The 269,722-nt window shown below is 46.6% G+C and overlaps 25 protein-coding genes across 30 annotated transcripts; 11 read left to right on the top strand and 14 right to left on the bottom strand.

The window, feature by feature from the left end:
- Positions 1 to 8,628: 8,628 nt before the first annotated feature.
- LOC100830305 (transcription factor CSA) lies at positions 8,629 to 11,009 on the top strand. Its single transcript, XM_014898858.2, has 3 exons — positions 8,629 to 9,412; positions 9,787 to 10,290; positions 10,467 to 11,009. The coding sequence occupies exons 1-3, from the start codon at positions 9,184 to 9,186 to the stop codon at positions 10,667 to 10,669; spliced, it is 936 nt and encodes a 311-aa protein (XP_014754344.1). The 5' UTR covers positions 8,629 to 9,183; the 3' UTR covers positions 10,670 to 11,009.
- A 70,445-nt stretch (positions 11,010 to 81,454) lies between these two features.
- Positions 81,455 to 83,185, bottom strand: LOC100832546 (uncharacterized acetyltransferase At3g50280). The gene has a single exon (XM_003566948.3). It carries the CDS (start codon positions 83,120 to 83,122, stop codon positions 81,713 to 81,715), a length of 1,410 nt encoding a protein of 469 aa, XP_003566996.2. The 5' UTR covers positions 83,123 to 83,185; the 3' UTR covers positions 81,455 to 81,712.
- Positions 83,186 to 86,697: 3,512 nt separating this feature from the next.
- LOC100830411 (expansin-A11) lies at positions 86,698 to 90,858 on the bottom strand. Of its 2 annotated transcripts, XM_003566942.4 has the most exons (5): positions 89,281 to 90,853; positions 88,117 to 88,237; positions 87,855 to 87,998; positions 87,432 to 87,741; positions 86,698 to 87,349 (listed from the first exon to the last, which is right to left on the bottom strand). In XM_003566942.4, the coding sequence occupies exons 3-5, from the start codon at positions 87,979 to 87,981 to the stop codon at positions 87,046 to 87,048; spliced, it is 741 nt and encodes a 246-aa protein (XP_003566990.1). In that variant the 5' UTR covers positions 87,982 to 87,998; positions 88,117 to 88,237; positions 89,281 to 90,853; the 3' UTR covers positions 86,698 to 87,045. The 2 variants fall into 2 exon arrangements, with proteins under 2 accessions (XP_003566990.1, XP_024315933.1); XM_024460165.1 differs by lacking the exon at positions 88,117 to 88,237 and having other exon boundaries at positions 89,281 to 90,858.
- A 411-nt stretch (positions 90,859 to 91,269) lies between these two features.
- Positions 91,270 to 96,358, bottom strand: LOC112271132 (pentatricopeptide repeat-containing protein At1g09900-like). Of its 2 annotated transcripts, XM_024460164.1 has the most exons (4): positions 94,627 to 96,358; positions 93,799 to 93,951; positions 93,453 to 93,719; positions 91,270 to 91,773 (listed from the first exon to the last, which is right to left on the bottom strand). In XM_024460164.1, the coding sequence occupies exon 1, from the start codon at positions 96,256 to 96,258 to the stop codon at positions 94,792 to 94,794; it is 1,467 nt and encodes a 488-aa protein (XP_024315932.1). In that variant the 5' UTR covers positions 96,259 to 96,358; the 3' UTR covers positions 91,270 to 91,773; positions 93,453 to 93,719; positions 93,799 to 93,951; positions 94,627 to 94,791. The 2 variants fall into 2 exon arrangements, with proteins under 2 accessions (XP_024315932.1, XP_024315931.1); XM_024460163.1 differs by lacking the exon at positions 93,453 to 93,719.
- Positions 96,359 to 97,456: 1,098 nt separating this feature from the next.
- Positions 97,457 to 102,038, bottom strand: LOC100829475 (probable indole-3-pyruvate monooxygenase YUCCA11). The gene is made up of 4 exons (XM_003565597.4): positions 101,291 to 102,038; positions 99,089 to 99,322; positions 98,674 to 98,796; positions 97,457 to 97,708 (listed from the first exon to the last, which is right to left on the bottom strand). The coding sequence occupies exons 1-4, from the start codon at positions 101,921 to 101,923 to the stop codon at positions 97,508 to 97,510; spliced, it is 1,191 nt and encodes a 396-aa protein (XP_003565645.1). The 5' UTR covers positions 101,924 to 102,038; the 3' UTR covers positions 97,457 to 97,507.
- Positions 102,039 to 107,214: 5,176 nt separating this feature from the next.
- On the bottom strand, positions 107,215 to 110,401 carry LOC100829177 (indole-2-monooxygenase). Its single transcript, XM_003565596.4, has 3 exons — positions 109,805 to 110,401; positions 108,142 to 108,567; positions 107,215 to 108,051 (listed from the first exon to the last, which is right to left on the bottom strand). Exons 1-3 carry the CDS (start codon positions 110,315 to 110,317, stop codon positions 107,431 to 107,433), a joined length of 1,560 nt encoding a protein of 519 aa, XP_003565644.1. The 5' UTR covers positions 110,318 to 110,401; the 3' UTR covers positions 107,215 to 107,430.
- Positions 110,402 to 112,151: 1,750 nt separating this feature from the next.
- LOC100828878 (probable indole-3-pyruvate monooxygenase YUCCA11) lies at positions 112,152 to 112,868 on the bottom strand. Its single transcript, XM_003565595.1, has 2 exons — positions 112,464 to 112,868; positions 112,152 to 112,349 (listed from the first exon to the last, which is right to left on the bottom strand). Exons 1-2 carry the CDS (start codon positions 112,866 to 112,868, stop codon positions 112,152 to 112,154), a joined length of 603 nt encoding a protein of 200 aa, XP_003565643.1.
- A 2,968-nt stretch (positions 112,869 to 115,836) lies between these two features.
- Positions 115,837 to 125,588, bottom strand: LOC100828580. The gene is made up of 11 exons (XM_010232466.3): positions 123,587 to 125,588; positions 122,596 to 122,826; positions 122,205 to 122,334; positions 120,670 to 120,822; positions 120,314 to 120,552; positions 120,151 to 120,220; positions 119,547 to 119,753; positions 118,384 to 118,613; positions 117,645 to 117,723; positions 117,424 to 117,561; positions 115,837 to 116,603 (listed from the first exon to the last, which is right to left on the bottom strand). The coding sequence occupies exons 1-11, from the start codon at positions 125,584 to 125,586 to the stop codon at positions 116,589 to 116,591; spliced, it is 3,492 nt and encodes a 1,163-aa protein (XP_010230768.2). The 5' UTR covers positions 125,587 to 125,588; the 3' UTR covers positions 115,837 to 116,588.
- A 1,609-nt stretch (positions 125,589 to 127,197) lies between these two features.
- LOC100842227 (ATP-dependent Clp protease proteolytic subunit-related protein 4, chloroplastic) lies at positions 127,198 to 131,896 on the bottom strand. The gene is made up of 7 exons (XM_003566902.4): positions 131,568 to 131,896; positions 131,270 to 131,473; positions 130,685 to 130,740; positions 129,331 to 129,457; positions 128,794 to 128,871; positions 127,559 to 127,672; positions 127,198 to 127,488 (listed from the first exon to the last, which is right to left on the bottom strand). Exons 1-7 carry the CDS (start codon positions 131,799 to 131,801, stop codon positions 127,420 to 127,422), a joined length of 882 nt encoding a protein of 293 aa, XP_003566950.1. The 5' UTR covers positions 131,802 to 131,896; the 3' UTR covers positions 127,198 to 127,419.
- Positions 131,897 to 137,068: 5,172 nt separating this feature from the next.
- LOC100838283 (NEDD8-activating enzyme E1 catalytic subunit) lies at positions 137,069 to 142,412 on the top strand. The gene is made up of 9 exons (XM_003566892.4): positions 137,069 to 137,260; positions 137,343 to 137,506; positions 138,456 to 138,658; positions 139,047 to 139,279; positions 139,350 to 139,412; positions 139,490 to 139,546; positions 140,231 to 140,352; positions 141,244 to 141,361; positions 141,916 to 142,412. Exons 1-9 carry the CDS (start codon positions 137,141 to 137,143, stop codon positions 142,201 to 142,203), a joined length of 1,368 nt encoding a protein of 455 aa, XP_003566940.1. The 5' UTR covers positions 137,069 to 137,140; the 3' UTR covers positions 142,204 to 142,412.
- Positions 142,413 to 143,493: 1,081 nt separating this feature from the next.
- LOC100845483 lies at positions 143,494 to 146,344 on the top strand. The gene is made up of 3 exons (XM_003566910.4): positions 143,494 to 143,740; positions 143,866 to 143,918; positions 145,914 to 146,344. Exons 1-3 carry the CDS (start codon positions 143,650 to 143,652, stop codon positions 146,031 to 146,033), a joined length of 264 nt encoding a protein of 87 aa, XP_003566958.1. The 5' UTR covers positions 143,494 to 143,649; the 3' UTR covers positions 146,034 to 146,344.
- A 627-nt stretch (positions 146,345 to 146,971) lies between these two features.
- On the top strand, positions 146,972 to 152,410 carry LOC100840719 (hydroxyproline O-arabinosyltransferase 3). Of its 2 annotated transcripts, XR_002964156.1 has the most exons (9): positions 146,972 to 147,624; positions 148,461 to 148,528; positions 148,775 to 148,976; positions 149,145 to 149,242; positions 149,330 to 149,399; positions 149,514 to 149,585; positions 149,810 to 149,923; positions 150,830 to 150,979; positions 151,867 to 152,410. XR_002964156.1 is itself a non-coding variant. In XM_003566899.4 (8 exons), exons 1-8 carry the CDS (start codon positions 147,157 to 147,159, stop codon positions 151,930 to 151,932), a joined length of 1,158 nt encoding a protein of 385 aa, XP_003566947.1. In that variant the 5' UTR covers positions 146,978 to 147,156; the 3' UTR covers positions 151,933 to 152,410. The 2 variants fall into 2 exon arrangements, 1 of the variants encoding a protein (XP_003566947.1); XM_003566899.4 differs by lacking the exon at positions 150,830 to 150,979 and having other exon boundaries at positions 146,978 to 147,624.
- Positions 152,411 to 153,339: 929 nt separating this feature from the next.
- Positions 153,340 to 154,521, top strand: LOC100828277 (early nodulin-like protein 1). Its single transcript, XM_003565593.3, has 2 exons — positions 153,340 to 153,791; positions 153,887 to 154,521. The coding sequence occupies exons 1-2, from the start codon at positions 153,596 to 153,598 to the stop codon at positions 154,285 to 154,287; spliced, it is 597 nt and encodes a 198-aa protein (XP_003565641.1). The 5' UTR covers positions 153,340 to 153,595; the 3' UTR covers positions 154,288 to 154,521.
- A 158-nt stretch (positions 154,522 to 154,679) lies between these two features.
- On the bottom strand, positions 154,680 to 159,202 carry LOC100843960. The gene is made up of 7 exons (XM_003566906.4): positions 158,515 to 159,202; positions 158,269 to 158,322; positions 157,982 to 158,191; positions 155,774 to 155,913; positions 155,602 to 155,699; positions 155,203 to 155,327; positions 154,680 to 155,122 (listed from the first exon to the last, which is right to left on the bottom strand). The coding sequence occupies exons 1-7, from the start codon at positions 159,016 to 159,018 to the stop codon at positions 154,970 to 154,972; spliced, it is 1,284 nt and encodes a 427-aa protein (XP_003566954.1). The 5' UTR covers positions 159,019 to 159,202; the 3' UTR covers positions 154,680 to 154,969.
- A 1,367-nt stretch (positions 159,203 to 160,569) lies between these two features.
- Positions 160,570 to 163,259, bottom strand: LOC100822740 (protein DELETION OF SUV3 SUPPRESSOR 1(I)). The gene is made up of 3 exons (XM_003566920.4): positions 163,097 to 163,259; positions 162,882 to 163,000; positions 160,570 to 160,988 (listed from the first exon to the last, which is right to left on the bottom strand). Exons 2-3 carry the CDS (start codon positions 162,973 to 162,975, stop codon positions 160,855 to 160,857), a joined length of 228 nt encoding a protein of 75 aa, XP_003566968.1. The 5' UTR covers positions 162,976 to 163,000; positions 163,097 to 163,259; the 3' UTR covers positions 160,570 to 160,854.
- Positions 163,260 to 165,226: 1,967 nt separating this feature from the next.
- Positions 165,227 to 166,416, top strand: LOC100835833 (ubiquitin-conjugating enzyme E2 20). The gene is made up of 3 exons (XM_003566885.4): positions 165,227 to 165,780; positions 165,895 to 165,954; positions 166,072 to 166,416. The coding sequence occupies exons 1-3, from the start codon at positions 165,336 to 165,338 to the stop codon at positions 166,110 to 166,112; spliced, it is 546 nt and encodes a 181-aa protein (XP_003566933.1). The 5' UTR covers positions 165,227 to 165,335; the 3' UTR covers positions 166,113 to 166,416.
- Positions 166,417 to 167,283: 867 nt separating this feature from the next.
- LOC100827972 lies at positions 167,284 to 170,022 on the bottom strand. Of its 2 annotated transcripts, none has more exons than XM_003565592.4 (5): positions 169,782 to 170,022; positions 169,625 to 169,669; positions 169,480 to 169,546; positions 169,276 to 169,379; positions 167,284 to 167,463 (listed from the first exon to the last, which is right to left on the bottom strand). In XM_003565592.4, exons 2-5 carry the CDS (start codon positions 169,632 to 169,634, stop codon positions 167,303 to 167,305), a joined length of 342 nt encoding a protein of 113 aa, XP_003565640.1. In that variant the 5' UTR covers positions 169,635 to 169,669; positions 169,782 to 170,022; the 3' UTR covers positions 167,284 to 167,302. The 2 variants fall into 2 exon arrangements, 1 of the variants encoding a protein (XP_003565640.1); XR_002962843.1 differs by lacking the exon at positions 167,284 to 167,463 and adding an exon at positions 167,947 to 168,237 and having other exon boundaries at positions 169,782 to 170,020.
- A 2,372-nt stretch (positions 170,023 to 172,394) lies between these two features.
- LOC100827662 (BSD domain-containing protein 1) lies at positions 172,395 to 174,441 on the top strand. Its single transcript, XM_003565591.4, has one exon. The coding sequence runs from the start codon at positions 172,548 to 172,550 to the stop codon at positions 174,150 to 174,152; it is 1,605 nt and encodes a 534-aa protein (XP_003565639.1). The 5' UTR covers positions 172,395 to 172,547; the 3' UTR covers positions 174,153 to 174,441.
- Positions 174,442 to 207,159: 32,718 nt separating this feature from the next.
- Positions 207,160 to 211,240, top strand: LOC100828787. The gene is made up of 8 exons (XM_003566867.4): positions 207,160 to 207,385; positions 207,495 to 207,555; positions 207,635 to 207,701; positions 207,802 to 207,905; positions 209,316 to 209,548; positions 209,668 to 209,701; positions 209,799 to 209,924; positions 210,673 to 211,240. Exons 1-8 carry the CDS (start codon positions 207,338 to 207,340, stop codon positions 210,858 to 210,860), a joined length of 861 nt encoding a protein of 286 aa, XP_003566915.1. The 5' UTR covers positions 207,160 to 207,337; the 3' UTR covers positions 210,861 to 211,240.
- A 7,413-nt stretch (positions 211,241 to 218,653) lies between these two features.
- LOC106866194 lies at positions 218,654 to 220,216 on the top strand. Its single transcript, XM_024458720.1, has 6 exons — positions 218,654 to 218,720; positions 219,053 to 219,176; positions 219,268 to 219,451; positions 219,519 to 219,641; positions 219,731 to 219,973; positions 220,193 to 220,216. The coding sequence occupies exons 1-6, from the start codon at positions 218,654 to 218,656 to the stop codon at positions 220,214 to 220,216; spliced, it is 765 nt and encodes a 254-aa protein (XP_024314488.1).
- Positions 220,217 to 220,735: 519 nt separating this feature from the next.
- LOC100827571 (glutamate--tRNA ligase, cytoplasmic) lies at positions 220,736 to 224,338 on the top strand. The gene is made up of 7 exons (XM_003566863.4): positions 220,736 to 220,897; positions 220,970 to 221,129; positions 221,386 to 221,482; positions 221,570 to 221,723; positions 221,820 to 222,898; positions 222,997 to 223,461; positions 223,865 to 224,338. The coding sequence occupies exons 2-7, from the start codon at positions 220,993 to 220,995 to the stop codon at positions 224,093 to 224,095; spliced, it is 2,163 nt and encodes a 720-aa protein (XP_003566911.1). The 5' UTR covers positions 220,736 to 220,897; positions 220,970 to 220,992; the 3' UTR covers positions 224,096 to 224,338.
- Positions 224,339 to 225,035: 697 nt separating this feature from the next.
- Positions 225,036 to 228,113, bottom strand: LOC100826027. The gene is made up of 5 exons (XM_003566858.4): positions 227,821 to 228,113; positions 227,597 to 227,734; positions 226,865 to 227,120; positions 226,003 to 226,080; positions 225,036 to 225,496 (listed from the first exon to the last, which is right to left on the bottom strand). Exons 1-5 carry the CDS (start codon positions 227,893 to 227,895, stop codon positions 225,360 to 225,362), a joined length of 684 nt encoding a protein of 227 aa, XP_003566906.1. The 5' UTR covers positions 227,896 to 228,113; the 3' UTR covers positions 225,036 to 225,359.
- Positions 228,114 to 229,186: 1,073 nt separating this feature from the next.
- LOC100827052 (phosphatidylinositol 4-kinase gamma 8) lies at positions 229,187 to 230,444 on the bottom strand. The gene has a single exon (XM_010234747.3). It carries the CDS (start codon positions 230,442 to 230,444, stop codon positions 229,434 to 229,436), a length of 1,011 nt encoding a protein of 336 aa, XP_010233049.3. The 3' UTR covers positions 229,187 to 229,433.
- A 17,111-nt stretch (positions 230,445 to 247,555) lies between these two features.
- LOC100822018 (peroxidase 24) lies at positions 247,556 to 249,840 on the bottom strand. 2 transcript variants are annotated; one of them, XM_003566848.4, is made up of 2 exons: positions 249,343 to 249,840; positions 247,556 to 248,523 (listed from the first exon to the last, which is right to left on the bottom strand). In XM_003566848.4, the coding sequence occupies exons 1-2, from the start codon at positions 249,610 to 249,612 to the stop codon at positions 247,756 to 247,758; spliced, it is 1,038 nt and encodes a 345-aa protein (XP_003566896.3). In that variant the 5' UTR covers positions 249,613 to 249,840; the 3' UTR covers positions 247,556 to 247,755. The 2 variants fall into 2 exon arrangements, with proteins under 2 accessions (XP_003566896.3, XP_024315901.1); XM_024460133.1 differs by lacking the exon at positions 249,343 to 249,840 and adding an exon at positions 248,674 to 249,336.
- A 4,113-nt stretch (positions 249,841 to 253,953) lies between these two features.
- On the top strand, positions 253,954 to 256,978 carry LOC100826431 (cysteine proteinase inhibitor 12). Its single transcript, XM_014899240.2, has 4 exons — positions 253,954 to 254,244; positions 254,392 to 254,611; positions 256,172 to 256,317; positions 256,545 to 256,978. Exons 1-4 carry the CDS (start codon positions 254,035 to 254,037, stop codon positions 256,695 to 256,697), a joined length of 729 nt encoding a protein of 242 aa, XP_014754726.1. The 5' UTR covers positions 253,954 to 254,034; the 3' UTR covers positions 256,698 to 256,978.
- Positions 256,979 to 269,722: the final 12,744 nt, after the last annotated feature.

Raw genomic sequence — 269,722 nt, 5'->3', positions numbered from 1 at the left:
CGAATAACTAATCACTCATTTGGACGATTGCTTTCAGCGATAGTTACACTAAAGGCAACTCCAATGTGAGACCCAAATTTGGTCCGTTTTGTGGTCTTTCAGGTCGTGGTCCGAACAGAAAAAAGGCCTCAGTCCGGCCCCCGGCCGTTTGGGTCTGCGGTGCCCCAACGAGACCACCCATTTGGTCCGTTTTATTGGTCATAGACATGCAGACCACTGGAGAAAAAATGAGCAAACGCAAGGACAAGTGCAGTGCAAAGATGATGTCCGCTGCAACCCATTTCCAACCCAAATTCGGACGCGAGCAGAAATGTGTCGCCCCATTGGGAGGTACGTTTTGTCCGTTTAACTCAGGTCTTCAGGTCTTTTTGTTACTCCAGTCTTCTGTAGTGGTTGTATGAATATGTGTCTACGACTCAACGTGTAAAAAGAAACAAGGGCCAAAGTGGGGACGGTGCAGTGGAGCATGGGCCCTGTCTAAGCAGAGACCGAATCCTGGAAGGCCGATATATATTCCCCCAACGCCAGTCCCATCCCGCCCCGCGCGCCCTCTCCATCCCCGCCGCCCGAAACCAGATCGGCGCCTGCCCACACGTGTGGCCTCGGGCCCCGGGTTCACCCCAGCGAGGCACGGAGGCAGCGAAGAAACGATGAAAAAGCCTTAACCGCCGCGCGCTACCCGACGAAACCCAATTCCCTGGACGGCGCCGTCATCCCTCGCCTCGCCGTCAAACTCGTCAGAGCCCCTGCGCTGCACCGGACTGCAGCGTAGAAGCCACGGACGGCGTTAATTTGGCACGTCGTCGTCCTAGCCCTGCTCCAACCTCGACCTGGGGAACGTGCCCGGCCGGTGGCGGGCCTGGCCGCACGTGCGTGCGTGCGTGTGCCCGGCCTTGTGTCAGTCAAGGGGCCCCTTTGTCTTGTCGTGTTCCGCGGTTGGACTTTGGGTCGTCCGGTTCGGTTGGGTCCGTCGGATGAGCCAACGGTGCGTGAGATTGGTTCTGGATGGCTTTCTTGGATGAACTCGGTGTGCATTTCTTTTTCTTCTTTCCTTTTTTTTAAAAGATTTCTTCTTTCTTTCTTCTTTCTTGTTATATCTGTACATACTGCATCTTTTTCAACGGAGAGTTATCTTTTCAAGCGCACAGTGTTGTGAATCCTAGAGACAGAGAGCGAGGGGAGGAACGGGCGGGGGAGTGGGAAGCAGAGATGGAAAGGGAAAACAGTTGAGGGGAAAGGAGGGAGCAACTTGCTTTGCTGTCTCCCTGACACCTGCAATAATAGAGAGCGAGAGAGAGACTGAGAATATGTGTGTGAGAGAGAGGAGAACAGTGCGGCAAGGCAGAGAACCCCAGCGGGCCATATGCTAGGCGCCTACGGCTGCTAGCCCTGCCAGATCTTTTAAACCAACGTACTGAATCCACGCCCCTACGGCCTACCCGCTGAAGGAATTTGCATAAACCACTCATTTCGTGAGGCTTCGCAAAACACCTATTATTCATATTTTTGTGCAAAACAACTACTATTTGTCTAATCCGTTGCACATAAGTTCTAATCCCAGTTTTAGTGCGATAAACACGTTTCTGATCGGTGGGCCCACCTGTCAATGCCAACGTGGCGTCTCGGCCTTACCAACGAGGATTGGGTCGGGCCGAAGAGGACTTCGGGGCGGCGCGGGCGCAGCACTGCGGTGCAGTTCAACGCGGGCGGACGGGCAGCGCGGTCCCGCTGGACGCTCCCGTGATGCGGACGGACGAGGTGCGTGCCTCCGCCGGCGTCCGGGACGACAGCTCCTCTTGACGGCCAGAGCTGGCGCTTGTTTCACCTCGCCGAGTACAGGGTGGCCGCCGGCACTGATGCTGCCACGCAGACAAAGGACCGCCGCCGCTGGATTCCTAAAGAGCCGCAGACGGCGATGACAAAGCTGGGCGCGAACGATGTAATCGATGACGCCGCCCATTCGCCCGCACTTGAGCCACGCCGTGCCGTGCCGCAAGCCGCCCGTCTGCCCGCGTGCCTGGGCCGCGCCCCTGAGCCGCGCCATGCGGTGCCACCCGCATGCCTGAGCCGCGCCGCCTGCGCGTCTGCGATGCCCGCGCGCCTGCGCCGCGAAGCATGCTTGCCCGCGTCGTGCCCCGCCGTCCGCCCAATGCACCTGCACCGCGCCTCACCGCCCCGAGGTACTCTTGGGCCCGACCCAATCCACGCTGGCAAGGCCGAGACGCGACGTTGGCACTGACGGGTGGCCCCACCTTTCAGAAACGTGTTTATCGCGCTGAAACTGGAATTAGGACTTATGTGCAACAGATTAGACGAATAGTAGGTGTTTTGCGAAAAAAATATGAATAGTGGGGTTTTGCGCAACAAACTTCACAATAGCGAGTGGTTTGTGCAATTTCCTTCCCCTGCTGCATCACCACCACCGGGCACCGGCTCTGTGCTGTGGCACCAGTTACCAGTACCAAGTACTGTAAAGCCAACGATCATACATACACAAACACACACATAAATTGTTCCTTGTGCTGCGTTTTTTGGCCAATCTATCTACCCCGGCTCGCTTTAAGCCCCCTTTTTTTGTTCCGTTTATCTTCTGCTTGTTCGCACGAACGAGCTTTCTTGTATGTGAACGGTGGCAGCAGCATGCATTGCATGTAGGACAGTAGGAGTAACATGTGCTGGGCTCACTTGTTCCGTGGAAGTTGCAGCTCGTTCCTACATACTGCTGCTAGTAGCAATACGTATATAAAAGCAGGGCTCCCTTTTCTCAAATGGACACACTCCGGTGACGATCTTTCTCCTTTTGTTGCTAGGATATCGCAAGTGTTAATGCTCATTTAACGGCGCCTAGTAGCTGCACAGGCCAAGGGGCGTTTCTGCCATTGTAGATGGAAGTGACAGGAGAAAATTATCAGCTGTTGCTACAGCTCTGTAGGTTTGGCAAAAGAGAGAGGCCTAGCTAGCTGCTGCGCATGATTGCCTACGCCCCGGATACACCCTTTTTATGATATCGCTGGATATGCATGGAGAACTGTTACAGTGCCTGCCAACCACGTTACCGTTACCATGCCCATTCACGGGCCTCGAGAGATCTCGAGAGAGAGAGAAAAAAAACTATTAACCACTGGAGTTGGACTGTAAATTTACCCACCACTGGCTAAGTGCCAAGTGCATGTGTTGCACTGGATCAACAAAAAAACGCAAATACATTGATCAGCTCACCATTTTCAATTTGTTTCGTGAAGAAGCATGTCAACAGCGACTTGGCAAAAAAGAAAAAGAAAAAAACAGAGACCTGTAAGTGTAGTCTCCAGCCGTGTCACGGTAAACATTTTGACATCACCATGACGTGACTATATAAAGAACCTAGGTTGAGCCGTCGAGAACCAATTCAAACAAAATGAAAAGATAGAAAAACCCGAAAGATGGTTGATTGTGAGATTTATTCTTTAGCACAAGTTTCTCGGGAGGTCAAAGGTACGTGGTTTCTTTCTGACGAAAAGGACACTGAACACACACTAAACCCAGCCAAAAAGTGTAGAAGTTATAAGAACTATAAGCAATAAAACGATTAAGCTTTCCGACTGCGCACGGAGAGTTGTTAGGGAGTAACCGATCTTGTATTTGGAAAAAAAAGGCTGAAGAACTAACCCGGTGGACCTTTGATTTTTTAGGTTGTGCTACAAGAATTACGGAGTAGCAATTAATTTCTCGAATCTTTGTCTAGATCTTATCACGATTCTTTTGTTATTAATATTTGGTTCTCTTGATATCGTGCATGCATGCTCGTTCCGTAGATAGGCTCCTATGCTTAGTTGTTGAATATAAATAGTATCATGACAACAATTAGTCTAGTCTAGAGTACGGTAATGGACGGGTTTGCACCGGATTAATTGCTAAAGGGTTGTCCACGATCAAATATTGGCGTGCATTTAGATAAAATTAAAAAAAAAAGATTGGTATGGAATCTAAGCCTTAGGGCGAGAGCAACTTTGCTGGGATTTGGAAGGAGGGGGAAGGCGAGGGAGAAGCAAGAAGAAGACAAGGTCGAAGGAAGGAACAAAGGAAAAGGGGAAGATGAGGACCATGAAGAGGGAAGGGCTAACCTCTATGCATGCGCCATCGAGACAATTGATTTGTGGCAAGGTAGATAACTACGGTAGCCAGTGCTAGATGAATATTGAACTCCTGCTAGGTTTGTATTGAAGCTTAATCGGGGCATGGATTCCCCGCCTTGGCGATAAGGGTAACGGTTGACTGGCAAATCTTGGCGCCAGACATTCGGGATAAGAAAGTGGAGTTGACGGCGTTGATGCTATGCATAAGGAGCATGTGGAAGTCGCTGGTGAGGCAGACATGGAGGAAGTGGGGAGGACTATACCTGGGCAAACTTGGGGCCGGGCTGGGTTTAGGCCGGGCTTCATAAAAGCCGACGGTCAAACCTGAAGCCCGAACCCGGCCCCGCCCGCAACACCGAAAATAGGCCATTTAAACATTAAAATAATTATTTTTCGGAAAAATAAATGATTTGTTATACCTATTTTTCCTAAAAAAATACCCGTTTTTAGTCATTTCGGGCTTTCAGGCCGGACTTGGGACTGGAAAGTGAGGCTCGAGCCCGAGCCGGGCCGGGCCACCCATGCACAGGTATAGGGAGGACGTGGTGGCCTAGGAAAAAAAAGTCGAGAGGAGATGACAAGAGAAAATCGAAAGGCGGGTTATTCATGCTAAATGGATTTAGGACGCCGGCCCAGCAGCTGTGTCCAAGTTTAAATTCTAGAATGCCATGTATATAGAAAGAATTAAATAGTGCAACCCAGAGTAGCACGTGGTATGTATACCATCGGAGTATTTCTATGCACGAATAGATACCTGATTAGTAATAATAAAACGGTGGCATAGTAAAATGTAAAATTGATCGGGGCAAAGGGGAACAACAGGCACGACGGAGGCAGACATTTTTGACCCAGAAAAGCCAAGATGCCGGAAAAGGTTATTGGGTTTTCTAATAAGTTTTACATAGAGGACAGTGGAAAATAAATTATAGCAGCATCATTGCAGCACCAGAGGATCTCCGGCCGCGTGCATGTGCGACGCCGCACATGTTCAAATCTCCGGTATTAAATTTTCAGGGAGGAAAAAAGACTGGACGCCTTTTGTATTGCTGTATAAGTGTAATGATAAAAGTAAGAATTGTAGCGTACTTGTATGAGACACGTGTACCTTCTTCCAAAAGGACGCCGCGATATTTATTTATTTTGAAATTTGTCGAGGCAGAACGCAGAGAGAGCTCTGTCTTTTTTTTCTTCTCAGAATGAGCTGTCATGCATTTCCTCTGGCCAGTAACTGAAGAAGGTAACGCCAACAGCAGCAATCACGCATGTTAATTACTCCAGCAGCAACAAATTAACACACAGCTGTTCCGCAGCCTAGAAGAAAACAGCTGGTTGTTCTCCAAAGCAGAGCAAAGCAAAACAAGAAAGATGAAGGCATCAAAACTTTTTTTGTTGTGGCCCGTTAAACAAGCTAACCGTCTGATCCCAGGCTTGAAGAATCGTGGGCACAAGCCACCTGATGTCATTAGTTGACTGTCGTTATCAACAAAACAAGAAAACGCATCTGTGCAGCAGCAGCAAGCAGGACGTTTTCGCTTTATCGCCGGAGCGCAAGGCGTGCAGAGCCGCATGCATGGGCCTGCCGGGGGGAAACAAACAAAACAAACCAACGAAGCAAGCATTGGAAGAGTTAAAGATCTCTCTGCGCTGGAACTGAGTAAGTGTGTTTGAAAGGGTAGTGTGGGGTTGTGCAGCTAGCACTAGCAAGCAGAGGTGAAGATATGCAGGGTCAGGGCCAGGGTGCAGAGGTCTTCATTTAACTTTGCCCGACTGCAAAAGAAGCTGTTATGAGGAGGGCAGAGGCATGCGAGCGAGTCGGTGGCCTGGCCTGGCTAACTTGAAATGCTTCTGTCTTTATTTTAGTTTTGGTCCTGCACATGTAGTCAAATGCTACTGGGATCGTTTCCCACCGAAAGCTCCTTTTTGTCAGTGATTAGTTGATGCATGTGCAGCTGGCAGTAGCAGTACTACTCTGTTTTATCCAAGAGGATGGATCGATGCTCTTTTCTCCTTTGAATAGGAGTATCAAAAATGGAGATAAACCAAACAACCGAAGAGTGTGCAATATTGGTTAAGCAGCAGGGAGCCATAGGCCATAGCCTGCACTGCACTCTGCACGGCTGCACGCCTATGGCGAGAGTAGCGACGAAAAGCAATGGGAACTTCAAATGATGTAGTCCAGTTGTTTCTCAACTCTCTGCTCCAGATCACCCCGCATCGCCTCGTCAGGAAGAGAGAGGTAGGCCTGTTTGTCCGGGATTATCTTTCAGTTTTTGGTTCTTCTAGCAATTTCAAAGACACTTCTCAGAAGCATTTTCGGACGTGCTTTTGGTACTTCTAGCTGAGAAGCACTTCCTCTTAGCTTTATGTGTAAACATGAGATTGCTTTTGAGATTGCTAAAAACATCAAAATCTGAAACTGAAACCTAAACAAATCGGACCGTAGGTGTGTTCTCTTTAGTGTACTCTTTTACTACGCTCTTCCACAACCAGCCATGAACCAAACTGCCTTTGTTTTTCTTCGTTGCCAAGCTTTGAAATTCGAAGAGCATCTATCTCGGCTGTATCTGAATCATTTATGCCTGCTGCCACCACGATTACGCCGAGCGGTATTCATGGTTTTGGCTGGTGAAAACTATGGAAAAATGGCCAGTAGCTAACCACCAGGAATGGCATGGACTCATAAGACAAAGTTGAGCATAAAGAGAGGCAGTTAGGGCATCTCCAGGAGGCGGCCTTGTTCGCCAAACGATCGAGCGGCCGAGCGCGCTAGCCGAGTTTGGACCAGGCGGAAGCGGATTCATAGCCGCAGCGAGACAGTGTCCGGGCGGCGAGGCGCACGGTGGAGGTAGCCAGCGAGCCGGCGGCGGGGTGTAGGAGATCGGGTCGGGAGGTCGGGGAATTTTGTGGGCTCTAACGTGTGGGGCCGTGGACAATAGGGAGTCTTTATTCTTTCCTCAAATTTGGGGAACAAATGAGGGTGTGGACATAATTTGAACAAATGAGGGTTCTCATTGGGTTATTGTTTTTTCAGTTGGACCCTCGTAGGACAAATGGAAAAGATATGGGGATTTTCCTTGGAGACGCCCTTACCGACCTTCTAAAGTAGGCGTAATTTTGACCGGATGAAAAAGGCAATGACCAAACTCCTTTTTTCAAAACAGGCTTTGCTCTTTTTTATTTCTTACCTTTCCGTTTTTGACCGTTTTGAAAAGAAAAAAAAAAGTCTGTCAAAACGGAAAACACGCACCGTCCAGCACCAACGTCCCAGCTGGCCCCGGCTCATTGATTTTTCTTCCTCTAACCGTCGTTAAGTTGCAACACACTCACAGTAAAAGGAGTAAAGAAGATGGTTTGGAGTTTGGACAGGGCCCTCCGTCACCGTGCATGCAGATTACCACTGGGGTAAAAGGGTTAAAAGTTCGCAAAAAAAAGCAAGCAAGTAGCAACCCCTTTGCCATTTCTTTGCTCCTCCAACGTCATGTCACAACAGAATATGCCTTTTCCATTTATTTATTTTTCCTTTTTCACTACGTTTAGCGTTGATACTTTTTTTTCCCATGGCCAAACGGTTTTGCAGCGCCGTGAAAAAGTGTTCTTTTAACATATGACCCGTTTCCCTTTCTTTTTTTACATTGGTTCAGTACGTCATTCGGCTCAGTTTATGTGTTTCCGTGTGAGGAAAGGCGTGAGAGACGTGAGGTAAAGGTGGTAGAAAAATTGTACTACGGAGTAGTACTATTTTGCAGAGAAGGCTAGCTTGCTATTTATTTGTTTTTTGACATAGTTAGGCGAAGGCACGTTTATAGATGGTACAATCTGCTGTTGAACATTTCATCAATAATGGATTCCCTCAATAATTAAAAAAGAATGGCCCTAACGACTGGTCAGTGTGTCCATAGGGAATTATTTGGTAATGAGATGTTGCTTGTTACTTACCGTTTCAAACATAAACTTGGTGGTATGAAGGGGAAAAATGCACTGCATGTACTCATTTTGCTACCTTCAACCTCAAATACTCTCTTTGCCCCCAGTCTAAAACAAATCCTGGCCCCACCTCTATCGGTTGTGTATCGGTTCTGATCACTGAAATCTCCTACCGCCTTTCATCACCAATTGGGCTTGTTTATGCATGGTAAGATCGTAATATGCTGCCCAGTACAGTTACTACTCAAAATTGCAATCTTCGCATGCTGCTAAAAAATAATAGCCGAGATAACAGTTGTTGCCACAGGATGTTAATGCTTGCCCCAGAATACCTCGAGTAGTAAAAACCGTAGATTTTTCATTGGAAGGATGAGGACCGGAGAGGATAATGTGGAAACGGTGGGTGCAATACTTGGGGTGCGCATGGGGGGTTTCTGGTGGGGCTGTCAAGGTGGCGAGGGACAGGGTTCTACCCCTGGTAGTGGTTGGGATTGGACTCCCCAAACCCACACGAGTGGCCTTGAAAACCCAAAAAAAGAATCATAAAACAGTCCCCTTCTCTCTCTTGCCCACAGGCCACAGAGACTGCAGGCAGGGAGAGGAGGACCCAAGAACAAGAACACCACCCCCTCCTTTTGCCATCAGTCTCAAAGTAAGGGGAGCCCCCAAACGAAACAAAACCAAGCAGTGGAGCAGTAGGAGTTATCAAAACCCCAAAGCAAGAAAACAAAAAAGCCTAGCCGAAAACAGCTCTGCAGAGAGAGAGAGAGAGAAAAAAACCAAGTGAGTGAGGAAGCAATTAATTCGTTCCTTGTTTTGTTTCTGTGGAGGGACGTTGGAGCAAGGGAGAACAAGAGGAGCGGAGGGAGGCCGGTCCTGGTGTATTAGAGAGCAGGCAGCCGCAGCAACACCAAAGAAAGACGTCCCTATCCTTCTCCTCTCTTCGTCCGTTACTACTACTAGCACTCGCCCTGACCCTGCTCCCCTCTCCTTTTTAAGGAGCCGCTCTCCTGTTCACCAGTCCTCCTCATCCCTGCCAGTCGCGTCGTGTGTCTCGTGTGTGTGTGTGTGTGTGTGTGTGTGTGTGTGTGTGTGTGTTTGGGGGCGGGGGAGAGACCGAAAACCGAGCGAGAGTTGAAAGGAAATGGCGGCTCGTGAGGCGATGAACGGCGCCCTTCCTCCGCCTCCGGCGCCGGTTCAGGAGGAAGAGGAGCAGCAGCCGCAGCAGGGGCAGGGGCAGGGGCAGGGGAGGTCGTCGGGCATCGTGAGGGGCCACTGGAGGCCCCACGAGGACGCCAAGCTGAGGGAGCTCGTCCGCGAGTTCGGCCCCCAGAACTGGAACCTCATGGCCGAACAGATCGAAAGCCGCTCAGGTATACAGGAATAACTCCTTCTCCTTGCTTGTTGCGTTGATATGTGTATGTTGTTGCTCCTGTTGGTGTTGCAATGCCGAGAAGAGTTGTTTCGTGTTTGATTCATTTTACTACTACACTAGTTTGTACATTCAATGCTTGGTCATGGTAGAAGAAATAAGATCGGAACTGGGCTCGTGTAGTTGCGTTTGCGCCCTCTTTGTTTTTACTGCATCTCTTCCGTTTAATTTTCCTGTAGATCGATTATTATTATTTTTGCTGGATCGATTTTTTTTAAAAAAAAATCTGTAGACTAAAGATATTTTCAGATCGATATTGTTTTTTGATGGACGAGTGAGTCTGATGTAATGGATCTCCGTATGTATGGGGTGCAGGGAAGAGCTGCCGTCTTCGCTGGTTCAACCAGCTGGACCCGCGGATCGAGCGTCGCGGGTTCACGGCGGAGGAGGAGGACCGGCTGATGGCGATGCACCGCGCCTGCGGCAACCGGTGGGCGTACCTGGCTCGCCACTTCCCGGGCCGCACCGACAACGCCGTCAAGAACCACTGGCACGTCCTCAACGCCCGCAGGGAGCGCCAGCAGTCCGGCAACCCCGTCCGCCGCCGCCGCAACAAGTCCTCCAGCAAGTCCTCTTCCTCCTCCAGTAGTACTTCCTCCGCCTCCTCCTCCGCCCGCCGCCACCAGCCCCCGCCGCCGCCCGTCTCGGCCGCTCCGCCGCCGCTCTACCACCCCCACCCCCACAGCTTTTCCGCCCCGCTCTACAGCGCCCATGGCGGACACCCCTTGGGCGGCGCCGCCTACAGCAGCGGCGAGTCCTCCTCCTCGGCGTCCACCTGCACCACCGACTTCACCCTCTACGGCGGCAGCCACCGCAAAGGTACTGTGCTACTATCTCTGTCCGCATACGCTGCCTGGCTGCATGTTTGGTTTGTTGGTTGGGGGCGCAAGTCCCCAAGGCTGTTAGCTGTTGTTTTGTTTCCTCGTCCGTCACATGGAGATGGGGCCGGGCCAGCCACTGACATGGACATGGTCTTTCTTCTTCTCCTTCTGCAGGCTTGGACGTCATGGCGCCTCCTCCTCCTCCGCAGCCGCAGCCGCTGCAGGCGTTCAAGCCAAGCGGGCGCTCCGCCTTCGTCGCCCCGCCGCCCAAGAAGCTGCTGCCGCGCCCGCGCGTGGATCAGGAGCCCTCCAAGCAGGAGGAGGCCAACAAGCCCAAGCTTCCCTTCTTCGACTTCCTCGGCGTCGGGGACGTCTAAGTTAGGAGAAGGCCGAGGCCGGCCAAAGATCAACTTCATCGTCCCAACCGATCCGGCCAAGGCTCTCAATCTAGTTCATATATAAATATTTAGAGTTAAGCAGCAGCAGCAGCGGCAGCGGCAGAGAGGTTAATTAGATTAATGGCGAGCGAGCGAGCGATTCGCTTAGGTTCTTTGGCTCCGGGAACTCAGTTTTGCTAGCTGCAGACTATATGCATGTCTTTCGTTCGTCCGGATGTTAATTCTGCCATGGCAACATAATCGGCTGCCTGTGTTTATTTGTTTCTTCGTTCCGTCCAGCTGGGTTAATAATTAGACAATGAACCGGTTCTTAAGTTTATTTCCTTAATTAGCCTTGGAGCAACATCATGCATATCTGTCTCAGCTTGCAATGCCGCCGCAGCCAAGGAACGTACGTACGTATGATCCGTGTGTCTCTCACCAGCTAGCAGCCTGCATATACTGTCCAGCTATTTGCTTCGCCTTTGCTTTGCGCCGCAGTGCCGTACGGGTGGGCGTGTCTCTGTCCATTGTCCGTGACGCCTCGCCCCAATATCACCCAAGAGTCCAAGAGGCAAGAGCAGCCGGCGTTCGTGGATCGAGAGAAAACAAAGACGCACAACAAAGACACACTCAGTTTACTAAGCCGGGTGCGCAAGGAACGGGCCGGCCTCAGTACCCCTCTCACCGGCCGGTGCCAAGCAAGCGTTCTCTTCTTGTTGCATTCATCAACAAGACAGGTCATTTTCCTCTCTAGCTACTACCTCTAGGCGTGGTACGTTACGTGGGCTCGGTGATTCCGTTGGACTGTTGCTGCTGCTTTCCAGCAAGCCAACGAAACTGCTGTTGCGATGCAAACAGCATATGTCACACACGTTTGCTTCTTCGCAGTTAGTTGCTCGCTTCCTGCAATTGCTGATGCTGACTTGCTGCCTGCTCCGCTCCCCTCATCAGGACCGCCACGTTCTTAACTTATAGGAGTAATTGATTTATATATGTGCAGTCATCAGTCACTGTTGTGAGCTTCTCACCGGTTCTCTGCAATCGCTATAGCTTGACTGCTGCAAGCATGGCCATTTCAAGTGACTCTGCTAGGCAGAAGAGACTGTTGCTCTGCTGAATGGATGATGGATGGGAAGTCCTAGGCCAAGAGCAATCATCATCATTGTAGTTATAGTTCTACCACTGTCCAATGGGTCAGGCTCATCAGGGTAATAGCCCAGGGTTATGTTTGAGCTGACACGTACTCTCATGTCCTGTCACGGAACATGTTTGGGTATTCTGTATCTGAACGGATATGGTACTCCACAACTAACCCGGTTTCTTTTGCATAGTTGAATTGACCGAACCGGTCGCGTTCAACAACTACGTCAAGACTAGAGACTCCGTCTTGTCTGACAACCTGCATGTGTGTACAACATCCACATCCTCGTTTCTGGTACATGTGGATTGTATCACACCTCTGTATTTGACTTTGCATCCAGTTTGCATTGCTGTGTTACCAGACATATGGTCGGTCTCCTGCTTAAGCTGTTTTCAGCAAATTTCTTTTTTTTAAAAATCAATATTGTCTAAAATTGTTCCTTTGGAATTTTGCTGACCCATTACCAATCATATCTTTGCGCGAATTTGTATCTGCCATGACGTTTTCGACCTTTGCTAACTGATCTCCCAAGAAATCATATAGCTTATGGCGATCGTACTATGCCACCGATGGAACTAGGAAACCTCATACCACCTTTTATGACCGACTCGCTTGTTTTGTCACATTATCCGAAATCCATGCATTCGGACTCCGATTAAACAAAATTTAATCGGTTTCTTTGGAAGTCTTTCGAGGAGTTATTGCCACACAATCTTATCTTTACGCACGTGTATCTATCATGATGCTTTCGGTTGCCATTACTAACCGAAATTTTGGATAATTCTGTCGCTTAATTATATGGTCATACCCCGTTGTTGCCACGATTGCGGAAACCACCTACTGTCGTTCATTACCAACTAGGCTTGTCGTCATGTGGTCCAAAATCAGTCGACCGGTCTTGACAAATTAATCTGAATAAATATTTAATATTGTCCGCGGTCTTGACAAATTAATCCGAATAAATATTTAATATTGTCTGCGTCTGCATACTGGACATGAATACTGGACCCCACATAGCATGCAGTTTATCTAAAAAGATATCGAGATATTAATGTGCCAGTACAATTATTAAGAGTAAAAAAACAATTGTTCTCACATGATTTCGATTTGTTTCCTCATGATTCTTTCTGGGCCATGATTTCTTTTTCATGGTACCTGAAAATGTATGCCCGACGCATTGCAAATTTCGCCTCAGCCTGACATGTTATTCCGAAGGAAAGCTTAAGATAGTCGTGATAATTTTGATAGCCATGGCCATAGAAATACTATCATTCAGACCCGGCTTGGAAAGTTATTTTTTTTTTATATGAAAGGGCCTTGCTTGGAGCATTGAATGTTGAACAGACTAGGCATGATTGTCAAGGTAATGGTAATGTGCATGACATAGTCTAGATACATATGCTTGAAACAGAATAAAACCCTCCAAAAAAATCGTTTGTTCTAGCGTATCCATTTTTTAATTACTCTTCGAATGAGATAAGGGTTTCTGCATTTCCAAAAAAAAAGAGTTGCCTAGTTAATTAAAAAAGAGAGGCGAAAATCAGGTATGAAGGGGCACCAAGCCCCACCGGGACGGAAACCATGCACAGACATGAGCACCACTAAACGCATCAAACCGAACATCCCCGAAAAAAACCTTCGTCATATCAAGTCTTCCTTGCCCCCTCCATCGAGCTTAAGACATGTGCACAGGTAGGGGGCAAGAAGTACACGACAAGCTCCCAAAAAGGGCATTGTAGAGGTTTTAGAAAGCACCGCACTATCTTTCGCAGGAAATGCGTCGTTGAAGGGGAGAGAAACCAAAGTCGCGATGAAGAGCTCTAGACAGTCTATTTTCAACAGCATTGACAGATTGGCACCTAGTTTCACAATAATTTATCTGCTAATCAACTCTTAGCTTCAACCATAATAATATTTATTATACTTTAGCTACAAAATACACGTGCAATTTTGCAATGGAACAAGTAGTAGTATTCTTTTTTTTGAACAAGCAGTATTCTTATATAGGTCAAAACTGTTGTCTAATTAAACGTCTGCCAGAAGCTTCAACTCTTACCAACGAAAGACATGTTTACCTGCACACAAGAGGAAAGGTAACCAAAAACAGAGATGCCCCCCACGGGTGGAATATCTCCTTTTTTTCCAGGGAAACGGCAGAACTTCTGTCTTTTTATTCAGAGAAAGAGTGAAAACATATACTGTACATAAGTCGACATATTTGTGAGATGAACACGCCTAAATCCCTAAAAAGCAAAACAAACTAGCAGTCCCAATAGTGCATGGTGGAATATGTCCTTACCTAACCGGATATTTCACCTTGTTTCTTTCTTGCTACAATGGGAAGAAAGGAACAGGTTAAGTCAGGACATCATCGTCAGGAAATTTTGGAGCAACCGCACTGTCCAATTGTCCATGCATCTTCGCGTTCACCGACCGACCGACCGACGGAATAAATAAACTAGCTAGAACTATGAATGTAGACATGGACACTGAACAAGTGGAAGTTATAGCGTCACCTCTTCTTAATTCGATCATGTGCAGATAATATATATTCCATTCAACCTGCAAACATCTCTACTCAGATCATTAACAGATAAAATTTGTAATCTGAATTTTTGAACTTCCTATGCCTATATACTCCCTTCTTCCAACAAAAAATGTCTCAACTTTTACTAAATTTGAATGCATCTATACACTAAGTCATGTCTAGATACATCCAAATTTTGACAAACTTGAGATATCTTTTGTTGGATGGAGGGAGTATATGTTTTTGCACGCTAAATAATATAAGCATTTTAATCAGTCTACGTCAGAGTAGTTGTTGGAATGGTTGAATCAATCGTGCATGTGTATATACATGGTACTCCGTACTTGTGAAGCCAACCGTCACGGAGTTGAAAACTCAGGAGGAACCGAAGCATCATTTTTGGAGTTTAGCATGGCGACATGGTCTAATCCCCACGTACGTACGCAATTAGTTCGTTAGTAGCAGTTGGTGCAAACTGACGACTCGACTCTAGTAGTCCAGGTTGAAAATATATTTATACCGAAATGACCGTGGCCAGCCACGGCACAAACACAAAATGGTCGTCACTTGCATATACTATCTAAGGATTCTAATCTTTCCGGCCTAAAGCATATAAATCTAACATACTAAAAATTTGAAGGATGTGAGTACATGTATATAAATACACAAGGTGTGGTATCATACAACAGATGCAAAAGATACTTATTGATTGAGAAATCGAATCAGGTTGGGCTACTCAGATTGGCCAAATCTCTTCTTGCTATTACTCCTCTTATGGTTTTATTATATTCTAATTGTAATCTCACTTTCCTCTTTGTCTTCCCTAACCATGAACTAATTGCAAAAACTAAATGAAGCAAGATCAGAAGCATGAAGATTTGGAAGAAAGATCTGAACCATGAACGGAAAGTAACAAGATCTGTCATAGAAAAATGCAAGAACAAATATCTGGAAAGAACAAACAACCAAAACAGAATTTCAGAAAAAAGGAAAAAAAATCTCCATCGCCCTATGTCCTAATAGAGGCTGAGTTCATTGATTTGTTGAATCAAGGAATGAATCTGAATGAGGAGCTCACGAGAGTTGAAGCACAAGGCAGTGGATCGTTCTGTCCTCACTGACCCCACATCTCCTTGTCTCTGCCTGGATCTCGCCGGACTGCGCCTCGTTAGTTGCGGTGCTTCGCCTCTAGAGACAGGGCAATTGGGGCACGCCGTGGTCGGGAAAGAGGGAATGGGGCATGGTCATGGAAGAGGGGCGACGCTCCGATTCTGCCGATCTCGCCACGGTGCACGCAGCTAATGCAAAGAAGGCCAAGGCCATGTGCGGCTGCAGCGAGCTCGCGAGGGCCGCCACCGCTTCATGCGGTGCCTCTTTTGCTGTTGTTGCCTCGGCGGCCATGGTTGACTTTCGCGTGCGTGAGCGACTTCAAAGACACGTTGCCTCGTCGCCTCTCTCTCTCATCTCCACGGCTCGTCCACCTCATATTTCCCAATGGACTGGCTCATCGACTCTCTCTCAGACCGTTTATTATCCATGGCGGCGGCGGCGGATCCAGTCTCCATGACGGCGTGCGCAGGGGAGGAGCGCGGCGGCAACGGGCCGTCCATAGATCTTTGTCGGGGGAGACGGCGCTCGCAGAGGAGGAGGGCGGCTGCGGCGTGCAGAACGAGATGCGAGGCTTGCGGCGGAGGGAGGAGAAGCAGCGGTCGGAGGAGGCGGCGTGCGCTGGTCAGGAAGACAAGAGAGAGGTTTTTTTACACGAAGGGATGGGGGTTTGCATCGGGACGTATAGGAGGGGGCGCGGTGGCATACTCATGTAAATTTAATGAAGTTGACGTACGGTGCCCGCGGCAATCACCACCAACTCCAATTTATAATATATATATATATATATATATATATATATATATATATATATTTGTGTATATATATATATTTGTATTTCCGATGATAGGCTCCAAGGAAATGTGAAATTGACGTGAGCGATTGGTTATGTGTGCACGCTGTTTGATAGTCTTAGATTACTGTTTGTAGATAGCTAGAGTTTCGAGGTTGAATAAAGTGATATTTGCCTAATTTTTAAGCAAAAGCTACTATCTAAGTTGAATAATCAGATCCGTTAGATTAAAATCCGAGAGCCATCATCGCTGTCTCCTCGCTCACATGATATCGTTAGATTAAGATCTGACGGTTGAACATGTCAACTGATCTCTAACTAAATATCAATTAACTTCTCAGTAGCAAAACCAATAGAAACAACCAGAGCAGTACTGAATTTATTTTAAGTTGACGAAGATATGTTAACAGACAGCTCGGCCGGCCGGATTTAATTTGGAGTGGACACATGTATGGGTACGTGATAGGATTATGTACGTATCCACTTCGCCCTCCCATCGATCCATCCAACTTAACTATCAATTCATCCGTTTATGGGTAGGCAACATTGAAATGAGATGGCCGGCGGGAATATGTGAGGCAAGGTATAGAGGTGTCTCTGTTCCGGCAGCAAGCACGCAAGCTGGGGTAGCTGTTTTGGATAGGGACGTGCATCGGTATCCCATGCTCCTCGATCGATGGCACGGACAATTTCCTCCTCCCGGGAAGCAGCTGAGAGATGCGTGAGCGGGGAGAAAGCAACCGATTCCCTTTTCAGATCATCAGATATATATGGGGCCCTGTCCATATATCCTCTACCTCCCGAGTGGGAGCCCAACAGAAAAGCAACACAAACGGCGAGGTGCGGAGAGATGATGCTGTGCACGCACAGGGACAGGGGGCATGCCTCTGCTGGCATCGGATTCTCTAAGCTACGATTTTCTTGTCATGGCATGCCGTAGTAGCTCGTTTTTGGAAACGCGGAAAAGGAGGAAGGAAGGGTGCGAGCTACATCGACCAGTAGACCACAGCAGCCAGTTTTGTTTTCTTTTTTTTTGGGCCACGTACAGTCCTTACAAAAGATATCCTCCGATTCTAAGTCCTTTACTCAAATTTGTCCAAATATATATGTATCTATTTTTAAAAAACGTCTAGATACATGTAATATTTCGACAACAATTTGGGATCGCGGGAGTACATTTTTTTCCAGGGACATGGGAGACAAAGTTACTAATGCATATGTTGTGATTTTTCCACAAAATAAAACTCAGCCTTCCCAGAAAGTGGTCTGGTGATCTCGCTCTGCGCCCTCTGGGGAAGATAATTAAGTTTCCAAGGAGCTAATAAAGGAGTTAAGCATCGATCCTGACGATCGATTCTCCTCCAGCAACTGCATGACAAGCCCTTAGCTACATTTGGCATATCAGAGAAAGAAAAGCGTAGACATACATGGCTAAAATGAGCCATTACATTCAGTGATGCAGTATCAGCCCCAGCTAGCTAGCTTAGCCAACAAGGCCCAACATAGCTGGCAGGTAGCTAGCTAGCACTGTTTACAGTCACTGCACTATGCTCCTGCCCTCTACTACCTAGCTAGATGGCTAGAACGCCCAGCTGCATGCCACTCATGCACGTACGTCCAAGTGTACCGCGCGGATCGAGCAGGAGCCAGGCCAGAGGAAATGCAAAGGACGATCGAGAAAGATGCATGCATGCAATGATCCACGCACGCACGCACGCTGCATTTTCACCCGCTGGTAGACTGACGACCCGGTCCCTCCAAGTCCAAACAGAAAACGGAAGTTCATCCGTAGCTGGACCCCTGTACGTACTACTCCGTAGCACTAGCATAGTCTAGCTGGTAGTACGTAGTACTTGCACTGTGCATGCATGCACACGGGCGATCGATCGATCGAGAGCGCGCCGTACGTACGTGCGTGCGCCCGAGAGTGATAAATATTTTTCCGGTCATCGGGTGGCGGTGGTTTATTGTTACTGCAATCTGCATGCATGCGTCCCGATGTGAAGCAGACTTGGTGCTCTGCATGTGTGTGTCTGTTTAGCAGGGAGATCGATGGCTCGTACGCACGGGCCGGTGCAGTAAATGTGAAAGATCATGCATGGCAGAGTGTGTGATGCATTCACGGGAACAAGTACACCAGCTGATGGTCCATCTGATCTCGTTCGTCAATGGATGGATCTCACACGCTCTCGTGCATGCATGCAGCAGCCCGCAACGGCACTTGGAGTCTTGGAGAGTATCTTCCACGATCAAAACTTTGCAGAGTACTGCAGAAATAGAGTAGTTCAGAATTTAATTGGCGAGCCAGATGTTCTCAAAAATAAAATAAAATTGGCGAGCCAGATGGATGGATCGATCGTCGTTATCCACCCTCAGCCTCAACCCATTGGCATTGGCATGCCGTTGTTGCGTGACGTACGCTAGCTGTCCCTGCAGAAGGGTCCCACCGGCTTCTCGAGATTAAACGGAAAGCCCGTTTTCATGGGGAAAATTAAGGCAGGAGGCCTTGCAGCTATAGCTACTCCAGTTAACTTGCGGAGAGTGTATGGATGCATGTAAAAGTGAAGGACCATATCAGCATATCTTTAATTTTGTTGGATAGAGAGATGATGGAGCTAGTTTTGTCCGGCGGTACGGTGTGGATGGATGGAAAGCTAACAGAAAGCGAGAGCCCTGGCGTCCTGGCCGGCAAAGGGAGAGAGAGAGAGAGTGACACAAGTGTGCCGTGTTGCTAGCTAGGTGTGTGAGTGTGTCATGTGTGTGAGGCAGGGGAGCATGCATGCAAACGAAACGGCAACTATAAAGTCGGAGTTTGCATTATTCTCGGCCGCTACGTGGCGTATATAAGGGGAAATAGTAGATCGATGGCGACTCGCGCGCTCCCTCCATGCATGACACAGCATCTCCAACCAACAGAAAGTGGTCGTCGATCGACGACGCCAGCCGGTGGACGGGAGGCATGAACATGGATATGTGTACGCAGACCAAAAGGGAAACGGCATGCAGGGCATGGATATACATTTCTCAACGGCCGGCCATACGCGTGGACACACGCAGGGTCGTTGCGTTTCACCAATTTCTCAACGGGCCGGGGTTAATTAATTGTCGGGCACGGAGACGTACGGAGAAGGGGGCCGCCGGGACACGCAGATATCATGCGTATCATTCGTGAGCTCATCCATGCGTCCAGTTCCGACGTTCCAATCCCTTGGCCTCTTGCATGCTCCCTGATTCCGGGGAGAGATCGAATCCCCGACGGCCCAGCTAGGCGGATGCACTCCTATACGAGCAGTTAGCTTCTCGCCTTTGTCGCGTCAATGCATGGCTCATTATATATGTTGCGTGCGTGAGAGAAGAACGCAAAAGGTGAGTAGGATGCACTCCTATAGTACGATCGATCGATGTACGTACAGTTGGAGAAAGACGCCTGTACGTACGTACGTTGTTGGACATGCATGTGCAATGCATGCGTGGCAGGTTGCTTTTGCTTCTTCATTGGAAAAGCATGGGCAGCCTTTGGTTTGTTATAGCTAGGCAGGAGCTCGCGAGCAGCTAGCACTGCATGCAGGAGTACGTGTACGTACTACGTACGTCACCTGTACATACATACATTTGTACATACATGCGAGTAAATTAGTTAGCTGCTTCCGTCGGGGAGGCGTGAGACCGTTCGTTCGGTCCGTTGCTCCACGCCGTCCTCGCCGCCGCGGCGTATGCGTCCTGCGTTCTTGCACCTGATATCAAGCCTGGGAAGGAAGGGTGCATGCCCATTCCAACGGTTTGGTTTCAGGGAGAGACGGCAGCTAGTCCAGCTACCTAGCCGGTCATAAATGGCTTTAATTAATTATTCTCGCGAAGGAAAGGCAACTGTTTATTCTAGTCAATTTTGCAACATTTTTTGTTTTGTAAAAATCAGGTTATTTATTATCACATAAATAGTTAGAAAAATCCAACGGCGGAAGTAATCAGTTTTGTAAACCTCTTCAGCCACTCACTAGTGCAGAAGGGTTTGTCACTGTTATTTCTTAAACCCTCGACGGCTTGGTGACCCGTCAGTAACCAAGTGTCACTAGTCATATTTTCACCACTGACGGATCCCGGACCCGATAGAGGAGATGACATGCCTCTGACAGCTTGTTTGGTCGACCCGTCAGTGGATCGATTGTTTCTAGGCTGGCCAGAGGTGTGTGTTGTAGGTTAATTGCGCCGCTGACACTTCTTTGCTAAAGAAAGGCGTGTCACCGCTGATGTTTGAATTGTTCCAATAATGTCAGTGGTGACAAATGTAAACACTGCAATTCAATATGATATTAAATTTCATTGCGCTGCACTGCAATTCGATTGGATCTTGGCAACAACGTAAAGCACGCACCACGTTGGTTAGCAACATGTAGCACGTACCACGTTTTTTTTTCGAAAAGGGGGAAAGATCCCCGGCCCGCATCAATCGATCCACATAACAATTTTCTTGCGAAGTTCACCATGTTGACAGCAAGCACCATGTCGGCACCAATGTCGATTGAGCACCATGCATGCCGGCCTTCTTTAGAGGCCGTATGGAGCGTTGTTGCTGCTTGCGAATGCCTCATGCCACCGCTGCTAAATTTCAAGGTATGACGCCCTTGTCGGCACCTATGGTGTTGGCATTGGTGTAGAGGAGGCCATGCATAAGCAATAATGTTAGGGTTAAGGAGGATTATAAGAGAGAGCGGTGAAATATGGACAGCTGAATTCTACCCGCAGGCACAAAAAAGTGATTGAAGAACAGCTTGTCAACATAGACGGTCCTTTGTTTTTGCCTTAGGACATGCACCGCACTTTTTTGAGTTAAGGATTAGTTAAGAGTAGTTAATATAGACAATGATACCAGTTCTGAATAGGAGCCTCCACTATTACAAAACGGTCTATATGAAATGGCACATCAGTAACGGGTCCGGCGCGACCGTTACTGATGAACAGAGCGGGGTCTGCACGACCGCCACTGATGACCCATCTTACCTCGTGAGATACATCAGTGGCGGTCGGTTAAGAGGCGACCGCCACTGATGAAGTAACGGTCGCCCTAACGCGACCGTTACTGATGTACCCACTATTATCAGTAACGGTCGCCCAATTCCCGACCGCCACTGATGAGCGTCGCGGTTTAAATACGCTGGGCAGAGCCGTAGCTGGTCGCGCTGCGCGTCGTAACAGACCAGTTGCGGCCCATCTTCCCCGACGACGGCGAAGCCATGCCGATTTCGCCCGCCGGCGAGCCCCCCAGGCAGCGCTCCTCCCTCTCCCCCCGCGCCGGCAGCCGCCGTCTCCATGGCCGGCCGGCCATGGCCGGCGAGCTCCGATCTTCGAGGCCGAAGCTTCCCTCTCCCTTGCGAGCTCTCTCTCCCTCCCGATCTGCCTCGCCGGCCTCCAATTTCTCTCCGAAGTTCTCCAATCCTCCTGAGTTAAGACCAAAGTCTCGTCCAGTTACTCGTGATAGATCTTTCTTCGCAGAGGCGATGTTCAGGCCTTCACAGATTGTTTGAGGCAAATCACATTTTGATTGCTCTTCAACGACGCCTAGCCGTCTAGGTGCTGCCAAACACCAAGAGTAACAAGTTCTTCAACGTTTGGCTAGGAGAGAGAAATCATTTTCTTCAGCTCAGCTTGGCTCTAAGATTTTTCTTCACAAAATCGTTTTCGAGATCTCCACCGAATGGTAGAGGGGGTCGGCCGCATATATAGCCGGGCCGGAAAAACTAGCCGTTACCGACCGTTGGACCCCACTGAAGAATTGAGACACCACCGGTCTCGAGACAACTACGGTCTCCGTCTTCCACCGAATACATTTTTCTTCAAGTGCCAACGGTCATCGTAACAAATAGTTTGACTGGTTAGACCAAAAAGCAACACTGCATTTTTGAAACATTTTTGAATTCAAACTCCTTTTGAAAACCAAGCAAGTCTTCAGTATGAAGAAGCTGATCCAGGAACATTCGAGCTCTTCTTCATACATGAAGACGGCGAATCTCGAAGCATCCTAGACTTAACTTTCTTCAGAACGAAGACACACCTTTTTTTATCCTAAGTTGAGCATGAGGAAAATGAATTCTTCACAACCAGCTTACCGCTTGGAACCCCTCTTAATAGTACGGCTTGTCCTATACTCAAAGTGAAGACAATTCTTCACAGAAATTCTAGGAAACATTCTTAGCCTACCCGTAAGCCTTGATGCTTCAAGCCTTCTTCTTATCTTCAATTTTGAGGGATCACCAACGTCGGTTGGAACTCTTCGTCCATGGGACTAAGCATCTGAAACACTCAATTTGCACATTAGTCCCTTAACCAATTTGTCATGAATCATCAAAACCCATATGGGGGCACATGATTCGCTTTCCGTAGCGCTTCTGACCTGCGTGCATGACTACCCCGCGAATGGAAATACTTCATGCCAGGTGACACATGGCTACAAGGCCTGTACAAAGTGCGGGGAAAACACGACATCGGAGAAGTTGCCCGCTTCATCCAAAATTGTTTACATGGGCCACCGAAAGTCGTTGGATGCTAAAGACCCTTGGAGGGATGACAAGGAAAGGTTCAATGGGAAGAGGGAGCATGGACTGCGCCGAAGGAGAAGTCTGGTATGCAAATCCTCGAAATTGTGAACGGTCTTGAGGTTGTTCTCGGAAAGATTGCTGCAAAGAAATATAAGGAACCTGAAGGCGTCGTGTGGAAAAGGAGGTCCGTATTCTGGGACCTGGAGTACTGGGCACATTTAGAATGCCGCCATAGCATAGATGTCATGCACGTGGAGAAAAATGGATGCGACAGCGTGCTGGGGTTGCTGATGAACATTCCAGAGAAGACGAAAGATGGACCCAATGCACGGAAGGACCTGGAACTCATGTCTATCAGAAAGAGTTGTGGGGAAAAGATCAAGTGTCGGCAGCCGACAAGAAGGGTTTTGTGACGGTGACCACGCGGTGTCGTCTTGCATGTTACAACCTGTACAAAGACGAGTTGCATAGGATGTGCCAGTGCCTACAGGGCATTAAAGTCCCATCGAACTACTCGTCGAGCATCAAGCATCTAGTTGACATGAAGAGTCACAAGCTATCTGGCATGAAGTCTCATGACAACCATGTCATACTCACTCAGTTACTTCCAGTCGCAATCAGAGGTATCATGGAGCCGCACGTAAGGGAGACAATCATGAAGCTTTCTGACTTCTTTGACAGCATCTCGCAGAAGTCAATCACCGTTACACGATGCCAGATACTGAAGGATAGTATGATACAGATTCTGTGTGAGCGCGAGATGTTCTTTCCTCCATCATTCTTCGATATCATGGTCCATCTAATGATCCACATATGCGATGAGATCTTGTCCCTAGGGCCCTCGTTCCTACATAACATGTATGGCCCTGAACGATACAACGGGGTTCTAAAGCGACGTTTGTAACAGATCGCGTCCGAAAGGTAGCATCGTGGAAGACTTTAGGGCAGAAGAGTGCATCGAGTTCTGCACGGATTGGTTGGCCGAACAGAAATCAATAGGTGTTCCCGAATCACGGCACAAGGGCAAGCTCGATGGCGAAGGTGGCCTTGGACATACATACCTTAATGTCTATGGAAGAGGAAGGAAAGCTGAATTTGAAAGAGCACATTTGGTTGTGTTGCAAACTGTCGATTGCGGCCGGCGTTATCAGGAAATGCACGGCGAAGTCTGGATCCACTGGGACCACAATAAAACATTCGCAGCGTGGCTGAAGAATTATTAGTACGGCAGGGAGACGACCAATGTATCAGAAGAGACGGTTGCATGTTTGTCACGGGAACCTGCTTACCACGTCTCTACTTGGCAATCATATGCGATCAACGGCTACAACTTCTATTGCGTCTCATGACCGTAAAAGCACGTATCAAAATAGTGTAGTAGTCATGAATTATGAGACCGCGATCGACGACAACAGCAAAACCAAAGCGTTCTTCAACGTTATCGAGGAGATCTGGGAATTGGAGTACTCGATCACAAAGATCCCAATGTTCCGTGTAAGATGGACCAAAGGTGACAAAGAAGAAAGTCACAGGTTCACGACGATGGTGCTACCTCCTGAGATCCCTCGTGAACAAGTTGACGTGGGAAAAATCCCGGCAAGAGAGGAACCATGGGTCTTTGCTAAACAATGCAAGCAGGTATTCTACATAGACGACCCGGAAAATAAAGGCCGCGTCGTAGTAAGAAGAGGGAAAAAAGCATTGTTGGAGTGGACGGAGTTACTTCACAAGAAGACTACGAAGGTTTCCATGATCCGACGACCGCCGCAGATGACGAAGAAGCGGAACACACGATATTAACGAGGAAAAGGAAAGGGAAAAGAAGAAGTGATGGGAGCGAGAGCGAAAAAATTCCACAAAAACCCTACCTCAGAAGAAGTTCTGTGAGGAGTCAAGTTATGACTTACCGAAGGAAGGAGAAGCACTAGTAGTCATATTGTAAAAATGTACTCGTACTGAATCTTAATGCAAACTTTGTACTAAGTGAAATTATGTGTGAAATTTGTATGCATGTGATGAATATTTTGAATTTAATGTAGCACAAATACTAGAGAAATGCATGAATTGATTCCTCCAACATAATTTCGAAGGGACAGGTTTTCTAAATTTAAATTGGTACAGCTGCCCCAACAAGCATAGTAGCACATCAGTAACGGTCAACTACTGTGTGACCGTTACTGATGTATAGGAGCACATCAGTAACGGTCGGTCGCTCTGCGGCCCGTTACTGATGTAAGCACATCAGTAACGTGCTGAGCCTCCCGCCTGTTACTGATGTGTGGGTGATCATCAGTAACGGTCGCGCGGTTACGCGACCGCCACTGATGTGCTTCGGCATATAAAAGGAGCAGCCGAAACCCTAGCCCGTCACTTTCCTCGCCTGCGCGTCGCTTTCCTAGCAGACCAGCAGTGGGTGCTCCTCCTCCCCCGGGCGAAGCCCTGCCGGATTTCCGTGCCACCGCCGCCGCCGTCCTTCTCCTCCGTACCGTCGACCTCCTCCTTCTCCTCTGCGCCATCGACCTCCTCTGCTGCCCCGAGCCTGACACCGCCGAGCCCGACGCCCCCGACACGACGCCCTCCGGCCGCCGCCGCCACCAAGCCCGACGCCCCCGCGTCGTCTTCCTCCTCTGCCCCGAGCCCGCGCCTCGTCGTCCTCGCCCCGAGCGCCGCCACCGCGCCCGGAGCCTGCCGCCGCCGAGCCCGACGCCCCCGCCTTGACCACGCGCCGCCTTCCTCCTTCGCCGTCGAACCCTAGGTTTGCATCTCTCTCTCTCTCTCTCTCGCTGTCTCTGTGTCTCTCTAGCCCGCCGCCGACGAACTCTTGATTTCCCCATCAAATTAGCTTGCTATGTACAGAATTAGCTTGCTGATTTCCCCATCTCTAGTTGCTTGCTGTGACTATTTTCTGCAAGAGATTATAAAATAAAATAACAACTATATGATTTGTAGCAGCAATAAGTAGTAGACAACTATATGATTTGTAGCACAATAAGATGTAGCAGCAACACATTGTTATTTGGTTGCTTATCTTCCATCTATATGGCCCTTCACACTAATTTGTAGCAGCAATAAGATGTCACCTTAACATGCTGTTTACTTATGATTTTAGAGTAATTTAGGATTTATATACATGCCGTTTACTTATGATTAATAATTCATTTCTAGACCCTTGAACAGTGAAATTTAGGATTTATATACATGCTGGGATACACCAAGTATATGATTTTAGCTATATACATGCTGTTTACTTATGATTTTAGCTATATACATGCTGGGATACACCAAGTATATGATTTTAGTTATATACATGTTGTTTACTTATGATTTTAGCTATATACATGCTGGGATACACCAAGTATATGATTTTAGTTATATACATGTTGTTTACTTATGATTTTAGCTATATACATGCTATTTTGGAGAATTGAGTAATGAATTGTGGGCCCGACCATCGTGTCGGGTCATTGGAGAAGGGTCCGGCCATCGTGCCGAGGGGTTACATATGCGGGTAGGTTTTTTATGCAGGTTACGAGCTCCTAGTAGACAAAAATTACTAGTTTTTTTAGCATAGGTCATGCCAAAATTTTCGGCCGATATATATTTGATGGTTTTGATGGCATAGGTACGAAATGGGCAAGAGTAGCCAGAAACCAGTTTTTGATCGGAAGGAGGTAGATCGTGTCGATGAAGAGTCTTCATCGGGAGAGCAAATTGCTAGCTCTGGCTCAGGTAGCTCTCGTTCAGAAGAGCGCGACAACGAGCGACGAGTGGAAGAGAGTAACCCACAGCCAACTGAAAGTCCCGCTACGAATCCAATGAAGAAGACGCCGAGGGGGAGCCACAACTTGAAGGAGTTCTGTTACGTGGTCACCCGGCACTCTGAGAGAGGCCGCCCGGAGTTGCCTGAGAGGGCACAGAAGGCCTTCGTAACGACCTGTGGAGCCGTTGCACGTAAATATTGCAAGATCACCGACGAGTGGAGTGACACCTCCGAAGTCGTTAGAAACATGTGCATCGCAGACGTTGCAAGGAGGTTCCAAGTCACTGACGAGTGGCGCGAGCGATTCCTGGCGGCCGTCAACATAGCAGTGCGCAATGGACTTGCTAATTGGAAAACCACCGCTAGAAAGTGGATGGACAAACCGTACGAGATCATCAAGAAGAAATGGCTGTTGATAACTGATGAGGCCGAATGTGACAAATTCAAGAAGGAATCGTCTGACCCTGCCTTCATTGCGAAGAATGAACGTATGAGGGCGTTGCGCGCGAGGAAGCCCTTGAACCACAGGGTAGGGAGTGCAGGGAAAGAGGGGAAGAAGAAGGTCTGGCGCAAGAAGGACCGAATTCTCGAGGCGGCAGGCAGGGTGCCTCTAGTGCATGACATGCTGGAGGACCAACGTGCTAAAGAATATGCACGTCAGCACATGACACCAGAGGAGTGCGCGGGCATTGAGCCAATGCAGCCGCCTGTTAAAATTTTTAAGGTAATGGTTCACGTGCATTTATTTGTTTTCGGCGTTAATTATGACACTCCTGATCCATATAGACTCACTTCCTGTCTTATATGATAACAGGAAAATGCCCACGAATGGGAGGAGAGCAAGAGGTCAGAAACATCCGACAACTCCGTGCAGAGCAAGAGGTGGGAGTCGGCTGTGACTGCCGGCTTGCAAAAGGCGGAGCACACGGGCCATGTTCTAGGGGAAGGCGAAGGGGCCTGCTGGGATGATTATTTCCCGCCTGCTCTGAAGCAAAGCAGGGTCCAGAAAAAGCTCCCCGCTTCTGCTGAAATAATAGAACAAGCTAAGGCGGAGGCGCGAGAGCAGGCATCTATCGTGTCTCAAGAGGTTTCGCGAGAATATGCAGTGCAAGCGTTCCATCATTTGGTGTCGGTATTGGCCAAAGACCACCCCGCCCTTGACGCCATACTCGAGGGAGGAGTGGAAGGTTTGAGTAACCTCCTTCCTCCTGTTCCTCCTCTTCCCCCGCGAAAAAGCACCCCGCTGAAGAGCAGCGCCGCCTCCGACACACGTATGGACGACGAAGACACCTACACCCCAGGTTACAGCCTGGCTCCTAGCATGGACAACCCCCCCGCTAGCCAACCGGATGCAAGCGAGGGCATCCGGGATAACGATCCGGGTCCGAGCGACAACATCCTTGTAAGCATACTTTTCAAACTCTTTTTCACTCCTTACCTTCATGAATAAAGATCTTACACACATATATGCCTTCTTCTTGTTACGCACAAGCACCGGTGAAGTGTCGTATCCGCGTAGACAAGCCTGGTGCACGGCATTCTTATGAACGACGCACAAATGAGTGTGATGGTGGACTCCGTCGTCGACGACCATCGTGATTATGTTATCCCGCTACCTCCGGAGGAAGGTGTGGATATCCTAGGCGGTTGTCCAAACTACCACAGTATGTGGCCTAATAGCTTGGTATCTCTCTACAACCAGCGCCGGCCCTCTATGACTCCATCTCCCTCCGCCCACAAAGGTACTTCTCAATCGATGCTCGGCCTTTCCCCTAGGATACTTCCTCCTGTCGATGCCGGTGGAGATGAAAAGCGGGCAATGTCGATGCCTCCATAGCTCAAAGATAGCCAGACCACAGGGTCGGCATAGGCTAGAAGCGTCCCTCCTACCTTCTCTCTCTTGGGTGCCGCTGAGTCCATGGGTGGCCGCAAGATCGATGACAAGTACAAGGCAGAGGAGCAGAAGGCATGGGACAATAAGAGGAGGCATAAAAAGAGGGGTGCGGCATCAAGACCATCAAGGAGTCCTCCAATGTCAATCAAGATGAGATGCACTGTGCCTGACATAACTGGAGTCTGAGAGGACAATAGGCCTGACATTCTCATAAAGAATCCCCGTCAAGGCTAGAGATTCGAAGACGGATCCTATTTCATGGCTAGGGAGTTTGACCGGGTGCTTCTTTACTATCCTGGAAGACAGATGGTCACCGAAGATTCCCTGCGTGCCGTGTCTAGAGAGATGCAAGAACTTCATCAGTTCTACATGCAAGCATCAGCTGGTTCTCAACAGCATGCCCAATAGATCAATGTTCGAATCCCAAAAGACTATGGCTTCTTTGACCAAGAAATCGGGAAGGAACGTCCTATCACCTTTGGTGTGGAGTTCAACAAACTGTTCCACCTCTTCAACCGCCAAAAGCTTGAATCAACCTCTTAAGGCTGTGGTCTGCCTACCAAATAAGAGAACTGCGGCGAATGGAGGTAAAAAAAGTAGCCATTCTAGACCCCGCGATGTTCAACTACTGTGACATCGGTCTTGTGCCAGAAAAGGATCTCTCAAAAAACCTGGCATCTAAATACTTGGTGGCATGTCTCGAGAAATAGGCGGACCACGACTTTATCCTCTTCTTCCTTAATTTGGAGTAAGTTCAATTTTATATATGGAACCGTTTGTTTTTTCTAATTCAGTCTTTCTTAAACACCCTTAGATACTAAAGTTTGTTCCTTTTGAAAATAGAGACCATTGGGTGACACTACTCATTTGTTTGCCTTGGTCCGTGGTGTACTACTTCGATTCACTACTTCCGAAGAAGGGTGTTCAAGGTCGGTTCTGGAAACCCATCAAATCACTCATTAACATTGCCTAGAAAGTGGCGCCAAGGGAAAACTAGCTGGTAAAGGCTATAAAGACGAGCCTCACCACAACCACAGGTTCCCTTGTCAGCAACAGCCGCCCGGCAGTGTGTTCTGTGGCTACTACTGCTGTCACATCCTTATGGAGAATGCCAGCATGTTCAAGCCTGAGTGGAAGGGGTCAGTCGCGGCGATGGAAGAGTACTGGCGGCCCCGAATGATAATGGGACACCGACCTAAATGGATCGTGTATAACATTCAAAGTGAGTTCGCCCATCTCATCAACAATGAGGTCATCAAGTCTAGTGGAGACTTCTACGAACGTGTGGAACAAGTGGTGGCTAGGGTTCTCCCACAAAAATAGATTCAAACTTGAAATGAGATACATTTGTATTTTTTATATGCTTTTATGAAATTTTGACACTTTTTAATCAATGTCGTGAAGTGAGATACTTTTGTATTCTTTATATGCTTTAAATAATGCGGCTTTATATACATTTGTATGCTTTAAATGATGTGATGTGGCTTTATATGTATTTTTATGTGCTGTGCTGTGCTGTATATACATTCTGTGCTGTGCTGTGCTGTGCTGTGCTGTATATACATTCTGTGCTATGCTGTATATACATTCTGTGTATTTTCTGTGTTTTTAATTATTTTTTAAAATACCGAAAATGTCGGTCACTCGACCGACACTGATGTGGCAACGCGACCGTTACTGATGATATATACATCAGTAACGGTTCGGGTCGGCCCGCCTGCCACTGATATATACATCACTAACGGTCGCAGTGATCGTTACTGATGATGGTACAAGAGTAGCGGTCGGAGCGACCGTTACTGATGATACCCATCATCAGTAACATGAAGTTAGTAACGGCGGCCCCAATCGTTACTGATGTTGTTTTTCGACCGTTACTGATAATCCTTTCTGTACTAGTGCTCTCAGGACCATGCATGCATGACAATTAAGTACAACCATCAGTGGAGTTAGCTAGCTAATTAAGCTTGACATAACATATATATCACGCATGTACCTAACTAGACCAGACTCTTACATATATTATATGCAGGTCACAAGCGAATAATAGTATCTTAAGCGCCAACATGCATCCGCTAATCCACTTTCTTTAATCAACGCATTATCTAGCTTTTTTAATTTATACACTGTCTGGGAGAAAAAGGCACATGCATGTACTGATCGATCGAGGCCGGCCATATATTGGTGCTGAATCGATCAGCGAGTAACATAATCCTCGGCAGCAATTGTTGACCTTAGAAAGGTTCCGCCATTATAAAATACCTGCAAAACACACAAGGATACGTAAACAAAGAACAACTATAAGAGAATCTGATCTCTCTTAGAAAAAAGGTCATATCCATGAGTGCGACGGGCACCAGATGTCAAGGGAAAGTTTGGCAGAACCCTACTTTTTTATTATGGTTAACCGGTGTACTCTCTTCTTTATCAGTCATGACTTAGGGGTGATAGCTAGTATGTCGCCTTTTGCATTTTTGTCCAGTTATGCTACAAACTGAACAGGCTGATTAGCTAGTTAACGGCAAAAAGGAACTCTAGCTAGCTAATTTGTTTTTTAAGTGCATAGTATATAAATCATGATTTGGTGTTCCATGCATCATCACAAATATAATAGGCAGACATGGAGGTATGGTTGTTAACTAAGGTGGGCCCAGTGATGTGTAAAGCTAAGCAAGCTATAGCTATGCATCGAATAATGTTTTTTAAGGGCTAGTTATAGCCTTTGTTTCAATCGGGTTGATCGTGCGGTCATATATTCCACAGTTCCTCTTTGTGGGTTTGTTATGGAGGATTGGATATTAACAGATCGGTAATTTTACAGGGCAAAGCCAAAATGCATGCTCTTAAAAGTTCAACTCCGTATTCTCTCGTATACTCCCTCTGTCCCTAATTAATTAGCGCCGGCCTTTTTACAAAGAAATCCCTGTAAATTTCTGAAATGAACCTGCAGCCCACATCTTCAATTAAACGTGGACTGCGCGTTAATTTTGAAATTTTACAGACGGTTTTTCGCAAAAGTTCCAATAGAACGTGGACTGCAGGTTTATTTTGGTAATTTACAGGAGTTTATTTGAAAAAAGCTTGCACCAATTAATTAGGAACGGAGGGAGTATCTGTTTTGAATGAGCAAATTTGCGTAGCAACAGTACAATTATGCATGCATATACATAGAGAGGCACCCGGTTATATGCGTTAACTCTTAATTAATGGAGTCTTTGATTTGCAGGATTAATTTCAGAAAACACAGGAAAAGGGAGAGATATAGAAATGGAATGGCATGCCATATTTAACCCTACAAGAATTCAAAACCCAAATTCCTATGATTTCAAATCCCATAAATCAAAGAGTATAGTATAGAAAAAATAATCTTAATTAGGATTAAAATCCTCCAGAATTTCCACGAAATTCCTTTAAATCAAAGAGGCCTTTGTGTTAGCTTCATAGCACCTTAATTATTTTGGGAGAGAGGAACCGCTGATTATGTATATGTTTGTACCTTTCAGTCCTACGTACTAGGCCAGCACAAAAGTTAGCGGAAATTAAGCCCCTCTATATCTACATTATTTAGGTGACTGATGTGTACGTGAATGATTGAATGACATGCTAACAAACAAGCATCATATATTTGCAAACTAGGGTATGATTTTAGTTTCCATCACATGTTTCATTTCAATTGATGCTTCGTTTTGTAAATTAGTGTCTTGTCTCGGTTCAAGAAGCTAGTGCAGATACGGTATACCTAGAGACTAGCTAGATAGAGTACATCAAGTCAAGGGATATCCGGATATTAGTACTAAATTCTTATTGAAATTAGAACCCCCAATTCTTTAAGGTCTATATCGATCGACCCAGTCTCTGACGTTTTCTTGTCTCTTTTCTTAATCCATGCGGTCTAATTTCCTTCTCAATGCATTTTTATTTTAAACTTAATTAGGAACAAGACGAACACAACTTGCCATTCACCATGATCGATGGGAAATAAACTTGAACAAACATTGATGATTTGGAATTCTAGAGTACAAATTATCGAATGCGTGCATGCATGTGCTCGCACAACTGCTAACCACTACTAATCATTTAACCTAGTTAAGCAAGTTATAACCAAGAACAAAGTTTACTTGTTATAATGTACGTTCTTGTACGGTTCATGATGTTTTAGTTAATTTCTAGCTTGTGTCATATTACTCTCCTAGGTAGCTGCAAGAAAAGGTTGGGCCTTTCCGACAATTTGGTTAACGATGGAGTAGTATCCTCTCGAATCTCAAAATATGTGCAGTAATGGATGCTAGCTAATCACATCTCTAGTACGTGACAGCGTGCATTTCCTAGCTTGCATATGATCACCATAACTAGCTAGGATATTATTACATTGATCACATCTAGCATGCCCAGGTCCATTTATTTATATGCTTTCATGAGCTTTTAGTTCTAGGCACTTTCAAAGACAAAAGGAACACAGTACTTAAATATGAAGCTGATATATATGTTGATCAAAGCATAAGCTACCTAACGGCATGCAGTACACAATTAGTAACAAACTCAAAGGACGGTCAAAAAGATGCAATAATGCAATCAGATGCCACTGGCCTCCAAGCTACTACTCCTAGCTACACTGTTAAAAAATGCTGGCATCCATTGTACTGATGTCTGATGAGGGCCGGGTCCGGAGTCCCACCGCACACCGAGCCTTTAATTAGTTTTCTCTCAAAGATCATATATGAAGAAACATCAGATCATTACTTACAGGGCAAAACTAGCAATCATTAGACTACAAAAGCGAAGATGTTTGATTCATTCCATAATGACCGCATTGGTATATAGTATATCTATAGCCAACCTTTTGCAACTTTCTTCAGTAATTTATGTTTTTTTATTGGAAAGCTCTGGCCTCTTCGATCAGTAATTTGTGTAGAAGTATAACTTATGTACATGAAAATAACCATTCGTTAGAGTAGCTGCGTTCCGTAATAGTTTTCTGATATATGCATAGCATTTTTTTAGATTAAGAGGGAAATGTTTGTATTGGTGAAACTGTGAAAATTAAAGATTGAGCTCATATATAATCGTGGATGGAGATAGTAATAGACACCATATTACAAGAACCAAACATACTCCCTCCGTCCCAAAATAAGTGACTATAAATTCACATCACTTATTTCGGAACGGAACGAGTAGTTTGGATGATCAGTAGGGTGGTACAGCACCCAACAATATAAGGGATCAAAATCCAAGTTTGAAGATTGTGTGTCGCATTAAGGTAGATTATCCTTTGAGCGGGAGGCGGTGTGCCCATTAATACCGAGGCGCATTGAGGACTTGGTCAATCTGGATGCTCTGCGACTTCAATCTTCAGCAGACTGATATGTATGAGTATGTGCATGTGGTCATTTGTACTGTCTATGTTTGTACATGGTGTTTCCGAAGAAAAAAAACAGATCTCTGATAGTCTGGTACATAGATAGTATCCTCCACTCATATATATTTTTTCGATACACAATCAGTTGCACCAGCTACTCGAGAAGAGCAATTAATTAAGCTAAACGCAGCAATTCTTGACCCCAAAAGAGGCTACACTAGCGCTTAACTATTCGTAACTATAATGTGACGTACGTACTTTATAGATAAACTAATGGTTGGAACTCTGGCCACCCATGTGTCAACACAAAGTTTGGCATGTCTCACACTGAAATGTCTGCCTACGTGTATACATGTCACCTTTTATTCCGTTATGACCCGTGACAATCGAACTGCTGCATGCAAGCTCACTAATTAATCTACATGCATATTTAATTAGCATGTAAGGGAATATGTTCATAGGATAATCGGAGCTTCAATTCCAATCTATCCATTTGGCCGGATTGATAATATAATATTTGCCGGGAGCCTAATTTTCTCTATCAGAATTAACGTTGGCGCTTCTGTTATTGAAGGTAATGTGCTCCTATTTACAGACGTTATACTCATTATATTACTATTAATTAATGTATGTGCAAAGTAGGTGTTGATTAGATTCTAACTGCGCAAATAAGCGAGTCTTCTCGGGCCAACTTTTCCCTGGCCAGTACGTGGTAGTTGCACCCAGAAAAGAGACGCGCGTGTGAGGCTCTGCATGCAATTGCCGAACTTTGTTTCATTGAACTGTAGTTACCAGTGGCGGAGCTAGGATTTTTGCTCAGGGTGGGGCAACTAAACATAATTTTTTTTTACCAATTCATCAATTCTCTTGCTTCTATCCGGCGCGTATATTTGATAACAGATTAGTAAACGCCATAATTTTTTTTTAAAAACTACTCACTCCGTTCCATAATTCTTGTCTCAAATTTGAGAGAATTCCATATTTGCCACTCAAATTTTACCCATATGTCCAAATGTCGCTCAGAATTTTCTTGTTCCAAATTTGCCACTCAAATTTTGCATAGGGTACAAATATGCCATTACCGTTAGTTGACCGCTAGTTGACCATTAAGTAAGAGATGAACAATTATCAATTTTTTCATATTGACCAAAATACCCTTGGGTCCACATTTGCAATGGGGTCATGATTGATGAATCACTGGAAAAACCAATCTGCAGTAATTAGGCAGCCATATGGTCTAAATCTAAACGAGCCTTTAATTAGTTTTCTCTCAAAGATACCCTTGGGTCCACATTTTCTCTAAACGAGCCTTTAATTAGGCATCCATTAAGTAAGAGATGAACAATTATCAATTTTTTCATATTGACCAAAATACCCTTGGGTCCACATTTGCAGCGGGGTCATGATTGATGAATCACTGGAAAAACCAATATGCAGTAATTAGGCAGCCATATGGGCAATCATGTGCCAATAGTGGAGCTGCTGAGGGCCCACAACCTAAACGAAGTGTTGAATGGCCCATATTGCAGTTGAACAGCCCATGGCACAGGAGAGCGGACACAGGACGTGCGTGCAACTGTAGCAGAAGTTCTAAAAAAAATTGTATCAGGAAGAGAAGATGACGTGGCACCATGAGGAGCCAATAATCATTATCACTCATTTCAACTTTTTATGCCAAAATCACTACTATTCATTTCAAATTTTTGCTGATATTTACTCCGATGTAGTGTGTTACTGACTTCTTAAAAATCTGAAATTATATGTTCTCTGAAATAATTATTTTGTTGTAAAGGAAATCAACATATTACCTAAGGGAAAAATTGTCCTTTTATCTCTTACTTAACGGTCAACTAGCGGTCAACTAACGGTAGTGGCATATTTTTAACCTGTACAAAATTTGAGTGGCAAATTTGGAACAAGAAAATTCTGAGTGGCATTTGAGCATATGGCTAAAATTTGAGTAGCAAGTATGGAATTCTCTCCTCAAATTTTCCCAAAAATGGATGTATCTATTCCTAAAAAGTGTCTATATACACGTAATATTTCGACAGGAATTATGAAACAGATTGAGTACTCTACAAAATCAAGCAAACAATCTCAACATTATGAATGTAAAGCAACAGCTAATTATGAGATCTCACCTTCCTTCGGGCTCATCGAGCTTTAAAGTTAGGCTTGAAAGATTCAAAAGGAGAAGATTGGAATCCTGGGACTCTAATCATGCCCTGCTCCGTCCAATACCGCGCTACAGCAAGGCACTAGCGGCTGCTGCTCCTGGCCCATGAGCCGCCTATAGGTTTGGCCAGATTGGGGAGATTTGGAGTCGACGTCGGGATTCAGGAAGACGCATAACAAGTCGAGGTGTTGTCCTATCGCTAGGGAAAACAAGGAAGGCGTGCCGTGCGCTGCGCCCATTTGGTTGGAGATTGAGTAGAATACGATGCCTAGCACATCCTAACAGAAGAGATAAGCGATGTTGGCTTTCTTATTTTCTATATTTACAATAATACGTATACATGCACCGATTCTTAGGGTGGGGCGTGCCCCACCGTGCCACCCTGCTGGCTCCGCCACTGGTAGTTACAAGACTTAATTTTACTACTAGCTAGCACATTTGAATTGTTGTTACATCTAAATAAAAATAGTCTTTCAACTAACTAGAGAATCCAAAGAGAAATAAATCAAATGACATTGTAAAGCCATCGCAATTGCAAACACATGAGCCTTAATTGAGCTTAGCACGAAACGAACGAACATAATGTAGATCAATGTAAATTGAACCATGCGTGGATAAATATGTGATGGGCTGGAAAATTACATGAAAAATGTACCACATCAAGTGGTGATAAGCAAGTACATCAGTTTGGCATGTTTTCGTGGTGGTTTCCCTGCTTTTGGTTCACACAAAGCTGGAAATGTGGCATACGCGCGTTCACGGGATGTTCCTTCGCATGTTTATGCGGCCTAGTTTTTTTATGAGAGGAGTTTAAGCGGCCTAGTTTTTTCCTCCTTGGTTCGGCCCATTATGTGAAATATGCGAGCTAATAGCCTAGGCCACAAAACCTATTCCATCTTCTATTGTGGCCCATCAGTGTTTCTATGGTCGATAGGCCACAATTTAGACTTGCCATTGTATTTTTTGCGGGCCCTACAAAGTTATTCTTCTAGTTTTCCCACTTGTCTATTAACCTCTCTCTGTCCCTCCGGGTTGCTCTCCTATTCTATTTTTCTTTTCAATAAAACCAGAATACCAGATACTCCTACTTGTCACTATCAGCTGTCATATAAAGAAAACTGGAAAGACAGAGGCTACAATTTGAAGACACGGCTAACACTTATAACATGCAAGAGGAACACGTTTATTGGGACCAAGCCACAAGCGTACCAAAGTTTCAAAGTTAGACCCCAGAAAAACGAAGGATATCTGAAATAAGCAATCATACAATCAAAGAACAAGTGGCGCATACTGTTTCTAATTAATCGCAAAACAAGCATGCCTGATCATCAACATATCTTCTTTTTGCTAAGTTGTCTCGAGTCAACAACTTGTTATTAGCTAGGAGCAAAAAAAAAAAGAATTCAGTTGACATGATCCTTTCCACGGACCACAATTTTGCTAAGACAACAAATCTAAAGCTCATTGACAATTATAAACTCTATCACAACCAACTGTCACTGATTTTTTGCCTCTGGTGGATAGAATTGAAAGAAGAATGTCCAGTACTACAACTCTGCTCTCTTATGGTGGCAAATTGACAATTATAAACTCTGTTTTGTCCTCTCGTGCTACCTACACTATGTGTTCTCTGCAATTATCTGTCAAAATTGTGGATCAAATTGACAAGATTAGAAGAAGATGTTTATGGAGTAAGAAAACAGCTAATGGGGATTCAAATAATGTTTTGGTTGCTTGGGATAAGGTGTGTTGACCTAAGAAACATGGAGGACTGGGAGTCCTTAACCTTAGAGTGCAGAATCAGGGTTTATTGTTCAAACATCTTTTTAAATTCTTTAACAAAGAAGATATCCACTGGGTTAATTTATTATGGGAGACATGTTATCAACAGGGTGTCCCTCAGGCCATGAATCCAGTGGGTTCATTTTGGTGGAAGGCTATTCTAAAATTAATCCCTCTTTTTAGGGGCATTTCATCTTGTAAACCAGGAAATGGTGACACAGTACTATTATGGAAAGATTCTTGGTACAAAGAGGAAATAATCTCCACAAAATTGGCCTTCCTTTTTTCCTATGCCAGAGATGAAGATATGTCTATTGAGAAATATTGCAACCTTGGCTCAGTTGCTGCTGGTTTTTTAACTCCAATTTCTCGAGAAGCTCTTGAGCAAATGCATGCCCTGGATGAATTAATAACTGATGCTAATATTTCAATTCACAGAAATGATCTTTGGCTCCTAACTTGGGGTACTGCCTTTTCATCAAGCAAATTCTATAATCTTTGCTACTCCAGAATCATCACACCTGCCCCTTTTAAGTGGATTTGGAAATCTAAAAATACTCTGAAGGTGAAGGTTTTTGCCTGGCTTCTTCTTAGTGAGAGATTGAATTCCAGAAATATGCTCTCTAGGGGAAACTATAATATTGACTCAAGTTTGAATTGTGTGCTCTGCAACACTGGAAGTGAAGAAACCTTAAATCACCTCTTCTTGGAGTGTCCATTCAGTCAACGGTGTTGGAGGCACATTAATATAACCTGGCCAAGAAATTCAACCTGCATTGAAGCACTTCCTGAGGTCAAAACAAGATTCAACAACCGTCTCTTTCTTTGAGGTGTTCTCTCTAGCTGCTTGGAATATCTGGAAGATCAGAAATAAATTCATTTTTGAGGGGGAGAGAGCCAATTTTCAGGGTTGGTTAGCAAAGTTCAAATCAGATTTATCTTTACTAGGCTGTAGGGTGCCTCAATCCCTTTCCCTCATTCTTACTAGTTTGATAGACCTTTTCTAATTAACAGGGGAATGCCCTTGTTTGTACATTTGTAAATATGTAAATATTCTCTATATTTAATATATACAGCAGTAGGAGCCTCTCCTACTGTTTTTGGTCAAAAAAAAAAATCTAAAGCTCATTCTTTATGTTTTCGAACAACTCTCGATGTTCAGGATTAATTTTCGTAAAATGAGATCTACTGTTTCGGCCAAGCAAAGGATTTCGAAGGGGAATACACTAAACTATTTGGCTATTTCCCTTCACTACGCAAAAGATTTGAATAATATTGAGGTTCATTTTGAAAAGCAGTCAAGTAGCTGGAGATTTAAAATTAAATCTTTCTTACGGAAGTCGTTTAGTAGTGATTAATTCAGTATTGAGTAGCCTTCCAATCTTTATGATGTCCTTTTTAGAGATTATGAGGGCGGTCAATAAAGCGTTTGGATTCCTATCGGTCGCACTTCTTTTGGCAATCTGACCAACAAAAGAAGAAATATCCGTTGACTAAGTGGGTTGGGTATATCTGACCCCAGGTTAAAAATAAATGTCTCCTAAGTAAATGGTTTCATGACCTTTTGACAGAGGATGGTGTCTAGCAATCACCTTTGCAACCTCCGTTAGAAGCCATTATCACCCGTTAAAAGTCGACCTATGGATTCTCATTTTTTTAAGGGTTAATTGGATCTATGCCACCCTCTATTTCACCGGTTGGAGATATGTCATTACAAAAACTTGACTTGGAGAAATGCCATTCTAACTTTCTTATACCTGTATCAATGTCATTCTGTCCACTTAAGACCAATAAGTATTCATAAAATACATGTATTTCAGCATGTACAACAGTATTTACCATAATACCTCTATTTACAACGTTCGAGTCTTCTAGGCGCCATAAAGGTTAAAAAAAATTCAAATTTGGCCCAAAATTCAATCTTGGAAAAATCTTTAAAAATTACAGAAAATTAAAAACAGTAATATGAGTCCACCGTTGGGGATGGGATATGAGGAACGCGTGAGGAATAAGAGAAATAAAACTGTTTGACTTGGGATGGGAAAAAATTGTTCGTATAGAGCTATGTCTATACGTATTTAGACAGTATACGTGCTGGTATTAGACAAAATGGTATGAATATAGGTATAAAAAAGTTAGAGTGGCATTTCTCCAAGTCAAGTTTTTGTAATTGCATATCTCTAACCGGCGGAACAGAGACTGGCATAGATCTAATTAACCCTTTTTTTAAAGGTGTTATGCAGGTCAAGGAAACTTTTCTCCAAATTTTAAAATTTCAAATTGGTAACGATGGAACAATTCACTTTTGCGAGGACAAGTGGTGTGAGGACATGGCGTTACGTGATAAATTCCCACAAATATTTGGTCTTAACCTAGTTTTCCTTCTCAAGTTTTTTTTTGACAGCTTTTACTTATCAAGTGGCATGGCGGGTATAGGGTCTTTGGTTATGTTCAGTCATGTACCTTGAATCAGATCGGATGGCTCAGGTTGCTCTGGAGTCTTCTACATCACCCAATGGCCTTGTATCTCAGAGTGTGCGTTCGATTTTCTGTTCGGTTTTCGGTTAATACGGCTTGTATACTTCGGTTTATGCGGTTTTGTATAAAATTCGGTTTAGTTTCGGTTATAACCGTTTAATTTCGGTTTTGTTTCTGTTATAACCACTAATCAAAGTTGATGCAAATTTTTAAACAACTGGCCGGCTACAACAATCTTGACAACTGAGCGGACGGAGGATCCTTCGGTTATATTCTTTGGGCCGGGGCCCACCTGCGGACGAGAGACATCTCATGGCGCAGATTAGTAAAGTTCTGGGGCAAGAGGAGACTTGGATTCGACAACGTTCTAGAGTCCAGTGGCTTAAGGCGGGAGATAGAAACTCTTCTTTCTTCCATGCCCATGCTTCCCAAAGGAAATGAATTAACAGAATTACCACGTTACAAAGGGAAGATGGGTCTCTGTGTGAAGATACAGGTGCGGTTCATTCGGAGATTCAGCATTTTTTTCAAGACCTCTATACCTCGCAGGGAGCTCCCAACATGGATGGCCTGTTACACTTGGTTCAGGAGAAGGTGACTGAGGACATGCGACAGGCTATGGACAAGCCCTTCACTGCAGTGGAGGTTAAGCACGCGCTATTCCAGATGGCGCTGTCCAAGGCACCGGGAGTGGATGGTTTTAACCCAGGCTTTTTTCAGAGACATTGGGATCTTGTGGAACCAGTGCTGGTGCCTGCTGTGTTAGAGTTTCTGAATGGAGGAGTGTTGCCGGAGGAGATTAATGACACGGTTATTGTTCTAATTCCCAAGGTGCGGAATCCGCAACATATTAAACAATATCGGCCTATCTCTCTGTGCACTGTTATCTACAGAATATGTACTAAGGCAGCAACTATTCGAGTAAGACCAATTCTGGAGGACTGTATTAGTCAGGAGCAAAGTGCGTTTGTTCCTGGACGGCTGATTACCGACAATGCCCTCGTCGCCTTTGAGTGTATTCATAATATGAAACGAAGGAAGAAATCAAAGAAGGGCACGTCTGCGGTGAAATTGGATATAATGAAGGCGTATGATCGCGTTGAATGGCCGTTAATTTATTGAGGCTATCATGCTCAAGTTAGGCTTTTCAGAAAGAATGGTAAATCTGGTTATGAAGTGTATTTCTTCGGTGCGCTTCTCAATTAAAGTCAATGGAGAGCTGCTACCACATTTCTTCCCTTCCAGAGGCATCCGACAAGGAGACCCCATATCTCCTTATTTGTTTCTTATGTGTGCGGAAGGGCTGACTGCTTTGTTGAATAATTACACAGGTGGTTTTGTTGATCGTGGGATACGTGTGTGTAATAGAACACCATGGATTTCTCACTTGCTATTTGCTGATGATAGTTTGATTTTCATCAATGCATCTACGGAAGGAGCTAGGCGCCTGAATGAAATCCTGCAAATATATAACGAAGCTTCGGGGCAGCTTGTGAATAGGGATAAGAGCAGTGTGTTCTTTTCCCAGGTATACCGGCTTCCACTAGGGATTTGGTCAAATGTGAGCTAAATATTCAAGTTGAGGCATTCAACGAGAAATACCTTGGTCTCCCCACGGCAGTCGGCAAGCTGAATAGTGGTTCTTTTGACTGCATTGCTGACTGTGTGCGTGCAAAGGTCAATCGATGGGCAGAGAAGAAGCTCTCTTATGCAGGGAAGGAAGTCCTAATTAAAGCTGTTATCCAGGCTATGCCGACCTATGGCATAAGCCGCTTCTTATTGTCGAAAGGAACATGTAAAAAGTTAACACCTATTGCGTCCAATTTCTGGTGGAATGGATCTCTGGATAGGAGATCAATGCATTTCTGGTGGAATGGATCTCTGGATAGGAGATCAATGCACTGGCTTGCGTGGAATAAACTCGCGAAGCCGAAAAGTGGTGGAGGAATGGGGTTTCGAGACTTGCAGTTGTTTAACCTAGCATTACTTGGAAAACAAGGATGGAGACTCATTTCTGCACCGAATTCGTTATGTGCACAGGTTTTGAGAGGCAGGTATTATCATAATACTGACTTCATGAGCGCAGTGGCTCCTCATACTGCCTCCAAGAGATGGCATGCTATTTTGGAAGGCTGTAGGGCCCTTGAAACTGGATTGATCAAGAGGATTGGTGATGGCACCTCAGTGTCGGTCTGGAATGATAGATGGATTCCAGGGTTGATATCCATGAAACCGATGGGAAGCTTACAAGCAAATGATATTGAGCTCGTAAGAGAATTGATAGATCAGGGGTCGTGTTCATGGGATATTCTGATGGTCAGAAACACTTTCCTGGCACCTGACGCAGACCTAATTTTGCAAATTCCCTTGCGCTTGTCCGCGGGGGAAGATTGGCTTGCGTGGCAAGGAGAGAAGGCCGGGATTTACTCTGTTCGGTCTGCCTACAGGAATCTGGTGGCAGATCAGGATAGGCAGGAAGATGCACAGATCCCGCCTTCGCGTGTGCAGTCTGCTCGCTACGAGGTGTTTCCCGGAGTGGTGGCGGACTTCTCCGATTGGGCTGTTACTCCTCTCGCGCCCTGGCCTCGGTTCGCTGCTATATCGAGTCCTTCGGGCTCTGATGTGGTGGCTGATGTTGCGGTGGTGGCTGAGATGGCTGCTGCGCCGATCGGTGTCATGTCGTCTGACAAAGATGTAACTTCGACAATGTCCATATTGATGGACTTGTATGAAGGAAAGATTCGAGTGTGTGTTGGCGAACTCGTCGGCTAACAAGGACACAGGGGACACGATTTACCCAGGTTCAGGGCCCTCGATGAGGTAATACCCCTACGTCCTGCTTGTCGAATCTATATTGATGAGTCGATTACAATGGGGTGCCACAGAGTCTAGATGCACCTCGTCGTCGAGTGCGTCTAGGAGACTTGTATCTAAGTTGGAGGTGTCCTCTTAGCTCCCCCTCCTGGTCCTTTATACATATGCAGGAACTCAGGTCTCAGGTAGAGTCCAAGTCGGTTACAATGAGGAGATATACTCTAATCAACCTTCCTTGTCTTGAGTCATAAGATTTGGCATGTAGACTCCTGGAGTCGAAGTAAGCTTCCTTGTGGGCCCCTAGCTGGGCTGTACATGATGTATTCGAGTCGAGTACGTGGTTAGTCATAACCACGTCAGTAGCCCCCAAGTGCTTGGTTGAGTTGAAGACTCGACTAGGGACTTTTCCCGTAAAGAATGAGCTTATTGCTGTTGAGTCAGTTGCATAGTGCTGTAGACTTTGGCATTTTACCGACTCGTACTTTGAATGAGAAGTATTTTGACTCAGGGAATGTCTGAGCCGATGCTTTAGTGTTTAACTGTTAAATAACAGTTTCATAATATGATTTGATAGTGGATCAATGCGGTGAGTAGGAGTCAGAGGGATATATGCTTAATGCGCCCAGATACTCGAGAAGTCAAGTCTAGTTAATCGCTCTAGAGCGAATACAACACTAGTTTTCATCAGCATTCGAGTCCCCGGGCTCAAACCTGGCGACTGGCGAATTTTGACTTAGCCTGCTGGGGTCTTATAGAGTCAAATTCCAGTTTTTAAGTACTCAACTCGTTCGTCAAGATTGCTTGAACTGGAAATATGGAGTTGGTACGTTTTCAGGCCCTATAGGAAGCCTACGGGTCTTATCTTCATGTAATGAACATGGTTGCAGCTGGGAGCGACCCTTAAGTGAGAGCTGTTACTGGAGGGATGCAGCCGATGCATATCCAGGCCTAATTTTTAGGACTTACCTTCATACAATGAGTATGAATTTGACTGGAAATAACGTAACTGGTACGATTCCAGGCCCATAAGAGAACTTTCGGGTCTTATCTTCATGCAATGAGCATGGATTTACTGAAATACACAGCTGGTATGATTTCAGGCTCGATGGAATGACCCATGAGGCTTATCTTCATGCCATGAGCATGGGATTTACTAGAGCAGCGCAGCTGGTGCGGCTCTAGGCTCTTTGGACGAAATCCAAGAGGCTTACTGTTATGCGAATGAGCATAGACAACAACTGAGGTGTCGTAGCTGGTGCGACTCACTCGAGTCGACTATATGAAATCGACTTTCTTGTGTCACGGTCATTACCCTGTTTTTACTGTTGTTGTCGGAGCACGGTCTCCAGCACCGGGGATGCCGAGCACCCACTTTTTGGTTCGGTGGAGGGCGAGGTGATCGCTTCGGCGATCGCCGGCGTGGTGATAGACACGAAGTGTAGACACAAGAGTTTTTACCCAGGTTCAGGCCACCCAGAGGTGTTATACCCTACGTCCTGCTTTGAGTTGTATTTCTTAGTATGGTTGTTACAGGTTGCCGGGGAGTTCCCGGGCTTTGCTACTTGTCCCTCTAAGGGCTTGGCTACTTGGGTGAATGCTGAACTGAATAGAACCGAATCCTACTGAGGTCCAACCCTTTGACCGGTGGCGTCGGTCCTCATTTTATAGACAAGGGGATACCACAGGTGCAAATGCATGCAGCGTGACACGTTGCTTCGACGTGTGTCACAGCTACACGGAATACAGTTTTGTTCATCCACGCTGGACGCCATGCAGCGCCCGGTCCACTATACACGGTAGAAAACATAGTTCGTAGGGTAGTCGCCCTAGCCTTGCTAAGCCAGGCCTGGGGTTCCCGGGAGCATCTTGTACTCGGCCCTTAACTTTAGCTTCACTAGGGGTCGTCTCCTTGAGGCAGTCTTCCCAGGCTCGTCGCTTCCCGGGAGTCCTTCTTGATGGGGCTCCGTCACTGGCGACCCACGCGTCCCGTATCAGTGGGACCCCGTGGGCCACTAGTACGACAGTAGCCCCCGGACGTGGGCCGGCAGCCTTGAAGATTCCAGCGAGTGCTATCCTCGGTTGGTTGCCGGGCTACGCGCTACCCGACGCGTGGGTCCCAAGGGGGAAACCCCCTGGCACCCGGTCTCGTGGGCCGCATTTATAGTTCCACTTCTTCGAGCGAAACAGTCGGGCGCAAGATTTCGTACCTTATCTCCTTTAATCACGAGAGAGTTAAGGCCACGTTGTGCACCCCCCTCTTAATCTCTGATTCTTTAGGGCTCTTTATTACCGATCGTGGCGGTGCCAGTTGCAGTCCGCCAGCCCCGATAAATACCCAAGGCCGGTGGCGGGGCAATCCCCATTGTCTCTCGCTCTTGCCATCACCTCCTCCCAAGCTCCCCGCTCCCCAACTCCAACCGAACCACCTCTCCACCTCTGCCGATGTCTTCCAAGGCCCAGAACCGTCCCAAGGGGAGCACCAGCAAAAGGGATAAGGCCGGCAAGAAGGAACTGTCGGAAAGGGCCCGGAAGGAGGAGGAAATGCGGGCTAAATTCGCCTTCTCCCCCCTGGGTACAACGGCGAGGGGGTCGACAAGCTGGACTTGGCGCTGGCCACCAAGCACAATGAGCACGGGCCGACGCGGTCCTCCCCGTCGGAGCGGAGTGCGACGGGCACTACTTCTGGATCTTCGGGAGGTTCATCCTTGCCGGGTTCGTGCCGCCGCACTCCTACTTCCTCTCAGCCATCATGGAGTCCTATGGGCTCCTCATGGCGCAGCTTCACCCCACGTCGTTCTTCACATTGGCCATTTTCCAACTCCTCTGTGAAGCGTTCGTGGGGGTGATGCCGTCGGTGGCGCTATTCCGCCACTACTACTACCCGAGGGTGGAGAAGAAGGCCCCCCTGTCCTCGGGGGTAGTGTTCCGATTCCGCGACAGGATCAAATCGGAATTCATCGAGCTAGGGAAGAAGAAGATCGAGCATGAATGGCGCCGCGACTGGTGCTGGGTGCGCACCGACGAGCTCCAGGAGTTCCACAAGGAGCCCCTCGGGCCTCCGAAGGGCTCTGACGACTGGACGCTCCGCGACCTGAAGGACGAGGAGCTGGCCCCGATCTGTGTGAAGATCAAGGCGCTCCGCAAGGCCGGGCTCACGGACATGGATGTGGCGCGCCACTTCATCGGGAGGCGCGTGGACCCCCTGCAGCGGCGCTCGCATCCGGTGTGGATGTACACCGGGGCCGGCGACCGGACCCGGCTGTAGCGCCCGGACCTCCTCCCGGAGGAAGTGCAGTTTTGGGTGAAGGGTATCACCGGCGAGGACGAACCCTACCGGCTGCTCCTGCCTAGAGCGCACTCACTCCATGCCGGGATCCCAAACCCGGGTGCCCAGGATCTCCCACTCTGCGACGAGTGGGGGATCGTGGAGGACCCCTTGGCGCAACCCTCACCCCCGCAGCCCCGGTCCCAGAAGGGCAAGGGGCCAGCTGCCGACTCGGGGAAAGGGGGCCAAAGCCAGGCCTCCGCCATGATAGAGGGCTCGGACTCCGACGACTCCACGTTGGGCGTCGGAGGAGACCTCAACGACGACGACAGCGACGACGACGTTCCCCCGGCAGCAGGCGAAGTCGTGTCAGAGGAGGACGATGAGCAAGATGACGTTCCCTTGGTGAGGCGGTCCGCGGCGGAGCGGGCGGGCAGGCGGGAGGCCAGCCCGCAGCTCCAGGAGCCTCACGGCGACGCGGGGGTTGGGGCCTCCAGCGGCAGTGGCGAGGCTGCAGCAGCTGCCTCGACCACCCCGGCAACTCCGACAGCTCCCCCCGTGCAAAGCGGCCCTCCGGCGAGGAGCATCCTGGCAGACAGGGTGCTCAAGCTCAAGACGGCGGGGTAAATCCAATGTCGTTCAGAACAGCTTCGATTTCGCGAAATTATTTTGTGCCTGACTAATCCATTTTCGCGTTTTCTAGTTCGTCGAGGAAGAAGGGGCAGACCAGCGTGTTGCCGGCAGCCCCATCCAAGAAGCCTCGCCCGACATCGGGTGGCGGCGACCAAGACGCTGCTGGCGCAGCGGTTGCGACGGCGGCAACGACCACGGGGGACCCAAGGAGACTAACAAATTTTAACTTTTATTTTTCTTGAAAGATACAAACACTTAATCTTAGGGCTTTCTAGATTCTCTAAAGTGAATGCAACCCTAGTATGAGGTGCAATAGTCAAAGCACTAGCCGAAGCAAAGTATAGGCAATGAAGTAAAGCAAGTAAGTAAAGAGGCAAGTATGATACCACACGGGAAGACGAAGATTTCACCGGAGTTCCACCTATTGGGATCGGTATACGTCTCCGTTTGGAGGAGAGCTCTACCACAATGGGAGAGACGTCATGAAGGCTCACTCTATTCTCCAACTCACCACACCACAACGGTGGGATGAGCTCTCACAACACCACAAAGGCGAAGTGAGTTCCACTAATTGCTTCCTTGAAGGCGAATGCCGAACCTTTACAAACAAGGAGAAGGGCACGAATTCACAACTAAATTGGAGGCTCCTTCCCAAATCCACAAGATTGGAGTGCTTGAAGAAACACCTTCCGGCTAGGGATCCCAAAATCCCAAGAGTAACAAAATCCACCGAGGAAAACGAAGAATCAACTTTTGATTTGGTGAAACCCTAAATCGAGCTCTTCTCAACCTTTCCTCAAAGTATTAGCTAGGGGAAGCACTAGGGAGAGAGATCTCGAGATTTGAAGCTTTGGAGGTGAAGAACGCTTGCAGGAATGGAGTAACGAACCGTTGGGGACGAAGACCCTCTTTTATAGGATCCCCGATTTCTGCCCGTTATGTGCACTTTCTGCACAGGGCGGAACTACCGCTAGCTCAAGCGGTACTACCGCGAGCGGTAGTGTAGCACCGGTACCGTGCCAGTGCCGCTATATGTTAGTAGCGTTTTGCTACGTCATAGCACTGGTGCGGTACCGGGGCGATACTACCGCGACCGGTACTACCGGCCTAGGATGACCAGTACTGCCGCCCTAGATAGGAAAAACAGGCCGAACCTTTTGGTTTAAAAATAGGTTTTAGCTAATCTTCACCGGTGGGATTGAGGCTATCTGGTGGGTGCAATTTGGTGGTTGTGTGTACGTGAAATTGATTCACTCAAGCCTTCCCAGATGGACTCCCTCTTTATAGTACGGATTTTCCTACGACTCAATATAAATAAAAAGCCATAAATCCTTCTACGCTTCTTTCCTTTGAGGGCAACGAACCGCTTTGCTTGATTCTATATAATTTCTAAAAACAGTTAGCATATGGTTAGTCCACATATTAAGTTGTCATTAACACCAAAACTCATTAGGGATCGAAATGCCCTTTCAATCTCCCCCTTTTTGGTGCTCGATGACAACACAAAGATTTGCAAATAAAGGTATAACAATAGGGTTTAGTAAAGATATACAATTGGCTCAACACTTAGCAAATAAAATATAGGCGGGCTCCCCCTAGCTCTATGCACTATTTAGATTTTGCTTTTGGAATGCAAAGTGCATATAAGTTAGGATCAACACTCTCCCTAGATTTTATAAGCTAAAACTCAATTGCAAAGGATTAAAGATATTTCAATGAGAGCTTTACAAAGATACGTAAGGGATCATTCATACAAGATATAGAGCATACCTTCAAGAGGCATAACAAAAGTGAATGAATCCTACATGGACTTATCCAACAATATATAGAACAACGCTTCCATGAAGCATACCGGGTTAGATATATCCAACAATTGAAATCATACCTTTTGCAATAAGACCTTGTGATGGAGCACATCTATAAGGGCTCAAATAAACAACATCTCCACACAAGATTAGTAAGACATGATTTAGTCAATTAGTCACATGCATAGTAAACTCATATAGAATAAAGCAAGCCACAAATATAGCACCACACAACACAAACTAGTGACTAGCAAATACCAACCATGCATAAAGGTTTACCATGTCTCACACAAATACCACGAGGGGTATTTAACACACACATTAAGTCTCTTATAAACTCACAAGTAGTTCAAATACGAGCAATAAAACGATGCAAATCCCCGCACTACTCTAACTCTTATAACTACTCTCCCCCTTTGGCATCAAAGACACCAAAAAGGAAAGAACGTCCCAAGGAGCACACAAAGCATGGAGCCAGGAGATCACTCGTCGGTACCGCCCTCTTCATCTTCATCTTCATCTTCACTGGATGCTGAAGGGGTGGTCGCAAAGGTCAAGCACTCTTCCCACTTTGTAGTGCTCTCGGACCGCCATTCATCCTCTGGAATAGTCACAGCCTCACGCCCCGAGCTCGTGAAGGGAATGTCCAATTTCCCACAAATGACCTTCTGGGTGCGGCGAATCTCCTTGCTAGTAGAGTGGAGCTCATACAACATGTGCTCATGGTCTTTATGGATGCAAAGTAGCTGACCAAGCTTGCGATGAAGTGCAGCCATCCAACTCTCTTTCTTGCTCTTCTTTTTCTTCTTCTTCTCGGCCATCTTGCCTTTGCCTTTGGCTTTACTACGGGTCTGGACCACATAGTCCTCATCCTCGGTCTCATCATCAGCAGGCTCCTCTTCAACAATCTCATCATCATCTCCATACCGTGACTTGGCATGTTCCTTGACCAATAGCTTCCTAGCAGTATGAATGGTAAGTCTGAAAGTAGGTGGCAAGACAATCTTGGAGAGGATCAAAGCCATCACATAGGGAGCAAAGGTAGGAGTCCTTCTCTGAATAGTCACAGCAAACATCTCATGCCAAAAGAAATTCATTACGTTCAGCTTCTCATTGGAATCCTTCTTCTGATGTGTCATGATGAGCAAATCAACCATGTAGCCATGAATTTGATCCAAGTTGCCACTACGGCAAGCAATGGTGTTCCGATACACCCGGTGCATGATATCATAAGTGGGCAAGAGAGCTTTGGACTTGCCAGCCTCAGCTCTTCGCGGAATGTATAGGTGGGCCATGTCATCCTTGGTCACTCTAGTGCCAGTGTGAGAGACAATCCAACCACGGTTACGGTAACCTAGAACGGCACCAAACTCATCCCAAGAGCAGCTGTAGATGCAATCATTTGACATCCAAGTGATGGTCCAATCTTCATCCTCATGAAAGTGCACGGTGGCAAAGAACTGAGCAACAAGGTATGGATCAAAGTCTTGCTTGAGTTGCATGATAGGGAGCAAGCCAAGGTTCTCACAAATCTGATAAGCCTCATCAAAGTATCGCTTATCTCTCATATGATCCACATCAATGTGATGTTGCACCACAAGGTTGATCTCTCCACCTTTCCTATACTTGTCATTGAAGATCTGTTCTTGAAAGTCCGTATAAAAGTTCCTTCCAATCCCGATACCGGTGTTGACTTCCACATCCTCAGGATAAGTGTTCTTGTTTCTTTCCACCACAAAATCTTGTGAGTGCCATTTATCAATCCTCTTAGGGGCAGGTGGTGGTGGAGGGGTTGGATCTCTGCGAGTGCGAGGATCCTTGCGAATACGCTCATACTCTTCATTGATAATCTGCCGCCTTTGAGCCTTGGTAAGCCCCCTACTGGAGACTTTCTTGGTTCCTTTCCTCCCTCCGCGACTAGAACTAGCACCTGTGACAGAAATAGGGTACGAGGGAACAGATAAGCATACACAAGTTCATGAAAAACAGGAATTAGATATGTGGTGGAAGAAATATTGAAGCGAGATTCAGTCCAGGCTGGTAGTGCCGTGTGACACAGGGCGGTAGTACCGCCAGCGGCAGTGCAGCTGCGGTACCGCCTCGTGCCCGAAGGCGCGAAACTGCCTAGGGTTAGGGACTCAATACACCGATCGGGGCAAATCTCACCACAATAGTACATCAACGACACATCTAAAGCACAAACCCTACTCCAAAACTAGGATTCATCCACTTGACAAGATACATTCTCAACCCAACACCTAGGGATTAAAAAATTGATCCCTAAACGTGAGGAAACAAGAAAAGTACCGGTCATCTTGGATGAGAGGACAAAGGAGAACGAATTCCTTGAAGCAGATCTGAGGACTGGTACTACCGGTAGATCCAAGCTTGAGCTTGGGGAGGCCTCCAATGGGGAACACCAGGAAGTTAGGGTTTAGGGCCGGGCAGAGTGGGGAAGAAAACTCCTCACTCGGCCGGCCCCACCCTTTTTAAGTGGCTGTGTCGGGCGGTACTGACCTGGTACCGGACCGGTAGTACTGCCGCCGGTACTACCGCTCTGAGAAGTGCAGCAGTGTTGTCCTGGAACTGCAGGCACTCCTAGATATGAAAGGATAGTTGTGTATGGAGTAGAATAGAATGGTTCCTTAGATAAGAGATAGGCTTTAGGTTGGAGCACACACAAAGGGTGATACATTTGGATGTATATATGCACTTACTCTTGCAAGATCCAAAACTAAATGACAAGAGTTGAGTGCTCTCCAAAATAAACATATATAGAGTCATAACTAATGACTTATAAGATTTGCAATGAATTGAAAAGAACTAATTGAAAATAATCAACCTCACAGAAGAATTTTGTGAGGGCGGTGGCTAAGGCCACCATATTTGAGTATATATGAGCTTAACACCGCGAATATAGATTCTTGGGCTCAAAACTCAAAACTCACATTGAATCTCAATGTATGAAATTAATGTTAGCATAATAAGGGTAGCATTTGCCCATGAATTGAGCAATGCTCCCCCTACATCCATGCGCATATCCAAACTAGACAAATGTTAACCGTGGGTACGGGTGCAAGTTCATCAAACCACAACACTAGAATCTAGGATATTTAGCTCATGCCATAACTTCCGAAATCTTGCTTCATCAAGTGGCTTCGTGAAAATATCCCCTAGTTGCATACCGGTGGAAACATAAGAGAGATCAATATCACCACGGGCCACGTGCTCTCGAATGAAATGATGACGAATCTCAATATGCTTCGTCTTGCTATGTTGCACGGGGTTGTGGGCTATCTTAATTGCACTCTCGTTGTCACATAAAAGAGGCACACTTTCACAAGTGATTCCATAGTCCAAAAATGTTTGCCTTTGTGCACAACAACTTGCGGCGCCAATATACTCGGCTTCCGTCGTGGAGAGAGACACACAATTTTGCTTCTTAGAAGACCAACTCACCAAGGACCTACTAAGAAATTGGCATGTCTCGAAAGTTGACTTCCTATCCTCTTTGTCTCCCGCCCAATCCGAGTCCGAATATCCCATGAGCTTGAAACTTGATCCTTTAGGATACCATAAACCAAAGTTTGGGGCATGAACCAAATATCTAAAGATTCTTTTGACCGCCACTAAGTGGTTTTCTTTTGGTGCGGATTGATATCTTGCACAAATACCCACACTTAAAATAATATCCGGTCTAGATGCACAAAGGTAAAGCAAGAAACCAATCATAGAACGATATACTTGTTGATCCACATCTTTACCATTGGGATCTAGATCAAGAGAGCTTGATGTAGGCATTGGGGTCTTGGCACTGTTGGCATCATGCATCTTGAATCTCTTTAGCATGTCTTGGGTGTCTTTGGCTTGATTAATAAAGATTCCTCCTCTCAATTGCTTGATTTCAAATCCAAAGAAAAACCCTAATTTATCCATCATAGACATCTCAAACTTTTCGGTCATTAGCTTAGCAAATTGATCATTGAACACACCATTAGTAGAACCAAATATGATGTCATCAACATATAGTTGGCATATAAACAAATCACCACAACCATCTTAGTAAAAAGAGTGGGGTCAATAACCCCAATTTAAAAGCCACGATCTACTAGTAGCTACTTTAGGTGCTCATACCAAGCTCGAGGTGCTTGTTTGAGGCCATAAAGGGCTTTATCAAGTTTGTACACGTGGTTAGGAAATTGAGGGTACTCAAACCCCGGTGGTTGTTTGACATATACCAACTCATTTAGTGGACCATTTAAAAATGCACTTTTCACGTCCATTTGTTGTAAAGTAATGTTATGATGCGATGCATATGAAAGTAAGATACAAATAGATTCAAGGCGAGCAACGGGACCGAAAGTTTCACCGTAGTCAATACACTCGACTTGGGAGAAACCTTGAGCCACCAATCTTGACTTGGGAGAAACCTTGAGCCACCAATCTTGCCTCGTTCCTTGTCACTTGTCCAAGTGCATCTTGCTTGTTCTTGAATATCCATTTAGTGCCAATGACATTCTTGCAATCTTTTGGTCTTTCTACCAATGACCATACTCTATTGCGCTCGAAGTTATTCAACTCTTCATGCATGGCATTAATCCAATCCAGATCCTCGAGTGTTTCTTCTACCTTTTGGGGCTCAACACAAGAGACAAAAGCATGATGTTCACAAAAGTTAGCTAATTGTCTACGAGTAATTACCCCTTTTCTCACACTTCCTAGGACATTGTCCAAGGTATGTTCTTGACGTTGAAGACGTGAGGCAATCTTCATGACTTGACGTTCCATAGCTTCTTGAGATAGATCTTGAGGCTCAATGGAAGCTTGAACATCTTGAAGATCTTGATCTTGAACATCATTTGGTGAAGAATCACCAACATCAACATTAGCTTGATCTTGTTCTTGATCAACTTGTTCATCAACATGAGGGACTTGTTTTTGTTCTTGGCTAGCTTGTGGATCTTGTGGAGATGAGGGCTCCACTTGAGTAGAGCATTGTCCTTCTCCTTCTTTCATACGGAGATCCTCTGTCGCACCAGTGGCACCCGGGGTACCACCGCTGCGTGACGCGTGGCCCCCTCCCACGGGTTCCCGGGAAGGTCTCATCCCGGGGAGCGCCAACGAGCTTCCCGGCAAGCTACCAGCCCGAAATGGGCTAGCGGGGCTTTCAGGAATATTCCCGATTAGGCACCTCCCGGGAAGCTGCTTCCCGGGAGGAGGTTCCCGGGCGCGATGGGCCCAGGTGCTTCCCGGACCGACTTGCGGGGACTGGAGGCTCCCGGACGCGTGCCCCCGCCTCGGGTCGTGGGGCCCACTAGACAGCGCCACACGGGCGCGTGGCGGGCGCGGAACGCGCGGTCCCACCAAGGCAAGGAATAAGGTGCGCGGCTCAGTAAACGAGCCGACCGACGGGTAGTTACCCGTCGGGTCGAAGGAACAGTGGTTGTCCAATCCTACCCTAGGGTCTTAGGCCCCTAGCAGCGGAGGTGGCACCCATGCATGCCACCAACTCACCACGGAGAGTCGCATGCCTCCCCGTTGGACACTTGTAGCCCATGCACCGTGGCACATGTGGCATCCCCTTGTGTATAAAAGGAGGACCCATGCCAACGGTCTAGGGGAGAAGAGGGGTTTTGACAGGAAGAGGGGTTTTGACAGGGAGAGGGTGGACGGGTTAGTCGGTTGGTCAGTTAGTTGGTTCGGACGAAGCTCGCTCGATAGATGCTTAGTAGCTCCAGTAGGCAGCCGGCAGAGAGTGGTGAGGAGTGCCTAGCCACTGAGAAAAAGCCCGGGAGCTTGCCTGGCAACCTGTAAACATTTGATCCGTAATCAATATCAGCTCAGACAGGCAGGACGTAGGGTTTTACACCTCCGGGTGGCCCGAACCTGGATAAAAATCGTGCGTACGTCTGTTCTTGGACTAGCGCGTACCCCTAGCACTTTGCCTCGCCGGCCCAGTAGGGCCTCGTCGGCCGTGCCGGCGATCATCTGGTCTCCACCCCAGACGCCCCTACCGAACCTGAAAGGGGGACGTGGCTGCATGCCCCCGGTGTCGGAGCACCGAGCGACGACATCCTCAACGGGCATAATTTGACCTATGCCCATTCTTCATATGGCTTGGGGAGGAATTTCATCATCTACATCCACAACATCAACTTGCCCCACATGGGAGCCATTATTCTCATCAAACTCCACATTACAAGATTCTTCAACACATTTGGTGGATTTGTTGTAGACTCTATAAGTGTGAGAGTTTGATGCATAGCCAACAAATCTTGCGGAGATAGAGGCGATTAGTAGCATGGCATGCGGTGTTGATTGCTTCGGCCCAAAAGTTGTATGGAGACTTGAACTCCGCCAACATTGTCATTGCCGCATCCATGAGAGTTCTATTATTCCTCTCCGCTACACCATTTTGTTGAGGGGTATACGCAGCGGAATATTGTCTTTTGATACCCTCATCACTCAAAAACTCAATCAAGGTGTAATTCTTGAACTCGAAGCCATTGTCACTCCTAATAGCCATAATCTTTGCATTGTATTGACGTTGGGCTTCATTGGCAAAGTCGATGACGGTTTGTTGGGTCTCACTCTTGTGTTTGAAGAAATATACCCAAGTGTACCTAAAATAGTCATCAACAATAACCAAACAATAGTCATCAAGACTATCATATGTGGGAGGACCGAAGAGATCCATATGAAGGAGCTCTAAAGGCCTCGTTGAAGTGATAATTGTCTTGTGGTGATGTGCCTTCTCATGTAACTTCCCTTCAGAACAAGCAATACACACACGGTCTTTATTAAATGAAACATTGGTTAGTCCTAGCACATGCTCACCTTTGAGGAGGCTTTGCAAAGATCTCATATTGACATGGGCTAGACGGCGATGCCATAGCCAACCCACATAAACTTTAGCCATTGGACATGTTTCTTCTCTAGTGGGTTTCTTACCGAAATGTACCACATAGAGACCATTTTCCACATATCCAACAAATGCTACTTTAAGAGTCTTGCTCCACAAAAGGGTCACACTAGTTGTGCCGAAGAAGTAATAAAACCCATAGGTGCAAGTTGAAGTACCGAAAGTAAATTTATGAAAGGGACTCAACAAGCATAACATTCTCAATAGATGTATCCGGAGAGATGACAACCTTGCCTAGTCCCAATACTGTTGATTCTGAAGAATTTCCAAATGTAACTTGCTTGGACCTTGATGTACTCATTTTGGCGTCCATAAGCAATTCTTTGCTCCCGGTCATATGATTAGTGCATCCACTATCCACTATCCATGAAGATCCACCGGAAGCAACCTTCTAAAAGTTTAAGTTTTGGTTTTAGGTACCCATATTTGAATGGGTCCTTTAGCGTTAGCAACAAGGGTCTTAGGAACCCAAATAGACCAATGAACATATTCATAAGGAGAACCAACAAATTTGGCATAAACATGCCCATCATTAGTACGACAAAGAACATATGAGGGATTGAAATCTCCGGCACTATTATCATAGGTGGCTTTGCCACCTTTCTTGTTGTTTGGCTTCTCCTTGGCCGCCTCCCCTTCCTTCACAAAATAAGCATTAGTGTGGAGAGGTTTCTTGGCCTTCTTTTTGTTGTTTCTCTTCTCATTGGGGTCGTACCCAATTCCCTCCAATCCAAAAGCCTTTCTATGATCATTCAAAAGATCATGGAGGTTCTTCTCGCCTTGAAAGCAAGTGGCTAGGCCCTTCTCGAGTTGAGCCTTCAACCTAGCATTCTCCTCAATCATAGATGTATGTTTACAACAATGTTTAGTTGAAGCATCTTTATCATTAGAAATTAATTCCTTAACAAGAGAATATAGAAGGTGATCACAAGATTCTTTGAGAAACTTGTACTCACTTATCAAGGACTTGTGATCCTTTCCAAGTTTGTCAAAGTCCTGAAGGTGGTTCCTATGACCATTCTTAACTTCACATATCCTACCCAAGTACTCATTAGCAAGGGAAATAACATTATCATAGGAATCTTTATCTTTGGTAAGTTCTTTAGTAAGTGACTCCTCAATTGCTTCACTATTTGCTTGTTTTTCCTCAAGAGCTTCATTAAGCTCCGCAATCTCATGAGCGGCAATGCACTCAAGTCTTACATTTTCATCCATGAGCTCATCATGTTCTTCAATACTAGTTTGAGCTTCACCTAGTTTTTCTAAGAGGTCCTCAAACCTCTTTTTGGTCTCACCTTCCAAGCTTGCCATGAAGATCTCGAACTCATTCATGCTATGCTTAACAACTGTACTCTCCTCCACACAAACAAATAGAGATAAACTCTTAGGAATGTCATGTTTGGTTGGAGGAGGGATTACCGAAGAAGTCTTGTCCATAAGGCACTTGGGTGAGCGGTTCTTGTTCTCATTGGGAGAGTCGAAGAGAGATGGAAGTGAAGGAGCAATGGAAATGTTCGCCCTCTCCGTGGACTCTTCATCATCATCATCTTCGTCACCCGAAGTATATACTTCTTGAACAAGAAGCATTCTTGGTTGCCTCTTCTTCGTTGGCTTCTTGTTGAAGGAGGGCTTGGTCTTCCCTTTAAGGATGAGACAACCACGATTCTCCTCCCTCCTCTCATAGATACAATCTTCAACGAAATGGTCATTATTACCACAATTATAACATTTACGAGATTTTTGACCTTTGGGCTTGGAGCTTGAAGCTGCCTTGTTGTAGTAGTTGTCAGGGTTGAAGGAGTTAGCAATGGCAATGTACGCTCCCCCGTGGATGCAGGTGACGTCGCGAGGCTCCTGGAAGCCGGGCTCGTCGGCGTCGGCGTCATTGTAGACATCCCCGTGCTACTCAGTGCGAGGCTTGTCGCGTCCCCGGGGAGGCCGGTACTTGCCGCCACGGGCTGCGCCCCGGCCTCCTCCGCCGCGGGGGTTGTTCGGGAAGTCCCGGGAGAGGTGCCCGATGTCCCCGCAATTGAAGCAAGCCCTGGCAACGCGGCGCTCCTCATGGCGCTGCTCGCACTTCTCCTTGATGGTCTGGAGAGTGCGGCAGTCCTGCGCATCGTGGGTGGCGTTGGTGTGGATGGGGCAGTGCGCGGCCGCTGCCAGCTTGCTGCCCGATGCTCCTGCCGCCGCCGCCTTCTTGGCGGGCCTATGGGGAGCCCCCGGCTCCGCGGCAAGCACTTGCTTCCCGCCGCGTTTCCGGGAGCTCTTCTTCACGGAGCCCTCCTGTGGGTTCGCTGCTGCTTTGGCGGCAAGCTCGGGCGCCAAGCGTCCTTCCTCGGCCATCGCGCACTTGTGCACGAGAGCGTAGAGATCCCTTGTGGTCCGGATCCGGTGCGTGTTGAGCTTCTAACGCATCTTCGGGTCGCGGACGTTGATGGCGTACGTGTTGATGATGGCGGCCGCTTCCGCCTCAAGGATGGAGTAGGAGAGGTTGGAGAGCCTGTTGCTGCAGTCCCGCAATGTCTCCCTCAGTTTCTGCACGACCGTGTGCAGCTCCGCCATGGTTTCCCGGACGCTTGTAGCCGCCATCATCAACATGTACTGCTCGCGCAGGTCAGCCCACGAGGCTATGGACCCGGCAGGCAGGTTGAGCAACCAAGTCCTCGCTGATCCTTTGAGGACCATCGGGAACCAGTTGGCCCTGACCTTGTCGTCGGCGCCAATGGCGTGCATGCCCAACGTGTAGCTCAGGAGAAAATCCTTGGGATTCACGGTCCGGTTGTACTTCCCGAGCGTCAGCGCTCGGAACTTACGGGGCCACGTCACCCGACGCAGCTCGCGAGTAAAGGCGGCGCAGCCGTCCACGGGGCCCATGGGAGCATCCTCCTGCTCCTCTAGGTGCCGGCGTTTTGTCTTACGCTGACGCCGGTGCTCCAAGTGCGGGTGGAGGTCTTCCTGCTGGCGGGCGTTCAGGACGCCTTGCGCGACACCCCGTGTAACGGTCGGTAACAAATCCGAGGACCCCATGGGATCCATGCCTCCTTGCACTCCCAGCGGGGGAGGGTGTTCTCCGTGCCCCGAGACGCGGGGCGCGTCTCCGTGTCCCGGGTTCTGCCCCCGGCCTAAACCAGCCGGGGCGCCCTCGCCTTGCGGCTGCTTGGCGACGAGTGCAAGGAGCGCATCTAGCTCCGCACTCCATGCTTCGTGCGCCGGCGTGCCTTGCGGTGGTTCGTAGTGCACCATGACACGCGCGGCTATAATGGCTTCCGCCGGGGTCTGGGCGGGAGGCTACCGATTCTCCGACCGGCTGCTCTCCTTCCTGTCACCCGGTGCCCTCGGGTGAGTGGGGCGAGACTCCATCGGTGTCGCAAGCGACTCGCTGTGCTCATGACGCAGCTGCCACTGCGCGTCTTCGGCACGCGAGTGGACGACATGGCGAGCTATTCGTTGAAGATGTCGTAGGCGAAAAAGCCGGTGTTGACGACAAGGATGCCGGCGGTCACCCGAAGCTCTTTGCACACCCCCCTACCTGGCGTGCCAGATGTCGGAGCACGGTCTCCGGCACCGGGGATGCCGAACACCCCGTTTTTGGTTCGGTGGAGGGCGAGGGGATCGCTCTGGCGATCGCCGGCGTGGCGATAGACATGAAGTGTAGACACAAGAGTTTTTACCCAGGTTCGGGCCACCCGGAGGTGTAATATCGTACGTCCTGCTTTGAGTTGTATTTCTTAGTATGGTTGCTACAGGTTGCCGGGGAGTTACCGGGCTTTGCTACTTGTCCCTCTAAGGGCTAGGCTACTTGGGTGAATGCTGAACTGAATAGAACCGAATCCTACTAAGGTCCAACCCTTTGACCGGTGGCGTCGGTCCTCTTTTTATAGACAAGGGGTTACCACAGAGGCCAATGCATGCAGCGTGACACGTTACCTAGACGCGTGTCACAGCTACATGGAATACAGTTTTGTTCATCCACGCTGGACGCCATGCAGCGCCCGGTCCACTATACACGGTAGAAAAAATAGTTCGTAGGGTAGTCGCCCTAGCCTTGCTAAGCAAGACTAGTCCTGCTGATAAGACTCCTGTCGGTGCATTAAATGCACTGCGCCCGCCGTCTTGTCCTATCTTCACTGTTCAGCGGGTCCTGTCTGCATGCCCGAGCGCGGGCTGCTGAGGTGCACCTTCCCGGCTGTAACATCCCAAACTTTCAAACTTTTACATGTGCATTGCATCCATAAGCATCATGCCACAATTGCATATTTGAATTCAAATTTGAATCTCAAAAGGCTTTGGAAAGATTTTACTTCAATTTAAACCCTAGGGTTTACACCCATTTGAGCATGGGATCTTCAAACCAATAAGGTTTGTTTATACAAGGGTGTATTGCATAAATAAGCTATCTCATAATTTTTGGATAATTATTTGGAGTTCAAAAACTATTTTATTTAAATAGTTATATAACCCTAAAGGCATTTATAGGGCAAATGTATTTTTAGATATTTTATTTTAGGGGACATTACTCCCAAAAGTTGAATCATGATAAATCATGATTTTACAAATTTTCTGGAATTTATTTGGACCAAATTAGAGTTCAAAATCAAAAGTTATCAAAGAATTGAGAAAAGGAGAAAAAGAAAAGGCTAAAAGAAAAAAAAGGGAGAAAACCGGACCGGCCCGGCCAAATGGGCCGAACCGACCCAGTTCCGCACGCCCGGACCGGAACAAGCCGGCCCAGCGCCACGCGCGCCTGCGCCGAGCCGCTGACGCATGGGGCCCATGCGTCAGGGTCGTCTTCCTCGTAAGGAAAGCGGCCGCGCGCGCCTGCCGTTTTCGCTGCCCAGCGCCGTCTCCGCCGCAATCTCCTCTTCCGTCCTTCTTTCGGAGCCCCAAGCGCGTCCTTTTAAAGCTCTTGCCCTCCTCTCTTCTTTCCCCTTGGTTCCCCTCTCTCTTGCGCGCCCACGCCGAAGAAATTTCTCGCCGTCGCCCGCCGCCGTCTCGAGCTCACCGCCGAACACCTGGTACGCCATGAACGACGGGACCACGCCTACCTCTTCTCTCTCCTCCTCGCCGTTCTTTTGACGCGAACCGTTAGTCTTTTGGTGCACTGTAGAAGTCGGAAGCCGCCCGCCGCCCGTCGCCGAAGTTCCGCCTGCGCCGCCGCACTCGTCTCCGTCCTAGGCGAGGCGTCCGCCATCCCCGAGCGCCGCCGACCGCGTCCCCGACCCTGCCTCAACGCGCCGCTCCGTCCCCGCGCATCCCCGCGCTGCCAGCCTCACCGGAGACGCCGCCCGGCGCCCGCCCACACCGCGCCGCTGCCGGAGCTCCCTCGCCGGAACCCTAGGTGAGCCCGACCCCCTCGTGGCCGTTGGATCTCGGCCAACGGCCGAGATTAGATCCCCGTTTTTATTTTTAATCGAACCGGTACCGATGAATGAGAACGTGACACGTGGCATGGTAAAATAAAAATGAAAATCTAATTTTAATCCCCCGGAATAATTAAATGGCACTTTTGCAGAAAAGCCCCTGTAACTTCAAATGATCATATCTTTTAATCTGTTTGGCCAAATTTGATGATCCACACCTTTCTGGAATCCTTAGGAAATCTAGAATATTTTGGCACTGTCCAATTTCAAATTTGAATTTTTAATCACATTCAAATTACAGAATAGGGTTTAATACCATTCAAATCATAACTAATACCAAAAATTTGTTTTATTATCCTCTGTCCATTGGGACAGAGAAATAAATATTTTTAATTAATTTGTTTGGCTGATGCCAATAAAACCTCATTTTAGGATTTAGACCCCAACCTTTGCTAATTGTTTAAAACCCTAAATTACATGTGCTTAATTATCAATGCTTTGGACCAGTAGATCACCCGAATAAAATAAAACCAATCATGTCACATGTTTGCATCGCATCATAGCATACATTCTTTTGTCATGTTTGAATTGTGTGTTTATGTGTGTGTATATTGTTTGTATTTGAATAGTTTTCTCGGAGAGCGAACCTTGTGATTGTGACGAGTGTTTGAACTCCAACTGCTACCAAGGCAAGTTCACTTTGATCATATCCTATTACTGTCTGTTTTTAAAATACTTATGCATTAGAGTTGTTTCTAGAAATGCATTGATAGGACTATTACTCGTACTTTTCTAGCTATGATTACCTAGTAGCTATAGGGTTACCTTTGCCATGAATCCTCCACCAATAGCCATCGTGATTAGTATTGCTTAGCCATGCTATGTTAGTAAACGTGGGAGGGAATCTCAGTCACGGTGAAATGATGATGTGGAGTGATTTTGGAAACTTGGCAAAACAACCCTAATGAAACATCCTGGGTGGACTGCTTTGAGTATTCGAGATGTTATGCGACGTCAGGTCCATTTCTATGGGTCCCTCTGAGTCGAGGCTCCGTGGATTCGGAGACGGATCGTCCATGGACGTCTCTTCCGTGGATTTGGGGAGTGCTTGCGTCACAAATGTGGAATGCCACCTGGGGTATCAGAGACTGGACTAGTTTCCTGTTTAGTAGCTTCCAGTACAACCACAAGCTAAATGGGCTCTGGCTGGATGGAGTAAGAAATGTGAACCCAGATCCGAGGGATTGTATTGAGGTAGTTGTGTAGGTGGGAGCGCGGGTCCCTCAGGTGGTCTGGGCAAACATGTTCTGAAAATTCTTGAAGTCGATGCCATTGCTACTCCCCCGGGAGGACAGCAAGGGATTAACACGTCGATTTCTTGTGGGAAATGTGTACAACCTCTCGAAAGTGTCAAACTAAGTACTTAGCCGTGTCCCCGGTCACGGACAATTATGAGCAACTAAATATTAGGGCTGTAAGGAAAGTCTCACTCATTCCAACTTCTTAAATAAAATGAATGGTTTGAACAGGGTAGGGGCACTTGATGTTTCTACTCAATGTGCTCTAGGTTAATAGGAGCATGGGTGTTTCTACCCCGTGTCCATTAGTTAACAATATTGTAACATTCAATTGTAGTAAGATAAATTATATTTTGCTACCACGCCATAAAGCCTGAACCCCACTATACCTCAATTGCATATACTTGGTAGGATCTGTTATAACTTCCAGGTGAGCTTGCCAATACATTCAATGTATTGACCACGTAGTGGCTGCAATTAATAATGCAGGTGAATTTGACGAAGAGTGAGGTTCGTCGATGTTCTTTGGGTCATGTGCTTACATTCCAACGTGCTCTCTCCTCTGGGAGTAGATGATGCCCATTTGCTCTACCTTTCCGCTGCAGTTTTATGACACAATGTTATCATGGTTTTGAAACAATATTTGTTTATGCCGGCCTAGGAGGTCATGCAAGTTTGTAAGTACAATTAAGTTCTGGATGATACGATGTAATAAAGTAGTTTTGACCTTTGTATCTTGGTATTACATCTTGAATTGTGTGTGCTAGTGAGTCGATCCAGGTACTAGCACAAATAAGCACAGAGATTGAACCCTAGTAAGGGGGCGGTCGCTTCACCGGCTAGCGCACAGGCTAGTTGCCGCGAGGCGTTCCTTCGGCTTCTCAGGAGCATCTTGTACTTGGCCCTTAGCTTTAGCTTCACTAGGGGTTGTCTCCACAAGGCAGGCTTCCCGGGCTCGTCACTTCCCAGGAGTCCTTCCTGATGGGGCTCTGTCACTGGCGACCCACGCGTCCCGTATCAGTGGGACCCCATGGGCCACTGGTACGACAGTTGTGAGTAAAGAATAAACAATAGATGACTGTATGAAGTCTTTAACAAGTATAAACCAACAGTCGGTCAGTTAGCGATCCGAATGAGAGTCATAGTACTCATAATCGAGACTCGAGATGAGTCTCAACCTTTGAGATAAACTCCGTCATCCTGTATGAAAGATAATATCGAGTCATGATATTCGAGTCAGACTTCGTCATTGATGACGTACCTGATGGAGGTGAAGAGCCGTTTTGGTCAGCCGATGTGACTGGATGTACAGCCTAGCCTGACATCTAGGCACACTGTAGACGTGCGTCAGTGGAGAAACGATCACACTTCATGTAGTAAACAAGACGCAATGATGATCTCATTGGTTATTGCGCCCACGAAGTAAGCAGTTATTTTCATCCTTGCCGTTTTGTATTCCGGTTGATGCGGAACACGTGGCCACGGCCAAGATCGTGTGTCACGGATTTTTTGCCAAGGTAAGAATAAAAATGGAGGCGGGGTAAAGTAGTTTTAACCCTTCTTCTTCCTCGCACCCAGAGCTTAGGCGCCTAAAACTTTAGCTTCCGTAGCCAAAAACCCTTCGTGTTCCTTGTTAATCACGTCTTTCGACCCAACGAGATGGGGAAGAGAAAGAAAAGCGCGGAACCTTGGCCGTTGTCCTCCGTGGATCACGAGAGGGTGGCCGGCATGCAAGAGGAAGGGTTGCTGTCCCTGCGACCGGGGCATGTGCGTTTTCCCAGCGAGGAGGTAACCGCTCGCCCCATGCACAGAGAGCGGGTGGTGCATTACTATTTCATCACTCGTGGTTTAGCATTCCCAGTCCATCATTTCCTTTGTAGCTTGCTTTTGGCCTACGGGCTCCAACTTCATAATCTTTCTCCAAACTACTACCTCCACATCGCGTGCTTTGTGATGCTATGTGAATGCTTTCTTGGAATAAATCCCCACGTGGGTCTCTGGAAGAGAATGTTCACAATCCAGCACCAGGGCAAGGACGCGATTGGATGTGTGGATTTTCAAACTCAGGCGGATGCCAAATTCTTCAACCTCCGTGAGAGGGAATCATCATCTCGATGGAAATCAAGATGGTTTTATGTCATGGATGTGCCGTCTGGAGGGCGCGGCTTCAGTCTTCCTGAATTCTCCGCGACAGCTTCGGTGAAGAAGACGACGGCCTGGAGTCACAAGTTGGGAGGAACAGAGGGCGAAGAGGCCGAGACTCTGCTGGCCCAAGTCTTGTCTCTCATGGAGACTCCTCAGCTGAAGGTGACTGGAATTCACCTCATCGCTGCTTTTATCCGGAGAAGAATTCAACCACTGCAGGCTCGTGCTCATCCCATGTGGGCATATCAGGGGGTTCGTCACCCGACCCGGATTAGTACCGTGGAATTTCGTTCGATTGAAGTGTGTCAACGAGTTCGGCGGCTTACTGACTTGGGTGAGTCGGAGCCATGCGAGATTGACCCTCCAGTGGCTCCCTATGGACCTGACATGCCCCGGGAAAAGGTGATCATCGAAGCATCCGACAAACCCTGCCGTCTTTGACATGAATTATTTCTGATTGTAGCTTTGATTTCAGGAAACCGACAATGAGCCGAGCAGCGTTCTCCATCGGCAAAGAAGCGCGGCAGAGAGGATGAATGACCCGCCGGTACAAACCCGACCAATAGGCTCGAGGGACCCGAATGTCGAGCCGTCGGTGTCTGTACCCGTGTTCAAGAGGACTAAGTCTGACGGGCCAGTCGCGGCTCGTCGCTTTGGCCTTCTTGCTCGATACGACCGTGCCAGGTGAATATTTTGGCAATCTTATTTTAGCATTCTAGAGATTTTATTAATCCTCTAAAAATTTGTTGCTTAGCCATGCAGGTGGCTCAGTCGAGGGCAAAAAGGCTCCCGAGACTCAAACGACTAGTCAGGACTCGAAAGGGTCAGACCAACTGACTAAGGAAAAGGCAGCTCACACCGAAGGAGCCTCAGCGGCCAATCCTTCTAAGGCGAGCAGAAGGAGTCGACCAGATGAGTCGAGCATTCCTCAGGCGACGACTCCTGCATCGAGTCAGCACGTGAGCAAATTTGTCTTTTGCTATTATTTTGCCTCTCGGTGGGAGTGATGCTCAAGAAATAACTTGAGATTGCTATTTTTTTTTAGCCGATCATCTGCTCCATGACCACTCTTATTGAAGAGTTTGAGGAGACGAAGGCAGAGCGGGAGCGACTTTGAGCAGAGCTGGATCAATGTCGGCAAGAGCTACAGGAAGCAGCCGTCGAAAAGAGTCGTCTCCAGCAACGTATAGACTCCCGTACTTCCACGGAGAAGGAGCAGGAAAAGATTTGGATCGAGCGACTCGAAAGTGCTACTCGCTCTGTTGCTGGTGAGCGTTTAAATCTGTCACCCGAGTGGCTTTACTTTCTCGTGTAAAATTTGACCGTTGCTTTGTCCTTTTGCAGGAGTCCTTGATGCCTCTGCTGAGGTTCAATTCAATGAGAGAAGCCGGAGCTTCAATGAGGCTCTAGAAAACGTCGAAGTCATCAACACTGAAGCCAAGGGCAAGCTCCGGCAAGTGACGAAGATTCTGACCACCGTAATCAGGAGGATGTCTCCTGATGGGTTAGTGCCGGAGTCGCTGAATGGTCTCATTAACTTCATTTCCGCAAGTCAAGACTTGGTAGAGGAGTACTGCAAGCATCGGTCGATGACCGACGCCAAATTATTCTTCACGCTTGCTCTTGCACATGGCGTTGAGAAAGACACTCTCCATCGAGTAGCCTCTCGATCGACTCGATCGAGAGCAGGCGACACGGTCAGCCTAGGGTCCCTTATGGGAAAGGGCAAAGAGCTGGCTGAGATCTTGTTGCGGCAACCTCGTAGATCAATCGAGGAGATGAACCTAGCTTCATCCGGCGGCCTAGAGGTGGGCGATCTTTCACTAGATATATTTGATTCTCTTTCTCCTTTGTAAGTCTTCTTCTTCTGTTCTTTTAGCTTTGTAAAGAACTGCTTTAGCTGAGCCTTTTTTGGAAAGAAATCCAAGATCTTTATTTCCACCCCTGAAGGGGTTCTTTAGGATAAATGCTGAGGTAACTTGAGTCTTTTTCGCGAAGAGGGAAAAAGGACAGTCAAGTCACTCGGTTCCAGCTGCAGAGGCAGCCTCTCGGAACGATGCTCCAGCCAATCCTAGTGGAAAGGGTCAGGCTGGGACCACTCTGTTCCCAGAGCAGTTACGAGAAGTTGAGGCTCGGCTCGCTAAGCTGAAACCTGACACGCTGGGTGACGCTCAAAGTAGCAAGTCTAGCTAGCCTGAAAGCTGCAACTAACCAGGAAGAGTTTGTCTTTGGAGAGCTTAGTAACCTGAGCGGTCAAATCCAAGGTAAGGATCGCAAGACTTTGCCTTTCGTGTCGGTCTGCAAAGTAATCTTGTCGTCTTCTGTGCAGCTATTCGCTTTGACCCTGATGATGAAAAGGCTAGAGTGAACGCTGCCATTCAAGCTCGCCGAGTGCATGAGCCATCACCCTTTTGGCTGGATCAGTCGAGGAGCTACGACTTGATGCTGTTGATCGAGCGGATCACGCAGGTCAAAAGGTACTTCACTTCTTGCCGTGACATGCTAGCTTCGACTCATCGGGCCTTATGGCCACGGGAGAAGGTGTCTCGTAAACTGGGCAGCTTGATGGTGAAGTTTCACGGTGAGGAGAAGATGAAGGAATTGGTTCGACTCCAGCTAGTGAAGGGTGCCCAGATTGCCCTCGCATTTGTGCGAGTCAACTGCCCAGAGTTGGATTTCTGGCGAGTTGCTACACTGCCAGCTACTCTCACCCGGGGTATAAAGTCATTCCTGGAGGCTGGGCAGGCAGCGGCGCTGCAGATGATCCGGCAATGGGAAGCAGCCGAGGAAGAGACCATATCTCGTAGTAGATAGTCGTGTAGTTCTTTTTTATATATAAAGAATATTCTACAGGGTGCACGCTCAGCGCTCCCGGTGGGAGTAGCCCCCGAGTTCGGTTGCGACTGTGTGTAGTGGCGACCGGACTCAAGGTTGTAATTTGATATCCTTGAATTTCTTCGAGAAGTTGCTCCCCTTCTTTTTTGGAAATGGAACACTATGACTTGCCAATCAGCACCGAGTCAAATTCCGACTTGTGGAAGTCGAATTTAAGTCGGATTTCAAGTACTCCCGGTGGGAGTGCCTTGCAGTCGAATATAAATAACCGAGTGCGGACTCGAACGTACTAACGAGCGCAAGGGATTTGTCCCGCTTAATAGCACTTGGGTCTCGCGAGAAGAGATGGATTCCTCCGACGCACTCGAGGTTTTGCATATCCGTTTGGGACATGTTGAATACCAACTTGCGCAAGCGCGGGAGGAGATCTCCTGGCTTAAGTTGGAGAATCGAGCTGCGTCGAGCCATATTTTGCAGATATGATGCCAGAACTATACGTTGAAGCTGAACGCGTAAAAAGTCGTCTTGATGCTTTTGCACGATCTGGTTCAGAGACCCCATCCTTCTGGTTGAACCGCGACCAGGGTTATGCTCTTGCACTGCTGCAGGATCGAGTTACAAGAGCAGTGGTCTGCCTGAAGTCCTGCAGTCAGTGTTTGACCGAGGTGCACCATAACTTGTTTCCGGAGCTTCCTGGTCCTATTGACCTGAAGGGATTGATCGAGAGATTTTGTGAAGGAGCAGTGGTGAGGGGGCCTACTCATGAACAATTGGTGGAGGGGGCTGTTCTAGCCCTCTCGTTTGTTCGTCTTCGCTACCCCTCATTGAATCTGGACTCCCTGCATTTGACTCCCTCCTATGTTCCAGACGATGCTCAGCTTGGACCGGTTTACGACATGATGGGGAACACGGCACGTCAGCTGGTGACTCTTATGGCATTGGAGTAGCGTAGACTTTGATATTCGTTAAGATTGTAGGCGTAGTTGCCTGAGTAGTATTTTTACCGGGTGCGCGACCAGCGCTCCCGATGGGAGTAGCCACCGGGTCAGTGCATGACTGGTTTGTAGTCATGTGGAGACCCAAATACTTTGAAATCTTTTGTAACTAAAAGGTGTTAGCATCTTTGAAGAGGTAGTACCTTCTTTTTCTGTAATTTCTTTGATCTTGTATGAGAAAACATCGTGATCCCAATCTTGCGTGCTTGGAAACTGCCGACCGTTGAATGATTTTGCCAATACTTGTTACGCGATAACCCGTGAATGTCGGGGGCGTACAACAAGAGGTTTTAGTGTCAGGTGCGTCCAATAACAGGTTTTGGGTCGATTGGACGCAGCCTCCGAGTGTCGGGTGTGTCCAATGACAAGTTTTGGGTCGATTGGACGCAGCGCCAACAGACAGTTCGACAACTAACAGTTGGACAGTTCGACAAGTTTTGGGTCGATTGGATGCAGTCCCCGAGTGTCAGGTGCGTGCAATGACAAGTTTTGGGTCGATTGGACGCAGTCCTCGAGTGTCAGGTGCGTCCAATGACAAGTTTTGGGTCGATTGGACGCAGTTTCCGAGTGTCGGGTGTGTCCAATGACAAGTTTGCGGTCGATTGAACGCAGCCCCCGAGTGTCGAGTGCGTCCAATGACAAGTTTTGGGTCGATTGGACGAAGCCCCCAAGTGTCGGGTGCGTCCAGTGACAAGTTTTGCGGTCGATTGGACGCAGCCCTCGAGTGTCGAGTGCGTCCAATGACAAGTTTTGGGATCGATCTCTCAGTTCTGAGTGTGATGCGATCGCAACAAGATAAGTAAAAGGAAAAGGACTCTTAGTATAGGAGCATAAATATTTTTATTACGTACCGATGGTACGAGAAGGTACTTAAAAATGCAGAGAAAAGAGGAAAAATAGATGAGAAACTAAAAAAAATCAAGTAAAAAAGCCTGGCGCGTTGGCGGCGCAGTTGCGTGGCGTTCCGCGCCTTGCTTCTTAAGTCCCCTGCTCTAGATTGGACTCTGAGGGGGAGGTTTTTGATTCTCATATCCCGCAATCGAGTTGGCTAAACAGTCATGTCGAGACATGGATGAGCTCGCAGGTATGTGTTTGAACTGACTCACTCATCGGCAGGCGTCTTCTGAGCTACACTGCATGGGCTGCGAAGCCGGCTTGGTGTGCTCGTTGTTTTAGTGCGCCTGCTAGAGGCGGCTCCCGTTGTTGCGATTGGGGGAGCCCAGCGAGCCAGTACCCCTTAGTTGATAGGGCTGCTGGCTGAGCTAGCCTTGGCCCCCTTTGGTGAAGAGGCTTGTGCTTCCTCTGTCTTCAAGTCTACACCGCCTGTGTCCTCAATGGCTCTACACCGCCTGTGTCGTCTGTTAAGAAGTAGGCCTGGCCAGCCTGGTCCTACGCGGCAAGTGACTCGGAAATTTTATGGAATTCACGGTCGCGGTGATCGGACCGTAGGAAGCTTCCAGAGATAGTTATCATGCCGTTGGGTCCAGGCATTTTGAGCTTAAGGTAAGCGTAATGCGGGACTGCCATAAAGCGTGCTAGCGCGACGCGACTCAAGACCACGTGGTTCTAGGATGGCTAGTCGAGTCTTTCGCGTCTGAAGTTGTCGGGTGTGCCGAACACCACGTCAAGGCTAACTTTGCCCAGTGGAGTGGCTCCTTTTCCTGGGATGATCCCATGGAAGGTTGTCTTTGTGGGAGCCAGCTTTGTTGTTGAGCGGTTCACCTTTCGTAGGGTGGCGACGTAGATGATGTTTAGCCCACTTACGTCGTCGATGAACACTTTGTTTACCATGTAACCCCCAATCTGTGCGTCGAGCACCAGTGCGACGTTTCCCGGTTGCGGGATGCAAGGTGGGCGATCTTCTCTGGAGAACGTGACCTCCACTTCAGACTAGTCGAGGTACTCCGTTGAAGAGGGAGGTGACCTTACGGCCATATGGACCTGCCGAGTTATGGACTTTTGGACCCGATTTGTGGGTTTCCCTTTTTGAATCATGCCGATGTGACCGACCGGAGTCGGATATGAACTAGCGACCGTTGTCGGCGCTTCTGGCGGCGGTGCAAGTGTTACTGGGTGCACTGCACCGGCGAAACTGGCTGGGCGCGGAGGAGGAGCACCGATGGCTAGAGCTCCTGGTATGGGAGGCGGCAAGGGTGCATTCATGACCCAATTCTTCTTTGAGTTCGACTCGTCGGAGTCCTCGTTTGAAGGCATCGATGGCGTTTTCATCCGAGACTTCCTCAGAAGCGTGTTTGGTGTTGGTCCAGCGCTGGATGTACGAACGGAAGGATTCTCCCTTTTTTTGAATGCAAGCTCGGAGTTGCTCGAGGGAGACGGGTCGTTTGTACGTGGACCTAAACTTGCGGGTGAAAGCTTGGACGAGCTCCTCCCACGAGTCAATGTCGTCTCGTGGTAAGCCAATTAGCCATGTGCGTGCATGGCCTTTGAGTTGCAGCTGCAGGCACTGCATGGCGGTAGTACGAGAACCGCCTTGGCAGCAAATCCCGGTGAGGTAGTCTTCCAGCCAGGTCTTGGGCTCTTGAGTGCCGTCATACTTAGCTAGATCGGTTGGGGGTTTGAAATTTCTGGGCATCCTGGCTTGGCGGATGCGACGGCTGAAGCATGGCGCTCCGCATGTCTCGGCCTCGTGATCGGAGTCCAGCGAGCGGTCGCGATACCTGTCTCACCGATCGTGGTTTGCGACCCGAGGAGACCCCGGTGTTTCCCTCGGGTGCGATTCGCGCTCCCTGCGGCCTTGTGGAGGCGGGTTGAGGACGTGCTGGATTTCTCCTTCACGGCGGGATGGAGTCCTGTCCCGCGACGGCCTTCGGTTGTTGAAATCTTGGCTGATACAAGAAGCTCCTGCCCTATTCAACCCTTCCAGAATCTGTTTGTGAAGCCGCGAGCACGGGTCACTGTCGGGTAGCTGGATTGTTTGTAGGTAGGTATTGGCTGCAAGCAAGACAGCCTCCAGGGTTTCTTATCGCTGTGGTCGTCAACCGACATGAAGCTTGGAGCTAGGTTTCGGGTCGTGTGATTACGACACGAGATGTTTCGTCCGGCGAGATCTCAGGGAGGTGTGGCTCCATCAGAGTCGCTGAGGGAACCCGGGCGAGTTCTTTTGTGCGCCTAGATATCTTCATCCAGTTTCTTTAGCCTCTCCGCTTCAAGCTTTTGCTTCTTGACAAAATCCTCCTTCTCTTTGTTCAGGTCACGTTGGGCCCTGGCAAGTGAGTTGGCATCTAATTGCAACTCAGCGGTGGTGGGATCCTTCATGAGGACTTCCGACTTTAGAGCTGTCTGGACTCGAGCTTTCTCTGCTGCAGAATACCTAGCCGGTACACTTGCGGATGCACTCGCGGCCGGAGGAGTCTGCTTTGGGGCGACGGGATTCGTCATGAAGACTTGAGCAATGGCGCACTCGGGCGCAAGATCGCTGCTGCTATGGCAGCCCTCCTGCTCTGAGTAGTTGCCGGCGTCGCCTGGGACGGGGATTTCTGCAGACTGGGGTGGATTTCTCTCAGAATCGGAGTAGGTTCCTAGGGAAACCTACTCTGTTTCGTCGGGTGAACCCGGCGAGGTGAGGTTGTCATGGCAACTACCTTGTTCTGAGCGGTCGCCAGTGTCGCTAGGGACGGGGCTGTCCGCACGTGAGGATGGGTCGTCTTTAAAATCAGAGCAGGTCCATGAGGGGACTTGCTCTGCCTTCTTGAGTAGCTCTGAAGTGACCGCCCCCGTACAGGGTTTGATCTCTGTGCTTACTGTGCTAGTCCCTGGATCGACTCACTAGCACACACAGTTTCATGATGAAATATCAAGATACAAAGGTCAAAGTACTTTATTACATCGCATCATTCAGAATTTAATAGTGCTTACAACCTTGCATGACCCCTTGGGTCAGCATAACAAATAGGGTTTCAAAACGATAAAACATTGTTTCATAAACGGCAGCGGAAAAGAGCTAGAACATAAGGGCCCCACTACTCCAAGGTAAGAGCATGTTGGAATGTAAGCACATGACCCACAAGACAACGACGAACCTCACTCATCGTCGAATTCACCTGCATTGTTAATTGCAGCCACTACGTGGTCAATACATTGAATGTATTGGCAAGTTCACCAGAGTTATAAAAGGACCTACCAAGTACATGCATAATTTGGGTAGGTGGGGTTTGGCTATTTGCATAAAAGCATCATTGTTTCATCCTATCATTTTTGACCAAATAGTTTTATTTCTATTGGACACGGGATAGAAACATCCATGTTCCTATTAACCTAGGCACATTGAGCAGACACATCAATGCTCCTACCTAGTTCAAACCATTTATTTTATTAGAAAATTGGAATGAGTGAGACATTCCTTACAGCCCCCAAATCTAGTTGCTCATAATTGTCCGTAACCGGGGACACGGCTAAGTACTTAGTTTAACACTCTCGAGAGGTTGTACACATTCCCCACAAGAAATCGACGTGTTAATCCCTTGCTGTCCTCAGGGTAGAGTAGCAACGGCATCGACTACAGGAATTTTCAGAACATAATCCCCAAGACCACCTGAGGGACGCGCCCCCACCTACACTGCTAATACCGATGTCACCTCGGATCCAGGTTTATATTTCTTACATCCATCCTGTCAGAGCCCATAATACCATGTGGTTGTACTGGAAGCTACTAAACAGGAAACTAGTCCAGTCTCTGGTTACCCCGGGTGGCATCCCACATTTGCGACGCAGGCGCTCCCATAGAAACGGCGAGACGACTCATAGAAATGGACCCATAGAAATGGACCTGACGTCGCATACATCTCAAATACTCAAAGCAGCCCACCCAGGACGGTTCATTGAATTACTTGTTTTGCCATACACTAGGAAAACCATACTTTAATTCAATAATATCACATTGTAATAATACCACCCACGTATACTATCATAGCATAGCATTTACTACTACGATGGCAATAGGTGGTGAGGACATGACAAGGGTATCCTATACTACTAGGAGAAATCATAGCTAACACAGATACAATAATAATCCTAAAAATGCAACTAATAAAACCTAGTGCATAATAAAATAATAGGATGATGGTCAAAGTGAACTTGCCTTGATAGCAGTTGGAATTCAGGCACTCTTCGCAATCACACAGTTCGTTCTCCGAGAAAACTAAACGAAGCAACCAATGCATACATAAACATACAATACAGTCAAATAGAAATATATGCCATGATGCAAAGCAAAACATGTGATATGATTGGGTTGATTTTATTTGAAATAAAACCTGATTTTTTTTTGTCCAAAGCATTTGCCATTAATATTTTGTATGCTAGGTTAATTGCAATAAACAAAACAAGGGATTAAAAACCCTAAAACAAGGTTTTATTGGCATCAGCCAATTAATTTGATTCAAAAAATTTATTTCTTTGTCGTAATGGACAGAGGACAATAAAACAAATTTTTGGGCACTGGTTTTGATTTAAAATGATTTTTAAATCATTAGTTATGAATTAAATGGCATTAAACACTATTCTATAAATTGACTGTGGTTAAGTTATTCAAATTTAAATTCAAACTATAGGTCAAGAGCTTTAAAGAAAGGTAAAATTTGTCAAATTTGGCCCAGTGGTTTAAAAGTTATAAGCATTTGAAGTTCTAGGGGTTTTTTCTGCAAAACTGCCATTTAATTAAACCGGGGATTAAGTTTTAATTTAAAAATAGGACACGTGGCGCTCTCCTATTCGTCGGTACCGGTTCGGGACGGAATATAACGCGGACCGTTAGATCTAACTCAAAAGGATCGGACGGCTGAGATCTAACCGTACCCCTTCGAATAAGTGATCCAATCTCTACCGTACAAAACAGATTGGACGGACGAGGGAGTGCTCAGGTTTACCGGCGGCGGCGGCGTTTGCCGGAGTTGGAGGCGACGGTGTCGCGGGCACGAGAGCGGCGGCGCAAGGTGATTCCGGCGACGGCTGGACTCGGGGAAGCTCGGGGAAGACGCGACGCGACGAGGGGATCCTCCTGGTGCTAGAGTTTGGGCTCGGGGGTGACGGAGGGCTTGCCTAGGACGACGAAGAGGTGGCTGCCGGCGGCGGAGCTTCGGGCGGCGTCGGGTGACGGGCTGTGGGGCACCAAACGCGAAAAGAACCGCGTCTTGAGATGTGCGAGAACGAGGGGAGAAAGAAAAGTAGAAGATGGCGGAGCTTGACCTCACCGTTGCCGGCGGTGACCAATAAACGCGGCGGCGTCCGATTTACTCCGGCGAGGAATTGGGCAGCCTGGCGGCGAAAATCGGGAGGGGAAAGGAGCGGGGTGTTCGGGCTTTATACTCACGCGGGCGGCAAGGCGCGGGAGGCACGGGACGAGGAGATCACGGCGGGGATGGTGCGGCGGCGCGTTTGGAAGGCGCGGGCGTCGCGGCGGCGTCTCGGCGGAGACGAAGCTGACAGGTGGGGCCCACCTGTCAGCGGCTGCGGCTCGCGCGCGCGGCGCTGGGCCGGCTCGGTCCGGTTCGGGCGCGAGGTGAGTTGGGCCGGTTCGGTCCAAAACGGCCGGCCGGTCCGGTTTACTCTTTTTTTTCCTTTTTCCTTTTTCCTTTTCTCCTTTTCTTTTTCTGATTTTTTTGATATCTTTTGATTTTGAACTCCAAATTGATCCAAATAAATTCCAGAAAATTTGTAAAATCATATTATAACATGATTCAAATTTTGGGACTAATTTCCCTTCCAAATAAATATATAAAAATACCGTTGCCCTATAAATGCCTTTAGGGCTTTATAACTATTTAAAAAAATAGTTTTTCAACTCCAAATAAATATCTAAAAATTATGGGATAGCTTATTTATACAATAAACCCTAATGGTTTAAAGATCCAAAGCTCAAATGGTGAAAAACTCTAAGGCTTAAAAAGAAATAAAACCTTTTTAGAATTCAAAGTTTGATTCAAATGTGCAATAGTGGCATGATGCTAATGAATGCAATGCATATGGAAAAGTTTGAAATTTTTGGGATGTTACAAGCTCCGACGAGCCTGTCGGCGGGTCTTTCTCTGAAGGAGAAAGGAGAAGCAATTCCTCCGGAGTCGAAGGAGTCGGACACGGTAATGGAAGGATACCGGATCGGACGTGGAACTCACCGAATATGAGGTCCAGGCGGGCATCAAGCTTGTCCAAGACTGTAGGGTTGGACTGGAGGTGAGCGGCAGAAGAATCGAGGATCGTCGACTCCGCCTGAGTCGATGATGGTTCTGCTGGATCTGGAACCGCCAAGGTTGTGTTTCCAACACACGTCTTTCCCACAGACGACGCCAATGATGAAGATGTAACTTTGACATGTCCATATTGATGGACTTGTATCAAGGAAAGATTTTGAGTGTGTGTTGGTGAACTCGTCGGCTAACAAGGACACAAGGGACACGATTTATCCAGGTTCAGGGCCCTCGATGAGGTAATATTTCTACGTCCTGCTTGTCGAATCTGTATTGATGAGTCGATTACAATGGGGTGCCGCAGAGTCTAGATGCACTGAGTCGTCGAGTGCGTCTAGGCGACTTGTATCTACGTTGGAGGTGTCCTCTTGGCTCCCCCTCCTGGTCCTTTATATATGCAGGAACTCAGGTCTCAGGTAGAGTCCAAGTCGGTTACAATGAGGAGATATACTCTAACTAACCTTCCTTGTCTTGAGTCACAAGATTTGGCATGTAGATTTCTGGAGTCGAAGTAGGCTTCCTTGTGGGCCCCCAGCTGGGCTGTACCGGGTATACTCGAGTCGAGTACGTGGTTAGTCATAACCACGTCATCGTCCCCTATTGCTGCGGGAGCTGCAAATGCAGTGCATGTTGATTTTGCTGGTGGTGCAAATTTGCAGGCTGCACATTCGGTTGTTGCTTGTTAGGAATTAATCTTGTCTAGTCTGAATAGTATTAGGTTTGGGTTTTGGCAAGTGTTCCCGTGTGTGAGTTCAGGTAGGATTAGGTTTATGGATTACTAATCCTTGTAGGTCTAGTCCTAGCTAGTTGGACGTGTATATATACACATCCAATGGTACAAGGTTGTAACGTGAAGTTGTAAGCCGTGAGTTTCAGAAATAAAGAAAAGCAAGGCACGACAAGTGCCTTTGGCCAAATAATCCGGTGATCGTCATGTACGGGTGCATCTTCATGTGATTGATCTTTGGGCAAACTCAACATTTGGTATCAGAGCGAGGTCAAAGATTTGAAGACGAGCTTGCCCCGGGGAGGCGATGTGCTAGCACCTCGGGGGCGGGCAACGGAGGCGGAGCGACGTCCGCGGATAAAAGCGGGCAATCAGCGGCGGAGCAGTGTCCGCAGATCAGATTGGGTAATCGGTGGCTGTGCGTGGAGGAGCGTTCAACGGATTGGATCAAGGTGATCGTCGTCACGGTGGGCCGATCTCGTAGTAATGGGAGATCATAATACTGATCGTCGGAAAGTACTCGGCATCAGGGCAAACTGTCGTCGGCAAGGTCGTTGACTATCGTTGATGGGAGATTGTGGTGCGAGGTGCTGTACCGGAGAATCTTGTCAAGATCGTCTTTCGAGGAGTTATGTGTGTCCAAGTGCTCGTCGGTGTGAGACTATGTTGCAGTGGAAGTACGTCACGGTCGAAGAGCTGTCCGGTGAGGTGTATCACTGAGGGCGAAGACGTGCGTGCAGACAAGGTGGCGGGTAGTCATCTGTGTGTCTCGGCAAGAAGATGGAAGCTCAAGAGTATTGTGAGGCGGTAACGAGTGAAGGTGAGTCTCTTCAATGAGGCCATGTCTCTACGTGGAGCTATGGGTTTAGCTAGCACGTATTGCGCTAGGGTGTGGGTGGTGTAGTCCATGCGGGAGCTAGCGTGACTGGCAGTCTGGATCATATGTTGAGTATAGTCGACGAGTCGTGAAGCTGCGGAGAGTCAAGATCCGGGGGAGCACAAGGAGACGGCAAGTCAAGATTAGGGAGAGATTGTTAGGAATTAATCTTGTCTAGTCTGAATAGTATTAGGTTTGGGTTTTGGCAAGTGTTGCAGTGCGTGAGTTCAGGTAGGATTAGGTTTATGGATTACTAATCCTTGTAGGTCTAGTCCTAAGTAGTTGGACGTGTATATATACACATCCAATGACACAAGATTATAACGTGAAGTTGTAAGCCGTGACTTTCAGAAATAAAAAAAAGCAAGGCACCACAAGTGCCTTTGGCCAAATAATCCGGTGATCCTCGTGTGCGAGTGATCTTCGTGTGATTGATTTTTAGGCAAACTCAACATTGCTGGCCTGGGAAACGTGCAAGCCATGCATGCGGCTGCTAGTGCTGGAGTCGGCCAAGCAAAGCATGCAGCTAATTGTGCTAACGAGGTAGCCATGCATGCAGCTAATTGTGCTGGAGCTGCTTGTGCTGGAGGAGATTTCCATGGATGTGCAAGTGTTGTGGGTGGTTCTGCTGGTGGTCTCGTGCAGGCTGCCTCGGCGGTCAGGGCTGCGCTTGTTGCTGCTTCTGGTAGGCGTGCTGATGCCTCTCCACAGGCTGTTGCTGCTGCTGCTACTCCTCCATCGGGTGCTTCTATGGCTGCAGGCGTGGCGAGGGCCCCTGCGGCTACGCTCCCCCCGCTTGCGGCAGCGGCAGTGGCCGCGGGTTCCGCCGCCCGGATTCCGACATTCGTCGCGTGATCGCCAGGTGGTTTGATCCCTTCGCAAGAGACCAATTTTTGCATCCATTGAAACAATTATGCTCTGTTCGGTTTGCCTCGTAAGGGGGAGCAACATATAGAGAGAGATGGTGCTGCGACGGGCGGCAGTGGAGTCACCGAAGAAGGTGGCGGCTCTGGTGGACCTGGTGAACCTGCCGACGGCGCTGCGGGAGTTCGCGGGCGGCCGGTCCCAGATGTCCCACCTCTCCTTCTTCCTCGGCGTCTGGTCACACATCAAGAATAACAACCTCCAGGTACATATGCATACATACGAGACAACTCCACCTGTTTGTTTCGCCGCCTGAGAAATTAATCACATTAGGTTTCGTATTCAGAATTAGTTGAGCGTCCTAGTACCATGGCAGGTGGTACCCGTTCTTCGAATTCATTTCTTATTTTAATCACCAAGCTAGAGGTTATCCTCTTGTTCTGTTGTCGTGTCTGCTACTCCTGTATTATCTGTTGAGATGATGTGCATTCTGTCTGTAAAACAACAATACTTCTGTCAGGATTTCTAAGGCCTTTAAGTAGCAAAAAAAAATCTGCCAACTTGAAAGGCTTACCTGGACAGTTTTCGGAATATTTGACTATTAAAGTAAAGCGTTCTTTGGCGAACTTCACGAATTTGCTCTAGGATAGAAAAGAAAGATTGTAATTTAAGAGTTCAGCTTTTTCTTAGTTGTAGTCAGATCACGAGAACTTGTAATTGAGAAAACAAGACATTCATATGACCCACTCGAGTTTTTGTGGGTTAGGACGATGCAAATTTGGGATATAGCTCACTGTCTGAGAATTTGTTGTTTCTTTGAGGTTTGAGCAGACACTTCTGTTCTGTTAACTTAGGGATGGGAATCTCAAGTGCAAGGTGTCTACGACATACTCTGTTTAGTAACAACAAGAACTAACTAGGATGTGCATATAACATTATCTGATTTTTAGAAAGCTCAATGTCTGACGACATAGTCAATTCGTGATTTGCTCGTACACGATCACCCTTGGCAACTCTGAATTTCCCACATACCGCTTGTAGCTGGATTGAGTTGGTTTATGATTTCTTATACAACCAGTGGAAAACTATCTCTCAATAAGATGTTGCTTTTCTATATATGCATTTAGAAATAGATGGACAGAAGCACTGGAAGCCTTTTTCCTGAATCTTGCTACGGTTTTTTTTCCTTTTTCTTTTGGCATTTGTTTCTTGCGAAGGGATCAAAGCATCATTTATTGCCTTCTCAGCTTTTACTCACTGTTGGTTCTTTGTTTCTTCTCTTATGTTAGTTTTTTTTTGAGAGGGTCTCTTATGTTAGTGTGCATAATTGTTTCAATGGATGCCAAAATTGGTCCGGCCCGTGAGACCCAATGGGCCAGGAGAGCCACATAAGCTATTGTAAATGGGTCGGTCTTGGCCTTTAGAAATAGCTCTGTGGGTCACAGTGGACTAACCCAATCAAATGAGATCCGGCCGGACTATTTCCCATCCCTATGTTAACTGGATATCTAATACGGAGTATAAAGCACAAAGCATCATGTCTGTTTCCAGATAGCCAGACCATGTGGTGATGTAATTGGGTGGCACCATTATTGTCATCACTTGGATTTGAATTTTAGTTGCTGACTTGTTGGTCCGTCTTCCATTCAGATTCCTGTTTAGAACTGTTTACAAAGAAATTTGTGGATGAAATGATCTTGAGTAGAGCTCTTGGCATTTTATTTGTATTTCGAAATGCGCCGAAGCTGAGCATTCTTGGAGGACATCTTCTGTCATCCTGTAATATGTATTAAATTACATGGATCTTTCACATGTGTATGAGTGTATCTAATGAAAATGACACGCACTTAGGTGTGGGTTCGAGAAAAAAAAGCTATGTGCCTGGGTTACTTTTCGGTTAATGACAGACATTTCATTTTAAGGTTGTTCGCTTTTTCTTACAGTTCTTGTGGTTAAGAAGCAAAAGAGAACTTGTTTAAGAAATACTGTTTGCCAGTTACTTTCCATTCATATGTATAATGGTATTGATAAATATCCATACATATGGTTGCTACAAGCTGTCACATGAAATTAGCCTGATTTGCAGGACCCTACAAATAGGAGCATTGTAAACTGTGATGAGAAGCTCAAAACTGTATTGTCGGGCAGGTCAAAAGTGGAGCTCTCTGAACTCCCAATGCTTGTCAAGCTGCATTTTCCAAAAGCTTTCAAATGAATACCAAGTTACAGGTTCTGTTTAATCAAATTTTGTGGAAGAAAATGGTTTGGTTTATGTTCTTTCACCAAATGTTTCATGTATTTTCAATGTGTATACAGTGTATGAGTTCTAATCCCATCTCTATATGTCCGTCTTCAACTTTTAGTAGCTATGGCTTGGTTACAAGTGAGGAAAATAGATGTACTGGCAAAGTCACTCTGTCTTTCCCTTGGATTGAATTCGGGATGGCGGCTCTTGAATGCATGCCTGAGATTGTTCGCTAATCTTCCTTGCTACCAGAAGAGCTTTCGGAAGACATTATACATTGATATTTCATAATGGTCTCTTTCTTTTGCTTTGTATTTTAACAGTGGAGCTGGTATGTAACATTTGTTGCCATCTCCGTGCATCGCAGTACTTTGTTACCTTTAATTATAAGATAACCGGCCGGGACCTATGCGACATATATATCAGGTGAAAATTGCTATTCAGTGAAAATTTGTATTGTCTAGCATCAGATCAACAGACAAGGGCCAAGATTAATTGAAGCCCGCGTCGCAAGTTTTGGAGGCGGGACGGGTGATTACAGGTCTAGGGTGTTTTTCATAAAATACAAGTGATTAGAGAAATAATCTCACCTTCCTTTGGAGCAGGGTCGGCAACAAGGACTTCCACCGGCCGTGCAACCTTAGAGGGTTTGTCGACCTTGCGCTGGGCTTGCATTCGTGCCTGGCATTTTTAAGTTGTGATGAGAGTATTGCACTCTTCAGCAGTGTTAGTGTGGCTCATAGAGTTATGGATGAACATTTCTCGGCTCCTTGCTCATTTTGGCAAAGTCTTCTTTTTGGGCTGCAAGGTCTTTGTGGCTGATTGTCTCTCTACGGCGAAGATCTTGCTGTCTCGATTGAACGATTCCTTTTCCACTTCTTTTTGGAAGAAGGTTTGGTCTTCTCATCAATGGGGGTGCTCTAAGGAGTTACTTGAGGTACACTTTTCTTGTATTCTTACAAGACTTGATATAGTTCTTCAGTACTCTCGGAAGGGTTGCGACTGAGAGCTCGATTAACTTCTTCCGGAGGCCTTCGAAGGAAACAGAAGCTTCCACGGTCCCTCAAAAATGTGCCTATAAACAAATCACTTACTAATACCATACGGTATCGAGGTAGCAATATTTCATCCCTCAACAATACTATCCTCAACAGAAAATATAAATATTTATGGCTAGATATATTTTTACTTCGAAACAGTTCCAACACATTGGAGCCCCCATGCTAGCTAGCTAAATAAAGGGTTCGGCTACGGCGGAGTCGATTGAGAAATAGCAGTTTCTCGGTCCATGAATCTAACCGTCCATCTTCTATATTAAAAACACATGAACAAAAACACAAAGGCAGCTGCATGAATCTGAAAGTCGATCGGACGGATCACGTCGTCGACTCCGAAATTCTTATTTCCCATACGGCCATACCATCATTGAACCCTAGCAAAAGCGGTTAATAAAAGGCTTAGAAAATCCAACACCCTAGCTAGCTAGTTTCCGATCGATCTCATCATCTAGGTTGGCACGCTGACAGCATCCATGAACTCGAGGTCGTTGACAAGCCTGTCCAGCACGTCCGGCGCGACGCAGACCTCGAGCGACATGCTCCCTTCTCCCTGCTCCTCGGGGCCCTGGAACACCGTGGCCTTCCCGTCGATCTTATTCCCTGAGCCGCTCCTCACGGCGACCGGCTTCCCCCACCCAAAGTCGTTCCCGAACACGTCGAACCTCGGCGAGCTCCCCGTCGCCAGCGCCGTACCTCCGGACGACACCTCCCCGTTGTACACGAACCGGGGATCCGCGGCCCAGCGGCCCAGCCACTCCCGCACGGACGCCTCGTCGAAGGACGCCACGACGCGGTTCAGCTGCAGCGCCGCCCAGCCCAGCCCGTTGCCCATGATCTCGCCGGCCGTCGATCTCGCCTTGCCGAACGTCACGGCGTTGCCCATATAGTCCTCCGGTATGCCGGTCACGCGGCCCCGGCATCCCACGAGCATGGAGTAGCTCGTCTCCTGCTCCGGCCGGGCAAGCCGGGCTCGGCACACCGCACGCCAGAGGTGCGCGAGAAGCGCCTGGAGCGAGGAGATTATTATGGCACCTGCGCCGCCGGCCATTTCGATTTCGTCGTTAGCCCTCGCCTTGAGCTTCTTGATGCTCGCGCCGGAGAAGGTGAAGAAGCATTCCGCGACCGCCGCCGGGCGCTGGAACCGCTGGACGACGTGCTGCAGCTTGCTGAACGGCATGGCGATCGGCACGGGGCTGGTGCCGGTGAACCACCTTTGTTGCTGCACCGGCCTCCGGCTCGACATCTCGTTGCCACGTCGATTGATCTCCGACCAGGCGTTGAAGAACTCCCAGAAGGCGGTGCCGTCGCCGGCGGAGTGGTTCATCGAGACGCCGACGAAGACGCCGTCGGCTAGCTCGGTGACCTGCGCCGACAGCAGGGGCAGCGACTCCACGGCGGCGTCGGCGCCGACCACCTGGTTTAGCGGGAACAGCGCCCACACGAGCGACGACGGGGTGTGCACCGAGCCCACGATGTCCATTGCGGCGGCGCCGGGAGCCGTGGCGTGGACGAGCTCGGCGCCTTGCCCGGCGCAGCGCAGGAGGACGGTGATGCTCATCTTCCCGTCGTCGTCGGGCACCTGGTGGTGGTGGTCCACGACGAGACGGCCGGCCAACGGGTAGAACCGGTCCAGGGCGAGCGCCAAGGACGAGGCGAGAGCGTCCACGAGGTCGTCGACGGGATCTGCAGGCTTGGGCAGCAGTAGGCCCTTCTGGATGTAGTCTATGGTGAGGAGGCAGAGGTCCCATGGCGTGAGGTGGATATCCTCCGGCGCCCGCGGCGACCGCGGCTGGATCGTGCGCCGGGATACTATCCGGACGGGGTCAGCCGCTTCTTCCATGTGCTTGTTCATGCCCATGATCTCTTTCTGCTTTACACTAGTTTCCTTGTTTGGGGCTAGCTGCTTGCTTAGTTGCTTATGTGATCGCCACACTTTCATTGACAACAAAAGATGCGGCGTGGCCTTCAGTAAAAGAAAAGAGAGAGGAACGGGGTGGCCGACTGGCCGGGTGTGAAGATTCTCACAACCGACACGATATTCGTACCCTTGAACTGCTATTTTACTTATCGAAACAAGTTCCCATCTTGCTCTCTTCTCTTTGAAATCGTATATATCAGTGCCCTTACCAATGCAAAAATAATGCGGTGATAATAAACTGTATAATGAGCAGAGCTGCTTGCACTGCAGTACGGTTAATGTTCGATCGATGCAGCCATCCTGCTGTTTTCAGCATTGGCCTGTGGGCGCCGCCGTCCACGCACGTGGACGTGCGTGTGGCCCAACATTTTCTAACAAAAACATGTACAGAGTAACCTTCGATACCGTACCATTTATCTTCTGTCATAACTCATGACTAAATGGACGACCTTGAGGTCAAACCGGATCAAATTTGGTCGAATAGTACTCGTATCCTAATCCGCATTTTTTTATCTGATTTGAAAACGATGCGGATGCGGGTTCGGATAAGAAAACAAACATGGGTGTACGAGAATTTACCCTAAACGAGATACGGAGCGGTACTGGAGACAGATAGTGATGAAGATGGGGCAGAAAAATAATTATTAATAAAGTCAAGTTATTATGTAACCCTGAACCGGTCCATAGAGCATGATTACGACCGATTTGGGATTTATTCTTAAACAAAAACTAATCGGCACTTGACTTTTTTTGGCATTAATTAGAGGAAAATCAAACTAATATCATGACCAATGGACCGTTGCAGGCTCACTGGCTAGCAAACAAGCTCTAAAACACCGCCAAACCGGCAACAAACTAATTAAGGAGATTAGTCTACAACTACTTAACCTCTTCCAGATTAGCGGAGAGTAAAATAGGGCATCGATTACATTTCTTTATCAGTGGATGAGTATTTCATGTATTTAATTACTATTTGTAGTTGAACACACATTTTTTAAAAATTAACTGAAGATCATTGGCTTAAAAAGGAAAATTCCTCGGTGATCGAAATAGATGCTCCCGTTTTTAAAACGGTACTTGTGAGGTGCGGGGTTTGTTGGGGAAATAAAATGAAAACTGAACTGCTCTGTGGCCATAAAATGGGTTGTGCGAAGGATCACTCGGTCAGAAGCAATGGATAAGTAAACGCACGCTTTTAGATCACGTCCTAGCCTTTTCATCTCCAGCCTCATGATCCACCCATACACATCGGCACCGCAGTCCACGTGAGATCTAAGCCGACCTTAGACCTGTGCTTTGGCGTGGGATGGATGACGGGATAGCCAAATAGCTTAGTGTATTCCCTACTAAGCGACCTCCGTATGATAGATTTAATTTTGGATCTCTAGCTACTCAATCCCTTTTCAAAACAATCCTCAATACTATTCAAATCTCAGATTGCAAAGTCTACTGCGGTTGTGAATGGGAATAGCCAAATAGCTTAGTGTATTCCCCTTCGAAATCTATCGCTTGGCCGCAATAGAGCTCTTTTTTATGAAAATTAATCTTGAACCTTGAGAGTTGTTTGAAAACACAAAGAACGAGCTTTAGATTCGTTGTCTTCGCAAAATTGTGGTCCATAAAAAGGGTGGTGTCAACTGAATTCATATGTATTTTTATTTGGCTCAAGTTTTGACTTGAGACAACTTAGCGAAAAGAGGATCCGTTAAGGGGAAATTGGCCAGAGGACAACGTTATTTTGTGAACTTTATCCAAACACACCGTCCGATTGTGAATCTGCCCAGTTCCATTACATTTCTTGGGCCATTTGCTGAAATGGCGTTTGGGCAAAGGCCACAAAATAATGATCGTTTTGTGATTAATTAGAAACAGTTCACCACTTGTACTTTATTGTACGGTTACCCGACACATCTGATTGCTCATTTCAGCTGTAATTAATCTAGTAGGTGTTTTTTTTTTCTCTTGCTTGTTGGGCTGAAGTGAAACCAAAAGTTTTAGCATAAGGACAAAAAGATATAAGAAGAGAAGTGGATGAAGAAAAGAATATGCCATGTCTGCCCAAACTGAAAAGTTAAATGGAAAGAAGATATCACACGATCATTGAGGAGAGAAAATAATCAGTAGGAGAGAGGGAAGATCGAGCCAAGTTGTTGTTGGGAAGATAATAGAATCAGTAAATCAGGTCTCATCTCATGCACCTCCTGATCAGCATACCTCCTTGCTTTACTATTTTCCGGTATTTGAAAGCCCCGATTGTCGGATACTTGGATGTTATCCCGTCCACCCTTTTTTGTGTGTCGATCAAGATCGACTTTCTTCAAAAATGAAGAGAACTCCATCAGAAAAGAGCTACTACTTGGCGCGACTTGGGCCTTTGAGCCTTAGCACAGCCCATTTTATGGCCCATCAGTATCTATTTCGATCCCTGAGGAGTTCTCATTTCCGAGCCAAATGATCTTGTTAATTTAAAAAAATATGTAGACAGCCTAAAAATAGGAAATTCATGAAAATTGATGCAATATTTTACCTCATTTCTAGAAGGGATCATGGGGGTTAAGTAGTTATCCTGAGCTTGTTGCCGCAGATGGGTCGTTTGGCGGTGTTCTAGACCTTTTTTTGACAACAATGTTCAGTGAGCCTGCAAGGGTTCATTGGTCATGATGTTTGATTTTCCTCTAATTAACCGTGTGCGTCGTAATTTTTGGCCTTTTTTAGTTTGGTGTCTCTTTTTTTGTCGCTTTTGGCAAAAACAAATGTGAGTATATACGAGTATTAAATTTACTAAAGAAAAAGATAAATATTAGTCTTCGCAAAAAAAAAGATAAATATTAGGGCATACGAGAGAAAAAAAATCACTGAATCCGTATGCCTGGTAATAAATATAGTTCTGAACGGAAGCATCGACGATATACCCTCGAGAGATTCAGTGAGCAGTGCGATGCAATTCAATAACCCGTTCATACAATCTTCGGATTCGCTGCTGCAGAGATTTCGCACGGGTGCCTGTAGAATAATTGAATAAACTACTACTAGTACTTGAGATCTGGCAGCAAACACCGAGGAATGCGATTTTGCCTGCACATGAACGCGGCATTGGCCCACTGGGCGATCACCTTGAAGATACGATCCCAGGAACCTTACCTGGACGCTTGCAACACACTTGCGTCTTGCGGTTCTTTTTCTTTTTTGCAACACTTGCCCATCTGGTCATCCAAGAATCTTTCAGCTAGGGCTGTTTTTAGCTTCCGTGTCTATTTCACATGTAATGTAATATGTACTCTTGTTTTACCTCCTTAATGAAACGGGTACATATATTGTCCTGCCTTCCACACCAGAGAAAAAGTACCATTTTGCATTTCATCCAGCATCTAAACAAAATCAAATCAAATGTCTACCTTCTTATCCCAAAAGAAAAAATCAAATCAAATAGGGAGCTTGCATCACTTCCTCGTTGCAAGGAGGTTGAATGATGCTCGCATTTCAAACACTAAACCAGAATTAAGCAGGCATGACAGTTCTTTCAAACTCCCAACACATTCCATTAATTTTAGAATGCAAAGATACATAGCCATCGGTTTGATCCCATGGGCGGGTGACCAGTCATTGTGCTCGTCTCCACTGCCAGCCATTACTTAATTTCCCGAGTACAAACCTAAAGAACATACCTGCATAATGCGCCTACTTAGGGTAAAAACGCCTGACCGGCGATTGTGAACATCAGAACATGCCTCGCGGGGAGCAAAAATGGTAGCCAGCGAAACAGGTCCTGCCACTCAGAGGACGGCCACTTCAAAACAGAGCCATCCTCCGGCGACAGACAAACTGAGAAACTAAAAAAGGAATCTGCACGGCTGGCCGACCGGCTAGAACTGGCCACCGGAGTAGGTCTGGCCGAAGCTCCAGCCGGCAGGCGCCACATTGGTCGAGGTGATGGTCCGGTCGTCGCTCGTGGTGACCCGGAACGACAGTGGCTGGCCGTCGAGCATAGCACCGTTCTGCCAGTTGGCACCCCAGTTGTGGCTCATGGGCAGCCACCCTGTCTTGGGAGACTTCACCCACACTGCCTTCAGGTCACCGGCACCGGCAACATTGGCTATGAGCACCAGGTTGAAGTAGGAGTGGCCGGTGACGGTGAACCGGATGCCACCCTGCTTGACACACGCCACTCTACACAGTAAAGCAAACATGCATTAGCTTGATCTGCGACAGAGAGACAGGCAGGTGAGTGAGGGTTGGTCACCGTTGTTACCTTCTGTACTGGACGGGCACGACGCCGGCACGGAACTGGGCGATCTGTGTGAACACGGGCTGGGCCATGTCGAAGTGCGACTGCGGTGGGTTGCACCACCCGCCGTCATTGTTGGGGAGCCCGTAGTTGGGCGGGCAGAGGTTGGTGGCCGTTACGACCACGGAGCCCGATAGGCAGCTGCCCCCACCGGCACAGCGGATCTCGAAGCATGCACCGCAGCTTTGCCCGTTGTTGAACAACGCTGTGCTCAGTGCTGCCGTGTTCGTCCCGTACCCTGCGCTGAACATGTTGCCGTACCCACACGCTCCTCCTGCACACAAACCACATCGATCACAAGGATTAGCTAACATGTTTGCATGTGCTAGCACTCAACAGTTGAAGTAAAGAGTTGCCTAATAAGACCTCCTTTCCATATGCACTTACCCATTGTCCCAGAGGCGTCGGTGCCGCCATAGAACGTGGCGCGGCCACTGCTCCAGGTTGAGTCGTTGCCGGCGACAACTCCAAGCATGGCGGCAACAGAAAGAGCTAGCAAGCCTAGAAACTCCATGTATGTATGGAATCCTTCTGTAAATCAGCAACCAGTGGTTTAATTAGTGCATACAGACAAATACTACAGGAGAAATCAAGTGCAAGGTTATATATAGATCAAGCTAGGGATTAATCATTTCATCCATGTACTTACAGTGCTAAGCAACTAGGCTTTGCTACCTCAACGCCTGGATTTGCAAGTACAGAGATGCTGGGAGGGGTGGAGGATCCTAACAGGAAGCTGCTACGTATATATAGGCGTACGTCGGGATGCTCTGTATATGAAAGCGTGAGAAGTAAAGTGTTGTACGAATCAATCTTACTTCTGTTAAGAAACCTTTAACTAGGGATGCGCATGATAATAATAGTATATTACTACATGTTCAGTGCTGTAAATTCGAATGGTCAGGCCCACCTGTTGGCGATACAATGGAGCATTTCTGAAAAGATATGTTTGTATATATGGTCAGAAAATGATTATTTTGGCGGGGGCTTTATCTATAAAGCCGGGCCGTAATGCCTTTCCGTCTAACAAAACTGGTATTTTGGCAGGGAATAGTTGACAGTAATTAAGTTATCTGGAAACATGGGCAAATGGGCACCTGTACTATCATCTCTAATAACAAACTGTGACAAGACCTTGACTTCTCATCTATCAAGGAGAGGTGATATTGTGACAGATATGTTAATAGTCAATCCACTGCAGAGATTAAAAGATTGGATACGTTTTACTTTTGGCCACTGGCGCCAATACCAAGTTCATTTTGACTTCTAACTCCCTTCAAATTGAAGCTAGTGTCTCATGTGGTAGTTTTGCTTTCCACGAGGCCATTAGCCATTTTAATTGGGGTTAGTTATGTCGGCTGCTGTTAAATGGCATGTCTACAAGGTACACAAATGGTAGCTTCACTCTGAAGGCTGGAAATTTGGTGAGTGTATGTAAGACCTATATATGTATAATGTTTTACATTGTACTATTTGGACTGCATGCAACTATGACAAAGAGGACCATACTATCCAACGAGAAAAAGGGGTCAAAACAGAAATAGTCCTAATTAGCTCAAAGATGCTGGGGTTTGAAAGGTTTGAGTAGTTATGGTACAACCATGCTCAAAGATGCTAAACATAAGAACTAGAAGAAAAGGATCGAGCAGACACTACCTGATAGAGTAAATGAGCTAAGAATTAATATACTTATGACTATAAGTAAAGAACAGGAAGCACCTGTTTAATCTATTCTTTTGCTACAAACGAAAGCTGATTTCTTGCAGTAGAAAAATTAATAGGTGAAACTGTGAAAGCAGTCCGGCAGTAGTACCTTCATGATAGTTGCCATTTTTCTGCATCAGGCACATGGTTTTCGCCCCAGCAGTTATTTCTTCCCCATCTTCAGAAGTACATGGAATTTATGCAAGAATTGTTATTCTAAGGCACCAAATCAGTGCTCAAGAATCAAGAACGCACTTCTTTTGTGGTTTCAAAAAAGAGCGCTTGTTTAATCCTACAGCACGGCCAGCGAGATGCAGATCAGATGCTCAGGCACATGGCCATAGGCTCCTCCGCCTTTGACTCTACATAGGTTTAACTAAGCCCTCGATTTAGAAAAAAAAATGGTGTCCGTAAACATAAATGTCAAGTAAACTGTCAACAGTGGATCACATGTGGATCGATTTGCAGACTTCTAGAACCACAAGGGGCGTGTACATTAAAAAGGGTTATTTTTTGCCACTGTCTCTTAGTACTGTATGTGCAAAGGCTTTTTTCTGGGAGAGAAAGAAGGCACCATATTGAACCACTCCCTCGTTTTTAAATAGTACTAGATCACGACGACACGAGGTGCCGCGCCCATCAATTTCGACGACAGAATGATAGTAATGATGCAAATATATGGAGTATATGAAATGAAGTAAAAGTTTGTCAGCAAATGTAAGAGATGAATATCAGTTCATAGTGGAAAATGTGAGTTCTAATTATTTTGAAGATATTGGGGATGCCGCGTTCCTGATAAATTCGTCGAATCTGTTGCATTGGGTTGGTTGTCTGATTTTTTTCATGGTCAGTCTAGAAGTGGAAATAGGCTATGTTAAGGCAACACTAATTGGGTTTCAGGATTTCTGAGGGAGAAAAGCCCAGCCAACATGGCCACATATTTTTCTACAGGAATAGCAGTCATTTAGCACATACGGCCCAATTAGCGGGAACTAAGGAGAGATCCGATGGGTAGGGATTGATCCAAACACGATCGGGCGGCTCAGGAGAGTGGATGCATGAGAGATCTCCTAGACTGCTCAGTTTTAATGTCCTAAATTTAGGTTTGTCCTAAGTCAAAATTCTCTAAGTCTGACCATTTTTGTAGAAAACATACCAAGATTTACAACACCAAATTGGCTCCACTGTATCCATCATGAAATATGTGTTCATATTTTATTTATTTGGTATCATAGATGTTGATATATTTTTATATAAACCTAGAGGGAAAACCTAAATGTACAACTATTTAGAAATGGATGGAGTAGGTACTTGGCTTGCAAAACAAATAAATCCAAATCTGTACATGAACCGAGATTTGACAACAAACACCAATGATGTACTTATGTGGCTGATATTTTAACTGGAAATATAAATCGATCAATCATCTTAAAATAGCACAGGTAGTTGTTTAAATTTACCAAATAACCAGTAAGAGAAAACAATGGTTTAGACTTGACAAACTGTTTAGCTAAACTATTAAACTCTTTCAGATTTGGCTCTTCTCCTGATACAATGGTCGCCATGCGGAGAGATCACATGGCCAGCAAGCCATGCCCCCACCTGGTTAGCTAAATGTCTAGCTTTAAAAAAAAAGATTTGACAAAATCATCTGAAGGTGCAGGACATGCAAATGCAGATGGAAGTTCAAAAATAATAGTATGTATTTATCACCTGTTTAATTATTCAGGAATATGGACCATCAATTTCAGCAAGGTGCTGGCCAAATATATGGGGTTCAGAAGCTACCCAAGATCGCCTGAATGTATTCATTTCTAATGTGTAAAGGACAGTAAACATTCAAGCAGGAATCTACGATGAACTTTATTCTGAAAATCAGGCTTGCTCACATTTATATCAACTGAAACAGATGACTCATATATCACGTTGCACAACTTACCCAAACTGTTGAGTCAACAGGTGATGAGAAATTCAGGAATAGCATCCAACCTTGGTCGCCTCTGACTGGAAGCTGGAATTTGGAAGCACTAGCTTGACCAAGTTAGCATGTACAATTTCAAAACAATGAGAAATATACCCGCTCTGCTCACAAGCCCCAGAACAAAAATGCAGGATATATAACAGATTGATTCACATCCTGCTGCCTCAAAAGTTGCACCAACTTCAAGCAGTCTACCTCCAAGATAGCATGCTTCGACTTCAGTTCCAACAATCTTGCTAGTTGAAGGTCATTGTAAACCCTCCCTTTTGATTGTAATTTCAGTGTATGTTCAAAACACGTTTTTGGCCTTTTGCTGCTCCTCATCAATGATGCCCCTTGAAAGTTGAACCTCTACTCTCTACTGCTAATAAAGCCCCAGAGTTTTGATTGCGTACCAACGTTTAGGATAGTAGCACTAACAATTGTTTTGGGCCTGAATAATTTACTGAGAGTCTAACATCTTCCAGTCATATAGGCCACTCCTTACTTTTCTCCACACAGTGTCAAGTGGTCAAATATCCCGTTTCATATATGACGCATGTTCTGGAACAACTTGGCAGACGTGAAGTCCTTCAGGGCATAAACAGTCACAGGCTTCAGGCAGAATTTTGTCACCCAGGCCTGGAAAATATAAATAGAACACAATCATATGGCAAGCACATGTTTATTACCAATATACCATAAGCATCATCTTATTATGATGCATTTGCATTCATCTTATTATGGCAGAGAACAGAAAACAGAGTGCCACATTCGTAAGTAGCCAATGTGGTCAAAAGAGTATGCAATATTATTATATTTCATTAAGTTTACTCAGCGAACTAAATGTATGCAGATAGCGAAGGAGTTCTTTGTAAAATTTAAAAACCATGTACTCCATCCGTCCCATATTAAGTGACTCAATTTTGTCTAAATATGGACGTATCTATATACTAAAATACGTCTAGATAGCTGTAATAGAAAGTCACTTAATATGGGACAGAGGGAGTAGTCACTATTATCATGAAGTTTTCGTTTAAAAACCTTTTGAAATCAACTTCAGAGATGCTTTCTTTCCATATACATGATAGAAACTTGGATAAAGTATCAGAATACATAAACAAAACTAACAATGATTAAGTGAACACATGAATTAGTCCACAAAGATCTGTAAACATTCCGGTGATTTGCCTCTACTGAACATAAAATATTAAAGAGTGGGAAGTTGTTAAAAAAGGAAAGCTACTTTGCTGCTGGCCCGCTGCACCTTCTCTCCTGCACCAATGGTTGCTGCTTCTGCACCTTCTCTCCTGCACCAATGGTTGCTGCTTCTGCATCTCATTGTCATAGCTAATAGCTTCCACCTCCAGTCTTGTCAATTGTAACAGCTTTGCAGGAGAGTAACGTAGGCTAGCATTCTAGTACAGTAGTACCTACTATTGTTATAGTCTAGTTACTAGAACGATGGTTGCTCATCATCTATAAGCTTTATTTTAGTCATGTGATACAGTGATAGCTTTTGGTTTCATTGCAAATCTGCCATATACAGGTAAGATAATAATCTGCTACATTCATAACAAAAATAGGATGAGTATGTACTCCCACTCAATCATTTATTAGACTACTTAATGACCTTGTTATATACTCCATTATCAATTTGGATATACTCCATTTATTATTTATATAATATACTCTAAAGTGAATTGCACTAAAAAAGATCACTGTAATCTATTCTTTTTATTATATGGTATACACTTCCGTATATGAGTATTTATGAACAGTAGAGTATATTTAAAGTGATAAAGAAGTATAACCCATAGATACAAGATTTATATAAGGTGTTGCAGTATATACTCCCACGAGTACACAACCATTTTCCTTCGAGTATATATGGATATACATATGTAGATCCGTTATTATTTAAACAAGAAACCTGTTACATGACTGTTACCATATAATCACTACAACACATGGTGACCGAGTGATTACCGAGTTTTAGAATCTTTCTCCCTTTTTCACAATTTCCAGAATGATCTTAGTTTTTCTTGAGAAAAGATAATGTATGATTCAAAATTAAGCATGAAACCACAATACAGTAGCCTCACAGTTTGAAGAGTTCATAAGTCTTAAGCTTAACATCCACAAGAATATCTTAAATTACGATGAATGGAGGCTGGAGCCATTGGATGTAAACACTAAAAAAATGAGTTTCCAAATAATTTACATTTCGAAGAACAGAATTTATACTTTTAGCCCCTGAAGAATCAATTTCAGAGCATGCATTGTAAGGAACAATGTACAGATGCAAACAAAAAACCCACCTGATTCAATTTAGATTCTGAAGATAACTAAAACTGCTCTCTTTTGGAACATTTAAACAACATTTTGGCTAAAATATTCTTGTACTTTCATTGAATGAAGCTCTAAGTCCTGCCTTTGCAGGTCTGTTTCCATACATAATCTCCCATGTTCATGGAAGGTTGATGATAAATGAAATCACAGTGACCAAATAGATATTTTAGTTCACTTGCAGCCACGGTGTGAAGTGGCTTGAAATAATCAGTTCATCATAGAGGTTCTAACATCAACTGTCAAAATAGTGCTGTATTAGAAAAGGATAGATTGGATTTTGTCCAAATGATGATATCTAGAAAAGAAGTTGCTCACCAGAGGGATATTGTAGAACAATGTAGACATTCTTGGGTTCACTTCCAAAAGATTATGCAGGTCATCGCAGACTTCGGTATCCTAGATAATTTTCATAAACAGATTTCACAATCTTTACCATGAATGGAATGCTTCCTCCAAAATCATGATGTCCTACAGTAAACAAGAAACCAAAATAGAGCACTTATAGTTAGAGGGCCACATAAGGAACAATGTATAGTTTGTCTAAGTACGGACATGACCCATAGTTGTCCATCACACTGTATGTCTGGATAAAAATAATGACTAGCTGGCCACAACTTTTTCGTGTTACTTTGCTCAATATTTCACTGCATATACAATACTAGCATCACCTACTCTCAACTCAAGTGCAGGATCTTCTTTAGTTTAGGTGATGGGTTCAGGGTTCGGACCATAGCTAGAAAAGATAGCTGAGTTTTCACAGCAATCTTCAAACCACGTTTCCAAAAAGCGTGCCGACATATATAATTCTTAAATCATTCGTAACAAAACTATATGTGATGACTTCCAATATATAAACAAAATCTCTGCTTATGATGCTCTAATAAGCGGGTGTAAAGTATGACTGTGTGCAAACTCTCAAGTACTTCTATGTTATGGGAGAAAAGTACTCTATGAGATATAGCACACTGATGAATGGTTAATAATAATTGGTTATTATTAGCTATATCAGAATGAATCATGGAGAAGGACGGCCTAGAACCAAACTTGTTTGGTCATTTACCTGCCATACTTTCTCACGGTTTCATTATCTTATGGAAGAAAACATCAAATTTGAAAATGAAAAGGAAGGAAAGACAAACAAACCTCAGGTTAATCAGCAAGTTTGCAGAAGACAAATCTCCAACTGATTACACATAAAGACTCATTGCCTCTCCCTATCCATCTGCACCACGACCATCCTTAAGAATCAAATATTTAATTGCAGGTCCATTTGCAGCTCCAGAGAAGAACCTGAGCACTGCTAAAAATTTAAACTTTTCTTCGCATTCCTTGTGAAAGTATACAGTGGCCAATGTGGTCAAGCTCAATTCCTTTCTTAGACATCTCCTGTGCTAAAATGGCTGCCTGTTCAGCATCTCCTAATCTAGCTAAACAAGAAATTAATATGTTGTAACTAACTATGTTTGGTTGTAATCCTTGTTTTTCCATGTCAGCCAGCAAGCCCTTTGCAGTTTCAATCTGATCTAACTTACAGTAACCATCCATTAAAGTGTTGTATGTAACTATATCAGGTAAGAAGCCCTTGTGTCCCATGTCATAGAAGTACTTAAGGGCTTGCCGCAAGTTCCCCATTTTGCAGAACCCACTTATTAGAACATTATAGGCAAACATTCTGTTAGCACAATTTTCCTTCTCCATTTGGCCAAAAAGATTGACTGCGTCATCAAGCCTTCCTTCTTTACACAATCCATTCAACAATGTGCTATATGTAAATTCATTAGGTTTAACTCCCTGCTGTTGCATCTCACCTAGGAGACCTACAGCTTCCCCCATTCTCCCTTCCTTACAGAGACCAGACATCAATGTGGTGTATGTGACAACATTGGGAACAATTCCAAGATTGACCATGTGCTTTATCACGATCCTTGCATGATGAACTCGTCCGATTGTACATAATCCTTTCACCAAAGCAGTACATGTCACGACATTCGGCGGGCAACCAGCAACTAGCATGTCGCCTAGGAGAACCTCTGCTTGTGTGACCATCTCCGTACGGCACAGAGCATTCAAGAAGCCCGAGTATGACACAATGTTCCCTCTGACTCCCATCTTCACCATCCTCCCATAGAGCACCAGCGCCTGCTTCAAATTGCCACCCCGAGTGCACAGCCCAGCGAGCAGGCAGCTGTATGTCGGAACGCTCGGGAACAGCCCACCACGAAGCATACTGACCAGGAATCCAAAGCCGAGCTCCGGGTAGCCCATGCCGCAGGCCCCATCAATGATGATTGAGTAGGTCCGCTTGTTAGGTTGCAATGCAGCGCCCAGCATCCAGCTCAGCAAGTCGAGCACGTCGGTGAGGCGTCCGCCGAGGCAGTACCCCTTGGCGAGGGTGTTGCAGGAGACTACGCTGGGGAGCCCGGGCGCCAGGCCGCGCATTGCGTCAAACAGCCTGCGGGCGGCAGCGAGGCGGCCAAGCAGGCATAGGCATTGCAGGAGGACATTGAATGTGGCTGCGTCGGGCGGCGGGGAACCCGCGCGGAGCACGCGGGAGAAGCGGGCGAGGGCGGAGACGGGGCAGGACCGGGCGCACCTGGCGAGTTCGCGATTGAGGCGCACGGTGGGCAGGAAGGCGGCGCCTCCGGCCGACGCTGCATAGGAGGGAGATGCGGTCGATAGCACGGCGATTCGGTGACAGGAGGCGGCGGCGGCGGCGGTAGCGGGGAGGGGGGAGGAAGAGGGGCGGCTATGTGGACGGCGCAATGAGAAGCGCATCGGGATGGCACCGAGGTGGTCGGCAGCCGAAGGTACGCCGGCCGTTAAACCCCCTCCACTTTATTTTGGAGAGGATTAAACCCCCTTCACCTTTAAACGGGACATTACGAATTGGGCCGTGTAGTATTGATAAATTTGGCCCTCTACTTTGAAGGACGGAGATTCATCCGTATTTGGGGGCCCGCCAAAACAGCGGCGATTTGTGTTGGGAAATGTGTTCTCTAAAAACCAGTAAAAACAAGCGAACTGTGATTGATTGATTTGGTTGATTTCCATATGTAGAAGGCCATAGTAATGAATATTCGACATCAGCTAGTGTTATCCTATCGACGACAACGTAACGTACTAGACACAAGGAATGCATGATCTGAAGTTTAATCCCTCTTAAGGTTGAAGAGTGGTACAACCACTCTATCATCCAACTAATTGTTGGTGTTCAGTGACAGCTAAAAATCGGACTACCACTGATCCCTAGCATCCCATCCATAATAGTAGCTTGTCTCCGTTGGATTAGGTCGAGCAAAATCGTGTGGATGAAGTAAAACGTGCAGCCGACTCTTTGGAGAGATCTCAAAGCGATCAGGCTCCGGTGGCCTATCCACTAAACGTTTTACGTATATAGACGTTTTTTAGACATTGATACATTCATATTTAGACAAATTTGAGTCATTTAATGTGGGACGGAGGAATTACTATGTTTTCAATTAACTGCTCGGTGACCACTCCAAATGTTGACCGGCCCGTTCGCTCTTGATTTACTAAAATATTTCTGAAATGGAAGAGGCTAGTTAAATGAGTTTCCACGTCATTCAAAGAGTACGCGCTTCGTTATGAAGCAAAGTTTCCTTCCAAAGTCAATCAAATTTGCTTCCGGCTCAAATGAATTTTCCTTTCAATCGGAAAGAATTTACCGTGAAATTATGCTTCAACCCACCGGAGAATTTGCTTCCATGACGAGCCTCGACCTGGACGGAAGAATTAATACTGGGTAATAGCAATCGGTAACCTGGGCCGATTCCAGACTGCGCACTGTGCACATACAAGGCACGGAACAAGCAGAAAATGGACAGAATCATTTGATGTTATTAAACTTGACCCATTCATATCATAGACACAAGCAAGGTAAGGCTAGTTTTCCGGCCAAATCGCCCCCCCCCCCCCCCCCGCCCCCTCGAAATAGATAATCACAGTACAGCCATTCATTGTCAACTCATTGCATCGATCAATCTGCAGCCATAAAAGCCACTAATTAATTGCTCTTCTCATGATCATCAGGCTTGCTCTGGCGCTTCTTGTTGTTGCTGATGTCCTCGGCGATGAGCTCCGCGTCCTCGTAGCTCCCGTAGATGCCTCTCCTCACCATCCCGGCGCAGTAGAGCCCATTCTCCCCCTTCCAGTGCCCTGGGTAGCTGCGCTTCGCCATCCCGTCCTCGCCGATCAGCCCGTCGTCCTGAAAAATGAACAAAGAAGAGATCAAGATCACGTTCCGAATCCCCCAAAATTGCTTACTCGGAATGATATGGTGTTTAACAAAAAAATCTGCAAATCTCCTGTGCAGGTGGTTCATCATTTGCGGATGTCACTTATACGCTGGAGAGTTCTTCTTCCTGAAGAAGTCCACAATGGATGCAGTTTTGAAAAGGATCAGCACCGTTCTTGCTTCGCATCACGATCAGCAGGGAGAGGCTCACGTAGGGTGGGCTAGTTTCTCTTTGGGTAGCAGTGCTGGTTATCAGGTTGTTTGGGTGGTGTCCTCCTTGAGACTTTTTATTGCTGTTGTGGAACTGCATGGTGGTTGGATTCTCATCGTTGTCGCTAATATCCCCAGCAAACCTCTGGACTTTTTAGATAAAGTCGGACTGAAAAAACCTTTTCTCTAAAAAAAATCACCCAAAATTGTGCAGAGATCGACCAGCCGACTGATCGACCGAGATGTCTATCACTCTATCCAGGGCAGGAAAATACGGCCGTATGCCTGTATGGATGTCATGTGTATGCACGCGTGCATGTCCCTGAAAGATGAGACCACAGGAATAATATTGTTTTGCTTCTTGACAAAGCCTCTGTACTCTCGCCTTGTATCTCTCCAAAGGGACACACACACATACATATCGCGTTTCTTGTAAGGAAGATTGGGGCGTATATATATGCAGTGCACGCTTGTGTCTGCGTAAATTATGAACCATGATGTAGACGATCGATCGATAGGGGGAGTATTATACAGTACTCCGTACTCTGCAGTAGTGTGCCCACGGCCACATTATCTAGTCTGCTGTGGAATACTTTCTCCGTCCCATATTAAATGATTTTTTATTATCTGTATCTAAATTTTTTTTGGCATAGATACATCCATATTTGAATAAATTTGAGTCACTTAATATGAGACGGAGTGAGTATACATTAGTGCGTACGTACCTTGAGCCACTGCTTGGTTGTGCTCCGGTAGCCGGTGGCGAATACGATGGCGTCGAACGGGTGCCTCTTGCCATCGGCGAACTCCACCACGTCCCTGTCCACGCTCTTCATCGCCGGCAGGACCTGCACATATATATGGGCCATTTTGAATTAAGCTAAAGATCGGTATACTGTTACGGTTTTGTTATAGAGAAGTGGACCGATTTTTACTTAGAGATAAATCGACGTGCTGACCGTCGGATGTTAATCTAACGGCAACGCGTGGGAGATGGGAAAGTGAGGATAACCTAAGTGCGTCAACTGAGATATAAGTTTTTTTCTTAAAAATCAATCGACCGAGAAATAGTCACAACCATGGCATTAATCATACGCTATCATTGATTGATATGATCGATTCAGATAAAAGGAAAGGTACCTGGATCTCGCCCGTCTTGATCTTGGCGTAGGTGCCGACGTCGACGACGGGGTAGGCGGGGGTTTGGAGCTTCATGGAGAAGGGCCCAATGGCGGGCCTGCGGAGGCCGTAGCGGGAGGTGTCCCCGAGCACGACGGCACACAAGAGCAGCACGATCCGGTCGATCAGCCACACCGGCAGGTACCTGTACAGCGTCATCGCCACGTTCCAGATCTCCTTGGTCACCAGGTGAAGCTGCACGTACACCACACACCGTACACCGTACCCACAACAACAAATGATTAATTGACACGCGTTATAAATATTACAGTCCCCACACTGCAAATAATCCAAACAGGCTACTGTAGTGATTGTTGTTAGTTAGCCGGCCGGCTATTTGGTGAAACGATGGTGGTCCTAAATGGTTGTACTAGTACGAATCATCATTTAGCCGCCGTGATATGATCTTGCTGGCCCGCACAGCTGACGGCCGATCTATCTTTCAGCCCATCAACCTGAACTCGTCAAATTTACGCGGCGTGCGACGAAGCTGCTAAGATATGTTGCCACCCCTCGATCTCGTTGTTTAACTTCCAAATCGCAGTTGCTGCAGAGTAACTATATACTAGCATTTGTATATGTCCCCTGGTACCTCTACCTTCCTCCCTGCCTAAGATGCGTGTCATTCTCTGCTCCAATTCCAACTTCCAAGCCAGGAGCCAAGGGATTCCTGACAAAAACAGAGACCCCAAGATGGGAATAAAGAAACGTGCTGTGCTGCCGCCTGCAATGCTGCAGCAATCTTGTCATCGACCCGGTCAGGCTGTGTCAGGGGAACAAAGCAAGATCAAGCTAGCTGCGTATTTGTTGGCTAGCTACGTGTCCTATATACGCCGTGATTGTCCGTGTAGTGTGGAATGGGACAGTGCTACTGCCTAGCTTGTTCTTTCTTTATCATCATTCCACGACTAATTAACCAAAGTTAAGCTGTTGTATGAGATACTTCAAAGGAGCAGCAAAATTATGCTAAGAAAAGGAAAGATTATAAAAAAAGGGAAAATGTATGATATGTCGTGAATAGCTCCGTGGAATAAAATAGAATTTCCTTATGCATAGAACTTTTTTACCCATCGGTCATTTCTAGTAGAAATTATGAATTGCTGTAATGGATCTTTCTATTTTCTATTTTTCTATATAGTAGAATATAATGGCTCTTTCTTACAATACAAGAGTTTCTTACAGTCAAACAAAACCAAGGAAAAAGAAAAAAAAATAACGTTTGACAAAATGATCAATGCTGTCTCAGTGATCGATCGTTGACCCGATCACGGATCCATACATACACGTGGATTACTCGCCGGTCGTCCGATGCGTCGGGCCGGTCTGGTCCTAGTTAGTAGTTTATTTTTTCTTTTTTCTAAATACTTGTCATGGTTTGAATGTAAATTTGTACTAAAACCTTAAATACTTATCATGATTTTAATGCAAATTTGTAATAAAACCACGACAGGTATTAATTATGAAACTCATGGAGTACATTGTTAAACTAGTCATTCGGCTAGCTACGCCTACACGGATTAACTATCCGATGATGTTGAAAAGAAATACCAAATAATATGCGTCGCGGAGTGAGTATAACAATCTGATGTATCATTTTTTGCTGGCATGTGCTGGCAGGCGACATTGCCGCGTGCGATCTGCATGAATCAATGCATGCACAATGCATAGCACAGGCCCAGAGCAGCCAGAGCATACCTCTCTGCCTAGCTAGCTAGCTAGATCTGCCCCCGGCAGTGTGGGGATCGATAGAAAATGTAGCTAGCTAAACCGTGGCTACGTACAGTACAAGTGACGTCTCTTACGTTAGCAGTCCAAGACACGTCTCTACATCATCTCGAAGATGCACGAACGGTTCAGATGAAGCGTAATACTGATTGTACGCACACGCATGCAGCCATGCAGGCACGCCGGGCGCGCTGCCCTCGCCGGGGACAGCATATATCTCCCAATGACGCGTGGGCCCGTCCGGCAATACGCGCAATTATTATTAATCAAAAGAAAAAATGAAATAATTTCCTCAAAGAAAAACAAAACTAATCGATACACGCAAGAAATCAAAAGAAAAATGAAATAATTTCCTCAAAGAAAAAACAAAACTAATCAATACACGCAATTATTATTAATCAAAAGAAATCAAAAGAGAGCAGCTGGCGACTGACTGACCTCGCTGCGGACGACGACGGAGGCAGCGGCGCCGGCGACGGCGAGGTCGTAGGCGATCTCCATGCCAGAGTTCCCAGACCCAACAACAAGCACCCTCTTCCCCTCAAACCCCTTCCCGTTCCTATACTCCCCGGCGTGCATCACCGTGCCAGGGAACGTCTCCATCCCGGGCAGGCCCTCGGGGAGCACCATCCGGTCGTTCTCCCCGGCGGCGGCCACCAGGCGCCTGGCGACGTACCGCTCGCTCTTCCCGGTGGCGGCGTCGACGGCGTCGACGGCCCAGAGCCCGCGGGCCGCGTCGAAGCGGGCGGCCCGGACCTCGCGGCCCAGCGCGGCCCGCACGCCGAAGCGGGCCGCGTAGCCGTCGAGGTAGCGGATGAAATCGGCCCGCGGGAGGTACGTCGGGGCGGAAGGCGGGTGAGGGAAGTGCGGGAGCGCGCAGTAGTGCTTGGCCAGGTGCAGCTGGACGCGGTCGTAGGTCCGGTTCCGCCAGAGCGACGCCACGCAGTTGTCCCGCTCCAGGATCAGGCTCGGGACACCGCGCACCGACAGGCTCGCCGCCGCGGCAAGGCCCGATGGCCCCGCCCCCACGATGATCACCTCCTCTGAGTACTCCTGCTGCTCCTCCGCCATTTGCACGAGAGATCGAGCTAGCTGAGTTAAGCCGAGGCAGAGAACTTGGAAGCTGAAGAGGGGCTAGAGGAGCGACGAGGGGCGAGGATTAGAAGCAAAGCGATGGGCTTTTTCGAGGGGGGTTTATATAAGCGCGCAGGTTTTGTTTTGGGTGAGTACTCGGTGCTCTACTGAGCGCGTGGAGTGGCGTGGAAGGGTCCTGATCTCCTCGCGGCGGTGCTTTGCTTTGGCCTGGAGGGTGGAGCCCAGCGGGGAAGCGCATCCGAGAATGCGTACGGTTGGAATTTTGCGGGAAAGAATTTTGGGGTACACGCGAGCTTTGTCATGCCAGCCGGGCTGTGCCTGTGCTGTGCGCGTCCATGTATGTACGCTGCCTGCAGTGCACGTGAGCTGGGTGGATGAGCAGCGCCAAACGAGTTAAATGTACTGCTTTGATGAAGCGTTGCTGGTTAGTAGGTACTACTGCGCGCGTCAGCGGGCCATTTCTTCTTCCGTGCCTTTGTGCCGCAAAAGTATCAATTCGTAGATTTGTTAGTGTACCGGTGGTGATTGAGTCCGGCCCTGAAATAAAAATAGTACTATTGGTTTGGCTTTTGGAACCGGCGCATTCAACTTTTAGATTTGACACCAGTGCTCACGTTTATTTGAATTATTTTCAAGTTTTGACCTGCGTCCTGGGGAAGAGTGTTTGTTCATAAGAGTGTATTTCTCCTCAAATACTATATACGATGATTTCGATACAATTGGTCTGGTCTGATAATGTTGCCATATATGCCACTCTATGTGGTATTTCGGCAACACACCAGTACCATTTGACCATAAATTAGGGCACTGTTTGGTTGGGCTTGAAATGTGGCTTTTGCTTTCTGTTCATAACCTACAAAAGCACATATTTAGAAAATAAGTGGTTTTGGCTTTTAACTTGATATTATTGGATGATGATATAAGAAGCCAAAAGCACGTAAATAGGTGATTTTGTGGATTATAAGCCACAAGTCACGTTTAAACCTAATCAAACAAGGCCTAGGAACCAAACCAATGAATCATGATTACATTCGTAACGAGGAAAAGGAGTTCTTAGTGCAAATACATATATAGGTCAATCGGTGCAATGGGTAGCACCCGGGCCCGCCCAAAGGAGTAGTGGCTCCATATGGCTCGGACCCAAAAATCTTTTCGTTCGTTTCGGCCTTTTCACCATAGGTTTGGTGCGGTAGTCTAGTGGAGTTACTATCACGAGACATATGGTCTCATTTCTTCATCTTCTTTTTTGGTTGGGGTTTTCTAGAATCTTAATAATGGAACACATGTTTGTGTGCATTAATCGATGCAGATGTCAGGGGTTATCCTCTTTTTTTCTAAAACATGACAAATAACTCTAGTATCATATATAGTTTGCATGCATCGAACCAATTGAACAAGAGAAAACAACCGAAACTTAAGTTCACTTTATACTTTAATGATAACCTTGGTCAACCATATGATGGAGCCAATTCTGAACCCAAATAACGAAGCAACGTCGATTCCAAGATTTAATTAATTCCACGACAAAAAAATATGGACAATATTGGATATAATTTTTTGGACGCACATTTTTTCCTTTCGGCGATGTACGTAGTTCACTGCCAATTGAACAAGAGAAAACAACCAAACACTATATGATTCCCCAAAAGAGTGGGTTTCTCAATTAGGCCAAGTAAACAGGTTTTAGCTGCTAGCTATGCACGTTTCTGCACGTGCATGCCATCTACGTCGTGCGAGATGCAACTAAAAGCTTACGGATGCTTAAAAACAACGTTTTCTGAATAAATAAGCAAATAAAAGCAGCTTGTCCATGATTCTTTCCATGCATGACAGCAATCATGGAACTGAAATTTAAAGCGTTAATTTTGCCTTCCGCCGAGCCGAACATGCATGAAGGTTCATGAGTAGGCCTAAAGTTAGCTTCGCTTTCGTTTCAGCTAGTACAGACAAATTAACTGTAGCGTTCGATCGATCAACCTTCGTTGATCGAGACGTACCCTCCGGCTAAAGACGACAGATTCATCAATCTTGCTAATTAAATTTGTGCTTGACGATTCGAATAGTGGTACCAAAACTTAAACACCACCTGTCAATGGGTGGGGGTGGTTCATATGTTTTGCTACCATATATGGACTACCAGCTTTTCCCTTTTTTGGACGAAAAAGAGGGCATACTTGTATGTGGGGACAAATTGTGTTAGAAACGATGATGGAACACGAAGTGACAGACGTCCGACAAATGCGTGCAGCGTCTCTTGAGACGAATATGTTTCATTTTCCGACGGATGGATCAGTCATTGAAAACATCATTTCACCAAAGCAAAAGCATTAACTATTCCTCTAGCGCTACGTACCAAAGGGTATGCTGAGCAGGATATATGTACGCGTATGTAGATCGATGCATTCCCTCAAGCGTGTCAGATTGTCGGTATGTATGCAGAATGCTGAATGCCGCAAGCACTTGACTAGTCTTGGTATAGGAGTGCGTAATCGATCGACGTTCGGTAGTAGTAGTGAAAGACAAAGGAATCTTGTAGACCTGCAGCTAGCGACAGCGCTATCTCAGCTCTGACGTGAGCACGGGGAGCCGGCGTCTACCGCCGCCGTGACGTGCCCCGGTGACCCCTATCACTCGCCTGGCCAGTGCTCCAAGAGAAGGTGAGGCAGATTGTTCTGCAGTACTCTGCTGGGGGCGTGGGCAGAGAGTTTCTGCATGCTGAGATTTGACGTTCCAGTTTGAGCCGAAGACAGTTATGTTCATGTCAAAGGCTGAAACTCAGTAGCCGCTTCGTTTACTTGCATTCAATTCGGTTCTGTAATCTTTTACCTGGGACTCTGTTTAGATCCGACTATGTACGCTTTGCAACTGCCTGGTTTCATTCATATATGGAACAGGGGGTTACCCCCGTTGATCTAAAAAGCCTACTCTTGACTGGAAGCGGCTTCTGGTGTTTGGCTCCACATGTACGTCAGCGAAGTATTCGTCCTTTTGACATTCAAACCTTTGTCACGACTATTTATGATTAATGTTTTTATTGCTTTAATCTTCTTCTTTCATGTTGCTAGCACCATCGTAACCTTGATCGACCACGGATTTAAGACATAGTCAAATGGTGATTGATGCACAGGTAAATCTTCAGTTGCCTTTTTAAGTGACCATGAAGTAGTATCACTTACATGAACAACTTCAACGAAGTGCTCACATGGCTTCCTAGTTTATCAACAAAACGCAAGGATAATGCCGATTGTTCTTTGTATGCTACATCACTAGACTCATCCGTTAGAATAGTATAGTGATCATCACCAAGTTCATCAAGAATTTGCTTTCTAGTTTCTAGTGCACAACACCGAATAATTACCTGATGTTGTATATCAAGGGAAGTCAATGTGCAATTACCTGGGGCATTCTTCAAAACATACTTACGCACATGTTCATTATTTTCTGCAAGCCATTTCAAAAGCTCAATGAAAATCTCCTCTGTTTGCTAAACTCTTCGTTTTCTCCGTGTCTACGGAATGCAATCCTTGATGCAAAAGAAACTTCAAACATCTGAGCCAATAAGTTAACCTGATCTTGTAAAGACAAGACGTAGATCCTCATTATTCACCTTCACCATAATATTATCAATTTGAGAAGCACAGGGACTCTCAAACAAATTAAATCTCTCTTGAGCGCCTGTCGCACGCTTGCTACACCACCTTCATGCATGCTTATCAAGTGTGCCATTTTTATTCCAAGTTGACCAACCACCTTAAGTGAATACTCACTCCGTTTCATAATTCTTGTCGGAATATTACATGTATCTAGACACTTTTTAGGAATAGATACATTCATTTTTGGACAAATTTGAGACAAGAATTATGGGACGGAGGGAGTATATTAGTTTTGTTGCCACTAGTTTTTTTAATCTTTGAACAAGTAGCATACAAAGCAAAATGTAGATTTCTTGCTGATACTATATTCAACCCAATGGTGTTTATGAAACCAAAACACATTGAAGTACCAATCTGTGCCTCCAAATTTTTAGTTTTCAAACTTGTGTGCACAAGGTTGGAATGGACCTTCAAGAGAGTATATGCTCTTCAGACTGCGCCGTGATCATTGACAGGATAAGATGCAACGGGCAGTCTATCCCGCTAGCGACAATCACGCCGCAGCGTTGGCAGAGCGTGAGATTTTAGGAAAACAGGGACCTACTTCCCAACTCTATTTCATTTTATTTTTGCGGGTGAACTCTATTTCATTGAAAAGAAGCCAACACACTCCATTGTGGAGCCAGGTGGGATGTCCCTTCTTTTTCTAGAAAATTGCATAGGCCCGTCGATGTAGTGTTCTTGCCTCTTATACAGTAGCGGAACTACGTGGGGACCAAAGTGGGCCACAACCCCCCTTCCAAAGATGCAAAGCATAGTTAAATAGGCATCTTTAGGCCCAACCCACCAACAAGGTAGCTAGGTAAGCCCAACGATTCGCTCAAAAAAAAAAGGTAAGCCCAACGAAGTGAACATCCAGCACCACGTCCGCACGACGTTTCTCCACACACGCACTGACGCACACACACTCCTCGAGTCCTTTTCGTCTTTCCCAATTCCCTAATCCATAACGGCGTTCTTTTTCTGCCGACTTAATCGTCCTTCTCTTTCTGAGTTTCTCTCCTCAATTTCTTGTTCGTCTATTCAGTGTGTGCGGTTATTCCCATTCTCAGCTTCTCACGGTCTCACCTTCCTCCGCTCTGCCACTGCTGCATGCCGGCATTGCAGAACGCACACGGCTCACCACCCAGCAAGGCAGCAACCAACACTCGAGCACGACTGCAGACCACGAGAGTGTGCTTCTAGCGCTACCTGCTGATAGCCTGGTACAGTATGTCCTATGCCTCGAGTCTTTCTTTGTGATTTCTGAACATTTGATATGTTCTCAATAGGTGTGGTATTTTCTTTGTGGACCATCAAACATTACTTATCCACAATAACTAGGTATATACGCACTATGTATTTGTGTGAACACGATAAATATGTCATCATGGCATTGTCCTCTAATTATCTCTTATATATGTTCGATCACTCACCGTAATTTTTCATGCATATGTTATACTTTGATATGAAGTCGCCCCCTCTTTTTTTCTCAGGCTCCGCCAGCTCTTGTACAATTGCATATGGACATAATGCATGTATATGGGCTAGCCAGCAGCGTTTTCCCCCTTCTATAAACAGTTAAGTTTTGGTAACAAACGAAGTGTGTGTGTGTGTTTTGCTGAAAGAAAACTGTACGGAGAACTTTGACATTGTAAACAGAAATCTAGATTTACACCTGAAATGATTTAAACCCAATAGTGGGATTATACATGAACTAAACTCAATTTTGGTACCTAAATACTTTTAGAACTGAAATACAACCTTTAAAAGACGGCAACGGTTTATTGGCAATTATATATCAAAAGCACCAAACATATCAGTAGCAACGCATGCATCCTAAGATGTGTCTTAGGGATATACACATAATTTGGGAGTTAAGAGCAGTTTCTCCTTGCGGCGTACCGTGAGCCCAAATATCTCTGTCATATCAATATCCTTTCTCTCAATCCCTGACGGCAGCTCCCAATCAAAATGGTACATAAGGTTCGCCACCATGAGCTCCATATTGGCAACCGCGAGGTTTATCCCAGGACAGATCCTTCGTCCTGCCCCAAATGGCAAGAACTGAAAATCATTCCCCTTGAAGTTGACATGTACACCATCTATAAACCTTTCTGGTACGTACTCTTTCGGATCCTTCCAGAATTTAGAGTCCCTACCGACGGTCCATGTATTAACAACAACACGCGTCCCAGCAGAGACCATATATCCGTCGATGTTGCAGTCATGCATGGCGATGTGTGGAGCAAGAAGAGGAGCTACAGGATGCAACCGAAGTGTCTCTTTTATGACTGCCTTGAGGTATGTCATGTTACTAAGGTCGGTCTCGTTGATAATTTCTCGTCCTCGGGGTACGATACTTCTCACCTCAGCTTGCAGCTTTCTCAATAGCTGTGGCCTCCTTATGAGCTCAACCATGGTACAATCAAGGGTATGCGCCGATGTGTCTGTTGCCGCGAAAAACACATCCTGTTGAATCAATTAATTAGGAGGATGCGCATAAGATGTCAGCAAATATAAATATATTTGTTTGTGAGGATATTAATTGTTAATTCTTACGGTCAGGAGAGCTTTCATGCGTTCCCTTGTGAGATCATACTCTTGTTGAACGGACAATAAAATGTCCACGAAATCTCCATCCTTCTGATCAAAAGTTGACTTGTCCTCGCTCATATGGTCATCTATCACCTTGTCTAGCAGATCAGCCCATCGATTCCTCACTCTCTCTGCTTTGGCAACTGCACTTCTAAGTAGGCCTGCCCTTGCGAATGCTGGGAAGTATTCCTCCACGTTGAACCCCCCTAGCAGCCGTGAGCTATCATTGATGAGGTCCCGGAGTAACTTGCTCCGTCCTTCTTTCTGGAAGAACTTACGTGAGGCAATACGACATGTCATGTCGTTTACGAACGTGTAGAGCAGCTCGCTCATGTCCACCGTATGGCCTGTGGTAGTTGCCTCAATGATCTTGGACATAACCATCCTCACCTAACACATGCATGCATGTTGAAGTATCAGGTAGCTAACATTTCGACAACTACGTTAATCTAACATATAAAGGTGACCAAAACCTGAATAAAATTTTGATTGTGTTTAGGAACGGAGATAATACGGAGTAGTAGCAACTAGGGATGGAGCGCTGCTTTATAGGTACTGGTGCACTTGATACCAGTGAAATTTGGTAAACCTTCATTAGATCAGAAGCTAGAGAAGTGACCCCATAGCCAAGAGCTCTTCTATGATATTCCGGATTTAATACGGACCATTTATTTGTCTCGATCTAGTGGCTAGTACTATCTGGTACTCCCTTCTTAGTCTCACGGAGTACCGAGTCAAAAACAACCGAAGTACCTCGAGTTGAGAGCAAAATTGTAATTATGGAAGATAGTTTAGTCTTTTCCGTGCTCAATCAGAATTTGGTTTGCAATTAAAAAAAACTTTGTGGGACCTAACCCAGCCGCCGGTCTGAAAAGACGAAAAGCCACGGCCTAGCGGCCATGCCGGCGGAGGGACGAGGCCACCGCGCCGATCAATTGGGCAGCCGGAAGAGGCACACAGCGCACGGCAGAGCAGGCACGCAAACGGTGGCTGATGAGAACCCAAACCGCGACAGATCCAATCAAAATAAGCCAGACGAGCTAAACAGCGGATAAACCGAGGACACGCCAAACGCCATGCCCTCCGTCCTTGCCTACTGCTGCTGCCACCGGCAGGCCCACACGCCGCAGCAGGGCGTCCGCAAGTCTAGGCACGACCGGCAGACGCACAACAATTTGAAAGCAAAAGCTAGCAACTAGCATGGAGAAGGTGGAGTGCAGGGGGTCCTCCACGTCCAGCAACGAGCTGGACGTCGGGCTGGGGCAGCGCTTCTGCTCGATAAAGATCCGGCTGGCGGCGCGAACGGATCAAGACGATAGGAGAACATGAGAAGAAAAAGATCAAATTACTTTTCACAAAATGACTAAGTTACCCTTTTGCTACCAACGGTTGATTTACGTTTGGTACTCCGAGGTAGGGCACCGGGTACCGTAAAAATTCTCTATCTACCCCGGCACTCCAGAGCTATATTCTTCCGGTTGTCACTGTAGGCAACTCCATGTTCTCCTTCCCAAGTTCTTCTTAATTAGCCATTCAATTAAGGTACTTAGATCTCTTATTAAACGCTATACATCATGGTACGGTCTCCCTTTGGATTGAATGCATGCATGTCTGACTTAAAACATACCTGGTCAGCGGCAGCACCGCGGGAAGACTGCACCTTTTTGGCACTCAACAGGTGGGCGGCGAAGAGTTTCCTCCCCTGCCGCCATTGCTCGCCGTACGGCGCAAAGGCGATATCGCAGGAGCCATACATGAGGGTGTCGGCGACCACGGAGCGCGGCCGCGACGCGAAGACATGGTCGTGCGTTCGCAGCACCGCCTCGGCTGCCCGCGGCGACGACACTACGAGCGTCTTCACGGCGCCGAGGCGGAGCAGCATCATGTCCGGGCCGTATTTCCCGGCCAGGCTGCCGAGGGAGACGTGCGGGAGCGGTCCCATCAGGTGCAGGTGGCCGATGATGGGCAGCGCTGGCGGCGAACCCGGGACGCTGTTGCTGTTCTTGTTCCTTCTAATTCCTGTCTTTGCGGTTGTTAACATGTAGTGCAAAACGAAGAGGGAGAGGGGGAAGAGGAGCATCAGAAACCATGCTCGAGGGGCCATCTCTTGCAAGAGTTTGTAGTGCACGAGATCTGCCATGTTAATTACTAGCTTGGGCAGCAGCTCTGCTCAGCTGGAGAAGTCTTGTGAAGCCTACTGCTTTTCTATTCACAAACTTCATCTGTTGCCGGCCTGTTGGTATATATAAACTGGAGTAGCAAGGGGTAGTGGAAGAGAATGAAAAGGACAGAAGCAGACGCAGCAGTACGTACTACTTCAGTAATGCATTGAACTTGGAACAATTCGGGACTGATATCGTTTGTCCAGATTCAGAACCTTCAAGATGAGCACGTTTTAATCGATCAGTGCACGTTAAAACGTTGTCCATTCGAGTCCTTATCAGCAAAGACAGTAGTACTAGGCGGGCTGCGTCCTAGGCGACTACGAAGCTTTCGTCTCCAACAAAATAGACAAGACTGTCTTCCTCGGATTCCTTTTTTCATGCTCTTCCTCGAATTCTAGTTGCGTAAACCATTTATCGTTCGTCGTTCAAATAAATGTGACGATACTACCATATGACATAAACATTATCACTATTAATTGCCTCATTTGTCCAGTTTTATATACAGCTCTATTGAAGATAAACCGGTGGGAAAATAATCCCGCCCTCTTTCTCTCACAAATCATGCTTAATTCTGCCACGCTGGTCTAAACGACAGTATACATGTATTTACAGTGTTCATCTGCTGCTGGTTGCATTACCAACTGCTTCGATCGAGAAACTATGCAGAACATTAGATCTATAGACATCTCCAAATTAAGGTCGATCACATTTTTGCAGGGGTAAGTGGTACCCCAGTAGTATGCAGTCTGTACACAAAACTGTAAACTAGGCAGACCACAAAACTCTGACATCAGTGATTAGGCATGAAGACCCATATCCACATCTCCTGGGTTGATGGTATTCGGCATGAACAATGTGACCAGCCTCCTGTGTTAGAGCATCCATGATATCATGACCTCGCTTCTTACTAGAACACTTGATGATTATCACAAAATTTTATCGTCACATTTTTTTCTACAGCACAACAAATCCTACCGCCACTATGATTGTTCTGGGAGTCTGGGTGCCACTTTGATTTTGTCATCAATGGCGAGAGCAGGCGCGTGTAAGCTCGAGTTGCAGCGGGGTCAAATCAAATCGAGATCTGCCGCAGCCATGACGGCAGAGTTGTTGGTGCGCATAGGGACTCTTGTCTGTCATCTCGAGAGCACGCACGAGCCGACGACAGAGCAGGTGTGTGTCGGGAGCTCGAGCGGCAGATCGAAGATCCATCGCAGGCGTCGACGGAGTAAGCTGGGGCATTTCGGAAGCTTGGGCAACGTCTCGAGCAGCTGAGGCGCACCGCACTGGGACATCGGTGGGCGCCGGCGGCGAGTTGGATCCGCCGGGGGAATAGTGCACATGGGCCGTCGTCCACGGGCTTGGCCCATTCGAGACCACTAGAAGGGGACACTACAAACACTAAAAGAAAGAGTGTCCAGACGGTGCGAACGTCGTTTCGACTTGCCACTGGGCATCGACTTCAACCGTTCAACCTCGCAACTCCAGGGAGAGGAAGCGGCGGAGGCAGTACCAGGGCATACCCCCTGATTTGTATTCCTACTTAATTCCTTCTATAATCTTTGCAATTTTATCATTTGAGCTTCATATTTTTATGTTTTGACCGTCACTAACAAATCATCCTTCTATTTTGGTCATTCCTATATTATTTTCCTGCCTCTGTCCTGAGAGGTACGTAGAGCGGCCGTTGAAGTCCCCATCGACATGCTTCTCGGTTCTATTAGCTAGGAAAAACAGAGAAGTATATATACATTTATGTCAAATAATTCAGATAAAACATGAGGTATTTGTTTGGAAACACTGCACGTTCTAAATCCCAGCCCCGGACAGGCTTCGGCGGTGGTACAACATGTTGGCGATGTCTTCGGCGATGAGCTCCGCTTCCACGCAGCTCCCGAGGATCCCTCTCTTCGCCAAACCCGCGCAGTAGAGCCCCTTCTCCCCCTTCCAGTGATCTGGGTACCTCCGCGCTGCCAACCCGTCACCACCGATCAGCCCGCCATCGCTCTTCGTTCGTCAGAACATCCAAGAGACAGACGACGTACAGGAACGAAGAAAAATGTGATCAGGGCCCTGAATTCGAAATAACGAGACTGCTGAGTGCCATTGATGAATTGTTACCTCGAGCCATTGCTTGGTTGTGCTCCGGTAGCCGGTGGCGAAGACGATGGCGTCGAACGGGTGCCTCTTGCCGTCGGCGAACTCCACCACGTCCCCGTGCACGCTCTTCATCGCCGGCAGGACCTGGATCTCGCCGTGCTTGATCTTGCCGTAGGCGCCGACGTCCATGACGGGGTTGGCGCCGGTCTGCAGCTTCATGGACAAGGGCCCCATGGCCGGCCGCCTGAAGCCATGCTCAGAGGTGTCGCCATGCTCAGAGGTGAAGCCATGCTCAGAGGTGTCGCCGCCGAACACGAGGCTGCACATGATGAGCACCAGCTTGTCGATCACCCACACAGGGAGGTACTTGGCCAGTGCCAAAACTACCGACCATATCTGTCTCGTAACAAGGTGGATCTGCGACATGAATTTGATCATTTTCATAAGATTTTTCCCGTGCCACCGTATTGAAATCAGCAACGAACTACTCCCTCTCCGATCCATAATAAGTGTCACTGATTTAGTACGAAGTTGTACTAAATGAGTGACACTTAGTACTAAATAAGCAACACTTATTATGGTCAGAGAAAATATTATTTTTTGAAACCGAAATCCATAACATTGAGAGAGAGAGAGAGGGGTTAATAGGTGGATTCCTAAGATGTGGAGAAATTGACTCTTGTTAATAGACACTCCCGTCAAAGAATATTAATTGCATAAGTTAGAGGCAAATGGTTATATCAGAATATATAAAAAGACTAAAAGAGAGTAAAATACATCCGTATACGTAGTCACTGTGAAAATCGAGACTTACGGTCATTCAATTTATTATGAAAATCGAGACTTACAGTCATTCAATTTGACGAAATGTCCCATGTACAGTCACCAGTATCATATTTGTACCGCATTTTGTGCAGTCCAGTTGCCACCTCACCGTCACGTTTTGCGATTTAGTCCTCATGGATTTCTATGGTATGGGGATTTCGTGGGGCCAATGTGCCCAGGTCCCCATGGTATTTTTTTTCTACGGGCCAAAATGAAAAACATGACGTTGAGTTGTCAAGCACGAGGTACAAATATGGTACTGGTGGCCGTAAGTGAGACATTTCGTCAAATTCAAGGATCGTGAGTCGTGATTTTCATAATACAGTGACTAAACTAAGTTTTCAATCCAAATTCAGTGACTGTGAGTGTATTTTACCATTTTTGCGAAAAGAGAGATTTCATTGCTCACAAAATTGTTACATCAAGATCATCCACAAGAAAATTACTCCATAACCAACACGCCATCCGTTGGCTCGACCGAGCATAGTTTGCTAGGTCATGACTAACAACATGCGTGCGGTAGCAGAAGGTGGAACACATGACTTGGAGACACCCAGAGTTTTAAAAATTTATAGAAGTGGTAGTGGGTATAGTACTAAGGAGTATTATATGCGAACCCCTAAAACTATTTAAAATATGACCAGATCGAGTAGCCAAAAAAATAATTAAGTAAATAATAATACAACTTAAAGTAGTGTTATTGAGGTTCGCATTTTAGCGCGGCCCAAAGTGATGTTTTTCCCCTTCCTAAAGCAAAGATTGTCATATTACTGGTTGACATTTTAGCTTAGCTTACGTAGGTCTGTACGTATTTACCTGTACGTGCGCTCTTTACCATATGCCCCCTCGATCTCAGCCTCTTTCTGTTCGTAAACAGACGAGGTTCTAGACATCGACACTTATGTCCGGATGCACTTATGCAATACATTAATTTTTTGGTCATTACTTTTCTATGTGTATGTTTCTGGACTGTGCATCTTAGGTTTAAAACCGTACAAATCCGGAGAAGGAGCAAAAGTAAAATATCCGGTTTTATCAATTGAACGAACAAATGTAAGCGATTTTGAGTTTATGAACCATTTTTCGAGTTAGTTGCAAGGCATCCGGTGAAAACCCTCGTTCGATGCAAACCGTACAAACTCCATAAAAATCACGTTTAAAAGTTTTAAAAAAATTCTAAAAAAATACCATGTGCTGGGATCGTGAGACTAAAAATATTTTTTTCTTATAGATAATTAATATGAGTGCGGCTATTTCTCATTCATTTGAGCAAATGACTTTAAATCTTAAATTTTAGTTGACATATCATAACCGTCCCAATAACAAAAATCAAAGGTCCTTAATAGCAAAACCGAATTAACATAATCCTTTCTAACAGAAACAAGGAGCATCTTGCGTCTTGTTCAAACTTCAAAAGAAGGCATAGCTGATTTTTGAGATGGAGTTTAGAATATGCATGCTTAATTTGTGCAGTTTGCACACGATAACACGCAAAAGAAAGAAGGAACGCGCAACCCGTACGTGCGTCAGAGGTGGAGTTTAAAAAGTTTAAGACAAACGGAGACTAGAGCTGCAAGATTGTGACCCTCAGGATACCCTGTGACCCTCGTTAGTTCAAACAAATGAACTATTTTTAAAAAAGTTATGTCATTTTAAAATTTTAATTCATTTGGTTGAACTTAGAAGGGTCAAAGGGTACCCTGAAGGTCACAATTTTGCAGCTCTACGTGCAAGTTAGTAGCCTCCGGCACTACCGAACAAAGATTTCCGCTGAGACCTTGTGTTCGAAAAATAACACTCACCCACGGCAACACACTCGGTAAAACATGGGCCAAGCCCACGGCAAACAAAAACACCTCAGCAAATCAATATCTGTTATTAGAAGAAATCGGCCATACAGGTCTGAGCTTTTGGTCAAATTATCCATATACTTCGGTGATGCGTGACTGGGGTAGGGGCCACACATGTCAAATGGTTTGAAGTTTAGACACCAGACCTACATTCGGTCGAGGTGGCGGATATTTTTTCCGTTCCCTGAAACATGTCCAGGCTCTGGTTGTAACTTTTAATCTACTCCGTCCATCTATACAGTTATGTATTTAAATTCATACTCCCGTATTATGTTAGGAGTAATAACAATGAGAGGAAAAACCAGTCGATTGTTGCAGGAAACAAGCTGTGTCTTATAACTTACTAGCAAAAAGCCCCGTGCGTTGTTACGGAAGAACAAATGTGACGTACCACGCCCACCCCCTGACAGTGGTGGCATATTCGTAATTTTGGCAAAGTGACGTACCGCAGCGACGTCCGTACCATCACCACCGTTTCGAATTTAATATAATGGTATAGATAAGTTGAGATAGTGGACCAAATTTTGGTCCCCAAGCTCCATGAAGTTCTTTATTCTAAAAAATAAATTACAAGTGTTATTCTTATTCTCATTCAGCAAACTAGACTGTTTTATTCACATTTTTATGCTTCTACCCTTTTTTCCAAATCAAACTACATTTGTTAACAAAAGGAATACTATCTTGTACATTTCTTTCATTCTTTGCTTACAATAAGTCAATAACAAAGTACAAGTTGGAACTTTCGAAGACAACGGCACAACATGCCAACCACCACAAATCACAGTTCATGCAAGCCAACTTATTTGTTTGATACAACAAAAGAATCACTCATTTGTCCAGTTTTATATACAGCTTTACTGAAGACAAACCATGTAAAAAAATTCCATCCTCTCTCTCTCTCTTGCAAAACCATAATATACAAACAAAATCAACAAATCAAACAAATCATGCTGCTGCCATACCCATGTAAACGACGGTATAGAAAAGTATACCTGTATTTTTACAGTGCTCCTCTGTTGGTGGTTCTAGTCTCAACTGCTTCGAGAAACAATGCGGAACATTAGATATATGCACATCTCCTTTCCAGAAAGAAAAAAGGTCACATTTTGCAGGGGTAAGTGGTACCCCAGTAATGTATAGTATGCACTCTGTACACAGAACTGGAAACTTGGCACACCATAAAACTTTGACATCAGTGATTAGGCATGAAGAAGTTCCTGGGTTGATGGTACTCATGCAGCCTAAAACCCACGATGGGAGCACAGCTTGTGATACGGCATGAACAATATCACCAGCCTCCTGTATTAGAGCATCCAGGATTTCATGACCTCATTATGCTTCTTCACTAGATCACTTCATGATTATCACAAAATTATATTATCACATTTTTTACAAAAAAATCCTATCGCCACTTTGATTGATCTGGGTGCTGCTGTAGGATAGCTTGTACTATTGATCCACATGTCAGGTTCTATTGTTTGCTTTTCTGTATCATATAGCAGGCACAAACGTTACCAAACAGAAGGTAGCATTGTTGTTGAAATGAAACTAACAAAAACAAGCCTTGATGAATAAATAATAAAACAATAAATTAATACTAAAGCAATACAAAAACTCTTGCCAAACCATCATACATGGAGATGATATAGAACCAAAAGTTGATTTTTCTTATGTAAATGCTAATGAAAACACACAGTTCCCATTAAAAACCATTCTAACACGCAGGAAAATGTATAGAAGAAAGCATCAGAACGGTTCAACTTAGTGTCATCTTTAACTCTACTTTTCCTCTTCTCTACACAAACATTAGCCCACAAAATTGTCTTAAGTTCGCATTGTCTTTTTAAGCTAATGTAAGCAGATGATAACCAACTCTTTTGAGTCCAGAAAGAACTTAAAACTAAATGTAAAAGTGAGCAGTTAACGAGGGTCTATTTTCGTAATCTTACTGTTACTGCTTGATGTGCGATGCCAGATGATACTAACTAACGTTATCGACTTATCGTATAGCATATCAAACACCAACGTTATGCACCATAGTCTATATTGAGATCACACGATATTATCATGATGTTCAATTAGCAATTCAGTTCAAATTATTTCTTCTCAGATTAAGCCTGTGGCTGCTCATTAACACTTTGTTAAAAAAATGTAAGACTTTATCACAAGAAACAGAACGTTATTTTTTATACAAAAGCAGATCTCCCAGAATATGACAGAAGAATCTGCTAAGAAACTGAGAAACAGCAACAAAAACAAAATCATCCAGAATATGACAGAAAAATCTGTAATGCACTAAAGCTTACCATTGTAGGGTCTGAAAGTATAGCATATGCTTTCCCAATTATTTTGAATAAATAATCAGCATCTCTGCGGATAACATTAGCGATTTCTCTCCATAATGTATCATCAATATTTTCACTTGTCACGAGAAAATTACCCGCCTGTGCCATAACTAATGTTAGCAAACAGCTGAACTCAAGAAAGATGTCATACTAGATGCCTAGATGGAAATTGAATATAGTACTTTGTCGGGATGATGCCTCAGTGCTGCTTTCCGATATGCCTTTTTTATATCCTTAACAGAGCAAGATGGCTCAATTCCGCTGCATGCAAAAGCAGATCTCTCAATCAGACACTCCACGTATGTTTCTAGGACAAGAGACATCAAGTAATCCTAAATCCTTCCCAGATGTTTTTTTTACGGAACTCCTTTGTTACAAATGAACTCTATCAACAATACTCCCCAAAGGAATATTAGGCATCCAAATTTATTTCCATTCCATAGGGAGCAAATGAGTGTAATTTTAATAAACCAACTTACTAATTTTTTAGCGATAATACAGAAATTGAACTGTGACTACTTACCACTATGAAACATGATATGCACAAATGAAGGGAAGACCCATTCACTGTACAAGCTAATATCATAAATGACATTCCAACAGTCTAGCAGTTTCATCTAACTCCAGCAAAGATTCAAAAACTGCAGAGTTTACAGGTAAAACGACAATTTCACTGTAGGAGTACGTTGTAAGTCAGAGTGTCCTTTAATCAAATTAACTAATATTTACAGCAATAATTAATGGACTGCTTTTATTTTGATTGCACGAAGATCAAATTGCGTTGCAGGATGCAGCAGAGATGAAAATGGACAAAAGGTGCATGGATAGATAAATATCATAGAAGTAAAGGTCATTGTAGAGCACATGATTCTGTATGTTCTAGTTCAACCAAAATTAAAATAACAAAGATCAGAGACTTACAGTATCAAATACATATTTAATGAGGTCCTTTTTCTCGCATCGCGCTCCAACACAGAAAGCCTAAGATTGGCTCGGTGCAGATTGTGACGAATATTGTCTGATTTTTCAGACGGCATGGACATATTGTCTTGTAGTTGTTTCTCAAGAAGAGATATTAGCCTACGGAGATCATTTTCAGCCTGACCGTAGTCCCTTATAAGTTCATACAAACTAGCCCTTCTAGAAATAACCTACAAAAATAGCAAGCGCAATATGTTAGTATAAATGTTTTTCTTAGTTCCTTTTTGTTTTCATACGATTTTCCTGGTTTTGTATTAAAAAAAGGGTTATGCGTAACATTTTCTCAGATGTATCCAACGTATGTTAAGTTAGTCGCCAAACAGCTCTATTCAAGCCTTATCCATTCAAACTTTCAACATCATAAAAAACAGAAAACAATGTATCCCGTGCATATAGAAATAGAAAATATAACTCAGTGATACAGCTGCAGTCAAAACAATCCAGTAATAACTTCAGGAACAATATTGAATTTTAGCTTAGTCGCTCTGTGCTCACAAAATTTATATGAAGAAACTTTCTCCAAAGTGGTGATATGACTTGTGAAGTTAATCTGACTGAAATAACGTGTTTCTTAGCACACATTAAAATATTAAGGATGGCGAAAGCAGTAACTTTGCACAATGACAAGGTTATTACTGGTAAATGGTTATTCAGACATATCTCCAAGCTTTGGTTTTCTTTTGGATGCAATCCAATAATTAATAATCTTGTCTTATGTTCTGCATAGGAAAATGAAGAGCAGAACAACATGTAAAACTATGCCGTGAAAACAAATATTTCACTACACATTGGACTATGGCTATGCATATGTGGCAATAGCTCACGACTACCAAATCAAAATCAAAATATCATTATCCAACTAGAAAAAGCAATCCAAAAAATTTAGAGGACAACAATTTCTCACACATCAGAACATGTGACGTGGTGGGAAATTTTCACCAGATGGGTTAACAAGAAGAAATGCATGTCCTGACAAAATATAGGCTGACATAAAGGACATCATAGGACCATATCATACAGATACTTTTGGCTAGTATCTAAAACAAAATAGAGAACACGGTTAAAGTTTAATTGGACAGAAGAGGGGGATTTGTTTCACCAACCTTACAATAACTGGTGTCAAGGGCTATAGCTAGTGAACAATCTGCTATGGCATCTAAAATTTGTCCCATTGCTTGGTATGCAGCCGCACGGTTACCAAAGCAGATTGCTGAAAAATGAAGTGACTCGGTATTGCTTAACAAAGCAGCAGTATAATGTTCCACGGCCTCAGAATATTTACCAGCTTGAAAAGCTTCATTCCCAGCAGCCTGAAATGAAGCAAAGTAGCAAACAAGAATTTCATGCCTCTAGTGTAAAATCCTTGCAAATTTTCTTGAATACCAGGGACATTCTGTATGCAGATGACCAGTAAGGGCAACAAATTGTAGACAGAGGGAGTATATGATTAGAGCAACACAGCATAGACAACTCATAGACAAAATGCTACATATAATTGGACATATGGTTGGAGCAGAAAGAGAGTAGACAAAATGGTGGACGTAGTCTGAAGTTATATCGTAAGAGCAACCAATGCTTGATATAGTTGGAGTATTGGACATAATATCTTTAGATTAGTTGGTCTGCTATGATGCAGTTAATGAGCCTGTGTCATGTCATCATCTAAATCATCCATGGAAGTGGAATATAGGGCCAGAATGGACGTACTTTAAGACGCAGTAATTCAGAGATTGTCCTGGAGAGGGACAAAACTGATTGCTGAGATTTCTTCGCGCACCTAGTAAACATTTTAAAAAAGATAGAAAGCCATATAAGAATGATGCATGGATTATAAAACCGTACTACACTAAAATATCACACAAAATATTACCTGCATTCCACAAGTGTTGCTTGCTCATGCTTTTTTAAGAATTGTTGAGCCTCTTCAAGCTTTCCTATGAAGAAATATGACTCGGCGATAAGATAATAGCGCCACAATTTCACAGAGCAACTGTAGCTATCCGCGTTTATCTTTTCTGAATGCTCATCAGGACACACAGACACGCTATTTTTTTCTGCCAGATGCAGAGTTTCTTCACAAAATCGAATTACTTCTTCATATCGCCGCAACTGTTAAGTCCCATGAAACTAACAGTTAATCAATAAACTTAGTAGTGATAATAACAGCGGAAAGTTAGCAATATGGCATATACAAGTAAAAAAAACAAGTTTACCGTAAATACAGACCAGTAACAGGGCTTCTGCTTTCATTTTCATCAAGTTATCTGAATGAGTGCTTATGGATAAAGCATCTGTAATCATTTGTAAGGTGCTGGGTATCTTGTCAAATGCCTTTTCAACAAGATATTCCTTGGATTGAAGCATAAAACTAGATACTTTCTGTTAGCAAAAGACAACAACATACTGATTAGATAATCAAGTTCCGCTCTTTAATTATATAGTTTCAGGTTGGATTTTGGCCCATCATAGTTCGGGTCAACAACCAAGCTCTATCAAACAAGACATCTTGATCAAATGTTCCTTGGGAAAATGTTATATGGGTTCATATTAACTCTTTTATCTGAAATTTTGAATGATATAAGGCATTCAACTATGAAAAGGACAATTAAAATGTAGCAGAAATGCTTAACTGCTTACTAAAAGGAACTAAGGAAACAAATAATCAGCCGTCATACAAAAAATAAATTCAATGGCAAGAAGACTGGTTTGGCAAGAAATCAGGTTGGCGATGTATTAGAAATGGCGAGTTATAAACAAAGGGAGGTGTGTTTAAAAAGTATTTTCTGCTGCCAACCTGTGTTGAAACATCATTGGACTAGGAACAGAAGGCGGGTAAAAACACACAAGGTATCTTATTCATATTTATCATGTACCTAATAGGTTAAATAGAAATGACTTGAGAAATTATCAGAAACTACTGGCGAATACATTTGTTTACAACTGGATCTTCCAAATAGATACCATGCAAACAGCTTAGGGGTATTGAATGAAAAGTGGCAGTGGTTGATCAAATGGAGGAAGATTGTTAACGTCACACAGAATAAGAAGAGATGATAGTTTTCACTGATATCTCTACAAAAATAAACAGCTCCTCAGAGCTCGGACTCTCAGAGACCTCCATGCAAACAAGAAATTTCTAAGGAAATCCACCTATGTTTCTGCAAAATTGTTACGACTAAGGTTTCATCAAAAATCCAAAACCCATAGTTTTAACTTTTGAGTATTTTCCTGTCTAGCCTCTAATCAAACAAACTAATATAATCAACAATTTGACTTAACTTTCTCCAAAAACAATTTGACTTAACATAAGCATGACAGAAGTAGTTTTTGAAATAGGGTTTTCTAAATAGCTTGCAAGATCATATATGCTTCCGGTTTCTCAGTTCTCTACTCAAAAGCCAAAACTCAATCAAACTAGCATACAGGTGCTATCATTTAGTATTGGCATGAAAATTTCCAAACTATTTGCTTTGCGGTTTCAGAACTACTCCCTCCTTTTCAGTTTATAAGGCATGCAAGCATACCTACGTCATCGATTTGACCAACAAAACATGAGTTGTAAAGTTTTTTCTTTCTCAAATCAATGACCTAGGTATGCATGTGTGCCTTATAAACCGAGAAGAAGGGAGTACTATTAATTAATTAAAAGAATGTAATTGGTAGAAAATAATTAATTTCACAGATTCCACACCAGATAATTTCAAGATATGATAACATGAGACAATGACGGCATAACACCAGACAATTACTTGGTGTGCTACCTGAGCTTTTTGTAGACCATCAGAAGCCTCTTCTATGATTTTATACTGCAAGCTTGTCGTGTGATTAGACTTCAAACAAATTTCAAAATCCTTTTGTGCTTCTTCGACGTCCCCCAGAGCAAGTAGGCAGCTATCCAAATTTAGCCGAGTATATGGATTAGTTCATATATTTTAACTATTATATATGCTGTATGACAAGGTGAGACACTTCTTTGGCTCAAAGGATTATATGAGTTATGACCCACTGCATGCACTACTATCCAGAAATACACCTCATTAAGTTTTATGTATTATGATGCAAATTCCAATGGTTTCCAAAAGAAAGACTGTAAAGTGTGAAAGTTAGCAAATTCGTGATTTGTCAAAAGCACATCCCTGGCTTTGATCTTACTTGGCAGCTCTGACTCGTGCCTTGAGAAAGCTGGAATCGATATCAGTAGCTCTCCTACAATCAGAGAGCGCATCTCTCATCCTACCGAGAGATATCCGGGTAGCTGCACGATTGCTGTAGCACAGCATTAATGCTTTCTGAGAAGCTTCATTTGGAGAAAAAGAATTTATTCCATGGGTATAGCATTCCTCCGCCTTAGCTAACTGCCTTGCAGCATATGCTTGGTTTCCCCTAGTGCACATTAAACAGTTTAGCTTAAAAGGCACCAAATATCACCCAGCAAAATGTACAGTTAAAGCAATAAAAGGGAAACTCATATAATCTCCCAAGTCAATTCAAACTTAAGCTGAACATATTTCAGTTTTGAATTTTATTTATTCATGAACTAACACTTGCGGAAAATACATTCTTGGCCAGCAAATTCATGATTTCTTAAATACAGCACACGATCTGTATCTTTGGACCATAATAAAACTAAATACCATGAGGAATGGGTATGCAAAAAAGGCAAGAAGCTGCAACTGAGGAACAGATATCTATATTTTGGTTGGATGAAATACACCGTGTTGGTTGGACATAATTTCTTCTTTATAGAAATTCAAGCAAAGTTGCAATCATTTCTAAGTTGGGTTCAGCTTAATCTGAGACTGGCTTGTTCTCAGTAACTGACTGGACCCAAATATATTACCATAATAACTTGAGCAACATAACCAAAACAAATACCATTGCAAAGAGAATATAAAAAAAAAACTGTTTACAGCAGTGCAGACATTAAACCAGCATGCACACATAAGTAGTCATATTTATTGCGTTCTGCTAGCACCGAACAAGAGAAATACTTGTATAGACGTGATATTTGCAGCAGTACAGACACAAGTTATTAAAACAAAGGAGTTAAGTGTACAAGTTTTTTTGACCGAAGTTAAGTGTACAAGTTACCATCTGTATGATAAATAAGCCTGTAACAAAAGAACAAAGGTTGTGTGAGCACCTTATACGCCATGTTTCACAATCTTCCTGATATCCAAAGTTTTCTTCTTTTGAACATTCCTGATATCCTGTTTTAGATTCTGATTTGCTGCATTCAGTCCATTGAGCCGCTAAAACTGTGTTCCGCTGGCTTTCTGAAACTTCTGAGTGTGCAAGATCAATGGCAGATGTAGGAACGCTTTGAACAGAGTTAGAGTGGGTAGCTATTCCTGCACAACTTTCCTTGTTGTGTCGTCTTTGTGAGTGCAACTTACTTTGATTTAAAGTAGATGAGGCAAATGTTAAGACCGATTGACCAGAATTTTCCAAGTTTGCCGTAAAAGCGAGTCTTGTTCCATCATGGTTACTTTCTGTTGTTCGTGTAGAAACAGCTTCCTCTGGGCCACTTCCACCTATGCAGATACTGGGGTCCTCTAACCTGAGGCCAGATGTTTCTTTCAAATTCAAATTTGTTTCTGGAGTCACTTTTCCAGAAAAACCGTCGGCTGCAAAGGCTGTTTGCAAGGAAGAAACCTGGCGGGGTGAGGAGAACTTCCTTGGTTTAACTGCCCTTCTATTACTCTTAACCCCTCCCTTGTCCCTAGATACTGCATTGTGGTCGTGTAGAGTAAATGATTTCTTATCAAAAGATCTGCATTCTCCAAATCCAGACACTGGTACTACGGTGCTTTGTGTTTGCATACCATCAGGCAACGCTGTGAAAGAAACATTGCCAATGTCACCTTGAGATCCAAAGTTAAAGGGTGCAGTATTTGAGCCTTTTTCTGTTTCTGGAACTTCATGAGGTCCCAAATGTAGAGGATTCCTATTACGTGAACCACGTGCAGGCTCCAACTTGATGCATCCGCAATCTTCAGAAGTTGAAAGATCAAGTTGTTCAGAACTGCTCGTTACATCCTCGATATCCGATGAATCTAACTTCTTGATATCACTTTGTGCTGTATTTGCAACGAAGCCCCTATAACGAGCGCTAGCATGGTCACCAAAAACAAACAAATTATGATCGACATTACCACCACTTGCAGAAAGTTTACTTCCATCCTTTGTGACGTAAACTTCATCCCGAGAATCACCAACGGTTGAGCTGTCATGATCCTTGGGGGATTCCATGGAAACATTCTTGTCGGTACATATTACTGAATTGGTCAGATGGCCAGCTAATGATGAGCTTGTCTCCGTCCTCACGCATCCTACTGTCTGAGACAGCATGCCAGTGCCACACCCTTCTTCACGCTGCTTGGCTTCACCATGAAAAATGCTCAGAGAAACAACCTCATGCAACTTTAAACTGCTTTCGCAGGCACCAAAACTATCGCCAGCGTTCATCTCGAGAGCCGGATCGGTGCCTCCGGAAACACCGGCATCGGCAGCCCTTTGCTTGCCATAAGAATCATCTAGGGTGAGTTCCTCAACTGCGGCAGCGTGCCTGCACAATGAGGAAGCGTCACTGGATCCAAACGAGGAGCTCTTCTTCATCTCCGATGCCCCCGCCAAGCCACTCCCGAAAACAAAATTAGCGCGGCGAGGAGAACTCCACGGGCCCATCGACGCCGGATTCTCCTCTACGGTGCCGTCAGACGGCGCGTCCCCGCCGAAGACGAAAGCCGCGGGGCGCGATCCGCCGGCGGTGCTCGGCCGCGTGGCAGGGCCGGGATCGCCGCCAAGGCGGCGACCAGAGGAGCAGGAGGCCAAGGGGTGGTCCGATCGGAAGGGGCCGCCAGCCTGGCGCCGCGTCCTAGCGCCGCGCGGCCTGTGGGTCGCGGCGGGGATGGTGGGGAATGGGGCGGAGGCAGCGAGCGAATCAGGCGCGGGATCCATCGGGGCTCGTCGGGTCGGCGGCGCTGGAGAGGAGAGCGCGGCGCGGGGGAGGGCGGCTTTGCTACGTCGGCGGCCGCGCGCGGGGGACGTGGATTTCGTTTTCCGGCGGGGCAGGAGGGTGGGCCATAGGCAGAGTGGGAGAGACGGGAAATGGATTGGATTGAATTGAACTGGTCTGTACATATACGTACGTACGCAGCTGCTGTATTAAAAGCTTGGAACTGGGAAAATACAAGAAAAATGATGAACGTGCTTACACGTGGTCTATTTATATGGTCACCGGCTCGCCATCCACGACTGTATCATTGTCATGCCATGGGATGGGATCCCACTCCCGTCAGGATCTCCAATCAACGCGATCCGTCGAATGAATTTCACATGCTTACAAAAAATAGCTCTGACACCTATCATTTGGATATATAATTCTGAAATTCTTTTCTAATTTCAGAAACGTTAACTTTGGTTGGCATGTAATTGATACAGGAATACAATCTAAAATTTCATGGAACTGTACTAACACTAGCATTAATTCTTCTCCAAAAGCCATCATTTATCTGGAATTGTTTCCCACTTCACAAATACATGTAGTAGTAAAACATGATGGTTGCTAAATGGGTTGTAACGTATTTCACAGATTTTGGAAGGGGAAAAAAATGGTTTCCAGTTCTTTACATTGTCATTTTTCAACACTTGTTTGATTCTATTCTATTTTGTAAGTTGCCTTGTAAACAGTGGTCGAGTCAAGATTCTTTATTAGTTATTCACAAAAAAAAATCTTTATTAATTGACTAAAAAAGAACATGACATCGAAGGATAACCTGTCATATTGAAGACGGATCACAATGTTGTTTTGTATCACAACTGACACAACAACATAAAAACACAATACAACCCTAACACAAACTTTGCTAAGCCAAGCAATGACACCCCTTCCGAACTTTGAAATGCCAAAGAGGACATCAGAAGTAACGGGCGTAACCAGGATGAAATCTGGATGGTGAGAAAGAAACGGTTAGGGTTGGCTCTCTCTTCACCAAAAAAGAGTGATGACCACTGCCTCTCTCTGCTCTTGTGTCATCATAAGGAAGGGGAGGATAATGAAGGGGGCCAAATGGAGATGCTGCTTTGATAATTATTCTACATTTAGATTCGACAAAAAAAGTAATCTAATATAATGTTGCATAAAAAAAGTTGTGCTTCCACACAATAGTGCAATGGTTGCATGGCACATTGAAGAGGTTGTGCTTCCACGTTGCACACCACGGTGCAATTTGCACATGTGCATCTTACGAGCACTTCTCGAGCCTTGTTTGTTGTTGCTAAACTGTGCCGAGTCGAACTTGTTTTCTAATTTTATGTGAAAAGGCAAACGGGAGGAGACTTACAAGATTGCAAAAATCCAACGTAATACTGCACGTAACCTTTAAGACATCCATAATGGTAGAAACATTATTGATTCTCCGTGGCACCTAAAGTCAACGGTACAATAACACATCCAATAGGTCATGTCTTTCAAATGATGGCACAACATAAGATTGTGTACAGTGGTAAAAAAATCGTCTGTTAACTGATTTTTAGTCAACTTTTGACTAACAGTGTGCTCTTCTATCTTCAAGAGTCAGCACGCTTCTCTCCCCTATTTCACTTTCCTCCATATCAACAAATTTTAAATAAAAGTCAATTAAGAGTCAGACCTTTGCAGATGCGCTTAGTTCCATTAGTTTGTTTGGGCTTCAGCGTTTTAAAGGGTTAAAATATGAAAAATGCAAATTTCTGCATGAATTGTGACTTTCCTTTTCATGAAAAAGAACTTTTTTTAACCCTATGAAAAATACACATCTCGGGGAGAAAAACAAGAGCTCAAGGAACCAGATCGAGCTACACCAACCCAGCCATAGAAACAAAGCATTATTCGGCCACCAAATCCAAACGGCAATCCCAACCTAACATCTTCTGCACTGCATTTGCCTATCCAGAATCTTACAAAAATGTGCCTAGTTATATCGCATCCTGATGTCAAATTAATTCTTTTTTTACTTCCGATACAACGCCGGCGTCTGTTTGACTTTTCACATTTTGCAGCACCTGTAGAGTTACAATGAGTTGCTGTCAAATTTGGTTCGTTTTGCTCACTCTGGAATTCTGGAGAGCATACCTTGTCAATGATGCCGTAATCCACCGCTTCACTAGGACTGAAGTATTTAGGCCGTCTGATGTCCCGAGCAATCTCGTCCATTGGTTTACCGATGTGCCTCGACAGTAGCTTAACCTGAATGGCGCGAAGAAGACAGATGGTTCATTATACCAATGGCCTAGAATAAGTGCCTGTTCTCAGGACAAAGGGAAGTAGGGAAAATATGACATGAACTATGCTACTTCTAAATCCATGTTATGCAAACAGCGATTCTCTATGGCTGTTGTCTTCTAACCATAGCTAGTAGATCTATATTACCATAGCACGTGGCTACCGCCAAGAATTTTTGAAGATGTGCAAGTAGTATTGCTAATAATTGATTATCAGTATTTACTTTTGTTTTTCCTATAAGTCATTTAGCCAAGAGCAATCAACTAAACTGATATATAATATGAAAGCTAAAAAGGGAACTACTACGAATTTTTTAAGATGTGCAAGTAGTGCTAACGATTGATTATCAATACTCCCTCCGTCCAACAAAAGATGTCTCAAGTTTGTCAAAATTTGGATGTATCTAGACATGACTTATTGTATAGATGCATTCAAATTTACTCAAAGTTGAGACATCCTTTGTTGAATGGAGGGAGTATTTAATTTTGTTTTCGCTATAAGTCATTTAGCCAAGAGCTATGAACTAAATTGATATAAGAAAGCTACAAAAGGGAACTCGTATGAATTCTTTTGAAGATGTGCAAGTAGTATTGCTAATGATTGATTATCAATATTTAATTTTGTTTTCCCTATAAGTCATTTAGCCAAGAGCTATGATTTAATTGATATAAGGAAATCTACAAAGAGAACTAGTACTTCCTCCGTCCAACAAAGGATGTCTCAACTTTGACTAAATTTGAATGCATCTATACACTAAGTTATGTCTAGATACATCCAAATTTTGACAAACTTGAGACATCTTTTGTTGGACGGAGGGAATATATTCTTCATGTGCTGTGACCGTCTGGCAGCATTGGAATTTTGAATGAAATGGCTTCAAGCCATGAAAACGTGAAGTACTATATAGGTAGTGCAAATGCAATTTTGCTTCCCGCCGCTGTTCTTGATTAACACGTACCAGTGAGAAAATAGGAGTCTAGAATTGAACAAGTTGGTAAGACAAGGACGTGTTAAATAATGCTGAATTAGTTTGAATTCATGTTGAGGTTGTCAGCTCTTTCTTCCTGCAAGGTACGAGAAAGTACCATTTCTATCTTCACATTTCGTATTTCCTTTCTTGCTATGTCAACATCTGTCGCCTGACCTTGAAATCGACCAATTGGCTGCACATTACAGGTCAGAAGAGTAAGACAAACGAGCCTCATATTTATAAAGTATAAACAAGTCTAACAAGAAAACATTGTACAGTGTGCACAGCTGAGTGTGTCCACAACAGAAGTATCAAGTGCTTGATAGTGTGCCCATAATTTTTTTAGCTGACCCAGGTTTTGGTTTCCCATGCTTTGGCCAATATTTGAAAAAAAAACATTGGAATTGGATGAAAAGGCATGTGCATGCCAAAAAATGGCAACTATCCTAACAAAGGCCAAACTTGGGCATGGCCAAATAATTGGTAGGGATGATGGGTAGACCCACAAACCAAACACCTTATTTGCATGAATACACCAAGATTAAAAGAGGAAGAATATAATATGGTATTCTGCCATCATCATCCAGCTAGAAACGTGCATCGAGAGAGAAATTAAACTGCTATCTCTATAAACAAAAAGAACAGAAATAACCTGCTTCATCATTATCGTCGATGATGGAAGTGCAGCACGGTTACCTTTAGCACCAGCAGCCAAGAGTAAAGCAGCTTCTCCCCATGCATTGCCAATGCACAGTGTAAAAATTGGGATTTTCACATACCTGCATTGGGTGAAGATTTAAGACAGCATTCCAGAAGTACTGCTGGAATTGCTAGGCCACATGCATATCTTTAGACAGCTTGTTAGATAATATTTTTCCTATGTTGGTTTGTTTGGTACTCCCTCCGTTCATAAATATAAGATGTTCTAGCTTTGTCCTAAGTCGAACTTCTTAAAGTTTGACCAGGCTTGTAGAAAAACCAACCAACATCTAGAACTCAAAATTAGTTTTATTAACTCTGTCATGATATATATTTTCATAGTTTACTTATTTGATATTGTAGATGCTAATGTATTTTTCTATAAACTTGGTCAAACTTTAAGCTTAGGACAAAGCTAGAACATCTTATATTTAGGAATGAAGGTAGTATGCAGCATTGTAAGCCAGTTGATTTATTCATATGGCTTCTTTCTGCTCTGTTTCATAGGAAAATTTCCATGGCTCATGCATCTCAGGCCTCCTATATAGTACAGCCCTATGGGCAAGATGGTATGGCATTCCAATCCCATATTTTCCCATTCCTGCATTCGTTTACTATTCTATTATGTGACTTCAGAGAACATGCAGCCAAACTTTTCTAACTTCGACTAACAATATATTTAGACCTGGGGTTGCTCAACTATGCTTTGAGCTCAACCCGTCAAAACCGGTTGTTCATTTTCTCTACACTAGGTCCATCGGTCAGGTTGTAATTAGGCAGATGAACTAGTTGCTTGATCGCTGGTTTTCATGGGTTGGACTCAACCCGATTTGAACAACCCTATGTAGATCAACGTGCCTCTTCAGTCTTCACATCTTATACCATTTCAGTCATGACATAGTAAAGAATTAGTCGAGCAGAGTGCTCTAGACTTCCTATACAGCAACAATAAAGTAATATTTTTGCGCAAAAAAATACAATAAAGTAATATTATGCCGAACTTCTCTGCAGTGGACTCTGATAATTGTGGTTATCTATATGTAACCTAACGAGCGATGATTTCAACCTACAAGATGCAAATGGACGAGGTTTGAGCTTTACAGGCCTGAAGCTTGTCAGCAACAAAATATGCACATTTCATACAAAAAAAACTAGCAATTAGTGTAAAAGTTGTCATTGGTAAAAAAAAGTGCAAAGCAACAACAGAGGAAAGTAATTTATAGGATTTATGAAAATTATGAACAGCAAAGAGTTCATGGGGGGGGGGGGGGGGGGGGAGCGGGACAAGTAGATAGCTAGGAATTGACCTCATGGCATCATAAACAGCAAAAGCTTCCGTCTCATAACCCAATTTCTCGCCATTCTAAGGAAGGAGATAACTATATCAGAACAGTCTAAAGATTGAAAATAGAACAGAGAATTCTGATGAACATCGGAGATCATAATTGTAAGAAATGATGTGCTATAAGAAAAAGGAAGGAGAACTTGGTAAATGAGAGTAAAAAGAGCAAGCAAAGTTTTATTTTCCAGCCCTTTAAAACTTTGGATCCGGCGTCTCTATCTAGTGGTAGTTTTCAACAAAATATCAATAACTGCATACTATCTAAATCAGTCAGTATCTAGTAAAAGAGGTTCAAAATGTTATATATTGCTAATTGGGGATTAAAAAGAGGTTGAACAGGTTAATATTATGCTAACTGAGGATTAAAAACCCTACATATATAGCCTACAAGCTACTCTAAATTGAGGTGCATTTCTTACCCAGAGATTAATTAATCAAGTCAACAAATTTTCTCCGCCTATAAAGGCACGTGTATATCAGCACAGCGTAGGCGGAGACACGCTCACGCATACATACTCTTCCTGCAACTAGGTGGAGCAGAAGCACCAACCTTGGTCGTGCCGGTGGAGTTGATGTACATGTAGATGGGCTTCTCGGCGTCCTCGTACTGGAGGTAGAGAAACTCGGCGAGCATGAGCTCCGTCACCGACGGCACGAGGCACATCCCCAGGTACACGATCCTGTTCTTGTACAGGAACGAGGCCAGGTCCGGCGGCGGCTGCTCAAATGCGTGTCCCCTCAGGAACGGGATGACCTGCCAAGCAAGAAGACGAACGCCAATCAATTTACCCAGCTGAATGAGCCATGGCGCAGATTGGGTCAGCGATCCAAAGTGCAGCTCCTCGTACCATCGCGACGACGTCCCTGGCGCCGCGGCCGGCGGCGGGGTCCGGGTGCGGGGTCAGGAACCGCTGCCTGGGGGTGGCCACGACGGAGGAGGGGGAGGCGGCGAGCGCGCGCGGGCGGGCCGCGAGGCGGAGGCGGGAGGAGGGAGAGGAGGGGAGGGCGGTGGGAGGGGAAAAGAGGGCGCGGGCGTCGAGGGCGGCGACGCGGGGAGGGGAGAGGGCGGCGGCCGCCTCCATGGCGTGGCAGCTGTGGGGAGCGAGCTGAGCTGAGCTGAGGAGCGGAGCAGGCGAGGTCCGAAGAGCGGATAAGCCCCGGCGGTCGAGGGGTTTGGTCTGGGTCGGGGTTCGACGACCACGCTGAGCCGTCCGGTAACACTCAACGGTCAGGACTGTGCTAACCGAGCTAATCAATGTTCAGAGAAGTCAATCAAGTTCAGTCTTAAGAACGGCCTTCTTCGACTTCAGAGTTTCCTGCGTTGGGTTTTCACAGTGATCAAGCCCAACATTTGCTCTGGCTCGAAAACTTTTCATTTGATGTAAGTCGTATGGTGGATGGCGATCTTGTTGGATTTGCTCGTTGGGTTTGCTAGTTAATGGAATGTACGCGTTTCTTTTTAAAAAAACCGAATGGGTAGAACGTGCAACTGCATTTTTTTTCCCGTCCGAGCGCATGCACGCGCGCATCGTTCGATCGAGCCGGCGCGATCGAACCGCCAGGTCATGCCCCGACCAGGTGGGTTTCTACTTTCTGGCAGTTTCTGCACGCAACGAGCGCACGCGCACGCGATCCGTTCTGAGTTCTGACCATCCCTTGACCCTTCCCCGTCCTCCAGTCTCCCTCATGCCTCCCGAGTGCCGACACCCCCGTCTCCCTCTACTACTCTTCCTCCCGGCCCCCCTGTTGCCCCCACCTCCCGCCTGGTCCCCCCCCCCCCTTCTCCCCCTCCTCCCTACATCCCGCGCGGCAGGGACAGGGCTGGCCATGCGGTGCCGCCACAGCACAGTGATGGATTCCGGCAGGGCGGGAAGGGGCTGGCATGTGTTTCGCGCTGACCGGATGTGATTCGCCTGTTAGGTTAGTGATTTGGTGTTGCTGGTGCCTATGACTGCTCAATAGCAACAGAAAAACAATCTTCAAATTGGAGAAGATAAAGGAGATGAAACAGGGAGCTAAAGGGCATAATGGATTCGTTTGGTGAAGGCAAATAAGTCCCATGTATCAATTTGAGGAGAAATCGTTAGGGGGAGAGAGAATTGAAGGACCAATGCAAGAGCATCCACTGGAATTGCTTCTGGAGGTTGAACCACAAGACGAAGACGACTCCCTAGATCAAATGGGCCAGTAGATGCGGTCGGCCACAACATGGGCCAAGAAGAAGAGTAGGTGCGGCCCAAGAAGGAAAATGAAGAAGGAAGAGAAAGGTGGGCTGTGGCCCATGGAAAAAAGTGACAGCAGGATGACACGAGCTGATTTTTGAATGTAAAGTTGCCGAAGACATGTAATTAGTTGCTAAATCCGCATAATTAGTTGCTAAAATTTGCTCAAAAATTACTTGCTAAAATACCCAAAATAGTTGCTTTTTAGCCATAATTTTTGCCCAATTTTTGTACCCATCGAAGATTGCAAGAACAAAAGACAAAGTTGACCGTTTTATTAGGAAAGTTGCGAGCATAAAAGACAAAATTGTCACACATTACTAAGTACGAGATTCAAAGTTGTCAGTATACGAGTCAAAGTTGCTGACATGAGGACTAAAGTTGCCAGTATAAGAGTTAGCATTTTCTAGTATGTGAACAAAAGTTGCTAGCATAGAGGTTAAAGTTGTCAATATGCGCGCGAAAATGCCAGCACACAAGCCAAAGTTGCCAACACATTAGTGAAAGTTGCTATCGCACACACACAAAAATTGTTAGTGTAGGAGCCAATGTTTAAGAATGAAACAAAAAATACCACCGGTATATCAGCAAAATATGCTAGTATGAGAGCTAAGTTGCCAGTATGAGATCGTTTCTAACATCTAAAGCGACACAAATATCATGGAAAAACAAGGTAATAAACATCAAAGTTCATGCATCAGTCGCTCTCCCCATGGGCCTGTTGGCATTGTCCTATGATCCGATGTTGAGAAATCAACCATATAGTGTGCTATGCCCTATGATACACTTTTGGCACTAGGTTTGCCTGTTTTAGATGCTAAACAGTTGAGAAATAGTTTCTTAGAAGAATCATAGAGTTGCTACATGCAACAACAGAGTTGCTAGTATGTGAATGAAAATTATCGTTGTAGCAGCCAAAATTGCTAGTATGTGAGTCAAAATTGTTAGTATAGAAAACAAAGTTGCTAGTATGATTGTCAAAGTTGTCGATATAGAAGACGAAGATGTTAGTGTGTGAGTCAAAGTTGCCAGTATGTGAATTAAAGTTGCCATTATAGCAGCCAAAGTTGCTAGGTGAGTCAAAATTGCCGCTATAAAAGCCAGTTGCTAGTATGTGAGTCAAAGTTGCCGATATAGAAGCCAAAGTTGCTAGTATGTGAATCAAATTTGCCGAATATAGAAATCAAAATTGCTAATATTTGAGTTAAAATTTCCGGTATAGTAGCCAACATTGCTAGTACGTGAAAAGTTGCGGATATAGAAGACAGAATTGCTAGTATGTGAAAAATTGCTGGTATAGCAGCCAAATTTCATAGTATGATAATCCACCATAGTTGTTAGTATGTGAATTAAACTTGTCAATATAGAAACCAAATTTGATAACCTGATAGTCAAAGTTGTTGATATAGAGACCAAAGTTGCTAATATCTAAGTCAAAGTGGCTAATATGTAAGTCAAAATTGCTCATATGTGAGTCAAAATAGTCAAAGTTGATAGTCTGGTAGTCAAAATTGTCGGTATAGCAGACAAAGATGCTAATATGATAGTCAACCAAAATTGCTAGTATGTGAGTAAAACTTATCAGTATAGTAGCCAAAGTTGATAAATTGTAGTGAACCAAGGTTGCTAATATGTGTGTGAAAGTTGCCGGTATAGCAGTCAAAGTTGATATTTTGATAGTGAACCAAAGTTGCTAACATGTGTGTGGAAGTTGCTGGTAAAGGACCCAAAGTTGCTAGTGTGTGAATCAAAGTTGTCACTGTTAACCAAAGTTGGTACAATGTGAGTCAAAGTTGCCGGTATAGTAGCCAAATTTGTCAGTATAAAAGACAGTTGCTGGTATAGTCAAAATTGTAACTGGTAACCAAAATTCCTACTATCTGAATGAAAGTTGTTGATATAGCGGCCAAAGTTACTAGTATGCGAGTCAAAGTTGTCAGTACAAAATGAAAAGTTGCTAGTTTGTTAGTGAAAATTGCAGATATAACAGACAAAATTGCTAGTATGATCGTCAGAGTTGTCGATATACAAACCAAAATCAGAATTATGTGATCAAAGTTGATAGTATAGACCCAAAGTTGCTAATATGTGAAAAGTTGTCGACACAAAAGACAAACTGCTAGCGCAAATGATAAAGTTGGCGACGGATTAATAGAAGTTGCTACTATGAAAGCGCAACAACTTTGGATCCTCTACAAAGGACTTTGCCATGGTGTTGACAATGTTAACTCCTTAACAAGTAACTATCATTCCAATGTTGATTTTTGTTGTCAGTTTTTTAGTGTATTGCAAGCAACTTTGACTCATTTTGTTTGCAATATTGTGTTCGTTATATCAACTTTTGCTTCAATGTGGCACTGCAGATAAATTTGCAAAACAAGGATGAAAAGTTGCATAGTTTAACACAACAGTACCTTTTCAAAAATATTTGTCAAAATATACCAAAATGACAACGGTGGGGTCGTGCAGGGGTCACGGGGTTTTTAGCGCACACGACGCATGATGGTTTGGTGAGTGCGTGATTCAGGTCAGGATTTCCTAATTAGGATTGACTAGATTAAAGAAACGGTAAGTTTCTATATTAGGGCCGTTGGCTGGTTGGGATTAACCAGCCAACGGCCGCCCACTAGTCCTGTCCTAAAAAAAATACTCCTCCAACCCATATTACTAAATCCACGGCACATAATATGATTGACTGGAGTTTTGAATTTGAGCGTAAATCGGGTTATACTAGTTAAAACTTGCAGGACAATTGTGTTGTAAACCATAGATGGCGGCGGCGCGAAAGATGGACTTGTAAGTTACAGGTTCATATGTTGGACGTGCAATGACGCAACCGAATTCTCGTAACCCAAAGAGTGTTGTCAGGCAATGAAATAGGTTTGAGAGAGAAGGCCACGCTCCATAGAGACATGCACTTTCATAACAAGCATATTTATGGACCTACCAGTCGAGCTAATTCATGACCCCGTTTTTTGGTGATGTTGGAAGTGGTGGTATGATGGGCTGGCCTTGTGGTGGTCTAGTAACGATGGTGGAAGCGCTCCAAACAACAGTCTTTTGCCCAACTTTGACGATGATGCTCTTGGATGTTGTTATCATTTTGGTTGAGTCGGTGTGGGTCCCCACTCTCCCCAACCATTGGTGTCTCGTCCTCTTGTGGGACATCTTTTTTGTTGGATATGATGATGTACGTTTTTTGTTTCGATGTGCTATTTGGGACGTGCATATGGAGGAGTCCTCTTTTCAGGTTTTGATTTCTCTCTCTAGAATCGAGGACTGGTGGTTATAGAACCCCTTGATGAATGTTCTTTCATTTGTCAGCATCTTTGTTAGCTAGGTAGTGTGACCAAGAGCGGTGGTTTCCGTGTTCCTCGTAGACTGAGTCTTTTCTTTGCTTAATTAATAATCAAAGCTCATGTGGTCGCCAAACCCATAAGAAAATTTTGCGATATGGACTCATATACTCCATCTGCCCACGAGTAAGTGTATTTCTATGTTTTGTGCTAAGTCAAACATTTTTTAGATTTACCAATTTTGTTGAAAAGAGTAACAACACATAACATCAAATCGTTATATTATGAAACTAAATTTTAAAACGGATCCAATGGTGGTCTATTTAGTGTCACGAATGATGCTACATTTTCCAATAAAATTAGTCAAAATTTAATATTTTTGACTTAGGACAAAATCTGAAGTAATCTTATGCCGGTAAGGCCCTTCCTAAATTGCCAAAAGTTAGTGAATTCGAAATAATTTTTAGTGAAACTAGAATTAAATATCATTAAGTTAAAAAAAACTCATTAATGTCTATATTGTGGTTTCGCTCCGATTTCACTTTGTTCCGCTCATGTTTCACAACCAGAATGAAATGATATAATTTAAATTTCTTATGAATCCGTAATAAGACATAAAATTCACTAAAAATTCACTTTGATTTACTAAATTTGAGCAACATGGGTCGGGACACCGGGTCAAAAAAAACAAGGTCGGGCACTCGGGCCAAGCAAGAGAACCCGGTTCGCCAACATCATCCATCGGATGCTGTCCGATCGGGCGACGAATCACGCATCCTGACCGTCCACGCCAAGGTCCTGGGTTTTCCTCTCTACTAGTCCCCTTTCCCGGAGAACCCAACTCTGACCCCTTTGGCTCATACAGATTCCTCCCCAGTCCAAAGGCAAATTTCGCAGGCGGAGATGGCTTCCCCCGACGCAGAGGCGCCGCCGCCGACGGAGCCCGAGAGGTGGAGGGACCTGGACATCCTACTCTCCCGTCCCGGCAACCTCGTCCACGCCACCTTCCAGCCCAGCCCCGGGGTTAGCCACCGGCGCTCCTTCTCCTTGCGATTCCTCGCGCTTCCCACTTAGATTAGATGGCTTGTTGTCCCCGTGCGTGCAGCTGCGAGACGACATCGGGAGCTTCGTTGAGGTGCTGGTGGTGGGGGCGGGCGGGCTGGGGTGCGAGCTCCTCAAGGACCTCGCCCTCTCCGGGTTCAAGAACCTGCACGTCATCGACATGGACACCATCGACGTCTCCAACCTCAACCGGCAGTTCCTCTTCAGGTCCTTCTCCACACCCAGTATTATTATATCCCCGTGTGATTAGACGGATTACCTTCTTATGAGTCGCGGGAGGAAAAGAAAATAGGGTTTATGCATTGTAGTGGAGTCTATTCACATGCAAAACGCTAGGCTTGTGCTTGTTCAGTGTGTGGTAACATATTTCTCGCTTGCACGGAGAGTGCATAATGTATGCGTTGAAGAGATGATATAATAGAAGAACGACATCAGACTGCTTAGTCCTTTAAAATGCAATGGGGCTGGTTAGACTTGCAAAGTTTATAAACGTTTCCAAGTTTTGGGTTACCAAAAGTAGGAGCAACATAGAGGGGTTTTAGCTCAACAATTACCTTTTTCCTATGTGATGGCAACAATACATATGTATTCCCCTCAGGAAAATACTGTATAGGCACGGGATATTAGATAACTACAAGAAGGCTAATCCAAGTTTTCCGAACAATATGAATCAATTGGCAAAAAAAGGAAGTGATCATCATCTCCACTTCAAATTCTAAGCGAGGATAAATTTGGCCTAGTTATGCTCCATATGGCATTGCGGTGGACTATGAGAACCTTGTTTGGTCGAACCCCTTTTAGATATGTTGTGTTTGGTTGGCTACTCTTTTCTTATTCAAGTTGGAAACAAATATATTACACACAACCATGAACATGTAAGAATAAACATTGGAGGGCAATCATCGGATAGTACGATCTGTTTAACTTCAGTTTGATTACCAAAATCAGTAATAGGTTTTCGCAATTTCGTTTTGACAGTAGCTTTCGACATATAAGCACAGGACAAAACAACAACAGCATACCAAGCCGTACTCTTTGAGTATGGCCTAAGCCTCACTTTTTTACGGCAGCAACCATTTATCTGTTTAGATTTTGCATGTTTGTTTTTATGTTTTTCTATAACTTATCACCTCAATGAGCATTTCTTCTATTACAGGGTTCAAGATGTTGGGAAGCCCAAGGCTGAAGTAGCTGCAAAGAGGGTTATGGAGCGAGTTAGCGGAGTGAACATTGTGCCCCATTTTTGTAGGATTGAAGATAAAGAGCTAGAGTTCTATAATCAGTTTCAAATAATTGTCCTCGGTCTGGATTCAATTGAAGCTCGGAGCTATATCAATTCTGTGGCTTGTGGTTTCTTAGGTATATATTTCCATACAATTTTTATGTAGCTCTATTCAGTTACTTGGAATGAACACTGTACACTGTACACCGTCTTCATCTGTCTTCTTCTAGTACAATAATTTCAACTGCAAATTTGCAAGTGAACTGTTTGCCTGCACATTCATTGCAACATGGGAATCAAGAAAGTTTGACAAACATATGTGCTTAAAATGATATGATGTGATGTACATAAAATCAAGGCTATGTAATTCAATGCAGATAGTAATTACCCTTTTGTTTACCGTAATGCAGTTTGATTATTGTCTCCGCTTCTCAAAAGCAGAGGTTACGGCATTTTTTGTTACACATTCAAACTCACAATGTTCTTCAGTAGTTTGCTGATGCCAATATATCATTGGAATTGCAGAGTATGACTCAGATGACAAACCAATCCCAAAAACGGCTAAACCTATGGTAGATGGTGGGACGGAAGGTTTCAAAGGTCACGCTAGAGTCATTATGCCAGGGACAACACCTTGCTTTGAATGCAACATATGGCTTTTTCCTCCCCAGGTCAAGTTTCCCTTGTGTACCCTCGCCGAGACTCCGAGAACTGCAGCTCATTGCATTGAGTATGCTCATTTGATCAAATGGGATGAGGTATAATTCTTGTATCTGCAATTTGCTCTTTAATTTATTTATTTTCTAACAATTAAATTCACTCTTGCAGGTTCACACTGGAAAACCTTTTGATGCTGATAATGCTGAACATATGCAATGGATTTATTCAGAGGTTTGCTCTACTATATTGACATGTAGTTTATCTTAGCACCATCTTTTTCTGTGTCTAATCTCTGTCTACTAATACAGGCTTTACAAAGAGCAGAACTTTTTGGTATTTCCGGAGTTACGTATTCTTTGACTCAGGTCTGTTCTCATCTTTGTTTATTCTCCAGGCCTAGGATGTGACTTTAATCCTACCTTATGTATATTAGAGTTCTGTACTTTCCCTCCTTTGTGAAATGTGCTTATTTTTGCACCCATTAACAATGCATTCTATCTTCATACAAAATCTAACATTCTTGCCAGAATCATAATATTTCTTTATCTATTTGTTTTATTCTCTTTATTTAATATGTATTGGCATTTAATATATGAAACAAATCCAATGTTATTATGATTCATGCTCAAAGGGGGCAGCAATATGTTGTTAGGCAGGTGAAAGTCGGTGCTTTGGCCTTATTGTATCCACTTGCTAATAGGAATGGCAAATTAAAAACTATCACTGCTTAATGTGAATTACACAACTTAGGAAGTACTAACTTTTACGTCCTTCGGATATGAGGCATTTGAGAGCATTTCAGAATGAACCTTTTCAATATTTAGCAATCTATGGGGTCATCATAATATTGTTGCGCCAGTGATATAATCTGCCAGTTTTCTTATAGTTCTGTATTTGTTTAGGCCAACTAATTTGTCTTCTTGATTATTTGGATGAGTAAGTATGTTTTATTATTTCTTCTGTACTTCTGTTGTATAAATTGGAATCTGGACTTGTTAATTTAAGAGGATAGTGACACATATTCCTGCCCATGTTTGTATGAATTACAGGGTGTTGTTAAGAATATCATCCCAGCCATTGCTTCAACAAATGCAATTATTTCTGCCGCTTGTGCATTGGAAGCTTTGAAGCTTGTCTCTGGCTGCAGCAAAAGTGTGTTAAACTATCTCACGTGAGTTCCGTTGCTTCATGTCTTGTTTTTATTGAAATACTTGGTTTCCACAAAGAGTGAGAATGAAGGAGATATTCAAGGAATCATTTAGCAATGTTTATATTCTTACCTTTTAACCAAATCTGTTGCAATCTGAATGCGAAATGTATATATTGCTGTTGATTCACATGTATTAGTGGTAGTGGTTCACTTCACTCTACTGAGTGTATCCCTGTGTATGAACTGGCTAAAACCACCATATATAACTCAAAGGTGCCCAACAATCGACAAGAAATGTATAATCTTCTAAATTATTCATATCCACTCACAGTGGACAATAATCTGCATGCTAAGTTGCTGAGTACTTGAGAGAAAATCAAACTTGTTGAGAGAAGTTTCTAGAAAGGCAAAAAAACTTAACTCAAAATGATGTGCCATCTGATAGTCATTACTCTTAATGATTTGATTCTACATATGCTTAGCAGTAAGGTTATTTGGCACTACGGTGAATTATTGATCTCTTTTGCTAAATGCTACCACTCCCTCTGGAATTACTTGTCGAAATATTACATGTATCTAGACGCTTTTTACACATAGATACATCCGTATTTGGACAAATTTGAGACAAGTAATACCGATCGGAGGGAATAATATAAATTGGGTGATTGAAATGATGTGCCAGTGTGTCACCATAGTTGATTGAAATGATTTGGTAAAAATTGGTTGTTGTCATGATGTGCCAGTGTGTCACCATATTCTCTCGAAATATTTTCATTATTGCCCACGGGGTGCTACATGCCTACATCTGTTAACTTTTTCAACAGTCATATCTGAAGCAAATGCATTACTTGACCAGTCACAACTCACAAAAACATATGAAGAGTCTTAATGATTATTTTTGTCATCATGCAGGTACAATGGTCTTGTAGGAACTCATATTAAAGTAACGGAGTTTGTTAGAGACACGGACTGCCTTGTATGTGGACCTGGTACCCTCATTGAGCTGGACACATCATCTACTCTGTCAGAGGTCAGTAACACACTCAAAACTTAAAAAGTTGCATGCCCATGTCAAGGGAGATATGATTGGATGAACAAAGTTTCTGTCATACTCACCTAGTTACCTTACTCACACTCGTTCATATATTAGAGGTAGATGGACTTCTAAATATGTATCAACGAACTACAGATGTGCTCAAATTATGAAATGGGTTAAGATGCTAGCTGTTTTAATTCAAGCATGTGTGAAGAAAAGTTCTACTATCTCACATGTAGCAGATGAATACAATCATCATGTAAAAATCACATAATTGGGTCTTCAAAGGAAAAACTTCTGCTAGGCTTGCAAAGTTTGAAACCTGTACCATGTTTTTCAGCAAAATGACTTTTCTAAGTAGCAGATTATTCTCTTTCTGAAGGAACAGATAGCTGAAAAGAAACACACTTTCTTATACTGACACAAAGATTAAAGGCAGATTAGTACCTAGATTTATGTCAACTGATTAGTGGATGTACTATTTGTTGTGCATACATACATACCTGCCTGCCTGCAGATTTCTGAATCTATTTTCCACTCATGGACAGTTCATCAAGATGCTTGAGAAACACCCCAAACTGCTGATGTCAAAAGCTAGTGTGACGCACGAAGGCAACAACCTGTACATGCAGTCGCCGGAAGTGCTCGAGCAGATGACGCGGCAAAACCTGAGCATCCCCATGTTTGAGCTCCTTAAAGGAGCCTCGTTTGTAACCGTTCATGTTTCAGGTATGGCGGAGAGCAATGGGAATAAAGTGTCATCTCTGAGGAAGCTGCGCGTCCTTTTCAAAGGCGTCGAGGAAGCTTCGAAAATGGATACAACTGAGAGCTCGTGATATCATCGTTGCTGCTGCCTATGCCTTCCTAGAAAGATAATATTAACCTTCCATGTTCTTGATTAGTGTATTTTGAAGCAAGATGTAACCGGGGGAGCTCAAATTTACACTTGTACACAATCTTTTCGGGAATTTATTTGGCAAAACTGAGTCATCTGTAGTTTAATGGCTTGTATCTCCTGGCCGGCTAAGTCATGCTTATTGTTTTTTGTTTTTTTGGCGAAGAGGATACAAGCTTGTGGTTTAATGACGGTCCGATGAGCTCAGCGAGCATCAGTTTGACGCAGGACGGAGCCACTAGCTTACGTACAAATGTGTCCAAATGCATTGCTCCAAGACGAACAGCCAAGTTTAAAAAACAACGGATTTCTTTACGTATTGACATGATTTTTTTCTGCGCGTATAAATGTTTGTGAAAAAGAACATATTGGGTTGGACACTGCCCACAAAGGCCACCCAAGCCTTACGAAGAAGATAACATAATACTAACTCATTCCATATAAAATAAGACGTGCATGTATTTCGCGGTCGAACTTTGACCAACGATTAAGACTAATAATATGTAAATTATGTGTTATAAATTTTATATATTGGAAACTTTTTTGAAACAAATCCAAATCATTAGTTTAATTATCGATCAATGTAATTTGAAATGAGTGCGTGTTATTTTTTTTGAAAAAGAGGAATACTTCTCAGAACTAAACTGTAGGCTAGATTTTATGATTTCCACTAGACCACCGCCTCTCATAACTGAGGACCTGTTTGTTTGGACTTCTGCTTCAGCTTTCGGTGCTTCTAGCAATCTCAAAAGCACTTCTTCCGTTTACACATGAAGTCGAGAAGCACCTTCGGATGTGTTTTTGGTGCTTCTAACTTCTCCGTTTCATGTGTAAACAGGAGAAGTGCTTTTGAGATTGTTAAAAGCACTAAAAGCTGAAGCAAAAGCCCAAACAAACAGGCCTCAATTGACTGGACGGCTCCGAGAGAATCGGCGGAGATTGGGAACGTGGTTTTCTCATGCTGCTAGAGATTTTTTTTAGAAAAAACTTCAGGCAGCTAGAGTTTTAAAAAAACTTCCGTACTTCTCGTAAGTTCCTGTTTTTCCTTTGAATACACAGACCACTTTTTTTTAGCACATGGGAATACCTTTTTTTTTAGCGAAGTATGCTATGCTCAGTGGGGACTGGGCCTATGGAGCCCGTGCTCCGAATCAAACTTTGAATTACGCAAAAGAAAAGGCCTTTGGAACAAAACAAAATTTGGGCCTTTAAGGCTTTAGCTACTGGGCTTCTTTTCTTCCCCAACCAATGCAAAACCCTAGGAAGGCAGCCGCCGCGTATCCCCGACCGCCATAGCTGAAGCTCCGTGTTTGAGCCAAAAATCCGGAAATCCTCGTAGCACCACAACCCACGGGGCGGCGGCTGCTCGATCCTAGAGGGCGAGAAGATGACGCAGAAGCAGACCATGTTCAAGGGGCAGACCAAGAAGAAGTCCATCCCTCCCAGCCGCCACGGCAAGGCGCCCCACATCCGCAAAGGTCCGTGCACCCTACAAGGCCGACCAGTTGGTCGATCCACGCATCCTAGCTTGTTGTTCTTCCGTGATGCTATCTTATGGTTGGTTGCTTGTTTGTTTGATTGGTTGGTTGGCGGATTCTTGTAGGGAAGAGGGCCGTGAAGCCGACCAAGTGCACCAAGGACATGGACGCCGACAAGGTATGAGTGTGGCCAGTAAATCTGTTCCCTGTCAATGAGGATTCACATCATGCATCTTCTTCCATTAAAGAAACAATATTGGATTATTGGTTGTGTTGCCTGTTGTAGGTTTGGGTTTTTCAAGTGTAATTGGGTGCTGAGGCAGGGATATAATCGGTTGCTAAGGGTTGGTAGTGCTAATTGGTACCATCGATGTAAAACACGCTGGTTCCTGTTTAGGGCCTCCCGATACATATAGGGTCCTCTGGGGCAAAACAATCTTGGGGTCCCCACCAAAACCCAAAATACTCATACGGAGTATTACTTTGTTGGCATTGCAATAGCAAAATAATCATTCAGTCCAAACTCCAAAGAAACAACACTCCTGCCAATGATCTCTTAGCTTAAAAAAGGACATCTACGGAAAGTACTTATTTCTAACACAACACTTGCTCCAGTAGCAGATCACTTCAAGGGAAAACATTTACCTTTGTCCTGCATGGACTCATGGCAAATAAGCTTATCATAACTGCTTTTCTCTTGAGGAAGCAGTAGTTCTAAAAAGTGTGTCAATTACTTCATTTTTTGGTTTCTACTAGCACATCTGTCCTTTTCTCTTTCACTTATCAGTCATCACTACTGAATAATAATACTCCCGCCGTCCCATATTAACTTATTAAGTGACTCAAATTTACCCAAATATGAATGTATCTCTGCCTAAAAAACGTCTAGATACATGTAATAGAAAGTCACTTAATATGGGACGGAGGGAGTAATACATAAGACATCTCACACCAAAATTGCAGAACTGTACTTATATGGTAAGGCAAGGAACGAAAGCACCTGGACATGATGAATTGGAATGTCAATAGTTTGATCAGAAGCAACAACAGGAAGAATCCATGAAATTTTCAGCCAAATAATCTGTGAATCAATAATATTCTTGAAATATAGAAGACACATAACCTTGAAAAGTTTAGTGCTGATCTTAAAGCCTAAAACATAGAAAATGAAGGCGGCAAAAAGAATTTCTAATTGCTATCTCACCATAGATTGACTGAACTCCCCCCGTTATCTTGAGTCTTCAGACATTCTATATGATCTAATGAATAATTGAATACCTCTAGAACCACACAAAACAAAAAGTCAAGAAGTTGTTGCACCTAGTGTGGAATCCGAGAACTCGGTCTAGTTGCATTATCGATATTTCTTCTGATCTACCTAGTTCTGATTTAATCCAGGATTTTGTACCACATGACATCATAGCTACAATGATTACAATAGTATTCTGGCTTGGTAACAATGTTCAGTAAAGTGGCATCTTTGTAGCTGAAATTGTATGGCTATCAGTGAAGTATGTCATGAGATATGTTTTGCTGTGTCCTATAGCCTACTTTTTGCAATTGTACTTGTACTTGCAGTTAAAATATATACCTATACTTGGCATGATTATGTATACATTTATTTGGTATTCTAAGCCCATGTAGATCATTGTAATACTGGTAGCAAGTTCCACGTCATGATGTCAATTTAACAGATTAGATGTGCAAAGTCCTCATCATTGTTGCTGTGTCTATTATTCTCCCTCCGTCTCATATTAAATGACCCAAATTTGTCTAAATATGGACGTATCTATATACTAAAATATGTCTAGATACATGTAATATTGTGGCACTTAATATGGGACTGAGGGAGTATATTAATCATATTTAGAACATGGCTTAGGTCTTGCTGTTGTTTTGTACATTTAGGAATTAGGCAATTAGGATACAGTTGGTTCTGTCTATTGTTTTTTCTTGTAGTTTTTTTCCCAGCATTTTCCCTTCTTGTTTTTTAGCATTTGTTGTAGTTCATGTATCATTTTCCCTTGTAGTTTTTGTAGAATTATCATTGTAGTCAAATGGACCAATACTGTGACCCAGTAGCTTCCTGACTTGTCTAGTCTGCTGATAATTTTGTAATTGGTTTGTCCATATTTTCTTTTTACTAACAGCAAGGCGCTTTCCATATTTCCAGGAACTCACAAAGTTCATCAACCACGCCAATGAAATAAAAGCTGCAAATATTGCTAGCAAACAAGGCGGTGACCTCAGCATAGTGAAGCAGGACGCCGATACTTCCAATTCAAAGCAGTAGGCTGGAAGCACTTGCGTGTGCGAGACAAGACAAGTGTGTGAAACGATCCATACATGATATGTTGTGCTGCCGAAATTAGATCCAAATTGATGGGTAGAAGAGTATGCTTATAGCTAAATCATGGTGTAATCTGTAGCCAGTTTTGTGGGTGTGGAATCCAAGTTTTGTCCTGTGAATCTCTTTTCTGGTAATCTCTTTTCTGGTATGCGGAAGTTTTTGTGGCTATTGAACGATCCACTTGTAATATATCGTTATCTTAACAAAGTTCTTTCAGACGATTAACAAGATTGCCGTGGCCGCGTAAACCTGAATATTGGAAAAGTAATGTTTTGACTTTTGAGCTCTGGAGGCACATAAAATGCGTCCTGCTGTCACTGCGTAACAACATCCAAGGTGCACCTTTGAATTGAGTTAGCCCACAATTACCTTGATCGGTGGTCCAAGTATGTTCTGGTTGGAGTATGATTTTATACTTCGAACCAAAACTGGAAAAATATAAATGATGAAAAATACGTGATCAAATCTTCTGTTTTCAACAAGACCAGTGATCAAATCTTAACAGTCGTATATGGAAGAAAACTCACTAATATTTCTAAACGTCTTCCCAATCTTCTGATTAACGACACAAACAGCGGGCCCAAGTCGAGCCGCATTCCTTTGGCTGCGGAACTATCGAAGGTACGACTGGGCCCCAACTCCAGCTCGGGTCAACCACGCACACAGCTGACAAAGTGCCTTAAAATGACGTATACCTCACGGCCCCTGTCCTCACCCACACACCCTTCCCCCACTCTCGCCGACCTCCGGGCCCCGCAGGATTTACTGTAGCCGCCTTGGGCGCCCACACCAAGTACACCCGCCTCTCACTCTCTTTGTTTGCAAGCGCCGAAATGCGTATCCAGGGCATTAACAACCTGTTATTTTACCTTAATGCCATTTGCTCTTTCTTTCTACTACTAATTGGTTATTCCAACGATGGCTACCTCGCTTCCCTCCGAAGTCCCGAGCACTCCCTTTTTCCCATTCTACCTCTTTCTCGGTTTCTCCTCGATCCCAAAACCCCCCCGGGCCGGATTCCAAACCCGTCGAGGAGGGGGAAGGAAGGAGGGAATTCTAGAGCGGGATGAACGCGGCGGCGAGGAAGGCCGCGGGCGGAGGGGCCCGCGGGAGCGCGGCGGCGGCGCTTTTGCTGGTGGCGGCGGGGGTGGTCGCGTTCCTGATCTCGTACGGCTTCCTCGCCATGGTGCTCCGCGGCGGAGTCGGCGGCGGTGGTGGAGGAGGAGGAGGAGGAGGAGTCGCGGGGGTTGCGGCGGGGAGGGACCCGGTGGTGCCGATGCCGGAGTGGATGAGGGTCGCGGGCAGCGCGAGGGGAAGGAGGCGGCCGTTCCACGTCGCGCTCACGGCCACGGACGCCGCGTACAGCAGGTGGCAGTGCCGGGTCATGTACTACTGGTACAAGCGGATGCAGGCGCGGCCGGAGGGCGCCGACATGGGCGGCTTCACCCGCGTGCTGCACTCGGGGAAGCCCGACGGACTCATGGACGAGATCCCCACCTTCGTCGTCGACCCGCTCCCCGCCGGCAAGGACCACGTACGTACGCCACGAGAAACACAATTTTTGTCTGCCTCTCGTTTCGGTTTGTTTGTTAGTTAGTATGTTTGTTTTGGGACGTGGGGCACCGTGGGGCTACGCGTGCAGAAGAACTGTGCGTTCGGGAATTTAAGACGAGAAAAAAAAAACTTGGTGCTTCGGTTCGGTTCCAACTTACAGTGTCAGAATCAAATGGATATTTCTTTATTTTTGTTTCCGGCAGGTCGATGGCCTCTTTGATTCTCACGATTTTCAAAACACAAAACTAGTAAAAATGCAGTATCAAAGTGTCAAGCCATCTTGAATAGTATAGGAGTCAAATGATGTTTGACCGTGCACTGTAAAAACGTAGAATTCTTTTCAAGAGTTTGGAGTGGATGAAATTTTCGTATGAAATCTAGTGCAAATGAATTGCAAGAAAAAGTTCTATGGTTTGCAATCCTATGAATCAGATGCAAGTAGGAAAATTTTCAAAAATTAAAATCCTCCAAAAATCCTTTGGATATCTTTTGAAACAAAGAGTCCCTGACATAGGGGAATTGCTCCTGCTCATGATTCTTTGTCTGGGAAAAAACCCAACTAATTTTGAGAAGAAACTTGCATGTGGGGTAAAGAATCATGGCTAATTTACAGTACCAGTAAGGCAGCATGCACTCAACACCTTGTGCTGTAACAACACACTAGTGTGATCTTTTCAAGTCTTGCTTTCTTGCCTTCTCATGAAGGGCAGGCTATTTGTACAGTCACTTTGAACTCCATTCTGTTAATGTTAGCCCGATTACTGCGGAAAACACCATCAGTTTCGCTCCTTAGGTTTGATTCTTATCTACCTGCAGGGCTATGTCGTCCTAAACAGGCCATGGGCATTTGTACAATGGCTGCAGAAAGCAAAGATTGAAGAAGAGTGAGTTCAGATTGGTGTGCCTTTTCGGTTTTTGTTACTTTCTGTATGGTTTAAGTTCTAATCTGCTGAACCGGACTGCATGCTTTGGCATCCAGACATCCATGATGCAATAATAACTGAATTTTTGTATGTTTGTGTTATTGTTTAAATTTAAGATGGGAAAATAATAGTTTGCACATTCAGGCTTAAATAGCAGAGGTTCTTTTCTCTGTGTCTATAACTGTTCTGTTCTGCTTAATGTCACAGGTACATACTGATGGCAGAACCAGATCATATATTTGTGAAACCTTTACAAAATTTGGCTTTTGACAATGATCCAGCAGCATTCCCATTCTTTTATATTACACCATCGGAGCATGAAAAAATTATCAGGAAATACTATCCTGAAGAAAGAGGTCCTGTCACTAACGTTGACCCTATTGGAAATTCTCCTGTAATCATTAAGAAGGTAATTCCTTGTTGCTGATTTAACATTCTTTAGCTGGAGGTGTCATGGATGAGGTGAACTTCCATTCTATGAGTTCAATGTCACATGACCTGCGTTGCAGTTACTGTTTACTCTTTTGGATAAGTTATTCTATCAGATCTAACTCATTCTCTCGTGCGGAAACTTTAGACGCTGCTTGACAAGATTGCTCCCACATGGATGAATGTATCAATACAAATGAAAGAGGATCAGGAGACCGATAAAGCTTTTGGATGGGTTTTGGAAATGTGAGAGTTATAATTTCTCGTATGTAATTTTGATGAATGCATTTGCTCACCATTCCAGCATTTTTGTTGCTTTTCTTTGGCTTCTAGGTATGCATATGCTGTTGCCAGTGCATTGCATGGGGTTCAACATATCCTTCGTAAAGATTTCATGATCCAGGTGCTCACCTTGTTCTGTTCTCTTGCCGGCTATTTGCTTGCGCACTAAAAACTATATGTTTGAGTGACATGATTAGAGTTATTATTGATGACCTCCCCTCTCCCCAAAATGCAGCCACCATTTGATACGAAGCTCAGCAATACATTTATTATCCACTTCACCTATGGATGTGACTACACACTCAAGGTATCCATATCCCAAATTTGTGATTTTATTTTTGTAGATCTCGTATACATATGAAATGGATATGTTCGACGGTAGAAAAATTAAGGCCCCACTATTTTTCTTCTTTTGTTTTGAGGAATCATTTTTCTTTATTATGATACTAACAGAAGGCTATTCCTTCAAACTTCCAGTCATACCACACTACCACTTAATGTATTTGACAATATCCTGGCAAATAATTTCAGGGTGTACTGACCTATGGAAAAATTGGTGAGTGGAGATTTGACAAACGAACATACCAAGATAGGCCACCACCAAGAAATCTTACATTGCCTCCTCCGGGAGTGCCAGAAAGTGTGGTACGTTTCTAGCAAATAATTTTGAAAAGCACACAGCAAGTTTATTATGACACCTCTAATTTTATGATATTTAACATATGAGGTGCTGTTCAGTTCTTCAACATTTGCAAAATATGTTTTCAGTGCAGTTTCATATTATTGCATTCATCTTTTGTTTAATTTGAAATAATTCAGATAACAGTTTAACTCAGCGAACAAGTTATTTGTTGGTACTGTTTTATCTTTTATGATATGATGATCAGCCTTTTATAAGTTCACAATGGTGTCAGAGCTGTATAAGATTGGAATTTGGAACTTTTAAAGTGAGCATTGAAGCTGGTACAATTTTATTGATTGGCACGAATATGATCTAGCCATGCATCAGCTGTGCTTGGACTCAGAAATTGGAATGCATTGTCCTATTTTCTATTTAAGTGCCTCTTTAAACAACAGCAATCCATATTACTCCGTATTAGGTTGTGTCAATGTTGCTATCATGGTGATCTAGCCATACATCAGTTGTGCTTGGGCACATAAAGTGGAATGTGTTGTTCTATTTTCTATTTAAGTGCATCTTTAAACAACAGCCGTCCATATTATAGGTTCTAACACTTTGAATGAAATTTCACAACATCACTGTTATCTTGCGGACTAACAAGACGTTTGGTCGTTGCATCAAAGCGTCCCAGTGCTTCCCTTCATTCCCAACATTATCATGCTCTAATCATTATCAGCTTTTGTTGAGGAAACTCTAACATATTACATGGGAATGCACGCCAAGCATGCTTTACTGTTGGGGCCTTCCCAACAGTTTCCAGTTAAATAAAAAGAGTAAATATCAGAAAAAATGGGTTTAAGTTTCAGAAAGCCACAACCTTGGGATTTTGTTTTCCATTTAGCCACAATTATTAGGTTTATTACTTGCAGGGAACCCAAATCGTGGGAGGGGCTTTTGACAAGAAAATTTGACTAGTGGAGCCAATTTTCTGATGCTGCATGGCACGAAGACTGGAGACGTTGTCCGCCCACCCAAACCGCCCATTAGAGTCAAAGTTCAATGAAATTATAGCAATTTCGGTGGGTAGCGATATGTTTTTTATCTCGAAATAGCAACTGTGTCATTGCAAACCCTTGGTTACACTTACCTGAATAATGAGATAAGCATCTAATGTTAAATTGTCAAGAGACTGGTCATGCCAGAAGAATATTATAAATATCCTTGCTGTAGAAAAAAAAAGCGGGAAAGTATTTGCACCTACTAGAGTAAACTAAGTTCAAGGCTTGCACATGTTAATTTGGACAAGCAAAAGCAGAAATGGCAAACTTGGTATCCAATAAAAGAGAACTTGAAAGTAGCTCCTCCAAATCTTGGTTTGGCCCATTCATACTGAATTTTGTTTCTCAATGAAAATTTAATACAAGCATATCATAAACTTGTATTTATTCAATAGATTTATCTCTGCCTACAAAAATAATGCTGCCGCAGCAGCTTCGATTTTTAAAACCACTTTTTTCCAAATTGGATGAATAAATGGGGGTGTTAAGGGAGGGTGCAGTAGTATTACTAGACCAAAGCTATCAAGCATCATCGTTTTCAAAGAGGCTTATGGAATATAGATTTCTATTTTTTCTTACAGAAATAGGCTTTCTTAGAAAACTAGACCTCCAGAAAGAGAGAGAACCATCCATTGCATGCAGTCTTTGTTCGTTATTTTATAAATTGTAGAGAGGCACGGGTCTTCATTCCCATCCAGTAGTCAATAAGGGATCTTCAAATCAGATTTGAGTCAGCATTGTTGGATTTAGAAATGCTGATTCCTAATAACCATCAGCTATGTTGAATTAATAGGGATTGCTATTTTGGTAACCAGTTTGACAATTATCCTTTTATGTATAAAGGCTGCATATCCTTCGAATGACTTCATGGTTTGAACTTTTCATTGCCTAACCTATTCTTAATGCAGGTCACACTGGTGAAAATGGTAAATGAAGCTAGCGCGAACCTTCCTAGGTGGGACGAGGGATTATAAGCTTTGGCGATATCAAACACCGACGAGGTCTGTTCTCATAGGCTGCCCTTATTGGGTTATACATTACACACAAATGACAGAAGTAGACAGTTTATTCTTCCTTCTTAGGCCGCTAGGAAAAACAGAAGTTCCCCAATTCCTATAGGAGTAACTGCTTCCAGTGAAATTTTTAAGATTCAAACAGAGCCTTACAGAAAGATAGAAGATAGCAGCCCAAAATTCCCCACTGAAAGTTTTCTTGTAATTTTCCCTGACTGCTGATACTGAAATGTAGTTTTATGCAAGTGCAATTGTGCTTGCACCTCTTTGGCAATTCTAAGTACTTCCTCAGTCCGGGATTAAGCGTCACAACTTTGTGTATCTAGACGCGTTTTAGTGTAGAGATACATGTATATCTAGACAAAGTTGTGACACTTAATAACAGAAGGAGGAAATATATAATTTCTCCATTTTTTAAAGTAAATTATTTATTCGACTATTCTTGTCGTGTACTCCCATTTCACTGATATAAACAGTTCCATCTAGGAACAGAATATTCCTTCAGATCAACAAAATCAGATTGTGTTGTACGTAAAGATGCACATGGTTGTCTGCCCCGACATAATACCTTTTCGGTCGATGAGCATCTTCATACGAATTGAGGGTTATATGTCCCTGCGTAGCATGGGCTATGTTGCGTGGATGACTATCGCATGAGTTTCGTATCATACTCCCTGGGTTATCCACGTCACTTACGTTCTTGTGATTTTGGCTCTTCTCATAATTCAAAAGACAGAACGTGATTCTTTTAACATTATATTTTCGGACAAAATCATTTAATACTTGTCTGTACGTATTAAAAGGCATTCCTGCAGGACGGTCCGACATGCATGCTAGCACTCATCATCATAAACTCCGCTCCGGGCCAAATAGTTGATTTAATAGAATTATTTTTGAGGTGTATATGTTGATAAAAAATTCTATAAACTTGATTAAACTTTTTTAAAAAGGAAGCTAGAACATCTTATGGAGTAGTTAAAAACAGAGAGCTTTTGTACTCTTAAAAGCATCTGCAATGGTTATTGAGACTCTCCGCGTCGCCGGTGGCCATTGCTTTTGCTTTCCATGTGATTTCAGTAGCCACTGTTATGGAATGAAGCATGATCTTGGTTCTACTGTATGTTTCACGTACCCAACTGTGTGGCACAAAAGACACCAGCAACAACCACCGAAAACTCACAAGAGAAAAGCAGCGACCGGTCGTGTTCCGTTCTCTCTTCTCCGTGCGGTTAAAGCCCATTAACAAGGACACGATTCGTGCCCCCGCCTTCAAATTAAAGAGCGCGCGCGGCAAACCGCCTCCCACGTCCCACCTCCTTACCTTCATCACGCACGGCCGCCCACCTCCCCACGAACCAGCGGAATTCAAAGCGTGGTCAACACGCGCGCCCCCGATCAGGGCAAATGGGGGAAGTTAAAACGGGCACGTACGATACTCGAGCCCACCCCTTCCTTCCCCTATAAAACCACACCCCTGGGTCAATTGCCTGCGGTTCTACGATCTACACGAACACACACGCCATTGCAGGCCGGAGCAAGCAATTCAAGAAGGTCTCTTGCTGCTCACCATTTCGGCTTCCTCCCTCGATCTCCTGCCGCCGACCGATTCCGAGCTCATCCAGCCATGGCGGCGCCGCTCGGCTCCTCCTCCAAGCCTTTTGCGCTCTTCGCGTTCGTCCTCGCCTTCGCCATCGCGGCGGTGCCGGCTCAGGGGCTGGTGTTCCGCGTGGGCGGGCCGCGCGGGTGGCGCGTCCCGGACGGCAACACCAGCTACGGCTGGTGGGCCATGAACAACCGCTTCCACGTCGGCGACGCGCTCTGTGAGTCCTCACTCCTCAGCCGACCGATCCTCCCCCGTTAATATCTTGCATTTCGTTGTCGGGTCCGAGTGATTTCTGTGAATTCCTGCGTGCAGACTTCAGGTACGACAAGGACTCGGTGCTGCTGGTGGACCGGGAGGACTTCGACGCCTGCAACGCCACGGAGCCCCTGGCAAAGTTCGCCGACGGCGCCACCACGGTGCCGCTCCACAGGCCGGGCTTCTTCTGCTTCATCAGCGGCGAGCCGGGACACTGCGAGGAGGGCCAGAAGCTCATCGTGCGCGTCATGGTGCACCCGCCAGCGGACCCCGCGCTCGCGCCTGGGCCTGACGCCGCGTACGCGCCCGCGCAGCCGGGCCGTGGAGACAGGCCTGGCGGCGGCCACCATGGGTCGTCACCTGGCACGTCTTCTGCCCCGGCCACGGCGGTTGCTGCCTGTGCCGGCGTCGCTCTCGCCGCGGCGGTGGCTGTTGGTCTCGCCTTGCTGCTTCAGTGATCACGCGCTTCGTCTGGTTAATAAGTCAGGTCTTGTTATTTACGTTTGATTTTCTCTGCTACCAGAGTCATGCAGCACTAATTTTTTTCTTCTTCTTCGAGGAATGTTATGCAGTAGTAGTTTATTATCATTTGATTGTGTCAGACATTAGTACTGTTATAGGATAATTCGATTCGTATTCTTATGTAATGTCGACTATTGTGTTGTGCTATTGATGCCTATGATTGTGTGTCATTCTGTCCATCAGTAGTTCGCACTACCTTCTTTTTCTGGTTTGTGGAATCCATCCGAACTCGTCCTTGTCCACAAGTGTGTAGTGTAGTACGGAGTACTCAACAGCACAACTTTAAGACTTTTACGATGGAACAGATAGAGTGAAAAAAGTTTGCTAATGGTAGAAACTGTTCTAGCCTTTGTTGAAAGGCTGTCCTGTTTACATTTGTCGTAGCTGTACGGTTTGTAGTTCTGTACTGTGGCTAGTATGTACTATCACATAAAATCCCTGCAGCAACAGATTGCGATCCGCAATCTCAACCATGTGGGGGCGCCAGGGATTCAGTTCCATATCATACTGACTGGAAAATGGCCTAGGGGCAATCAGTATGTACAAGTTCTGAAATATATACACTGCCATTTGCTTCATGCACAAAGGCAAGCAAGAATTGAGTATCTGATCTATCATCTACCACGGCTCCGAGTTTTTGGTCCAGTAGCTCGCTGTAGGTTTATGTTGGTTCCAACCATCCTCTGCTAAAATTAGACTTACTCGTGCCCTCAGATTGTTCACCGCGTCGTCCTCCAAGACCTCCAGTGGATTGCTCCTAGGTTGACCAACCTGGAAGGAAATGACGCAGGTATATGTTTAGGGATATTGCAGTTTGTAACGGTTGAGCTGCACATTCGAAAATGAATTACCGTGGAAGTTTGGTACGATGCTAAGTACTGCAGGCAATCTTCGTAGTAGCCACAGTGGTACAGAAGAGCAGCATAGTCCCTAAGCTCACAGGGATCGTGATTCAGTAGGATGAGTCTCTCGCAAGCTGCCATGATGATGTACAACATGAATGAACCTGGTTAGTGTAAAGTGAAAAAGGAAGGCAAGGATCTGTTGCTAACCTTTTATTTTTGCCAGGAAAAAGTCATGTATAAACGTTGTCAGATAAACAGACCAATATGTTTCATTAGTGTGAATTATGAATGAGGTGACTTGGAATAATCATTTAATGGAAGAGTCGAAGAATTTCAATTTCACCAGGTTTTCCTTCTATACATCTCTAAATTAGTAACAGTTAAGACGGAACAAATATGTGGTACCTGCTAAAGCACGCCTCATATCACCAAAGCGCACAGTAGTCCATACTCCACGCATCAACCTATTTTGAGCAGCTTTAGCAGCAGCCATCTCTATGGCACTGTAAACAAGTTCCATGTCACTAATCACAAGAGCAACCCTATGCTGGCCAGGTTATATATAAATAGAACAAACCTTATATTTCCATGTGACCTTGCTTGACTGTCACCTACATTACCAGGGCCATGGTGGTTTGCAGCAACAGCATTCAAAAATAAGCTACTTGACTGGTTGGACTGGAACGGCCAAAACATACCCTTCAGAGTTTGTAAAATCTGAAAAATAGATTAATCGAAGTAAGCACAAAGGTTGTTGCACTGGACGATGATCAACTGTTTTGGCCTTGCAATACCACATTTCTTTACTCTTGTGAAGATTCGAGTTCGTCGCAGTCTGTTCACCCTCACCAAGATTACCTCTTAAGTTGCTAGGAAATTACCACAATTTTCATCCATTCGATTTAGTAGAAATATGTATCACAACCTTTCAGTTAGTTGATTCGATTGACGTATGTTTGGGATAATCTTTTATTTTGCACGTTAGGACTATATGGCACAAACATTTAAACAACCGGTGCAATGCAAAAGAAACACTTCCATAGCAATACGGAAGCATTTATTTAGTAACAGGGGAAAACCCTAGCGTGATAACTGATAACTAAGATCAAGAGAAGCAGCAAACTATCTTGAGAGATAAGGAACCTTAATTATTCAATGCTCCATATCAGAGTACACAAGGCTCGACAGTACACTGACAAATGGAGTTCAAAACCCAAGCTATGGGATACAGGTCCAGATCAAAATCAATTAAGAGTTGATCATTTCGAAACATGTAAGTCTGGTCTATTACCCCAGAATCATCATTTCAAAACCATGCAAGTCACCTGTATATTGGGATACCTCATTACTCTCCAAATGTAAACTGAACTCTAGAATCATCCTTCCAAAAAACATGAGCGGTGGAATGAAAGACCCTAATTACAATAAACTATTGGCAGATGTACTGTATAATGCGTACGAAGCTGTAGGGCTGGGCTGCAAATGGGTCGCCATTAGGGTACCCTCCAACACTCTTTAGTTCTTCAAACAAATGAACTAGTTTTCCAAAAAGTGATGTGACTTTGGAATTTTAGTTCGTTTGATTGAACTAAGTAGGGTCAGAGTGTACACTAATGGTGACCATTTGCATCTCTAGCTGCGCATATGGTTACCGGTCCAGAACAGATGGTTTTTCTGGTTAACGGTTATCGGTACGGCAAGAAAATAGAAACCAAATCAGCGTTATGTTTATTCTGTAAAAACCAAGTTACCAGATGGTCAACTGAACTAACCGGGGAGCAATTGCCAGAGACGAGCCTAGCACAGATCGCTGTCCAAGTCATGCTTTTATAGAGAAAACCAGTGCTCCAACTTTCTTTAGTAGCTGACTTGGCACTACAATAACTGCTCCAATGCTGCTTCCTGCAAGCTGCGGGCTCCGAGCAGAGCAAAACACCGTATTGGGCCGACTTTTTAATAGCATGCATTCTTTCTGGCCCAATGGAAGAACCTGTTTAGGATTATTTGGTTTTTGTGAAAATAATAAGCTATCACATGTTTGATTATTTGCATCATTCCTGTGTACTGTTTTTCTTTTTATTTTATATTTTTGCGGGGATATGCACTCACTCACTCACTGAGTTGTCCCATGCCTAGATGATTAGTACTGCACCACTCAATAAGTATGTGAGTGACACTAGACGCTGGTTGTTCACTGTTGACTTGTTCAGCACAAAAGTGAGAGATGCAAAAGTAACAGGCCAACATGCAGTTGTAGAATTCGTGTCAACTTTGGTTAATATGATATTTTACAGAACCGTACCTACTTTGGTCTTTGCCGAAACCGAACCATACTGTGACCACATTTACTTAACAGTATTTACCGAATTAGATGAACATATACCGCTGTGAAGCTGAGCAAGTAGTCAACAGTGAAAGGGCCTACTGTAAAAAAATCTCTTGTTTATTTTCTTAACAAAAGACTTGACAAACAAGCAAGAACCAACAAATTTATATTATTTGCATATATAATGCCAAGAAGGAACTCAACTTAAAGCCTCATTCGGGAACCTGAAACTTATATGCTAGCAATTTAGTTGCTGAAGTCCAATGAAAAGATTTCACTTCAGTAAAGAGCAAGCTAGAAATTCTCTATTCTACGATATTTTCCCCTAAACCAATTAGAGACTATTTATCTAATGTTCAAAACTATTATGCCTGACACTTCCAAAGCTATTTGGCGGGAATAAACACATAAGGATGTTTGATAAATGAAAGATTTGGACTGAAATGGAAATAAGCTCACCTCAACCAAAAGTGACTTTGATGTCATAATAGTTGGTTCATCACACAACTTGCTTTTGTGTTTGTCATAGCCCCTGGGGAGGGTATTGACATCATGCGGAAAGGAGATCTCTACATCAAAATCTAGTAAGCCATATAACCGTAGCGTTTTCAGCATCTCTGAATATATCAATGAAAGCATTAGAGCTGATCCTGATCGGCATGTCAAAACCTGATAATTGTAGACAATAGCATTATAATGGATGAACCGAGCGTATATACAAAGCAGAGAAGTAGAGTCAATCATACCGAGTGAAGATATAGAGCCCGCGCATCGGACACTCCATTTGTTCTTCGAAACCCCTGAACAGATAATTGTAACACAGTAGCACATCAATTGACCATACATACGATTTTCCATAATTTAATCAAGAACTTGAAATTACATATACATAGACTCAGATCAAACGATACCAAAAAAAAATTCTCCAAGGCATTCATTTGGATTTATTCCAAAATGTAACACGATCATCTCAAATTGACTGTTAAAATTACCTTGTGGACGTACAGGTAGCGGTCGATGTGGTCGAAGAAGACCTCGGGAGGGGCACCAGAAGGCGGGAGGAACCCCGCGGCGAGGAATCCGGTGGAGAGGTCGTCAAGGCGCGCGATGAAGGCGTCGACGGGGAGCGGCACGGAGGAGTGGGAGACCAGCGAGTCGTCCTCAGCCGCGACGCAGAGAGCAGCCCGCGCAAGGTCGGGGCCTCGGCTGATGGCGATGCTGCACTCCGCGTTGAGCCTCGTGAGCTTCCCGACCTGCCTCGCGAACCCCTCCCTCGCCGCCCTGGCGTGCTCTGTGGCGACCCCCGCGGCGTCGAGGGAATCGTGCAGCACCATCCGCGGCAGGAGCCCTCCACGGCCGTCATCCGCGACGCCGGCGCTGGCAGAGGCCCGGAAGGCGTAGGAAGCTCTCGCCCGTCGCCTGCCTACGGGCGTGGGGGAGGAACCGGTGTGGCTGCCGAGACCGGAGGGGGAAACCCACGCCGCCGCGCAGCTCATGGCGCCCGCTGCGGCGAATGGATTTCCTCGATAACGGGAGGTAGCCTCGCGCCGTCGCGCGTTGGGAGACGGGCGTTTCCGGCGGCGAACTATGCCGTCGCAGGCGCAGCGTGCGGCGAGGAGTGTATGGTACGGCAAACAAATATCTCGGTATTTCCTTGGGGAAACCCGGGAGTCACCAACTCAACGGCCTCCGGCCTACCTCTGTCAGGCCCCTGTTAAAATTTTATCGAGATCTCAATTTTATCGGATGTCCCGGAAGGGACCGCTGGGCTTAAATTTCAAGGTAAAGAAGGTTGAATTTATGGAAACGAAATTTGAACTAGGATTATCTTTTTTTGATAAATCCAATGGCCGGACAGAGAGGGAATGCTCACCTGTTTATTATTTTGTACAGCAATTCTCACATATTGTTAATTTCGGAGGAAAGAGGAAATGTGCAATGGAAGGGAGGCTGACCTGAGGACAACTAGTGACAGCGACACCCATTGGGACTCACTTGAGAGCAGGTAATACCGTCGCCCCTTGAGTTTAGAAAGATATAACTTGATAATTGCACGAATAATCGATTGCACAGCATAGTGAATGCTCGCCCAATATCAATTTGGAAGGAGGAGAGATCAAAGATGTAAGGAAAGAATGTTTATTGGATAACAATCGGTACCGGTAACGATGATCTTTGATTATGCACAGCCACACCCGAGGTAGAGACGGCCTTTGGTGGCTTCATGATGTTTGGCAGCTAAATAAGAGCAAGGGGGGAATAGGCTTCGAAGAGGATAGAGAAGGAGAGATCTGTGAGTAAACATAGAAATTGGTGACGCGGCGGGAGGAAGAGGGAGCCGAATTACGTTATTTGCCTTTGACAAATGACAACATAACTTACCCTTCGTATCTCCATCTATTCTAGGTCTGACGGTTTCCAACAAAAGTAATTTGCTATACATTTTATAAAAAATCTGAAAAGAATGCAGAAAATAATAAATATCTAATTATGTGACTTCTGAAAGTTTTAGCTCGTTTGGGTCAACATTTCAAAAACTACGAGCTTCTAAAGTTTCAACCTAAATTTGACCAAATTTCAAAAGATTTTTCAAACTTTACAGCAAATTCTAAAATGTACTACTCCCTCCGACCCATATTAATTATCGAAATATTACGAATATTACGTGTATCTAGATGCTTTTAAACATATATACACCCGAATTTGGGCAAATTTGAGACAACTAATATGGGTCCGAGGGAGTAAATTAATCTCACTTAGATGAATATTTTGAAAACTATTTTCCCCAAAAAATAGTTTACAAAATATTTGAAAACTATGAGCTTGAGTAAGTTACATTGGGATTTGTCTGGCTTCAGAAAGATGTGATGACAGGCAACAAAGAGCTTAGGGGTGTAAGGCTAGCGGGGGGAGTATTTATTTGTACACCAGATCATACAAAGATGGCGTTTTATGCAAGATCATTTCTAATTCTAACTGCACAATTTAGTGAGCTTGTTTGGGACAAGTTGTGTTTTGAAACTGGGGTAAATTTCAGCTTGTGAATATCATCCAATTGGACCAATTCTCGTTGTCATATCACAAGGCACAGCCGATAAAGAGAATTCTACCAGCGTCACCAAATGTTCCACATTGGATTGAAAGGAGCATATCCAAGTTCAATAGCTGGCCGATCTTACGGGTACGCCATACACAAACTGTATATCCATGCAAACTTCCGAATAGTACTACGCCATGCACAAACTGCCACTGTTCCACAAATTAGACTGCTTGCAGACGCACACAGTGCCTAAACGAAGATAGCAACAGTTTGGCATTGCTAGGGAAGTAGTTCAGCTCTTCTGAGCACTGCCTTCCTCCAGCTCTTTCCTCAGCTGCAGCGAGAAATCATCGTTCACATCGTCATCGTCCCAATCGTCCTCCCATTGCTGGACCACTTCATTGCCGTCTTCTTTGTCATCCCATTCTGTGAATCACAAGAAAGACGAAGCTAGGTGTGAGTGCAAGCTTTCATATGTATAACAGCAAATTTGGTTCAGCAGATACACAGTTTCACCTCTAGGAATACAAGATTCAACACACATAAATAGACTTTACTAAATTACTTCAGAACAGTATGAAAAAGAAGTCAACATACTCTTCTGCAGCAGAGGTAAAAAGGATTCCTATGCAACGAAGCATGTGCAACAACAAAGCAGCACACACTCACAGCAGTCCATATATCACAAACCAAAAAGATATACAATAGATAACAAATTGAACAAAAAGGTACATCTCCCTGAAAAGTAGCAACCAGCTTCTAATACTCCCTCCGATCCATATTAATTGTCTCAAATTTGACCAAATATGGATGTATCTATGCCTAAAAAACGTCTAGATACATGTAATTTTGACAATTAATATGGATCGGAGGGAGTAAAATGGTTTGGGCTATTAAGTTGTCATCTCAATAAGCTATGCAAACAATCAAATTAGGGTTCTAGCAACATTCAGAAGTTTATCATATCCTGTGTATTTAGCAGTGATGGAACATGAAGTGTATAACCAAAATCATATATGTCATGATGGTTACACACTTACACTATGATATTTTTTAGTTCTTTTCTGTCAGACAAGTGTACTATATATAGCAGCATAATCACAAAGTCGACAAGTCACCACTGGATCACCACTGGATATTTCACCTCCAGACAAAGGATCAATGCAATTTTTCCAAGTCAACAAGTCGCCATCGGAATGGCTAGGTGACTAGTCTAACCAGTCAGGGGAAGGCAGGCATAGATGAGATTTTGAAGTTATAGATGGTGCATGTTTACGGGTGTTCGTAGTGGGCATAACACATGTAAGAATACTTTAAGTGGCAAAAATATTCATAGCTAACATAAATCTCCTGGGCTAAGGTTTTCTGCTTCTGACACACTCTTCTATCCTTGACTTGATGCGGTGCTCTGCTTTTGGAATTCACCTCCTCTAGACTGGAAGAGAGTAACTTGTCGATGTCCTGACAGTGGGCCATAGCACACCAAGTCAGGCAACTTTAAGATCCTAGCCAACTACTAGTCAGAGCAAGCCAGCAGCTATAGCAACTCACTCGATTTGCTCTGCTGCTAGGTGTGTGGCTGCACCATGATGGCTAATCATGAGTTTATTTTCCAATATATGTTCAAGCTTCAGGGTTTGTGTCATTCTAATGGTGCAGTTCTCTTCATGTTAACAGTGAAGAAACAGGAAGTGAAGATTGTTATTCCCAATGGAGAAAATTAGTTCCAACATGCAATTTCAAGGAGATATATTTTGTGTTTTCCTTAAGCTACATCCCAACACTTGGGGTCTCATTGTCTCAAACAACTACAAGCCCAACTGCAGATAAACATAGTTTCATGTGCCTAATATTTTTCCCTAAAAGAAGCAATCATGCCAAGAAGTGGACGCTCATAAATACACACCACTATTAAAGCACCGGTTTCATGCTAAACTAAACGGGACATATACATGTATCTATCAAAACCAGCTAGCTATTTACATATTACAACAAGCGCGAGGGGAGTTACCCAGGAACAGCAGTGGAGACCATAACTAAGTCAGGTCACTGAGAGCACTACCTGACGTCACGACCTACCTAATGCCCTGTAAAATCGATACCAGTGTCTGTACTTTGCCTTAATTTCACGCAAATCTCTTCCATAACGAATCTCAAAGGAAGTGTGACATGGTACAGGTTCCGAATCAACCCAAACCTAGTCGCCCAAATCGGCCTCCCGGCGCAAACAAGCTACGGCGAATCGATCTCGTTAGCCTAGCCTAAATATAGCAACATGGTAGTAACGAGAGGGGGGCAGCGGAGAGCGCGTGGACATACCTTGGTCGATCTCGAACTCCTCGAACTCGTCGTCGTCCTCGAGGAGGTCCATCTTGGCCGCCTCAGCTTTCGCGTCCGCCGGGGCCGCCGCCATCAGCGCTGGTGCTGGTGTCTAGTACCTGCGACGCGGCCGAGCAGATCAGAGGGTGAGTACAGAGATCCGGATTGGAGATTTTGGGGTGGAAAGGAGGGAGAAGGATCTGGACGCCACCGACCTGATTCGCGTCGCGTACTCGCGTGTGGTTGGAGAAACCCTAGGGGCGATTGCTCGTTCGGGACAGAGACGATGGTTCGTGGCAGACCAATGGGGTCGTAGACTCGGGGTTAGTAAAGCGGTGCCGTCGATTCGGGGCAGTTCGAGCCGTGTTTGTTTCTTTTCAGTACGGAACGGGGTCACCCACCAACACATTTTTTGGCCATCTGATTTTCCAAAATATCTGAAAGTCGTGGAAAAGAGGACTGCTATACCTGCGAACATTTACATATCCCTCCAATCACTAACAAGCGTCTTGAATTTTAATGCATCGATGGGAGTACGATTTTGTTACGACAAAGAATGTAGCATTTAGTGGACAGCATAAGTTGGCTGGGTTTTTATCAACAATTACAGTAAGAAAAAACTAATCGTAATTTGTCGTAACAAACCGATCGTATGCAAAAGGACGTGTTTCACTCTATAACAGGTGATTTCCTAAAATTTAAGGGACAAAATGTGACTATACCTGACAAGAGTTTGTAAAAGGAAATATTTATGTGTTTGTCTTAAGATTGGACAATTTCTCATTTTTCCATGATGCAATATAGCGGTATCCTGACAATAAATTTAAATATCACAATAGTTTTGTAGCAAAAGGAAAACACCGATGGTGTAGCATGATTTTTATTCATATAACAACTTAAAGAACTACAGTTTTTTTGTAAAAATAAATTATAAATATGCAATTTAGACCGAGATAAAGTACATTGTTGAGTCATTGATAAGACTTTGCCGTTGACTTTATGGAATGCCAAATCTATACCATGAAAATAGATTGTTATGGTTTGAGTTTGGACCCACGGCCTTCATGGTGTTCGGTTTCCTACGGGGAAGCCAAACCGATAGCTTTGATGGTTCACCTCCAGTTATATTTTGTGAGTGATTCATCGTTCGTCCCTTTATCTCCACCGGTGAATAGTGTATGATCTGCGTTGTGTCTAACTCTGTTCGTTGCTTCTTTTGGCTAATAAAACATATGACTAAACATTAAACAATAATATCTAACCTTTTGTCATCCATCTTTATTGACAAGTTATTTATATGACTACCATTGCTAGCTTGTTTCCAATAGAAGTTTCAGCTCTCTTATTCTCGATCAAAGTGCCACATCTTGACCTTCGACAGGCAAGAACTCACTATCTCCTTATATTTGTCTCCCCTATAATCTCCTTTGCTATGCACACTATTTTGTGAGGTTAATTATTTTTTCTCGAAATGATTTGCAATTGGTATGGGAACTTCATAAAATTTATATATTACTAAGAACATCCTCAACACCATAGAGAAAGACGAATCGTGATGGCAAAGTCGTCATTCTTGTGGTTGATGGAGGCTTTGCATCAAGGAGAAAATGAGCAATTGATTGATCCAAAGCCGAAGCATGTTCTTACAGACCATGATTAATAGAATATGACGAAGAGGAATGGAGGTCACTTGTCAACTAATCACCTAGAGCCATCTCCTGGGATGCTTGAGAGTGGAGCTGAAAGCCCAGCCTTTTAGTTTGTTCAGGATCTATTCCAAACAAGTTAGCATCGACGTTTAACTTGGAGCATAGGTGAATCACGGGTGCGTTTTTAGTTGTGTTCTGCATTGGTGTACAGTGTACTGTGATGGAGTATTGAAGTGGGCGACGCTTATATGTGCATTTGTGTTTTTCTCTTTTAAACGTCCACATAGGCGATGTTGCATCGGATATTGGCGACAAACCTCGCTTACTGTAATGCCCCACAACGACTGAAGATAAACATCATGGTACACCGTCCTAGCTATGATGTTTACTCAAGAGGTCAAATCTGCACCAATTTTCAGTATGATTGCTGGCACCGCATGTTCCGAGACGCACGTACGGCGTAGCAGTACTACGTGACGTGACCAACTGCAGAGCAGACAGGGCAGTCAGTCAAGTCTGCGTGTGACACCGGCACCGCCGGCCCAAACTAGCCGTTGGAGCCAGCCTCACCGGAAAGCTGTCGCGAGTAATTGCTGCACGCAACGGGCATCAGAAACAGCTAGCGCCGCCCCCAACGGTCACTAGACGCGAATCCCACCAATCCCCATCCCCCCTTTATATCATCTCCCCCCCGCATCTCTCCCAATTCCCCAATTCTCCAAACCCTCTCTCCCTCTCCATCCTCCGGCGGGCGGCGGCTCTCCTCCTCGATCCATCCATCCATCCATCAATCGGGCACGAAGCGATGGCGAGGGGCGAGAACAGCGAGTCGCACGGCAGCGGCAACGTCCCGGCGGCGGCGCCCGCGGCGGTCGGGAAGCAGGCCCCGGCGGCGGCGCGGGGCGCGGACGGGCAGTCGGTGGTGCGGCGGCTGCAGTCGGAGCTGATGGCGCTGATGATGGGCGGGGACCCCGGGGTGTCGGCGTTCCCGGAAGGGGACAACATCTTCCAGTGGGTCGGCACCATCGACGGCTCCGCCGCCACCGCCTACGAGGGCACCTCCTACCGCCTCGCGCTCTCCTTCCCCAGCGACTACCCTTACAAGCCGCCCAAGGTCAAGTTCGAAACGCCTTGCTTCCACCCCAACGTCGACACCCACGGCAACATCTGCCTCGACATCCTCCAGGACAAATGGTCCTCCGCCTACGACGTCCGCACCATCCTCCTCTCCATCCAGAGCCTGCTCGGAGGTACTGCTTCCTCTTCCCTCTCTCTTGTGCCATCAGATCTGCTTGCACTTCTTCTCTTCTTTTTATGTGCGTGGTTGATCTGATACGTGATTCTGATTCATTCTTGGAACGCAGAGCCGAACAACGACTCGCCGCTCAACACGCAGGCGGCCGCGCTTTGGGCCAACCAAGAAGGTAAAACACGCTGCTCTCCTCTCTGCCAACAACGGCACCCCTGGGCCTTCCCGATTAACCAACCGATCATTCGTGGTTCTGAATTTGCTTGCTCCGTCCTCGTTTTTGTGTGTGCAGAATTTAGGAAGATGGTGGAGAAGCTCTACAAGCCAGCGTAGAGGAAGTGGGGAAGGCGGCGGGGTAACGGATCCGCGAAGGGTTTGGCTTGAATCGGTTCCTTCGATCTGCTCCCCGATCTGGTGTTCGATATTGTCAACTGTTAGATACTTGGCCTGTACTTGCTTCGAGTTTTGTTTGCCCGACTGTTTCGCTTTCGCGTGCTGTTATCCCGATGTAACTTATGGTGTCTGCTGCCATCGCTGAGATGGGCATACTTTACTCAATTCAAGTTCTGGAACGAGGTGTTCGATTAAGATATGATTCAAAAGAATATACTGTAGGCAATATCAAAAAGTTACAGCACCCATTTTCTGTCTGAACCGGCTTTTGTTTGAACGAGAAGCCTCTAGAAAAACGTGGCTAAAAATTATTTCAATCTAATCGTGGCTAAAAATGATTTTCACAATTTCAGTAAAAAGCGTGGCTAAAACCGTGAAGGCTTTTTCAAATTGAGAACAACAAGCAAAGGGAGCTAACATGAACAACAAGCCCTCTTGTGTGTAGGAACGAACAATGCCGGCAGTCGAGGGAGGGATTGGGAGGAGACAGGAGATGACACACGAGAGGCGAATAGAGTATTGTTTGAGAGAGGCGGCACTAAAACCTTGTATGTAGGAACGAACACCACGGAGAAAATCAAAACAAAGAGAAATGCAAGTGAATGCTGATTGCCTCAGGGTGTCTCCTGCTCGGCGTCGAGTATGGTTGGGTTGCTGGTTCGCGATCCATCGAAGCCTGCATTTCTCCAGCTAGCTGATTCAGCCGTGGTGGCAGAGGTGTAAACTGTTGGTTCATATTGGACGTGGACTTCACGCCATCTATTTCCCGCTTAATTTCTTATGCTTCGATGTAAACAGGTTTCATATTTTAAATTCAAAACTAGCCACCCGCGAGCAGGACATGTTTCAGATTTTAATGTGTTAATGTTCTTGAATGAAAAAAGAGCAGGTCTAGATGCACGGATTAAACCTTAAGAAAATAACATATGTCTACATCAAAATCTCAAAGACATATATTACATGAAAACTCTGCGGTGCAACTCAAGTACTAGTACCGGTCTGTAGACATATTTAGAACATGATCAAAGAATTGGATAGGCCTCTTGAACATCAATACAAGCTTTAATTTGGACTGATTGCACACAATAAGGATTGGCCTGATCGGCTCCCGCGTGGCCATTTTCTTTACACTACTTTACATGAGAAATCATGGATGTTCTCAAAAACAAAACATGGATCGATTCAAGCAGGTTAAGGCCATGACACGTGAACAATACTAATCTAAAAACATGTTTCGAATTATCAAAGGCTGGCCTATGAATGAGAATGACAGTACGTGACGTCTCCTTTTCTGCATGAAATAAAAACGTAAATAAACTGCATGCAAACAGAACAAACGTAAATAAACTGCAGCTAAATCAACTGGGTCAACGCCAAAAGATAAGGAAGATAGAAATAGATATGTCGGCAATCTACAAAGTATATGTACTTTTACAAGGACTGATGTGCCTCGTAAGTTGGGTGTTATTACTACACTTTGCCATACCTTTAAGTTTAACGAGGTCTAAAATAACCGTGAATTACATTACCTCGTTAAGGCTTAGGCAGTTGTATGTTTGCAGGATAATAATAAAGCACTGGAAAACATACCGTAGCTCAGTAAGCACTTAATGATCATTAGAACTAAAGACAACGTGAAGCATATTTTGGAACACAGTAGAGAGTCATACAGATATGAGATCAGTACGAGCAGAGGTACTATTTTGACACCATCAGCCCTCCGAGCACCACATGAAGGAACTAGAAACATAACTGCTGGTAGTTCGTTGTCAGATTTTTACTTGCACATAACCATTTTATTATAATCCTACATTTTCAGAGATATAATCACAGAATTAAGTAACTGATTCAAGGTTGCCATACAAGAAGTAACATAACCAGTACTTGTGCTTAGAGTAACTCCAACAAGGCCCTCATCCCACCCATCATAGTCAAATATGAGGAGAAACTCTCAAAAAACATCTCCAACAAGCTCCTCATCTCACCCTTCAATCCTCATTTCTGTCCACCCCTCATATCAACCACTTCACCTGTCATGGGCGTACATCCCTATAGGGGCACAGCCCTAGGTATCCAAATAAGGGACAATATCCCATTAGCGTCTCCTAAATTAGTTAGGCACGAGATAAGATAGGAATATTGAGATATGATTTGTTAGGAAAGTAGAGGTATGGTTTGTTAGGAAAATAGAGATTAGTTTCTTGGATGTCAAGTCGAGTCTTCCCTATATAAAGGGCCCCCTGTAATCGTTATGAGGCAAGCAAGAATAAATCAATCTAGTTATACCTCCTCCCTGCCCTTGAGGTGCGGCTGCCTTTAATGGCGCCGTCGCGCCTCTTGGGTCCAGGGTCACCTCGTACAGGCCCTAAAGCCATTATCCCCCATGTCGTGAACCTAGTTCATGACATCACCCCTCGTATCTAGGGGCAAGCTGAGGGTTCCCCATCCTTGACACTGGCCATGATTAAGCACTCATCCATTAAATTTGGTGCTAATCCATGAAAGGGATTTGGGGTGTTTTAATGTTATAATTGTTTTTTAATCAACAATAATTACTGCTAATCATAGGTGTGTGCTAATCCATGCTAATTTAGTGCTGATTGTTTTGTATAATTAGGTTTTATTTTACTTGTAGTTACTAACTGTGATGTTGGTTGGTGTTTTGGAGGTGGGTCAGTATCATTAGCATGCTTAACTGTATTACAAATATGTTGTTAATTACTATATATTACTAAAAGTGAAGAAAAAAAAAGTTGTAGGGGAGGGATGAGATATGAAGAGTTCTCATTTTTAGGGAGACCCCTCATGAGGATATCTTTTTGGTGAAATATGAGGGCTTTGGTGGAGATGCTCTTAGACCATTCAAATACTTGGGTATTTGAGTTGCCTCTAATTCTGATACAAAATAAGATAAATGTTGATCTAACAGGATGTTAGTTACTACATAGCCATGGCCAGTCACGAGTACCACTCTCACCTGTACCAGTCTCACAAATGCGTGATTTACGCAGGCACAACATCGATGTCTATTTTCTAAAATTCAAGCATTAACATGACCAAATGATAAAGGGAGGAGGACTGGAAATTACACAAGGAAGCTTACCCTTCCTAGTCTCATCGACTAAAAGTGTTTGGGTCTCTGCAAGCTGCTGCTCCCTATCCACTAAAAGTATCCGCGTCTCCGCGAGCTGCTTCTCTTTGTTGATCCTGGCATCGACAAATCAACAAGCAACGTCGCAGGCGCCATTCCCCCAAAAATAACATGGAAACCCAAATCAGCATGCACGACACAAGCATACGATCTTACAGCTCGTCACGGAGGCGGTCGTTCTCGTCCCGGAGGTTCTGGACCTCGCCTGCCATCTTCTTCAGCTCTGCATCAGGCAAATCGCAAAATCTAAATAAATAAAAAACATCTCCAGCCGAAAAAGATGGAATCCCCTTTGTTTTACCTTCCAACATCTCGAGATCCAATCGTCGTCGAGCAGCTTCCGCTTCTGAACGCAACGAACCGGCGGCGCAAAAGAAGAAGAAATTTGATAAGGAAGCGATGGATAGATCCAGAACCACGACTAGGGTAGAGAAGACGGAGGGGTTAGGGGGCGGTACCTTGAGGCCGGTGTACTTTTTGTGGAGCTTGACGTTGAGGTTCTCCATCCGCGCGTGAGAGGATTCCTGAAGCTTCCGGAGGCAGGAGAAGAGGGGGCGGCGAGATGCGGAGGAGAGGAGGCGGAGGTTGCGGGGGAGAGAATTTTTGGGGAAATTTTGAAACCCGCGGGCTCTTGTGGTTTCTTCCGGTCGAAGTGTTTTACTCCCGTATTCAGGAAATCATGAATTGCACGTTGGTTTTCCCTGCATTATGCTGCCACAGTGCCACTGATCTCTGGATTCGTCCAATTCCGACAACATCTATAAATGGGTGCGAGCCCGTTTGTATATCAGTCTAGACCTGAGCAGGTTGATCGAAGAGCAACTCTGCAGTTACGGAACCCGAGCGATTCAAACTCGCTTTTCGGTTTTTGGCCGAAAAATAAGCCAGACTAACAGTGGAAAACGGCCTAAGAACCGAAAACCTAATTCGGGTCACCGAATCCCTTCGTTTCTGCGCACTATATGTAGCGTTCCGAGAGGGCTTTTCGGATCCAACTCCGAACTCCTCTCTGTCGCAATCCAGCCGCCTCCGCCGCCACCGCCACCCACTCCATTTCCGGCTAGCCTCCCTTCAAAATGCGCCCCCCAATCTCCTCCACCGCTCACTGAGCACGTTTGTCCATCCCTTCTTGCGGCCACGAAAACCTTAGCGGAGGCTGGCTCACCGTTGCCGAGGAAAAAGCCCGGCGCCGCCAGTCAGAGGGTGCCCGCAAGCAGGGAGCCCACAAGTGGGGGAAGTGGGCCTTCTCGCGGCCGAGCTCCACCGCCGCTACAACGCCATCAGGGAGGGGAGCTCGAGCGGTGTCCACCCCACGCCGGCGAGGGAGTGGCTCGCCACGGAGGAGAGGATGCTGGCGGCGGCCTACACGCCTTCGGTGAGGGCAGCTCCCCGGTCATCATCCTCTCGGATAATGAGGAGTAAGCATTCCGGCGAGGGAACCGAAAGCCAGCGGGGCCAGCAAGGAGATTTTGTTTTTGGGTGCTTGCTCCTCAATTTAGCTAACTTTTGGTAAATGCGAACTAGTAGATGTAGTGGAACTACGTATGTGGACGAATGATGAACTGCCATGATCTGCGATGATGGAATGCGAAGAACCAACCCCCTATTTATATGAATTTTGCGCGAATTTTCGAATTTGTCTTTTGTTCAGCTTTGGTTCTCAATATCTGTTCTGCCAGAAGACAACCGGTACCAAATTCTAGAATTCAGTTGATCCGAACTCGGTTAGTTCGGATCGCTCGAGTTCGGTAACTTCTAGGGTTGTTCTAGACCCCTCACTCTCTACTCGGACATAGCCATTTGCTAACATCGCCAAACATCGGTCTTGTTATGAAACATGTATTAGAAATACATGTGTCCTAGAGCAATGATTCAAACCGCAACAAATTCCCCATGATTGGTCGTGAGTTCCAGGGTATTAGGGGTTAGATAACAGAATTGGGGGAAATGTCTGGTTCGATTTCTTTGGGGATTCTCGTCGAACATTGTTTGGATTGGATGTATGACTCGGATTATTGTGTTGATCACGAGGAGCAGAAAGATGTCCACTGCCGCCATAGGACGTCTGTCCATCGACACGTGGCATCCACCAACGAAGACACGATAATAGGTACTAGGGTTCTCATACCCAGTGAGTACGTTGTTATACTTTACTAGCAGCAGCAGTAGTGTTTGTTTGATTTATGAAAGATATATGCAGAACACTGAAAGGACATTAAAGAAAATTTAGAAATAGTACATCAAAAGGACGAAGCACAAAACGCACCGAAGTAGCCGGGAATAAAAAAGTAGTTGGAGAACACTAAGATGCATCTTGATCTTCATTGACACTACAACGAAGCAAAATTGAAGACAGATAAAGCCATCGGCGATGTCCAACCGCCGCCGTCGATGACGACCTGAGTCGCCATCCGTTTGAGAGTGCGGGGCTGAGGGGGTTGGACCAACCTAATCAGATCTAGATCACACCGGTTCTCCACGTCGGATCTCTCGGGTGGGACCCCATGTCAGATTTGCTGCCAAAACGTGGTGAATCGATGATCAGTCGTTGGTATCCATAGAAACAGTGGTTATGAAACATGTATTAGAAAATTAGCTTATTTGGTGGTTTTGAATAATTTACTCTATCTTTTATTTTATTTTTGAAGTCATTTGAATTCATACGTTTTCAGAAAAAATAATCTAACTTGGTATGCAGTTTTTTTAAGAAATGCAGCAGCTTCTTATGCATATTACTTAGTATGTTACAAGTTCAATAAAACTGGACAATAACATATTCAGCGTACGTCTATTTTACGTTTGAACCGTAACGATTTGGTAATCTCATTGTTTTTTCTTGAATTATAGACTGCTGCATGACATGCTTATTGCACTTGTTCCGGACTCTAGTGGATCCAGACCCTGCAGGTAGGCACAGCTCCACAAAGAAAAACCCCAATGTGGCAAATGGAGTCCACCTGGCCCTGAATCGCAGCCCACCGAACAGTCTGCTAATGATCAGTTACGTTAGCTACAAGTCACTGAGGATGGGCTCCACAGTACATGGACCCAGTGCTCATAGTAAGAGCGAAGAGTTCTGGTTAAATCACATCACAAGGGGAGAAAACAACGAACGGTCGCCGACGGCAAGGCCTCCAAATCTATCTCCCGACGCCACCGCCTCCAAATCCAGCCTCGAGAGTCCAGATCCAAATCCAAACCCTAGTCTGCAGGCACGGGCACCCATGGATAATTTCTTCAACTCCGTGTTCGCTGCCGCCGCCGCCGGCGAGGAAGAGGAAGAGGAGCGTGAGGGCGAGGAAGAACAGGCGGCGTCGGCGGCAGAGAGGGACGGAGGAGGCGATTTCGGTGGCGGGTGGAGCTTCGGTGGTCTGATCAAGACGTTCGCCGACGAGATGGAGGCGCAGAGGGGAGATCACGAAGAGGGCGAGCAAGAAGCGGCAGCGGCGGCGGTGGAGGCGGAGGAGGAGGGCGGCGGCTCCGGCGGCGGGTGGAGTTTCGGTGGGCTGATCAAGACACTCGCGGAGGAGTTGCCTCAGCGGGAAGAGGAGGAGGCCGTGGAGGAGGAGGAGGAGGAGGAGCGTGAGCAAGAAACCGAGGCGGCGGCGGCGGAGGAGGATTTGGGGGAGGGGGATTTTTCCGGCGGCGGGTGGAGCTTCGGGGGATTGATGAAGACGTTCGCGTCTCGGTCGGAGTCGGTGCTCGAGGGCTACCGCCGCGACCTCCAGGACCTCGGCACCGGCCTCCGGCTCGAGACCACGGTCCTTCGCCAGGCCGCTGTGCGGGCCGCCGCGGCGCTCCCCGGCGCGCTCGAGGCCGGTGCTTCCGTCGCTTCCGACAGACTTGAGTCCGTCGGCCAGGCTGTTGATGACCTTGGGGCCGCCGCTGCCGGCCTCCTCTCCCACGCCAACGAGGCGCTCCGATCCGTTGATGCCGAGGGTGAAGAAGGGGATGGGGACCGCTCTTCCCAACCCTCTGACTCTGCCTCCGGTGCCTCTTGGCGTTCGTCCCTTCCGTCGAAGAAGTACACCCGTTTTGAGGCGCAGGTTCTGGCGCTCCGTGCCGACCCTACCACATTCACCGAGGAGCCTGAGGATGCCGAAGGATTCACCAGGTGGCAAGAGGCATTCAACCTGGATGAGAGAAAAGAGGAGATCGATGGGGTGCTCAGGGAGAGCCCTGGGCTGGAGAGCTTCGTGGAAAGGCTTGTGCCCTCAGTGGTAGCCTATGATACCTTCTGGTGCAGGTATTTCTTTGCCGTTGACAAGCTCAGGCAGGCAGAGGATGTTCGTACAAAACTGGTTAGCAGGGCCATGTCGAAGGAGGATGAGGAAGAGCTTAGCTGGGAGGTTGATGATGAGGAGGAGGATAGTAATGGTGATCGCAAAGAAGACGCGGACACCACAGTAGATAAGAAAGAGGAGCAAATTGATCAGCCTGTTAGCCATGAAGCAAAAGGTCATGGAAAACAAACAGCAGTGGATGGAGAAATTGTGGTTGAAGATAAGGAGACACCTTTGGCAGCTAGAAATGATGATAGTGGTGAACACAATGGTGAGGCATTGATACCAACGCCAAGCAGTGTCACAGGTCGGGAAGAGAAGACTGAACCCAGTGACTCATCTAAGGAGAGTGATCTTTCAGTGGTGTCTCAGCCATCAATGCTGGAGGAAGATATCAGCTGGGAGGAGATTGAGGATGTAGGCGATCAAGATGAGAAGAAAGGGGCGAGCCCACGGTCAAGCTCTACTAGCAAGGCGGAAGATATCCGAAAACGGCTGAATTCTGTTGAAGATGATGAGGAGCTGAGTTGGGATGTCGATGAGTAAGAAGAATACTGGGACATCCGCCAATTGAGTGATCTGAAAGCATTGACTAAAAGTTGGTTAGCACTTACCAGTTACCACCATTTTCGCATCCTTGGTCTCAAATGGATTTTTATGGATATATTGAATACTATCTCTTTGGATTTTGTTGACATACAATGTGAATATTGTGTTGGTGCGCTGGCAATTCAATTTCTACGGGGCTGTATTTTGATCACTCTCACTGTATGATTCTTGATAGAATGGTAGTTTTCTTCTGCTAATGATTGGTAAATTGTTTGCAGTTAGTGTTCATATTTATTTCTAATTCAGTTTGTACTATATTTTGATTTGAATATGATGAAGTTGCATCTAAATCATGAAGCCACTGATCCATTTCCTGCGACCACAGTTCACCAAGCATGCGATTGTTAAAGGTTGTTACTATATTCAGGTACTGTTTACTGAAGGTAACTAACTGGAGTTCATAGTTTGTCCTCCAGGGCCTGTCTCAACTTTTCCAGAGCTTGATGGCCTTTACGAATATGGTTCGTAAAAGCGACATTTTCACTGAAAGTTATCATAGTATCTCGTTTGTGCAGCAGGAGCTGTTTTCATCTCTGCACTTTGTCTTTGTGATAGCTGTTACTAGTTGATGGCTTGTGGAAAAAGGTGACCGAGGAAGAGTTGCTCTCTATGAAGTCAAACATGACAATTTTGTTGTACTATTGGCTAGTTTAATTCTCCCCTCGGCTGCACACCCATTTTCATCTGCAGACGAGCAAATTATAGCATTTTGCTGGGGTTGGGTTGAAAACCCTGCTTTCTCAATTCAGTACTTCAGTGTTTGTGAAGATTTTTGTTGCTGTCACTAACTCCTCTTTTGCGCCATGTATGTGCAGCACATGGCCTAGCACGGCCTAGCACTTTTAAAACAATAATATCAAATATTATTACAAATGAAAATATGTTTTCAGTGTATTGGTTTAGCACAGTACTCCATACATTGTGAAATGGAGTGGGTACTTCAAAGAGATCAGGACAGAAGATATGAGAAAGAACGAACAAACAAGTTTGCCACCCACACTAGCAGAACTTGCCGCAAAGCCAATCACACTAGGAGAACGGAGCTGAGAGTACGTCCTTGATCGTGCTTTCTGGTACACAGATGCCTGACGTATCCAATTCCCATCTACATCTAAGCTATCGAACCACTACATACACCCATCCGTTTCCAACATTACGATCCTCGATTCAATTGAAGGTTGTGCCATACGATGCGAGAAGCCGAGAACAAGCCACTTTATATCCACGGGCCAGGTCCTGCCATACAATGTGAGGACAAGCCAGTTTATATATCCACCACGGGCCAGGTTTGATGCCGTTTCGGAACTAAAGGATTGAATTTGTTTGCTGTTGGGAGCATCTAAGGCTGGAAATCTTGGCCGAGACTGCACGTGCTAGGACATCGATCGAGTGCAACTGGTTGGCACGTTCTACAGCCTAAAATTGCACAGTACAGCTTCAGTTCTGGAAATGTCCAATTGGCAAGATTGAAGGGATTCTAGCTGGGTTTCCAGTACTGCTGGCTGGTTGGATTGATTAATGGCATGCCCTTCTTTCATGTTTCTTCGCCTACTTCGTAACTTTCACCTACATGATCGATCCACTGTGATCCGCTGATTAGAAGAGATAGTTCTATCCACTGCACTATATATGTTTGTACTTGCGAAATCAGGTAGGTTTAACACATAATTATCTTTAGAGGCCTAATTCAATACAACCCTCTCCCAAACTCAGAAGGATAGAATGGTCTTTTCACGTTTTTTTTCTTCTATTTCTTTTTCTGTCCTTTTGACTAATCTTTTTCTTTCTCCCGCCTCCTTTCTCTCTTGCAAAGTATCTGCAGTCTAAAGTATTATTTCGACAATCCCATCGGTGAGATTGTGGGAAATTGTGTCTACTATCACGGTGTGAAATTTCATTTCGATTCGACGGTGAAATCTCCGGTCAACTCCAAAACACCAAGTGTTGTTCGGATTCCTCGCGGCCGTGCGTCACAGCACGAATGTCTGATTTGTTCGCATGTTTCCTGTTGATCCAATCATTATTTCAACGATCCCTTTGGAGCGATTGTGCGGAATTTTGTCTACTACCACAGTGTAAATTTCGTCGCGATCCAACGGTGGAATCTCCAGAAAACTTGAAAACACCGAGTGTTGTTTGAATTTCTCGCAACCCTGCGAGACAGCACAAACGTCCAAATTGTTCACATGTTCCCCGCTGCCTTAAGACAGATTTCGCCGATCCCTTCGGTGAGGATGTGCGGAATTTTGTGTACCACTACAATGTGAAATTTCGTCGCGATCCAATGGTGGAATCTCTGAAAAATTGCAAAACACCGAGCGCTATTTGGATTTCTCACAGCCGTGCGGGACAGTACAAACGTCCTACTTGTTCGCATGTTTCCCGCTGGCTCAAGAAGTATTTTGCTGATCCCTTCGGTGGGATTGTGCGGAATTGTGTATATTAGAAGCTCGTGAAATTTCGTCGCGATCCAACGGTGAAATCTCCGGCAAAATAAAAACATCTAATGTTGTTCGGAGTCAGGTGGAAAAAAGAGAAGAAAATATTAATTAATGTCCATCATGCTCTTTTTTATGAAGGGGTACGGATTGATCTGTACCGTCCTTGTGTTTTTGTTGGAGGAGAGGGGGTGTATTGAATCAGAAGTCTTATCTTTAAAAAAAATGCTCCCTCCGACTCATATTAGGTGTCGCAAATTTGTTTAGATACACATATGTACCTACACACTAAAGCACGGTCTAAATACACACATATTTATATAGAGTTGCGATGCTTAGATGAGACGGAAAAAATATATATTTAATAAAAAATCTCATCCAATAAATGTCCTGAATTTCATGTTCCTCCTCGAGGAATAAAGATTCGGTACACAGAACGTCGCATTCTTGATGGGAGTATACTAGCGCACCGTGTCCTGTGCATGTCGTTGTTGAAAGCCTGAACATCACATGTCTAGCTTAATTTCCATGTTCTGATCAGACTTGTCCTAGCTAGCTAGTTACGTGCTTCCGCGTAAGATAGCAGGTAATTTAACTTCATGGAATGGTGGAAGCTGCGCATAATAGTTCAGAACCTAGAAACTGTTGTAGGAGCCAAAAGGAACTAGAACCACAGGACTATATGGTAACATGGGTGATCAACCGTGCTGTTCCTGCTTGCTCACGCGGCCATTGCCGTGTCTTCGTGCAATCACCACAAAAGTGCGTACAGACTTGGCGCGCTTGGCGGTCGTTTCCACCATTCTGCTGAGAGTCCTGATGTATCCAATTCCCATCTACATCTAAGCTATGATTCCTTGATTCACTTGGAGGTCCTGCCATACAATGTGAGGACAAGCCAGTTTATATATCCACCACGGGCCAGGTTTGATGCCGTTTCGGAACTAAAGGATTGAATTTGTTTGTTGTTGGGAGCGTCTAAAGGCTGGAAATCTTGGCCCGGACTGCACGTGCTAGGACATCGATCGAATGGTAACTGTGCAGCTGCACTTAGGAGTAATAATGAGTGGTGACAAATTTAGGTTTCAAATGCGCAATTAGATAGTTGCACATTAATTCTGAAGTCCAAAATTGCGCAATACAACTTTAGTTTCGAAGGGCCTTAGCTGGCCGGGTTTCCAGTGCTGGGCTGGTTGGATTGATTAATGGATGTCCTTCTTTCTTTTCTTGGCTAGCTACTCCGTAGTACGGAGTACTTCATAATTTTGGTCACATCGATCATTGAATCATCGTGACCCACTGATCACAAGAGAGCCCCATTCACCAAGACACCAATAAATTTGGTAGGTTGAATACATTATGATCTTTAAAAACATATAAATTGATTTCACGGTTGTCATGGTTACTGAAAATCATCAGCCCTCTTCGAGAGAAAAAAGACTTGCTACACAGAACGTACCTTCTTGATTGGGGTGCAGTACTGGTGACTAGTGCACATTGTCCTTTGCATGTTGAAAAACAGCACATGTCTCAACTTTGTCAAAATTTAAATGTATCTAGAATGACTTAATGTATAGATGCATTTAAATTTAGTCAAAGTTAAGACATCTTTTGTTAGACGGAGGAAGTAGTTAATTTGCTTCCGCGTCAGATAGCAGCTAATTAACTCATGGAATGATGTATACGGTCCAGTACTTCATTTTTATACTCTCCCCGTCACATATTAAGTGTTGAAATATTAGATGTATCTAGACGCTTTTTAGGTATAAATACATCAATATTTGGAAAAATTTGAGACACTTAATATGGGACGGAGGAAGCATATAAGATGTTCTAATTTGTTTTAAGTTAACCATGTTAATAGAAAATGAACTATTAACATATATAACTCTAAGTTAGTCATAATATACTTATTTGATATTATGGATATTAACATATTTTTCGATAAACATGATTAAACTTTAAAAAAGTTTGATTGAGGACAAAGTTACAACATCTTGTATTTAAGAACAGAGGCAAGAGGTAGTAGTTTAGAATAATCACATGATTTTATAGCGGTAAATTATACTCGCCATCGAGAAATTTGTTGCTGTCACTTGATCGTGTTTTATCAAGTCATGTCATCTCTGAAATTTTCAGGTGCATGCTCTCAATGAGTAAGTGTCCTTAATCAATTTGGGTGTATGGAATGTGAGAATGAGGGTGACTCAGGCTTCCGTGTTTCCGGCCAAACGAACCAATCTCGACGACAATACGTGTACACAGAGAACTACTCCCTCCGTATCTACTACTTCCTTCATATCTAGACGTTTTTGAGGCATAAATACATTCATATTTAGTCAAATTTGAGTCGCTTAATATGTGATGGAGGGAGTAGATTATATTGGCTTAACTACCTATCTAGCTCGGTGAACTCGACGCATCTGGTCTGGTCTTGTTCTGTTCTTTGGTGTTTGATGCTCTGTACGTAGCCACGCCAAAGTCCGAACCTAAGCCAGCGACCACGCATGCTCCAAACTTATGCAAGTCCTCGCCGACTTACATGCATCAGGCTAACATAACAGCAAACAGAGTGCAAACATGCTAGATGTGAAGTATGGTAAATAATGTGCTGCCCAGATTCTCCCGCTGCATCCTATTCATATAGCAATAAATCTTGCAAGTTGCAGCCGAATCACCGGGAGTGTGATTCGACAGCCACTCATTCTTTCTTCATACATGCATCTAACATTTCTTCGGAAAGAACACCAAGTATTTTTTGTTTGGTCTAGCTGGTTTTGATGATTCTGTCATATGGAGTGGCCAATGTATATGGGGATATATATGGAGCGTGGAGTACTGACTCAGTTTTCAATGCTCACCAACAAGCCTATTGATGACCGTATGTTTCGTTGTTTTAAAAGTACACCATGTAAAAGTGTTATAGCCATATAGGACTGTAGACAAGAGATTGCAGATATCTAGCTTGTACTGCGCCATTGCTTAAATTAATACCTAGAGGACTGGTTTTATTTGCATTCTGTTTTATCTGATTAGTGTTTTGCTGCAGAAGTCCTAAGCAAAATTGTAAATGTGTTTTTTTCCTCCTCTCCCAATTAGGCTTCACTGTTTTTCACTTTGGTCTTCAAATTCAAATACATGACGTTTTGGTCAAACTATTAAAAGCCCGACCACCAATATATTAAAAAAATACTATTCGCTCCAATCCATATTACTTATTGCAATATAGGAGAGAATATTATATGTTAAGATAATATATATAGTTATATTGTAGTAGAAATTGGTATTAGAGTTATGTTTTCCAGACCATGACATGATTACAGTGTGCAAAATTTCTTTTTGCTTTGTTTCAAAGGTTGGAGGGAGTAGCTGATTTGGCGATGATTGGTTGTGTTCAAAAAAATTGAAACTATTATGGTGATGATACGTTCTATGGTGATGATACGCCCTCTCCACACATTTTAGGATCCCTTTAATCTAATTTGTTCCAAAAGTTAGCACCCCTGTCGCCCAAATCCAATACAATACAATTAGTACATTCCTTACATAATATATGTACAATTAACACCAGATTTCTAAAAGTAGAGTCTAATATTTGTTAGGTTAAAATTAAATAATGATAGCAATTGTTTTTTATTGTTTACTTCAAGATCCATGAGAATATTACCCTTCAACCCTAAATTCTTGTCGTTGTTTTCGTTCAAATAAGATTACTAGTTACTTCATCCGATCCTAAATTTTTGTCGTTGTTTTAGTTCAGTCTCATTTATGTATATCCATATTTCCCAAGAATAAGTTTTGAACGAGTATTTGAAGAAATTATAACTCTACATATCAACATGTGGCCCTAGATTTTAACACTGCCTACTAATTAGCATCGCGTACGAGCGACAGTCACTAGAGAACCAACATGTATCAGCTATTACAAACGGTCAACCGCATGACCAGAGTTTAAATTTTTCACACTGATCTAATATCACATACAATTGGCACGTACTGTATCGTTGATGTCTTATTCTACAAAATAATACAGCAATACATACATATATATGTGTGTGTGTGGAAAAAAAGAGAAAATACTTAAAAAAATCCATGCTAGTGGAGACAAAAGAATATCGAAAGGCAAGCAAAGAAGACGAGAACGTTGCATGAGGCTGGAAGCCTGGAATGGCGAACTGAGCTGGCCGGAAACAAAAACAGAACAAAGAAGGAGTCAGTATAAAGGGACACGGTCAACCACGAATCAGCCTACGCGATCACAACGTGACCAATACTCTGTCTCGCACGCGCGCTCTGGCAGTGCCTTTGCCTCTCGAATTCCCGATGCATCTTATTCCCGTACACATGTGAACTACCATATGTGCATACTACCCCCATCCAGTTCCAAGTTCGAACACCACGCCCCTCGGTTAATTTGCAATTCTTCCGATACAAAGAGAGTTGTGTTCGGTCGGTTGTGTTTTTCTTACTATTTCATTGGAATGTGTTGTGGTATGGAAGAAGCCAGTTTATTTATATCTACAGGGTTCGGATGCGGCGACTACTCAGCCTTCATGGACTCACTCACTGACCATCTACACACTGCCGCAGGACATTACTACACTTTATGGAACACATCATTGTTGAAACTGAAGACCTGTATGCATGATGTGGCTTGCCAAAACATGCGCAGCTAGCTTATATATGCTCTGCTCTTCAGAGTTAAGACTTTGTCCACGAGTTCGTCAGATAGCGGTTTAGTGTGCATGCCATGGAAATGGGCTCGCGCGGCCAATAGCTTTGCACAATCAAATGATTTACTATATAGAGAAATCGGTTATTAGTCATAGGTTGCTGTGTTCGGGTGCATGTATATACTCAATTAATTTGGACATTTGGTATTTTGGTGTGTGTCTCATTCGAATAATACTGTATCCATTACCCAGGTGAACATGCAAGATAGAATCCTGCAAAAAAAGAAAAATGAAAAAGAAAGAAAATGCAAGATAGAAGATGGACAACAGCTAGCTGAAAGGACATCTTCTCGAACAAGTTGTGCTCCATGCATACTAGCTTCAACCAGAATTTCATCCCGTTTACCCTCTGTCCAGCAAGAAATTCTCTTTCAACCTGAATTTCATCCCGTTTACCCTCTGCCCAGCAAGATATTCTCTTTCAACCCGAATTTCATCCCGTTTACCCTCTGTCCAGCGAGAAATTCTCCACGTACGGCTCCCAACAACCGTCGAGTAACCAAGGCCAGATCGAGGAAGTCCCCACCACATAGCTAGGAAAAAGCTTGGCAGCAGCAGGAAGAGCGTGCACAATGCCTAAACTGCACCATCATGCTCTCCTCAAGTTCCAGATGCATCCTGTTCCTATAATCCTTCCTATCTACATCTAGCTCGCAATCGTATCGCCATGACTCCTCTAGATCAATCCTCCCCCCTACGATTCTTTCAAAACAAGCCGAGATTATTCTCTTCTGTTTCCCTCACAAGGTTCTGCCATATATATAAACAAGATTTTGATCGGTACAGTAGGAGAAGTTTTCGAGTACTTTAAACGCTTCCTCTGTAGTTCCTTTTTATTTTTCCTGATGAACCCACTAGCCAGCTAGCTATATCGTGACACTTATTTGGGGTACACTGTACAGCATACCATTCCGAGCCATCAAAGCATGAAGCACATGCCTAGCTTCAAATGTTCTGCTATCTTTTTCAGACTTGTCCTAGTCATTCAGAAGAGTTCCTTCAGATAGCAGCTGCTGCGATACATGGCATGGAGTATTAGCCTAGTAGGTTACTCTTTCAGTTCCTAAATACTTGTCGTGATTTTAGTACAAATTTGCACTAAAACCACGACTGTATTTATGAACAGAGGGAGTAGCTTGGAGTACCTTGGACAACAATATGAGGTCATAGCAGTGAATTGCTGATATCTGTCTCATCTCGATCAAGCTAGTCTGAGAAATCAATGCTACTCCATTCTCTTGTACATGTACTATTAATTTTCATGGATGAACGAACTGAATTAGCAAAAATCACAGTTAAAGATATCACAACTTTTTGACGAAATGGCTTGTTGGGCGATCTACTCTCATCGGTCGCTGGAAACAGCATGTTCCCGTGGTCCAAACGCAAATTCATTTCACAGCAACTGAATACTAATATGCTGCAATTCGGTATCCCTGCATTTTTTTAAGATCCAGCGATTGATGGCTTAGTGGCTTTTCATTATATTAGCGGGGGGATTTGTACATAAAAAAATGGTGTTAGGATAAAAAAAAGGGAAAAACCAGAAAAAAGGAAAACAGAGACACAAAAAGATCTCTCTCAAGGCGGGTCTCAGCTAAGGGTCTTCAGGTGGGCTTTCGTTCATCATCTGCAGGACAGAACTGCTGTGATTCCTGAAAGTTCTCATGTCCCTTTCAAGTCAAATTTGCCGCGATCCCCCTCACATCATTCCGCACTCGTCGACAAGAACCGGCAAACAGCTTCCATGGGTTTCTCAACTTTTGTTTCAGCAAATTCTGCACGCCGATGTACATGCGGCAGCCTCATGCGCCAACTACGCCAGTGCAAAAAGGCTAGATGAGCAAGGTGGTGTCGGGTGTGCTGCCCAAATCCTCCCGATGCATCCTATTCAAAGTAATTCATCATTCATCAACTGATATCACCGAGTGTGATTTCAGACATGTTAATTCTCCATTCTTTCTTCATATAGCTTGCTACTATTTGTTCGAAGCCGGAAAAACCACTAGCTTGCTATTTATCAATTGCCGGGTTGAGGCACAGGGCACTACCGCACGTCCCGTGCTTGTCTGGCTTCAATGATTTACCTACCAACGACTCGTGGCTGTCTCGAGACGTGAAAGTACCCTGTAGCTGATACAGTTTGCTATCTGAATTTTGAACACCAGGTGATCAGGATGTTGCAGCTTCACATATGGCATGCGTTTCCCTAGCTACTGGTGTAACATCCGAGCTTAATTAACTCTATTAGCTAGTAATCTTCATGAAACCTTGCGTACTGGCAAGCAACTCAGACTTGCGAGACAATTCTGGTGAACAAGACTGAAGCCTTGCTGCCTTGGTACAGCTTAATTAATCAACAATGATATAGTAATCTCTCCCTCAAAAGAAGAAGATAATGGTAGCAATCTCCATGCACTTCTTATACCCTCGACGAACAGGTGAGAAACCTATTGGCTTGTGATCCAAATCCCAGTGGCCAGAAGTTCCGACCCATCTTCCGGCCATTCCAGGTGCCGGAACTTCCGGCCCAACTTCCGGCCGAACCTTCGGTTGCTCTCTGTTACTTTTCGGAAAATTGCGGAACTTGCTGCGAAACTGCCAGATATTCAAGAATAAGCGGAACTTCCGGCCTCCAACCGGAACTTCCGTTGTGCCCGTTACGGATCTGAGTTGCCCTAATGCTCCTGCTATATATACCACTTGTAAGCCGCCGTTTTGGGCCAAATTCGCACGAGTTGAGTTCGTGAAATCTCTCAGGCGTTGTAAACACTCCCATATAGTGAAGTTTCGCTGGCTGGCACCCGTGGTTTTTCCCTCTCGTTGTTTGAGAGGGTTTTTCACGTTAAATCAATGTGTCCTTGTGCTATGATTTCTTCTTCGTTCTTCGTTCTTACTTGTCGCATTCATAACAAGTGGTATCAGAGCCCCAAAGCCCCAGGTTCCGCCTAGGGTTTGCGACATGTCTACCTTGAAGTTCGATCTGCCGCAGCTGGACTACACCACACGATTCTCGTTGTGGCAAGTGAAAATGCGGACGATTCTCGTCCAAACTTCAGATCTGGATGAAGCGCTTGATTCCTTCGGCAAGAAGGATGAAAAGGAGTGGACTGTCGAAGAGAAAAGCAAAAATCCTAAGGCTTTGTCATTGATTCAACTTCATCTATCCAATAATATTTTGCAGGAAGTGTTGAAAGAGAAATCCGCAGCAGCCCTGTGGCTGAAACTGGAATCGGTCTGCATGTCTAAAGATCTAACCAGTAAGATACATGTAAAGATGAAATTATTTACCCATAAGCTGCAAGAAGGTGGATCGGTAATATCTCATATAACTGTTTTTCGAGAGATAGTTTCTGACTTGCAAGCTTTGGAGGTTAAGTATGATGATGAGGATTTAGCCATCTTACTCTTATGCTCGTTGCCTAGTTCCTATACAAATTTTCGCGATTCAATTCTTTATAGCCATGACTCTCTAACCCTTAATGAGGTTTTAGAAGCACTTAGACGGAAAGAAAAGATGAAGTCTATGGTGCAGACCGATGGGTCGTCGTCAAAGGCAGAAGCTCTGCAGGTTCGTGGCAAGACCGAGCAAAGGAATAACAACTACGGCAACCGAGATAAAAGCCGGGACGGAAAAGCTCGTTTAAAGTCCCGAGGAAAAGATAAGTTCTGCAGGTATTTTAAGAAAAATAATCATGTTATTGAGGATTGTTATAAACTGCAGAACAAGGAGAAAATGAACGGTACTTACAAACCGAAAGACAAGTCCGATGGTAAGCCCGGCAAGATACCAGCCCGGAAGGGCTAGCAGAGCTTCGGGGAATATTCTCGCCTGGGCACCACCTGGCAAGTCGCTTGTCGGGAAGAGGGGTTCCCGGGCACCAGTTCCCGCCTGGGCACCTCCTGGGAAGCCCCTTGCCGGGAAGGGGGGGTTCCCGGGCACCGGTTCCCGCCATAAGGGCGGGGCCAAGCGAGCAGAGCAGTGGCGCCACGTGGGCGCGCGCTGGGCGCCCAGTGTGCAGTCTCGCCATGGGCGAGGAGTGAGCCGCACGGCGCATTTAATGAGCCGACAGGAGGGGCGTTATCCATCTTGTCGGGCGAACAGTGGTTGTCCAGTCCTATTTCTTACACCCTATACCCCTAGCAGCGGGGTTGGCGGTCATGCATGCATGCCAGCGCACCGAGGAGGAGTTGCCCAAGCTCCTTGCTCGCCACTTGTAATACATGCATCATGGCGCCTGTGGTATCCCCTTGGCTATAAAAAGAGGACCCCCGCCAACGGTCAAAGGGTTGGATCAGCTCACAGTTAGCCTCTAGCATTAGCAGAGAATAGTAAGGAAAACTTAGCCAAAAGGAGAGAGTACCCGGGAACTCACCCGGCAACCTGTAAACACTTGGTTCTGTGATAATACGAGTTCAGACAAGCAGGACGTAGGGTTTTACACCTCCGGGTGGCCCGAACCTGGGTAAAACGTGCGTGCATATGTTCCTAGCTTGCATGCATCCTGGGTGTACCTCTTTGCAGGTTACGTACGCCATCGCACATGCCGGCGATCGCCGGAGCGATCCCCGATGCCCCCGCCGAACCTAAAAGGGGGTGTGCCAGCACGCCCCCGGTGTCGGAGCCCCGTGCGACGACATCTGGCGCGCCAGGTAGGGGGCGCGAGAGGAGAGCTCGCCGATGACCGCCGGCGGCAGTGCCTGCATCGACGTCGGCCTCGTCTTATCCGCTGATAGAGCTGGCCACCATGCCCCCCAAGCGGGCTGGTGACCCTCGGATCGACCCGCGTGAGGCCCCAGCGGCGCACATGCGGTCGCACGATGCGCGACCCGTGTCGGGGGCTCAGGAGACCTCGCGAGCGCAGCAATCACAGCTGCCTCCCCCGCCTCCTCGGCCGTCAGCCAACAACCGGCTGAGGGGGCCGGTGGCCCCCAACGCTGGGGCCAGCCGCGCGAGCGGGCATGGTGCTGCCCGCACCGGCCAGCGAGTCGAGTCGCGGGCCGAGGACATACAGTGTCAGCTGCGCCATGAGCATACCGTGTCGCGAGCAACGCCCGGGGGATCGCACCCCGCATGCCCGGATGCGTCCGGGGGAAGAGCGGATAGCAGCCGCTCGGGAAACCGGCGGCCTCCCGCGCGAACCCTGGCGGAAGCCATCATCGTCGCACGGGTCATGGTGCGGTACGAACCGCAACAGGGCACGCCGGCGCACGAGACGTGGGGCGAAGAGTTGGATGCGCTCCTCGCGCTCGCTGCCCAACAGCCGCAAGGTGAGGGCGTCTCGTCAGGCTCTGGCCGCGGGCAGAACCCGGAGCGCGAAGGCGCTCCCCGCGCCTCATGTCAAGGGGAGAACCCTCCCCCGCAGGGAGGCCAGGGAGACAGGGACCCAGAGGGGTCCTCGGACTCGTCACCCACGGTCACACGGGGTGACGCGTGCGGCATCTTGAATGCCCGCCAGCAAAAAGATCTACGCTAGCGCTTAGAGCGCTGGCGTCGGCGCGAGGTAGAGCGCCAGCGCCCACAGGAGCAGGAAGATGCTCCCATGGGCCTCAAGGACGACTGCACCGCGTTCACGCGCGAGCTGCGCCGGGTGACATGGCCCCGCAAGTTCCGAGCGCCAGCGCTCGGCACGTACGACGGGACCGTGAATCCCAAGGATTTCCTCCTGACCTACACGTTGGGGAAGCATGCCATCAGCGCTGACGACAAGGTCAGAGCCAACTGGTTCCTGATGGTCCTGAAAGGATCAGCGAGAACTTGACTGCTCAACCTGCTCGCCGGGTCCATCGCCACGTGGGCGGATCTGCGCGAGCAGTTTGTGAGCGCGTTCCAGGGCAGCTACAAGCGCCCGGGAACCATGGCGGAACTGCACACCATCATGCGGATGCCGGGAGAGACATTGCGGAGCGTCGTCAACCGCTTCTCCAACCTCTACTACTCTATCCCGGAGGCGGAGGCAGCTGCCATCGTCAACACCTTTGCCATCAACGTTCGCGACCCCAAGATGCGCGAGAAGCTAAGCACGCATCGGATCTGGACGACACAGGATCTGTACGCCCTGGCGCACAAATGTGCCATGGCCGAGGAAGGGCACCTAGCGCTCGAACTAGCAGCCATGGCTACCGCGAGCCCTGAGGAGGGTTCGCAGAAGAAGGGTTCCCGCAAGCGCAGCGGGAAGCAGGTTCTCTGCTGAGTCGGGGCTGTTGTCGCGAGGCCTGCAAAGAAGGCCTCCCCCGGTGGCGGGTCTGGCGGCAAGCAGGGCGACGCGCCCCGCTGCCCCATCCACGCCAACTCCACTGACGACGCGCAGGACTGCCGCATCCTGCAGGGGATCGAGCAGCGCCATGAGGAGCGCCGCGCTGGTGGCGCCTGGTTCAACTGCGGCGACATCGGGCATCTCTCCCGAGATTGTCCGAATGACCCCAGAGCGGGGCTGAGGCCTGCCGATGACAGCGCCGGCAAGGACGAACCCCAGGGGGGACGCGGTCAGGCCCGTGCGGGCAGGGAGCGCCCTCCCCGGGGACGGGACAGGGCTCGTGCTGAGGAGCAGCGCGAGTCCGACTGCACTGGCAGCGACGAGCCGGGATTCCAGGAGCCTCGCGGTGTGGCCTGCATCCATGGGAGAGCCTATGCTCTCCCATCCCATGCCGCGGTAAAGCACCTCACCCGCGACGGGTGCGCGCTGTTGCCGAACGCGGAGCCGCAGCAGCCGCTGAGGTGGTCGCACGTGCCGAGCACCTTTAGCGCTGACGATCACCCAGCGCGGTAGCTGGGTTCAGGGGTAATATCTTTTGTCGTCTCACCGATCATCAGCAACATGACGGTGACCAAGGTTCTGGTGGACAACGGAGCGGGGCTGAACCTCCTGTCCGCCAGGTTGGTGGAGAAACTCCAGCTGCCGGTGGAACAGCTGAAGCCCACCGAGCCGTTCCAGAGAGTAAACCCCGAGATCGTGCGCCCCCTGGGGCGCATCACGCTGCCGGTGACCTTCGGGTCCCGGGAAGCGTTTCAGACCGAGCACATAGTGTTCGATGTGGCGCACACCCCGTTGCCCTACAACGGGATCCTTGGTTGGCCTGCGCTGATCAAGTTCATGGCGGCTACGCATGGCGCCTACGGCATGATGAAGATGCCGTCCGTGTACGGAGTTCTCTCTATCAGGTGCGATCTGAAGGACGCGGCCTGGTGCGTTGGTGAGGTCATCAGGGCCGCCGCCGCAGCCGACACCGGTGACGAAGACGTCGCCGTGGACGAAGGCTCGCCGGGCGATGGCCCGGCAACGAAGAAGGCTCGCGCTGCCCCGCAAGAGCTTGCCGGGGGAAGTGCAGGCTCGAGCTCGTGCCTCGGCAAGGGCCAGAAGCTCTGGGAGGAGGCCACCAAGGTGAAGAAGCTGCCCCTCCAAGCCGGCAACAAGGAACGCACCGTCACTGTCGGTGCGAATCTTACTGTCGAATAGGAAAGCGCCCTCATCACTTTCCTCCGGGAGAATGTCGACGTGTTCGCTTGGGAGCCGTCGGATCTTCCCGGAGTCCCCAGGGAGGTGATTGAGCATCGACTCGTAGTGCGCCCAGACGCTTGCCCCGTCAAGCAGAAGATCCGCCGGCAGGCGCAGGAGCGGAAGGATTTCATCAAGCAAGAAGTGGACAAGCTCAAGGCTACCGAGGCTATCAGGAAAGTTCTGTACCCCACTTGGTTAGTTAATCCTGTAGTAGTACCCAAGGCGGGGAATAAGCTTCGCATGTGTGCAGATTTTACTGATCTAAATCGTGCGTGTCCCAAGGATCCATTCCCTATACCCCGCATTGATCAAATAGTCGATTCCACTGCTGGTTGCGATCTGCTGAGCTTTTTGGATGCTTTTTCCGGCAACCATCAAATCAAGATGGCAGTCGAAGACGAGGAGAAAACAACGTTCATCACCCTGGTTGGCTGCTACTGTTACACATGCATGCCTTTCGGGTTGAAGAACGCGGGCTCAACATTCCAACGCGCGCTGCGCGAGTGTTTGGGACCCCAGCTAGGCCAAAACGTGGAGGCTTACATGGACGACATCGTCATCAAGTCGAAACGTGGGGACTTGCTGATTGATGACCTGCGGGAGACATTTGACAACCTCCGCAGGATCAAACTCAAGCTGAACCCTGAGAAGTGCACCTTTGGTGTGGACTCGGGCCAGCTTCTGGGTTTCTTGGTTTCTCACAGGGGGATACAAGACAACCCGTAGAAGATAGAGGCTATCGAGAAGATGGAGGCTCCCCGCAAGGCTCCGGTTGCGTCGCCGCATTGGGCCGCTTCATCTCAAGGCTGGGCGAACGCGCCCTGCCTTTCTTCAAGGTAATGAAGAAGAAGGGTCCGGTTGACTGGACCCCCGAGGCCGAAGCGGCGTTCCGGGAACTTAAGCAGTACCTGAGGTCGCCGCCCGTCCTCGTTGCCCCCAAGCCGTGCGAGCCGCTGCTACTCTACCTAGCAGCGACTGACCAGGTGGTCAGCTCGGTGCTGGTTGCCGAGAGGGAGGCAGACGTTCCTGGGACTGAGGCTGCAGGGCAGGGGGATGAACGGCCCCCAGCAACCGCCTCGGACCAGGGGATCACCCCCGAGCCGGCAACTCCAGCACCGCGCATGCGGCTAGTGCAGCACCCGGTATACTTCGTCAGTACGGTGTTGCGCGACGCCCGAACGAGGTACCCGCAAGTGCGGAAGCTCCTTCTGGGGGTTCTGCTCGCGTCCCGCAAGCTGCGCCACTACTTCCAGGCACACCGCGTCACGGTGGTGTCGATGTTCTGCCTGGAGCGAGCCCTCACCAACCGTGAAGCTACCAGAAGGGTGGCCGAATGGAGTATGGAGCTGTCAGAGTTTGACTTACAATTCGCCAACTCCAAGAGCATCAAGAGTGTGGCCCTGGCGGACTTCGTTGCGGAATGGACGTCGACAAGCGTGGAAGAGGATGAGCCGGAGACCAGCCTGCCCGGCAAGCTGGACGAAGGCCACTGGGTCCTCTACTTCGACGGTGCGTTCAGTCTCCAAGGAGCTGGCGCCGGGATCGTCATCGACTTACCAACAGGGGACCAGCTGAAGTTCGTTGTCCAACTCGATTTCCCGAACTCCACCAACAACACGGCGGAGTACGAGGGTTTGCTCGCCGGGTTACGGGCAGCGATCGCCCTCGACATCAAGCGCTTGATTGTTCGCGGGGACTTCCATCTCGTGATCAACCAGGTGAACAAGGACTACGACTGCCCGCAGATGGCACCGTACGTGAAGGAAGTCCGCAAGCTAGAATGTAAGTTCAAGGCTTTGCAGTTCGAGCACGTCAAGCGGAAGGACAACTTCGCGGCTGACGAGCTGTCCAAGATGGCAGCAGAGCGCCGGAAGCCCCAAGCGGCGGTGTTCTGCCAGAAGGAAGTGGCTCCTTCAGTCGCCCCCAAGCCGGTTGCCGGGGACGCCCCTCCGGCAACCGAAGGAAACCCCGCGACAGCGGGGGTCCATGCCGCTGACATAGCAGCGTGCGTTGGCAGGGAGACCCCTCCCTGGGCGGTGGAAATCGCCTGCTACTTGAAGGGGGAGGCCCTCCCGAAAGATGACGTTGCCGTAGATCGAGTGGCGCGACAAGCCAAAATGTACACTGTGGTGGATGGAAACCTCTACCGCAGGCGTGCGAATGGGGTCAAGCTGATCTGCGTGCCGCAAGACGAAGGGCGCGCGCTGTTGGAGGAGATACATCGAGGCACATGCTCCCACCATGTGGCCTCCCAGGCTCTAGCCGGCAAGGCGTTTCGGCACGGTTTTTACTGGCCCATGGCCCTGGCCGACGCGGAGCAGCTGGTGAAGACGTGCGAAGCGTGCCAGTTCCACTCGAAGAAATGCAACCAGCCGGCGCAGGCCTTGCATGTCATCCCTTCCTCGTGGCCGTTCGCGGTCTGGGGGCTAGACATCGTCGGCAAATTGCCGAGGGCGGTCGGCGGCTACGAGTATTTGTTCTTGGCCATTTACAAGTTCTCCAAGTGGGTCGAACTGGAACCGGTGCGGAAGGTGACCGTCCAGGCGGCCATCAAGTTTTTCAAAAACATTGTGTGCCGGGTTGGTGTGCATAACGGCATCATCACCGACAATGGCACGCAATTCACGAGCACGGTGTTCCAAGCCTACTGCGAGGACATGGGCACCAAGTTGCACTTCGCGTCCGTTGCTCACCCGAGGAGTAACGGGCAGGCGAAGCGAGCTAACGCAGAAGTGCTGCGGGGGCTCAAGACGAGAACTTTTGACAAGCTCAAAGGCCACGGGAAACACTGGGTTGACTCCGAAATGGGAGGGCCCCTTCTGGGTAGTGCAGATGACCAGACCGGGGGCTGTCCGGCTGGAAACCGAAGATTGTTTGCCGGTGCAAAATAGTTGAAATATTGAGCACCTGCGCAGGTTCTACCCGTGAACTGGCGGAGCCCGACCCTCAGGTGATGCCGCCGATGCATACCTCTCGAACTAGTGTAGCCGGGCAGCCCCCGTATGTAAACCACTAGTTATTGTGAATAAAGATAAGTGCTTTTCCCTGAATTTTAAGGTTACCTTGTTTATTTGCATGATCCTCCTTCTTCTGCCTCCTGCTTTGGGTGCACAGAAGTGTCTTACCATACTTGGTTGTGAGCAGGGGGCTGCTGGAGCCTCGAAAACGTAAACCTGTTGCCGGATCTCTCTGGCACAGGACATGCAGTTGCCGAGTTCCCCGCAACGTGCATCACGGGACATGCAATTGCCGGGCTTCCTGCAACGTGCACCACGCAACCGCTGCGTCTGGAAAATGAATTGCTCACCTCCAAGTTTGGCATCGACCCTTCCGTGCCCGGGGGCTAGGAGGCAGGAGATTGTCGTTATCCATACTGCTCTGTATTTTCGTGAATTTCAAAAAAAAATTTGCAGCACCTCGGGTTTGGTAAGAATCTAACGTGCAGAGCAAAGCTGGAATCTCGCGCACTGTAATGCTCGTGGGCCGTCCACGGGCCGTGGCGCGTAGCGGTGTCTCGTGGTGCGGAGTGACCGCGCCACGAGGAACTCACCACACTCTGAGGCCCTTGACTCAGGAGGAGGCCGCCACGTGTGCCACACCAACTTGGCATGCGGGGTGGCGAAGACTGTACCGCGTTTCAAGGGGTGGGGCGCCACGGGTGCTGCGCTGATCCATCACGCGCGGTGGCAAAGCCCTCCCCCCACGCCTATAAAAAGGGCGCCTCGGCCTTGGAACGGCTCAGAGCGCAACCGGGAAAAGGAAGGGAGTGGAGCCGCAGAGGCGCGATGGTGGTGCATCCCATCAGCGCTCGGTGTCGATGGGTGCACTGCCGTCGCGCCCGTGCGGCCTCACTCCACCGAGTCCACTCCGAGGGGCGTCGCAGAGACACGGTGGGAGTGCATGCCATCGGCGTTCAGCGCCGACGGGTGCAGTGCCACCGTGTCCTTGCCGCGCCTCCTATGGTGAGCGACTCCGGGGCAAGGGCTGCCGCAGAAACACTGTGGTGGTGCATTCCATCAGCGCTCGGTGCTGACGGGTGCACTGTCACAGTGCTCCTGACGCATCCCTTCAAAGGGTATCTCCGCAAGGAGCAGAGGTTGTTGCGGAGACACTATGGTGGTGCATGCCATCGGCGCTCAGCGCCGACGGGTGCACTACCATAGTGTCCCTGCTGCATCCCTCCAGAGGCGGGGGTTGTAGAGAGGACGCTGTGATGGCGCCGGTGCCGGTGTTTGCCGTTCGCTCCGGCCCACCGCAGCGTCCCTGCTGCGTCCCTCAGACAGTTTTTCCCAAGCAGCGAGGGCTGCCGCGGAAACATCGTGACGTCCTCGCCGCCCCCGCTCGTGGGTGGCGGCGAGGAAGCCACGACGTCCCCGCCGCACCCCTCCGGACAGGTTCCCTCGAAAGCAAAGGGCTTTTCCAAAAGCGAGGGTTGTTGTGGAGGCGTGGTGGGAGCATCGTCATCGGCGCTTGTCGCGGGCGGCGATCCTGCCACGGCGTCTCCACTGCATTCCTCCGGCAGGCTCTCTCAAGGGAGACATGCCAGGCACGCATCACCGGCAAGCGTGCCGAGCACACGACTAAACGAAAAGCTAAGTGTTGGCACCTAAATGAAAAATCTTCCAAGAACTGAACGTAATTGAACGTTGCTTCGCCCAGTGTGGCCCCAGAACCTGCGCGTGGCCGGAGTGTTAGGAGGACGCTTGCGGGGGCAGTGCGCTCCCCGTGTGGCTCCCGGGTCCGTCCCGGGAGGGCATGGCTTGGAGTAGTTACCCCGTAAGTGGAGTGGCTCGCCGCTACCGCTTGACCCCAGGTCGGCACTGCGGGTCCGTCCCGGGTCCCTGGTCCGGTCAAGGGTGAGGGGTGCGAGTCCCCGGCAACACAAGGCACAACATGCAAAGGCTAAGGGAGCCTCCCCGCGAGGTAGCTCCGGGAACAAGAAACAAGAATTAAGCAAATTAAAGAGCTTGATTAACTAAGTACTGAATGATTACATGAAGTAATCAAAATGTAATTGTTCAAACAGCGCAATGCACTACACTCGCAGGACAAGAACAAAAGAAGATAAATAGGAAAGCAGCAAGGATCGGTAGGAGGCTGCGGCAACTAGTTGTCGGCATCTTCCGCCGGGGGCTCCGGGGATGGCTCGGGGTCCGGCTTCTGCTGCATCCGCTCGACCACCTCGTCAACGAACTCGTGCACCGCTTGGGTGTGGGTGGGCTTGTCCTCGCGGTCCGACCAGGCGTCCAGCAGGGACTCGAAGGGGAACTCCGGGTCCCGGAGGTGTATCCTCGGAAGGATCGTCCCGGCAACCTTCCGGGCGCAGTTGGCAACCTCGTTGGCACCATACTGGGCGATCCAGACGTCGAGCGCCCCAAGCTTCCCCACCAGGTCGAAGAAGAAGGGGATCAGCGTTGAGACGTCTGTGCCGTCCACCGTCGCGGCCTGCAACTCGAACCGGGGCAGCAAGTCGCACAGCGCCTGGGCGATCTTGAGCAGCTTCTAGGTCTCTATCTGCCGCTGCCCGATCAGCGTGCCATGGAGGAGCCGGGCATCATGCGCGGCCTTTTTGGCCTTGCGGAGGTTGCTCTCCAGCGCTGCAAGCTCCGCGGTCTTGACCGCGATGTCGTTGCCGGCCTTGACAAGCTCCTCCTGGGCGGTGGCCAGCTCGGTCTCAAGCCTGGCCACTCTGTCCTTGGCAGAGCCGAGCTGGATCTCATGCCGGGCCGCCGCTCCCACCGCGCTCTCGGTGGCCTTGACCTGCACCTCCAGCTTGACCCGCAGGCCCTGGATCTCGCCGCGGTAGTTGGCGATCAGGTCGCTCTTCTCGTCCAGCCGAGCCTGGGCTGCCGCAAGCACCCCGGCGTGCTCCTTCTTGGTTTCCTCGAGGGTCGCCGCCGGCGAGTCCAACGCCCCATGAAGCTCGATGCGCTGAGCCTCCAGTCGCCGGTAGAGCTCAGCCTCCGGGATGACCGGTTCCTTGGCGTCCTCCTGGGCTTCGCGGGCAAGGCGTGCCTCCTCTCTGGTGAGGCGCGTCTCCTCGCGTAGCCAGGAGAGCTCTTGCCGCTCCTTCTCCACGGCTTCCCGCACCTCGCCAAGTTGGCTCTTGGCGATGGCGTGGTGCTCCGTCACCTCGTTGAAAGAGGAGACGAAGGCCAGCTGTTGGTCCTTGACGGCGTCCAGGAACCGGTGTCCTCGCTCGAAGACGCTCGGATCCTAGATGATGGGATTCCAAGCCACCCCGGCAAGGGTGCCGAGGTAGGTGTTGGGGGAGGCGGCCGATGACGACGAAGCCCCCGCCGCCATCGTAGAGCCGTGCAGGGGGTTGTCTGCTTGTTCCAGGGTGTCCTGTCGCCCTTCCCCGGCAACCTCCCCTTCACCCGCGCCCGGGGATTCTGGGGCTGGAGAAGCCACCGTGCCCCCGGCAGGAGCCGTCCCCTGCTGGGTGGCAGGAGAATCCACGCCAGCTGCATTCGCGGCTGCCGGCACGTCGCCAGGCGCCGTCCCGGCGGGGGTGGTGGTCACCGCGGCCGCCGTGGCCGGCGCAGTAGGGCTTGGTACGGGAGCCGATGCCGGCTCCTCCACCGCCCCCGTGATCTCAACATCGGAGTCGAGATCAACCACGGTAGCGCCCGCTCCCGGTGCTGGCGCGCTTGGGCGTGCAGCAACAAGAAGTGTGAGAATCGACGAGCGAAAGAGTAGTCGGAAGCGGGCGGAAGGAGATCAGGGTGGTTACCTTGCAAGGTCGTTGGACTTGCGGCGGAGCTTCCCTCACCTCATCCGTCCCGGCGGGAGCTTCCGAGAGGCTTGCCGCGGGCGAAGTGCCGCCTGCTGAAAGAGAAGGTATGGTAGTGTGATTAACTGATAATCAAAAGTGCAGTGAAAGAGGAAGGAAAGAGCCGTCTGTCACCGGCGCCACCTCCGTTGGGGCTGGGTCGTTGGCAGGTGCAATGGCGGCGCCGCTAGCCCCTGTGCCGGTCGGGTTGGCGGCGCCGCCGGTGTCCGCGCGCGCCCTCTTACTTGGCCTGTTGGGCGGAGAGTCGCTCCTCCCCCTCTTGATGGCGCTCGCCGGTGAATCGGTCCGCGGGGGGTTGCACCGGAGCGCGAAGCCCCGGAAGACCCCTCGAGTGGGCGGCGCTGTGGGCGCCTGTGGGGTTGCCGCAGCACGGGGCGTCACGGGAACCGACGACGAGACTGCCGCAGCGTCGTAGGCTGCCCCCGGAGCAGATGCTGCCGCGCCCCCGGCAGCTGCTGTTGAGGTAGCCGCCGGCCGTTCGCGGGCGGTTGCCGCCGGCGTGGTCGCCGCAGTGGCTCCGGCAACCCCCACGGATGTGGTCACCGCCGAGGTACCGGCGGACGCCCCTAAGGCGGGTGTCGCCGCCGAGCTGGTAGCCGCTGCAGGGGCGGAGGCCGCCGCTAGGGCGGGTGCCGCCGCTGCCGCCGTGGAGGTAGCCGCGGCCGCTGCGTACGCCCTTGATCTCCGCACGATCAGGGGCGCGTCATCACTGTCCTCATCGTCGTCGTCCACAGGGACGACTTCCTGGGACGCCGCAGGCTGGCCCGCCTCGTTGCCCAGAGACTGGAGGGAGGGCCAGCTGATCTCCGACTCACCCCCGCTCTCCTCAAGCACCTGCTTCCCGCGAGGTGCCGGCGGGGGAGCGTGAGGGGTCCGAGTGGAGGTGTCATCCATCAATCCCCACTCGTTGCAGGGCGGGAAGGCGGCGACGATGTCGTTGAGCCCCGCAACACCGGCGTGGAGGGAGGTGACCCCCGGCGGGAACCCCATTGCGGGGAGGTTTTCGCCGGAGATCCCCCTCACCCACACCTAGAGGGATTCCAAGTCCACGCCTTCGCGACGGAGGTGTGTCCTGTTCTCGGCACCCGTGTACATCTACGCTGGCCGGGAGCGCAGTTAAAGCGGCGCGATGCGCCGGGTGATGAAGGTACGTGCCACGTCCACGTCGGAGAGCCCCGCCAGACGCAGTGCCTTGATCTTCTCCACGATGGGGAGGAGATCGGCATCGCGGTGGTACCTGTCCTGCCAGCCGCTGTGGGGTTGTGGCAGCTCCGTGGGCGAGAGGATGAACTCCTGGGGGTCTTCTACTCGAACCCAGCACCAGTCTCCCCGCCACTCCTTCTCGATCTTCTTCCCCGACCGAACGATGAACTCGGACTTCATCTGGTCGCGGGCACGGAACACCACCCACGACGACATCGCTTTCGCGTTGTCGATCCGGGGGTAGAAGTAATGGCGGAAGAGCGTCACCGACGGCATCACCCTACGACTGCTTCGCAGAGGAATTAGAAGGTGGAGAGGAGGAAGAGCGACGTGGGGTGAAGCTGCGCCACCCGCAGCTGGTACGACTCCATCAGCGCGTGGAGAAACAGCGAGAACGGCGGCACCAGCCCGGTGAGGAGGAAGCGCCCGAACACCCGGAAGTTGTTTTCCTGGTGGTCGGCGCCCGCGGCGAAGATCAGGGTCTCCCCGTGTTCGTTGAACCCGGAGGCGACGGCATGTCGGATCTTGTCCAGCGCCTCGCCGTTGTAGCCGGGCCGGTAGAAGGCGAGCGTGGCCCTCATCGCCCGTTTCTTCTGATCCTTATCGGCGGCGGCTTTGGCGGCCGCCTCGCTTTTGCTGGCCCCCGCTTTCTTCGTGACCTGCACCTCTTTTCCCTTCCTGGTGGTGGGGGGCGCCATGGGGATCGGGGGCGGAAGCTAGCAGGAACTCTTGGGCGCAAGCTGCGAAGGAGTTGGAAGACGAAGGCTGGGGAGCAAAGTGACTTCCCTCGGTACGGCAGTAAAAACTTTATAGCACCCGGCCGTTTGGTAACGGCCGGTTCCGCACCCTACGGGTGCGCGGGGATAAGTCCTAATCAAAAGGAGTAATGCGGAGAGTGGCCTTAACTTCCCTGTATAAGGGGGAGGTTATGGTGGAAATCATGCGCCCACTACTCCGTCCGTAACGGCGGGGGACGTGAGGCAGTGAAGAGACGCGGGCCTGAGGCGAGTCGGGACCCACGCGTCGGTTGGGGCGTAGCCCGGCAACCGACCCGGGAAGAGCTTGCCCGGGAACCGGTGTTGCCGGCCCACGCCCGGGGGCTACTGTCGCACCAGTGGCACCTGGGGTACCACCGTTGCGCGACGCGTGGGTCGCGTTGCCGAGTTCCCGGAAGGATCTCGCCTCGAGCGGCCACTGCAGGCTGCCTGGCAAGCTACCAGCCCGTAAGGGCTATGGGGCTTCGGAGAATATTCCCGCCTGGGCTCCACCCAGGAAGTCGCTTTCTGGGAAGAGGGGTTCCCGGGCGCCAGTTCCCGCCGTAAGGGCGGGGCCAAGCGAGCAGAGTAGCGGCGCCACGTGGGCGCGCGCTGGGCGCCCAGTGTGCAGTCTCGCCATGGGCGAGGAGTGAGCCGCACGGCGCATTTAATACAGGAGGGGCGTTATCCATCTTGTCGGGGGAACAGTGGCTGTCCAGTCCTATTTCTTAGGCCCTATACCCCTAGCAGCGGGGTTGGCGTTCATGCATGCATGCCAGCGCACCGAGGAGGAGTTGCCCAAGCTCCTTGCTCACCACTTGTAATGCATGCACCGTGGCGCCTGTGGTATCTCGTTGGCTATAAAAGGAGGACCCCCGCCAACGGTCAAAGGGTTGGATCAGTTCACAGTTAGCCTCTAGCATTAGCAGAGAATAGTAAGGAACACTTAGCCAAAGGGAGAGAGTACCCAGGAACTCACGCGGCAACCTGTAAACACTTGGTTCTGTGATAATAGGAGTTCAGACAAGCAGGACGTAGGGTTTTACACCTCCGGGTGGCCCGAACCTGGGTAAAACGTGCGTGCATATGTTCCTAGCTTGCATGCATCCTGGGTGCACCTCTCTGCAGGTTACATACGCCATCGATCACGCCGGCGATCGCCGGAGCGATCCCCGACGCCCCCGCCGAACCAGCAAGCCCCCGGTGTCGGAGCCCCGTGCGGCGACATAAGGCCACTATCGTTTCTACCGACAGCTCTGAGGGTGATTGCTTCGCTGTTCTTGCTGCTTGTGCTTCCCGTGATGATGAATGGATTCTTGATACGGCATGTTCTTTTCATATTTGTTGTAACAAGGTTTGTTTTAGTTCTTATGAGTCTGTGCAGACTGGAGATTTTGTGCGTGTGGGCAATGACAATCCTTGTCATATTGTTGGCGTCGGGTCCGTTCAGATCAAGACCCATGATGGCATGACACGCATGTTGAAAGAGGTGAAGCACATACCAAGCATGACCAGAAATTTGATCTCGCTTAGTACCATGGATGGTGAAGGTTACATGTAAGCCGGAGGGCGTAGACTTTTGAAGGTATCTAGAGGTTGTCTCATTCACATGATAGGTGATATGAATTCTGCCAAATTATACGTTCTTAGAGGTAGCACTTTGCCTGGTTTTGCTGCTACCGTTACACCTAATGATTCTGATGATTTTGCAAAACCGAATCTGTGGCATATGCGTCTTGGGCATATGAGTGAGCATGGGATGACAGAGTTGATCAAGAGAGAGCTGATCGATGGCTGCAACTTGAGTAAACTTGAGTTTTGTGAGCACTGCGTTTATGGTAAGCACAAAAGGGTTAAGTTCATTTCTTCCGTTCATACCACCAAAGGCATATTAGATTATGTGCATGCTGATGTTTGGGGACCCTCCCGTAAAACTTCTATTGGTGGTGCTAATTACATGCTTACTATTATTGATGATTACTCAAGAAAAGTTTGGCCTTATTTTCTGAAACACAAATCTGATGTTTTTGGTGCGTTCAAGAAGTGGAAAGCTATGGTAGAAAAGCAAACTGAAAGAAAGGTAAAAATTTTGCGTACTGATAATGGTGGTGAATTTGTTTCTGATGAGTTTGAGGAGTTTTGCAGCAATGATGGTGTTGTTAGGCACTACACGGTTGCCCGTACTCTACAACAAAATGGCGTGGCTGAGCGCATGAACAGAACCATCATATCGAGGGCCCGTTGCATGATGTCCAATGCAGGTTTGGGCAGACGTTTTTGGACTGAGGCAGCTTCCACCGCATGCTACCTCATAAACAGGTCACCTTCTATTCCACTTGACCAGAAAACTCCCATTGAGATACGGTCTGGTAAACCTGCTGATTATCCACAGTTGAGAGTTTTTGGTTGCACCGCTTATGCTCACGTTGATAATGGAAAGCTAGATTCTAGAGCTGTTAAGTGCATTTTTCTTGGCTATGGTTCTGGAGTTAAAGCTTTCAGGTTGTGTAATCCTGAAACTAAAAAGATTTAACTGAGCAGGAATGTTGTCTTTAATGAAAAAGTTATGTATCATGATACTTTATCCACTGATGCCTCTCGCATTGAAGAGGAGAGACTTAAAGTGCAGGTGGAGCATGTTGATGAAATTGTTTACAACGATGATGCTCAGGTTGATAATGGTAATGATGATGGGAACAATGATGACAATAATGATGATATTGTTCCACCCTCACCACCTATTTTGCAGCAACCCACACGGTCTATTGCAGCTGACCGCCCAAAAAGGAATAAAGGTTCACGCCCACGTTTAATTGAATAGTGTGATCTTGTTTATTATGCTTTGAGCTGTGCAGAACAGGTGGAGTTTGATAGTGAACCGGCCACATATAATGAAGATGTTTTTTCATGCGACCGTGTGAAGTGGTTGTCTGTTATGCAAGAGGAGATGCAATCTCTTGAGAAGAATGGCGGGATGTTGTGCCCTTGCCTAAACAAAAGAAGACCGTTCGCTGCAAGTGGATTTTAAAAAAAAATGAGAGTTTGTCTCCTAATGAGCCTATGAGGTTTAAGGCAAGGTTAGTGGCAAAAGGTTTCAGTCAAATATCAGGTATTGATTATAATGATGTGTTCTCTCCGGTGATAAAGCATAGTTCCATCCGTACTTTCTTTGGTATTGTTGCTATGCATGATCTTGAGCTTGAGCAGTAGATGTGAAGACTGCTTTTTTGCATGAAGAGCTTGAGGAGGAAATATACATGGACCAACCTGAAGGGTTCATAGTTCCTGGTAAAGAGGAGTTTGTGTGTAAGTTGAAGAAGTCCCTTTATGGTTTGAAGCAATCTCCTAGACGGCGATATAAAAGGTTTGATTCATTTATGATCTCACGTGGCTTAGTAGATCTCAGTATGACAGTTGTGTCTACATTAAATTTGTTGATGGATCACCTATATACTTGCTGTTATATTTTGATGATATGTTAATTACTGCCAAGTGCATGAAAGTAATCACTACTTTGAAGGCACAACTAAGTAGTGAATTTGAGATGAAGGATCTTGGGGCTGCTAAGAAAATCCTAGGTATGGAAACTAAAAGGGACAGAAAATATAGGTTGCTATTTCTTAGTCAACAAAGTTACATTGAGAAAGTACTTCACCGTTTTAATATGCATGATGCAAAGTGTGTTAGTACTCCTATTGCTTCTCATTTCAAGTTGTCAGCGTTGCAATGTCCTACTTCTGATGAAGATATTGAGTATATGTCACGAGTTCCCTATTCTAGTGCTGTTGGTTCCTTGATGTATGCCATGGTTTGTTCATGTCCTGATTTATCATATGATATGAGTTTGGTCAGTTGTTACATGGCTAATCCCGGTAAAGAACATTGGAAAGTTATTCAGTGGATTTTCAGGTATCTTCATAGCACAGCCAATGCTTGCTTGAAGTTTGGCAAGACTGATGAGGGACTCGCTGGCTTTGTGGATTTCGATTTTGCTGCCGACTTGGATAAGAGGAGATCCCTCACAGGTTATGTGTTCACGGTAGAATGTGCTGTGAGTTGGAAGGCAACGCTGCAACCAGTTGTTGCTCAATCTACAACCGAAGCAGAATATATGGCCATTGCTGAAGCTTGCAAAGGATCTGTTTGGTTGAAGGGTTTATATGTTGAGTTTTGTCAAGATATTTCTTGCATTAACCTGTTTTGTGACAGTCAAAGTGCTATTTACCTTACTAAGGATCAGATGCTCCATGAGAGAACCAAGCATAGTGATGTCAAGTACCATTTTGTTCGCGACATTGTTGCAGAAGATAAATTGAAGGTATGCAAGATCAGCACTCATGATAATCCTGCTGATATGATGACAAAGTCTGTTCCTATTACTAAGTTTGAGTTATGCTCAAACTTAATTGGTATAACTGTTTAGCCCCTAGTGGCTGTTGGCGTCGAAAGTGTTTTCTTTGTTTCAGGAGTTGTTGCTGTTAATGCTACAAGGAGGAATTTACTATAAGAAGGAATTTGTCTTAAGGTGGAGTTTGTTGGCTTCTGATCCAAATCTTAGTGGCCAGAAGTTCCGGCCCAACTTCCGGCCATTCCAGGCGCTGGAACTCTTGCTTGTCACGTAAACAAGATTCATTGCTGCAGGTTAACTCTTTAGGCCCTGTTCGTTTCGAGCGATCCCAGCAGGGATTGAGGGGGATTCTGGGAGAACTGAACTAAATTTCCATGTTTCACTATCAATACCCACCGGGAAGGGTGAAACCGATATGTCCCTTATATGTCGCCCCTTGTCGCACCTGTGGCACCCGGGGTACCACTGCTGCACAACGTGTGGGTCGCCTCGCCTGCTCCCCGGGAGGATCACACCTCGGGCGGCAGTGTACAAGCTGCCCGGCAAGCTACCAGCCCGGCAGGGCTAGCGGGGCTTCGGGGGAAAATTCCCGCTTGGGCGCCTCCCGGGAAGCTACTCGCCGGGAGGGGCGTTCCCGGACGTAGGTTTCTGTTACGAGAGCGGGACCGAGCAAGCAGAACAGCGACGCCACGTGGGCGCGCGGCAGGCAACCTGTGCGCAGGATTCGTGAGGACAAGGAGTGAGGCGCACGGCGCATTTAATGAATCGACAGAAAGGGGATTTCCCGTCAAGTCAAGCAAACAGTGACTGCTCAAGAGTAGTTTTTAGACCTTTAGACCCCTAGTGACAGGGCTAGTATTCTTGCATGTATGCCAGCGCACCGAGGAGGAGCTGCCCAAACTCCCTGCTCGCCACTTGTAAACCATGCACCGTGGCACCTGTGGTATCCCCTTGGCTATAAAAGGAGGACCCCCGCCAACGGTCAAAGGGTTCGCTGGACCAACTGGTAGTACCACGCTAGCAGTAGCCCAAAGCAGCAAAAGACACTTAGCCAAAAAGAGAGCACCCGGGGGCTCCCCCCGGCGACCTGTAAGCACTTGTTCTCCTGTCAATACAAGCTCAGACAAGCAGAATGTAGAGTTTTACACCTCCGGGTGGCCCGAACCTGGGTAAAAACGCACGCTCGTGTTCATTTTGTGTTGGCGCGCTTCACATTGGCCCCGCCGGCGATCGCCGGAGCGATCCCGTCGCCCACTGCCGAACCAAAAAGGGGGTGCCCGCACATCCCGGTGTCAAAGTCCCGTGCTACGACACCCCTATTCTTTCAGAGACATCATTTTGGTTTTCAGCCAATGAAACTGACATGTCCCTGATGTGCTGATACATGTGTACGTGTAACACCGAGTTCCTCGTTTAGTTTGAGACCTACATTGAGCCGCGAGGGAAATCTCCAACTCCAACTCTCAATGGACACCATCGTCCCTTTGGAATGTTTTTTTTTCTTTGCAAATCTGAAACGTGTTATGCTCTGTGGGCGGATAATTTGGTGACAATGTGCTGCCCGCACAAAAACAATTACGAGTAACGCCATAGACCGGTGGTGTGAAGGCCGTCAACAGATCACGATCTGAGCAGGGGTATAGCCAGGATAAATAATCAATTGTGGAATATATTCCAGTTGGAATCTCAATTGTGGCTTGCTCAAAAGAGAAATTTGGTGCTCGAGTTTTCTTAAGAATAAACATATGTATTTTTTTTTTGCCAAAACAACAACAACAAAGACCCCCCATGCAATGGTCTAAAAGCCGGTTTCTTTCTCTTGATCTGACAATGATGGTGGTGGGCGTAAAAATTGTTTGTCGGATGACTTGTGGATTCCTCTCATTACTAATTTCCCAAGAAACAAGCATCATCAAGTTAAGAGGGCTTTCTCCACTTTCCTCTAACATGGATCGTGGAGGATCATCACTCTCTTACTATGTGCAATCTAGTCCAAAGCTTGTATTCGTGTTCGAGAGCACTAGCCAATCTCTTATCTTGTTCTAAATACGTTCAGAGAATCAGTACTTGAAGAGGAGATGTGCCTTAGAGTTTTCATCCAATAGATGTGCTTGAGATTTTAATGTATATACAAATTATATTACTTTATTAAGGTATAATCCCTAAAAAATTGAGGATATGCACAAGCAATTCTCCATGCGAGTAGACTTGCTTTCTTTTTGTCTTCAAGAAAAATAAAACGTTAAAATCTGAAACATGTCCTGCTCGTGGTAGTCTAGTTTTGGTGGCATCCTGTGCTCCCATCCCTTTTTGTTTTTCTCCGTGTACAATGAATTTGGAATGAAAATTTTATGGCAACATAGACACATATTTCATGAATTCACTAATTTATTTCAAAAAAATTGAAACTGTTTAGAGGTGCTACCTTAAGCTGGTACCACGATAGCACTTAAGAGGTGAGAGCACTGAATATCCGACCATCGTCGCTACACCTGACTACGTAGAAGCGCTTTGGCGCACCTAGCTAAGTGCAATGTTCTCGTCGTCGAGTTGTGCCAAACATCGTTGTGCATCAGCATCGGCGATGGACATGACGGATTATAGCAGAGGACGGTACGCGCATGCTGAATAGCTAGCTCGTAACTTCGCTCTGAACCTCCAACTCCCAGTGCATCTCATCCCCACGGCCACCGGACCCAACCAGCCCCCATGGAATCTTTTGTTACATGTAGGATTGCAGGTGACACACAGGCACATACGCCCCTTTCGCTTGACTCACTAAGTACGAATTTTATGTCGAAAAGAAGGATATCTTTGGTACGAATTTGCTTGTGCCTTGCTCTGACATACAGAAGAGGCTCACTGAGGCTCACTGGGTAGCCCCTTTTTATAACCAAGCACTACCACAAACTGATATAACCAAGCAACCTATATTCCTGTCGGCCGACATGAATATAAGTCCTCTCCGTGAGGAATTGCACGGCACACAGGAAAACACAAGATATTCATATTAGTGACTCAATAACCATCTGGCGGTGCATTGTAAAGAGCACCCCCTTTAATTATATGCCGGTATTGACACGAAAAATTCAGGACCGGCGTATATATCTTGCAAGTCAGTGGAATGCACATAGATGTGCTTATATTTGATCTAAGCTAGCAAGCACATGGAATCTGTCCGGTATATCACGGATGTGGAAAACATTGTGTGGACACATTAGTATATGAACTGCTATTAGCGCTATACATGTAACTGCATGCTATATAAAATAGAATTAGAGTCTTTACTAAACAGATTCAATACATGCTAAGAACATGAAGAGATAAATTTTACTCCACCCCTTTTTACTTTTAAAAAGACTAACCAGTCGAAAGAAAAACAAAAAAGGAATCCTATTTAATTAATTGTATTTTTATTGATCCCTCGGAACAATTATTATATATTTCCCGGTCAAAAAAATTATTATATATTTCAAGTTATTTCAGATCTTTCTTAATCTTCAAAAAGAGATTTCATAATGGAATGGTACGATAAAAAAGTTAAGAATAAAGTGTGGAATAGTGCGGATTTCGCAACTGCATCAAGGAATAATTAAAAAGCACATAAAGTAGTAAGTAAAGAGGTCGTCCCATTATTAGGATTCCATTTATTATAGCTATTTTTTCCGAGGAACATAATACAAACACAGACGCTCACAACACGTACGTACACTCACCCCTATGAACGCACACACGCACACTCTACCCCTGTGAGCACCTTCAAAAGACTGAACCGGCAGATCTTGAGAGACTGACGAAGTCACCGCTAACGCCTCGCTTCACCTACCACTGAAAGAATAGCGCCGGTTAAATCATGAAATATCCAGGAAACCGTGACACCCATACGTCAAGTTTAGAACTTGAACTTGCGTGGGCTGATTCTACCACGAGAAACCAAGCCACCAAAAGAGTTGCATTATCTCTTGTTTAGTGTGTTGTCTTATCACACACGCGTGGATCGACTAGCAAAGTCTGCAAATGTGAGGTAATGCATCCCACGTTGCTGGAACCAAGCAACGATGCGCAGGCTAGCTAGCGACTCCGGACGGTTCCAGAAGGAAGCCAAGCCCCGTTGCTTCGTTTAAGAAGTTATGGACTAAATCGGTCTACGTCGATGCTCACAGACACTAGCGGTGATGTGTCTTCATGTCGACGGAAGCAATGCTTTGGCTGTGGGGATAAGCCTCTCTCTCCGACTAAAATTCCCGGTGCATCTCATTTCCATGTGATCCCCAGACGGCCGTCGATAACACTCACCATCACCTTTCTCCTTCCTCCCTTGGTTCCTCCTTTACAATGATAGGAGCATATGCAAGACAAGAAGCAAGCTGTGGGCTAGTCCAACAATTCCCCTCGTCATTTACATGACGTGTTGTGGGAAACAAATGATACATAGATGCGCGTACATGACTGCTACAACTTGAACTTTACCAACCAACCTGTTTGAGAATTATGTCATCACAGAAATCTACCGCAACATAAATGTGTGTGTATATAAAAATATAAAAGGGACACGATATGTTTCCACATAGTTCACCGCTACATTCTCGATGCTCCGAACGCGCCCCGTCGCGGCTGCGGACGGGGTGGGGCAGAGGATGGGGCCGGGTACGAGGAGGAGAGAGGCCGGCGTGGTACCAGATCGATGCGAGGATGGGGCGGGGCATGAGGAGGAGAAGAAACCGACGGGGGAGAAGAGTTCATGGCTGTCTATGCCTGCGCGTGGAGAAAGGATCTAGGAGCATAGGCAGCTGGGAGAGAGAAAAGAAAGGAGGCGGAGGAGAGAGAGGAAGGAAAAGTAAAGAGGAGAGAGAGAGCTAATCACGTTGCATTGCAAAGAGGGATTAAGAAAAGTAGGAGCACGTGTGTGGTTCACATCGTGGGTACAGATGCCACCACGGTCACCGGGAGGTTTGGCCGAGTTTAGACCAACCTGGTCAGGTCTACACTGATATACAAATGGGCTCGCACCCATTTACCTCGCTAGCGACATGCTGGATCTGAGGAATGATACACCAATACATTATGAAAAGTTTGTTCCGAGAGACTCGGAGTCCCGAGATCAGTGATACTATCACTGTGGCAGCGTATCACTGTGGCAGCGTATGGCTGGGAAAACCAACATGCAATTCCTGATTTCCTGAATACTGGAGTAAAACACTTCGACCGAAAAAAACCACAAGAGGAGCCCGCGGGTTTCAAAATTTCCCCAAAAATTCTCTCCCCCCGCAACCTCCGCCTCCTCTCCTCTGCATCTCGCCGCCCCCTCTTCTCCTGCTTCCAGAAGCTTCTGGAATCCTCTCCCGCGCGGATGGAGAACCTCAACGTCAAGCTCCACAAAAAGTACACCGGCCTCAAGGTACCGCCCCCTAACCCCTCCTCCTTCTCTACCCTAGCCGTGGTAATGGATCTATCCATCGCTTCCTTATCAAATTTCTTCTTTTGCGCCGCCGGTTCGTTGCGTGCAGAAGCGGAAGCTGCTCGACGACGATGGGACGGAGCGGAAGCGGGAGCCCGAGATGTTGGAAGGTAAAACAAAGGGGATTCCATGTTTTCCGGCTGGAGATGTTTATTTATTTATTTTGATTTTGCGATTTGCCTGATGCAGAGCTGAAGAAGATGGCAGGCGAGGTCCAGAACCTCCGGGACGAGAACGACCGCCTCCGTGACGAGCTGTAAGATCGTATGCTTGTGTCGTGCATGCTGATTTGGGTTTCCATATTATTTTTGGGGGAATGACGCCTGCGACGTTGCTTGTTGATTTGTCGATGCCAGGATCAACAAAGAGAAGCAGCTCGCGGAGACGCGGATACTTTTAGTGGATAGGGAGCAGCAGCTTGCAGAGACCCAAACACTTTTAGTCGATGAGACTAGGAAGGGTAAGCTTCCTTGTGTAATTTCCAGTCCTCCTCCCTTTATCATTTGGTCATGTTAATGCTTGAATTTTAGAAAATAGACATCGATGTTGTGCCGGCGTAAATCACGCATTTGTGAGACTGGTACAGGTGAGAGTGGTACTCATGACTGGCCATGGGTATGTAGTAATTAACATCCTGTTAGATCAACATTTATCTTATTTTGTATCAGAATTAGAGGCAACTCAAGTATCCAAGTATTTGAATGGTCTAAGAGCATCTCCACCAAAGCCCTCATATTTCACCAAAAAGGTATCCTCATGAGGGGTCTCCCTAAAAATGAGAACTCTTCATATCTCATCCCTCTCCTACAACTTTTTTTTTCTTCACTTTTAATAATATATTGTAATTAACAACATATTTGTAATACAGTTAAGCATGCTAATGATACTGACCCACCTCCAAAACACCAACCAACATCACAGTTAGTAACTACAAGTAAAATAAAACCTAATTATACAAAACAATCAGCACTAAATTAGCATGGATTAACACACACCTATGATTAGCAGTAATTATTGTAGATTAAAAAACAATTATAGCATTAAAACACCCCAAATCCTTTTCATGGATTAGCACCAAATTGCATGGATGAGTGCTTAATCATGGCCAGTGTCAAGGATGGGGAACCCTCAGCTTGCCCCTAGATACGAGGGGTGAAGTGGTTGATATGAGGGGTGGACAGAAATGAGGATTGAGGGGTGAGATGAGGAGTTTGTTGGAGATGTGTTTTCAGAGTTTCTCCTCATATTTGACTATGATGGGTGGGATGAGGGCCTTGTTGGAGTTACTCTAAGCACAAGTACTGGTTATGTTACTTCTTGTATGGCAACCTTGAATCAGTTACTTAATTCTGCGATTATATCTCTGAAAATGTAGGATTATAATAAATGGTTATGTGCAAGTAAAAGTCTGACAACGAACTACCAGCAGTTATGTTTCTAGTTCCTTCATGTGGTGCTCGGAGGGCTGATGGTGTCAAAATAGTACCTCTGCTCGTACTGATCTCATATCTCCATGACTCTCTACTGTGTTCCAAAATATGCTTCACGTTATCTTTAGTTCTAATGATCATTAAGTGCTTACTGAGCTACGGTACGTTTTCCAGTGCTTTATTATTATCCTGCAAACATACAACTGCCTAAGCCTTAACGAGGTAATGTAATTCACGGTTATTTTAGACCTCGATAAACTTAAAGGTATGGCAAAGTGTAGTAATAACACCGAACTTACGAGGCACATCAGTCCTCGTAAAAGTACATATACTTTGTAGATTGCCGACATATCTATTTCTATCTTCCTTATCTTTTGGCGTTAACCCAGTTGATTTAGCTGCAGTTTATTTACGTTTGTTCTGTTTTTTATTTCATGCAGAAAAGGAGTTTGAAACTGAGATTTTGAGGCTTAAGAGTCTGTTTGCTGAGAAGAATGATACAGATAATTATACAACTCCGGTGTCTCCTGCGACAATACCAGGAGTGGTCATACAGAATCAAACTCCAGTTTCGCCTGCAAAAAGGACACCAAAGTCGAACAGAGCGAACAAAGTACCGTCCAGTGCAAATGCCATTGTCCATCATGGTAACTTTCACAATGAAGCTAGGGAGGTAAGTTTTTTGTAATAGTCCAAATACTTGCTGGTAATATCGAAGTATGGAAGTGAAATTGATTACATTGAGCTCATTTGTTTAAACCTTTCTCTTTATGGTTTTCATTCATCTTGTAGCTGGACTGCTGTAGAAGAGATATGCACAGCTCAGGTTAGTGATACAAGTGTCTCAGATTCTATAGATGGATGGCAGTTTGTACTTGTTCATGCCTATAAATCAGTTTAACTTATAAGCCTGTTGCTTTCAGGGAATGGGAACGAGGAAAGTTCTAGTTGTGTGTATCATATGCTGGCTGAATCTTTAGTTGGCATGAAATTATCATTGAAGAATGAAATGGAAGGATTTTCACTTTTATTTTACCATGAATCTAGCGGTACATGCAAACACCAATTCTCGTGTTATTTTGGTACAACACAGTACTAGAATACGATGCTATAGTTATTATATTTACATATTTACAATTTGTTCTTGATATTTTACATTTGTGTATGTGATTCTTTATGTTATCATATTGCATGCTTCCAAGCTGGATATCTGGAGAATAGCTATGTTTAGAAGTGGTACTGCATCTTAACCTGAAAATGGTTCTTTAAACGACAAAATGTGGTACCTAAATACACCTTCATTGTCAGCTTGTCTTCTAGCAAGAATATTGCACATTTCCTTAAAGTTCAGCCATCGTTTGACCTAGCCGTGCATATTAGACAGTTTCATCCTTGAGTGAAGTAGTGAACTATATTGAATGTAGGACCATGCACAACATTGTCATGGCGACAGCAATGACTGTCCTAAAGGAGCATGGAATTATCAGAATACATTTCCTGCCTTTAGTGATCATCATCACGTTTTATACTTTAGCTGTTAAGATCTGAAACAGTGGAACTTCCTGAATCTTGGTAAAGTGAACTGATATATCTTCTTATTTTTAGTACTCCCTTTGTCCAACAAAAGATGTCTCAAGCTTGTCAAAATTTGGATGTATCTAGACATGACTTAGTGTATAGATGCATTCAAATTTAGTCAAAGTTGAGACATCCTTTGTTGGACGGAGGGAGTACTTAGGATGAAATTTATACACTAAAAATATGATGATTATAACTGAGGTCTTTAAATTATTGTAGGTTATAATTTCACTCTTACATGGTTAGAGCAACCTCATGGTGGTGAATGGGTCTACAGTTACTCTTCACTGGGCACGTTGGAGAGGGTCGCTTTGAAGTGGCTGAAAGTACAGAACATAAGGTTCGGCATGACCATGTGCCCTGTGTTCTTTCAGCAGATATTGCGACTCCTTGGACAAGTCTACTAAACTGTAAAGTAGTGTAAAGAAAATGGCTTCTAATAGCGGGGTGGCCAATGGACGTCACGTACTGTCATTCTCAGTCATAGGCCAGCCTATGATAATTCGAAACATGTTTTTAGTTTAGTATTTTTCACGTGTCATGGCCTTAACCTGCTTGAATCGATCCATGTTTTGTTTTTGAGAACATCCATGATTTCTCATATAAAGTAGTGTAAAGAAAATGGCCACGCGGGAGCCGGTCAGGCCAATCCTTATTGGGTGCAATCAGTCCAAATTAAAGCTTATATTGATGTTCAAGAGGCCTATCCAATTCTTCGATCATGTTCTAGTACTTGAGGTGCACCGCAGAGTTTTCATGTAATATATGCCTTTGAGATTTTGATGTAGACATATGTTATTTTCTTAAGGTTTAATCCGTGCATCTAGACCTGCTCTTTTTTCATTCAAGAACATTAACACATTAAAATCTGAAACATGTCCCGCTCGTGGGTGGCTAGTTTTGAATTTAAAATATGAAACCTGTTTACATCGAAGCATCAGAAATTAAGCGGGAAATAGATGGTGTGAAGTCCACGTCCAATATGAACCAACAGTTTACACCTCTGCCACCACGGCTGAATCAGCTAGCTGGAGAAATGCAGGCTTTGATGGAAACGATCTTTGGCAAACCATCAACGCCTAGCTGGAGACACCTCGAGGCAATCAGCATTCACTTGCATTTCTCTCTGTTTTGATTTTTTTTAATAGTTTGGTTTTCTTCTAGCCCTACCTCCATGGTGTTCGTTCCTACCGTCCAAGGTTTTAGTGCCGCCTCTCTCAAACAATACTCTATTCGCCTCTCGTGTGTCATCTCCTGTCTCCTCCCAATCCCTCCCTTGACTGCCGGCATTGCCTCACGATCTCCTCTCTCTTCTACGCATGTCGCAAGTCCCCTTTATTCTCAGCCTTCTGCTTGGCCGGAGTACGGTGAGACACTAGTGATGCCCCCTTGTGTTGTCATCTTGACGACACAACTCGTCGTTCATGTTGGCTCCCTTTGTTTGTTGTTCTCAATTTGAAAAAGGCTTCACGGTTTTAGACACGTTTTTTACTGAAATTGTGGAAATCATTTTTAGCCACGATTGGATTGAAATAATTTTTAGCCACGTTTTTCTAGAGGCTTCTCATTCGGTAAATTAGTCCTTGTTCCACAATGTCGGACAGAAAATGAGTGCTGTAACTTTTTGATATTGCCCACAATATATTCTTTTGAATCATATCTTAATCGAACACCTCGTACCAGAATTCGAATTGAGTAAAGTATGTCCATCTCAGCGATGGCAGCACAAATCCTCAGACCCCAACTCTGCCGGCGCCCCTTTGCACCACCTCCGCCCCTCCTGCGCATGCCCCGCACTGCCTCCGCCAGTGCCCCTCAGCTGCGCTCGCCCAAAAGCGCCTCCACCCCTCACGCAGTGGCGGATCGAGAGCGAGAGATATGTGGATGCAGCCCATTATAAACTCTGATCAAATATTCCACATTCTTTCTCACAAATACTACTGTATTTCAATGTATTTCCATAATTTATGTGGGTTCATCTGAACCTAACCAACATGGATCCGCCACTGGATATACCTACCGTGAATTCAGATGACGTGGATCAGTGTGAAGCCTCCCCACTGGTACCCCTTGTATTGTTTCCGGCCGCCCGACGCGATGGAGTCCAAATTAAAGCTTATATTGATGTTCAAGAGGCCTAGCCAATTCTTGATCATCTTCTAAATATGTCTACAGAACTGGTACTAGTACTTGAGGTGCACCGCTGAGTTTTCATGTAATATATATGTGTTTGAGATTTTGATGTAGACATATGTTATTTTCTTAAGGTTTAATCCGTGCATCTAGAACTGCTCTTTTCATTCAAGAACATTAACACATTAAAATCTGAAACATTTCCCGCTCGTGGGTGGCTAGTTTTGAATTTAAACTAAAACCTGTTTACATCGAAGCATCAGAAATTAAGCGGGAAATAGATGGCGTGAAGCCCACGTCCAATATGAACCAACAATTTCCACCTCTGCCACCACGGCTGAATCAGCTAGCTGGAGAAATGCAGGCTTCGATTGAAACGATCTTTGGTGAACCAGCAAACCAACCAGACTCAACGCCGAGCTGGAGACACCCCGAGGCAATCAGCATTCACTTGCATTTCTCTCTGTTTTGGTTTTTTTTAATAGTTTGGTTTTCTTCTAGCCCTACCTCCATGGTGGTCGTTCCTGCTCCATCCGTTTCATGATTCTTGTCTCATATTTGCTAAAAAGTAGATGTATCTATTACTAAATAGTGTCTAGATACATGTAATATTTCGACAAGAATTATGGAACGGAGGAAGTACCATACAAGGTTTTAGTGCCGCCTCTCTCAAACAATACTCTATTCGCCTCTCGTGTGTCATCTCCTGTCTCCTCCCAATCCCTCCCTCGACTGCCGGCATTGCCTCACTATCTCCTCTCTCTTCTATGCATGTCGCAAGTCCCCTTTATTCTCAGCCTTCCACTTGGCCGGAGTACGGCGAGACACTAGTGATGCCCCCTTGTGCTGCCACCTTGACGACACAACTCCTCGTTCATGTTAGCTCCCTCTGCTTGGACTATGATGGAGTCAAACCAAGTGAAGCGTGGAAGACGTCATGTTGGGTATGAGTATTTTGTCGGTTGCAATATACTCCCTCCGTCCCATATTAAGTGACTCAAATTTGCTCAAATATGGATGTATTTATACCCAAAAGCCGTCTAGATACATGTAATATTTCATCACTTAATATGAGACGTAGGGAGTATTTCTTTTGATATTGTTGCAATGAGTTTTTAGATTCTTGCATTGTTGCCAAACAAACAAATGTCATCCGATGCTTTTATTTCAATACTATATCATTGATATTGTTGTGATCTGATGAAGCATTTGCATAATTTTGTGTTTTGCAGTTGCACAAAAAGAAGTTGGAATTGTGGAGTAATTTTGGCTAAATGCTTCCTCGTGCTGTTGCATATAATCTATAGAATCTATAAAGTTGATCCCACTAAAATGCATTTAATGTTTGGAAGCTCAACATGCAAGGTGTCAACATCATCATTCACCTCACCATCCTCATCCTTAGTAAGGTGCATTTAATGTTTGTAAACTACAGATGCAAAGTGTTCACATTATCATCCACCTCACCATCCACAGCATGAACTTCACGAGCAACCCATTTTGGTGGCATCTTCTAGGTTCAACCTTTTAGTACCTAAAACTTTTCACCAAATTTTTTCACTAAATACCCATATTTTTCTATATAATTTATAAATTCGTTGGTTTCTATAATATTCATATTTCTTTTGCATTTGATCATTTTATTATTACGTGTTCGTAACATTAAATGCAAACATGCAAATAGGATTTTAGCGGCAAAGTGCGGGGAATCACCTAGTTCCTTTTACTTTTGGTGCCATGCCACATACTATATGTTCCTATTACAAACCTTATTGCAATTTTGTTGTCGTGTTATTACAAAATATATTGCTGCAATCGGACCAGACTTCTCTTGAATTTTTTAGTGCGACCGCCGTGGCTGTGTGGCTGCGCACCAGCGGTTTTTTTAGGGGAACGTTTTTTAGGGGACTTTTTTATTCTTTTTTTAGCGATACGTTTTCTTCCTTCTAAGGCTCAGTTTGGCATTGCTGAACTGTGCTGTACTGAAATTATTTTATAACTAGGTGATTCCCTGGGCGTTGTCGCGAAAAATTCTATTTGCGTATTTGTAGAATTGATGTTGAATGATGTGCATATTTGTAGCCAAAATTGATGTTACGAACACATAATAATAAAATGATCAAATTCAAAAAAAATATGATGATAATAAAATGATCAAATGCAAAAGAAATATGAATATTGTACAACCATAGTACTTGTGAAATTTTTAGGTGAAAAATATTAGGCGATAAAAAATTGAATTGTATAAGATGCCACCAGAATGAATTAATTGTCGGGTTGCATGGCGTGCATGATGTGGATGAAAAGTCTTATAGGTGATAAAAAATTGAATTGTATAAGGTGCCACCAAATGAATTGATTATCGGATTGCATGTTGTGTATGGTGATGTAGATACCTTGCATGTGTAGTTTGCAAACACTAAATGCACTTTAGTGGAGATGTGGATGCAGTGAGGTGGATGATGATGTGGACACCTTGCATGTCAAGCTTGCAAACATTTAATAAAAATAATGTGTATGAACTTTATAGATTATATAGATCTGTTGTAAGAAAATACACACAAAAGCATGCAAAAGTTGGTTAGTCAAACACAAAAATCTCTACTACTTATAAAAGCACCAACATATTCATTCCAACGTCCACCCCACTAAACGTACACGGACTACCAATAACCCCACAATCAGACTCACTAAACATGGATTATTTCTTTCCTGGGTGCGTTTAGCGAATAATTAACGTCCGATCCATCTCTGCGTCCGAACTCCCGATCGGCCGATCCCCATGTACCTCTTCGTCAATCGATCTATTCCTTTTTCCTCCTGGTGTTTCCTTTTTCCCCGCCTCCGCAGACCGATCGCCGCCCGCATGCCCTGACGTCGCCCGTCTGCCTGCCGCCTCGCCGCCCACGTCTCCTCCCGCCCCGTGCCGCCGCCCGCCCCGATGTCTCCTCCCGCCCCGCGCCTCGAGGTCTGCTGCCGCCGCCCTCACTCCGCCTAGCTGCCTCGCGCCGCCGCCGACGTCTCGTCCCGCACCGCCGCTCCTCAAGGGCTGCCGCCGCCGCCCTCATGCCGCCTCGCCGCCTCGCGCCGCCGCCGACGTCTCCTCCCGCACTGCGCCTCGCGGGCTGCTACCGCCGCCCAGTCCTACTTTCATCGGCCGGCCGAATTTTTGCAGGGAATCAGGTGATTGACATGGCAACTACTCTTTCTCTGTTTTTGCCCTTTTCGCAAATTCTGGTTCAGATTCAATAGCTGAGTTTCAGACGTTGAAAAGTTAGCACATCGTGTGGATAATTAGATTTCTGAACCATGTGTATAGCATGTTTTGCGTTCTTGAGTCGAGACATGTTGGATGCCTATAACTAATCTTTTTCTGAATGAGACCATGCGTATTAATGTTAACAGTAAAGTTTCCATGTGCCTGTGACATGACAGAGACCAATTAACATGTCATCTCGCAAACGCATTGGGCCTCCCTCCCCATTCCAAGATATAAGCAACGGCCGAGACTTGGGTAAGTAACGGCCACTGGCACCTACTAAATGCCTCATATTATTTTAGTCGGTATTGTTTCTGACCTGCAATATTGGTGCATGTGACTAAGACCAAGCTAAGGAATTAAAGAATCAAAGGAACAGAGAATATTATGCACGTAATAGAGATCATATTCTGGCTAGACGGCGTGAAGCCAACGAAAATAAACAAGCTTCAGCTGTAGTTACCAATGGCACAGACACTGTGCCACATACACCCCTATCCATTACACAAGGTAGTGTTCATAACTGCATTCTTTTATATTTTAAGCTTAACATATGAGGTACATATTCCATTTTTCTTCTGCATCTTGAAGAGATACTTTGCATTTGTGGATCGATTTTATTTTCATCATATTCTGGATCGATTTTATTATGCACATTTGACTTGGGCAAGTAAACAGCCACCGGCGAGTACTAAATGCCTCATGTTATTTACCGTAATGAACGCTATTGTTTCTGACCTACACTATTGGTGCATGCGAGTAAGAACGAGCTAAGGAATTAGAGAATCTGAGGAATAGAGAATATTATGCACGTAATAGAGATAATATTCTGGCTAGACGGCGTGAAGCCAATGAAAATAAACAACCTTCAGCTGAAGCTACCAATGGCGCAAACACCGTGCCACATACACCTCTATCCATTTCACAAGGTACTGTTCATATTTGCATTCTTATATTTATTTCGTATATGATATAATCTGTCCAACGATTCAATCTGATAATCATTCATACCATTCAAGCTCATCATGTCGTGTCGGCGGCCACTACCGATGGAGAACGTACCCCATTTCAGGACATCACCAACTCCCAAGGCTCAGGTAAATGTGGGCAGCAACCGCCGATTTGACTACGGATTTGCTCATATGCTAAACAATTATGTAGGTCTGAATGACATAAAGAGGCAAAGGGAACAAAATTCACTAAATATGAGTGGTATAGTAAAGAGACTGCGTCAATCGTACGGTGAGACAAATAATACTGCGGACGATATGAATGGACAAATAAATGAAGCACATACACCGCTTGGCATGTCCCATGGTAATGATTATCAACTACTCCATTTAAAATATTGTGCGTACTAATGAGCCGTATCATCTATGCAGACCCAAAAGAGAATACAAATCAGAGGGAAAGGGAGCGACATGCACGAAATAGAGAAGAGATATTAAAGCGACAACGCCACTCACGCGAGCAAAGTAACAAAAAGGAGGCCCTCCTCGAGGGCAATACCAATAGGACTACTACACAACCAACTGGACGATCAGCTCTCACCCAACAACTATAACAAATAGGATGTGCAGGTCCTGTACTCCCATAAATTTGAAATTGCATATTCTGAGCTTGCAGATTGTTCAATTACTGACTGATGTGATTTTTGCTATTTCCCTGCAGGCTTATCAAGCAAGGACAATGTAAACTACGACGATGAGTCTGATTGGTCACGCAGGAATGACGCATACCAGATGCAAGAAATTTCTGGGCGAAGGAGGGCTGTTCTTATGCCTTCTGGACAGAACCAGCAAAACAAAAACAAGTCCACCGTAATACGAGATAGTACACAAGGTAATACCTTAACGCCTTGGTACGAGGTCAATAACAACAACACTATAATAATATTCTTGTGATTTCAACACTTTGCAGGGCTTTTAACACAATTGATAGAGGTTCAAACACCTCAGCTGAACCAAGAAAGCGACAAGAGGCGAGGAATGGAAGAGTCCCCAGATGCGGGGCAACCAGACAATTATGAAAGAAATGATGAAACAGACGACGTATATGGAATATTTGAGCCTGTTGAACACCCATCAGACTCGGAAGGTACATAAGCTCGTATTAATATAGTTTGAATATCATTTGAGCCTGCTGAACAACCATCAGACTCAGAACGTACATAAGCTCGTATTAATATAGTTTGAATATCATTTGGGAATGCTGACACAGAACCTAATGAGGGCAATGAGGCAGACGATAATGACATTTAGGAGGAAGAAACATTATTCAGGGAACGTATGTACATTAACATCTCAGTTTTTTATTACAGCACTATCATATACAGCTAGGATAATACTCCTTAATTGTCCATTTTACTTACACTTGTAGATGTTGAGTATGAATCGGTCTGAGACGAACGTCAGGTTGCTGGTGGAATACCGAAGCATGATAATTTTGATAGTGTCTACCGAGATCTATCCAGAGAACACCATGTCCTCAGAAAAGTCAGAGACTGCGGCCATTGTGAAGCAACAAGATTTCAGTACAAGGGGCCTGCATTTTGTTGTAGAAAAGGAAAAATCCGTGTATTCATTCCAGATGTCCCTGAAGAGTTGAAGCGGTTATGGACCAGTCAGGACGACGACGATGCTAAGTATTTCCGAGAGAATATCCGGTATTTTGACTCTCAATTCTCATTCACAAGTCTTGGAGTTACACTTGACCGCCGAGTCAGCACTGCGGCAAGGACCGGCATATTTACATTCCGTGCACATGGCATGCTGTACCACAAAGTGGATGATTTGGTGCCTAGCGGAAATGGACCACGGCATTTGCAGCTTTACATTTATGATGGTGATCAAACGTTGTCTCACAGGATCTAGAGGTCACCTGATCTTAATGTAGACCTCATTCGGAAAATTCTGAGTATACTTGAGCACAACCCTTATGTGCAGACTTTCAAGACCGTCGGGTCGTTCTCAAATCTAGATGTACAAGATTGAGCTGAACACAAATATAACCTTGGATCAACGTCGGTACAATGCACCCACGACTTCTGAAGTGGCTGCGATTTGGGTTGAAGGGAACGACCCGACGAAAGTCTTTGATAGGAGTATTGTCGTGCATGCAAAAGGAGGAGGACGTCCTCTATATATTAGAGCATACTATGGGTGCTATGATCCCTTGGCATACCCATTGTTTTTCCCGGGTGGGGAGACCGGCCACAATTTGACCTCCTATCGGACTTATTCCCTGAATCAACTATTATCAATCCAACAAACGACGACCTCATAGAATTACTTTGCTTGCAACTGGAGATAATTGATCCCCGTTTATTCGAGTAAGCCACCTTTTCTAGCAAGTTCATTTTTTTGTGTTCAAATAAACTATTATTTGTTCCATCGTGCTTGACAAAATTTGCTCTTCCACAGGATCGAATGGGTCAGGATCTCTAAGCCTTATCCAATTAGTTTAACTCTAAGACAAATAAGGAACATATTGTTCATAGATTATGTGGACCCAGATTGCTTCAATGTGGCTGTGCGTGTACTAGCGAGCCACCCATCAAACTTATGTAGAGATCAACTGGTTCACTTAATGGATCTGAAGTTTTGCGTAAGTTACTTTAATCAAATAATCACATTTTCCATCATATTGCTAAGACTTTTTTTTATCATTTTAGACGATGTCCAAATTTGCACGAGACGCGGGTTGTCGTGAAATGTTAGACGTTGAACAGCTGGCACAATTGTTTCGTAGCTGGCCTGGCTGCATCGACGAGTACCATATCTCAGATTGTGACACGGTAATACTTCATTCCTTCTTTCTTATATAAGTTGGGGTTATTTTTTTTGTCATAATGCGACTAATGTATTCGTAAACTTATTGTTACAGATTTATTTGCCTTATGAAATTTATGGGCTATATATGTTGTTCGTCTTCAACCTTCAAAAAAAAATTGTCTATATTTTGAATCCGCTTCCAATACAATCTTGGGGAGAGCATTTATTTAAAACTATGGAAATAGGTAAAAACAACCTTGCCGTCGAAGTTGCAAACCCTGGATGGAACGATGATATATGTAAATGGGAATGCAAAGTTTCTGATGTTATTCCAAGGAACTATCACGGGTACGAAGTTTCTCACTCCCACACAATCTTATCTCATTTGTTTCAACGCACAATGTAACGTTACATATGTTTGCAGTGGTCTGTCTGGATATTTGGTTTTCAATTTCATGCACTCATATCACAATGAAAGGCTACATTATTCAATACCGAGTGTTTTTAACATGCTCATTTGTACCAGATTATCACATGAATTTTTTTATGACCATGTTTTATGACCCATGTGTAGGACGACTTCTTGCTCAAACAATGATCTTTGGCACATATTTTAAAGCATGAACTCAATGAAGTTGTAGACAATATCTCTCCCGAAGAACGAGACGTTCTTGACCGCATAGAAAAATGGACATTCACCGATTTAATAGAATAGTGGATAATATTGTGGAATACTTGTATTTTAATTATTGCTTCCAATTTCTGTCGAGTTGTAATATTTTGGTACCTAAATGTAATATATTTATGCGCTCGTGGATTTTATAGTTACATTGCTACGTAATCACAACTATTATAATAATGGTTCAGTGAGAAAAACAGTAATAATAAATAACTTATACAGTAGAAAAATTAAATTTAAAAAACACGTGTTGTAAAGACGTGCGTCGCACGTGCAAACTGACTAGTAAGGAAAAGCTGTGATTATCATGATCCAAACTCACCCTAGATCGATCAACCCCACAGACTGGTAAAAAAAAAATCCATCAACCTCACACGGGCCGGCGCCGCGGCAGCCTCGTGCTTTGATCGCAAGTTCCAGCCTGACCCAACGCGGCCCAAGAGCCTGTGCCCTAGAGCCTAGAGGCTAGAGCTGCCACCCCTCCAAGAACCACCCGCCTCTCACGCGCGTCGCCGCCATCGCTGCACCCGTTCTACCTCATCGCCACTCCGCGCATCCCTGCTGTCTTCACTCCGTCCGCTCTGGGAATCCGTTTCCGAGGTACGAGCTTCAGGTCATCCAGATCCGCCCCTCCTGCTTGTGCCGCTCACAACGTTTTTCTGCAATTCGCAGATTCCTGCTCTGCGAGGGTCTTGATGGAGGCGAAACTAGCGTTCCCCCAGGACAGCCCGCCACTTTCCATCCTCTCTGCTGCTAAGATTGCCGGTGTTCCCCTAACGATTGATCCGACCCTCGCCTCAGGCTCAGTGCCCACACTGCATCTCAGTTCTGGGTAAGCCCTTCTAGGCTTTTAGCTTCCCTCCCTCTGATGAACTGCTTAACTGTTGACCCTGTTGACTCTGAGCATCACCTTCCAGTATTCATGGTTCTAAGAAGTTATGTTCGTGAAAATAATGACTCTTAGAACATGTGTGTCGACCAAAGCAGTTTTGTTGGTGAAACGTGCTATAAAACTAGTACTTGTCCTTGGCAGTTTTTATGTATGGGAGTTTATGGCGTCTCAATGAATCTACTATGATTATGTACAGGGACTTTATACATGGCGTGAACACAATTCTTCGTTACATTGCCCGTGCTGCATCTGTTTCCAGCTTCTATGGCCAGGACGCTATTCAGGCGGCACATGTATGTTTTGGTCATCAGGTGGTGTTTGCCAATGATATTCAAGATCATCTCAGTATGTTCTGAGTTGCTATTGTTACGCATCTGTAGGTTGACCAATGGCTAGAGTACGCGCCGCTCATACTTTCGGGCTCTGAATTTGAAGCTGCATGCTCATTTATAGATGGATACCTGGCATCTCGAACCTTTTTGGTTGGTTATGGTCTGTCTATTGCTGACATTGTAGTGTGGTCAAATCTCACAGGTAATTTCTTGGCTTCTTTCATCAAGCTGTAACTTATTGCTCGCTCTCTATATGTGTCTTACCTTGGAGGTTACAACTTACAACTCTGTTCTTCAGGTACTGGTCAACGATGGGAAAGTCTAAGGAAATCAAAGAAGTATCAAAACCTTGTCCGTTGGTTCAACAGCATAGCTGTAGACTATTCAGACGCACTGGATGAAGTTACAACTGCTTATGTTGGAAAGCGTGGAATTGGCAAATCTCCTGCGCCAAGCTTGAAAGAAAAGGTGCCTGGTTTGAAGGAGAACATCTCAGGTCATGAAATAGATCTCCCAGGTGCCAAAGTCGGTGAGGTTTGTGTTCGTTTTGCACCAGAGCCTAGTGGGTATCTCCACATCGGTCATGCTAAGGCTGCACTATTGAACAAGTACTTTGCAGAGAGATATAAAGGGCGTCTAATAGTTCGATTTGATGACACAAATCCTTCAAAAGAGAGCAATGAATTTGTTGAGAACGTCCTGAAAGATATTGAGACACTTGGGGTTAAATATGATGTAGTTACATACACATCGGATTATTTTCCAAAGCTAATGGAAATGGCTGAAAGTTTGATTAAGCAGGGAAAGGCCTATGTTGATGATACGCCTAAGGAGCAAATGAGGAGTGAAAGGATGGATGGTGTGGAATCTAAATGTAGAAACAGTACTGTTCAGGAGAACTTGTTGTTGTGGAGTGAGATGGTTAAGGGTACCCAAAGAGGTACACAGTGCTGTGTACGGGGTAAACTTGACATGCAAGACCCTAACAAATCACTTCGAGATCCTGTTTACTACCGTTGCAACCCTGATCCCCATCACCGTGTAGGCTCAAAATACAAGGTCTACCCAACATACGACTTTGCTTGCCCATTTGTTGATGCATTGGAAGGAGTGACTCATGCTCTTCGTTCAAGTGAATACCATGATCGAAACGCACAGTACTATCGTGTCCTTCAAGACATGGGGCTGCAGAGGGTAGAAATCTATGAGTTCAGCAGGCTGAATATGGTTTATACTGTTCTTAGCAAGCGCAAGCTTCTCTGGTTCGTACAAAACAAGAAGGTGGAGGATTGGACTGATGCACGCTTTCCCACTGTACAAGGCATAGTACGTCGTGGCTTGAAGATTGAAGCATTGATACAATTTATACTTGAGCAGGTAATCTTGTAACGAGTTACTCTTTCTGTTTTTATAACTATATCTATATGTACGCTTGAGTTATTAACTCTCTTTTTTCACCTTAACTATTTGTGAAGGGCGCTTCAAAAAATCTGAATCTTATGGAGTGGGATAAACTCTGGACGATCAACAAGAAGATAGTTGATCCAGTGTGTGGAAGGCATACTGCTGTGCTTAAAGATCAATGTGTGCTTTTGACACTTACTAATGGTCCAGAGGAACCATTCGTTCGTATCTTGCCAAGGCACAAGAAATATGAGGGTGCTGGAAAGAAGGCTACAACATTCACAAACAGAATTTGGCTAGAGTATGCTGATGCATCAGTCATTAGCGTGGGTGAGGAAGTCACTTTGATGGACTGGGGAAATGCTATCATTAAAGAGGTCAAGACAGATAATGGAGCAATTACTCAACTAGTTGGTGAGCTTCATCTTGACGGATCAGTGAAGATGACAAAGTTGAAGCTAACATGGCTAGCTGATATTGAAGACCTTGTGTCTCTGTCTTTGGTAGATTTTGACTACCTAATTAATAAGAAAAAGGTAAGACACTAAATCTATGTTTATTGGTAGGCATGCATTCCAGAACTGTATTCTTATTGTACCTATTTGGTGCATTAGTTATTATGGTGCTATGAATGCCTTTTCACTTAAATTAGTTAGATACATCTGTTGCGTAGTTACAGAATCCGTTGAAGTATGTGTGGTTTGGTCAGCTTGTCTCAACAGCTTGAGGATTTTATGAACTGGTTGGTTCTTGAAAGTTGAAATTCAACATGGCAATCTACCAATACTTCACTCTTACCATTGCTAGAGCTGTTGATGCGGATATTTAGTTTGCATGTGCTGTTTTGGATGAGTTTATCTCTTCCTTCAATGTGCAAGTCCATGATAAAGTGATCTCCACATGTATTTCAAAGCCTAATAATATCTGACGCTTTTGCAGCTGGAAGAAGACGACAACTTCCTTGACAATCTTAACCCTTGCACTAGACGAGAAGCTTTAGCTCTTGGAGACCCGAACATGCGGAATATCAAGCAAGGAGAAGTTATACAGCTCGAAAGGAAAGGGTATTACAGATGTGATGTTCCATTTGTCCGGTCGTCCAAACCAGTTGTGCTTTTTGCCATTCCAGATGGTAGACAGAAGTCCACATCAATTGTTTCTGGAGCCTAACTTCTAATACTGACGTTGGCTAAATTATGTTACTTTTTTGGGCATTTATATTGCAACCATATTGCTATCAAACTGTTGATGTAATGGCTAAAACTTAGAACTTCAGATTCTGGTTCTTCGGTATTGATTATGTAGTTCCGTTTGCATGTCTGAGTTTCTGCCGACTGTTGTCAGGATCTGTGGATTGTGGAACAAATGTTAAGCTGAGAATTGGCTAATGATATCCATTTCTGTGGTAGATGACTTGTCTAAAGTGTTTCAAGTTGAAACATTGCCCATGTTTCAAACTTCAGGCCCTTTTTTGTATTCGCATTTCCAGTCCTGTTCTTGAACCTACTGTCTATATGTATGAAACATCTTGCAGCCTAACGGTGTGTTGTGTAAATGCACTGAAGTTTTATTGTAGGTTTTGCTCTATTGATGTTCTATATACTGACAAAACAGAAGCTCACAGATTTTAATACAGTATCATATTGTGCAGTTTGTACATCAGCAAAAGAAAATCATAGTTTTTAGAATGGGTTGCACCAGCAAGTAGTTGCAGATTTTTTCTCTCACATGTAGAAGAACTCCCGAGGGCAGCTTCTTAAGCTAAATAAATCACAGCTCTCACCTGTCGATCCTCCCAGAACTGAAGTGATCATTATCTGCTTCTATGCACTGCAGAGTCCCATGATAAGTATAGAGACAAGGCGTATGGCTGTGCCCTATGCCCTATCTGGAGTGTGGACATATGAAATGTTTGGATCCGTCTTTGCTCGTTTTCTTGCCCAATTCATTGGGAAGAAAGCTGGTTTCGGCATCAACCGATACAGAGTCGAGCGGATTCCAAGGAACTACTCCACTTCATGGCTGCCGCATCCTTCCAACGGATTACACAATTGGCGAGATATCATGAAGAGAATTATGCATGCTGCGAAATATAAACGTAAATCCATAGTGACACAAACAAACATCCAAATCAGTACGAAAAACTGATCAGAAATGTCCGGTTCCAGCAAGTCAGATTCTGTATCACAATTTATCTTCAAAAAACAGACATGGTTGCCCTAGCTGCTATTGTTTTCAAAGGGCCAGAGGCGTTGCCCTAGCTGCTATAGCTATTACCAGTTTTACCACTTCAAAATTCACAACATTAGTATGACAAACACAGGAAAGAACAAGAGTAACAGCCGTGCGTGTTAACAAAATATAGCCAGCTTGCAGCTACACTTCCAGGAACCAACACAAGGTATGAGAAAAGGTTCTTGCAGGGTACATAATGCTACTTCCTCAGGCTGCCCTCAAGTCGGTCTATAGCTGCACCCACGCGGCTTTGATTTCCATGCTCTTTTGCAAAATCTGACTGTGATTTTGAAATCTCAAGATTGGCCCTTTCAGCCAGCTTCAACTGTACCCAACCTGTGGAAGAATTCCCGAGGTCAGTTTCTTGAGCAAATAACCACAAGTTCACAGCAGACTTGAGTAAGTTGACACGATGTATAGCCATTGTTTAAGAAGTGACATTTTCGCAACTGGTGGCACATTGTGTTAAAAATGCACATGCTTATGGCAAGATAGCTTTGTTTTACTCAAGTGCACGCTCTAGAACTAGACATCCTCCCACATGAACAAGGGCACTATGGGATGAGCAAAAAGGAGTACATTGATGATAAGGTACATAGAATGATAGGCTAAGACATGAAATACAGAAATTAAAGGCTACCCATCATGTGGCAAGCTTCAAACATTCATATCAAAACGCAGTTAAGTTTAAGAGGCCTACAACTAAGAATCGGAGGAAGCAGTTGTTAAAGATGGTAATAATTCATATACTTTGCAGGATGTCCAACATCCTGTACTATCATAGGCGATACCATAAATCTATTTATATTGCATTATCAAACCCATAATTAAGGTAACAGTACCAAGGGGAAAGCAGATTCCGGCACCAAGAACAGATCCGACTAATACATTCCTTGCACGCCACATTGGTGGACCTGGCACTGAAGATAGACATTAGTTGAGATGAACCCAGTATAATGAGCAGTATCAGAATTAAATTACAAAAAGTAATACTCCCGCCGTCCAATATTAGTTGTCTCAAATTTGTCCAAATATGGATGTATCTATGACTAAAAAGCCTCTAGATACATGTAATATTTCAACAATTAATATGGGACAGAGGGAGTATAAAAAACGATTTATCCCATGATGATAACCGGCAAGAAGAAACTGGAACAAACCACAAGAGGTATTTACAGTCACCAAGATACATGCCAATAAATAAATAAAGGAAAAACGTAATGTAAGATATCAATAATCATCAAGATATTCAGACAAACATTCTTTTACGAACTTCCCATACAAAGTCCAATCTTCAAGATAACACAAAAAGTCAAGTGTCCTGATTGATGCAAAATATCCAAGTAAAAGTTCCTGGCAGGTCAATTCCATTGTTCCATATATCAGATATTCAAACCATCATATGGTTAAGGGCTACATAGCCAAAGGCTAAAGGCAGACGACCTTACATGCGAAGACAAATAAATATATAGCCTGCAATAATTTGACCAAACGCCTATAACAGAAATCTTTAACAACAGTTACAAGGCGGAATTAGTAATAGCAACACACTGGGATATATCAGTTTTGTTTTACCTAGAACACATTTCATAAGCTTTTCCAAGTTATACAATATGATAATATAGCAAAATAATAGTTTAGTGACTTTCTGTGACCAAATGTGATTAAAATCTAATACGAGTATTTAATATGTGAGATACATACATATAAGTCCAAAAGCAGCCGCCGTAGCCGAGCCAGCTCCAGCAATATTGAACACATCATGCACTCCGCGGTTCTCAATAAGAAGGTTCTGTATGCCAAAGAAAGTTGCAGTGAACATCCCAAGGCGAGCACCACCAACTAGTGAGCCTTTGGCAACCCGGATGAATCTCTTCTCCATTGCGTCTCTCATCAGCCTATACTGTTCACGCTTGTCTGTGGTGCTTCCCATCTTCAACATCACTTCTGCATCCTTACTCTGTAAACATGAAGCAAGCAGAGTTTCAAAAAATTCATCCTCATTCTCCTTGAATATACATTAAGATAGTAAGTATCTACTCCAAATTCTGGAATACAACAGCCGAAGTTGGAGACAAGTAATTTCCATTTGATCCTATATTCGTAGTTTGATTCTATATTGTTACACAAGCGAGTCTGCATACTGTAATTTCACATAATTCTGCAACAAAACTCAGCTCCTTGATTGCAGGTCGAATTAAATTGTGGCAATGAAACATAAGATTACATGCCCTAGCCTGAGATGCAAAGTGGACATCAAATAACAGCAAAGAAGTATCTCCATTTAAATTTAACCAGTTGAAAGAGTGCCTATGGATTGCAAAGTATCTCTATCTAGTATTACAAGTTATAGATGAACCAATAGCGGAAAGGAGGATGCCACAATGGAGTAGGGCGGAAAGGAGGATGCCACAATGGAGCAGGGTGGCAACTTACAACATTCGCGTTGGCCTCCTTGCTCCCGCCGTAGAGGAGCCCAGTGAATACGCCGACGAGGGTGCCAGTTCCCCAATTCACCGTCCCCACCCGATCAGCCCTCCGTGGGGTGCCTCCCGCATCCGCCTCATCCTCTTCCTGGGTATCGCCACCCGAAACACGTCAGAAGAAAACAACAAAATTAAAGGTTCGGAATCACGAGCACCAAGGTACAGGTCGCGAACCGCGGGGGGGATAGAATCCGGTGGCTTCGGCGACGGCTCAGCGGGGGGAGGCGCCGGGGCGGCGGCGGCGGCCATGGGGCTATGCCGCAAGGCAGCGGTCGCTGTGGACGGAGGTAGCGATGTAAAATGGAGTAATAAGAGGAGAACCTTCGGGCGCGCGAGTGTTGGCTGTCAGGTGGCGGCGGGGCGGCGGCGGTCGTGCTTCGCGGCGGCGAGATCACACGGTGGAGTGGCAGCGACCTTTTTTTCAGGGATGGAGAATGGAAGCGACTGGTGCTAGGGGAATGGTCCTCCGTACTGTTGTTTATGGGCTTTGGAGCCCAACATGTATATATGTTTTTTTTTCCAGCAACATGCAGATACTCTTTCCATTTCTTTTCTCTTCGTTCCGTAATTCTTGTCTCAAATTTGTCCCAAAATAGATATATCTATTCTTAAAAGTGTCTAGATACATGTAATATTTCGACAAGAATTATGAAACAGAGGGAGTACGTTTATATAGTTTCTCTGGTGCGAAGACAATTTTTGTTTTCAGTGACTTGTTGTTCATATGTTTAGCAATAAATGGATGTGACCAGTTGTTGATCAGGTGCAAGACCCAAGACGCGAATGAGTTATATAAAAGAATAAGTAGAAAAAAAAATCTACTCCCTCCGCCCCATATTAAGTGACTTAAATTTGTCAAAATATGAATGTATCTATGCCTAAAAAGCGTCTAGATACATATAATAAAAAATCATTTAATATGGGATGAAGGGGTTATATGAGTTGTACTCGCTCCGTCCAGAAATAACTTATTTGGATTTGTATAATAATCTATATGAAATACACAAAGGGAGTATATTTTTTCTACAATCTTATCACTTTTGGCCTACTCCCTATTTTTCTCAAAATAAGAATCCACAACCTATTAGAAATGTCCTTAGTATGTGCAGCTCTTTCTCTCTTTTTTCCCCTCTCGGCAATGGTCGCCTCTTCTTCAGTTCTTCCCCTCTTCCTTGACACAGCCTATTACTCCATACAGGAAGAACTGAAGAAGCCCCTTTTCAGATTATACGGCCTATTACCTAATTGGCGCTAACCAAGTGGTTAACCAAATAAAAGGAAATCGAAGGGAATAGAGCCATGGAGGAATGCAGGAAGAAATATCCTTCCATACAGGAGAATCAAAGAAGCGAGCGTCTCCTTTTTCATGATCAGAATTCCAGCCATAAGAAAAGGTGAAACGATTCTACCAAGAAGATGAGCTCGGATTATGAATCTTTGACAAGTGGTTAAGCAAAAGGTAGGGAATGAATGGTACGTGGCAACGCGCGCTGAAATGTAAAACGCCCGGTAGTATGTGTCAGCGGGGACGGCCCATGCGTTGCGATCAATGTTGAGTTGTCCAATGCATTGGATCGGATTGGCATTGCTACAACTTGGTGTCAGCTTCTTCTTTCGGAAGACGGTTTCCAGAGCTGCGTTGTGCTCTCTACAAGCATGTCACGGCACAAGCTCAAGCACGTACACGCGCGTGCATCGTAAAGCCCTCGACCTACGTACGGACGGACGTGTACACAGATCCCACAACGCAGAGCAGCCAGTGCTGTCCTCTGTCCGCTCGATCGGGTTCAGAGCTTCTTCATCTTGGCCTCGAACGCCGGCGGCAGCAGCCGCTCGAACTTCTCCAGGAACGCCGCCCACTCCTCGGCGCTCAGCTCCCCGAACGACACGTGCCTCGGCGACGACTCCTCGGTCCTCCGGTCACCGTCGTCCACGGCCTTGTTGCAGAGCGCCTCGAGCTCGCTCACGCTCACGCCTTCCTCCGCGGACGAGAACTCGCGGGTCATCATGTCGCCGATGTCGGCGAGGCAGAGCCCGGCCGCGGCCGCGCGCTGCAGGAAGACGGTGCACAGCGTGAGGATCCGGATGGCCGGCTCCGTGATCGCCGGCAGCTCCTCGCGGAGCAACTCGGCGTCGCGGGGCGCGTCCAGGGACGCGATGTAGCGGAGCTCCTCGGCGGAGAAGGGCATCGACGCCTGCGGCCAGTGCAGCCACTCGAAGTACGGGTCCTCCAGCCGCTCCGGGAGGCACAGCCCGTGGTCGATCGGCACCAGCTCCAGCGGCGCCGCCCAGTCCGTGCCCGTGGTGTCGTTCTTGACGAGGATGTTGCCGGCGTGGCGGTCGATGTTGAGGAGGCGGACGTCGAGGATGCCGACGCGGTGCACGGACGTAGCCGAGAACCGCGACGGGCCCAGCTCGCCCGCGTCGTGGCTGTGCGCCACGAACCGCTGGATGGACGCCATGGTTGTCGTGTCCATGTCGGGGCGGGAGATCCTGATCAGCGCCGTGGGGGACACGCTGGCGAAGCCGCCGTGGTCCAGGAGGAACGCGGCCACCTCCCGCAGCACGGCCTCGCTCTCGTACCCCCCGCCGTCACCATTGGAAGCGTCGTCCTCGAGAGGCTTGATCACCGCCACGTGCTCGCCCGAGCGCCCGTCGTTGAGCAGCAGCGCGCCGCCGAGGCCGCCCTGCGCCGGCACCAGCCGCGTCCCGGACGCCATGGCGCCCGCGGCCTCCGCGATGAGCTCGTGCACGCCCGGGGCGTGGCGGCCAGCCACGATCTCCACGCGCGGCAGCATGTTTGCCTTGTCGTCGTTGTTCGCGGCGTGGTCGTCGTTGTCAGCGCCGGCGGGCGCGACGGCGGCGGTGGTGAAGCACGGCGAGGAGAGACTCCGGCGCTGCGGTGAGAGGCTGCCGCCGGCGGCGGCGTTGGGATTCGTTTCCTGGTGGTCGAGCTGGGCGAGGGAGTGAGGGCGGTAATGCCGGCCGCGGGCGGCGGGCGGCGGCTTCAGGTCGTGGCAGTGGCCGACCGCAATCGCCATTATCCGGTGGCAACGGCCGGCTAATCACAAAATTCCGTGATTAACTTTCTCAAGTCACGTCGGGAGAAAAAAAGAAAGATAGCAGCAGCAAAGGCGACCGGAGACGCATACCTTGGTTTGTGTTTCTGGCTTGTCACATCAACATGTCAATCGAGAGCTAGGAAGCTAGCCACTACATCCAGAGAGTCAGTCAGCAGCAGACGCCGCAGCCGGGAAGGACCAGCGACGACGAAGACTCGGCGGCGAGGAGGGCAGGGGCAGGCGAAGGCATTGCAGGATTTGCAGTGCGAAATGTACTCTTTTCCTCAGGCCGGACGGGTAAACGGTAGAATGATGAACGGATTCGATCAAGGCAGCATGCAGGGAGAAGGAGCTTCCCCTGCCGGCCGGCACCACCACCCACACCGTCGCTCGCCGCCGCCGCCCTCTCCCCTGACCTTTGGTGTCTACTCAAATTCGGGTGTTAAAATTATTCCTTGCAAGAATCTAGGCTCTTTATAATTATTTCTTCTTCCTCCCCTTCCTTCTAATCTTCCCCCTCCCCTCCGCTGCGGCTGGGAAAGGAAAGGAGAAAGGAAAGAGAAGGAGTACTCTATTTTTGCAACGCCCGGGGGGGCAGCCATGGCGATGTATATAGATAGGTCGATCGTGGGCTGTTGGTTTTTCTGTTTCGGCCATGGCTAATTTTGGCGAATAGCTTGCTCGCTACGTCCGTACGAGCAACCCCCAAAAGCACACGGACGCGGCGGCGCCATGCACGACCGTTGGGTACGCTTCGTCGTCGTGGGAAACGACCCGAGTTGAGCGGCGGCGGGGAGCTCGTGGCAGGCCGGGTCTTGTGGGAATCCAGCACTCCTTGCAACTAAATCATGAAAACAGTATAGGAAAAAAAGAAAGGACTGGCAAGAGGGGCAATATTTTTCGCAGGCGCTTCCCTTCGGTTGGAGCTCGGATCTTTCAACTCGGGGCGCTGGCCGGGTCGGGCCCTGCCAAGTGTGCCCTCTTGAAGGCCACCGGCACAATGGGCCGTGTGGCCCACAAGTATGTAAGTTCGCATAATCTGGGCCCAAAGTGCTCTCAACCTCGTCTGCGGAAATTACCCAACTCGATTGCCAACCTGCCCCTCGAAGCATGAGGCAACAGATCCACGCCACCGGACCCGGCGATGATAGGTGCAGGCACGTCCTCTTTTATGCGTGTATTCAACGACCAAAATTCCCGATGTGGGACTAAAAAATTTGCATGCCAATAGAGCCAAACGGATTGACCGAGAAAAGATCAACCAAAGTATCCAAACCCAACACAGCAACGCGCGCACCTGCCATGCAATGCACGTCGGCCTCCAACGGCAACAGGTCCCTCGCGCATAGGCATCCATCGAACCGCCGACGCGCCGGCGACGAAGAGCTTAGCCGTACGTGAATTGATCTTGCCATTGCACGATCCTGGTCGGAACCGCGGCCCGGCGCCGCAAACTGGAAACGGCTCCTGAGTCCCGACGGCAAGTTCGGGCCATGGCTGGCGATTTCAGCTGGCTCTGTCTGTGTCTCCGCAAGCCAGGTACGGAGGTCTCTCCATGACTCCATCCTTCTCTCTGACACCATGCCGTTGTCGAACATGCGTTTTGTCACGCGCCTTCGCCCAGGCTGAGAAGCCGCGAGATCGATCGCTGCTTCCACTCGGCCGTCTTTTTCTTTTGTCTGAAGCTTCCAGCCGTCTTTCTTCCAGTGGTTGATCTGGGTAGATCGTCGCTCATGTAGTTCATTATGTTAATCACTATTGTATATGTTATTATGAAGAAAAAAAAACTTGTGGTGGGATAAAAAAAGAACTTTGACCAAATTAAAGCAGAGTACTCCGGCGAGCATGCATACGTGTGGTACAATGAGGGCGGGGGCCATTTGTTTGTGAAGGGCAAAGAGGTCAAGGAAGCATGACCAACTCTGAAACTCGGATCATATTCAGGAATCAGTAGCACTTCGCTGCATGCACCAGCGTGGAAGTTGTGACGGATGGGATTTGGAAGCTCGCGGAACAACTTGTGATGGCAGTGGTGGAATCACATGAACAATGTAAGAGCTCGTTTGGCTCCCATCTGAGGCTAAAACTCTATCAACTTGTTTGACTGGCCCAGAATTGGGTACAGAAACTCAATTTGAACTTTTAGGGAAGAGCTGACAGCCTGAAAATAGGGGCTCTGCTTAATGCTTTGCACGGGCTTGGGATGCAGGCCGGGCCAACATTGCACCCCGGCCTTATTTATTCAAGGGCACGGGTCACCTTATTTATTCAACTACCGGCAATAGAGCCTTGTAGATTTTTTTCTTAATAAGGAATACTAGAGCCCTTGTAGTTGTACCCACGGCCCACCGGCAGGAGGACTAGGCTGCGTGCGGCGTAAAATAACCAGTTCCGTGACTAGGCTGCGTGCGGCGTGCGTGCTTCAGTTTGCCATTTCTTGTCGACGGACACGGACCCCGGCCAGGTAAGAACATCCCGTTCTTTTTTGGGAGCGACTAAATCTCAGTTGCCTGAGAAATAAGTTTTTCCCAGTCGATCTGTTTATTAAGTCGCACGTGCGTTTCGATCCCTTTGTGCTATCGCATCGTATAAAGGAAAACGAAGGTTTCCACATGGGCTGGACGTTGGGCTCATTGGTCGAAGTGGGCCTGGACTTTCTGGTCGTCCGTTGTCTCGTGTGTTTAGAGTCTTGTGTTTCTGTTAATTGTATACCATTCGCTAAAAAAAATGTTGATTGTATATCAAAATTTGAAAAGTCGATTACAAAATGGAATATTGGTTGTTATTTCGTACTCCCTCCGTCCAACAAACGATGTCTCAATTTTGACAAAATTGGAATGCATCTATACACTAAGTCATGTCTAGATACATCCAAAATTTAACAAACTTGAGACATCTTTTTTTGGACGGAGGGAGTATAAAAAATGTTATCACATCTCGGACGGTCTAGTATGAAGTTGTTTTTCTCGAAAGATGTTACCGCTCCCGTGAGCGATGATCCGGATATGCAGTTGCATCACTTCACATTGGCTCCACCGTGTTTACCCTAACCACCGCTGCTACGGAATATGACATATACTCTATGGCAAGATAGTCTTGGAATGATGTGCATGTGCCGAAATAATTACCAGCATCAAAATATAAGGATTTTAGTTTTTACAAAAAAAATAAGAACAAGGAGCGAATATATATACATAAGTAGTTAAGAAGAAAAATTATTTTGGCAAGTTGTACATTGGCTATGGTGGAGTTGTCCATGGGCATAATGTGCAACGAGGACTTAAATTACATAGCTGCTCGAAGGGAAAATGTCGTACCAGCGGCCCATGGGGTCCCACTGATACGGGACGCGTGGGTCGCTAGTGACGAAGCCCCATCAGGAAGGACTCCCGGGAAGCGACGAGCCCGAGAAGCCTGCCTCGAGGAGACAACCACTAGTGAAGCTAAAGCTAAGGGCCGAGTACAAGATGCTTCCGGTAACCCCGGTCCCGGGAAGCCGAAGGAACGCCTCCCGGCAACTAGCCAGTGCGCTAGCCGGGAAGGTGCACCCCCGCAACCTGCGCTCGGGCATGCAGGCGGGACCCACAGAACAGGACAAGACGGCAGGCGCAGGCATTTAATGCACCGACAGGAGTCTTATCAGCAGGCCTAGTCTTGTTTAGTAAGGCTAGAGCGGCTACCCTGAGAACCATTTTTTTGTACCGTGTATAGTGGACCGGGCGCTGCATGGCGTCCAGCGTGGATGAGAAGAAAATGTATCTCGTGTGGCCGTGACACGCGTCTAGGAAACGTGTCACGCTGCATGCATAGGCACCTGTGTTATCCCCTTGTGTATAAAAGAAGTACCGATGCGACCGGTCAAAGGGTGCCAAGCCCTTAGAGGGACAAGTAGCAAAGCCCGGGAACTCCCCGGCAACCTGTAACACTCATACTAAGAAATACAACTCCAAAGCAGGACGTAGGGTACTACACCTCCGGGTGGCCCGAACCTGGGTAAATTCTAGTGTCTACACTTCGTGTCTATCGCCACGCCGGCGATCGCCGGAGCGATCACCTCGCCCTCCACCGAACCAAAAAGGGGGTGCTCGGCATACCCGGAGTCGGAGACTCGTGCTCCGACATCTGGCGCACCAGGTGCAGAAATCTTCGGTTGACCGCCGGCGTCATCGTCGTCAACACCAGCTTCTTGGTCCGCGACATCTTCAACGACTAGCTCGCCATGCCGCACAAGAAGGCAGACGAGCCCCGGGTCGACTTGCACGACACTCTCGCCATGCGCACTCGGTCCCATGACGCTGCGCGCGCGTCACAAGCACAAGGGGATCAGGGGTCCTCTCCGCGGCAGCGGCAACAGTCGCAGCTGCCTCCTCCACCTCCTCGGCCGTCGGTAGACAACTGGCCGAGGGGGCCTGCGGCTCCCAGCGCCAGGAGACAGCCGTGCGAGCGGCCACAATGCCGCACACGTCGGCCCGTGAGTCCACTCGCGGGCCGAAGACGCGCAGCAGCAGCGCCATGACCACAGCGCGTCGCGTGCGACGCCGACGGAGTCTCGCCCCACTCACCCGAGGGCACCGGGTGACAGGGCGGAGGGCAGCCGGTCGGAGAATCGGCAGCCTCCCGCCCAGACCCCGGCGGGAGTCACCATAGCCGCGGGTGTCATGGTGCGCTATGAGCCACCGCAAGGCACGCCGGCGCACGAAGCATGGAGTGCGGAGCTCGATGCGCTACTTGCACTTGCCGCCCAGCAGCCGCAAGGCAAGGGCGCCCCGGCTGGTTCAGACCGGGGGCAGAACCCGGGACGCGGAGACGCGCCCCGCGTCTCGGGGCAGGGCACGGAGAACACCCTCCCCCACTGGGAGGGCAGGAGGCGAGGATCCCGTGGGATCCTCGGATTCGTCACCGACCATTACACGGGTGACGCGCGAGGCGTCTTGAACGCTCGCTAGCAGGAAGACCTACGCCAACGCTTGGAGCGTCGGCGCCGGCGTGAGGCAGAACGCCAGCGCCCAGAGGAGCAGGAGGATGCTCCCATGGGCGCCGAGGACGGCTGCGCCGCGTTTACTCGCGAGCTGCGCCGGGTGACGTGGCCCCGCAAGTTCCGAGCGCCGACGCTCGGGACATACGACGGGACCGTGAACCCCAAGGATTTTCTCCTGACCTACACGTTGGGCATGAACGCCATTGGCGCCGACGACAAGGTCAGGGCCAACTGGTTCCCGATGGTCCTCAAAGGATCAGCGAGGACTTGGTTGCTCAATCTGCCCGCCGGGTCCATAGCCTCCTGGGCTGACCTACGCGAGCAGTTCGTGAACGCGTTCCAGGGCGGCTACAAGCGCCCGGGAACCATGGCGGAACTGCACACGGTCGTGCAGAAACCGGGGGAGACGTTGTGGGACTTCGCCAACAGGTTCTCCAACCTCTCCTACTCCATCCCTAAGACGGAAGCGGCCGCCATCATTAACACGTACGCCATCAAAGTCCGTGATCCGAAGATGCGTGAGAAGCTCAACACGTACCGGATCCGGACCAGAAGAGATCTCTACGCTCTCACGCACAAGTGCGCGATGGCTGAGGAAGGGCGCTTGCCGCCAAAGTAGCGGCAAACCCACCAGAGGGCTCCGGGAAGAAGAGCTCCCGGAAACGCGGCAGGAAGCAAGTGCTTGCCGCGGAACCGGGGGCTCCCCAGAGGCCCGCCAAGAAGGCAGCGTCGGCAGGAGCATCGGGCAGCAAGCCGACAGCGGCCGCGCGCTGCCCCGTCCACACCAACGCCACCCACGATGCACAAGACTGCCGCACTCTTCAGACCATCAAGGAGAAGCGCGAGCAGCGCCACGAGGAGCGCCGCGGCTGCCGGGGCGTGCTTCAACTGCGGGGACATCGGGCACCTCTCCCGGGACTGCCCGAACAACCCCCGCGGCGGAGCAAGCCGGGGCGCAGCCGGCGGCGACAAAGGAGAACCCGCGGGGGGTCGCGGTTAGGCCCGCAGCAGCAAGGACCGGCCTTCCCGGCGACGCGACAAGCCTCGCGCTGAGCAGCATGGGGGTGTCTACAACGACGACAACACCGACAAGCCCGGCTTCCAGGAGCCTCGCGACGTCGCCTGCATCCACTCGGGAGCGTATGCTCTCACGTCTCACGCCGCCGTGAAGTGGCTCACGCGTGAGGTCTGCGCCTCCTCCCCAGCGTGGAGGCGCAGCAGCCGTTGAGCGTATGCAACTTATACTTCGAAAATCCGGAAAAGCAAACATAGAAAAGTAGCCCACAAGGAAAAGTATTATATCAAGTTGCATGTTAGTGATGATCAAGTTATACACGGGTGTAAAGTGCAACTATGTCTGGAATTTTTGCAACCGTCTAAGACAAAAATGATAACAACATAAACATACATATGATTGAGTTTGAAGAAAGAAAAAGAGATGATAGATAAGAAAAACAACGAGAATAGACATATCACTGATTGAGTTTCTAAAGAAAAAAAAACAAGAAACAACCCAACGAGAAGATCCACAATCGACAAATACATTATCCTCACAAGTTGCAAATTGGTGATGGTTGAATTGCACAAAGATATAAAGTTCAAACATTTATTAGATGACATAAGAAAAATAGAAAAAACACACCTTATAAATCTTTACTATTTCTTTAATTTGCAGTTGCATCCGTGGTACGCTTGCAGGGTAAGTTCGCCCGCCCTCCTCTTCCGACGTCGGAGTCCGGCAAACACCCGACCCGCTGCACCTCTCCTACTCTCGCAGAAACGCAAAGGAAAAGAAATCTCCCCGCTTCCCTCGCCGCAGCCTGCTCGCCCGCTCCATCTGCCCACATAGAGCCGCCGTCCACCGCGCCGACGCCGCCCTCCTACCCCACAGGCCGCGGACGATGATGCCGCGCTCCACCGCGGACGCCGCCGCCATCGCCCTCCACCACGGATGCCGCGGGATAAGGAGATGGTGGCGGCATCGAGATCCAGGCGGCCGGCACGTGCGTCCTGCCGCCGCTACGTCCGACGGCGCCGCCATAATTCGCACATCAGCCGCCACCGCGCAGCCGCGGTCCGCGCACCTCAGCCGCTGTCAGACCGCCGCCGCGCGTCCTCTCGCTGGTCTCAAACCCTAAACCCATCTTCTTCTCCTTCTTTTTCTCGTTTCTCCCTCAAATCCATGGGATTCGCCGCTTCGCGTATTACTTGTTTCCTACTGATTCGTCTCGTGGTCCTCGTGTCGCCGGTGCTGGAATCCTCCTGCCCCGTCGCCTCGCAGGCCGCTGGCCTCGCGCGCCGCCGCAGCCCTGTGGCTGTCCCTCCCACACCACCGCCGCAGCCCCGCCATCCGCAGGTGGCCGCGCCGCCACGACCACCGAATCCTACTGGTCGCTCCGATGCTGCCTCATGGGAGCACGAGGAGGCTGAGGGGCCGTGCCTCCCCAGCTGCCCCGTGTGTATGAATCACGTAAGCTGAGGGGGAAATTGGGCATCTAGTCGATTTGCTAGGTAGGTGTGCTTCTGAGTTTCTTGTGTGTCAATTCTAACTAGCTCTTGCTTCAGGCAGGTCATATTATGGTCTCAGCAGCAAAGATACAATCTGAGGTGCTGGTATATCTCTGTACAAGGCCCTACAAAAACTGCCCCTTGTAATGAAACAAGGGGTATCGGCAAACTGCTGTGGATGAGAAGTACATTATATAAGACGTCATTGGTGAGTTTCCTTATTAATTAATTAGTGAAACTTACAAACTGTTGTGGATGAGAAGTACATTATATAAGACATCAGAAAAAAAAGAGTAGAGAACGGCCTTATTTTTGCTTGTAGTATACGATTTACCCTCTCAATTTCTTGATCACACATTATACTTACACTATGTTGTTAATGCATATTTTAATTTCACCGATGTCGAGGTCTTACATATTCTTTAGTTTAGTGTGTGACAGTTGCATCATGATTTCATCTAATGCGTTCTTGCATTGAGGTATTCTCACCTCAAAATTGAGTTATAGGTCTACATGAATTACAGTATTCCTGATTATTATTTTTTACCGCACAGTTCTTATAGTTATGGTATTCGTACTATGTAATATATAAGTGCACTTGAAGAAAAAATGAATGACGTAGAAATCTGATTTAGGATTCAGGGATAAGCCCCTTTCTTTCAGGCAGGTTTGAAAAATATCGTATGGACCTACAAGCTTTATGAAAAAATGTTCTTTTTCATGACATGTGGTTCAGTGAATTGGTCATAGCCAGTCTAAAAGAGGGTTACATTTCTGGTTTGCTTGTAGGGAAATCCAGAGTGCAGTCACATTGAGCTTGCCCAAGAAGGCCACTGCCCACCATGCGAGGTATTGTACTGTCTATGCACGGGAAGAAGCTTGCAGTTTTATTGTGCAGGATTAGCTACCTCCAGTTGTTTTATAGATTCTCCTTGGCACTGATTATCACACGTGCAATGCTGGATCAATCAGTCAATTTGCAAGTGCTCCACATTTCATTGTATACGGGTATTTGTATCACACATGCATCATTCACATTTTTTGTTTGACAAGCGCTCCAAGATTTTCAAAGGGGGTGTTTCGAGCGCCAATTCGCCTCCGCGGGTAAGCCTGACGACCACTGTCGCCGTTCCTCTCCTCCGCCACCGTCGCGCAATATGATTCCTTAATCCACTTTATACTGATCATGCCTTCTCATTACTACCCTCTGTTGAGATGATCTACCCAACTGTAGACAATTTTAGAACAATTTTGAACTGAGGAATTTGGATTGTGCCAGAGTTTGGGGTGAATTAGGTGTAACAACATCTAGCAAGCATTGATATCTTAATTTCTTTAAGCTTGTTCTACTTTGTGATTAGCATATCCTAGATAGAAAAAGAGCGATTCACAATGCAGGGGACGGGTGCTATTGTGTCTCAGTAAGTAATCACTTCAATGTTACGTATCATGTATGAAGGTACAACTTCTGACCTGTAAACTCTGTTGTTGTGAAGGTTAGTACCTTATTCAATTATGATCATGACAAGAAAGAACATTTGTCCTATCTGCGTCCAGGAAAGATGGGCTTCCAAATTAAGGTAAGCTAATTTAATTTGTAGAACTGATATGGGTTATGGATTATCATACCTATCTGATTTTTCATTTCCCATGGTGGAATTGGAAGGGCTAATTTCAGTTGCAAGGTAAGAACATTTTTCATTGTACAAACTTGCCGTAGCTAATTTCAGTTACATGGGAATCGGAAGAGCTAAAAGAAGGGTAGAAACTGAGAACCTTGCATCTACATATTGTACTCTTACCCTGGTTCCAATATATAATAGCAGTAAAAAAAAACTGTTGGTCAACAAGGTAAATAAGCGTTTTCTTTTCCTTCTGCTTTACTGCCTTTTGCAGATGCACATGAATCCTGGTAGGCGATTTGTCTCTCTTTACTGCTCTGCACTGTTATTTTTTTCCTTATCTAACACTGATGTCTAAAACTGATATGGGTTTCTCCTATAGAGCTAGAACAAAGTTCTAATCTTGTAGATCTCAAACAAATCGATAATTTTCTGTAGGCGCAGCTACTGATGCAGCCGGTACCTGCGTATTTGATGACATCACGTATACTGCTAGCAAACCACTATTTAGAGAATAAGGTGTTTCATGGGGCCATTGTTGTAAGGTATCGTCAGCCAGTTCACATACTTGATTGCAATTTCATGTGTTCTCTTCTTACTCTTGTGCACTACGCCTGCGCTGCCAGTTACTTCCTTTCGTATGGCATATTTCTATTCACCTTCGTTTTTTGGTACTCCCAGTTTCTAATACAAAGGGACAATGTATCTCTGGTTAGTGTTGTAGTGTGTAAGATGACTCGACAAAGTATATGAGCATCGGGCTGTCCTTATCTATGATTTAGCTGACATGGATGTTTCTACATTTTTAAATGCCTGACCCAGTGACCCTTCTGATTAGATTTAATCAAGCAATAATGCTACAATATGAATTGTGAACAGTTTGGTCAGGCTATGGAATTCTTTTAATGCTTCATTTTTTTCAATTCTATGTACTGTTGGTCCAAACTGAAAGATCGAAGTCTGAACTTCTGCTTGGCATCTTAAGTTCTTAGCCTGAGATGTAAATTTTTACAACTCTTGCCTTTTTTCAGGTTGCTAAACCGGATGCATGGAAGGAGAGGCTAGCTTCAAACACATTTGATCGAAATGTATAAATGTTTGTGTATCGCTATAGTTACCTGGAGGCAGAATATACATAGCAAAATATACATTCCTGCTGATTCAGTTTATTGAACTCGAGAAGGTTCTTAGACTTAGAAGGTTACTGATCCTATGGCCGAAGCCTCAAAGGTGTCTCCCAGCGTATGACAAATGCCTTTTTAATAAGAGTTCATAAAGTTCCTGTGGTGAAGCAACATTTTCAATCTTGATGTAGACATACATCCTCTGCATATAGTTTCTCTTATTTTGTTTACAAGATATTGAATGAGCTTGTTGAATACTATCTTCGTTTCTAAATGTAAGAAGTTCTAACTTTGTGTTAAATCAAACTTCTTAAAGTTTAGCCGAGAAAGAAGAAAAAAACTAGGGATTTCATGCGATGTGGTAATGTGTTTTGCTTGGCACGCATTTGCAAGAAAAAAAACCTTTAATTGATGACCTTATAATTTTCTCTGTTAGTCCGTAGCAACGCACAGGCACTTAACAACTAGTACTTCTTATCACTCGGTTCATCTCTTCTCTTGTTGAGACAACGCAAAAGCTAAAAACAAGTCAAACGGAAAAAAAAATCGCACGTCCAAAAACAGAAAAGCCTAAAAATGGGCCAAGCAAGACAAGCCCGATATTCGAAAGCAAAGGCCATCCAGGAACACAAGCCCACAGCATATAACATCTACCAGAAAAATCGCTGGAATATGCCAGCCTTTCTCTCGTTAATTAGATCAAACAGCTCATGACACAAACAAGATATTGGAAAAAAGCTGCCCAGCCCACCATCAACACCACGACCGACTACAACCAGCCCAGCTTTCACGCCAAAACGGATCGGAACGATTCCCTCAAACAAATAAAACGGGCCAGAATTATTCGCTCGAACAAAAAACCGATCAGATCGATGGCTAATGTGACGACGAGATCTAGCAAAACCGTTCTTTTTTACGTTGGTTCCTATCCAGGTAAATTCGCCGTATACGTATGGGAGCATACAGATCTAGCAACATGCTGAGACCGATGCTACCCTAATTTCCATACCAGTATCACTCGTCCTGTTCGCCGGCACACCATCGTCCAAACGTCTCGTAGCGCCCATTACCGGTACCCATCACCATCCGCCCACCCAGCCGCGACAAAAAACCGGCTCCGAGCCCGACTGATTGAAGCTTCCCAGTTTATTATTATCGCAAACAGCGACGAGCACGCAGTCGCAGCTAGGCTAAACTCCTGCCCCCGTCGATCGCCAGCCAGCGTGCATAAACGCACCCATGTACCTTCATGTTTCCGCCGAGTGCGACCGGTGCGCGACCTCGAAGCAAGCACACACAGTCCAAGTCGCGGATATACACAAGAATGGCTTCCAACCTGGCGAAAGGGACTCCCCGTGCATGCTTGCAACTTTGCTTGTGGCCGGGTTCACTTCCATCAATGGCCAAACTTAAGTGCCCGATGGGGACGACACGAAAACTTAAGTGGCCACCCAGATCAACCAGATCTCATCATTTTTTATATGCATAGCCTAATCGAAACAACGGCCAGGACAAGGTCGCTGTTGTCTCATCTCAAGGCCGGTGGATTCAGGCAGGAAATCCAGCTACGGGAACATGGGATGCACGCGCACATTGGTCATGTTCTCGATCGAGTCACGGGCCGTATATCATTGCCCGTCTTCAGCAAACAACATGCATGCACGTTACCGGTCGATCGTTTCATGGGGCCGGTATATCATGGTACACAGGCACTCCAGCTATTCGGCCAGCCAACACAGCTAATGAGGCTTTGGTTGATTGGACGCGGAGAACGGGCCATACCTTGGCGTACACAAAAACTGAAAAAAGGGGCTTGTCGTGCAGAGCGAACCGGGTCCGGATCAAGCTGCGGAACCCATTTCGAGCTGTCGGCCAACGATCGGTCAGTAATCACTCGTGGCCCGAGAAAATGGAGTGCAGGCTGCAGAGGGGAAGACCGGAAGAGGAGGGGGAATCTGCCCTGCGTTGCATATGCATCTTCCTGCAAGAGACAGGGAAAGCGGAAGCCTGAGGGTGACCAGGACAGGATACAGACTGTTACGTATAGCAGCAGCTACTATTTCAAAATTTTCGATCGCTTGTGATTGTGAATCATCATCAATCCCCTGCTGCGCCTCAAAGACCTTTATCTTGCTCCACCTTTTTTTTTTTACCTTTCTTTGTTTTCTTCGAAACATTCCTCCTCGGACTCCGCTCCTTCCGTGGAGCTTAAAAATTCAAACGGGGAGTATAGATTTGTCTTGCAGCTTTATCAAAAAAAGATTTGTCGTGCAGAAAGAATGTGACAGTGCATTGCCAACTCCCTTTCAGTTTGAGCTGGTTGTGTGATTGAGCGCTGATTGGCGACGAGCCGACGAGTGCCTGCTCATCGAACCTGCCAAAAACAGTTTGGCTTGTGAACGCAGCATTGCTGACATTGGAAGCACGCTGGAACTCTTGGGCTCCGAAGCCAATACTCGATAGCTACTTGTACTCATCCCCGAGTCTGGATATATAATGGTCGGGTAAGGTGACGACTCATACCATCATAGGATTGGCAGATGGCTAAAAAATGGCCATGGATTGCAATTTTGGATATACTGGCTAAATAACCATGCGTCGTTACGGATACAACAAATTAGATTACTCACTAAGTTAAACTAAAATCATTACATATTAGTGCCATTGTATATCTTATTCCAATTATGATGACAAACATTACCCACATGTCAAGGTTTAGTTTTCTTTTTCTCTATTCGAACAAAATATGTCCGGGTTCCGCTATCAAATGATAACGGAACAAATAATTTAATTATTTGCATTAGAAAGAGAGGGAGAGTTTTTTTTTGTGATAACAGAAAGATGTAAAGATTTTTCTTTACAACAAAAAGAGTTGACGGATCGCCGCCACCGATTGGTTTCTTTTATAAGAGTAAATTTCTACTGGATGGCTTCAAATATGGTATTCTTGTTTGCTGTCCTCAAAATCGCATTCAAATTAAACGTAACTGCATCACAAGAGAATGACGAGCATCGATTACGCACAGACAACAACGACATCCTCTGCCTGGTCGTTCGTCCTGCCAACAAAGTGGATTCAGAGGCAGCCCATGGTGATGGGACCGTGGTGAGATTAATGGTGCACCCGGCATGCATACATAATTGGAGAGTCTATAAAAATTGGTGACAAAAGGAGATGACCGGAAAAGCAAAGTAGTCGTAACAAGATTTTTTGTTCTGTGGAAGTTCTTCTTCAAAAAAGAATAGGAAAAAAATCTAGAAAAAATATTCTTATTTTTTGATGATTAGGAACTAACTATTTTTAAGTTGATGTAAAAACCATTTAATCTAATAATTGAGATTCATTTTGGTACAAAGAGAATAAAAATCACCATATTATACTAATTCGACCGATAAACAACCACTCAAAAAGAGAAATGTACCGTGCACGATATAATTCTTATGATGAATTATAACTATTTTTTATTTATATTGTTATTGTTCTCGACAACAATTAGAGTAAAGAGTGCCAAAGCTCGGTGGCACAAGTATGAGTATAAAAGTAGGGCGTGTACGCCGGCCTTATAGCGAAGGTCGCCGTATACTTGGACAAGTTGACACATCGATATTTTTTAAATAGGTTCGGTCGACCCTGCGGGTGCGACTTAGTCTTATGTTATGAGAAGTTTCAAGGGGGTCGTTAGCCAAAGCATTCGGGTCGATCGAGACTCCCCGAATCACTTAGCGAGAGGTCGAAAGGGGCCGCCTCGTACTTGGGCCGAACGAGGCTTCCCAAATAGCGAGGTCGAGATATCCTTAAGACTCTAATCCGATTTCCTCTCCTTCGGGCTCGGACCGAACGAGGGTTTCCGAGATCCCGAAACTAGAGCCCTCTCCCCTTGAGTTTATTCAAGCGAGAGTGAATGGCACATTTTCCCATGGGAGGTATTTATATCTTAGGGGTCCATGACAAAACACCATGACTACCCTTGGGGGAGAGAAAAACGGGGGCAAAATATTAAAAGTAGCTTTTTGGTCCATACCTTTTGTGTGCACCATGTGAAAAAAGTGGAGCTTGGTCCATGGTCCATCATGGACTAAGGGCCCATTCCTCACACTTTTCTTGTCCCCTGCTCTATCTCATTTGATCCTTTGATCAAGGCATGAGAGGCTTGATTTGTTGACTTGTCTTCTTTTGCCACGTAGGATTGACCGTGCCACGTGGGCGTCTTGACTCGTGTTTGGGAAATGTTGACCCAATCGTCGCCACGTAAGATTTACGGTCCGATCCAGATAGAGATTTATTTTACTACAACATATATATTTGTGGATAAAACACCCAACCCAAGTTAACTGTGCCACGAAATCTTGTGTATCGTAAAAAAAAACAATAGAAAGTCCTCCTGAATAGAACGTGCTTACTATACCAGTGCTCGTTCAAATTAAGCGCGGCCGGGGAAAGAGGCGCTTACTAAAGGCAACAGCGACATCCTCTGCTTACTCGTTAATCGTGCCAAAGTGGGGTTCAGAGGTAGCCCATCGTGGGATCAGATTGGACGATTAGTGGTGGGATTAGTGCTAGTGGTGCACCGCATGCCATCTCGAAGATCGCAAATAGATCACATTGGAAGTACTTGTCATGTTCGTGCTCACTCACTAGCTGTTGGTTTCCCTGAATCGAAGAGACATCAGGGCGAGCAGAAAAATTGACAAAACCATTTGCTTTCTTTTTAGACGTGATTGCACAGGGGGAACATATCTAGTTAAGTTATGTTTAGTTTTCGGCTTGTGTTGCTGTATTATTTGAAAAACATCAAATTAGTGATATAGCTGTGTCATTTGTGCACATGATACTCACTCCGTTCCGGTATAAGGCCCCTACCGCATCTTTAGGTTGAAAATATAACTAATGTAACATAATTATTATATCACAAAATTACAAAATTAGAAAATAAAACATCTGAAGTTTCTAACCGTATAATTTTTGTGATATAAAACTCATGTTACATTGGTTAGATCTTCAACTTAGGGATGCGTGAAGGGTCCATATACCGGAACGTAGGGAGTATTAGATTAGTACTACAAAAAATTAGAACTTGAGTCATGGTTGGCAGTTTTGCTGTTTGTAAGAGCTGACATATTGTATTTGTAAGTGATGTTAGAGCAATATATTCATATAAAATTTTAATCCATCCGATCTATAATAAGTGTCTTTGATTTAGTATAATTTTGTACTAAGTCAGTACAAAATCTAAAACACTTATTATGTATCGAAGGAAGTAGATCGTAGGGATTACAAATCTTATTCTTGTAGAAAACAACATCACTACGACATATCTAAATGGACAAACAGAAAGCACCAGCACCAACCAAAATGTGATCTTAAGTGCATGGGGGCACTCGCAAGCGAATCAAAAACATGGAGTATGTGATATTGAATTCATAAGGATAGAGCCATGTAGACCGCAAACCAGGAGATGCGTGCAAAATGACACGGAATAAAGACTTGTTGAATAGTCACTTGTTACTAAAGTGTACAAAGTTTACTAACATTCCAGTTGCATTAACAAAAATATTTTTAGCATGAAAAGACAACTAAAAAGAGATAATAATTTCCAAACACATCCAGAGATAAAGAATATGACGAATATGTACGTGGAAGTTTACTGTAACGAGAGGCTTGCATATGGAACAAACCGGAGAAAGTCTTTGACAAATGAATATCACGTCAGAAGTTATCTCGGGTAGAAGTTATGTCTTTCAACACCAGGCTGGACCATGACCGTCAGCGCAGTCAACCAACTAAGTAGTAGTATTACCTCTGTTTTTAAACACAATACGTTTTGGTGGATGTAATGAGGGCATTTTGATAGACCAATGTATCGAAACACCTTATATTTGAGATAGAGATAATATTGTATCCCCGGAGGCCCTGTTCGTTCCGAGCGATCCTTGCAGGGATTGAGAGCATGGGCGGAGCTAGCGCCTGGCCAGCCCAGGCAATTGCCCAGACTCCTCTAATTGAACCTTACTTAGCTAAAGGAAGCAACCTGATTATATTAGTAGCAAATTATATGGGCAAACTTCAGTTTAGAAAGATATCTTGCCCAGGCTCCAATGATCGGCTAGCTCCGCCACTGGTTGAGAGGGATTCTGTTGAAACTGAACTAAATTTCCATGTTTTTCTGTCAATCCCGACCGGAAAGTGTGGAACCGAACTGGCCATGAAGGGGATGTTTAGTTGTCGTTCTACTGATGATAGCTTGCGCATACAAATTCAGTGTTTTCATTGCAAAATCATTGGGGTTTTTTATTGCAGAGATAATATATCTCCTGAAAGTAGAGATGCAAATGGTTAACCATCTATGGAATTTTAGTTCATTCGATCGAAACTACCAAATGAGAAAATGTCTCCTGAAAGTAGAGAACCAAATGGTACCTTCCAACTCTTTCTATATCAGACAAACTAGTTTTCAAAAAATAACGTGACTTTATAATTTTAGTTCATCCGATCGAACTAAGTAGATTCGTGAGGTAGCATAATGATGATCCATTTCCCTCTCTGCCTGAAATAGACGTCCTTTTGACCAAAACCAATTATATCATGCTGGTCTTGGCCAGCCGTAGTCCCCTTCAAAAACAAAAGAAGGATATCTGCAAGAGGTATGCAACGGAAGCCATCGGTGGACAGTATTACAGCTCGGACTCAACAAAACCAATATAAGATATATTGGGAACTTAATCACGGCGCACAATATATTTGATCCGCGCCCGGAACAAGAAGAGAGAGAAGGAAAAAAAAACGAGCGCCAAGAAAAAAAAAGAATCTGTGACTATCACGGCACACGGCACTGCGTCCTGATCTTCCCCTGTCCGTTCTTGAGGGTGAGCACGTCGACGCGGCCCATCTTCTTCATGGACATGGCGAAGGCGGCGTAGAAATTGATGGAGTTGGTGAGGTTGGCGACCATGGCGGCCGCGGCGGCGTTCTGCGTGAGCGCGGCGTCAGAGGCGAGCACCCCCTGCTTGTTCAGCAGGTTGCTGTAGTACGTGCCGTCGAACTTGAACGGCGTGGCGGCGTCCAAATCCACCGTGGACGCCGGCGGCGGCGAGGCCGGCGTCAGGTTCGGGTTCGGGCACGAGGTGATGAGCCTCTTGGCGTAGGCGGAATCCAGCAGCGGGTCGACGGTGGTGGCGTTGCCGTTGTACAGCCGGGGCGTGACGCTGGAGCAGCTGGCCTTGCCGATGGTGTGCGCGCCCGAGAGCGCCACGAGGTCGCCCACGTCGAGCCCCTTGGCGGCGAAGCTCTGCACGAGGCCCCCGAAGCCCGCGGACGGGGAAGGGAGGGAGCCCGTGTTGCCCGCGGAAGAGACGGGCCCGTCTCTCCGGCCGGTTTCCACCTGCCAGAGAGACGCCTTGAACTGGTACGAGACGGCGTCGCGGGCCGCGAGCGCGACCACGTCGGCGCAGGAGACGACGCCCGGGCAGGCTTGCTCGAGCTGCGCCTTCACGGCGTCGATCACCTCGTAGCCGCCCACGGAGAGGTTCGGCCCCGCCGTCTTCTCGCTCCCCGCCGTGTCCAGCAGGATCGACGCGTCACACCCCTGCAGCACGGGAACACAATCAGCTGTCAGCCACCAACCACCGCAAGCAGATTTTTCGGGGTTTGAAATTTCAAATTTCGGCGCAATCGCCGCCCGCGCAAGAGGCCAAATTAATAAAGCTGCTGCTGCTGTGGGCTGTGGCCGCCGTACCGTACCGGCGCGGCAGAGCAGCCATCCATCAGCTGGGTGTGCGAGTGCTCGCTCGGCTCGGCGCGCATGTGAGCGGCGAAGCATTGGCCGCACCGCGCACGGAAAATATGCCAAGATTCGCTTTGCTCCCCTTTGTACTGCTCTAGCTTTACTTTTTTTCAGTTTTGTTTGCTTGCTTGCTTGGGTGTGTCGCTACCGCGTACAGCTTGCGCGATACGGGCGGAAAGGTGCCGTAATGCTTACGTACGCATAAAGGGACTCTCAATTCAGTGAACGGATGACCGAGTGAGTGAGTGACAGATATGTTATCCGTTTCTGCTTGAGCACCGATAAAAACTAGCCTCCCCCAAGCGGTAAAAATCTGCTCCAGTTCACTTCACCGGAAGCAGAAAGGCGACCCCCGTATGCCGTGCAAGTTTAATTAGACCGGCGAGGAGGCAGGCTATCAAGATTCGAGCATCAATGTAGCTAGCTAGAAATGGAACCCGTAGTTAATTCCTTGCCGGGAGAAGAAAGACATCCCCGTCGGCCGGCTGGAACACCGTTGCCGACGGAAAGGGGAAAGGTTCGTTCAATCAACGCAAGAGCTGGAGCAGAGCCCACCACCCAGACACTACCCGTAATAGCAAGAAAAAGACAGAAACTGAAAGGCGAGCTTAACGGACAGACCTTGACGAAGCAGTCGTGGAAGTGGAGGCGGAGGAGCCTGCCGGGGAGGGCTTGGTTGGCGGCGACCTGCGCCCAGGTGACTCTCTGGACGATGGACTCGGCGTTGGGGCACGACGTCCGGTAGAAGTTATAGGCCAGGCCCGGGTTGGTGTCCAGGAGCCCGGCCCTGCCATGGCTCACTAAATGGCCGAGGACCACGGCCCCCCACCACGCCACTGCTCGCCACCACCACCCTGCTCCTCCGCACACTGATTGCTGCTGCCTCCCCATCTCTCTCTCTCTTCTTAACTCTCCAGTTTCAGAGCAGCACCGGTCTTCAGAGAAGCCGGGATGGGGAACCGAGGGAGTGAGTGAGAGAGAAGGAGCCAAGGAGGATGCTCTGTGTTTGTGTTTTGTGATGACAGTACCATTTAAGGGTGGTGGCTGGGCGCTGCGTTTTATAGGCTCGGCGACCGAGCGCGTGTGTCCCGTGCTTCCAGCGGGTTGGAGAAAGCAACCAAGGAGGGAGGAGGCCGTCATGTCGTCGGATGTCAGTTTGCCACGGCGGGCACCAGCTTGCGCGCTAGCTGTGTGATACTACAAGTTGCGCGGCGCGGTTTGTTTTTACGATTTTTCGGGTTTTGGAAGCTATCGACCGCGGCATCGTGATCCGTCGTCCCTATCGGGGGGCCATCCCCACACGCCACGATTCTGAACAGTAACGGGCCCGATATGGGTTCTGTTCCATTCCGCTCCGCTCATGCGTGCCGCTGTTCTGGAATCATTTTGGTCACCACTTCTCACACTTCTCAGGACTCCCACACATCCCGAAGCTTGCAAGAACGAAAATTCTACTCCACCGTATATGATCGATTTAACGTGGTGATAACGAACATGGCTAATGGCCGCAGCGGACCCTGTAGACCAGTCGGCAAGTCACATGAATACACGGGCTGTTGCTCACGATCTCATTTCAAGCGAGACCGACGCCCACGGGACGCCGGAGAGGAACAGGAGCCGGGGATGCATGGTATGGGAGCACGCACAGGCAAAGCAGCGGAGAAGTACACACAAACACATGGATGCCGTGCCGCATGTGGGGCAAAGGGCGCATGTGCCCAAAGGCGCGCGCGAGTTAGGTGGTCTTTTCCATGTTCAGCGCTGCGAATGCAGTCCTTTTCCCTCCCAAATACGCTTACATGATCACATCTAGTTTAATACGGAGATTCAGCAGCTAGCGGTGCTTTCTTGTACAGTAGTACTCTTTTTCTTTTCGAAACGTATGTATTTTTTGTACTTTGTACACAACCCTGCTAGCTGCAGGCGACCACGAGCAGGACGGGACGGGGCGGGCGTCCGTTTTGACCCCTGTCTGGTCTGGACCGATCTGGTCGGCTCACCGTGCACGGTGGAGACCGAGGCAATCCTTTCCCGAGCGGGACGGGTGGGCGGCGGCAAAATGCCCCCGAGATGCAGTTTGTTTACCATTTCGCCCGACCGACATGCTCACCCACGGACGCCGCGTGGGTTTCGAGCTCGGGCGAAGTTGTTCGATCTCCCGGCGGGATTCGCCCGAATCTGCTCTGCCCTTTTCGCAGCGGCGCCCTCCCCTAAAACCGGCTGAAAGAAACCACAGTCCACGGGAGTCGTGGCCTCGTGGGAGTGGACCGCCGTCGTCGCGTGTTCAGCTCGTTTCCGGTGGGATCCAGTCCAGGGGCATGCGCGTCTCCGGCGTTTGTGTTCCGAATGGACTCGTGGCCTGTTTTTATTTCCTCTGTTCCGTAATAAACATCTGTTTGCTTAATGATGGACGGCCGGGGGTCCGGGTGCCCGTTTTTAAGCAAGCACGGAGGAAAGCGAGGATAATAAAGCTGTGCTGTGCCGGGCTTTCCGTTTGACGTGTGGGGACAGAGGGTACGATGATTGCGGATGAATTCCATGGCGAAAGGCCAAAGCCGAGCAGGAATGGCGCGTATGGGATCTAGAGCGACCAGGAGAGAGAGGTGTGTCCTTCTCTGAGGATTCACCGCTTCTCAAGTAGATGTATGCACGGTGATGGTGCTTCGTTTGGAATAAATTCATTGCATTCGTGCACCGCGGCTTGTTCAAGTTCGTAGCTTATCTAGGCGTTCGATCGGGGGTCAAGGAGTGGCTAGCTCAATCTAGCTGGCATGTTTGACTAATGGGCCTGTCATCCAAACCATATCCTAACTCTGCATAATGGACCAGACAGCACTTCTCGTCACTACTTAACCAACTTGCATTAGTTGCATTAGTTAGCTGTACCCTGATAAAGTTGATGTGAGATTGCGTGGCTTGAACACACGCAAGTTGGTTTGGACCCTTAGGTGCGGCGTGCATCGGTGCATGCATGTGTTCGACCACCTGTAGACTTGTAGTTAAGGCCGCGATCTATCGATCGAGCTGTAACTGTCATGCCGTGGCCGTCGTGCTAAATGTACGGGTCGACACTAGTCCAGGATTATAATTCCACTGATTAGTCAGGACTTGCAATTATTTTAAGCTCGGATTAGGTAGTATAACTCCAGGTCGCCATAGGACTAGACATTAGTTCCTGAACTGCTGTCCTTTCCATGATTAAGTATACTGACTGTTACTGCGTGATTTCTCGTTACACACTTTAGAGTTCAGACTGTGTATGCATGGTTAGTGGTTTGATTGAAGAGGGTTATATATCAGTGAGGGATCATGCATGTGGCGGAGAAACATGTGCAGGGGGACATACGTGCTGTCGAGACAGAGAGAGATTCTACTGTACGTGATATCATGGATCGAACAGGAAATACCAAACACTATATAACACGGTCGAGCTCTATATATAGACTTTGCATTATCTGGCCGGATCAAGGAATCCGAGGAAGATAAAACAGAGTTCGTCGCGTAGGATTGGTGAGTAAATAAAACAAAAAAGAGAACAATTGAACGTGGCTGAGATCGATTGGGGCACAAGCTGGTTAGCGAGAATAACAAACGACAGGCCTCGTTTATTGCAAACGGGGCCTGAGATTCGACCTGGTGGAGCAACAGATCACTTGGAAATTCCTGTACGTACTATTTCCGTGTTAATACTGAGACTTCCTGTAAGACTGGTCGAAACGTTAATTGCAAACGGGGCCTGAGATTTCTCGGTAGAGTTCAGTCAGTTGTCAGGCAGTGCGTCAGCTAGGTACCCACAGGTATAGATGACACAGCATTGACCTTTCGTTAATTGTCCCCAGCTTAATCGCACCCGATCGATCCAGCTTGTCGTACGTGCTGACAAGACGGCTGGCATGCAAACCTAAACATCTTGGAATTAGCACGGCGCTCTTTGCAGCTCGAAATTTATGCTCGCGAAGGCGTTTTGGTCTTTTGGATCGATTTCGCAGAGGTCCGTCTGGGTCTGGGGTTCAGTACGCACTACTCCGTACTTCAATTCCCGTGTGTTGTCGTCAGTGCTTGTCGGGGTAGGTAATTATCGTTTCTGCAGCACGTGAACGTCTGGACGTACATGGAGGCGGCAGATGATGGCTGACGTGAGGACTGGATCTCGACAACATAAATTCTCCGGATCATGATCAGGTGATTAACCCACATGAGCTTTTTTCTCGAAAAAAAAACCACATGAGTTTTTCTCTCTCTTTTCCTTTCTTTAGAAACCCAAATTGTTTTGAGCGAAACTTTATTGATTCATAAAACAAAGTACTCGAAGTAAATTTCTTTTGATCCAGCCTTCGCATCTTAATAGAATACCATGCTTGCACAAGTTAAACTAACCTCATAGGTTTTGAAAAGCCGCATGAGTCGCCCACCTCAAACGGTAAAAATCTAAAATCATTGAACGCATCGTGCCCGGGGTCATAACCCTTGCAAGACAAGTCGTAGAATTGTTTCTCCATCGACGAATAAATAAGAAAAAAGACCAAAAACACGAAAAGACATGTCGTGAGAATCACCGACTCTATGACATAAGGTGCAACACCTACATCCGGAAGAGGAAAGAGTCAAGACAGCAATCTTCTAAACAACGGCGTCTCCATCACCAAGACGCCACCGAAAAGAACACACAAACCTAACAAAAGAAGGTACCAAATTAGATAACAGGTGTTGATCCATTGTTCTTCTCGTCTCTCAATGACAGATCGGCCGTGAGAGACGAGAGGAACTGCTGGAGATTGCAGCTTTCTCGAAGACGGTGGTGAGTGTTTCCTCTTTAGAAACCCAAATGATTTCCTCTGACGCAGGCCCTACCGGCCCAGCCCAGCCCATAAAATTTCTCAGGCCGTCTGAGTTCTCGATCTTCTGTCCAATCCACACTTTTCTATTTTGAGGGAAGTCCAATCCACAACTAAGTACTCTTATCAGGAGAATTAGGCCCAACAGGAAATTAGGCCTGGTAACCCCGCCCATCAGGGGAAGCCCCTCGCTTACATCCTAAGCAACGCCCTCCCAAAAAAAATAAAATCCTAAGCAACGCACACCAACCGTCCATCCGTGGATCGCGCGTCTACCTCCAGTCCTCCACGCGTCCCGTCGGTCCCGACACGTCTCGCAAGCGCTCTCTGAGACGCTTGACTTCCGAAACGGCGAGACCCCGGCCTGACTCCACGTCTCCTTCGTTGCTTGCTTCCGTTCCTTGCCGTAGAATCTAAAAACCCCACCCACACGCACAGGTTCGAAGCGAAAGCAAAACCGCAAAGAAACCAGTAGAGCATGCGCGTTGCCGCGACTCGACCCTTCTTCCCCGCTCCCGGTGCCCTCTTCGCCGCCCTAGCCCTCGTCCTCGTCGGCTCCGCCTCTCTCGCGATCGGAGCCATGGCCAGCCACGTCCTCGGCGGCAAGCGCGAGAGCCCCGCCGCCGCCAACAGCTTGGAGACCGACGGCCTCGCCCGATTCGCCGTCGACGAGCACAACAAGCGCGAGGTGACCCCCCCCCCCCCCCCCCCACCACCACTCGGGTGGTCTGCCTTCTCTCTGCTACTGTGATGAACTGTCGCGATCGATTGGGGTTCTGATTTGTGAGGTTTTGCGCGTGCGTACTCCCCGCACGGTGTGACGCTCCTGCTGCAGAACGCGCTGCTGGAGTTCGTGCGGGTTGTGGAGGCCAAGGAGCAAACGGTGGCCGGCACGCTGCACCACCTCACGCTCGAGGCCATCGAAGCCGGGCGGAAGAAGGTGTATGAGGCCAAGGTCTGGGTCAAGCCGTGGCTCGACTTCAAGGAGCTGCAGGAGTTCCGCCACACCGGGGACGCCACCTCCTTCACCACCTCCGATCTCGGCGCCAAGAAAGGTATGCTTCGGTTGATTTGATCTGCGAGGTAGGTGTGTGTAGAAATGCCTATTGCATAGTATTTGCTATATCCCCCTATCGAATTGGAATCCATGTATTCATTCAGATTGTTTGGTTCAACAATTAATGTTCTAGATCACCGAATTGGGGTGGGGGGCGATAGTTTGGTCTCGTGTTCTAGCACGGGAAATTGTTGCCTCTTGCTCAAGTATTTGGGATTTCTGGGCTTATCCATCGAACTGGTCCCCGTCCACGGTCCACATAAGTCTTATTACAGCGTAGGAGTACATGAGAATGGCTTTCTCTGTCACCAATTTCTGAAGCCGGAGTTCGTGATAGCTCGAAATATGGGTATAGTTACTCATATTCCTAAATTTTGCGTCTATGTCAGGGTCAACAAAGTGCTATTGACTTGTTGAATTAAACAAAATGAACATAAGTTGGCATGGTGATTTGATTTTATATATAGCGCCTTAGGTTGTGATTTGCAAATGACCTTTCTTACATTTCCCCCCCTCTTAATTGCTTAGCAAGTCTGAGTCCTTAGTTTAAATAGGTTACTTGACTTGGGTTAATTAATTACATTAGGATTACAACTATACATTTGAGCTCACTTACTAGCTGCCAAGATTTCCAGCGGACCCAACTAGTCCTACTATTCTGATTGGATATCACCTCATATAACCTTTTCTCCCCCCCCCCCCCCCCCCCCCCTCAAGCGATATGACCAATGTGTTTGATCCTGTCCTGCTTGTAGTTGCTATTCAAACTTAACGAGATGTGGTAAACCTACTGCTAGGTGATATTTCACTATCATATCAGGTTTGAGTAGTGTTACGTTGACATCAGCACATCTTGGAAGCCACTTTAAGTCCCAAGTAATCAGCAGGGACTCTTTACATAACTCTAAATATTTGGCTCAACTTGGTAAGTGTTTATATCAGTTGTACACAACATCTCTAATTCCTTATCAAGTGTCGGACACTGGAGGCATGCTGCTCATATAACACGACACACGGGATGCTTTTAGAAGTAACGTTGGATTACCTACTGGATGCTAAGTTGCTACATTGGCTTACACAGTCTCGGGCTCTTGGTATACGTTTCAAATTGTTCCAAATGTTTGTTAGGTTTCTCTGAGTGCCTATATGGTTGTTGAACAACTAGAGAATTATGTCAGGTTGTGACATTTAACCATGTGTAAGCAAAGGAGAGGTACGGATGAAGAAATGTTATTTGAGCAAAGACATGTTCGAAGTACTGCTTGTTTCTTAAGAAAATACTCTACATCGACCTTCTGAAGTAGGATCATATGGGCACACCAGCTCATTCTCTTGCTGATCTGTTATCTTTTTTTTTTCTGGTTGAATCTTGTAGAAGGGAACAAGATGAGACCTGATGGGCAATAATTAACTTAGAATGTTGTTGAGTATTAGATGTTGCTTGTGTTATGTATGATAATAGTAGACATGAACCTTTGTTACATGTTAGATCTTGTATGATTTAGTTTTCTGTAATTTGGATCTGGTACCACTCGTATTTAACCTAGCCCTATTCCAGGTGAACATGAGCCTGGATGGCGTGATGTGCCTGTACATGATCCTGTAGTCAAAGAGGCTGCAAGTCATGCGGTGAAATCAATCCAAGAGAGGTCGAATTCCCTTTTCCCATATGAACTTCTCGAAATCATTCGCGCTAAGGCAGAGGTTTGTTTGCTTTAATTGGTCTTGCACTTAAACTCCCTCTGTAATTTTCTTTAGTACGCCCTCCGATCCAAATTAATTGACGCATTTTTCTCTCCAAAGTGAGCGAATCTACACATTGAAACGCGTCTAGATACATGTGTATCTAGACCAAAGCTATGAAAATTAATTGGATCGGAGGGAGTAATACTGTTTAGCTCAAGTTCTATTTGCTACTCTCTTGTGGCCAGGTTGTCGAGGACTTTGCCAAGTTTGACATCCTCCTGAAATTGAAGAGAGGGACCAAGGAGGAGAAAATCAAAGCAGAGGTCCATAAGAACCTTGAAGGAGCTTTTGTGCTGAACCAGATGCAGCCAGAGCATGATGAATCTAGCAGCCAATGAATCTGGCGTGTTAAGCTCAATAGTTATATATATGTAGTTTGTGTTCGACAATAAGAAGTAAACTTGCCTCTACCTGGATATCTTGCATTCTGCACCGCGCTGGCTGTTGAATGCAGCACGACTGGAACTCTGTCCTAACTAGTTGGAACTGTTTCCGGTTGCTGCTAATGTTTGAACATGCAACCGATCCTGTAACTCTTTAAAGGATACAGTGGGGGTGTGGTGAATGACGTTGTACCTTGTTAATGTGAATCCCACGTTCAAATATCACAGGTTGCAAATGGTCAGTCACTCCGAAGGGCTGGGTGGTATTGTTACGCTGCGTTTGCTGTGCTTTTTTTTTTTTACGAAAACGGCAGCGCCGATTCATTACTTAACGGTTGGAATATACACATGCCAAGCGCAAAGACAAAGAGAGGCCGCAAAGGACCGAGAAACTAGACAGGAGCTAGGGCTAAAACAAGAGCTAGAAGTAAAGACACCTCTGGGGGACAGACGGTCTGGAACCAAGCCGTTCTATCCATCAAACAGTAGCGACACCACGTACCCATCTCATAGCATCAGCAAACCGGGGGGGGGGGCGGGGGGGGCGGTGGCGCTCATCTATTTTTATCAATTGTATGCACTTGGTAAAAAATTTGTGAGTTGATTATTTGATCAAGAAATTATGTATCTGGACTTGTCTTTGCCCCCTTTGATTGGCATTGGTTTCCTTGTATTCGTCTACATTTTAACAAGGCTTTTATTGCTAAATTTCATCATTTTTCCCAAATTTTAGAGCAAAACGGCTTGCTTCCCCGTCTGTTACTCAGAAATGAAACACAAAGTCTTAAAAGTTCACTTCAGGTGCAACAGAAATCCACACTAAGAATTGCAGCATGATGCACACCACACACTATACATATGCAGGGGCAAAGCTAGCAAGGAGAATTAATGATGTCATCTATATTGCATCGGATTTGTATCAAATCACCGGCGTCAAGTGACACCAGTGCTACAACGTTGGCTCTGCCCTGTTCATATGCCTAGCCACAGCGGCAGAGGGCTGGGCCCGGGTTGCTTAAACCCCCGGATAACCTTTGCAATTTTATTCTATAAACTTCACTTTTTATGCTCCCCCTAATAAATCATCCCTTCTATTCTGGCCCTTCCTACCTTCTTTTTCTGCCTTCGCCCCTGGCTAGCCAATGGATCCACACGTAGAGGTGAGATACTGTGGTTTCTGGTTATTGTTCACCTAATATGGATAGTTATGCACCAATAGAGCCTGTAGTGTGTGAGTTGTGTCAGAAGTCTCTATCACTTTAAACTCTACAAAATAATAATATATTCATAAAAAGCGATGTGCATCAATCGAAATATAGAGGCTGGGGGTAAAGATAACCGTGCTTGTTTCAAAGAATGGAAAAAAGACATAAAAAGACAAGGAAGAATACAAAAATCTCACAAAAAAGTGAGAATTTCACAAAATTATTATGAGACATGCATATTACTGGTGATCAGTCTGATTCTTTTGCGCCGGCAATCGGAACTCTCCCTACTTTCTTCATGGCAAGTTGATATTACAAAGAATTCGTGTATCATGTCTTATGATATGCATTTATCAAAAGGCAAACTATTGAATGACTGCATTATGGAATACAAGTTTCCATATGCTTTTTTTGTTTTCGAAAAGGAAGTTTCCATATGCTAATTTATGAGCAGGCAATACAAGTAACCTAAGGCAGATGTTGACACTGTAAAATTTGCAGATAGCTCACCACGTTTGCCACATGGTTTATCTAAGGCAGATGAAATAACAGCTTAAATTACTTAATTTAGACAAGGGTTTTCCCAATATGTGATACAGACACAAGACATATAAGATATAAATCAAAGGAAAATATCCAATCTGCTACAACAGATGTGTAACATCATATTCCTTGAATATAATGAACCTCAATGGGTAATTCAAAAGCATAAATGAAGATAGTCCATTTTCAAAGCTGGCGTGTACCTGTAATTGTTTTTATACAGAGCAAGTCCTATAATAATAACAATAATAACTGTTAAATAGTACACCTCCGGTGGTTATACGACCCTAAGTTCCTAAGCCCTAACACTATGTTTGGGCATAGAGAATTAGATCCCATCTCCCCAAGGGTCGATACGAACGCCTCCGGCGCCGGCGATCGGGACCGAGAAGGAAGGAACCTCGAGAAGAAGTCCAGCACCGTCGGGTGCGTGGCTGGAGGAGAGGGAGGCGGATCTCGTCATGTTCGCCGAGGTGAACCGGGGGGCATTCAAACTCCTGGTCCGCTCCTTGGTGGAAAGGGCGGAGAGGGACGGGGAGGTTCTGCAGCGACTGCTCTGGCCTAGGTCGTCAAGTCTCCTTCCCGAGGTGGAGGAGATGCGGAGGAGAATGGCGGGGCTGGTCGTCACAGAGCTCGAGTCCCGCCGTAAGGCGGAAAAAGAATCGAGCGCTTCCCCTTCACCCAGTACGAACTCTGCTTGTGCGCCGGTCTCTGTCCAAGCCCAGAACGGTGATGGATTGGCCCTGGTGGATCTGGGCCATGCCCGGGTCGGAACGAAGATCTCTGCGGGATACCATCGAGGGAAGAAAGGGTTTTGGAAGGGGAAACTTTTGTTTCGGCAGGGGATAAACAGCCCTATGGTGATGTTGAACTCAGGAAGAGGTCGGACATGGCAGCGAATCAATCGGTGATCAAGACTGATATCCGGGGAAGTACTGCTAGCAATTCTGTGCATCAGGCCACCGTTGGTTTCGGGGGTGCAGTTAGGTGGGTCAGGAAGCAGCAGATTTGTTGGGTAGTGAGGTCCGGATTGATAGTTTGGGCAGCGGATCACAGAGGAATTGACAGAGATAGAAAGGATCAGAGCACAGGAGCACAGTCTTGGCAGCCTGACGAACAAAACTCCACACACCTACACATCAATTTCCCAAACCATGCCATGGCGCACCAACTGTGGTTGTGTTTCCCTGATGACAGCAGACTGCGGAAGGATATTCGTGCAGCGGAAGCACAGAGGAGAAAATTTGGTCAGACAACCATGGTTGTTGATGAAAATTTGGCTAGCTCCCCGTTGGAGCCGGCCAAGGATCAATGAAAATTACAGGATGGAACTGCCAGGGAATGCAAACGTCCCGGGCAGTTCGTGCGCTTCTGGATATCCAGAGGCAAATAAAACCCGATGTGATTTTGCTGTCTGAATCACGTTTGGGCAAAAATAAGGCAGCAAAACTAGTTCACAAGCTGAACTTTGATGAGATGGTGTTCCATGAAAGCAACGGTAGAAGTGGTGGTTTGTTGCTTATGTGGAAAAGGGATTGTAAAATCCGGGTAAATGACATCACTGCAAATTTCATTGATGTAGTGGTGGAAGAGGCCGCGGAGTGGCGTTTCACAGGCTTCTATGGGGAACCAAAATGGGAAGATAAATTCAAGTCGTGGCAATGTATATCTGACCTTCGTAGCAGGATAGATATGCCTTGGTTACTGTTTGGAGATTTTAATGAAATCTTATACTCTTGGGAGAAAGAAGGAGGGGCTGCGAGGGCCCTGAGATATATGCAGGCGTTTCAAGATTGTCTCACGCAGTGTTCGCTTGAGGATCTTGGTTATACGGGCGATCTTTTTACTTGGCGGCACGGCAGAATGAGGGAACGCCTTGACCGGGCAGTAGCGAACGAGGCATGGAGTGCAGCTTTTCCAAACGCGGTCGCGATAAATGAAGGCATGACTAAAAGTGACCATCGCCCGGTCACTGTTGATACTGAAGCCTTGTCGGGGACCCATGCGCCTGGTGCTCCGGCCATCCGACGTTTCAAAGCGAAGTGGCTGGCTGAAGATGCTGTTGATATGATTGTGCAAAGAGTAAAATGCACTAACAGTCTCTATACTTAGGCGCGCGGCTCGCTTTAGTCCCTTAACTCAGGATTTCCATCTTCTAATTCCTAAACTTGGCTTAAGCGCTCACTTTCTGTCGCACCAGTGACACCCGGGGTACCATCGTTGGTTAACGCGTGGGTCGCCTCACTTGCCCCTAGCAAAGGGCAGCACCGCCCGAACTGCCCGGGAAGTCATCGGCCCGGCAGGACTAGCCGGGCTGCGGGGGTCACCCTGTAAGGCAACAAGAGAATCTCCGTCAGGGCGCCCCCCGAGAAGGTCACTTGCCGGGAGAGCGCTCTCTGGCGCAGGCAGTTACCACAGGGTCGGTACCCAACAGACAGGGCATTGGCGCCACGTGGCCGCTTGCAGGCTCCCCGCGAGCAGGGCTGGTCAGGGGGTGGAGTATGGCACAAGCAAGTATTAAATGCTCCGACAGGAGGGGAGTTCCCTGTCAAGTCAGTCCACAGTGAGTGGCTCTCAGGGAATCCAAGGCACGTACCACCCTAGGTACGGTGCTTTGTGCCATGCATGCATGCCAGCGCAGCGAGGGGAATCTGCCTAGAGTCTTTGCTCGACACTTGTCCCCCATGCACCGAGGCACTTGTGGTATCCCCTTGAGTATAAAAGGAGGACCAACGCCAACGGTCAAGGGGTTCGGTTCTTTCTAGTTTTAGCCCAGGAATAGCAAGTAGTCACTTAGCAGAAAGGGAGAGAGCGCCCGGGGACTCTCCCGGCAATTGGTAAAGCACTTGTTCATTGGCTAATACAAACTCAGAAGCAGGACATAGGGTTTTACACCTCGGGGTGGCCCGAACCTGGGTAAATGGACTTGTGCCTCCTTCCGCTTGACATTGGCCTCGCCGGCGATCGCCCGAGTGATCCCCAATGCCCATTGCCGAACCTGAAAGGGGGTGCCTAGCATCCCCGGTGTCTAATCCCCGGTGACAAGGCTCGCGCTGAGGAGCAGCGCGGGTCCGACTATAGTGAGGGCGACGAGCCAGGCTTTCAGGAGCCCCGCGGCGTCGCCTGCATCCATGGGGGGGGGGGCTTACGCTCTCTCACCCCACAGCGCGGTGAAGCGCCTCACCCAGGAGGTGTGTGCGCTGTTGCCGGACATGGAGCCGCAGCAGTCGCTAAAGTGGTCGCACGTGCTGATCACTTTCAGCCCCGACGATCACCCAGCCCGGCAAATGAGGTCAGGGGTTTTGCCCTTCGTGGTCTCACTGATCATCAACAACATGACGGTGACCAAGGTGCTGGTGGACAACGGAGCGGGGTTAAACCTCCTGTCCGCTAAGTTGGTGGAGAAGCTTCAGCAGCCGCTGGAGCAGATGAAGCCCACCGATCCGTTCCAGGGGGTGAACCCCGGGATCGTGCGCCCCCTGGGGCGCATCACGCTGCTGGTTACCTTCGGGTCCCGGGAGGCGTTCAAAACCGAGCACATCGTGTTTGATGTGGCTCACACCCCGTTGACGTACAACGGGATCCTTGGTCGGCCGGCACTGATCAAGTTCATGGCGGCAACCCATTGCGCCTACGGCATGATGAAGATGTCGTCCACTTACGGAGTCCTCTACATCAAGTGCGATCTCAAGGACGTGACTTGGTGTGTTGGCGAGGTCGTCAGGGCCACCGCCGTAGCCGATTCCGGTGCCGAAGGTGTCGTCGGAAGCGAAGGCTCGCTGCCAGGTGGTTGCCCCGCAGCGAAGAAGGCTCGTGTTACCCCGCAGCAGCTTGCCAGGGGAAGCACAAGCTCGAGCTCGCGCCCCGGCAAGGGCCAGAAGCTCAAAGAGGAGGCCGCCAAGGTGAAGAAGGTGCCCCTCCAGGCCGGCAACGAGGAGCGCACCGTCACCATCGGTGCGAACCTTGATGCCAAATAGGAAAGCGCCCTCATCACTTTCCTCCGGGAGAACGCCGATGTGTTCGCTTGGGAACCGTCGGATCTTCCCGGAGTCCCTAGGGAGGTGATCGAGCATCGACTTGCGGTGCGTCTAGATGCCCGCCCCGTCAAGCACAAGATCCGCCGGCAAGCACAGGAGCGCAAAGACTTCATCAAGCAAGAAGTGGACAAGCTGAAGGCTGCGGGGGGGCTATCAGGAAAGTATTGTACCCCACTTGGTTAGAAAATCTAGTTGTAGTGCCCATGGGGGACAATAAATTACGCATGCGTGTAGACTTTACCGATCTTAATCGTGCATGTCCAAAAGACCCTTTCCCTGTACCTCGCATTGATCAAATAGTAGATTCCACTGCCGGTTGCGATTTGTTGTGCTTTTTGGATGCTTTTTCCGGCTACCAACAGATCAAGATGGCAGTCAAGGACGAGGAAAAAACGGCATTCATCACCCCGGTTGGCTGCTACTGCTACACGTGCATGCCTTTCGGGTTGAAGAACGTGGGCTCAACATTCCAGCGTGCATTGCGCGAGTGTTTGGGACCCCAGCTAGGCCGAAATGTTGAGGCCTACATGGATGATATCATCATCAAGTCAAAGCGCGGGGACTCGCTTATTGATGACTTGTGGGAGAGGTTTGATAACCTCCGCAGGATCAAGCTCAAATTGAATCCTGAGAAATGCATTTTTGGTGTAGACTCGGGGCAGCTTCTGGGCTTCTTGGTTTCATATAGGGGGATTCAGGACAACCCAAAGAAGATAGAAGCTATCGAGAAGATGGAGGCTCCCGCAGGGTGAAGGACGTCCAGCGCCTCAAAGGCTGTGTAACCGCGCTGGGGCGTTTCATTTCAAGGCTGGGCGAACGCGCCTTGCTTTTCTTCAAGGTAATGAAGAAGAAGGGCCCAATTGATTGGACCCTCGAGGCTGAGGCGGCGTTCTAGGACCTGAAGCGGTACCTGAAGTCGCCGCCGATCCTCGTCGCCCCCAAGCCGGGCGAGCCGCTGCTGCTCTACCTAGCGGCGACTGACCAAGTGGTCAGCTCGGTGCTTGTTGCCGAGAGAGAAGAAGATCTCCCGGGGGCTGAACTACGGGGCCGGGGGCTGAGTCAGCCTCGGCAACCGCCTCGGGCCCGGGAACCGCCCTCGAGCCGGCGGCATTGACATCACGCAAGCGGTTCATGCAGCACCCTGTGTACTTCGTCAGCACGGTGCTACGCGACGCCCGCGTGCGGTACCCGCAAGTACAGAAGCTCTTGCTGGGGATTTGCTTGCATCACGCATGCTACGCCATTTCACCAAACGTGAAGCCACCGAGAGGGTGGCCGAGTGGAGGATGGAGTTGTCCGAGTTTGATCTGCACTTTACGAATACCAAGAGATCAAGAGTGCCGCTCTGGCAGATTTCGTTGCAGAGTGGACCTCGACGGGCATAGAAGAAGACGAGCCCGAGATCAGCCTGCCCGGCAAGCTGGACGAAAGCCACTGGATCATGTACTTCGATGGCGCGTTCAGCCTGCAGGGGGCTGGCGCCGGAGTCGTCATCGAGTCACCCACTGGCGACCAGTTGAAATTCGCCATCCAACTCGACTTCCCCAACTCCACCAACAACACGGCTGAGTACGACGGGTTGCTCGCCAGGTTGCGGGTGGCAATCGCCCTCGAGATCAAGCGCCTGGTCGTTCGCGGGGATTCCCAACTTGTGATCAACCAGGTTAACAAGGACTACGACTGCCCGCAGATGGCAGCGTACGTGGATGAAGTCTGCAAGCTAGAATGCAAGTTCAAGGGTTTGTGATTCGAGCACATCAAGCGCAAGGACAACTTCACGGCTGATGAACTGTCCAAGTGGGCAGCAGAGCACCGGAAAATCCCGGCAGGAGTGTTCTGGCATAGGCAGACTGCCCCTTCAGTCACTCCCAAGCCGGCTGCCGGGGGAAGCCCCTCCGGCAACCGAAGGAAACCCCGCAACGGCGGGGGTCCATGCCGCCGATGTGGCGGCATGCATGAGCAGGGAAACCCCTCCTTGGGCGGTGGACATCGCCCGCTACTTCAAGGGGAAGGCCCTCCCTGAAGACGACGTTGCCGCGGAGCGCGTAGCCCGGCAAGCCAAGATGTACGCTCTGGTATATGGAGATCTCTACCGGAGGCGTGCAAATGGAGTAAAGCTCCTCTGCGTGCCCCGAGACGAAGGACGCGCACTTCTGGAAGACATACACCGAGGCACATGCTCGCACCATGTGGCCTCCCGGGCTCTAGCCGGCAAGGTATTTCGGCACGGCTTCTATTGGCCTACAGCGCTAGCCGATGCCGATCAACTAGTCAAGACGTGCGAGGCGTGCTAGCTCCATGCAAAGAAGAGTAATCAGCCGGGACAAGTCCTGCAAGTCATTCCATCCTCCTGGCCGTTCGCGGTCTGGGGGTTGGACATCGTCGGCAAGTTGCCGAGAGCAGTTGGCGGCTACGAGTATTTACTCGTGGCCATCGACAAGTTCTCCAAGTGGGTAGAAGTGGAACCAGTGCGGAAGGTGACCGCTCAGGTGGCCATCAAATTCTTCAAGAGCATTGTGTGCCGGTTTGGTGTGCCAAACGGCATCATCACCGATAATGGCACACAATTTACGAGCACCGTATTCCAAGCCTACTACGAGGGCATGGGCACCAAGATCCACTTTGCCTCTGTTGCTCACCAGAGGAGCAATGGACAGGCGGAGCGAGCCAACGTAGAGGTGCTGCGGGTGCTCAAGACGAGAACCTTTGACAAGCTCAAAGGCCACGGGAAGCACTGGGTCGAAGAACTCCAGCCCGTGCTGTGGTTGATCAGAACCACACCTAGCCGGGCAACGGGTGAAACTCTTTTCGCCCTTGTCTACGGGGCAGAAGCGGCGCTATCCCTCGAGCTCAAGCATGGATCCCCTCGAGTACGCGCGTACGACAAGCATAGCCAACATGAGCAGAGGGTTCACGATCTTAACTTCATCGAAGAACTTCGATGCCGGGCTGCTGTACGAGCTGCACGCTTTCAGCAAGGGCTCCGCCGTTATCATGACAGACGGGTCCGTACCCGGGTGCTCGAGGTCGGAGACCTTGTCCTGCACCGTATAAAAGGAACGGAGGCCGGTAACAAGTTGGCTCCGAAATGGGAGGGCCCCTTCCGGGTAGTGCAGGTGACCAGGCTGGGGGTTGTCCGGCTGGAAACCGAAGAAGGCTTGCCGGTGCAAAACAGCTTGCTTGAGCACTTGCGCAAGTTCTACCCGTGAAGCGGCGGAGCCTGACCCACGGGTGATGCTGCTGCAGCATGCCTCTCGAACTAGTGTAGCCGGGCAACCCCCGATTGTAATCCGCTAGTTTCTGTGAATAAAGATAAGTGCTTTCCTCTGAATTTCAAGTTGATTCCTTTATTGCGTGTTTTTTCTTCTGTCCTGCTCTAGGTGCATAGAAGTCTCTCTCCATCCTTGGCTATGAGCAGGGGGCTGCTGGAGCCTCGAGAACAAAAATCCCGTTGCCGGATCATTCCGGCACGGGGTCGTGCCGTTGCCCGTTCCCCGCAACGCGCACCACGCAGCAGCTGCGTCTTGGGAGTAGGAGAGTTCTCACACTCAAGTTTGGTATCGACCCTTCTGTGCCCGGGGGATGGGAGGCAGGAGGGCTATCTGTGCTGTACCTTTTTTCGTGCATTTCGAATTTTTTTGCAGCATCTCGGGCTTGGTAAGGATCTGAAGTGCAGGATAAGGTTAGGGGTCAGACACATTGTGATACTCGTGGAGTACTCACGGACTGTGTCGTCTAGCGGGCAGCCACTGGTGCATGGCGACCGCATCAAGGTTCTTACCGCAGGAGGGCGTCGCCATGTGTGCCATGGAGGCTCGGCGCGCGCGGTGGCAGGGTTCTTCGCCGTGCCTACAAAAGGGCATGGTGGCCACGGAGTAACTCAGGGCAAAGCTAAGGAGATGGCTACAAAAGCGAGGGAGGCCACAGAGACACGGTGGTGGTGCATGCCATCTGTGCTCAGTGCCGATGGGTGCACTGCCACCGTGCCCTTGCCGCATCCCTCGAGCAGGTGGTTCCAAGGCGAAGGTTGCCGCAGAGACGCTATGGGGGTGCATGCCATCAGTGCTCAGCGCCGATGGGTGCACGGCCACAGCGTCCTTACCGCGCCCCTACAGCAGGCGTTCCAAGTGCAGAACTGATACGTTCAACATGAGAACAGACAGCTAAGTGCATTATCCTAGGCGCCTAGCTTTCTAATACTCAACGCTGGCTCGTTGGTGTGGGTCGGGTCTGGCGTGTGGCTGGAGTGTTAGAAGGGCGTTGGCGAGGGGAGTACGCTCCTCATGTGGCTTCCGGGTCCGTCCCGTAGGCGCGTGCTTGGGAGTAGCTAATCTGCAAGCGGAGTGGCTCGCCGCTGCTACCTGGCCCCAAGTTGGCACTGCGGGTCCGTCCCGGGTCCCTGGTTTGGTTAAGTGGGTAGCATGCGAGTCCCCGGCAACACAAAGCGCGACACACGAGGGTTGGAGGATACACCCCGCGAGTCAATTCCAGGAGCAAGTACCAAGTAGAACCAGAAAACGAAAATTCTAGAAGTAGCAAATGATTACGTGGACTAATAGAACCATAATTGTTCAACGGCGCCAAGCGCCACTTGCAGGAAGCAAAATGAAAACAAAGCTTGCAGGGGACTAAGACGGCTGGTTGCCGGGGGCTCCAGCTTGCTCTGCATCCGCTCCACCACTTCTTCGACGAACCTGCTTACCGCCCTGGTGTGGGAGGGACCGTCTTCGCTGTCCGACCACGTGTCCAGCAGCGTCTCGAAGGGGAAGTCGGGGTGGTGGTAGTGCACCCGGGGGAGGATCGTCTCGACGATCTCCGTGGCGCACGACGCTATCTCCCCATCGCAGAACTTGGAGATCCACACGTCTGGCGCCCTGAGCTTCCCCAGCATGTCGGAGAAGAACGGAATCAGGGTGCTGACGTCCGTACCGTCCACCTTCGCGGCTTGCAGCTCGAACCTCGGCAGCAGCTCGCGTACGGCCTGGGCGATCTCGTGCAGCCTCTCGGTCTCCCTCTGCCGCTGCTCTGCCAACTTGTCGTGGTTGCCGCGCGCCAACGTCACCGCATGCTTGGCCTTGCGGAGGAGATCCGTGATCCGCACAATCTCCTTGGCCTTGCCCACGTTGTCCTCGCCCATCTTGACGAGCGCACCTCGGACTCGAGATGGGCGCTCTTCTCCTTGGTGGAGTTGAGCTCCTTCTCCCTCCGTGCCAACGCCGCTGCCGTGTCCTCCGTGGCCTTGGCCTGCTCCTCCAGCTTCGTGCACAGCGCCTGGAGCTGGGAGGAGTAGCTGCTAACCAGCTCGCTCTTCTCGTTCAGGCGAGCCTGAGCTGTTGCGAGCACCTCCTCGTGCTCCTTGTTGGCCTTCTCCCACGCCGCGGCCAGCGAGTCTAGTACTTGCTGGTGCTCGGCGCGTTGGGCCTCCAGTTGCTGGTGGAGCTCTGCCTCGGGGACAACCGGAGTTGCGGCCTCGTCCCTGGCCTGCCGAGCCAAGCGGGTCTCCTCCCTTAGCCGGGAGAGCTCCTGCCGCTCCCTTTCGACTTCCTGCCGCACTTCGCCCAGCTGACCCTTCGCGAGCTCGTGGTGCTCCATCACCTTGTTGAACGAGGTGACGAACGCCAATTGTTGCTCCTTGATGGCGTTGAGGAACTGGTGACCCTGATCGTAGATACTTGGGTTCCAGGTGATTGGGTCCCAAGTCACCCCGGCAAGGATGTCGAGGTCCGAGCTGGAAGTAGCGGCGGACGAGGACGAGACCCCCGCTGCTATGGTCTGGCCGGGGGGGGGGGGGGGGAGCATCGTCCCCTTGCAGGGGAGCCGCCTGCTGCTCCCCAGCCACGTCTTCCTCCACACCCGCGCCAGTGGGTTGCGGGTCTGGTGGGGGAAGGGGGCACGCCCCCGGCAGGAGTCGCCTCCTGTTGAGCGGTTGCGGGCTCCGCGCCTCTGGCCTATGGGGCCAAGGATGCGCCGTCGAGCTCCACTCCAGTAGCGGCGGTGGATGCCACCACCGTCGTATCTGGGACGGAGGGGCTTGGCGCGGGAGCCACCTCCAGCTTGTCCCTCAGCTCTGCGTCCTCGACGTCAGAGGTGAGGTCGATCACGGTGTCGTCCGCCCCCGTGGTGGGCACACCGGGACCTGCGACAAGAGCAGAATGAGTATCCCAAGCTAAGATGGGGTACCCCACGACGAGCGCAAGGGAGTTATGGGTGATTACCTTGCGGGGTCGCCGTGCTTGTGGGGGGAGGCTTGTCCCCCCGTGTCCCGGCTTTTGCTGCCGGACTGTCCCCAGTAGGCTGGGTCTCGCCTGCAAGCCAGGATAAACACACGGTTAAGGATCAGCGTGTAAAAGGAGCGTGTACAATGGAATCAGGACAGGGGACCGTACCTGCTGCGGGCTCCTCCTCCCCTGGGACCGGGTCGGAGGCAGGCGTAGTGGCGGCGTCCCTAACCCGCGTACTGGCACTGGCCCGGGTGTGCGGCTTCTTGCTAGGCACGGCGGGTGCAGCGTCGGTTCTCCCCCTCTTGCCGGCTCCGGCCGGAGCGCTGTCCCTGCAAGGCGTCAACGGAGAAACAAAGGAATCAATTAACTTCGCGAATGGAACGTCCTTGCCGGTGATTCCCTTCACCCACTCCTGGATCACCTCCGGTGCCACACCCACGCTATCTAGTCGTGTGGAGTCATCGGGCCCCGTGTACATACACGTGGGGCACAACCGCAGCTGCAGCGGCGCGATGCGCCGGCTGATGAGATGCGCGCCACATCCAGATCGGTGAGTCCCGCTAGCCGCAGGGCCTTGATCTTCTTGATGATGGGAAGGAGCTCCACGTCCCGGCTGTAGCGGTCCCGCCAGCTGCCGCTACTCACCGGCAGCTCGGTGGGCGCGTGAATGAACTCGTCGGGCTCATCCACGCGAATCCAACACCAGCTCCCGCGCCACTCCTTCTCGATCTTGTTCTCGCTCCGCACGATGAACTCCGACTTTATCTTGTCGCGGGCGAGGAACGGGACCCCCGACGACATCGCTCCTGACTACTCGACGTGCGGGTAGAAGTAATGGCGGAACAACGCCACCGATGGCATCACCCCGACAAACCCCTCACACAGAAATTGGAAGACGGCGAGAAGGAAGAGGGAAGTGGGGTGGAGCTGTGCGACCTTAAGCTGGTACGCTATCATGAGAGCATGGACGAAGA

The sequence above is a fragment of the Brachypodium distachyon genome, chromosome 2, assembly GCF_000005505.3.
Source record: "Brachypodium distachyon strain Bd21 chromosome 2, Brachypodium_distachyon_v3.0, whole genome shotgun sequence".
Lineage (NCBI taxonomy): Eukaryota > Viridiplantae > Streptophyta > Magnoliopsida > Poales > Poaceae > Brachypodium > Brachypodium distachyon.
The sequence above is the reverse complement of the archived record's forward strand: the minus strand, read 5'-3'. Positions and strand labels throughout refer to the sequence as shown.

Bases quoted from the DNA above. Each gene is read 5' to 3' on its own strand.
- LOC100840719 (XM_003566899.4), top strand. From the start codon at position 147,157: ATGAACGCGGCGGCGAGGAAGGCCGCGGGCGGAGGGGCCCGCGGGAGC. The intron at 148,529-148,774 runs GTGAGTTCAGAT...TTAATGTCACAG, and splicing joins AAAGCAAAGATTGAAGAAGA to GTACATACTGATGGCAGAAC. The intron at 149,243-149,329 runs GTGAGAGTTATA...TTTGGCTTCTAG, and splicing joins TTTGGATGGGTTTTGGAAAT to GTATGCATATGCTGTTGCCA.
- LOC100822740 (XM_003566920.4), bottom strand. From the start codon at position 162,975: ATGGCGGCGGCCCCGGCGGACGCGAAAGCTGAGGCGGCCAAGATGGAC. The intron at 160,989-162,881 runs GTATGTCCACGC...TGTGATTCACAG, and splicing joins GGAGTTCGAGATCGACCAAG to AATGGGATGACAAAGAAGAC.
- LOC100835833 (XM_003566885.4), top strand. From the start codon at position 165,336: ATGGCGAGGGGCGAGAACAGCGAGTCGCACGGCAGCGGCAACGTCCCG. The intron at 165,781-165,894 runs GTACTGCTTCCT...CTTGGAACGCAG, and splicing joins CATCCAGAGCCTGCTCGGAG to AGCCGAACAACGACTCGCCG. The intron at 165,955-166,071 runs GTAAAACACGCT...TTGTGTGTGCAG, and splicing joins GCTTTGGGCCAACCAAGAAG to AATTTAGGAAGATGGTGGAG.
- LOC100829475 (XM_003565597.4), bottom strand. From the start codon at position 101,923: ATGGCGGAGGAGCAGCAGGAGTACTCAGAGGAGGTGATCATCGTGGGG. The intron at 98,797-99,088 runs GTACCTTTCCTT...ATATATGTGCAG, and splicing joins TCAAGACGGGCGAGATCCAG to GTCCTGCCGGCGATGAAGAG. The intron at 97,709-98,673 runs GTACGTACGCAC...TTCATTTTTCAG, and splicing joins CAACCAAGCAGTGGCTCAAG to GACGACGGGCTGATCGGCGA.
- LOC100822018 (XM_003566848.4), bottom strand. From the start codon at position 249,612: ATGGGGAGGCAGCAGCAATCAGTGTGCGGAGGAGCAGGGTGGTGGTGG. The intron at 248,524-249,342 runs GTCTGTCCGTTA...CCCGTGCTGCAG, and splicing joins TCCACGACTGCTTCGTCAAG to GGGTGTGACGCGTCGATCCT.
- LOC100838283 (XM_003566892.4), top strand. From the start codon at position 137,141: ATGGCTTCCCCCGACGCAGAGGCGCCGCCGCCGACGGAGCCCGAGAGG. The intron at 137,261-137,342 runs GTTAGCCACCGG...CCGTGCGTGCAG, and splicing joins CCTTCCAGCCCAGCCCCGGG to CTGCGAGACGACATCGGGAG. The intron at 137,507-138,455 runs GTCCTTCTCCAC...CTTCTATTACAG, and splicing joins AACCGGCAGTTCCTCTTCAG to GGTTCAAGATGTTGGGAAGC.
- LOC100828277 (XM_003565593.3), top strand. From the start codon at position 153,596: ATGGCGGCGCCGCTCGGCTCCTCCTCCAAGCCTTTTGCGCTCTTCGCG. The intron at 153,792-153,886 runs GTGAGTCCTCAC...TCCTGCGTGCAG, and splicing joins CCACGTCGGCGACGCGCTCT to ACTTCAGGTACGACAAGGAC.
- LOC106866194 (XM_024458720.1), top strand. From the start codon at position 218,654: ATGGACCACGGCATTTGCAGCTTTACATTTATGATGGTGATCAAACGT. The intron at 218,721-219,052 runs GTCACCTGATCT...CCGGGTGGGGAG, and splicing joins TTGTCTCACAGGATCTAGAG to ACCGGCCACAATTTGACCTC. The intron at 219,642-219,730 runs GTAATACTTCAT...TTATTGTTACAG, and splicing joins ATATCTCAGATTGTGACACG to ATTTATTTGCCTTATGAAAT.
- LOC100829177 (XM_003565596.4), bottom strand. From the start codon at position 110,317: ATGGCAGATCTCGTGCACTACAAACTCTTGCAAGAGATGGCCCCTCGA. The intron at 108,568-109,804 runs GTATGTTTTAAG...TGCATGTGTTAG, and splicing joins GCGGTGCTGCCGCTGACCAG to GTGAGGATGGTTATGTCCAA. The intron at 108,052-108,141 runs GTAAGAATTAAC...TTGATTCAACAG, and splicing joins GCATGAAAGCTCTCCTGACC to GATGTGTTTTTCGCGGCAAC.
- LOC100845483 (XM_003566910.4), top strand. From the start codon at position 143,650: ATGACGCAGAAGCAGACCATGTTCAAGGGGCAGACCAAGAAGAAGTCC. The intron at 143,741-143,865 runs GTCCGTGCACCC...GGATTCTTGTAG, and splicing joins GGCGCCCCACATCCGCAAAG to GGAAGAGGGCCGTGAAGCCG. The intron at 143,919-145,913 runs GTATGAGTGTGG...CCATATTTCCAG, and splicing joins AGGACATGGACGCCGACAAG to GAACTCACAAAGTTCATCAA.
- LOC112271132 (XM_024460164.1), bottom strand. From the start codon at position 96,258: ATGCGCTTCTCATTGCGCCGTCCACATAGCCGCCCCTCTTCCTCCCCC.
- LOC100827662 (XM_003565591.4), top strand. From the start codon at position 172,548: ATGGATAATTTCTTCAACTCCGTGTTCGCTGCCGCCGCCGCCGGCGAG.
- LOC100828787 (XM_003566867.4), top strand. From the start codon at position 207,338: ATGGAGAACCTCAACGTCAAGCTCCACAAAAAGTACACCGGCCTCAAG. The intron at 207,906-209,315 runs GTAAGCTTCCTT...TATTTCATGCAG, and splicing joins AGTCGATGAGACTAGGAAGG to AAAAGGAGTTTGAAACTGAG. The intron at 209,549-209,667 runs GTAAGTTTTTTG...TTCATCTTGTAG, and splicing joins TTCACAATGAAGCTAGGGAG to CTGGACTGCTGTAGAAGAGA.
- LOC100827972 (XM_003565592.4), bottom strand. The intron at 169,380-169,479 runs GTAAGATCGTAT...TGTCGATGCCAG, and splicing joins GACCGCCTCCGTGACGAGCT to GATCAACAAAGAGAAGCAGC. The intron at 167,464-169,275 runs GTAAGCTTCCTT...TATTTCATGCAG, and splicing joins AGTCGATGAGACTAGGAAGG to AAAAGGAGACGTCACGTACT.
- LOC100827571 (XM_003566863.4), top strand. From the start codon at position 220,993: ATGGAGGCGAAACTAGCGTTCCCCCAGGACAGCCCGCCACTTTCCATC. The intron at 222,899-222,996 runs GTAATCTTGTAA...CTATTTGTGAAG, and splicing joins TACAATTTATACTTGAGCAG to GGCGCTTCAAAAAATCTGAA. The intron at 223,462-223,864 runs GTAAGACACTAA...ACGCTTTTGCAG, and splicing joins ACCTAATTAATAAGAAAAAG to CTGGAAGAAGACGACAACTT.
- LOC100828580 (XM_010232466.3), bottom strand. From the start codon at position 125,586: ATGTACAGACCAGTTCAATTCAATCCAATCCATTTCCCGTCTCTCCCA. The intron at 122,335-122,595 runs GTAAGATCAAAG...AAATTTGGATAG, and splicing joins GCACGAGTCAGAGCTGCCAA to CTGCCTACTTGCTCTGGGGG. The intron at 117,724-118,383 runs GTAAGTCTCTGA...TTTTGCATGCAG, and splicing joins TTAAATATGTATTTGATACT to CGGAATTGAGCCATCTTGCT.
- LOC100827052 (XM_010234747.3), bottom strand. From the start codon at position 230,444: ATGCTGCCGCGCGTGGAGATCGTGGCTGGCCGCCACGCCCCGGGCGTG.
- LOC100832546 (XM_003566948.3), bottom strand. From the start codon at position 83,122: ATGGGCATGAACAAGCACATGGAAGAAGCGGCTGACCCCGTCCGGATA.
- LOC100830411 (XM_024460165.1), bottom strand. From the start codon at position 89,317: ATGTGCCTGATGCAGAAAAATGGCAACTATCATGAAG. The intron at 87,742-87,854 runs GTAAGTGCATAT...GTTTGTGTGCAG, and splicing joins CGACGCCTCTGGGACAATGG to GAGGAGCGTGTGGGTACGGC. The intron at 87,350-87,431 runs GTAACAACGGTG...TTTACTGTGTAG, and splicing joins GTGCCCGTCCAGTACAGAAG to AGTGGCGTGTGTCAAGCAGG.
- LOC100826027 (XM_003566858.4), bottom strand. From the start codon at position 227,895: ATGGCCGCCGCCGCCGCCCCGGCGCCTCCCCCCGCTGAGCCGTCGCCG. The intron at 227,735-227,820 runs GTTCGCGACCTG...GGCGATACCCAG, and splicing joins CGGATTCTATCCCCCCCGCG to GAAGAGGATGAGGCGGATGC. The intron at 225,497-226,002 runs GTACTGTTACCT...ATTCTTCCACAG, and splicing joins CGGAATCTGCTTTCCCCTTG to GTTGGGTACAGTTGAAGCTG.
- LOC100828878 (XM_003565595.1), bottom strand. From the start codon at position 112,868: ATGTCGCAGATCCACCTTGTTACGAGACAGATATGGTCGGTAGTTTTG. The intron at 112,350-112,463 runs GTAACAATTCAT...TGACGAACGAAG, and splicing joins CAACCAAGCAATGGCTCGAG to AGCGATGGCGGGCTGATCGG.
- LOC100830305 (XM_014898858.2), top strand. From the start codon at position 9,184: ATGGCGGCTCGTGAGGCGATGAACGGCGCCCTTCCTCCGCCTCCGGCG. The intron at 9,413-9,786 runs GTATACAGGAAT...TATGGGGTGCAG, and splicing joins ACAGATCGAAAGCCGCTCAG to GGAAGAGCTGCCGTCTTCGC. The intron at 10,291-10,466 runs GTACTGTGCTAC...CTCCTTCTGCAG, and splicing joins CGGCGGCAGCCACCGCAAAG to GCTTGGACGTCATGGCGCCT.
- LOC100826431 (XM_014899240.2), top strand. From the start codon at position 254,035: ATGCGCGTTGCCGCGACTCGACCCTTCTTCCCCGCTCCCGGTGCCCTC. The intron at 254,245-254,391 runs GTGACCCCCCCC...CTCCTGCTGCAG, and splicing joins ACGAGCACAACAAGCGCGAG to AACGCGCTGCTGGAGTTCGT. The intron at 256,318-256,544 runs GTTTGTTTGCTT...TCTTGTGGCCAG, and splicing joins TCATTCGCGCTAAGGCAGAG to GTTGTCGAGGACTTTGCCAA.
- LOC100843960 (XM_003566906.4), bottom strand. From the start codon at position 159,018: ATGAGCTGCGCGGCGGCGTGGGTTTCCCCCTCCGGTCTCGGCAGCCAC. The intron at 158,192-158,268 runs GTATGATTGACT...TACAATTATCAG, and splicing joins GGGCTCTATATCTTCACTCG to GTTTTGACATGCCGATCAGG. The intron at 155,123-155,202 runs GTAATTCATTTT...ATTTCCTTCCAG, and splicing joins CATCGTACCAAACTTCCACG to GTTGGTCAACCTAGGAGCAA.
- LOC100842227 (XM_003566902.4), bottom strand. From the start codon at position 131,801: ATGGAGGCGGCCGCCGCCCTCTCCCCTCCCCGCGTCGCCGCCCTCGAC. The intron at 131,474-131,567 runs GTACGAGGAGCT...CTTGCTTGGCAG, and splicing joins CCAGGGACGTCGTCGCGATG to GTCATCCCGTTCCTGAGGGG. The intron at 127,489-127,558 runs GTATGCTCTCCA...GTAACTCTACAG, and splicing joins ATTACGGCATCATTGACAAG to GTGCTGCAAAATGTGAAAAG.